The sequence below is a fragment of the Triturus cristatus genome, chromosome 3_2, assembly GCF_964204655.1.
Source record: "Triturus cristatus chromosome 3_2, aTriCri1.1, whole genome shotgun sequence".
Classification (NCBI taxonomy): domain Eukaryota; kingdom Metazoa; phylum Chordata; class Amphibia; order Caudata; family Salamandridae; genus Triturus; species Triturus cristatus.
In genome coordinates, this window is record NC_140584.1 from 500,668,785 (window position 1) to 500,957,142 (window position 288,358).

The 288,358-nt window shown below is 44.3% G+C and overlaps 1 protein-coding gene across 1 annotated transcript; it reads left to right on the top strand.

Annotated features, from left to right (window-relative positions):
* The first annotated feature begins 2,086 nt into the window (after window positions 1–2,086).
* LOC146857617 (uncharacterized) lies at window positions 2,087–193,462 on the top strand. The gene is made up of 8 exons (XM_085646835.1): window positions 2,087–2,413; window positions 18,383–18,523; window positions 54,996–55,196; window positions 112,981–113,168; window positions 144,836–145,049; window positions 145,660–145,758; window positions 174,846–174,913; window positions 193,204–193,462. Exons 1-8 carry the CDS (start codon window positions 2,087–2,089, stop codon window positions 193,358–193,360), a joined length of 1,395 nt encoding a protein of 464 aa, XP_085502961.1. The 3' UTR covers window positions 193,361–193,462.
* The last annotated feature ends 94,896 nt before the right edge of the window (window positions 193,463–288,358 follow it).

Consider the following 288,358-nt stretch of genomic DNA (forward strand, 5'->3'; position numbering starts at 1 on the left):
TAAGCAGGGATAAGTCGCACTTCTAGTCAAAAAAAACTTGTCATAAGTGAAAAGAGAAAACAAAGCGCCTAAATAGTATCCAAAGTAGGGGTGCTGTGAGCACTGATAGCACTGATTACCCAGCAGTGCTGGTCAACAGATCAAAAACCTGTTTCTACACATAAGAAATATTTCAGTTGAAGCACTTCCCTAATACACTTACAACTGGCAATGTATGCCTAAGGTTTGGCAACACAGGTATTTGTATTAGCAAAAGAAAGTCCATTCATGCTGTATGTTGATCTTCTTTTTATTCTTAGTATTCAAAACTTCCCAGCAGCAAATGAGTGAAAAAAACAAGCCAACACGTGTTTCGTCTATACCACAGTAGGTATTAAGACTTTGTCAAGGCAAAAGCGGAGAGAGAAGTCAAAAGTGGTGATCCTGGTGTGCTCTGGTGGACAGAGTTCGTCAAAGTCAATCTACAAATTCAATCGTGGTAAAGCGTCGTAACAAAGATACTAAGCCACCTAGTGGTCGTAGAGAATCTCAAGAATCCCAGTACATAAGGACCCTAGTAAATCCCTTATTAGGTATATAATTGTTGGTAAGGATATGGCCGTGTCTTAATGGGTCCCGTTGAGGAGTCCGTACATGTGTAAAGTAAAATGGGGCAGACCCGCCTTGATAAGCCGGCTCCCTATTCGCGATAGTGGTAGCACGCGAACCGATCGTCCGTTCCGATCACCGGCCTATTGATCGGAACGGACGATCGGTTCACGTGCTACCACTATCGCGAATAGGGAGCCGGCTTATCAAGGCGGGTCTGCCCCATTTTACTTTACACATGTACGGACTTCTCAACGGGACCCATTAAGACACGGCCATATCCTTACCAACAATTATATACCTAATAAGGGATTTACTAGGGTCCTTATGTACTGGGATTCTTGAGATTCTCTACGACCACTCGATTATCTGAAGGTGGCTTAGTATCTTTGTTACGACGCTTTACCACGATTGAATTTGTAGATTGACTTTGACGAACTCTGTCCACCAGAGCACACCAGGATCACCACTTTTGACTTCTCTCTCCGCTTTTGCCTTGACAAAGTCTTAATACCTACTGTGGTATAGACGAAACACGTGTTGGCTTGTTTTTTTCACTCATTTTCTGCTGGGAAGTTTTGAATACTAAGAATAAAAAGAAGATCAACATACAGCATGAATGGACTTTCTTTTGCTAATACAAATACCTGTGTTGCCAAACCTTAGGCATACATTGCCAGTTGTAACTGTATTAGGGAAGTGCTTCAACTGAAATATTTCTTAAGACTAGACATTTGTTGAACCACTTGATCAATAAGTGATTTCACAAGAGGAAATCAAAAATTGTGTTTAGGTAAAAATATTTTTTTACCTAAATGTATTTAGACTAGTGTTGGGGCCTTGGTTAAGTTTCCCATTGTTTAGAAATTTTAAAAAATCTGTAAAGTAATTAGGGCCAGATGTACGACCATTCCATTTTATATGGAAGACACATTCACATGAAAAGTTATTGTGTCCAAGTGAGGGTCAAAGACAAAATTAGCTAAAACACAAACAATACAGGTTATAGATATATATATATATTTACAATTACAGTAAATTGTGCCAATAATAATTTCTGTATGGGTTGGCAATTCCAGTCACTGCGTGATAATCAGAAGTGATATGAATGCCAGACATGTGGCCTGTTTTGAAGGATCTGGGCGATTGTTACTACAATCACACTTCACATATAAGCAGAGGCCTTTACGACAGAGACGATGTTGGCAACCTTCAAAATGTTTTGGGTGTATTTACACTTACCTAGTTCTCTTAGGCTGACTCGTGCGCAGGTTGGCCTGCAGCTTGGATTTCTATTCACTCAACTCCCGTATCACATTGCATTTCAATTATGCATGCCTGGGACACATCTCTCCGTTTGTGCGTCGGAGTTAGCTTTCAAACTCTGGCGCGCCCAGAAGAAATTTCGGTGTCCTGGCTTCCATGAGTCTTTTTTCACCTTCCGAGCTGAGCATTATTGTGCCACCACCGCACCATCTAAACTCCAAATGCGAGCACCATGTCTCTGAAAGCGTTGTCACACGGCGATGTGAGGACAATGTCGTCTACCACGAAATCATCCTCGTTGGAGATGGGGCCGACATGCAAGTGCTTGTCCGTCAGTAACGTCAACGGACTTACCCAGTTCCAGAACGGCAAACTGAGCCCGGATGATTCTGCATTTGGGAAAATGATGAGTCCTTCCGCCGCGTCTTCCGGCTACGGCAGTCTTCAGCGCAGAGGCTTCCGGGCTGTCCACATGGTTCGCCCAAGTAGCGCTACCACCCAAGGAGTCGCCGTGATCCAGCTCAGTCGACTTCAAGGAGATCTTGTGCGGAAGAGAAAGGTTGGTGCTTCATTCTGGTTATCATTCAGTTTGTACAGCAATAAGACCCGTGTAGCCTGATTCTGGAAAACTAAAATCAGCGCGCTCACGAGCTCGTGACTTCTGTGCACGAGCACCCTGTGTAATACTCGCTGGTACTTGTCTTTTCTCTCACTTCCTATCCACTTTACTGCCTCTGCTTGCTCTCTCCATATGTTATTTTCACGCCTTCTTTCAGTTTACCATTCACTATATTTAATTCTCTTATTTTCTTGCCTCTTTTTGATACTTTTTAAAACGTCCTTCCTTTGCGTTGTAAAGGGGATATGTGGTATCCTGCTGCTCAGCCAGAATGGCTGCCTGATGGAATGTTAGTGTTTGGAATGTGTGCGTGCGTGAATCAAGTGGATGAAGGGCTGAGCAGCAGGGAAGCTGCTCCTGGTGGGGCTCCTACTTAGACTCTGACTTTACCTCTTTGTATCTAACTTACCACCTCAATTAATCTACGTGGTAAACTACCTGGCTTGGAGCGTCCTTTCATCTATACTACGCCCTGGCGCATACACTGTGTTACTATTCTGACCAGAGGTGCTTGTTAGGTGCATATCAGATTAGTTAATACAAATCCAGATTTAACACCTCACCTCAGTTTATTGGTAATTGGGCAGGGATACCTCTTCATGAAACTTGATAAGAACCGACGGTGATGAAGGTACAGCTCTATACCTCCAAGACTCGTGCTAGCAGAGCGTCTTGTATATTGCATTATTCAGATGTCATTAACTCATCTATTATTTAATGACTTGAGACCTGGTGCGCCTTCCAGGCTCTTCTAAGATGAAAAAAGTCTGCATTATTGACAGATTATAAGTTATGCAGGGCAGAAGCAAAGGTTGTCTGAATATCTAAAGAGAAGGATATTTGGTTTCCATCTAGATTATATAGCAAATTTCTTTACATGCAATACTGAAAATATTACTCTCACCATTAAGTAGCTGTACTAGAAATGAAGATAAACAAGGTCCAGTGGTTGATTAGAAAGACGAGTTCTTAGTACATTTTGGAGCACCAAAAACAAGATGTTATTAACAGTAAGTCAAAACTTATGTGGCGAGAGTAGTTGTTTCCCCATGCTCATCGCCACATCGAAAGCTCTCCAGACTGCAGAACGATTCCTGTAAACCTATCACAGTAATTAAATATAGTTACCTTCTGATAGGTAGTTATATCATTAGCTATAGAATGAGAAGCCTTACTTACACCATGGCTTTTTACTGGCAGTGCAGCAGCCATAGAATTTATTGTGGGTATTAGTAATCCTATATAAGGATTGAGCTGTGAATGCCCAAAGTTTCAAGCACTACAAAACCCTATGCAACAGTTGCTACTGGGTCTAGGGGAAATGTTTTTTTTGTGGCTTTTGGAATAGGGCGACAAACTGGGGAGGCATGGTGAGCAAAAGAACGATGGATTTAAACCAGATCTGTAGACTGGGGGTGAATGTTTGATTTAGTCCGCATTCTATCCATCATTTGTGTGTGTGTTTTGCTTTCTTGCCCTAAGTGCACGAGGTATGCCCAGACATGGGTCCCGGACTCACTGTGCCACTGGATTCAAGCTAGCCTGGCTGATGAGGGGTTATTCCCTGAAACTGGTCCCAGGATACTTGTTTCTGGTCCAGGGAGGACCTGGCTTGGCAGTTCGGGCTGGACTATTCCCATGAGGAGCAGGGGCATGGCTGATTTGCACATGGCTGGGTTTAAACTAGTGTATCACAGTGAGCAAAAGAACAATGTTTGATTTGTTCCGCATTCCGGCCATCATTTGTGGGTCTTTTGGAATATGGGCTGTCATCTATCTTCCAGAACCGTTGACAAAGACCATCTGATAAATGACCTCATAATCGAGTGACAGAAAGTCCCAGGCTCCTTTAAGTGCACCTAAGTAGCATCAAACTTCCTTTAGTTTTGGACTGGATGTTTAGTGCTGTGCTACCCATGAGTGACTTATATTGGACATTTGACTAGTCTTCATAGATTAAACATTTATCTACATTCTGCTTGTCAATGCATCCTGCAACTGGATCTGTCGTCTATTGGAAACCAATGGCGATGCATGAAAGCAAGGCTATAATGCTTCCTTTCTATAAGAACTACATGGATGCCCACTACAACTGGACACTTGAGAGGTGTACAATATCAGCAAATTCTCACCAAAGTGATATCCTACTTCTAACCGATACACCATAAATGAGGATGCAGTATTCTAGCATGTTTTAAAGTAGTTGTGTGGTGTGTACCTCCTCCATTGACTTTTCCTAACTCCTCTTTACTGATCACATCCTTTTACAACTCGGCTTCAGAGATGAAGTTCCAGTTGACTGATGGCTATTAGGTGACTGATGGCATGTGATACCCTTATACTCATCTCATTCAAACCAGTAATAATCTAGTTTCGGGCCACCTTCAATGTAGCTTCATCTATCCTACTGATCTCTTTTGCCTGTAACACATTTGCCCGCTTGCCTTTTAATAGAAAGCTGGATTGCCATTTGATACAAAAATACACTTACACTCTTTCCTCTCTGCCACAGCTTGATATTGACTACTCGGTACCAAGAAAATCCAACCCTACTTCAAGTTCCACCATAATACCGGCTTTGTTATGACGGAGGGGAGTAATACCATACCCAGATTTACATATTCTAAGAATATTTGCAGTTCTGGGTGTGGTATTCCTTGGGGAGTATAAGTAACCAACCTGACCCCCTTTATGTTCTTTTGGAATAGTTCTACTGCACCAATTTGACATGGAATCCGTAATTTTGCAAATTTTTCACGCGAACAAAGCCCTCCACGTTTTAGTCGGAGCTTTTGGCTCTGGAATCCAAAGCAGCATTACCACATTTAGATTAAATGTGGTAATATGGCAGGCCCGTAACAATTTGTTTTTGCAGAAACTTAGGGCCACATTTATCAAAGTGTTGTGTTGCCCTTGCATCACGCTAGGGCAATGCAACACTAAAGTCAGATTTACCAAGCCACGCAAGGCCACCTTGTATTGCCCTGTGGTGCTTGGTAAATATGGAGTAACGCAAGGAAGCGTAAGTCGCTGCTTTGCGTTACTCTGCCCTAGGTAGGTGTTCCATGGGTGGAGCAAGGGTGCTCCCACACATCCACCTATGGATTTGGTGCATTGTCAGATTTACTATGAGTGGTAGACCTGGGAACGCGTCAAAATGCTATGCCTTTCCAAGGAGGGCCTAAAGAGAAGAAATATCTTTATTTATCCTCTTTTTCCTCTTTCTACATGGGCTGCCTTCTGCAACAGACATAGAAAGAGGAAAATACATCAAAGAATTGTTTTGTGCAGGAAAGTGTGCCTTCCTGCACAAAAACAATCCTGCTTAAAACGCAGGCACCCTTGTGTCATAACGCAGGGGTGCTTGCATTGGCACTAGGTAGCCAAAAGTTGTCCAGCGCAAGGAGAGGACAGGAATGCACCATATAATGTTAAATATAGCGCATTCCTGCTCTCTCCCTATCACGCAGCACAGTAAGGTATCTTGCTGCTTTGCTTGAAATACTGATGAATCTGCCTGATGTGTTTTTTAAGAGACTACTCATAATGAGGCCTTGATTTCAGCCCATCTTCACGGCTGGCAACAGGACTGTTGGCTTTGTGCCAGTAGCAGAGTCATATACTAGATCATTATGTTGATGTTTCAGTTGACTCAAGCGCTATCCCCTATACACCTCTTTGATACCACTGACTTTCCTGACCCTTACTAGTATTTCTAACCTTCATCTCCGCACAGTTCTCAAGCCGCCACTTCACAAAATATTTCTATTTCAGCTTCTTGTTCTACCTTCTTGGAATGCCATTTGGTTGAACTTGGTGGACCTCCCTTCTGTTAAAATCACTCTCAAAACTCGCTTTATGAACTGGGACACACCTACTCTGACACGATTAATTCAGTGCATACATACACATGAAGAAACTATCAGAGAGTTATTGGCAACCACAGTAGTTTAAAGTATGCTTTCAGATTCCAGTAGCACAAATCTCAATAATTACCTCTTGGATTTGAGTGACAAAACAGAATACAATAATTCCTTGTTAAAAGTGCTTTTCAATCCAGTTTAAAAGCTTGTGATGTTGTATTAGGACAGCCTTTATCCAGTTTCAAAGCTTGTGATTTTGCAGCCAGTACTTGTTTCGCCCCATATTCAGCAGACAGTCCTGGGGCTTTTTCAAGGCTTAACTGGCTTGTAGTTTGTGCAGAGTCTGAGAGTCACCATGCTTTGGAACGGGATCCTTTAGGGAGGCTGACTTTAACTGACGTAGAAGTTCCTTAAAGTAGGTCTGGGAGGGCCAGTTATGCCTTATTACTATGGTGGTTCTCATTACAGTGAGGCAGTGGATGCTAGTTACGCCAAAATAGGCTATTACTGCATGGTGCTGAGGAGTCAGCGAGTATGGGGTATGTTTTGAAGTGGATTTAGACCACGAAGGAGAAATGGTCCAGAGCTGGCATGGTCATAGGAGGCTGGACGTCAGTGGGATGAAGGCCACAGACCAGAAAGGGGTATGCCCCTCCCGGCCACTTCTGAGTTCCATTGACATTGACATTGAGGTGAATAAACACCTAACTAGAGGAAAGGAAAAATTCAGACAGGTGTACAATTGCGCAAGGGATATGTGGTAAAAAGTCAAAGCTCCAAAGTCTAGTAAAGGTGGCTCAACATTTAATCCTCACATAGTTCATGATGTGAGTGACACTGAGTTGATTAATATCAATGTATATTGTATACAGTGCTCATCATCACCTAAAATTAAGCGCAGCACGCATCTCTAAGTGTTTCTTGGCACTTTTCCACAGTGCTGCAGCGCTGTGGTGATAAGGCATAGGTAAACAGTAAACTACTCTACAGTACTCTGGTTCATTCACTTGCGATCATGGCAGGTCACTAGGGCAGACAATAAAATATAGCGCTCAAAAGATGGAAGAGAAATAGTGTGAGAGAAGAAAAGACACCCGGCTACTGCTAGAGGCAATAAGGAAATATGAAAGAGAAACTCAGGACCAAAGATGTAAATATATGACGCTGGAGGACAGGAAAAGCATACAATCTAACCACTGGTAGAAGTGGGCCGGACCTGAGGGGCACAACATGCCCATACTTTTTTTAATGTTAAAAACAGTTCCCCTTCTTTTTGTGAAAAGACAACCGTCCCGGGTCGGTTAATTCCAAGAGTTTTAATGCTTCTGCTGAAATGTAAGACAGGTAACTGTGAGAAAGTGGCTCTGTATATACTGTTCCCAAATAGGTACAGTTGGTACAGAGTCCACAGTCCCCAGATGTTTGGCAGAGGCTAAAGTTAGATATAACCTTACTCTCTAAAGTGGTAGCTTGGTCGAGCAGTAAGGCAGTATCAGAGGACAGTGTAAAGCACTTGTTGTACACACTCAGTCAGCAAATGGTCTCACACACTCAATAACCGAACTCTAGGCCAATGGTTTATATAAAAAATATATGTTTGTTTTATTTTAGAACCAACAATAGGTATTAAAATATACTTTCGCAGAATGAGATGCTTTAGTCAAATACTTTGCAATAGGCCATTGACTTGTGCAGGTAATGGTTACAGTTTGTTGCAATAGGCAATACAATTTTAAACACAATAATACATTGAGCTCAATGGGAATTTTAAGTTATATGTAATTGATTACTTTCAAGATTACTTTTCTAACTCCAGGACTGGATCCTAGATTCAGTCTTGGGACAGTTCTTGGAAACAAGTGAGTAAAAATTAGTTTTAGTTACTGTTGTGATTTTTAAGTAATATTTTGCTATTTTAAAAGTTGGCACTAAGAAGCTTTTTCTGATCAAATTACCAATGTTATTCTATGGAAGGAAATTCACTTAGCAGTTAAGTGGGGTTATGGTTACTTTTTCTAGGTCAGTGTTGGATCCTAGATCCAGCACTAGTGTACCCACCTGTAAGCAGTTGAGAAACTGTGTTTAAGTTATACAGGCGATTTTTAAGGAATATTTATAAGTTTGCAACATCGACAGAAGAAATTTCATAGAAAAACAGTCAATGGTTCCCTATGGAAGAAAATTCAAGTTACAGGTAAAGTATGTTCTCGTTACTTTTATAATCCAGTGCTGGGCTCCTAGGCTCAGTACTGGAACATCTATCTAAAACAGGTAAGTAATTACGTTTTCACAGTTGGTACGATTTTTAAAGAATATTTGAAGTTTGCAAAAATCGACAGAAGAAATTTCACAGAAAAACAGTCAATGGTTTTCTATGGAAGAAAATTGGGTTACTGGTAAGTACGGTTGTGAATATTTTTCAGGGTCAGTGCTGGGCACCAATATCCAGCACTGGGATCTCTCCTAAAAGCAGGTGAGTATTTCTGTTTTCGTTACTCAGCTGATTTTTGGTGAACATTTTAAGTTTTAGAAACTCCACACTTAAGAAGAAATTTCAGAAGAAACCAGTCAATGTTACCCTATGGAGAAAATTGAGTTATCGGCTTTTGGGTAATTACTCGACTGGCAGAGTTAAGGTTCTGGGCACAGACTCAGGGGTCTCCCAGGGTCAGGTAGGTACAGTTGTTACACCCTCAGCGGCGCAGGGGCAGCCGGGTGCAGAGTGTGTTAGGCCCAATGTTATCCTAGGGGAGGCAGGGGGGCCTTGGTTGGTGGCTGCTGACTAGCAGGCCACGCGGCTGTGGGAGCTGGGCTCCTGGTCACTTGCTCAGGGCAAATGGGGAAGTAGATAGGTGCAGAGGTTACACTGCCAGGGCCACTCGGGCGGCTGGGTGCAGGGTGCTTTTGAGCCTTCGGGCGCTCAATTGATTTCAATGGGAAAGCTCCTGGTTAGAAAAAGGCTGCAAGCTTGGGGGCGAAGATTCTTCAGGTGCCACCACCACTTCAAGAGGTAAGTTGGATAGTTGGAGAATAGGTAGATACCCAGGAGTTGGGCGCAGGGCGCCTGGTGCAGGGGTGCCTTTTGGTGTCGGGAAATCTTACCCTCTGTTGATCGCGGTTGGGGGGGTTTCTGGTTCTGAGGCTGCAGGCGTCGTCAGGAGCGTCGAGGGAAGTCCTTGGGTGCCGGACTCGGGGTCACAGTCGCCGGGGGGGTCGTCCCCGTGGTCATTGTTCACTCCGGCACAGGCTAGGCTTGGCGGGTGCAGAGTGTGCAGGGTTCGCGGTTCCGGGCTGATGCCAGGGATTAGAAGCTGATTTTGAGCAGAGCCTCTGCTCATGGGAGTCCCAGGTGCTTATAGCTAAAAGGTAGCCAGGTCCTCCGGGATTTGTGAGGCTGCTAGCCACAAGAGGTGCCGGGATGTAGCAGGAGCAGGTTCGAGGGTCGACAGGCCGGTAGGGCTGGGGAAAAGCAGTTGGTGTCTTCCTCTTCTTAGCAGCTGTACGGCAGGTCTTCATTCTTCTTGCTCTTCTTTGTATTTTGGAATCTGGAATCTGAGGAAGGAAGGTTCAGGGTGCCCCTAAATACTAAATTTAGGGGCGTTACAGGTAGGTAAGGGGCAGGGACCACTGGGTCCCTGCCCTGGGTGGGTACACCCCCTATCCTGCCACTCTCCTGTGGGAGGGGGGCAGTGGCCTAGTCCTGATTGGGCAGGGCTCCCCATCTTCAAGATGGCGAGAGCCCGGGGACGTGCTTCAGCTCGCCTCCCCCACCTGAGGGGTGGGGTTGGCAGAGTCTGGCACACCCCTTGTCCTTCCTTGGGGTTTCCAGCCAGTCTTCCCGCCAGAGAGGGGGTTGAGAACTGGTAGGGGCCAGTTGCTGGGTACAGCAAGTGGCCTGGAGAAGCTCACAAAGGCAGAATGCCTTTGAAACTTCCCCTGCCCATCCTGGGGAGGAGATTTCGCACCTCACCCATGATGTGTATTGTTGCAGGCCCAGGAGAGCAGATGGCTCTCTATCCAGGGGTCCAGCAACCTGTCTGCTGTGTGGCAGCCTAGGCAGCCCCTCAGACAAGACGTGGATTGTAGGTTAGGTTCAGGGGGCATCTCTGTCGTGCATCTTACAGTAAATCCCACACTGGCATCAGTGTGGGTTTACTGTGCTGAGAAGTTTGATACCAAACTTCTCAGTCTTCAGTGCAGCCATCATGGTGCTGTGGAGTTCATGTTGACGACCTCCCAGCACCATATACTCTTAATGGCAGCACTGCACTTACAGTTCCCAGGAATGGACCTGGGTACTGTAGGGGCACAGGGCTCATGCACCCGTGCCCACACCTCTGGCATAGGGCACCCAGCTAGAGGGGTGACTGAGGTATGCCAGGGCAGTGTGTGCTGTGGGCATGGCACACAGGGATGTGTGCCATGTTGACTCTTTGTTTTGTTCTGCACCCAGACACTCAGCCTGCAAAGGCAGTGTGTGTGTGTCAGGGTACAGGGTCTCTAAGGGTTGCACAATAAGTGCTGCTGCCCTAGGGGCCTTCTCTAGTCACCAGGCCCTGGGCACCTAGGGTACCATTTGCCAGGGGCTGACAGGTGACCAGAGATGCCAATTGGGTTTTGGCTGTTAGGCAGTTTTTAGGGAAGGAACACAGGCCCTGGGCACCTGATTGGCAGGAGCCCAGGGCACAACAAGGAAAAGTGCATCAGTTATCAGGCAAAAAAGGGAGGGGTTACTGCAACAGAAACCCACTTTCTTACAGTAGCCTCCTATTGTAATTGCATTTATATATATCGCTACTATTCTGATGAGGCATTGAAGTGCTTTTTCTGCGAGTAGTACGCTACTCTAGAACCCATAAAGGATTAGTGGTGAATTAGTATAGTGAAATATGAAAGTAATTTGAGTGGTGGATATGTTAGTCAGTTATTTAGATTGACAAGGATAGTGAAGAGGGAAAAGAGTTTGCATTTATATAGCGCTTGCTACCCCTGATGGGGTATTGAAGCACTTTTTCAGCAAGTAGCACGCTACTCTGGAACCCATAAAGGATTAGTGGTCAATTAGCATAGTGAAATATGAAAGTAATTTGAGTGGTGGATATGTTAGTCAGTTATTTGGCTTGAGAAGGATAGTGGAGGGTTAGAAGAGGGAAAAGGGTTTACATTTATATATTGGTTGTTACCCCTGATGAGGTGTTGAAGTGCTTTTTCAGCAAGTAGCACGGTACTTCGGAACATGTTACGTCACATGTAGCGGCCATTTGGAAACTTGCCTTTCCATCACACACAAATTCCATGCCCTACCATCAGCCATTCTTTAGTACTCACAGCATCCGGTTATGAAGTGCACCGACCATAGAACGCGCTTTTCAGCACTACACCTACGCCACTTCTAATCCTATTCATTTCTTAAAATGAATACTCTGTAAATAATCACCATCGCTTGATGCCTTCCTTCCATGTAAGCTGCATTCTAATGAGAGGTGGGGCATGCAGCAGCTACATGCTGTGCCGGGCGAGCCTATTAGCCTAAGCCTCTCGCTCTTGCATGCGCACGCTCCGGGCTAATACATGCAACTGTGATTGCCGGCGCGTGGTGGTTAACGAGCTGGGCTGGGATTGCTCTTCCAGTGCTAGGTGTCAGTTAGTGAGCAGTTGCAGAATTGTATGTCCATGCAGTACTCTTGGCGGGGTGGCCAACAATACTCCGCCCACTGTGAAACCGAGGGAGGGGCAGGTAGCTAAACAAGCCTCCTTGCCAGTGTGCCAGCTTCCGTGAAAGAAATTTAATTGTGCTCAATTGGTCAATCTACAAATCTAAAGGGTTCTCAGAAGCCAGTATCGACTTTACTTGATGGAATCACTTGAAGCGTCCTGCTGACACATTTATTCTTACTGAGAGGTAGTATAAGGGAGCTATCAGCTAAGCTGTAAAGTGTGTGCTTTTAAAAGACAGTTGCAATAAAATGTGCACTACATACAGTCTGGGTAATACTAAAATCTTTACTTTGGAAGCACTTTTTTTATCTTGAACTTTTTGGCCCATTTTGTAGCAGCCTATCTTTTACTGAGTGTATTGCAAGTTTAAAATGATGACTAACATGTTCACAGAGCTTCCTGTCATAGACTGGGACCTTGTAGCACTAAACATACACAAGTCACTATTCAATTCTTTGGCTTTCTGGTGCAGTGGTTAACTAATAAAGGTTTCATAATGTACGATAGATCTTTTCCCACTGATTACCATAACTTGAATTTAATTTTCATTTAAGCTGTGCCTTATTTAAATGAAGTTACCTGAAGGTGAAAGACCGAAAACAGTTCCAGAATATTTAGTTTTTATCCACACCTTTGACCACGCGCCCACGCACACTCACCCTGCCCCCATTGCACGTAGCATCACTGTTCCCATACGTTTTTAGGTCAAGCCTGGGCAGCACATGCTCTGCGAGGCCGCCAACACTCCGCCCATTTTGTTCATTGGCTTGTGTCATTGTCCACTGTAAACTGTGGCTTTGAATTGCCCAATAGGCTTAGTAGTCCCTCCTTAGTACAGCCTTGTCTCATGTTGTAACCTCCCATGAGGACACCCCCTCAGCCGCGGTCGGTAGTAGGAGTAACTGCAGGGCGGTGACGTGGGGAGGGGGAGGGGCAGGGTGGGGGGTAGTAAACTATGGATTACGGAGGTTTACATATAAATTAGTAAAACGAATTTCGTTGCGTGCACTGCATCCCCAAATGCGATGCAGTGCACGCAACGAAATTCGTTTTATTAATTTATATGTTAACTTACCTGTAAACCTCCGTAATCCATAGTTTACTACCCCCCACCATGCCCCTCCCCCTCCCCACGTCACCGCCCTGCAGTTACTCCTACTACCGACCGCGGCTGCACCCCCTGTTATCCGTGTTGTTACTCGGTAGGCTTTACCGTGTTGTTACTCGGTAGGCTTTAATTACAGCCTCCGAGTACTAGTTTCTCAAATTGCTTTGTCCTGCCTGCAACACCCTCTCTCCTAACGCTTTAAAAAAATGTTCATAGCCCGGGCACCGAACGCATTTGCAATGTAATAGGTCTCACATTTGCGAGAGTTTGAGCTATTGGCATTATAAATGACAATGCCTTTTATTTATCTGTTTTAAAAACAACACATAAATAAAAGCCATTGTCAAAATGCCATTGTTAAAATGCCAATAGCTCAAATGCGAGGCCTATTGCATTGCACATGCTTGTTTTTAATGCACTTCGACTACTGAATCTAACAATAAAAATGTGGCACTGGGAACCATCATTCAGTTATGTGCCCTTGTCCTGAGTTCAGTGTCATGCATTCACTGCTCCCAGTAACAAGATCTCAGTGGGGGTGGCTCGATGAGGACTAGTTTTAATTAGAAGTTATAATGCCTGGCCTGATGCTGGCATCGGCTAACAGACAGAGAGCCCCAGTGAACTGTGGAGAAGAGCATCAGCATTTCTTATTACTAATCACTTCACCCACTCTAATTCCTTTGGCATGGCATCGGGAAAACGCTGCTTTACAATCATGGTTGATTGGCATTTATTTGTATATGTATTTTGCTTATAAGAAAAACGATGGTTACCTCTCTTTCTGCGTGCGGTTATGGGGATGATCAGGAGACGGACTGCAGAGCGCTGGTTGCATCTCAGGGTGGGGCCGGGAGAGATATTTTACCCTTTAATCTTTAAGGTGTGTGGAGGTATTTCTAGCATTATCTACGCAGAGAATGCATAAATTGGTTTATTATTATTTGAAGACATGTGCAAGGACCATTTTTTGCAACTGCCTTCTGGAAGTCAAAATTATTTTAAGTTTTCAGTGGCAGCTGTAATAGTGTTCTGTTGTCAAAAGTTGGTTTTCACTCAAAGCTTCGCATTAAAAAGAGGAAAGAATTTTTTCCTGAATACTCTGGCTAACACAAATAACCTATAGTCCATGCTTAAAAACATGGAAGATATTGTCCTTGGTTCACTTAGGGTTTTACCAGAAAAACACCAGCTGGTTTTTGAGATTCTGGTAGTGCCAGATGGCAGGTCCAGGACAAGCAGTGGTGCAAAATCCCCAGGGCCTTATTTATGAGCCCTTGCGACAGTTTTGCTCTTCCGTTGCGTCACTTTTTGTGATGCATCGGCGGCGTAAAACATGCCTCCTGTTGCGCTCTATTTACATAGTGACGCATCTAAGCAGACGCGTCACTTTGTAAACCCCTGCGCTACATTATACCTGCATCAAATATAATGTATGCAGGGTGGGCGTTCTCACGTAAGTAAGCCTCGTAGAAGTGATGCAGTGAAATCTACCAGATTTCACTGCGCCACTTCTAGGGTGCAAATGCGTCAATATCTTATGCCTGCCTCACAGCAGGCGTAAGACTGATGCAGGCCCTTTCACATGGGGTTTGCCCCATGTGAAAGGACACATTGCTGGAGTTGCGTAATTTTTGTGACACACTCCAGCAATGCGTCACTTTTGCGTCGTGATGGATGCGTCATACAGTAAATATGACGCATCCATCATGTCGCAAGGAGGGCACACTGAGAAGTGACGCATCGCTACTTTCACGCAGCGATGCGTCACTTCTCATAAATGAGGCCCCAGTATTCATGCTTTGCTAGATGTTTAAGCTTAACTATATAAGACTTTAGACGACAGCAAAGTACACAGGAAGTTTTTTCTGCTTGCATTTCTTTTTCTAGGTTTGAAAACGGGTAAAAATCTCATGTAGATTTTCCCAATTACTTTTTACCCCACTTCAGAAATATATGCCATGTTGTTAAAGTGAAAGCCATGTAGCAACCTTGATCACTGTACAGACTACACCCAACACTTTGTAATTTTTCCCCAATCTACTTATTTCTCTGTTTTTCTCACGTGTTTTTTCAAGATATCTCGATTTTTCTCAGAGCGCATCCTACTCTTCTTGTCAACAGCTTTTGCTCCCAAAAAGAAATGAATACACAAATGCCTATCACTATAATCACCATAGTGATGACCTCTGGGCTTTTTTACCAGCCCCTACCGGCACTGGAATGTCACTATTTACGATGTTCCTATGGCGATATGGGCTTCAACTTATTTAAATGGCAGTGTTAAGCCACTTAATGTGGCTTAACGCTGCCTTGTAAATAAGGCACCCTTTCACGCTATACTTAGCGTGAAAGGGTAGGGCAATGGGTGTTGCGGTGGGTGTTGACGCTAGGCAGCTGTAATTAGTGCCAGCACAGGGAGAAACCAAAATCTGCATCGTATTGTTGTAAATACGGTGCAGCCCTGCATTTCAAAAGTGGTGGAGCATGGCATTAAGCCAAGAAGGCAAACGCCGCTAAGCCAAGAAGGCTAACACTGCACTCCGTCACTTTACTTGTAAATTCACCCCTTAATTGGGGGCGGGTGGTGCGCTGTTTCATGCTTTAAGCTATCTTGGGATCCTTGTAGCTATATCATGTCTCCCTCTCACCTCTGATGTCATGCCATGGACATTATACTATGTTGTGCTGCAAAACCTACCAAAATCCACGTCATAAGCAGCTAAGTAAAATGATGCAACTTATAGCTCGGACAACCCTTCTATTAGTCTTATGTGAATGTAGCAAATGTATATTTGTGTCCTGAGGATGTTCTGTTTATTTGGTCCTCAATGCTTAGCCGTCATGCTTTTGCCCAACTACCAATTTGAAGACAATGTTGAAAACATGTCTACGATCCTCACACACCACACCCAGCACCTCCCAATAGACATGGCTACTGGACAAATTTGATTTTGTTGCTGTGTCGTTTTCTTCGTAAAATGGATTTTAAATACTCCCCACATAATCCACAATATGTATGTTTATGCACAATATATAGATCTTTATTAAAATTGTGTTTCTATCTGGAACGGATCCCTTCTTGTCACGATGTTTTCATTTCACTATTTAACACGTTTTCATGTTTGCATCATAGACACTGTTCTTACAGCTACATTTCTTTCAACATGGCCCCTTGACCTTAGAAGTATTACAAATATGGTGCATCTCTCTTAAAAACCGCATGAAGCATCTCTTAGTGAAACACGTACATAATAGATATGAAATGTATTATATGTTATGCAGAGCTATATTATAATAGAAAGTGTACCTGCATAATTGCACCATGTCTTGCCTTTTCTCCATGCCTAATATAGTCAATGCTGCCACATACGTTGGTCCTCCACTTCCACATAATTCTAATGGCTATCGGCCATAATCTCCGAAAGGGTCAAAATTGTAGAGCTTCGCGGCCACATCGGAGGCATGACTCTCTATATACATTTTGCAGTAAAATACAATGTTTCGTACTGCCAACTTTCCCCTATAGACTTACTGCTCTCGAAATACAAATTCAGAGTCATAAAATAGCATACTCCTTCATTTGCATTGAATAGAAAATAAGCCATTTTAAGAATTGTTTATGCTTAGCAACTCGGTGCTTCTTAAATTGTGTTTCCTTTCTGTGGTTTGAAATGCAGAAAATACTGGGACCCCCTTTATACGAGATAATTTTCCAATAGGTCAGGGAGAAAAGGGGAAAATGAAGCCAATCTACCTAATAATACTCCCTCTTGACCTAAACAACAGTTATTTATATATAAACTAGCACACAAAGCACAAAAGTGTATTCTTAATATATATATTTTTTTTATTTTTCGTATTTTTATATTTTCATTTTTTCTGTATAAAAATATAATCAATTTTGAACAGATAAATCAATTTTTCATAAATGAACGTTTTCACTTATACTTTACAGATTGTTCATGTCAATTCGATAAGACAAAGATATTCTTTTGATTCATGACAAAAAAAGGAAAACAAAACCCAGGGAGAAAGAACACTGCACATACAAACTCTTCATTCATGCAGACACATATCAGACATTCCGTACACATATATCTCAGTAGCTTTACCACTTAACACATAATGAGTGGTAAGGTAGTCCTAATAGCCCCCAAAAAAAGGAGCTGCTACAAAAATTTCTTGTAGGATCTACAAGAAGATTTGGTCAACGCGTTTCGGTGGTATAAGCAAACGTGGAAACCACCTTCTTCAGGACCAGCTACTTCTCTTAGCGCAAGTTCTCAAAACCTGGGGTATTATTTAGGGGGACAATATCACCCTACAAAGCCTGCTGTTTGTACTGTAAGACGTAATCACAGTGGAAATTCTTCCTCTTATTTGTCTGTTTATCTGTAGATGTCCGATAGTGGTTAGACTCTAAATCCCACTAAATGTAGTATGCGGCTAGGAGACATCCAACAATGATTCCGTAGTACTCCATGTATCTTTAAAAGAAAGTTTGTTTAAAGATCACCAAAGTATATTATTTCCATCCATAACCAGATATAGGCAGAGTCTCAACCGTACAAATACACGCTGTTGCAATTCTTTACGGTGTCCCAGCGCTCAAAACATCTAAGTCCTTCAGTCACACGTAAGCATCCTCAGATCGTCCTGCTGTCAGGAAGTGAGCCTACCCCCAAATGCGTGTATCTACTTCTACTCCTCCCTCCGTAGTCAAGATTGTCAAAGCCGTATCATCAGCGTTCAAAACATCTAAGTCCTTCAGCCACACGTAGGCGTCCTCAGATCGTCCTGCCGTCAGTGAAAGTGAAAACGTTCATTTATGAAAAATTGATTTATCTGTTCAAAATTGATTATATTTTTATACAGAAAAAATGAAAATATAAAAATACGAAAAATAAAAAAAAATATTAAGAATACACTTTTGTGCTTTGTGTGCTAGTTTATATATAAATAACTGTTGTTTAGGTCAAGAGGGAGTATTATTAGGTAGATTGGCTTTCTGTGGTTTGATACACAGGTGTGTTTTATTTGTAGAGGCTGTGCTTTCATTATAGTTTCATTTCATTTTGTATATTTTATACTGGCCTTTGCAAGCGATGTTAGTGCATAAAAACCACGAAGTACTGTTTGTAATGTTTGTTAATTCATATTGTTTGCCCCAAACATCTCTTTATTGAAAACGACATTATGCTGCTTGCCCAACTCTAGGAATGTGAAGAACTGAAGCGAGAAAACAAAAATCTTTCAAACGACCTACATTTGGAAAGATTTTTTATGAAGTCTGAAAGCGAGCTGGGCATGAGGAACCTGAGGAACCTGAACCAAGATCTGCTATCAGAAGTTAATGAGGTATCCGCTAAGAGGCATTTTTAATTCTTTGCATGCGTTTTTATTCTTGAAGGTTGATAGTGTGGTCCAGGTAGCACATTGCAGCTCACTAGATCTGTCATAAAGTACATTTTAATTTTCATGAAGTTTTGCATGATTAGGGGCCTGATTTAGATCTTGGCGGACAAATTATTCCGTCGCAATGGGGACGTATATGTCCTGTCCGCCGAAATATAAATCCCATAGGATATATTTGGATTTATATTTCAGCGGACAGCATATCCGTCACCGTTGTGATGGAGTAACCCGTCCGCCAAGATCTCAATCAGGCTCCAAGTCTTTTGGGTTGTTTGTCTACACTTGACTGGTAATTACGTGTTTCAAACCATGCATCAAAGGTGTCTCCAAAAATGCCAAAAATAAATAACAAGCCTGAGGAACGCAAATCACCACTTGCCTCAGAAACTCAACTTGTATAAATGTATAGTTACAACATAAGAGGCACCAGAAAAACACCCAAGCTGAGCCCTTCTCATTGGTCCCAAATGTGGACAGGAACAGTGGAGAATAAGCCCTCCTAAGATTCTTGCTCCCGGATACAGTTGAGGAGACAGCAGGGCTGCCTGCTCTTAGTATGTAACACAAGGACATGGGAGAATGTTATGGACTCTGAGGATGCACATCCTGCTTCACAAACCTTATAATGCATCCTGGGTAAATAGGTAAGTCTACACAACCAGAGTTTACTTACGGCCATTTCAAGAACTCACTGATTGGAGCCCACAAGTGTGCTCCGATTTTTTTTTTTTTTAAAACATACTTTATTGATTTTACAGAGGGCCACCACTACAGTGGGTGTTTGAGTAATGGATGCATATGCAGTGCAACAGAATTTGAGTAAGCAGAGAAAATTGAGCTCAGGTTAGTTACATACAAGAAATAGGCAGTGAACTATGCAAAACAACAATATTATTGCATCCACGTACATTTGAGGATTTATCAAGAGTGGATTGTCAATCAATGGCAGTACGTTAACCGTATAATTTTAAAAACATTTCTAAATACCCCATCCCCCTCCCTTTCTTCTGGCTCACCCCATCATCCTTTAGCATTTTCCGACCTTGGTTTGCCTCCGAAATCAGCCACTCCGGAGGGTTCGATCATTCAGCTAGACGTTTTCTTTACCACCAGGTCGTAAGGTTGACCGCAGTGGACTGCCGGGCATGGCTTTGTATCAGGGGAGGGGGAACTCGTGTTTTATTTGCGTTGTGGAATAGGGGGTTCTATTGTCTTAAGTGCCTCAAGCATCAAATCCCACTCCATGGAGATCAGTGTCTTTCTTACGCCCTTGTATTCTTCTCCCCTGATGACTGCACTTTCTGTATTGCACCATGGAACTGCCTCCCCATGCCATGACACAAGTGTTTTACGATAGTCTGTTTTATCTCTGCAGGGGGATACAGTCCCTGGCAGTGTTATGAATTAACAAAACACAATTACCTGCTGCCTGTTTTTCTCCACAATTTGAGAATGATTCCTACTGGCACCCCTAAACTCTAGGGTTGCAGAATGTGTCCTCTAATAGGCACCAGCAAAAACATATTTGAATTTGCACCAGCAACAATCAGTACACTTACTAGAAGAGGAATCTTCATTCTCAGCAATCTCCAAATAGCAGGAAACAACTAAACCTGATAGATATTTGTATTTGCACCCAGAGAACCACTAATTAAACTTCTTGATGAAAACAATGATATTAACAAAAGTAACCCAATTACAGCCGAAAGAACATTATTGCAAGGCCCAATATCACTGGTGAAGGAATATGTAAGAGTTAGATAATCCTGGGAATAGGAAAGATTGTGGTAGTTCCTTGGCCATGGCTAATTTTTCAAATTAAAGCTATGTAAAAGCAATCAGGGTGGAATATAAAATACATATATATCGATACCATTGGATGTCGGAGGATCATTTGGCCCTTCCCCAACAGGAAGGTACGGCTCTCTTGGCCAAGGGGGCTGTCGAGCGAGTTCCTGCTCAAGAAGTAGGTTGTGGTTGCTATTCCCACTACTTTCTGGATGGACAAAGGCCTGCTTCCTATCTTGGATCTCAGGAACGTCAACCACTTCATCCGGAAGGAGAAGTTCAAAATGTTGACACTAGCTCAGGTTCTATCTGCCCCCGACCCTGGAAACTTGATGGTAGCGTTGGACTTGCAGTACGCTTACTTTCACATCCCCGTCCTGCTGGCCCACCGGCGTTACCTGCGGTTCACGGTAGGCCATGAGCACTTTCACTTTACGTGCTCCCCTTTGTCTTTACCAGTGCCCCTCGGGTCTTCACGACAGTGATGGCGGTGGTCGCAGCTCATCTGCGCAGATCAGGTGTTCCAGTCTTCCCCTATCTCGATGACTGGCTGTTGAAGGCGGGCTCGCCCCAGGTGGTTGTCTCCCACCTCCAAACTACTGCGAACCCCCTGCATTCACTGGGGTTCACTATCAACGTGCTGAAGTCGCACTTGACTCTCTCTCAGAAACTCCTTTTCATCGGAGCGGTTCTGGACACAACGCAGTTTCGGGCTTATCCTCCCGAGCAGCGAGTTCGGGATATTCGGCCTTTGGTTCCGATCTTTCAACCTCTATCCCGGGTTTCGGTCAGAATGACCCTGAGGCTGCTGGGCCTCATGGCTTCCTGCATACTGCTAGTAGATCATGTCAGGTGGTATATGCAGGCTCTGCAGTGGGACCTGAAGTTCCAGTGGGCACAACATCAGGTTAATCTATCCGATTGTGTTCAGATCTCAGAAGGCACTGCACGACAATTGCAGTGGTGGCTAACAAACCAGGATTGGGTCAACGGCAGATCCCTATCCCTTCCCCAACCGGAGTTCACAGTGATGACGGATGCATCACTTCTGGGGTGGGGCAGCCACATGGGAGAGGCGGATATCAGAGACCTCTGGTCTCCGGCGAAGTCCGGGCTCCACATCAACCTTCTGGAGCTCCGGGTGATCCGTCTTGCACTAAAAGCATTCCTTCCCTCTGTCCAGGGAAGGCTAGTGCAGGTGTTCACGGACAACACCACCGTCATGTGGTACTGCTGCAAACAGGGTGTGGTGGGGTCGTGGAACCTATGTCAAGAGGCTCTCCGTCTCTGAACATGGCTGGAACATCAGGGCATATCCCTGGTGGTTCATCACCTGGCAGGTTCATTGAACGCCAGGGCTGACAAACTCAGCCGCAGGTGCATGATGGATCATGAATGGCATCTTCACTCGGAGGTGGTGCAAGGTCTCTTTCTGCCGTGTGGAGAGCCTTGGTTATATCTATTCGCCACCGAAGAGAATGCGCAATGTCAGCAATTCTGCGCATTGGAATTTCCAAGGCGGCACTCGCTAGGCGACGCTTTTCGTTGCGAGTGGAGTTGCGGTCTTTTATACGCCTTTACGCCTATACCACTTCTGCCCAGAGTGCTGAAGAAGATCAAGCCCAAGTCATTCTTGTGGCTCCTGATTGGGCACGAACAGTCTGGTATCCCGAGCTGTTACACATGGCCATCGATTCTCCGATCAGACTGCCTCTTCGGGAGGATCTTCTGTCGCAGCCGGAGGGACGGTCCTCCACCCGAACCTGTTCAGCCTCCACCTCCTTGCGTGGAGATTGAATGGCGACAGTTGACATCTTTCGACCTTCCTCCCTAAGTCTGTGATGTTATCTTGGCAGCCAGGCGCCCCTCCACTAAGACGGTATACGCCTGCAGATGGAACAAATTTGAGGCATGATGCGCAGCAAAGGCTGTGGATCTCCTTTATGCCCCTCTTTCTGAGGTTCTCTTGTTCCTCCTCTCTTTGGTCCAGCAGGGCTCTGCTCTGGGCACTCTGAAGGGCTACCTCTCAGCCATTTCAGCCTTTCTTAGGCTTCCTGATCAGCCTTCTCTTTTCAAGTCCCCTGTTGTAAATCGCTTTCTTAATGGCATTACTCATCTTTTTCCTCCTGTTCCCTTCTTAATGCCTCAGTGGGACTTGAACTTGGTTCTTACTTATCTTATATGTGCTCCCTTTGAGCATCTACATAACTGTCCTCTAAGACTTCTCACTTTAAAGACTGCCTTCTGGTGGCCATCACCTCTGCTCGCAAGGTGAGTGAGCTCCAAGCTCTTTCTTCATAACCTCCTTTTCTGGCAGTTCATCCGGACAAGGTTGTCCTTCGATCTCGACCCTCTTTTCTTACCAAAGTAGTTACTTCTTTCCCCATTGGTCAAGCCATCACTTTGCCCACCTTCTTTCCGCCTCCGCATCCTTCTAAGGAGGAAGAGAGGCTCCACCGTCTGGATCCAAAATGTGCGCTTTCATTTTATTTGGATCGCACCAAGCAATTAAAGGGTGGATGACCAGCTCTTTATTGGCTACGTGGGTGCCAAAAAAGATAGGGCTGTGCACAAACGGACCATCTCTAGGTGAGTCGTTTTGTGCATTAAAGCTTGCTACTCTTTGGCAAAAAAGGTGCCTCCTGTGGGATTGCGCGTCCATTCCACCAGGGCGACGGCAGCTACCGCTGATTTGGGGTTGGGGATCCCCCTCAATGACATCTGTCAGGCAGCTACGTGGGCATCTCTGCACACGTTCACAAAACACTACTGCCAGGACAGCCAAGTCCGGAGAGACAGCTTTTTTGGCTGTTCTGTTCTCCAGGACTTTCTGGTGGGAACTTGGTTCGCAGACCCACCTCCGGGGTTGGTATTGATGGGGTATCTATTCTAAAGGTAAGGAATCTATAACAAATTGTCTCTTTCAGATGAACAAGCTAGTTACCTTTGGTAATGATATAACTGTATTAGACATAGATTAGTTATAGATTCCTTACTGCCCCACCCATCCTACCCATTCTGCGAACTGACTTCTAGGGTCAGGTAATCATTTTCAGGGCCCTAATGTTGTGCACCAGTGGTCAGTGTCTTGCATGGCTCAAAGACATTCCGGCGACAACGACGCAATGACGAACGCGGAGCCGACCAACGCCACCTTTGGACGTGCAAGGGGTTCTGCTGACGAAAAAATTCTCCGGATCCAGTCTGACGCCTGGGGGTAATTCTAAAGGTAAGGAATCTCTTACAGATATATCGTTACCAAAGGTAAGTAACTTGTTCATCCGGGAAAAAGGTAGCACGCAATCAAGGAAAAAGGAAACAATTCCAACAAGACTATGAATCTCAATATATATATATTTTGTTAAATGAAATCCATTCAGTTGAAAATCCTCCTAAGGAAACAGAACCAAAACACTTAAAAAATGTCAGCAGTTCAAAGTTAAAACATTTCAATACTTTTGGCATTTTCAGAAAAACATTTCCATATTGAAAGCAAAGAGTAATCTTTTACTTTTGTTTTCATACCATATGTTTTCCTCAATAATAGGCAAATAGTATTGGGATCTCATTTGGAGTAGTGAGGATCAATAGTAATGTTATCCAAAGTCAAATTAAACCTTGCCATAGCTCTCATTCATCAGAATGGTAGTGTTACTAAAACAACACAGACTTTATGTTTTTCTGTGCTTGTATTTTATAAAGAGCACTTTCGGTAGGTCTCACACATGTTCTGGTTGATTGCTAGAGACCATGATCAATGATATAACCAATATAAATAATGTTGATGCATAAAAAGAAGACACAAGCTGAAATAAATACAAATCTACAATGTTAATTCAAAACTGTAGTTCTCATGAATGATTATTGTATTAAGTTTGATGATAATCTGAGGAGCAGACCATTACAAGGAGACAAGAAATTCAGGGTGATAAGTATATATCAAAACTGCTAAATCAAGTCTTTTTGTCCTACCTAGTTTTCTTGCAAGAATCACTAACTAAACACACTTATATGTAGTAAATCATCAGCTTCCATTCGTAGATGTTATTTATTTATCAACCATTCAAAAATGTACTATCCTTTTTAAATACGAGTTCTATACAGTTTGAGAAGTAATAAACAGACCATAATATCTAAATTCCCAGATTTTATGTATACTTGTCTGGTGATGATATATTGTGACAGCTATAGGCATTCTTTTGCTTTAAATCATTCTACGTGCTAGGTTAAGAAGAACAACTATTTCCCACTCAGACACACAAATGCAATAGAGACAATTTCCTTTGTGTAGCCTATCTCTACAACTGCCAACATGTCGTTGGCAGAAAGGTTCTTTATATGGCAACTCTGGTGGTTATCAGCTTTCCCTTGCCATGCTCCAGAATTTACTTTTGACCTGTTATAGAGAACATTCCTAAGTCCTGCCTTTCAAGTAGTAATATGTCTTTACCGAGATCTACATTTTTGTCAGGTGTGTTATCTCTTCTCTCCTCAAAGTGGGCTAACTGAAGTCTACTAAAAATGTTTTGGCTTAAAAACCTAGGGGCATATTCTCAAGGATCTATCGCCAAGTTATCGGCACTGTATCGCAGCCAAAGTCGCGATAATTGTATCGCCCCATTCACAAGCTGGTGCAAACAGCTGCTAACACCAGTTTACCTGTGATAGCAGCCGCAAAAAACATCGCCATAGATGACCACGGCAACTATCGCTAATTAGATGCAGAGTAGGCGTACCCGAGCAAAAAGCCGCACACCTCAACATTCTCAACGACCAGCCACATTGGCGATAGGATCCCAAAACAGGCGATAAGGTGCGTTAGCAGCAGGAAATTAACACCTGCTCTGACCTGGTGCAAAGCTGGACGACACCCTGCAGCATAAAGGGAGCCCAGCCCAGAGCCACACCTGAAGAACAACAGATACCATGGAGCTACTCATCATGCAGCTCAGAGCCCCAACAGGGCCACAACACCCACCGCCCCCCACCACCCCGGACCACCACAGAGGCAGCGCAGACAAAGACAGCGGACCTTCAGGAAACGCACCAGCCTCACAGACTTAACACCAGAGAAAGTCATTGCCCACTACAGGCTCAAAAGGACAACCATCCTCCGCATCCTGAACATCATTGCCCACAGGCTGACGGTACCAACACAGTGGACAACCAACATCCCTCCGCAGACAAAGCTGCTGGCTGTGCTGCACCTGTTGGCCTCTGGGACATTCCATCCAACAACCACCAGAGTCGGAGGAGTCTCACAGCCAGCCCTATCCAAGTTCCTCAAACCTATCCTGGATGCCATCCTCAGCTTGGTACCCCAGTACCTATACTTCCCCCACACTGCGCAGGAACAGCTGGAGACCAAGCAAGGATTCTACACCATAGCTGGATTCCCGCTCATAGGGGAGAATTGACTGCAAACATGTCCTACTTGTGCCCCCTGCCGACACTGCACACAATTATTGCAACAGAAAGCACACGCATTCCATCAATGTGCAGGCAATAGTGGACCACCAGGGACTCTTCACCAATGTCGCCGCCAACTACCCAGGCAGTGTGCATGATTCATACATCTTCCGACCATCATCAACCGGCACTTCCAGGATGCCACCTACGGAAATGCAGTGCTCGTTGGTAAGTACCAAACACCTCAACTCCACAATCATGCATTTCACAACTCTGGCAATGCACACTTTACAAACCCACATACAACATGCCAAACAACATGCCCACCCACCAGATACGACAGCACAACTTACTGTGGCAACCCGGGCTAGCCATGTACATGAGCCACCAACGTCATGGCACATCAGCCAGGAATGTGGAGGTAGGTGGCAACCAGGCATGTGCGAAGGAGGCAAGTGACCCATGAATGAGAATGCACACATTGCCAAGTGTGGCGTGGATGTGCTGAACAGACTGCAGTATGCAGACCACAGACATATCCATGTTGACATATAATGCTGTTGTTGGTAGTGTTGTGGACAGTAGACTCAACCATGTCACCCCAGCCAGTGGGGAAGATCACAGAAATGTAGCTTGTTATGTCCCCCCTGTAAGCGTGTGCGGAGTGGGCTTGCCCAGCGTACGCCAGGCTAGCGTAGGGGTGTGAATAAAAAGCACGTAGCCCTAGGCGTGGTTCTATTCCGGAATGGCCAACGTGTCTGCCAGGGTGGCGCCTCTCACCCCTCCATGAGGCCAACACCGTGTGCGGTGGTGCCTGCGATCCTGTTCGTCTGCCGCAGCCCAGGCCGCTGGTTCCCGAACCAGTCTCGTTCGCCCCTGCGCATCCAGGCCTCACTGCTCACCTGCCGACACCGGCATGTCTCCAAGAGTGCCCACCATGTGCCTGTGCTAGCTCCAAGCCAAAGGCCCGTGACCTTGGCAGCCTCCTCAGACCATTACGGCCACCGCGAGCAAGGCCCGCAGTACTCCTTTCTCGTTGACGCACTCTACCGGCATACACAGCGGACAAGTAGTTTACACATTTGGAACTGAGTCTTGATTACACATTGGCAGAGTACATATTTATGGCATCGTTTAAATCCCTATGCTCCCTTCGATATGGTGCCACCAACTCTGTGCATAGCATTCCAACCACACGTATCTGTGGGCCCTTGCCGACTTCTTCCTTAGGCCAACACACCGGTCCAGCAGGCCTCAGACAAAGCCAATCCAGTCTGTCCCAGGCAGGACATGGCATCGTCGCAGGGTGCACACCCGCTCAGCTCTGGTGCCTCCACCTCCATCAACCAGGAATCTCCTCCACATGCCATTTCAACGCCGTCTGTTAGAGATCCAGGAGGAGCTGGCTGCACAGCAGTTGCCCCGTGCTGACCGCTGCCTGTGGCACACGCTGCAGTCGAGTAGGACACACAATTGGAACTGTGTCTTGATTTGTCCATTGCAGAGTTTATATCATTGTACAGGCCTCATCACAGACTGCATCCCCTTCCAGCTCTGGTGCCACTGACTCTGTGCCACGGGAGTCATGGACAGTCTCCCGTTGAACTTTGTTGGCATCTGAGTGTATGACCTTCGGGGTTGTCTTCATCATGTAGCTGATACTGACATGGTGGGAAAAAGGAGACAGTAGCATTCAACTCCTCAATAATGCCTGTTTCTGCTTGCTTCTGCCCTCTGCATCATGCCCTGGATGGACGCCTTCCACTGTCCCCTGTAACACTCCGCTACATTCTCCTTGGACATCAACGAGGACACGCTCAGCTCTCGTGGCCCTATCTCAGTGCACCGCAAGTCACCGTCCCTTGCGGGTGTGCCTGTGCGGGCTGCGGTGCATCCGGGGCCACTAACTCTGTGCAGCTCAAGTCATGGACCCTTGCTGTTTGTACTTTGAACTTCTGATTGATCACTGTTGCGGTTGTTGCCAGCACCACTCAACCCCTGAGGGGTGGCTTACACTACCCAACAACCATCCAGCACAGGCGTCACTGGACGTGTGACCCTGGCAATAAAAGGGGCCGGGCACACGTGCCCGTAGCCAGTTCCACAAACTATCTCAGTGTGTCCGTGTGGTCATTATGTATGCATGAGGACCCCGGGCCATACCACATTACATTGTGCAGTGTACAGCGGGTGCAACCTTGTCACATCAGGCAGTGGGGTAGACCTGGGACATGTGGCTGTGTCGGACCCCCTGTGAGCGTAAGTGAGTGGACCGGCGTATGGCAGTACGGCGTAGGGGTGTGGGCATTTGACACGTGGCTCTGGGCGTGGTTGAGTTTAGGCCTTGACAAAGAGGTAACTCTGTGTCTATGGTGTAGTGTCTGCGCTACCCGTCACGCAATGTACAATGTTGCTATGTAGCATGCCCACGGAGTGTGGCCTCGGCCGAGGGGTACATGAGGGTGCGCAAGCCCGCCCAGGGTCTGGCATCATACATGCTAACTGTTGTGTGTGTCGCTATTTCCGCAACATAAGCCAAAGGACTACCTTTTAACCGCATGGCGAGTTCAGCCAGGCATGAACTCTACATCTGTGTCCGCCCTGTCCTTACCATAGGCCTACACACACGTGGCCGTACACCTTCAGCGCACAACATCACTGTGTCATTGTCAGGCTTGCGGACATGCGCAGACAGGCATGGCAATGGTGTGCCATAGGGGTGCAAGTGATGCGACAGCGCTGCGCACACTGGTGAATAGGCTCGGGGGAGGGAGGAGCAGCAGTGAGTCTACGTAATACTCATTGATGCCGCTCATTTGCAACAAGCAGTACACGTCATACAGGAATCACAAAGTCACACATATCACACACCAATGAACCAGTGAGCCTGCCAACACATCATGCAGAACCAACTATTGACTCATGTCTCTCTGCACTGTCACAGGTGACCAAGGATATGCACTCTGTGCTTGGATGATGACACCCCTCCGAGCCCCAAACACACAGGCCCAGAGGCAGTACAATGCTTCCCACAAATGCACCAGGGGCATCGTGGAACGCACATTTGGCGTGTTGAAGTCACGTTTCAGGTGCCTGGACGTCACAGGTGGAAGGCTCCTGTACAGCCCATACATCGTGTTCAAGATGATCGTTGCATGTTGTGTGTTGCACAACATATGTGTACGCAGCAAGGCACCATGGATACCAGTTCCAGAAGCACCGGACGATGATGATGAAGATGAGGCAGGTGGACCACACCCCACTGCAGCCACAGCAGGAATAGCTCGCAGGGACACCATGATTGCAAATTTCTTCAGATGAGCACGTCACATTGTGACAGTCCTTGGCCATCATGGGACAGTACAAAATAACCAGAAGGCACAGCCTGTGCAAATAAATGCATTACAAAATGACATTCCCTAAGTGCATGTCACTCATCTGTACAGGCACATCACTCAGACAAGTGTGAGTGCGACATGTGTTGCTAACGATGTTATCATTTGTTCATGGATGATGGGTGTGTCACCTCTGTGCAGAGAGGCTGTTTGGGATGTCACGTATTCGAACTGCCAGTTCTGTGTGTCACAGTTAGTAGGGTATCCCACTCTTTGGTGTTTCACATGTGTCTAAGATCATTCCATTTTGGATGCCATTTGTGACCTACAGGTGACAACAGGGCTCCTTTTGGAGTCAGTTATGTACCACCATGATGCAGGGATGCCCCCCTGTGACTCAAGTCCTACAACATGGGCAACATGTACGTAAGCGGTTGTCACTGCCCCTACATTCGTCCACGCTGTCATAATTGATTGATCATGGGCATGACACGTCTGTGTGCAGGAGGGGTTGCTTGTCCCTCTGCAATGTGAAGGGGAGATGCGGTTTCACAGTGTGTTCCATGCATGTGTCTGCATTGGCGCAGTTTACATGCAGTCTGCATGTCAATGTACATTGTGACTGTGAGGAGATGCCTATGTGATGCGGGACAATGGTCATTTGTTTTACGTCACGGTAGTGGGGTTGTGCTCGTACATTGTCATCTCACCATTTTTGTACTCTGCTTTTATGTTGCATTTTCCCGCATGATGCGTGGAAATTGCAGGCCTATCGCTGGTTATCGCTGATTTTTGTATCGCGATTGGCCTCATCGCTACTATTTTCACATTCGTGTTTCGCGTTTTTGCGGCATCGCGTTACTTGTAACGCGGTCATTCGACACGTTATCGTGGGACTATCGCATGGTGCCGCCTGCTTGGGAATACCACGTTAACACAGAGTTATATTCTTGCGATAGGCTGCGATGTGAAGAGTTGCGTTAAGCTGATTTTCAATAGTTATCACACGTTCCTGAGAATATCCCCCCTAGTTAGTTGATTTCATAATATGACATCAGGTAGTGGCAACTGAAAGTAAACATTTGGGAATTATTGCATTCCTTCTTAGCTATTGAAGTGGTCTAAGCCTTAAGTATTGATGCAAACAAGAAAACTAACATTTCAACCCACCACCCAGATTGTCATTACATTATGTATGATAATTTGATGTAGTACGCTATAGATATTTGAATGTGAAGACCCCAGGACACCCCTGATTTCTTCTTTATATTCATCATTCAGATGCCTGTATAAGGTCATCTAATCAAACAACAACAAATTGAATGTCAGCTGGAAATAGTCACTGCCAAAACCCTTCCTGAACTGAACAACTGAGCATGGAAACTAGACTTGTTATTAAATATTTATTGTTCTAAGTCTTAAACAAAAAGACAGTTACAATTACGTGCACCCCACATACATCTATATAAACATACCTTTTTCTTATACAAATATCTTTGCACGTCTCAGGCTGAAGCCTTTCAATCACTTTTGTAAGATAAACATTGTTAAATTATATGTAACAGTCAACATAAAGACTAACTTTTGTTAATGAGCTAGATGATGCCAGTTGATAAGGGACCAGTATTTGCACCTAGTGCCTAGGCCAACGCATTCAGTCATAACATGCGCTGTGGCCGTAGTTTTTTTCCACATGGGCCGTCTTCTTGAACTTGTTGATCACGACTCCATTTATCTCAAGCTGTTACTACAACAGGCTGATTTTACATGCTAAAAATAGTTTTCTTTACCTTATTGATAGTAAATGAAGGAGGATAAAATTTGGTTTTGGCTAATCAATATTTGGATGTAATAGGTTAGGAGACGGGTATTCTGTGACTCATTCAGGTATTATGTTTCTATCCCAGTCACTAATTTTACACTTCATAATCAGTTTGAACTATTCCAAAGGGAATCAGGTCACCCAAAAAACATGAAAGCAGGTCCAAATCTTTTAATAAACAATGTAGGCATGCATCATCCTGCATTGAGCACCGAGTTGGTCCCTCTAATATTCAATTAAAAATGCATTTAAGAAGATGCTCACATACCACTTTTTGGAGTTTTCCCCAGTAAGAAATTACACAATGGTAATTGTTTGCCACAACTGACTGGGTTCCCATAATAATGTGCAGGAAAATGGCAAATAATTGCTAAGCCAAGGCCTACATCTTAAAGTAATGCTTAACAACACTTGTTCAGTTCAAACAGTAGGATTAAATATTATTTGCATTGTGATTGTTGGTGCTATAGAAAGAAGAATTGATGAGACCCACCAACACATTACCAAACTCCTCTGCTAATTTTCAATCTCAGGGCATAATCTTTGTTTTACAGACATACACACTATGGCAAAAAGTGCAAGAATACAGTAAATCAGATCAGATCACTATAACGGTACTAATTACCAAGCTTTCATTAGAACAGCTAATGTGCAGTTCATTTATTATTTTATTTTTCCAGTTTTTATATAGCACTGACTTGGCCCAAAGGCATTAAACCACTTTATATGGCAGCAAGAAGTAAGGTCTGGTTAACAAACATCATAGAACAACCTATGAGCACCGGGAAGACAAGGTTCAAACATGTCATACCTGCAAGGACGTTACAGGAAAAGAAGTGGTTAGCTGACCATCATAGTAAATCAGCAGCAAGTAACCAAGGGAGAAGATAGAACAAACTTTCATTACAGGAAAGAAGAAGGGTCACGTCAACAAAAGAGAAGCAACGATCCCCACTTTAACCAAGGTGTGTCTCAAATAGAAGGATTTAGAGTTCCCTTTTGTATGTGAGCAGACAAGAGGTTTTGCAAATGGCTGGTGAGAGAGAGTTCCAAGGCTTTGTTGCAGTAGCAGAGAATGCAGCATTCTTCCCTGAAAGTTGGAGGTTCGAGTAGAAGGGACTCAGTGTTTCTTGATCCTCATTGAACTCCAGAGACTTTGAGTTATCTAACCAGGCATTATGTAGTGGAGTTGTGAAGGACTTTGTGAGTAATGCATGCAGTCTTAAATTGGGCTCTTTCATTGATGGCGCACCATAGCAGGGTTCGAAGAATAGGAGAGATGCAGTAATTATATTTAAAAATACTTAAGCAACACTGCTTTTATAGTTTCAGTTATGTGAACTGTTGTATGTTTTGCTCTCCTAAACTTTTCAAATGATTATACTCCTAAAAACACTATATTAAGACAACCTCTAGAAGGCTTTCCATCCATATAATGCATTATGTTTTATTAATTTTAATAAAATTACCATAATTGTAGTCTTTGAATAGTTAGTAGCTGTGTGGTCTATCAGTTCATATCCATCCAGTTTATGTGTTAACCTTTTCTGATCAACCTGGATGTTATTGCGTAATACCACATTGATTTGTAGGGAGAAAATAGTAAACCTATGAAAGAAATATTAATGGATCTCTCAAAGGGGTAAATGTCCACCATTGATACAAGTTATTTTTATGATAATGTTTCAAATACTGAGCCGTCTACTGGGTGTCTGATTTTACACCAAAACACCATGTGAAGCTACACAAATCATTATTTTAGTTTTTGCTACATACAATACAATGATACATGGCATTGAAATAAATAAAATAAGAGTTGATGCCTGTACCATATTACTAAATTTTACCATGTGGTATCTGCACACAAAAAACACACTAATCTATACTAAGCTAGCATTTTTCAAAGCTATCATTCTCCTGAGGTCTGAGATTATGCACACAATCCCACCCTAAAAGTCTTTTATACACATTCTTAGCAAACAATTTACTAGTAGCATCAAAGTAAAGTGTTCAGATAGGATCATTTTGGTTACTTTTCTTATGACCTTATGACATACAATACAATGATACATGGCATTGAAATCAATAAAACAACAGTCGATGCCTCTACCGTATTACTGAATTTGACCATGTGGCATCTGCACACAAAAAAACACACTAATCTATACTAAGCTAGCATTTTTCAAAGCTATCATTCTCCAAAGCTATCATTCTCCTGAGGTCTGAGATTATGCGCACAGTCCCACCCTATAAGTCTTTTATACACATTCTTAGCAAACAATTTACTAGTAGCATCAAAGCAAAGTGTTCAGATAGGATCATTTTGGTTACTTTTCTTATGACCAGGGTGAGATGACAAATGTCCTGGACTACATTTACTCATGAATGGTAGAGAGTCTGCTCTACTTCAGTGGGACGTGAGTTATATTTAGCTCGGGTAACTGCAACAGCTGAATTTCAGTGGTTTTTACTAAAAAAACAAAGGTTACAGGTACGTTATAGTTAGGAAATAACATTAAAAAAAACCTCAGAAATTCACTAAGAAAACAAAGGTTACAGGGACGTTACAGTTGGGAAATATCATGAAAAAAACCTTCAAAATTCACTGAAAAAATGTAAGGTTACAGGCACGTTACAGTTAGGAAATTAAATTAAAAAACCTATAAAATTCACAGGAAAAAACAAAGGATACAGGGGCATTATAGATAGGAAATAGAATGACACAAAACCTTAGAAATTCAATGAAAAAACCAACGGTTACAGAGACGTTATAGTAAGGCTCAGATTTCATTCATACAAAACTATTGAAATTCAGCAGTTATGTCAGTGAAGTTCGATGTTTGTTCCATGTTATTTCCTAATTAGAACGTCCCTGTAACCTTTGTTTTTTTTTATTGACTTGTGAAGGTTTTTAAAATGTTATTTCCTAACTGTAACATCTAAGTTGAGTGAGCGGGTGTATGGAAGCCTGTATAGATCTATGAGTGGGTGTGTGAGTGGCTGTATGGATCTGTGAGTGGGTGTGTGAATGACTGTATGGGTCTGTGATTGGGTTTTTAAGTGGTTGTATGGATCTGTGAATGGGTGTGTTAGTGGCTATATGGGTCTGAGAGTGGCTGTATGAGTAGGTGACTGGGTGTGTGCATGCTGTTTGGGTGTGTGAGTGGCTTTATGGGTGTGTGGGTGGATTTATGTGTCTGTGAGTTGATGCCTCCAGGTGCTTTAGCACTTTTGCATATTCATAGTCATTTAAAAGGAGAACCATAGACTCTGCTCCCACCAGGAGAGGCCAAAAAAGAACCAGGGATGTAGAATTCCTATAGCCCGACACCCAGGACACATTGTTTGGGGTCAAGGGCAACAGGTTTTCATGTGCATTTTGTCCTTGGAACAAGTAGGCCCAACCCTCTACAGCACAAATCCTTTGGCTGCCAGTTCACAGTACCACATTATGAATCAGGGAGAGGCATTGTCTGCAGTTTTGGTAATTTGTGTACATGTGTTAATGCTATTCGAACTTGTATTTATGGTTCATTAATGCAAAGCCTTTATTATTAGAGTGAGTGCTTTAAGTAAATGTTGTAAGCTCGGACTGCACTACAGACAGTGGTACTAGTAAAAAAATGTGTACACACGTTTTAAAAGTTTAGCAACATGAGGCTATGTTTAATGCTTCCAGAATGCTCTCTGATTAGATGCAAATATTTGCAAAGCGTGAAAGCAAGATTGATGATTCTTTGCTTTAAAAAAAAAAATGTTCACAAAAAATGCAGATAGGAACAAAAGTTTGCTAAACTACTGTCAAATTTTAGGTACTATTTCTTTGCAGCATCGTTTAGTAAAAAGTTTAGATGTATGCTAGCATTTCCCAAATATATTCATAATGGAAAGTCAGTGTAACCATTTTCAATAAGATTATGGTAAACAAAAATAAACAAGCATTGGCAAAGCCAGTAGGTCTGAAATTGGTGGTCAGCCTTTTCGTTTTGTTAATGTGTGTATTGTTTTTGCATGCTTTTTGTAAAACCTTATTGGTGTGGAAGCTGCCGGGCCCTCACCATTATAACAAACATTGGCAAAAGCTAAATTTGTTTTTGGTCTCAAAAAGCACACATTGCCACAGTAGTTCCTTGCACTGAACCAAACTACTTTGTGTGCCGATATGCTCCTTGTGAAAGAGCAGAAAACTGTCGCTCACAGTGAAGCCAGCCAATAGACAGAGAAGAGAGAGTTAATTTTACTAAACACAAAAGGTCCTGGTCAACACCAGACCTAATTAGGGGCCCAATTATTATTTAATGAAAGTCTCAAAAGTGCACCCATGGTATATGTCCTTGCATTAAGTGCAGATTTGCGGCTTTCATGAATTCACAAGAATGTACAGAAGTAGGAGAAGAAATAGTACTCCTAGAAAATATTTGTTGACTGCATTTAAGCAAGAGCTAATATGCATGTGAAGATTTGCTCATGCAAAAATCTGTTGAGTGTTTGCAAGTTCACTTTCCCTCCAACCACTTGTTTCCCAGCACTAGAAGAAGTTTTACGTCTGCCATTGTCAGGAGTACATTTTCAACATTTCTCAGTAATGGAAAAGATTATAAAAGAGTTGGGGAAAACCCTTAAAACATATAAGTTAATAGGTTTGAATAGACACAAAAAGGCATCCCAACCCTGGAACTATTGCTTACCACTACCTTTTGACCCAGTATGTAGATCTGTGGAAACGTGATAAAATAAGGGAATTGTTAGTATTCAAACCCTACTATGGTATGAGCCGTGGCATAATCAGAAAGGCTGTATCAGAGCTCTTATATAATGAGATTGCTTCTATAATTTGTTGTCGCATTACATGGCACAAAAGGAACAAGTAGATTTTGTTACAGGACAAGTAGATTTATGAAGCAACTTGCCCCATGGACAAGTAGATATTTTATTAAATTCCACACCCCTGAAGAACCCACTCGTCACAGTCACTACAGTTTGCATTGTAATAGATCAATGATGCATTCACCTACACCAAGGATTTCAGATCATTATTCAATGTGGAATTGCACAGAAAACACACTAACTTTGCCTTCGCCAAGCCCAGGAAGTTAGGATCATTTGTCCTTTACAGAAGTGGAGCTTCAGCGGGGGCATCTGCTATGTTTATATTTGTAAGTACTTCCTGTTGAGGTTCGATTTCTGTGAAAGGAGTTTCAGGGCCAGAAAGATGCTCACCTGCCTGTTTATTCAACAAGAGTCCACTGTTTTGAAAATGCAGAGGACGCGGTGTTCCCCAGGGCCGTAAATTGCCGGAGAGGTAGCCACACGGCCCCCCTGTTATTTGAATTTGTGGCACCAGGAAGTGGTGGTCCCTAGAGCCCTTGAAGGGTCATGGGGAGTCCACATGGCCCCCCTCCAAAATATTTATAAAGCCCTGGTGACCACCACCTCCCTGAGGCTCAAAAAGCCGCAGGAGGGGGTCTGTGCAGGCCATCTCCAATGTATTAATAATGTCCCAGGAAGGTGGCGGTCCCCATGGCCTTTAAAGGGCTATGGGGGGGTCTGCACGCCCCCCTCCAATATATGTATAAAGCCACCACCTCCCCATGGTTCTAAAGAGCCACATGAGGGGGCCGCACAGCACCCCTCCAATATATTGATAAAGTCTCAGGGAGGTGGTGGTCCCCGGGGCTCTTAAGAGCTGCAGGAGGGGGCCGCATGTGCCCCCTCCCTATTTTTAAGCATGCCCCAGGTGCTAAAGTGTAAAGAAGCACAGGAGGCCGGGTCTCAAGATGACTTCAACCAGGAAGTGTTGGGAACTAGTCAGATATCTGCACGAGATCATCAATATTCACTGAGGCATCGCGATCCTAGATATACAAATTTGGATTTTCCTTATCATCTCCAAAACTAGTTAACAGATTTACACCAAATAACAAAAAGTCTTTCTGGACCAAGAGCTTCTGGTGTATTTCCGTCCAGCAGTTCAGTCTATAGTCAAGTCTAAAATCTCCGTGGGAATTAACATGGAAAAAAGCATTTTTGGAGTCCCCCTTTTTCTGGGCTCCTGCTGGACAGATTACCCTGAAACTTTCAACACAGCAGCTCAACTGAGCATTGGACTGATTTTGTGAAAATATTGTGAAGATTCATCAAATGACGCCAAAGATATTGGCAAAACAAAAAACGCTTTACCTAAAGAAAATAGGTGCCAACTATAACTATTCCAAACTGGGTTGCGGTATTGCTGGCGTGCATTCTTATCGCTTGTGGTGCATAGTAAGGCTCCACCGCTTGGTCTATTTAAAATTTCACAGAACCTTCCAAACCTAATAAACAAGAGAGCTAGCACTTGAAGGCAGGAGTATTTTAAACCTTTTTAATTGATCTGGTCTCTCCGGGCTCAGCAACAGGAAATAAATACAGTGTTGTTTGCAGCAGTTGAGCTGCCTTTCTCAATCTAAAAAGTGCCATTTTGGTGTTCAATTTAAATAAACAAAACAGTAAACCTAGACAATACCCTTCATCACTGCAGCAGTTAGAACCAATTTACATTGTTCTGTTATTCAAAGTAGTAGTCGTGTGTGAAACATGTATCATTCAAACATTAGTGAATAATATTACTAAAGCCTCTCAGTTTCAAAATTTGACACGTGATATACATCCCCATTGGGTAACTCTAAACAATATTTAGCCAGTGCCACTGAACACTATTCATGTCATTGGTAAAGTCAACTGTTATTGTGAAGATCCGACACACTTTCGATACAGCAGCTGAACTGAGAGTCATATTAATTTTGAACATTTCACGAAGATGCATCAAACAGCGCCAAAGATATTGGCAAAACAAAAAACGCTTTTCCCAATTAAACGAAAAAAATCGAGAATGTAATTCCATATTCTTAAACTTCATTTTATTAGTTACAATGTATCAATATTATTATTAGCAAACTAATATTTGTATAATCATCAGCCTGTAATAAATATTTTAATCACATTTTTGCTAAGTAACTTAGGGATCCCTATGCTTAGACATTTCTTACCATATAATGAATTAAATATCACAACTTGAATATATAGTGGTCTTACCAACTAGTTGGAAAAAACCCACTATTTAATTACAACATTTTCAGTCATATTATCCACATAATTATTCAGCAGGTTTCAGGCAAACTGAAAGTCCGAAAAGATTTTCTTTTACAAAACATTATTTCATCTTCAGCAATTTTATTAACTTATCTACATTGCTTTTTCATAATGATATGAATAATTGGTAAATATTTTTACAAGTAGCATGCAATTCATACCAATAAAAACAACAGATGTATTTCAATGATTGTGCTATTTATAGTCATTTGTGCAATCGACTACAGTATTAAAATCATAAAGAAAGAAAATAAAAGATATGAGAATGGAGTAAGAGAAAAGAGACAACAGAAAAGAAAAACGTATGTACTATAGTATAATTCTTGAATTGAAATTCAAAACCTCCTTACTACAAAAGGGTGACAAGAAAAACACTTTTCTAACACTAGATCAGACGTTGATTCCCACCAAAAGGAATTTATCCTTTCATCCTGCATACCAATATTGCTTAAGTTCCTCAATAAAAACTGAAACAAACAAATTCTTAGAGATTATCTTCACTGTTCTTAGTATTTATTGAATTCCTGCATTTAAATGCAATACAAGCTTTATTTTCATAAGAATCTTAATGCTCTGTATCCCCACATATGGGGGGTCCTATCTAAATTGTAAGTGGGAAAATAATAAAAAGCTGCACGAATAAAGTGATATAAATTTCTAGCGTAATATATTGGTCCAAAATACCTTAACGGCATATATGAAAATTATAGAGTACTCACATCTTGAGGAGCAAATATTCCTTCATCGACGGAACAAACATCCAATTTCTGCCAAAGTGATTGATTGACTCAAAATGCATTTCGAAACAGCACATAGAGAGCCATTAGCCCACATTAATTATATTTCAATTTTGTACTAATTAGGGAATACCCCGCAGTTAAAACTCACCTAAAACAACCATAGTTGTACCAGACGTTATACGTATACCAATTTCAGCTTCAGTATATTTGCAAATCCATGATGAGGTCTGAAAGAAAACACCAAAAATTACCACCAAAATCCCAAAGCTTTAACAATAATTATGGTCTCAATCTCAAGGTTGTTGCATTGGAAGTTACTGGTTGATGACCTACTAGACATCACGCAAAGAGTCATTATAATCCATTCATAAGTCACCATATAGAAAGCCTCCAACCTTTAAAAGAAAATGCACTGAATTACCTGTTTAACAACTAGGCCACTAAGTGCACTCACCAATTAGGTGTAACATCAACTGACTGATTGTTTTAAATATCAAAAATGAAAAATAGGACAATTGTACTTGTATGAAAAAATAAACTTTTTAGTGAATAAGAACAGAAAAATGGGACGTTGATAAAAAGAATGGGTCCTATTCGAACACTTATCTCTGCTGGTTCAAGACTTTAAAAGGAACACATATAAACCACTGAGCAATCTTAATGACCGAAAATATAACTGGCGAGTTATCTACTTGTGTCCTAACACATTTCCTGTGATATGAGTAAAGAGACACCAGCCTAAGGAATGCCAATAATATCTAAATGTAAACCAAGTACTGGATAAAAAGAAATTGAAGAGTACTCACAGAAACAAATGTACAGTTTTTACCAAAGTGATCAATTGGACCAAAATTAATTCAAAAACAATATATAGAGCTACTAGCCCACATTAATTTTATTTAAATTATGAACTAGTTAGAGAATACCCATCTATTAAAACTCACCTAAAACAAGAATAGTAGTACAAGACTTTATACGCATACCAATTACAGCTTCAATATATTTACAAGCCCATGATAAGGTCTGAAAGAAAACACTAAATAACCAACATCAAAATCCTAAAGCCTTAACAATAATTATGGTCTCATCCTCAAGGTTGTTGCATAGAAACTTACCGGTTAGAAGACCGGCTGGACATCATGCAAAAAAATTGTAGGCAACTTCTTTCACAAGTTGCCATTTATATACCCTCCTACCTTTCATTTAACCATGTAGATTTCCTGTTTAAAAGTAGACATCCAATCCACCATATTTGTGTAACTTCAATGTAATCAGTTGCTTTTAAAAAATAATTATAATTCAATGGCATATATAGAAAATTAAAAAATATGACAATTGTACTTATATGAGAAAATATTAATATAGTAAATACATATAGTAAAACAGGAAGTTAATTTTAAAAAATTGTTCGGATTCAACAACTTTTAAAAACGTATTGTGTGACAGTGAATCCAATTTGGAGAAATTCTAACCCTATGTCTTGATACTGCAATAACATCAGCGAGTGTGTCAAAAATGCCATATGCTACCATCATACCTGAAACTTTATCAAACATTATTAACTATCCTTGTGAATCCAAATGATGTATATGAAACCCTGATGTAAATACCTACTTTCCCTTATCTGTCCTTGGTTTTATAATTTCAATGAACAAAAAATCAGTCTAAAAATGCATTACTGTTCTATGTTCCTTTTAAGACCATGATCTATACATTTTAATGTGCCTATCCATCTTGTCTCACATTTCCTTATTTCTTACATCCTGTTTGCTCCTCTTCTGTTATTAGGTACATGTTGGATCCGATTCCCCACACATTTAATGGTGCCAATCTCCTTGATGTGCTTAATGCTGTTGCATTTCCAAAAATGTGTCGCAATTGGATATGTAAAAGACACACAATTGATGGATGGAATGCAGAACAAATCAAAACATTCACCCCCAGTCAAGAGATCTGGGTTAAATCCATCATTGTTTTGCTCACCATGCCACCCGAGTTTAGACCTGGCCATATGCAAATCGGTCTTGACCCTGTGCCTCATTGGAACAGTCCAGCCCGAACTGCCAAACCAGGTCCTCCCTGGACCGGAAACAAGCATCCTAGGACCGGTTTGGGGGTTTCACACCTCCTCAGCCAGGATAGCTTGATTCCAGTGGCACAGTGAGCCTGGGACCCACGTTTGAGCATACCCGGCGCACTTAGGGCGAGAAAGCAAAAGACACACAATTGATGGATGGAATGCAAAACAAATCAAAACATTCACCCTAGTCAAGCGATCTGGGTTAAATCCATCATTCTTTTGCTCACCATGCCACCCCAGTTTATACCTGGTCATATGCAAATCAGTCTTGACCCTGTTTCTCATTGGAACAGTCCAGCCCGAACTGCCAAACCAGGTCCTCCCTGGACCGGAAACAAGCATCCTAGGACAGGTTTGGGGGTTTCACTCCTCCTCAGCCAGGATAGCTTGATTCCAGTGGCACAGTGAGCCTGGGACCCACGTTTGGGCATACCCGGCGCACTTAGGGTGAGAAAGTAAAAGACACACAATTGATGGATGGAATGCAAAACAAATCAAAACATTCACCCCAGTCAAGCGATCTGGGTTAAATCCATCATTCTTTTGCTCACCATGCCACCCCAGTTTATACCTGGCCATATGCAAATCAGTCATGACCCTGTGCCTCATGGGAACAGTCCAGCCCGAACTGCCAAGCCAGGTCCTCCATGGACCAGAAACAAGCATCCTAGGAACGGTTTCGGGTTTCACCCCTCATCAGCCAGGATAGCTTGATTCCAGTGGCAGAGTGAGCACGGGACCCACGTCTGGGCATACCCGGCTCACTTAGGGCGAGAAAGCAAAAGACACACAATTGATGGATAGAATGCAGAACAAATCAAAACATTCACCCCCAGCCAAGAGATCTTTGCCTAAATCCATCATTCTTTTGCTCACAATGCCACCTCAGTTTAGACCTGGCCATATGCAAATTAGTCTTGACCTGTGCCTCATGGGAACAGTCCAGCCCGAACTACCAAGCCAGGTCCTCTCTGGACCGGAAAGAAGCATCCTAGGACCGGTTTCGGGGCTTCACCCTTCATCAACCAGGATAGCTTGATTCCAGTGGCACAGTGAGTCCGGGACCTACATCTGGGCATACCTGGCGCACTTACGGCGATAAAGCAAAAGACACATAATTGATGGATGGAATGCAGAACAAATCAAAACATTCACCCCCAGTCAAGAGATCTAGGTTAAATCCATCATTCTTTTGCTCACCATGCCACCCCATTTTGGACCTGGCCATATGCAAATCAGTCTTGACCCTGTGCCTCATGGGAACAGTCCAGCCCGAACTGCCAAGTCAAGTCCTCCCTGGACCAGAAACAAGCATCCTTGGACCGGTTTCGGGGTTTCACCCCTCATCAGCCAGGATAGCTTGATTCCAGTGGCACAGTGAGCCTGGGACCCACGTATCTTGACTGGGGAATAATGTATGATTTATTCAGTATTCTGTCCATCATTTGTTTGCGTAGCACTTTTTGCACTAAGTGGGATGGGTATGCCCAGACGTGGGTCCCTTGCTCACTGTGCCACTGGATTAATACCCTGAAACCGGTCCCAGGATGCTTGTTTCCGGTCCATTGAGGACCTAGCTTGGTAGTTCCTACTGGACTGTTCCCATGAGACACAGGGTCAAGACTGATTTGCATATGGCTGGGTCTAAACTGGGGTGGCATGGTGAGCAAAAGATCGATGGATTTAACATAGATCTCTTGACTGGGGTGAATGTATGATTTATTCAGCATTCTGTCCATCATTTGTTTGCGTAGCACTTTTTGCCTTAAGTGGGATGACTATGCCCAGACGTGGGTCCCTTGCTCACCGTGCCACTGGATTCAAGCTAGCCTGGCTGATGAAGGGTAATACCCTGAAACCGGTCCCAGGATGCTTGTTTCCAGTCCAGTGAGGACCTGGCTTGGCAGTTCGGAATGGACTGTTCCTATGAGGCACAGGGTCAAGACTGATTTGCATATGGTTGGGTCTAAACTGGGGTGGCATTGTAAGCAAAAGAACGATAGATTTAATCCAGATCTCTTGACTGGGGGTGAATGTATGATTTATTCAGCATTCTGTCCATCATTTGTTTGAGTAGCACTTTTTGCCCTAAGTGGGATGGGTATGCCCAGACGTGGGTCCCTTGCTCACTGTGCCACTGGATTCAAGCTAGCCTGGCTGATGAAGGGTAATACCCTGAAACCAGTCCCAGGATGCTTGTTTCTGGTCCAATGAGGACCTGGTTTGGCAGTTCGGACTGGACTGTTCCCATGAGGCACAGGGTCAAGATTGATTTGCATATGGTTGGGTCTAAACTGGGGTGGCATGGTGAGCAAAAGAACAATGGATTTAACCCAGATCTCTTGACTGGGGGTGAATGTATGATTTATTCAGCATTCCATCCATCATTTGTTTGCGTAGCACTTTTTGCCCTAAGTGGGATGGGTATGCCCAGACGTGGGTCCCTTGCTCACTGTGCCACTGGATTCAAGCTAGCCTGGCTGATGAAGGGTAATACCCTGAAACCGGTCCCAGGATGCTTGTTTCTGGTCCAGTAAGGACTTGGCTTGGCAGTTCGGACTGGACTGTTCCCATGAAGCACAGGGTCAAGATTGATTTGCATATGGCTGGGTCTAAACTGGGGTGGCATGGTGAGCAAAAGAACGATGGATTTAACCCAGATCTCTTGACTGGGGGTGAATGTATGATTTATTCAGCATTCCGTCCATCATTTGTTTGCATAGCAATTGGATATGTGTCATCTTCATTTCAAATTGCTTAAATATGTTCTTTCCATCTAATTTTCAGGGCTCTTTTTGTGGATCCAACATACATTTTGTTACATACGCAGTAAATAGCATACCCTTTATATGTTGTTTTGCAGTTCAAAAATGAATGAATGAACCAGTCAATTTCTTATAAAGCGTGACTACTTACCCGTAAGGTTCTAATCTCCTGAATGCAGATGACCTGGTTTTAATAATAAGCTGGACTCCAATCGGCCTCCAACATCTGTTGGATACCACTTACAAATTCTCGCAATGTAATGCATTACAGATTAATTTAAAGAAAACAAAAATTATGGCAGTAAATTACAACAAGATAAAGAAAATCACGTGGTATCTGAATGAGAGTAGCTTAGACCGGGTAACCAACTACAAATATCTGGAGTTCTACTCGACAGCAGACGTTCGTACAAACCCCAGCTGGAGGCCTTGCGACGGAAGGGCACCACGAGTCGCCTTGCAATGAAATCCTTGAAGAAAGTCCTACCAGATCGAACTTTAGATCACCTATTACAGGTGATTCGAGCAAGTCTGCAGCTAAGGCTCACATATGGGAGTGAACCAGCATTCCTAGCAGCAGCATTCCCCCACCCCTTAGTGCCTTGAGTCCCTCACGGGTAGTAGTGCGCTTTATAAATGCTCTGATTGATTGATTGATTGAACCAATGCAAGGTAAAGATGCGACAGTTTTCGACAAAACAATTGGTAGGTCATATAGAATAATCTTTCGGCTACCAAACTATGTGTCACCTGCTCAAATACTCCTGGAATTCGGTCTTCAGAAGCAAACTGTGGAAAGAAGGGGTGCCTAAATAAAAAGCTGACACAAGATCAGAGGCTCTGAGCAGGGATCCCTCAATGCACATATATGGTTTGAACTGTCACACCGATAAAAATCACCCCCCAGAGAGTACTTGCTGGAATCATTGGAAAGGCTTGAATTGACTAACCTCTGGGAATCCCCTATAGATCATAAGAGCTTTAAAAAGGTCGTAACCAAAATTGATATCCTCATTAGAAGACAAGGGAACTTTGGCCAAGCGGGCTCACGGATGAACAGTACTTAAGGACTATGCAGCTCTTACGCCACAAGCTTATCTAAAAATGGGAGGTAAACAAGAGATAAAAGAAAAAAAAATTAAATTTCGCTTGGGCATTATACCAATTCTCCCTCACTTGCCGCCATGGAAAAGGAGACCAGAGGAACAGTCCTGCCGTCTTCGTGAATCAGGAAAAGAGGATCTAATACATATAATTTGCATTTGCCCAAGCCTGATAGACCTAAGACATGCCTTGCTTTGACCAAAATTGAACCAGAAGGGCAACAGGACTTGCAGGCAGTAAAACTATGTTTTAACCCAGAAGAGATCCAACTAAACTGCTGATTCACAAAGTACTTTGATAAAGTGGCAGAAAGACTTAGGGCCCGATTCACAGAACTAACTTAAGACAAAATCCTAAACTTACTACCATTTTGGTATTCACAGAAGGCACTTACTCATTTCGGTATTCACAGAAGTTAGGAGTCCTAAGTTGAGGACTCCTAAATGCCTTCTGTGAATACCGAAAGTCTTAAAATTAGGATTTCTCTCAGTTTAGTAGTAGTATAGTTAGGACTCCTAACTTTAGGACTCCTAAATGCCTTCTGTGAATACCGAAAGTCTTAAAATAAGGATTTTTCTCAATTTAGTAGTAGTAAAGTTAGGACTCCTAACTTTAGGACTCCTAAATGCCTTCTGTGAATACCGAAAGCCTTAAAATTAGGATTTTTCTCAGTTTAGTAGTAGTATAGTTAGGACTCCTAAGTTTAGGACTCCTAAACTGAGAAAAATCCTAATTTTAAGACTTTCGGTATTCACAGAAGGCATTTAGGAGTCCTAAACTTAGGACTCCTAACTTCTGTGAATACCGAAATGAGTGTCTTCTGTGAATACCAAAATGAGTAAGTACCTTCTGTGAATACGAAAATGGTAGTAAGTTTAGGATTTTGTCTTAAGTTAGTTCTGTGAATCGGGCCCTTCAGCTCTTGTCAAAAGCGACAGCAGAACAGAAGATAGCTGGCTGAACCTGACTGTGCACTTTAATAGACAATAACGATTGCACTTTTGAAGCACAAGCACTTTATCTACGCTTTTATATACGTTAAAAGGTTTGAACTGAGAGTCTGAAGCATAGGTCCTTTGTTTATATTTATATCCATTGCAAAAGGGTTGAATAGACAATAACACTGAGACTCAATTCGACCTCTTCTTAACGCATAGCAGTTGAAAGATTGGATTTTAAATGGTAAAGTGTAAATTGAGATAATGGTTTTCATCCAGCCTTTTACTTTTTTTAACTTGTAATGTCTCAATGGGATTTTTCTTTTAAAATTGTGAGTTTTAATTAACTGTACAATAAAATGATCTTACCTTATGGGTCTCAAGGTACTGCGTGGGAGGGGTTGGATCTGTGGTTTAATCGAGGAGCTAAGACTTGAGGTCCTTCCTGAATTGCGGCAGCGATGGTGATTGCCTGAGGTGCGGAGGCAAGGCGTTCCAGGTCTTCGCAGCGAGGTAGGAGAAGGATAAGCCTGACTTGGCGGTGTTCTACCGAACACCGACGCTGGTCATAATCAGGGCCCTAGTCTGTGTTCTGGGCTTTAGGGAAAATATAGTGTAATGCAGCGTATATATATATATTTTTTATGTTTTTGATTATTTTTTATTTTCTGAAACTACAGTGTTACTTTTTAGGTAGTAGCACGGTACTCTGTAAACTTTTTTTTTTTTTAATATATGAAGTAATAAAACTACTTTTCCATGACTTTACAGACTTACCAAAACTGCTACATTCCTTCCAACGAACTTATAATAAAGTGATACACCACATTTCCACGCACACTAAGGAGCCAATTCCGATGTGGCCGGAAACGGCTCCGACCGCATCGAAATTGCCTGTTCTGATTCCTTTCCGACCAATCAGTTTTGATAGGGTCGGTCAGAAAGGAATCTGAACTGGATTTCCGAATAGCTTTCGACGGGCTCGGAGAGCCCAGCTGGGAAAGCCTCCATCAATCCTTCGGCCGGCCACTCCAACACAGAAAGGCTGTGGGAATCCTACTTTGGGGTCCCCCAGCAGGGCCCACATCGGTGCAACGCCTCTGAATGGCTTCCTATGGGGCACCTATGGTGCCCCCTGTTAATCCCTGCACCCGGTGGCAGGTACCTTAGGGTGCCTGCCATGGGGTGCAGGGATGAACTGCACCTCTGCTGTTTCCAATGAGAGCATGCATTCTGTTCGGAATGCATGCTCCCATTGTAAAGAATAGGGTTGTGACCGAAGAGGGTTCAGTCACATCCTACTTGCTGGGCTGGAACGGACGTCAGGAGGTCATTCGGTTCCAGTTCCCAACCGATGTCGGAAAGACTCCGGTCATCGGAATCGGCCTAAAGAATATGGCCGCCTTTTAATTTTGTAAGGGCTTTCATTACCTAATCATATCCTGTTTTGTCATTGAGGTACCGCTTTATACCGTGAAATTACCTCTGTATAGCGCGGCACAATATGTAACTAAGTTTTTGTGCTTTATAACTTTAGCACTACTGAACCGATTTAAATCTACTAACAAAAAGGAACCTTTCCACCTCAAAATCTATATTCCTGCGGAGAGGGGTCGCCCCTGATGCCCCTGTAGCGGGCGGTCTGCTGTGGAGGTGTGTGGCGGGCCCGGGTGGTCGCGGACGATTCCTGATGCGGGGGCCTGTCCCTGGCGTGACCATTCGCTGCTGGTGGAGGGGACCTGACTGCGCTATTGTAGGGGTTACCGTGTGCCTACGTCCAGACCCCTGCGGAGCTGTGTCCCCCCTTGGTTTCTTCTCCTCGCGGAATACCCTGCACTCCGGTCTGTCCGGCCGTATCCTTGTTCCTGCTGCGGACTGCTTGACGGTGTCATCATGGGGAAGCCAGACAGCCGTCCGCCCCGCCTCACCTTTGAGGCGAAAAAGACCGCCAGGTCCCAGCCGGAGGCCGGTGCGGGGGGATCGGCGCCGGTGGACGCCCAGCCGGGGGATGATGTCAAATCCATACTGCTGGATATGCGGCAAAGTCTAGCGACCATAGTAGATAAAATGGACTCTATGCAGTCACGTATGGACTCGATTGTACACATGGTGGACAGTCATGGAGAACGCCTCTCAGAGACGGAGCGGCGTATTTCTGATTCCGAGGATCGCACATCACAATTGTCTGACACTGTGGCGCGCATGGACAAAGTCCTCCACGTAATAGCGGCCAAGAATGAGGAATTGGAGGCGCGTAGTCGGAGGAATAATATTCGCTTAATTGGCATACCAGAGTCGACCCACACGGGCAAGATGGAGGACTATGTGGAGGGTCTAGTGCGAGCGGTGGTGGGCACTGACTCCCTATCTCCTCAGTTCATTGTCGAGAGGGCGCACAGATCACTGGCCCGAGGCCGCCGCCGGGGGCCCCCCCCCCGCCCTATCATCGCCCGCTTGCTGAACTTCCGGGACCGGGATGCGGCACTTCGGACGGCGAGGGAGAAGAAGACCCTATCATACGACGGCACTGCCTTTACCATATTCCCAGACTTCACTCCAGTGGTCCAGGAGGAGCGGAAGAAATTCGTACAGGTCAAACAAAAGTTGCGAGCTGCTCAAATTGACTATGCGCTACTCTATCCAGCTCGTTTGCGCATCACCCACCAGGGGAAACAGATCTTCTGCACTAAACCCCAACAAGCAGAGGAGTTTCTGAAACGTGTCAAGAAGCGCGAACTGGACTGCCCATCCTCGCCGGCCTCGGAGTGACGGCGCCGAGTCGTCGTCCTGTTGCATCCGGGGCAGATGCTCGACAGTTGGTAAGCTGGTGCAAGTGTATGCCGCCACGGAACATGGTATGAGGACTCATAGGCCTGGCTGCACTATTAGTAAGGGGATGTAACCAGAGTCCTGCACCCACCTAGCGCGCGCCTGACTCTCAGGACTTCTCATTTCGCTGGGCGCCCTTTGTCCATGGAGAGGGCTCGGTCTTTGGCTGGGCGCGCTCCTATGGTTCAAGGGGATACAGTGTCTCCACCTAGACTGTCCTCCAAAGGGTATTACCCCATTGTCTTTAAGTTTGCATGTTGATCCCTTGTGGCACCGGCTATAGAGGGGTTTGGTTTTGGGGTGGGGGGGAGGGGGATTATCCAGATGGCATGATTGGGATGCTGCTGTGGGTGGGGGGAGGGGGGAGGAGTTGGGAATTTTTTGTGATTGTTAGTGTCAATTGGCATGTGGTGGTGTTTGCATTGTCTATTTCACATAATTCGGGGGGCGGTGGTTACATTGCGTTGCTGTATCTGAGGCTTCTTGTTCCCCATGGGTGATCCGCGGACAAGTAGGGACTTTACTGGGCAGCTTAATTTCCTGACCTGGAATGTGAGGGGTTTGGGAGACCCTAGAAAGCGTAGACAGATCCTGGAGTACCTGGATAGACATCACATAGGCGTGGCTTTCCTTCAGGAGACGCACCTGGACCCCTCCAGGACATCACTGTTTGCATCGCGGTGGGCCATACACCGTGCCTTCTCCTCCTATTCCACCTACTCACGTGGAGTCGCAATCCTCATTAGGAAACACACCCCCTTTGTCCACCTGGGTGAACGAACAGATAGCGAGGGCAGGTATTGTGTTGTCTGGGGACGCATGGGTATGGATACGCTCACTCTGGCGTGTTATTATGGTCCCAACTCTGATGATCCGAATTGCCTCCAGACGCTCTGGAGGGAGATTTTAAGCATAGGCTCAACTTACTTAGTGTGGGGAGGTGATTTTAATATAGCTGTTGATCCCACAAAAGATAGGGCGAACTCTGGCCCTCAACATTACTCTCGCTCGCAGGCATATGTTCACGACCTCCTTAATGAGCGTCATCTGCTGGACGCATGGCGCTCTAGACACCCGGCGACCATGGAGGGCACGCATTGGTCTGCCGCACATACCACGTGGGCGAGATTGGACTATCTTTTGGTCTCCCCGGGACTTGCTCCCACGATATGCTGGGTAAAACACCTTGCACGTACGTACTCCGAACACGCCCCGGTCCTGATGGGTGTAGAATTGGTTGACCTTGCTGGCTCTCCGATGTCGTGGAGATTGCAGCCTTCTGTCCTGCTAGATGAGGTCTTTCGGTCTGAAATTGCACAGGAGATTGAGGGCTTCTTTCAACGAAATGGTGGAACGGTGGACAGTTTTGCTGTAGTTTGGGAGGCCTTTAAGGCCACAATCAGGGGACTGTGCATTTCGAAGGGGGTGGGAGTCCTCAGGGACCTACGTAACAACCTTCGTAAACTAGAGGCTAACCTTAAGGACCTGGAGACCGCCCCCACGTTTCAAACTGATGCTGATGCGCAGGCCAAGTTCTGAGACCTATTGTCTGACTATAAAGACACCGCGGATAGAGAGGTCCGGTTTAGGGGGAAATACTTTCAGGCTCGCAGGTACGGGGAGGGGGAGCGGCCGGGTAAATTCCTGGCTTGGGCAATACGGCCGCCCCGTTTCAACAACCATGTCCTTGAGATCCAAGGAACTTCGGGGGTACTCCACAGAGATACCCGGTCTATAATGCAAACGTTTGTTACCCATTACACTGACCTGTACTCCTCTGCTCATGCACACTCGCCGGAGCTGGACCGATATTTGGGGGAGATTACATTGGGATGGCTTTCTGACACACAAAGACGGTTCCTAATGGCTCCACTTGGGATCGACGAAATCCGGGAGGCCATAATGCAAATGTCCTCGGGGAAGGCCCCAGGCCTTGATGGTCTCCCGATAGAGTTCTATAAATCCTACATTGATATCCTTGCCCCGATTTTAAAAGTGGTGTTCGAGGAAGCCCATACGCTGGGGGAGCTTCCCCCTTCTATGAGAGAGGCCCTAATTACCTCCCTCTTGAAGCCAGGTAAACCGGCAACTTCCCCGGACTCATACCGGCCCTTGTCCCTCCTTAATTGCGATGCAAAGATCCTTGCTAAAACTCTGGCTAACCGTTTGACGCTCCTCATGGAGGGACTGGTACTCCCGGATCAATCGGGCTTTATACCCGGAAGGGCGACGTCGCACAACTTACGCACGCTATTCGCAATCTTGCAGAATGTGGATCCCAGCCTACAGATGGTGGCAGTCTTTTTGGACGCCACGAAAGCATTCGACTCTTTGGAGTGGGATTATCTGGTAGCCGTGCTGACTCACATGGGTTTTCCTCTGGTGTTCCTGGGATGGATAGCTATTCTTTATGGCGGTCCGTGTGCCAGGGTCTTAGTCAATGGCAGGACGTCGGAGCCCTTCGGAATTGCCCGAGGGACCAGGCAGGGGTGCCCACTCTCCCCACTTTTATTTGCACTGGCGCTTGAGCCTCTCGCCTCGCGGCTGCGACAACGCCATCAAAACAGAGCGCTGTTCTGTGAGCAGCGACAGATATTACTGTCACTGTATGCAGATGACATTACTTTGTATGTGCGGGACCCTCAAAATAACCTGAACCCACTCCTCCGGGAATTCTTGACATACGGGGAGATGTCGGGCGTACGAATCAACTGGTCAAAGTCCCAGATCTTCCATCTGACTGATGGCTCTCGGACCTTTTCGCTCGACTATCCCATAGAATGGAGTGAGTCCGAAGTCAAGTATCTAGGCATTAAGATTTCTCGAGATAGGGAAGAGCTCATGCGGTTAAATTACGGTACGACACTGACGCATGTCTCCTCTTGTGTCGACCGCTGGATTACGCTCCCTCTGTCGATGGCTGGGCGTGCCGCCCTGATTAAGATGGTAGTGCTTCCCAGGCTTCTGTATTTGTTTATGAACATTCCCTTTCCCCCGAGCAGGCATTTTTTCACTCGTTTGCGTTCAGAATTGATACGGTTGGTGTGGGGTTGGAGGAGACCTAGATTGAAGTGGGCTGTGATGACCTCTCCATACTCGCGCGGTGGCTTCGATATACCGAATCTGGAACTGTACTATCATTGCGCTCAAGCGCACTATGCGTACTACTGGTTCCACCCGATCGCTTTTATGCCCCAGCTCGCTGCGGAGGACTGGCTGGCGGCACCCTTGCCCCTGCATGGCCTACTGCATAGTGTGCTCCCACATACCACTACCAATTACAGTGCCTTGCAGGGCACAGTGAGGGCGTGGCTGGAGTTGTCAAAGCGAGTGGGAAGTTCGTTCCTGTACTCCCCCCTTCTCCCCATTGCCTATCACCCGCAACTTCCCCTTTTCCAAGAGAGACTGTTTCAAGATTTGATTCGCAAGCTGGGAATTCAGAGATGGGGAGATCTGTTCTCCGGTGGGCTCTTTCGCGACAGGGAACACTTCTTCGAAGGTTACACGCCTACCCCTCTGGAGCTTTTTACCTACATTAGATTGCGGCATAGAATGAAGGCCATATTGCCGACATTCCCGACTGAACCCGACATCATGGATCCATTACACAGGCTCCTACAGGCCACCTCACCCTCCCATTTGGTCTCGACACTGTATCATGCAGTTCGCTCCGACGCTACACTCGACACTTCACGGGCTTGTGGGGAGTGGGAGCGGGAGTTGGGGCTGGAGCTGGGTGATGACAGGTGGGCATACTGTTGCACACAGACGGAACAAATTTCTGCGAGCAGTAGACACCGTATCATCCATTTTAAGTTCCTGAACCGTCTCTACTGCACACCGGTCACCAAGTACAAATTCCAGCTGCAAGATTCGGATAATTGCGAGAGATGTCATGCCCCCCAGGCGGACTTCCTGCACTTATCCTGGACATGCCCCACTATTCAGACCTATTGGACACACGTGTACTCTGCCATTTCGCAAATGATAGACCTGCCCCTCGCACCTGATCCGGTACAGGTGTTACTGGGGCATACCAAACCTATTCCGCGTGCGAGTCGCAAATTTGTCACGACTGCGCTCCTATTGGCGAAACGGCGTATAGCTTGCCGGTAGGGACGGGGACGGGCTCCGAAATTTAAGGAGTGGCTCAAAGACCTGGTCTATTGCCAAGAGCAGATACTGACATACTCCGAATTACTCCCTGCCCGGTCCCGCCCTGCCGATATCTGGGGACCATTACAAAGTTACTTACTGCAATGTCCAGGGGCTCTGACAGAAGACGCCCCCCCCCTGGCCGCTGCCGATTCGACTCCCAGTGCTCATGATGTACATCCCGCACAAGGTGGGCGGTGAGCTGCTGCGGACTTATGGGTGTGGATGCGGTGTTTTCTCTTCATCTTTCTCCCCCTCATCTCTGGGCGGCCCTTTTGGGTCTCTCATCTACGTTATTCCAGATCACGTGGATTGTTTTTATGTGCTCTTTGTACGAGATCTATGGGATGTGGTTGTGCCTTGAGAGATGTGTAGTGCATAGGTGAGCTCTGTCCGAGGGTCCCCACGCCTCTACCAGATGATTATACTGTGTATTGTCCTTTTGCCTGATGTCCCTACCCTATGTACCAGCGTTAAGACTCATGTTACACTGTGTACGGTTGTTCACTTGGCCCCTGCGATTACACTCGATCAGATGCTCTTATGACTTGTGACCTGCAATGCCACTTGCCCTTGATTATGGTTTTTTGTATGTATGTAATGACATGACATAAAATTTTAATAAACAAAGTTAAAAAAAAAAAAAATCTATATTCCTGGCAAATGTCATCTACATACGTTTAGCCATTTTCCTGCTAAGTCTGTTTAAACAATACTTACGCCATACCACTCTATGACACGTCACTCCACTCTACAACTCACCACTACACTCTAAAAAAGTTCTCTCTGTTCTATGCCTCTCTATACCGCTCCACTCAGCTCTATGGCACGCCACTTTACGTCACCCCACTCTCCTATATGCCACTTTACTGTACGCAGGTCCACTCTAAGCCACTCCACTCTAATCCACTCTATGTCACGTCGCTGTACTCTATGCCACTCCACTCTACTCTATTCCACTCTATGTAACTCGACTCTATGCCACTCAATGCAACTCCACTGTACGCTATTCCACTCTACGCCCCTCCACTGTTTGCTCTTCTACTCTACGATATTCCACTCAACTCTATGCCACTCTACGTCACTCCACTCAACTCTGTGCCACTCCACTATATGTTACTCCTTTTTATGCCACTCCACTCTACACTATTCCACACTACTCCACTCAACACTATTCCACTCTATGCCACTCCACTCTACACCACTCTGCTATATGCCACTCCACTCTAAGCCACTCTACTCTATCCCAATTCACTCTACCACTATAGTCTACTCCATTCTACTGTATGCCACTCCAAGCCTCTTTTGAACAAAAGAAAAATAATGATGGATTTAGTTTGTTATATTAAAAAATATTTTAAAAACATCCAAATTCAATGAAAAAACCAAAGGTTACACCTTAGTTATAGTTAGGAAAACTTTAGTTATTCTTTCTATACAAACCAAACTTAAACTACAAAAACACTAGAAATTCTAACGTTATAATTATACCTTACATTTATAATTTATGCACCACCTTCAAATACTACTATATCTTTATTTATTCATTCTATACAAACATTAGAAAATCTACAGTTATAGTTTTACCTTAAATGTATAATTTACGCATCTCCTTCAAATTACTATAACTTTATTCTTTATGTTCTATTTATTCTTTTTATACAAACCAAACGTAAACTGCACAAATATTAGAAATTCTAAAGTTATAGTTATACCTACAATTTATAATTTATGTACCACCTTCAAATTACTGTAAATCACGCACATCCGTACTCAGTGTTGTCAACATGCTAGCCACACTACATTAACTATAACTTACCACTCTACCATGCAGTGTTCTCATAAATGATTTCATTAGGCATGTCGTGAGTCTTGTTATGAATGCTATCATGTAACATCCTATAAGTAATACAATATGAAAGGGTATAATCAATGCATAGAGATGGCTCAAGTTATTGTTAATGTAGTGTGGCGAGCATTTATTTTTAAAACTCAGTGATAAACATCTTTGACATTGTCAGTTAATGTTCCCCAAGGCTATACTGATCATTACATTTGGGGGATGCCTTCTTACCTACCATGTTTTACACTTGATCTTTGAAGTTTAAAGTAATGCAATCCAGCCAAAATTTTGAAACTTATGGGCAATGTTAAGAAAACATCAGAAAAGAAAGTTACATTAAACGGCTATCAAGATTAAAGTAGTGAAAAAATAAGTTTGATGCTAAAGAAAAAGTGTTATGTACCCTTTTAAAAAATCATTCATACTACTGGGAAATTCTGAACATGAAAATACATTTAAAAACCTTTTATTTACAGCTGAAACAAAAGGTGCTCAGTTCCCAGCAGCGGGCAATGGTCTGTTCAAGGATGGCAGAAGAAGCTGCTCAGGCACGGGCAGAGGCTGAGAGAAGGCAAAATGAGTCTGAAATCCAGGCACAATTATGCCGAGAGCAGGAGGGTGAGGCTTTGCTGCAGAACGGCTCTTTGAAGGAAGAGATCAAACAGTTAAAAAAACAGGTATTTGATGGTTTGCAATAAAGAAAATATAATGCACGTAAGACTGTTGCTCCATAATGTAATAAATAAATAAGAATAAGAGAGTCCTAGTTAATGAAGGTGATAAAGCGGCTCAGAAAATCAGTCACTTGCTCTGGAAACTGTTAAAGGGTTCCAACTTTGGCACAATAGAACTATGTCCTTCAAATACAGAGGTTAATGTACCATATTTTTTTTATTTTATTTTTTTATTTTTTTTTTAAAACCTTTATTTACGTCAACATGGTACACAGCTATTCAGCCGACATCCCGGAGGTTCGGCAGCACGATGGGAACAATACGTAGGAAGGTCCATATCCGTACATCAGGAGTAACAAAGGTTTAGTTTTAATGTAAACCAAAAAAATAAAAACACGAGCAAGGCAAAGCATATAATAAGCATGCGCTAGTTCTCAGCTGGGGCGAGGTCCCACTCCCATCAGCGGAGCGGTAGACCACGCCAAAGAAGCGAGGGGAAAGCAGGGGTACGGACTCCAGGTTATAAACAGTTTACGTATATAGTTGGGAGTAGAGCTAGGGGGAAAGTTGCACATCGAGCATCTCAGCAACCGGGGGCACACAAATATCTCCCCTATAGTGGTTCCATTGTCCCCATATCTTATGCCACTTCTTAGGGCGACCCCGGGCACTGTACACCGTTTTCTCCCGGAACATGCCCCAGTCCATATTTTCCATCCATGTTACCAAGGTGGGAGGTCTCTGGGATCCCCACAGCTGCGCAATATCCCGCTTCGCCACCATATTCCCCAGAGTCACCCATTGGGTCTGAGCGGCATCATAGTCGGTGGGGCCCCAGACATTCAACAGGCATCGTCTTGCCTCCGGGAAGAGTGCGATACCCGTGACCTACGGTCTCCCCACACTCCCAAATAATGTGTAGAAAGGTGCCCAACATGCCACAGCCTCTCTTGCATAAGCCATCGTCAGAGAAACCCATATGAATCAGGCGGGGCCCCGTGATATAAACCCTGTGAAGTATCTTAAGCTGCACCAGCCGCAGTCTAGCCAGGATCGCAACCTCCTTCGGAGAGGAGACGGCGTATTGCCAGTCCTCATCGTCCAGTTCGAGACCATCCCCAGTCCATTGTTCTCGCACATCAAGGAGGAGGTCGGTCCGGACATTTACAAGCTTTTTGTAAATCAAGGAGATTGTACTCTCCGGCATATGACCATCCAGAATCCGATCCTCCAAAGGAGAAGACTCAGGCACGGCCTCCCCCTCGGCACGAACAGATAGCAGAGCGTGACGCACCTGGGCATATCGAAAGTATTCAGTACCCCCTAATTCGTACTCCGTCTGCAGCGTCTCAAACGATTTCACCTTACCCTTAGTCAGCAAATCCCCAACTCTAGAAATCCCAATTAGGTCCCACTTCTCAAACCCTTTTGTGTGCCATAATTTCCCTAGGATATCGGATTCAAAAAGCGGAGTAGCCTGGGTAAGTCTGTCCTTCCAGCCCAACGAGTTCATAACCGCCTTCCACACATGCACTGCCGTCTTGGTCGGTCCTGTGAGGGACCCATCCAATGATTTGGAATACAGCGCCCTAAGGTAATTACCCCCGCGCAACAGCCACCGATCCATAGCAAACCCTGGGTTTAACGCCGGACCGTAAACCCCATGGTTGATCGCTCCCAATTGGGTAGCCCAATAATATCTTCTGATGTCAGGGAGTGCTATCCCTCCGTCATACCATGGAAGGGTCAACTTTGCTATAGCTATACGCAGTCGACCGTCCCATAACAGCGAACGCTGGAGGCTCTCCACCTCACGAAAATAACAGGCAGGAACTAACTCTAGGGTGTTCTGTAAGGCGTAGAGAAACCGGGGAAGAGACATCATTTTAAACAATGCGGCGCGGCCTAGGAGGGAGAGCGGTAGCCGCCTCCAACCCGCAACATCCCGTCTCAAGCGTGACTGCGGAGGGAGGAGGTTCTTCTCGTATCGGACAGAGGGGTCTGTGGAAATATATATCCCCAAGTACAGAAAGCCCCGCTGGGCGATCTGGATGGAGCAATCCCGCGGGACGGTAGGGGTGTCCCCACTGAGAACATATAGGTGCGACTTTCCCCAGTTAATGGCGAGACCCGAGTTACTACCAAAAGACTTCAAAACGTCACAGACCACTATGAGGGATTTCCGAGGCGAGGTCAAGTATAACAAGATGTCGTCTGCATACAGAGAAATGCGGTCCTCGTGGTCTGGCGACCATCGGATCCCTCTTATGTCTGGCTGCCATCTAATCCATGCCGCCAGCGGCTCGAGGGCGAGAGCGAACAGTAGTGGCGACAGAGGACAACCCTGCCGGGTGCCCCTCCCAAGCACGAACGGAGATGACGCCCTACCGTTCACCGCGATTTTAGCCAAAGGTTCCTCATAAAGTAGCCTAATCCAGCCTATAAAACCCGGACCGAAGCCGAATTTTGTGAGCGCTGCCCACAGATACGGCCATTCCACAGTGTCGAAAGCCATCGTGGCGTCGAGTGACACCAAAATGGCCGACTCCCGCAGCGTCCCAACCCTCGCGAGCACGCCATGAAGTCGCCTGAGGTTCAACGCAGTGTTGCGGTGTGGGATAAACCCGGATTGGTCCGGGTGGATCAAGTCCCCAATGACCCTGATCAGACGGTTAGCCAACAGTTTGGCGAGGATTTTGGGCTCAGCGTTGAGTAGGGAGATCGGCCTATACGATCCGCATCTGTTCCGGGCCTTGCCATCTTTATGTATAACCACTATTGTCGCCAGACGTTGGTCAAATGGAAGACACCCATGCTCCCGCGCCTCTACAAACATATCTCGCAAATACGGAGCAATCTTATCCGTCTGAGTTTATACAACTCGACCGGCAAGCCATTCGGGCCCGAGGCCTTGCCCGGGCGTAGCGAGCGGATAGCAACTGCAACCTCATCCGCGGTGATGTCACCATCAAGGTCCTCCCTGTCGACGTCGGATAGACAAGGCAGGGCAATGTCTCGCAGCAGTTCATGCAAGTCTTCCTCCGGCTTGTCCGACACAGACGTATAGACCATGCGGAAGTGGTCCGCGAAACACTGGACTATCCCATCGGGTTCAGTGACAATATCCCCGCCATCCATCAGTAGTTCTGGCACAACTCTATTCACTCGTTCTTTCCTGTCTAACCACGCTATTAATTTCCCAGCCTTGTCGCCCACATCATACAATCGCCCTTGTTGGTCCCTGCTAAGAACCTTAGCCGCATTTGTCACCAGTGCTTTATATTCAGACTGTTTTAATCTCAACTTATGCAGTGTTTCCGCCGTAACCTCGTCTTCCAGGACAGACTCTAATGCCACTATCTCAGCCTCGATCTGCGCCACCTCCGCATCTCCCCGACGTTTGACATCCGCTATCAAGGAGAGGGCCTCCCCTCTCAGTACTGTTTTAAACGCTTCCCACAAAGACACCGCGGAGGTAACCGAGCCAAGGTTCTCCGAAAAGTAAAGATCAACCGCTTTCAACAACGCTCCACGAGTCTTAGGGTCACGGAAATACCAGGGGTTAATAGGGGCAACCCTACCTGCCGCTCCACGGCCAAAATCCATACTAATCCACACCGGCAAGTGATCGAAGATGCCCCTGGCCATGTGCCTAGCCTCAGACACCAAGGAAGCGTGGGCAGCCAAGGTGAGAACATAATCTATTCTAGAGAGACTGCCGTGCGCCCCAGAGTGAAAAGTATACTGCTGCTGAGCGGGGTGCAGCAGCCTCCAGCAGTCAACCAAACCTAGTGTATCAGTAAAATCTGGGAGCCATCTCTGCGCCCCCCCGGGGTCCCTTGGCGGATGTCTGTCTAGTAATCCGGAACCAACTGCATTAAAGTCACCACCCATTACCAACACACCCTCGGGGAGATCCAACATGGCCCTCCCCAAGTCGGCAAATGTGGCGGCCTGCAGGCCTGGAGGGACATAAACAGAAACCAAAACCAGTGTCCTGCCCTCCCATCTCCCCGCAGCCGCCGCAAAGCGCCCCCTCTCGTCAACAGTAGTAGAATCAATCTCCAACGGCAGCGAGGTCCTAACAAGTATTCCTGCCCCCGAGATCCCGAGGAAAACCCAGAGTGGGCAATGAATTTATAACCCTTTCTATTGAGAGCATGACACGTGTTGCCTATCAGGTGCGTCTCCTGCAGCAAAACTATGTCAGGAGAGCACCTCTTCAGAAATTGCAGAACAATCCCCCGCTTAATACGATCCCCCAAGCCATTAACATTCTAACTAAGTATATTCAAACCCCTACCCCCCATCACAAACTGGCAGGAGACCCCCGCCCATCCCCGAGAGCAGCACACGAGACTTGCATTGCGATACCTTGCAAAACGAAAAACAACAACAAACACTCCAACATGCCCAAACCACCCCCCACCCTGCACCCCTGCATAAGCCTAAAAGCCCCCCCAACTTGCAGTGTGCCTGTCGCCCTAGCAGAAGCTAATCTACAAGAAGAAACCCCGTAGGAGGAAAAGGATCCCATTGCGCCCTCGCCACCCCCGGACAATAGCTAGCAATTTAAACAAATCAGCGAACCACTGTCCCGAGCTCGACCAGAATGGTCGATCACCAGAGTCCTCACTCTTTTGCGACATGGCCTCCTTCCGCTCTGCCAGCATGATCCCCGCTAGTCCGCCGCTGAGGCAATGTGTCGAGCCATTCCCCAACCTCGTCTGGCAAGTCAAAGAAAAAGGTTCGTTCTTCGTATTCGACGCGCAACTTGGCTGGGAAGAGCATGGCATACTTCAGGCCCCTCTCACGTAGCCTCCTCTTAACCCCCAGGAAACTCTGCCGTTGCTTCTGCACCGCCTGGGTGAAGTCAGGATAAAAACTCACTGCAGTGTTCTGGAAAGTAACCGGTCCGGACCCCCGTGACGCCTGCAGAATGGCATCGCGGTCCCTGAAGTTGAAGATCCTAGCGATGATCGGTCTCGGGGGGGCTCCCACCTTGGGCCTCCCGCCCGGGACTCGGTGGGCCCGCTCGACCGCAAAGAACTTGCTGAGGCCCTTAGGCGCCAGATGGTTAAGCACCAAGTCCTCGACAAACAGGTCCGCCGATTGCTCCTCCGATTTCTCCGGAACGCCAACTATGCGCACGTTATTGCGCCTCGCCCGGCCTTCAAAATCCTCCATCTTGCGGGCAATGAGGTCGTTGGTAGTCCTCAGCGTGCGGACCTCTATTTGCATATCAGAGACGTCCCCCGTGAGGCTAGTGGTTTTTTGGTCCAATGATTTTACTCTCTCATTAGTTTTCCCCAGGTCAGCGCGGAGCAAATTAACGTCGACTGAGATGGTGTCCACTTTGTGTGCCAGGGCCTCAAACTGTTGCCCAATAGAGGACTTCATCTCCTCAATGGCGCCCATAATATCTTGCAGTGTCAATTCCGGTGCGGGGTTGGTTTGGGTGTAGCCCCCCCGCCTGGTATTCTTGGGCTTCTGTTTGTCGGCCTCCGATTTGGTCGACATCCTCAACCCCGGAACAGTCAGCGTCAAAAACAGGCCGCTCAGCCACGCAATTGACACGAGGTCCGCTGGATCCGGGTCTCCGATGCAAGCCCATGCATATGCAGGCCGAGCTAGAGGCAACTGTTGTCCAAGACACTCACGGGCCGAGGCACGTAATTGTGAGAGAAAACGAAAGTGAAAGTGGAAACAGCCCCCCTCCGATGATCCGCACCGCACACGGCCGCTGTTGTTCAATTAGTGTCCGGGCCCATGCCAACGCGAGACCCGGGCACCTCCCGGGGGATAGGCCGCAAACTTCAACCTGTCACAACTTCGGTCTCTGGTGTACGATTTCAGTCCGGACAACGACGCTCGCCTCAGCAATAGTTCATCTCCAGTATTCCGGATAGTTGACACAGGATTTTTCCAGGATAATTGCCGGAGGGAACGAGGGTTGCGGGAGCTCTGTGCTCATGCGGCCATCTTGGTCACCGCGCTAGGCTCCTCCTAATGCACCATATTTAATGCACCTGTTTGAACCTGTACCCTACAGATTGGGAATTAACTATTATATTTTTTATATGTGGAGCTCGCTCGGGAAGACTAGTGCTTTTAAAAAAAATTAATCTTAATTTAAACAAAAAAAACTCTCCTTTATATATATATATATATATATATATATATATATATATATATATATATATATATATATATATATATTATCTACTGGCGGTCGCCAGTAGATAGTTATAGTTACAACCTAGTTTCCATAGGAAATCTCAAAGTTCTATTTTGAATAACTTTGGCGCCGGTTGACGTATCCTCGCGAAATTTTCAAAACTAATGGGGCGTTCCGTTCAGCTCCTACCGTGAAAGTCTCGGGGTGATTTGTCAAGCGGGGGAAGAGAAAAAGGGGGGTCCCAAAACGCGTTTTCCCCATGCATTTTTCCATAGGACCTTTAGACACAGCTACAGCCTGAACGGCTGAACAGAATTACTTGAAATTTGGCAGAGAGGTAGCCATAAGGTCAAGGAAGTGCCTTTTGCAGGTCTGGTGTAAACTGTTCAGTATTTCCTGAGAAAATAGCATTTAAAAGCATATCAATAGCTATACGCGCGCATCATGCGCGCACTGTGCGCGAGCGCAATTCTGATTGGTTGTTAGATGTCGGTAAACATTCGAATCGGTCGAAACCAGGAAGTGTCGGCCGCCATTTTGTCTCTCGCAGTCTGAGGGGGTGAAAAAAAAAGGTGGAGAACGTGAAAAGGGGGCAGAGTGGACAGTTCCTGACCCCCTAGCCTTGGTCAGGGGGTCACAGAAGGACCCCCAAGGGTGAAAAAAACAATTTAAAAAAAAAAAAAAATCGCGAGGTGCGCGCACGGAGCGCGCACGCCGAACCCAGTGCCCACAGAGCACGCACGGTGAAAAACCTGAATTTTTTTTTTTTTTTAAAATACATAACTTAGCATTTAAAAAACCGTACAAATTCACTGAAAAAACCATAGGTTTCACACACGTTGTAGTTACGAATTAGCATTTAAAAAACCTTGCAAATTCACTTAAAAAACCATAGGTTTCACACATGTTATAGTTAGCTGGACATTTCACTCGTAAAAAACCAATGAAATTCCCCCGTTATAGTTAGTGCAGGCAACTATAACTCACGCAACCGCAATCCTCTGCTGATGACGTCAGATATTACATCACTGATGACATATGTGTCTTTATGAAAAATAAATATTTGTAATATATGTATAGCTAAAGATTAATGGAAGAAGACATGGGTAAATAAGTGTCTAAATACAGTGATGTAATATCTGACGTCATCAGCAGAGGATTGCGGTCGCGTGAGTTATAGTTGCCTGCACTAACTATAACGGGGGAATTTCATTGGTTTTTTACGAGTGAAATGTCCAGCTAACTATAACATGTTTGAAACCTATGGTTTTTTAAGTGAATATATATATATATATATATATATATATATATATATATATATATATATATATATATATATATATATATATATATATATACATATATATTTATATATGTATATATATATATAGTTCCCCAAAGTGCCCTGCGCACTGGAGGTCACTTGACATTGCTGAACCCGAAGGTTAGTATTATGCAGCCTGCCCTTTGCTTTCACCTTTCACTATTTGCCTTTGCTGACGCGTTTCAGGATATCACAATCCCTTTGTCATGGGCAGCAAATCACGCAACAGATGCTCGCACTTTGGGGAACAAAATTATGCACGGTGGCCTCAACCGTGGGGAGGAGCACCATCGGAAGCTGAGGGAGAATCAGAAACCAGCTTGCGAGACTGCAGTTTTGGACTTACAAGACTTGAACATTACAGTGCTTCTATGCTTATTTGAACCCGCACCAGTGCCAACACCATCTACTAAGGCTAACAAGAATATTTAAATAGCAAATTACGCTTCGTAGCTAACAAAAGGTAATACATTACTCGCATGGACTCAATGTCCCAAAAGCAATGTTGTACACGCCCACTGGAGGTGGTCATACTAATGAATAAATTACAAGTGAACTAACAATGCGAGCATCTGTTGCGTGATTTGCTGCCCATGAAGAAGGGATTGTGATATCATGAAACGCGTCGGCAAAAGCAAATAATGAAAGGTGAAAGCAAAGGGCAGGCAAAGGGCTGAATAATACTAACCTTTGGATGAGGCAATGTCGAGTGACCTCCTGTGCACAGGACACTTTGGGGAACAAAATTATGCACAGTGGCCTCAACCGTGGGGAGGAGCACCATCGCAAGCTGGGTGAGGATCAGAAACCAGCTTGCGAGACTGCAGTTTTCGACTTTCAAGACTTGAACAGTACAGCGCTTCTATGCTTATTTGAGCCCGCACCAGTGCCATCACCACCTACTAAGGCTAACAAGGATTTTTAAATTACAAATTACGCTTTGGACTTTACGAAAGGTAATATATTACTCGCATGGACTCAATGTCCCAAAAGCAATGTTGTACACGCCCACTGGAGGCGGTCATACTAATGAATAAATTATGAGTGAACTAACAATGCGAGCATCTGTTGCGTGATTTGCTGCCCATGAAGAAGGGATTGTGATATCCTGAAACGTGTCGGCAAAAGCAAATAATGAAAGGTGAAAGCAAAGGGCAGGCTGCATAATACTAACCTTTGGATGAAGCAATGTCGAGTGACCTCCTGTGCACAGGGCACACAAAAAAATAATAATAATAATTATATATATATATATATATTCTCCACACTCGACCCAGATTTCTGAAATCTATGTCCCATTGGCAGGTGGCGAGTAGGTTTTGCCAAAAGAATATTTCTTTGCATTTGCTGTCCTTTTGCCATGTGGTAAAAATTATCTTTGTATTGAATATAGACTGTATCTATCTGTCTATAAGATTTAGCATTTGCTTGTTTTAGACATTACATGTTTAATTATCAGCTTTTCTCAGCCATGGAAACAGCAACGACACACTATTGTGGACTAAATAATGCAAAACGTTGGCTTATTGAACAGGATACTCATTGAGAAATTAGTTTTCTCTTTCCATACTACTCATTAATGTGTACAAATTTATCATTATGATTACGTACTTGAACATTTAGAAATGGCCGCCAAAGTCACAGATACCATTTGTCAAACAATTAGTCTGTTCTTTATTTCACCGGCTATGTAAAACCTCCTATGTTTGCAACACTTCGTGTGATCAAGTCAGCGTGTCTGACGAAACGTGTAACGAATAAACCTTGGTTTACCTTCTGAGTGCGAGTCCTTCTGTGAAGAAGACGCTGTGTGGTATATATATATATATATATGCACTGAAAAAACCATAGGTTTCAGACATGTTATAGTTAGTGGAAATTTTACTGATAAAAAAACCAATGAAATTCCCCCGTTATAGTTAGTGCAGGCAACTATAACTCACGCGACCGCAATCCTCTGCTGATGCTAATACTGTATTTAGACACTTATTTGCCCATGTCTTCTTCCATAAATTTTTAGCTATACATATATTAGAAATATTTTTTTTTCATAAAGACACATATGTCATCAGCAGAAGATTGCGGTCGCGTGAGTTATAGTTGCCTGCACTAACTATAACGGGGGAATTTCATTGGTTTTTTATCAGTAAAATTTCCGCTAACTATAACATGTCTGAAACCTATGGTTTTTTCAGTGAATTTGCAAGGTTTTTTAAATGCTAATTCCTAACTATAACGTGTGTGAAACCTATGGTTTTTTCAGTGAATTTGTACGGTTTTTTAAATGCTAAGTTACTTTACGCCATTCGTGGCGTGCACGCCCACTTAACGCAGTTCGTTCCGTGCGCACACGGTGCGCTTCGCGCACCGTGCGCGCACGGTGAGCACGCGGTGCGCTTCGCGCACCGCGCGCCCACTTTACGCAGTTAGTGCCGTACACGCAAGGTGGGCACGCAGTGCGCTACGCGCACCGCGTGCCCACGTTACGCACCGTGCGCACATGGAGGACATATTATGCGCTTCCTTGTGATAGGTAATCTGTTAAATTTAATTTGTACGTGATGACAATAATATGCCATGCACAGAGTTTTTATTTTTTATTAAAATTTTTAGCGTAAGCGCACCGTACGCGTACGGTAAGCGTAATCGGCGAAATTTTCAAAAAATAAAAATTTACCGTTTTTGGCCTTTGAGGACTCAACTAACATGGCTATGTGCATGGGCGCTGTCTAAACAGCCCCTTTATATGTTTTTTGCCTTTATTTACAGCCCCCCCCCTCAGAGTGCGAGAGAGAAAATGGCGGCCGCCGCTTCCTGGTTTCGACCGATTCGAATGTTTACTTAGATGTAACAGCCAATCAGAATCGCGCTCGCGCACGCCACCGTACGCGTACGGTAAACTTACGGTAAGCGTACCGTAAGCTGGCTCAGATATATATATTGATTTAAAGGCTATTTTCTCAGAATCTACTGAACAGATTTACACCAAACCTACAAAAGGCACTTCCTTGACCTGAGGACTACCTCTCTGCCAAATTTCTAGTAATTCTGTTCAGCCGTTCGGGCTGTAGCCCTGTCTAAAGGTCCTATGGAAAAATGCATGGGAAAAACGCGTTTTGGGACCCCCCTTTTATCTCAGCCCCCGCTTGACGAATCCCCCCCGAGACTTTCAGGGTAGGAGCGGAGCGTAGCGCCCCACCTATTTTGAGAAATTCGCGAGGATTCGTCGACCGGCGCCAAAGTTATTCAAAATAGAATGTTGCGGATTTCCTATGGAAAAGGGGTCCTAACTATAACTACCTACTGGCGACCGCCAGTAGGTAATATATGTATATATATATGGCAGAGAGGTAGTCCGTAGGTCAAGGAAGTGCCTTTTGTAGGTTTGGTGTAAATCTGTTCAGTAGATTCTGAGAAAATAGCCTTTAAATCAATATATATATCTGAGCCCGCTTACGGTACGCTTACCGTACGCTTACCGTACGCGTACGGTGGCGTGCGCGAGCGCGATTCTGATTGGCTCTTAGATCTTAGTAAACATTCGAATCGGCCGAAACCAGGAAGCGGCGTCCGCCATTTTGTCTCTCGCACTGAGTGTTATTTATCAAACATGATGCCCAAAAACATGTTACGGGGCTGTTTTGACAACTCCCTCCCACATAGTCATGTTGAGGGAGTCCCCAAACATCCCCCAAGAGCAAAAACGGTTTTATTTTTTTTTCGGCAATTTCGCCGAGTACGCTTACCGTACGCTTACCGTAAGCGTACGGTAAAAAATAGAAATAAAAAAAACACTATCCACACTTACCCCACCCCCTGTTCCTTTGGTGGCCGTAGGCCACCAAATGTACAGGGCTTATTACATCAGTAAAAAAACTATATTTTGGCAACCGTAAGCGTACGGTAAAAAATAGAAATAAAAAAAACACTATCCACACTTACCCCACCCCCTGTGCTTTTGGTGGCCGTAGGCCACCAAATGTACAGGGCTTATTACATCAGTAAAAAAACTATATTTTGGCAACATGAAATTATAAAATCGAAATAAAAAAAACACTATCCACATTGACCCCACCCCCTGTGCTTTTGGTGGCCGAAGGCCACCAAATGTACAGGGCTTATTAAAGTTGATAAAAACCGTGCACGGAACGCACTGCGTTAAGTGGGCGCGCACGCCTCGAATGGCGTAAAGTAACTTAGCATTTAAAAAACCGTACAAATTCACTGAAAAAACCATAGGTTTCACACACGTTATAGTTAGGAATTAGCATTTAAAAAACCTTGCAAATTCACTGAAAAAACCATAGGTTTCACACATGTTATAGTTAGCGGAAATTTTACTGATAAAAAACCAATGAAATTGCCCCGTTATAGTTAGTGCTGGCAACTATAACTCACGCGACCGCAATCTTCTGCTGATGACATATGTGTCTTTATAAAAAAAAATATTTGTAATATATGTATAGCTAAAAATGTATGGAAGAAGACATGGGCAAATAAGTGTCTAAATACAGTATTAGCATCAGCAGAGGATTGCGGTCGCGTGAGTTATAGTTGCCAGCACTAACTATAACGGGGCAATTTCATTGGTTTTTTATCAGTAAAATTTCCGCTAACTATAACATGTGTGAAACCTATGGTTTTTTCAGTGAATATATATATATATATATAACAATACTTCGTCTCGTGAACTGAAGATCTCTCCTCAAGAAACCGAAGCAAACCCAAGGTGCGGTGAAAATTATTTATTTAAATATAGTAGACACCACTGCCGCCATTACGCGTTTCAGCCCGTTACAGGCCTTGGTCACATGATGCGCAACACAACGGATCCACCTTTTAAATATGCTTAGAGTGAGTCACATGTGCAAATCGGGATAAATCATGGACACAGAAGTTTCCGTAACGTATACATTGTCAGTTTGTCTTCACCAAACAATGCCCATCACATCTAGCAATAGCTTGTAAAATACATCGTATTTACAATAAAAATACTGCATTACATCACAGATCCGCTAATTGCTGATTACTTCATTAAAAACATAAATAATGATATTATAATTTAAGCAATTTTAAAAACACACAAATGGCATGTTTTCAACAATGTTTTTGCTTGATACGGCCCATGTGGGCCTAGCCATGAAGCCCCCTGTTGCAATAAAGTGACTGTGCAAAATTGTGCAAATTCGTACAAGTATACATATCTATTGCTCAGAGCCACGTCCGTGACACCTATTTACAAATAAATATACATTGACAAATTTGTAAAAAAATCCCAATAAATATTCTCTTTAAAAAAGTATGAACCCCTTGTGCAAAAAAGTGTACAAAATGAATATCTTTCACATTAAAATCAGTGCAATTTAACGAGACAGGGATATAGCAGCATACTATTAGAGTTGATAGAAACAACATGTTACTTTTCCCAAAAGGTGATGAATATCCAGATTACAAGTGAGTGTAAAAATCCTCACTTGCATTCAGTCCTCTAGGATTCTTACTGTCCAACTCTAGAATGTATTTGGTTTCCAATCTCCTTAAAAGGACCTCCCGGTTCCCACCCCTTCTTAGTGTAGGGATTGAGTCTGCCACCCAGTAGCTGAAAGCCTCCAGCTTACTGGCATGGTGCTCCTTAAAATGACGTGCCACCGGGTAGGTCAAATCCTTGTTAGTTATTGCACGCATATGCTGGAGTACCCGCTTGTGAACCTGCAGCTTGGTGCTGCCAACATACCGCAGGCCACAGGAGCACTCCAGCACATACACTGCAAAATCTGTCTTGCAATTAAGGTATTTGGAGATAGGAACTGGTTCAGGAAGGAATGGGGTCAAATATGTCTTTGCATTCACTCCATATCTGCATGCTTTACATACATTGCAGCGATAAAACCCTTTTCTTGCCGCTAACTATGATTTAGATTGGATCAATTCAGGGCTGCTGCTCACGAGCACATTGCTCATTGAGCGTGCTTTTCTGAAAGCTATTTTTGGTTTCCTAGATAGTGAATTGCCCAACACTGGATCAGCCCGGACCAATGACCAATGGTTATTAATGATTTTACGTACTGCTTTGTGCTGTGTACTAAAGGTCAAAATAATTCGTGTGTCCTCAGTGTTAATGACTGTTAGGTTATTTGATGGGGCTACTTTTGGTGTCAGTGCCATAGTTCTAGTGATATTATTAACTTTTGACACAGCCCTAGAGAGTATAGATTCTGCATACCCTCTCTCCTTGAAGCGTTCCCTGCATTCATTTTGAGCTTTAAGAAAATCGACTTCTGTACTGCAAATTCGGCGCATCCTTAGCATCTCCCCAAAAGGAATACTATTGATCAGGTGTTGTGGGTGGTGACTAAGTGCATGTAACACCGTATTTCCCGCAGTATCCTTCCTGTGTAGTCTAGTCTGTAGTTGGTCATTACAAACAAATATTTCTACATCCAGGAAAAAGACCGATCTGTTGCTGATTTGATAAGTGAATTGCAGGTTTAAATCATTGCTGTTGATCGCTTCAAGAAATTGTTTGGCACTGAGTTCATCCCCTCGCCATACCATAAACAAATCATCAATAAATCTATACCAACAAATGATATTCGACTCTATGACAGCGCGGAGTCTGGCCATGAGGACCATCTCCTCCCAGTAACCCATGTGTAAACATGCGTAACTGGGAGAAAAACATGCCCCCATGGCCACACTGCGCGTTTGCTAGTATACCTGATGCTGAAACAAAAAGAAATTGTTCTCCAAACACATGGATATCATGGCAAGCAACATTTTGTTGTGAGAGTACATTCCCATAGATCTTCGATTAAGATAATATTCACATGCCCTGACCCCATCCAAGTTGTGAATGCTTGTATAGAGGGATGTGACATCCATGGAAATAAGCATCATATCAGAATTCCATGGGACTTCGACCAACTTTCTCAAAAAGTACCCAGTGTCCTGTATGTAAGATGGGAGACCTTTCATATGTTCCTGGAGAAAGTAATCCACATACTTGGAAATATTTTCCAACAAACTGCCCCTGGCTGAGATGATCGGCCTGCCAGGGGGCTTGTCCTTCCTTTTGTGAATTTTCGGGATGACGTAGATAACCGGTGAAATAGGATGGTCTACTTTGAGGAATTTAAATTCATCCATAGAAATTAAGCTTGCAGATTTCCAGGCTAACAGCTTGTTGTAGCAGTCCTGTCGTACTGCATTCATCAATAGGGGCGTGCTCAATTTGTAGCAGTTGCGGTTGTTGAGATGAATAAGGGCTTCTTCCATGTACTGGTTCCTGGGCCAAAGCACCACGTTTCCCCCCTTATCCTATTGCCGCACTATGATGTTATCATTCGTTTTTAATTTCTGCATGAGCTGGACATACTGATTATCTTGTTTGTTATATTTCTTAGGTGCCCTTGTCGTTGAAGAGTACAGATTCTTTAGGTCAACTGCTACCTTTTCACTGAATGAATCAAAATTGTCCTTCAACATAAGGGGATAGAAAGTGGATTTGGGTTTAAAAGGAGTCTTTTTTATTGGTTGATTCAATAGTGTACAACTTACTTGTTCCAAAGCTCCTACTTGCTCATTCTGGAGCTGTTGTAAATCCCTGAATAAATCCACATCACCAGCGACAAGATCATTATGTGTACCCTCTCCATCAACCAAATCATAAGAGTGTGCCTCTGATGTACTTCTGGAACCTTGGAGGGCAAAGAATTTGCGCGACTTTAGTTTGCGTACAAATTTGTAGATGTCAATCCTTGTCTCTGCATATTTAAAATCCATTTTAGGGCTGTATGTTAATCCTAATGCAAGGATATTGGTCTCCTCCTTTGTCAAATTGATATCGGTTAGGTTAACCACAGTCTTACTCATGGCTAGATCGGAGTTAATTATTTCCGTTTCCATCCTCTGTTTGATTTCTTGTTGTAGCCATCGTTTGCGCTTGTGATTTTGCCGGCGCCTCGCCCTGCGCTTTTTGTTCTTCCTGCGTCTGCCACTTGCGTAGTTGGGGCTGCAGGGATTCGGGGTCTCAGGGTTTGTTTCCGATCCTGTCGCATGCAACTGATTTCTTGAGCAAGCGACGCTCTTTGAAACCCCAATCCCGAATTTAACTTTGATTGTTCATTTTCTGATTCACTATCAACCACTGAGCTGAGGTCAGTTGTTGACGTAGATGCTAATTCCTCATCCGCTCGTGGGTGAATCCTAGGACCCTTTGCCAATACTCCTGCTTTAACTGCATCATATTTCTTGGCAAAAGTGAATACACGCCCCTGCTCATAATCGGCTTTGTCCCTTTGAAACTTAAAGGTTTTACGTTTTTTTATCACATCTTCATCCCTGCGCAAGCGTGCCATCATTTCATCCCTATATTTGGACTTTTCTGGTGTGTCTTCTGATTCCGCAGTAATCTTTTCCATGACCTCTATTTCCTTTTGTAAGGCCGCTTGGTCACTTATGGCATATTTAACCAAGACTTCCACTAATCGTCTGGAAGAGTCCAAATTAACAGTGGCCCATTCAGTTAACATCGCGGGGTCGGGTTTCTCATAACTTGGGGCCAGCATAATTCTTAACCCCCTCGGGATTCTTCCTACCTCCAAGTAACGAGATAATGACTTGTGCTCCCACCATTTCGCCTGTTCGGCGCGCCTGATTTTCTCCAGCTTCCTGAATTGTTCTTTTAAGTTGTTACATTCCCCCCTAATTACACTGGTGTTTACTGGTGAATCAGTCTCATTATTGGGAGAATCATCAAACATTGTGCATGCTGCCGCTTCCCTGCCTCGTAGCGCATCGGCAAACATGGTGTCAAAATTATTTTATTCCCGCTACCACTCTAGATTACCTCGGGCGCTCCCGTGCGCAATCAATGTGGCAACTCCTCCGCCGAGTCTGTGTAATGCCTTCACCCGCCTGGGGTTTCGACGTCGACTGGTCCTCCGACCTGGTTCCTCGTCTTCCTCTGTTGCGGTAAGGATTTCTTTACTGCTCGGGGGCCGCGGGCGTCTTTCAAACGAAATCCTTTGCGGTTTTCCGGAAACCCGGAAATGAGCTCTTTTCCCACTCGGCCCTTCGTGGAGGAGGGGTTTGCTGATACCGGTAAAGCTCCTCCGGCACTGGATACAACAATACTCCATCTCGTGAACTGAAGATCTCTCCTCAAGAAACCGAAGCAAACCCAAGGTGCGGTGAAAATTATTTATTTAAATATAGTAGACACCACCGCCGCCATTACGCGTTTAAGCCCGTTACAGGCCTTGGTCACATGATGCGCAACACAACGGATCCACCTTTTAAATATGCTTAGAGTATATATATATATATATTCGACAATCCAGTTCAAACAATGATTGAAGAGGCGCTGACGCCGTGGGAGATTCCGTCAAAGAAAAATATTTATTCACAGCTTAAAGGCCAAACGCGTTTCGACGGTCTTGCCGCCTTGGTCACTGAACACAAGTAAGAAGCCATTGCCATGTTTAAATACAGCGTTGTCATGACTACCCAATCATTTTTTCATAGAGATAGAAAGGGTCACATTTACACATGAAAGAATAAGAAAAAACAAAATCAAATACTAATGATGTTTCCTCACATATTTAAACTTGAAATTCAAACGTCAATGTTTTCATGAATTATCTCGCCGTTAACTGAATAGAGAACAGCATTTAGATATACATCTACACCCTAGTGGGTTGTGATTACATGTGACTAATAAATTGTTAGAACCACTCTTACAGATTGGGAAAAACCAAAAACAAACTTTGTTGTGCATACCTGGTGCCTCTACCTGTGTTTATGGAGTGGACTAAAAACTAAAGTGGAAAACCTTTGAAATATGAAGAATGCAATATTTAATATACAATATTCATTGCAGATGCACACTTAGGGCTTCATCAGCATTTAATCATTTTGGGATTTTACTGTCTAGCAGCATTATGTATCTGGATTCGAGTTTTCGTAGAGACAGTTGTCTTTTTCCTCCCCTGATATTCTTTGGGACACTGTCTATTACGAATAATGAAAGATCTTCACTTCTACCACTGTGTGCAGTGTTTATATGTCGTGCCACGGGGTATGCTGGATCATCGTTACTGATGGCACGAAGGTGCTGCAAAATTCTTACGTGTTCCTGGTGGATGGTACTACCTACATAGAATTTATTGCAGGTACACCTTAAGACATAGACCGCAAAATCTGTTTTGCATGAAAAATTACTGCGGATTTCAAAAGGGGTGTCTCTAAATGGTAAAGTAAGGCTGCGGGTGTTGGTGCCATACTTGCATGCCTTACATTTAGCACATTTAAAAAATCCATTTCCCGGTTTCAGCCATTCTGTTTTTGCATTTGATCGAGGGGAGTTACATACAAGTTCCTGACGCATGGATTTGGCACGTCTGAATGTAATTTGCGGGGGTTTCTTCCATATCTCCCCTATTACCGGATCACTGCGCACTAACGGCCAATGCCTGATTAGTATTTTTCTTAAGTTGTTGTGATAGAGGTTATAGCCGGTGATGAGTCTGGGTGGTGTGTTTATTTGAGAATCTTGTGTCAAAGTTTATGTTTTTCTATCTGGTTTTAGTAGCTCTGCTCTCTGGATTTTGGCACATTTACTCTCTGCCTTTTGTAAGATCTGTATATTGTACCCTCTGTTACTAAGTCTATTAAAGAGTCCTTTCTTTCCTTGATTAAAGCTGGTAACTGAGCTACAATTTCGTTTCATTCTCAAGCATTCTCCGTAAGGGATGCTATCAATGAGTTTGCTTGGATGAAAACTGCTCGCGTGTAAGATGGAATTCCCTGATGTTACTTTTCTGAAAGATCTTGTCTCTATAGTTCCATTGTCAATGTACAATTCTAAATCTAAGAATTGAATCACCTCTTTACTAGTGGTACACGTGAATTTTAAATTTAGATCATTATTGTTTAGATCATGAGCAAATTTAATGGCAGTTTCCTCTGTGCCTTGCCACAGGATAAAGATATCGTCAATATATCTTGTGTATAGTTTAATGTTTTCTGACATTTGTATTGGATATTCAGCCATGAGTACCTGCTCCTCCCACCAGCCCATATGCAAATTAGCATAGCTGGGGGCGAAGCAAGTACCCATGGCTGTTCCTTGGATTTGTTGGTAGTACAGCCTATCAAACAGAAAGAAATTGTTATTCAAACACCATTTTGCCATGTCCAATAGCATGGCAGTATGTTGGTAAAATTCCAATGCTCTCTTACTTAGGAAAAAAGTCATGGCATTCAAACCGTCTTTGTGTTTGATACTTGTGTATAGACTCTGTACATCAAGTGTCAAAAAAACATGGTTCTCGTTCCATTCATAGTTTTGAATTTTTCTCAAAAAGTCTCCAGTGTCTCCAATGTATGATGGCAAACTCCGAACAAAGGGTTGAAGAAAAAAATCAATGTACCTGCTGGTGTTCTCAAAGAGACCCCCAATTGCTGAGATGATTGGTCTTCCGGGGGGGCATAGATGATTTTTATGAATTTTTGGAATGAGGTATAATTGTGGTGTGAGAAGGATAATCATTCTTCAAAAATTCCATCCATCTCTTCTTCGGATAGTAGTCCAGTTCTTTTCCATTCATACAAAGCTGTATGAATCGTTCTTTCACTCCTATAGAGTGTGTGGAGCTGATACGGCAATAACAATTAGTGTCCTGGAGTTGCGCCATTGCTTCTTTATGATACATGTCCGTCGGCCACAGGACAATGTTGCCCCCCTTATCAGACCATCTGACCACAATGTCATTCCTTGATTTGATTTTTTTCATTAAATTATTGTATTCAAAGATTCTGTTATTTTGACTTGTGATGAAATGCTTGCTGCTTGTGATGGCTAATTCCTTGAGATCTTTGATAACATTTTCTGAAAATGTATCAATGCCATCTCTCGGCATCACTGGTAGAAAGATGGATTTGGGTTTGAAAGGGCTTTGTGTTTTTTTAAATATGTTTATCTCCGAACTGATGGCTGCGTCTCTGGGAGACATTTGGCTTACTTCTTGATTCAATTCTTCTAAATTCTGTAGGAGAGACATATCTGCTACTTTTAGAGTGCTTGTAGTGGTATCTGTACTGTCAGTTAATGGCATTAGTGTCTGCTTTTTGTTGACATTGTAGAAGTGTTTACACAATTTTAATTTCCGGATGTAATAGATCTATCCTAGTCTGAGTGTAGTCGAAATTGGTGACCGTACAAAAAGAGAGTCCCAATGATAAAATCTTTTTTTCATTATCTGTTATCTCCATTTTTGTTAGATTAATCACTGTGTTATCTACTTCGTCATTTATGTTCATTTGCGCTTGTTCCTTCTGTATGTTGGTTTGCCGGTCTTTTGCTGCGCGTTTGCCCCACCTCCTGTTTTTCCTACACCTTCTTTTTGTTGGTTTATTTGCTTTGGGTCTGGTCTTGACGTTCGCGGTCTGAGACTCATTATCCTTTCTAAACGTAAAAAACCAAACTCCTGGATGGGTGTGGGGGCACTGCAAATTGATTCCCTTGGAATTGCGCCTTCAGGATCTGATTCCAGTTCTGAGCTTAGTTCTGACTCACTCGGATCACTGACTCTGGGGATGTTGTCAGCTGATGATGATAGTTGTTGTCTCCTAATATTATCAAATTTCTTTGAAAACGTATAAATTCTGCCTTGGAGGTAGTCATTTCTGTCTCTTTGAAACTTCATAGCTTTCCTTTCTTTAATGATCTGTTCATGTTTTGATACTTTATTTTCAATTTCCGTTAGGTGTTTGGTGACTTCATCCTGATTGTCCAATTCTTGCAATTGTTTAAGGATTTGATTTATTTTATCCATGATTTTTACACGGTCACTTGTCGCAAACTTGATCAGAATTTGCAGCATGTTTCTTGATGACTGCGCACTATTTTCCGCCCACATTTGTAACATGGCTGGATCCGGGTTCTCATACGTTGGAGCGATTAAAATTCTCAAGCCCCTAGGAATGCGCCCGACGTCTAAATACCTCTGCAAGGATTTGCACTCCCACCACTTCGAGACTTCCAACTTCCTTAATTTCTCTAGTTCATATGTAAGCCTTTTAACATCACTGACAGGTTGTGTGTCTTTCATTAAATTTCTGGCAGTAGCTGAAGTTCCGCCAGTGTCTACATCGCTGAAAATATTCAGGGCTTCTTCTTCGCGTTTTTTTACCCACTCCTCTGCCATGGTTGGGAACTGTACGTTTGTCCTTGACGCCCACTGCTCGCAATGAAAGTTTGCGAACTACCTTTCCCACAAGCCACTAATTAAGGATCGCGTTATGAATACAAATCTCAAGGGATGCTACCTCTTTACCGACCTATATTTCTTTTATTCTGTGGTGAACACTCTCAAAAAATTATGATAAACACGCAAACAACAGTGATAACCCATAAATACAATGTCTACACACAGTTATTTCTTTGTTTCATCTTCGTTTTTTTTATATTTAATAAGCAAAGAATTTTTTGTGTCAAAAGTGATTATAAGTATTTCATTTCAGTATTGTCATTTGTTATGATTTACAAATATAATAAAGACAAATATGTACAATTAGACAAAAATATAAAAGATATCAAAAACATTAATACAAATAACAATGTTAAGACAAATGATTTAGCCCCTCTTCCGGTTGTGTACTTTTATAGTTTTTTTTTCGCTATATTGATTTGTGTGTGGAATGATTGTCAGTATGCAAGATTAGTATAAAAGATGGGAATTTACAGATTTAATTAGCCTACCGAGGGTCTAAATCATTTGTCTTAACATTGTTATTTGTATTAATTGACACAAAAAATTCTTTGCTTATTAAATATAAAAAAAACGAAGATGAAAAAAAGAAATAACTGTGTGTAGACATTGTATTTATGGGTTATCACTGTTGTTTGCGTGTTTATCATAATTTTTTGAGAGTGTTCACCACAGAATAAAAGAAATATAGGTCGGTAAAGAGGTAGCATCCCTTGAGATTTGTTTTTCTTCCCCCCTCTTGGGCCTAAAAGTCATTTGGGGAAAAACCTTTTCTTACCATCGCGTTACGAATACACCAATCACTCACAGGCTTACCTGAGAACCCAGATTGCCCTCCAGCGACCTCGGGGCTCGGCTTGCCTGATTCCGTGAAAGTGTTCCGAATCCGCTTGGTTCCTGTGTTTTTGGCTCGTCGGGGGCTCTACGATTTCCTTGTCTTCAAAGAAACACCACTTGTTTCACCGGTAACGAAGAGCTCCTGAACAAGGAGGGTCAGCGTGGGAGATTCCGGCCAGTCTCTATAAATTCGACAATCCAGTTCAAACAATGATTGAGGAGGCGCTGACGCCGTGGGAGATTCCGTCAAAGAAAAATATTTATTCACAGCTTAAAGGCCAAACGCGTTTCGACGGTCTTGCCGCCTTGGTCACTGAACACAGGTAAGAAGCCATTGCCATGTTTAAATACAGCGTTGTCATGACTACCCAATCATTTTTTCATGGAGATAGAAAGGGTCACATTTACACATGAAAGAATAAGGAATAAGAAAAAACAAAATCAAATACTATTGATGTTTCCTCACATATTTAAACTTGAAATTCAAACGTCAATGTTTTCATGAATTATCTCGCCGTTAACTAAATAGAGAACAGCATTTAGATATACATCTATATATATATACCAGCTCCCCACAAAGTAAATTTGACCAGCACTCGCGTTACTTTCAACCCTTAACAGATTTATTTGGCGAAAAATGATTAACAAACAAACGCATTTCGACAATCCTGCCTTTGTCAATGTCGGCGGACCCATTACCTCGAAGACCTATAAACACATGATTGTGACAACGATTAGAAAATGGACAAAATGATAGCTATACTCTGTGGGCGCCATCTTGGAACATGTTATGGGACACTATGTTGCATTCTCTTGAACAAAAACATACTAGTTCAGATACGTAATTCATTCACTGATTCATCGTGGATATAATCAAAATTCAGAGAGCTTGAATCCGAATTAAATTAAAGCGCATCCTCTGTACAATATTTACATTTGATAAATATACACCATATCGCTATGTACAAGTTTATGTGATAGTAGATGTGGGGAATATTTGATTCATTATATTACCCCAGTCAATGCGATTCTTCATTGCAGATAAATCTAAGCATTCAATATCGCCCACAATGGGCAAATAAATAGCCATTGTTGTCATAATTGATAAACTCCATCTGCATAGAATAGGTAATCTTATACTTCCCTTTCTAACTATTACCATGTTGTACATTGTTGTTATTTCGCCCTGAATGGGCCTATAGTTGTTACAAACGATCTTGCTTTCCCATCGGTATATATATACCATTCACTGGAGAATGTATGCCAAGAGGGGTAAAAGTTAAATGCGGCGCTTTCCGGATGGCCAAGCCCCGCCCTATGATTAAGGTGCATCCGCACCGAAACGCGTCAGGGATTGGTAATTTTTCGGTGACGCTTGTCCTGTTTTGCCAAATAAAAGCTCAGTGAGAATTAATCCTCTGTTGGGAGTGCGTCTTTGAAGCTCGGGGGCTTTTTGTTGGAGATGTTAAACACGGCGGCCTCGGCCGTGATAGAGACTGCACCGCCTGGAAGGAAGCAGGTCTGCTGCTGGAAACCGGATTACAGCTCACACGCAGCCCGGGGGATATGGAATTATTAACAGGACAGCTGATCTGAGGCCCACCAGAGGGCTGTAATAACGAAGGACATTCGGAGTTTTAATATGCCTGGCAAAAATCACGGACCCCACTGATGGGGAAGAATCGGCACTGCATTTCCCGGCATACCATTCACTGGAGAATGTATGCCAAGAGGGGTAAAAGTTCAATGCGGCGCTTTCCGGATGGCCAAGCCCCGCCCTATGATTAAGGTGCATCCGCACCGAAACGCGTCAGGGATTGGTAATTTTTCGGTGACGCTTGTCCTGTTTTGCCAAATAAAAGCTCAGTGAGAATTAATCCTCTGTTGGGAGTGCGTCTTTGAAGCTCGGGGGCTTTTTGTTGGAGATGTTAAACACGGCGGCCTCGGCCGTGATAGAGACTGCACCGCCTGGAAGGAAGCAGGTCTGCTGCTGGAAACCGGATTACAGCTCACACGCAGCCCGGGGGATATGGAATTATTAACAGGACAGCTGATCTGAGGCCCACCAGAGGGCTGTAATAACGAAGGACATTGGGAGTTTTAATATGCCTGGCAAAAATCACGGACCCCACTGATGGGGAAGAATCGGCACTGCATTTCCCGGCATACCATTCACTGGAGAATGTATGCCAAGAGGGGTAAAAGTTAAATGCGGCGCTTTCCGGATGGCCAAGCCCCGCCCTATGATTAAGGTGCATCCGCACCGAAACGCGTCAGGGATTGGTAATTTTTCGGTGACGCTTGTCCTGTTTTGCCAAATAAAAGCTCAGTGAGAATTAATCCTCTGTTGGGAGTGCGTCTTTGAAGCTCGGGGGCTTTTTGTTGGAGATGTTAAACACGGCGGCCTCGGCCGTGATAGAGACTGCACCGCCTGGAACGAAGCAGGTCTGCTGCTGGAAACCGGATTACAGCTCACACGCAGCCCGGGGGATATGGAATTATTAACAGGACAGCTGATCTGAGGCCCACCAGAGGGCTGTAATAACGAAGGACATTGGGAGTTTTAATATGCCTGGCAAAAATCACGGACCCCACTGATGGGGAAGAATCGGCACTGCATTTCCCGGCATACCATTCACTGGAGAATGTATGCCAAGAGGGGTAAAAGTTAAATGCGGCGCTTTCCGGATGGCCAAGCCCCGCCCTATGATTAAGGTGCATCCGCACCGAAACGCGTCAGGGATTGGTAATTTTTCGGTGACGCTTGTCCTGTTTTGCCAAATAAAAGCTCAGTGAGAATTAATCCTCTGTTGGGAGTGCGTCTTTGAAGCTCGGGGGCTTTTTGTTGGAGATGTTAAACACGGCGGCCTCGGCCGTGATAGAGACTGCACCGCCTGGAAGGAAGCAGGTCTGCTGCTGGAAACCGGATTACAGCTCACACGCAGCCCGGGGGATATGGAATTATTAACAGGACAGCTGATCTGAGGCCCACCAGAGGGCTGTAATAACGAAGGACATTGGGAGTTTTAATATGCCTGGCAAAAATCACGGACCCCACTGAAGGGGAAGAATCGGCACTGCATTTCCCGGCATACCATTCACTGGAGAATGTATGCCAAGAGGGGTAAAAGTTAAATGCGGCGCTTTCCGGATGGCCAAGCCCCGCCCTATGATTAAGGTGCATCCGCACCGAAACGCGTCAGGGATTGGTAATTTTTCGGTGACGCTTGTCCTGTTTTGCCAAATAAAAGCTCAGTGAGAATTAATCCTCTGTTGGGAGTGCGTCTTTGAAGCTCGGGGGCTTTTTGTTGGAGATGTTAAACACGGCGGCCTCGGCCGTGATAGAGACTGCACCGCCTGGAAGGAAGCAGGTCTGCTGCTGGAAACCGGATTACAGCTCACACGCAGCCCGGGGGATATGGAATTATTAACAGGACAGCTGATCTGAGGCCCACCAGAGGGCTGTAATAACGAAGGACATTGGGAGTTTTAATATGCCTGGCAAAAATCACGGACCCCACTGATGGGGAAGAATCGGCACTGCATTTCCCGGCATACCATTCACTGGAGAATGTATGCCAAGAGGGGTAAAAGTTAAATGCGGCGCTTTCCGGATGGCCAAGCCCCGCCCTATGATTAAGGTGCATCCGCACCGAAACGCGTCAGGGATTGGTAATTTTTCGGTGACGCTTGCCCTGTTTTGCCAAATAAAAGCTCAGTGAGAATTAATCCTCTGTTGGGAGTGCGTCTTTGAAGCTCGGGGGCTTTTTGTTGGATATATATATATATATATATATATATATATATATATATATATATATATATATATATATATATATATATATATATTCAGTGAAAAAACCATAGGTTTCACACACGTTATAGTTAGGAATTAGCATTTAAAAAACCTTAGAAATTCAGTGAAAAAACCATAGGTTTCACACATGTTATAGTTAGCTGGACATTTTACTCGTAAAAAACCAATGAAATTCCCCCGTTATAGTTAGTTCAGCTAACTATAACTCGCGCGCCCGCAATGCACTGCTCATGACGTCACATATTACATCACTCATGACATGGTCAGTGACATCACTCATGACATCACTGATGACATCTCAAATGACATCACTGATGACATCATCCAGTGAATGTGTGTTTTTCTGAAAATTAAATATGTTTTAATATATGTATATCTCAAGGTCGATGGAAGAATAAATGGGTATATTACTGTCTAAATGGATGATTTCTTTTTGAAAAATTGATTGTGTAACTGACTGATTAAGTGTATCATAGTGAATACATGGCTTAGTGAGTAATGTTTAAATATATAAATATCTGTATCAGTCTCTCACTTTGTGTATAAGTGGCTGCATGGGTTGGAGAGTAGCTACATGGGTGTCTATATAGGTTATTAGTTGGTTTTTTGAGTATCAGTATGAGTGTCTGCATGGTTCGGTGGGGGGTATGACGTAGTGCATAGGTGCATGAATGAGTGACTCACTGTTTGTATGTGTTGAACAGAGCATGTGTGCAGGACTGCATGGGTGGATGAGTGTGTGTATGGGTGTGTTAGTGAGTGAATGACTGTCTCAATAGTGTCTTTATGAGTAACTACATATGTTTAAAACTAGTATATGTGACTATTGGTTTATATATGTGAGTATATGTGAGAGTGAGAGATTGAAAGAGTTCCTGTATGAATAAGTATGTATTTCTATAAGTAATTGTTTAAAAGACTAAGTATGTGTAAGTTTCCGTAGAAGTAAGTGTGGTGGTGTGTGTATAACTGTATATGCAAGTAAATGTATGTTTGATTCTTTATTAGCATGAGTGACTATGTGTGTGAGTAGCTCTATGGATGAGTGGCATTGTGTAACAGGATGTATAGGTGTATGAGTACATATGATAAGTGAGTACATGTATGAGTGACTGTATTGGACTGTTGGTGAATGAGTGGATGTGTATGTGGATCTTAGAATTACTGAAGAGGTTGTTGTAACTGTTATTGGTATGTCCATTGTTTTGTAAATTTTAGTCTCTATTTTTGAATGTGTGTATCAAAGGTTTTATTAGGGGAAGAGGAGGTCTGCCACTCTATCACAAGGATGATGTCATCAGTGAGGTCATCAGTGATGTCATTTGAGATGTCATCAGTGATGTCATGAGTGATGTCACTGACCATGTCATGAGTGATGTAATATGTGACGTCATGAGCAGTGCATTGAGGGCGCGCGAGTTATAGTTAGCTGAACTAACTATAACGGGGGAATTTCATTGGTTTTTTACGAGTAAAATGTCCAGCTAACTATAACATGTGTGAAACCTATGGTTTTTTCACTGAATTTCTAAGGTTTTTTAAATGCTAATTCCTAACTATAACGTGTGTGAAACCTATGGTTTTTTCACTGAATTTCTAAGGTTTTTTAAATGCTAATTCCTAACTATAACGTGTGTGAAACCCATGGTTTTTTCAGTGAATATATATATATATATATATATATATATATATATATATATATATATATATATATATATATATATTCACTGAAAAAACCATAGGTTTCAGGGGTGTTATAGTTAGCTGGACTTTTCACTTGTACAAAACCATTGAAATTCCCCCGTTATAGTTAGTTCAGCTAACTATAACTCGCGCGCCCGCAATGCACTGCTGATGACGTCACATATTACATCACTCATGACATGGTCAGTGACATCACTCATGACATCACTGATGACATCTCAAATGACATCACTGATGACATCACTGATGACATCATCCAGTGAATGTGTGTTATTCTGAAAATTAAATATGTTTTATATATGTATATCTCAAGGTCGATGGAAGAATAAATGGGTATATAAGTGTCTAAATGGATGATTTGTTTTTGAAAAATTGATTGTGTAACTGACTGATTAAGTGTATCATAGTGAATACATGGCTTAGTGAGTAATGTTTAAATATGTAAATATCTGTATCAGTCTCTCACTTTGTGTAAAAGTGGCTGCATGGGTTGGTGAGTAGCTACATGGGTGTCTATATAGGTTATTAGTTGGTTTTTTGAGTATCAGTCTGAGTGTCTGCATGGTTCGGTGGGGGGTATTACGTAGTGCATAGGTGCATGAATGAGTGACTCACTGTTTGTATGTGTTGAACACAGTATGTGTGCAGGACTGTATGGGTGGATGAGTGTGTGTATGGGTGTGTTAGTGAGTGAATGACTGTCTCAATAGTGTCTTTATGAGTAACTACATATGTTTTAAACTAGTATATGTGACCATTGGTGTATATATGTGAGTATATGTGAGAGTGAGAGATTGAAAGAGTTCCTGTATGAATAAGTATGTGTTTCTATAAGTGATTGTTTAAAAGACTAAGTATGTGTAAGTTTCCGTAGAAGTAAGTGTGGTGGTGTGTGTATAAATGTATATGCAAGTAAATGTATGTTTGATTCTTTATTAGCATGAGTGACTATGTGTGTGAGTAACTCTATGGATGAGTGGCATTGTGTAACAGGATGTATAGGTGTATGAGAACATATGATGAGTGAGTACATGTATGAGTGACTGTATTGGACTGTTGGTGAATGAGTGGATGTGTATGTGGATCTTAGAATTACTGAAGAGGTTGTTGTAACTGGTATTGGTATGTCCATTGTTTTGAAAATTTTAGTCTCTATTTTTGAATGTGTGTATCAAAGGTTATATTAGGGAGAGAGGAGGTCTGCCATTCTATCACAAGGATGATGTCATCAGTGATGTCATGAGTGATGTCATTTGAGATGTCATCAGTGATGTCATGAGTGATGTCACTGACCATGTCATGAGTGATGTAATATGTGACGTCATCAGCAGTGCATTGCGGGCGCGCGAGTTATAGTTAGCTGAACTAACTATAACGGGGGAATTTCAATGGTTTTGTACAAGTGAAAAGTCCAGCTAACTATAACACCCCTGAAACCTATGGTTTTTTCAGTGAATTTCTGAGGTTTTTTAAATGCTAATTCCTAACTATAACGTGCCTGAAACCTATGGTTTTTTCTGTTAATTTCAAAGGTTTTTTAAATGCTAATTTCTAACTATGCCTACAGAGATAGGACATGTGAAGAAAGAAGAAAAAATGCACAGAAAGAAACAAAAGAAGTGCAGAAAGAAGCAACAGAAGTCCTCAAATACGAAGATAAGTGCAGGAAGAAGGATAACGTGCAGAAAGAACAAAAAGAAGAGCAGAAAGAAGCCTTGTTGCAAAATCATCCTGTACCCTCAACTTTTTCTGACGGATACTGGTGGTAACTGAGTCTGACTAACCAGTCCTAGAGCCAGTGCTATGTTCAAAGACACTTAGAATACAGTGAAAACACCTACATACACTAGGGAACATTATGCATTGGGGTCCCCCTGTGATTAGCCTTACCTCCTCTATAAGCCCCTAGTATATAATAGGGCATGGGGATTAAAACTACCTCTTAAAACAGGCCACAGGGCGTTTTTGCACACGTTAACTCAGGCCCCGTCCCCTCCTTTCACCATTGTGTAAACACGCCCTGTGTCCGTTTTTAGTTGGGAGATTAAGTTCATTTGAGTCCTGAGGGTCCCTAGGGTCCAACTAGCCCACTAGGTACCTCCAGTAAGTGCCACAGAGCTGCGTTGCAGAGAGGTGTGAAACGTGGCACGGCCTGGACCACCTCTCTGCAATGCAGCTCAGTGGCGCTTACTGGAAGCACTTGGTGGGCTAGTTAGCCCCCAGGGGCCCTCAGTATTGAAGGGAAATTAATCCCCAATTTAAAACGTGCCATGGTGCGTGTTTGCACACGTCACCTCAGGCCCCGTCCCCTCCCTTCACCACTGTGTAAACGCGCCCTGTGGCTGTTCTAAGTTGAGAGATTAAGTCCCCTTGAATCCTAAGGGTCCCTAGGGTCACACTAGACCACTAGGTACCTCCAGTAAGCGCCACAGAGCTGCGTTGCAGAGAGGTGTAAAAAGGGGCTTGGCCTCAGAACACCTGTCTGCAGCGCAGCTCCCTGGCGCATACTGGAGATGCCTGTTGGGGGCGCGTTTGCAGAGTGCTGCATGGAGGGGGCATGGCCTCCGGGACGATGCCAGTCTTTTATTTATTTTATTTTTTTAAGAAGGGGGGCTGTGTGGTTCCCCTTCTTATTCTAATTTATTGGCCCTGATGACCCCATCCCCCAGGGCCTGTCTCCTAATTATATTTTTTTGACCCCAATCCCCAGGGCCGGCCACTGTTTTTTATTATTTTTAAAAAATATATATTTATAGACACACCTAGGACATGCTGGACAAACCGTACGTACCTATCACCATGACGATTTGCGTGATATTCATTAAAAGGCGACTATGCATGCAATTAATCCACGTGGAATGTATTTACACCACTAGTGAAGCTCTGACATGTCTGATGCTCTACCGTGCCTAATCCCGGTAGACACCCTTGTCGTTTATTTATACAAACATGGGTAGCTATTGACGGGCACATTTAATACACATGCACACTAAGCCATTCAAAGGGGATTCGACAAAAATTCGACCAAAACAATGCAAGAACCCCCCCTCACAGTTAATAAAACACACATCCACTGCCGGATGTGTAATACTTTTTATTTTACTCTCTGGAAAGGGGACGAACATCACTTGCGAGTCACAGCGCGCTCCTGACAGAGCCCAATGCTGTGTTACACCCACCATTGCCTGCCGAGTGCCACACACCTCTGTATTGTATTCCACTAGCTAGTGCATATGCTATGACACTCTCTAGCCCATGTGCACTGTAACACCACCCCGTGAAAATGTCATGCCACACTTGTCTTCGCACGGGTTATATTGCCCTATCTAACGTGCCTTCCTCGATGCCTATGTTATAACGCACAGTGCTATGCCATACATATTACAATTTGGGATCCATATGTTTGTCACAGTGCATATGCAACGTTACACTCCCCAGCACATATTTTATATTACAACTTTAGAGACTAGTTAGGTTACACAACACTGCCCTGTGCATATTACACTCCAAGGCGCATATCGCATAGCACGCGCTAGTGCCTGTGCTATCTCGCGCTCTCCAATGAATCTGTCATTGCGCACAATGTATTGCATATTATATTTCACGCCTGGTTCATCTTATATCACACTTTTTGGTGCATAGTTTATACCATACACTATATCTAGTTTTCATTTTCAATCGTGCTCTCAGGACTATGTTCTATATAACACTGTGTTCACCTACCCTTTTCAAGGGCATTACATTTTGCGATAGGGGGTGGAGGGTCAGGGGGTGTTTTTGCCAAGTGAGCCCGGAGTCACAGTCACTAACGTCTTCTTCTTCCTGAATAAAAGTGAGATTATGCTGCATACTTGTTCATATTTTAAGTAGTTTGCACAGACAAAATGTTTTAAAAACAATAAAGTTTCTAATACCCGCCTTCTCTGAACAGTTAGCTTGCTGCCCCATCCCCCTCCTCCCTATCCTCTGTTATGTGAATCCATGGACTAGCCTCCTCCCTCCTGCCATGCATGGTCTGATGTGCTGCCACTGCCCTCAATTTAGTATGATGTACCAGTCCACTCCTCCTGCCCTCCATTGCCCAATTCTATGCCCCATCATTGACCTCCTGCTTAAACTCTGTGCTTAGCTTGCTGCCCCTATTCTCCTTCCCCCTGCCCTCCGATGTCTTTGTGCATGCCCCTGCGCCATCCTTTTTGCCCACCATGTCCCATGGACCTGCCACTCCTATCTACTCTGAGTGTTCTGTTGAGCTGCCACTCCCCTCCCACCTGCCTAGCATTGTCAGATGACTGTAACCTGTCCCTGCCACCTCCACCCTGCCTGTCCACATGCCATGCCTCTATCCTCTTCCTCCTGTCCTACATGGTCCATTGTACTGCCACACCCTTCTGCCCTCCCTGGTCTGTTGTGCTGCAACTGCTCCTCCTGCCTGCCCCGTGTGGTCTGTTGTGAGGCCCCTTCCCCTGAACTTTCTTGTCTGTGCACAGGTCCTGACCCTCACTTCTATCCTCCATCGTCCTTTGTGCATGCTCCTGCACCCTCCTTCTTGCCCATCATAGCCATTGTGCTGCCACTAACACTCCCACTTGCCATGCATGGTCTTCTGTGCTGCCATGGCCCCTCCCACCTTCCCTGTGTGGTCAGTTAGCTAGCTGCCCCTGACCCCCTCCCACCTTCCCTCCATGGTCTGTGTGAATGCCATCACAGTCTCACTGTTGCTCTTCATGTTGTGTCTTGCTTCTAGTGCCCATCCTGCCTGACCTCCATGGCTATCTTGCTGCTCCTGCCCTGCCCCCAGCCCTCTGTTTACATGTGCAGACCCCTACTCCCTTCCTCCTGGCTTGTCTGTTCCATTGTAATGCCCCTGATCCGTCCCTCCTGCCCTTTATGGTCTGTTATGCTGCAGCCTTCTCTCCTGTCTGTCCATTATGGTCAGCTAGCTACCATTGCCTCTTGCCCCTCTGTTCTCTGTTGTCCATGTGCATGGTCCTGTCCCCTCCCTCTTGCTTTCTATGGATTGTTGTGCTGCACTCCCGTCCTGCATGCCCTGTGTGGTGTATTGTGCTGCTGCAAACCCTGATGCCTGCCCTGCAGGGTCAGTTTGGTGCACCTCTCCATGTCTCTCCTGTCCTCTGTTATCCAAGTCCATGTCCCTATCCCATTTCCTTCCATGATCCAATGTACCATACTTGCGAACATTTTGAACTTGGTAAGAGGGAGATTTTGAAAAAAAACTGGGGTATTGATTTTCCCCTTTGAGTTACATTGAAAAAGAGGATATTGTAGACAGGAGACAGATCAAATAAAGCCCATTTGAGCTTAAAAACATTGGACGTTTCCTGGCTGTATCGGGTCTGTTGGCATGTATGGTTGTACTACCATTGCCTCTTCCTTCTGCCCACAATGGTCTATTACATTGCCACAGCCTTGAAGGAGGGTAGATTTTGTATCACAGGGGGCCCCTGGCCCGTTCTGTCCACACCTGAAGTATGAGACCCTTGTCCTTGCCCTGCCAGCCGCATTTGTAGGCCGTATTAAATTGACCAGCGGGTCCTGTGTTGCTATATAATTATCCCGAGACATCCTTACCACTCAGCCAGCATAAAACCCCTGTGTAGGCCCTTCTGTTCAATATGTAGGCCTCTTTGTTAAATTGACCATAGCTCTGCAATTTTAGTGTATAGCAGTCTGAAGGCAGGTCTGCGAGGCCTTCTGCTCCAAACTAGTAGCCCCCACCCTACCCGAGTGCTCCGTGCTCGGTATCAAAGTTCAACATCCCCCTGAAGCTGTCGACATACAGTAGGCTGCATCCTGGACTGGTACTTGCTTCCTGGGCAGGTTTCCCGCTTTTAAGGAAGTGGCAACCGCAGAGCGTCAAGTTGGGAGAACTGAGGAGATTTTATACATGAATATATTGAATTCCTGTACAATACCCATTATTTTCTGCTTGCTCTATGGAACTTACGATAAGTGATTGGCCTGAGAGACTGACCTTTTCACCCAGTCCATTGTCAGCATTAAGTGGGTAAATGACGAAATGTCTGGTAAAATCTGCAGACGAAGCTTTTGGGTAGCATACGTAGGTAGATGTAGCGTGCAAAGGAGCCCACAAAATGATATAAAAAGGGAGCACCCACAGATATCGACGGACAACCTCGCCGTCTGTATGTAGGTTAACAGGCTGTGCAGGTTTTCCCCAAGAACTGGGAGCTCTTGTCTTCCTTTGCTTAAAATGTCTTGCTCTGCTTTGCTTGAAGTATCTTATTCTATTTTACCTATATGAAATGTCATGTTATGTTTAACCATTGTTCTCTTTACTTTTGCATTTAAAAGATGTTGTATTGTAATTGCAGGAATGCTTGCTCTAAGAGTAAATGTGAGTGTCCCTAGGTAACATTTTCCTTGGTGTAACTTGTTTCTCATGATGCATTTATAGATGTGTTTTCTCTCTCTCTCTGTCAGTCCATTAATTGAGATACAGAGAATATCATGACAGCTGTATGATTATCTGGATTCTGTATTTTGTACTTTATGTCTCTATTCTGCGGTTTCTTTGAAGTTGCATCTTCTCATTAAACTGCCATTGTATTCTGCCTCCAATTCCATGTCTCATATGTCTGTTTTCTTCATTTTTGGAGCAAGCGTTCCCAGGCACCCCGGCTCAAATTAAGGTGCCCCTTTTGTCCCTGACTCACTCTCCTGCTCAGTTCTGTGGTGGCTCCCGGGGCTCTGGGGACCGCCCCTAGCTTCCTTGACCCGTAATAGATCTTCCCTCCAACAGCCTCTCTTGCAAGTCCTGTATTGTTGGTTTGTTGCCCCTGCCCCCCTTTCCACTGCCCTCCATAGTCTGTTGTGCTTCCACGGCCCTTCCTGCCTGCTCAGTGTGGTTAAATTGTTGCCTTTGCACCCTCCTACCTGCCTTCAATTTTCAGAGTCCGTGCCCCTGGCCTCTGCCTCTCAACAGTATCCTAATGAACAACTAGATTGCTAACATTCTATATTTATTACAAAAGTGTGGAACGCCTGACATCATCTTAATGTAATCAAAACTGTAATACCTAGAGCATTCCTTTAGAAATTACATATATGAGAGGGTCTTATTGGCTTCAAAATTATGGTTAGGGCTCTAAAAGACTAAAATAAGGACATATTTTCTGAGTTTTCAAATAGCGACAAAGCACTTTTAAATTATTTGTTATCTTTATGTTTTTTTATCTAGTTGACAACTTGATTAAATGTTGCACATAGGGGAGAGGATGTGGTGTTACTTCCAGAACTGCAGACTTTGCAACTGGGGAACCAGGTTGAAGTTTCTGCTTCAGCTCGACATTCTGTGATTCTGGTCAAATCACTTAGTCTCCCCATGTCTACAACCAAAATGAATTTGTTCTTGTGTGATGTAACCAATGCTCATATAAAGCACTCCAATACCTGACAAGTCTGCACTATATAACACTGCAAAAACACAAAATAATAAGTGTTTTGCACACTTCTGTCATTGGGCTATATTTGGGCTATATCTGGGTGATTTTGGGCTACATTTGGGCTCTTTTGTCTCCGGTGGCCATCTTGGGAGATTTATTTGTTATGAAGTTTCCTAATTTCCTCATGTACTGCAGTCTCCTCAGTCGGAAATGCTTTCAGTTTTTTACTTTGATTCCATCATGAAGGTATTCAGATATGTCACACATTTGCCATAAATTCTGAATGTTAGCACTCTAGTTGCTCATTAGATCACTGTAGTAAAACTACTGTTCACCATGGAAGTCTGCTCCTGGTATTAAAAGTGCATGTTTCAGTCTGCATGTCAGAATTTTTTAATGAAATAGAAGAGGATTTGAGAAGTCACTCAAAATGTGCCCTCATTTTCTTTCTTCAGCATTAATCATAATTTCTATGGCAAAATGAACCCCCTCATTGTGTTCCTTTTTAAATTAAATGTTTTAAGTGTTACCAGTTTATTCCAATCAAGATGGCTTCAGGTGTGCCATACTTTTGTCATAATGAAGACAGTAAGTGCTCTAGTTGTTTTTAAGAACATTCTTGGACATTCTGTCATTGGGCTATACTTGGGCTACATCTGGGTGATATTTGGGCTACATTTGGGCTCTTTTGTCTCTGGTGGCCATCTTGGGAGACTTATTTGTTATGAAGTTTCCTAATTTCCTCATTTACTGCAGTCTCCTCAGTAGGAAATACTTTCAGTTTTTTACTTTGATTCCATCAAGAAGGCATTCAAATGTGTCACACATTTGCCATAAAATCAGAATGTTAGCACTCTTTTTGCTCATTAGATCACTGTAGTAAAGCTACTGCTCACCAGGGAAAACTGCTGCTGGTATTGAAAGTGCATGTTTCAGTCTGCATGTCAGAATTTTTGAATGAAATAGAAGAGGATTTGAGAAGTCACTCAAAATGTGCCCTAATTTTTCTTTCTGCAGCACTAATCATACTTTTTATGGAAAAATGAACCCCCTCATTTTGTTCCTTTTTAAATTAAATGTTTTAAGAGTTACCACTTTAATCCAAGCAAGATGGCTTCAGGTGTGCCATACATTTATCATAAGTAGGACGGTTAGCGCTCTAGTAGTTCTTTGGAACACTCTGGAAAGCTGCAGTAGAACACAAAGGAATCAACTGACAGTCTCTGCCCTTGTTGGATGTACATGTTTTACTGAGAATGTCAGACTTCATTCTCACATGACTGAGAAAGATAATGTGAATTTACAGAAAATAAGCTCTCAGTTTAGCTTATAGATCACCTTCCAAACCTCTGTGGTAAAAGCATGAGAAAATATTTTTCTCTCAATCATGATATCCCAGCAGAAGGCTTTTTCACATGGTGAAATCACCTTAGAACATACCACAATTCCTAAAATGAGTATGGTACCATCAACAAATGATTTATAATGTAACTAAAGTCTTAAAACCTTCTATTAACTGCAATGCTTTTTAATGAGGTGCTATCATGTATATTGGTCCCAAGATGGCTGCCAACACTTCTTGGATGAAGTGCTGACAGCCAATCAGATCTCAGGATGAGATGTGTGGTTAGGCTCCGCCCACATATATATATTGATTTAAATGCTATTTTCTCAGGAACTACTGAACAGATTTACACCAGACCTACAAAAGGCACTTCCTTGACCTGAGGACTACCTCTCTGCCAAATTTCAAGTAACTCTGTTCAGCCGTTCGGGCTGTAGCTGTGTCTAAAGGTCCTATGGAAAAATGCATGGGAAAAACGCGTTTTGGGACCCCCCTTTTTTCTCAGCCCCTGCTTGACGAATCCCCCCGAGACTTTCAGGGTAGGAGCGGAGCGTAGCGCCCCACCTATTTTGAAAATTTCGCGAGGATTCATCGACCGGCGCCAAAGTTATTCCAAATAGAATGTTGCGGATTTCCTATGGAAACAGGGTCCTAACTATAACTATCTACTGGCGACCGCCAGTAGATAATATATTTTTATATATATATATATATATATATATTTTCAGCTGATGGCCGTACCTCGACTATGTTGCCTCGTTCATGTATTTAAACAACCTTGGGGTTTGCCCTAATCCTCCTCCCACATCTGGGCAATAAACATGTAAACATGGAGAAAAACAAGATGATGTGAAGAAATATATACCGCACAATTTACCATAGGTAAAACATGAATTGATTCCTACTTATAGGTGCACAGTCCCTTCATATTTGTTTGCATTAATTTCTCTAGTCACATATCACCTCCAAATCAAATTTAGACGTTAAGTTCTTAAATTATTCTCCTTTATCACAACATATAAAATACATCAAACACAAAATAGGGATTTAGACCATTTCCATTTAAATAGACATCATGAGACAAACAAATCTGTACAGTTAATTTCTCAATCCTTCCTATACTTTGAAACAAAAGGTTGCTACATAATTATAAGCAATCCAAAATGAGGTAGTCCAATACTCACACAAGGCGAAAGGTCAACCCTCACAATCAGTTCAAGGTATATGTATCCACTTTCTTTATTGATGCTTTTGTTCCGTTGGACTCCCCTATTCTGTGGGGAAGGCGTATTTTGGCCCTTTCATTAGGGCCTCATCAGGACATGGGTACAAGGAAAACACGCCACGTGGCACGGGACAATGTTGGAAATGAGTTTCCATTTGGCCCTTGTAATTGGACGTCAAAATTGTCTCAACTAGAGGTCTGTAAAAGACCACCTTCAGTGTATCCCTGCCTGCTTTGCAGTTCTCTACAATGAAAGGACTAGATCAAAAACACTTCCCTTGCTCAGATAGCAAAAGTCTGTTTGGCTTGCTTGGCGTTTAGGTATACAATCGTCTCTGAGGAACTACGCAAGCGAACACCTCTGCGAGATGAATGATGCGGGAATGACAGGACAGCGTTACACTGCTTGTTCCACTTTGTGGGTTGGGTCGCGATCATCATCATGTAGTAAAGCAGGCCTCAAAGTGCAACCAGCAGGCATTCTGATATTTATCGCTACTCCATCCATGTGAGACTAAGCATGCCCAGCCTAGCAGGGGTTCGTGTGCAAGCATCCCCAGAAAATATTTCCAAACAGAGCATGCACTCAGGCATCTGAGAGAGGGAATACAAGCCACTCTATCCGATAGTCAGGCAACAAATATTTTAATTCAGCAGACAGCCCATCATGACAGTTTTCAACCACACAATGGGTCTTGATCAAGTGACATTTAGAATGATCAGTTGCTTTTTAAACGTAAAGGTACATAAAGAATGAGAAAAGACTTGAAGTGACTTCATGTTTGTAGCGTCCGCTTAGTCCAAATCTCCAATATTGACACTTAACAAAATCTTTTTTGCCTCATCATTATCGTTGATGTTGATATCTTGCGTAACATATGAGGCAATAATGCCTCCTATGTTACGCAAGATATCAACCTAAACTTGCCCAATCCACAATTGACTTATGAAGGCAAAAATAGGATGTGTGTTTGAATGATAATGATATGGCAGAAAAGGACCAGAGTTATGGATTTTTAAAGAATAAATCAGAAAGTAGTACTTGGAAGCAAATAGCACTTAAGGATTAGTTGAGGTTGCAAATCCAATGTTCACGCTGACTGCAATTAAGGATGGCTACATGACTCACTCATGTCCCGCTGAAAAATGACCTTGGATGGAGCAAGGGTCAACGCTGAAGACTCGATGCATCTGTTCCTTTCCATACAGGTGAAGAAGGCTTCATCGATGAATCCTTTTTCAATGCAGACGATGTGTCATTATCGAGCCATGCTATCTTTCGTCATCGAGCCACGTGGTCCAGTGAAGTGATGTCTGCAATCAGCTCCTGCACTAGCATTGAAAGGCAATGCATTGGTTCTGATTGCCACAAAGTCGTCACAGCGTTGATTCTGATGGTTCTGCACAGCAAAAGCTCACTTTCAAGGGCCCAGGACTGGATTGGCCTCACTTTGCAGGACAAGACACATAGATTGCAGAGTCCAGGTACTGTTAAAGGGTTGAAGGAAGTCATTGATAGCAAGTCCTCGGAGTTAATCTGTGTTCAAGTGGGATGGGTTTAGTCCTTGTCCTCAGCAGGGCAGAGATAAGCAGGCAGCAGGACAACACATAAAAGCAGCAAAACAGCAAAGCAATTCTTCCAGAGCAGAAGTCAAGCAGAGTGACAATCCTAGCACAGCAGTTTTTACTCCTTACATAGTACTTCACAGGTCCAGTAGTGTACTGTCCTGGTAGGGTCAGAGCCCCAGTACGTATACCCAGTTGTGTCATTGAAGTGGGGGGGTGACTTCAAAGAAGGGTCTTTGAAGTGCACACAGGTTCTTTCGTCCCAGCCCTGGCTCCAGACTATCGTTAGGGGATATTCAGTCCTTAGTGTGGGAAACAGGACACCTCATATTCAGGTGTGAGTGTCATGCCCCCCTCTCTTCCTGCCCAGGAAGAACTATAAACATGCACATGAATGGTTTTTTCACTGAATATATATATATATATATATATATATATATATATATATATATATATATATATATATATATATATATATATATATATATATATATATATATATATATATATATATATATATATATATATGTAGGCCGCAGCATTTACTGCGGGGGTCACACCAGGTACTGCATTATTATCCCTGTGATCAAGAGCGGATGATTGCGAGTTGCTGAGACACGCCACTTGGTGTTTGGCAGCCCCTCACTGTATGGGTTGTCACTTTGGACTCAATGAACCAGCATGCCCCTGTTCTCGAAAACAACACGGGAGGCATCACAGCCAATAGCAGAGGCGGGGAGTAACAACTTGAAAGGGAGTGACCTGAGATCGCCACAAGACCTTGAAATAATCCCCAGGTGTGAGGCTCTTTTGGGAAATGAGAACCAGCACTGAAGAAAGCACAAAGACTCGCTGAAACGCGTCTGCCTGGGTTTCCTAATACTTTGCTTTTAATTTTTGCAGAATAAATCCTGGATTGTGTGCCAGCATATGTCGGGCTCATTCTTTGGAGAGTGGGCATTGGTTTCTGATATATATATATATATATATATATATTCACTGAAAAAACCATAGGTTTCGGGGGTATTATAGTTAGCTGGACTTTTCACTTGTACAAAACCATTGAAATTCCCCCGTTATAGTTAGTTCAGCTAACTATAACTCGCGCGCCCGCAATGCACTGCTGATGACGTCACATATTACATCACTCATGACATGGTCAGTGACATCACTCATGACATCACTGATGACATCTCAAATGACATCACTGATGACATCACTGATGACATCATCCAGTGAATGTCTGTTTTTCTGAAAATTAAATATGTTTTATATATGTATATCTAAACAATGATGGAATAATAAATGGGTATATAAGTGTCTAAATGGATGATTTGTTTTTGAAAAATTGATTGTGTAACTGACTGATTAAGGGTATCATAGTGAATACATGGCTTAGTGAGTAATGTTTAAATATGTAAATATCTGTATCAGTCTCTCACTTTGTGTATAAGTGGCTGCATGGGTTGGTGAGTAGCTACATGGGTGTCTATATAGGTTAATAGTTGGTTTTTTGAGTATCAGTCTGAGTGTCTGCATGGTTCGGTGGGGGTATTACGTAGTGCATAGGTGCATGAATGAGTGACTCACTGTTTGTATGTGTTGAAGACAGCATGTGTGCAGGTCTGTATGGGTGGATGAGTGTGTGTATGGGTGTGTTAGTGAGTGAATGACTGTCTCAATAGTGTCTTTATGAGTAACTACATATGTTTTAAACTAGTATATGTGACTATTGGTGTATATAAGTGAGTATATGTGAGAGTGAGAGATTGAAAGAGTTCCTGTATGAATAAGTATGTGTTTCTATAAGTGATTGTTTAAAAGACTAAGTATGTGTAAGTTTCCGTAGAAGTAAGTGTGGTGGTGTGTGTATAACTGTGTATGCAAGTAAATGTATGTTTGATTCTTTATTAGCATGAGTGACTATGTGTGTGAGTAACTCTATGGATGAGTGGCATTGTGCAACAGGATGTATAGGTGTATGAGTACATATGATGAGTGAGTACATGTATGAGTGACTGTATAGGACTGTTGGTGAATGAGTGGATGTGTATGTGGATCTTAGAATTACTGAAGAGGTTGTTGTAACTGGTATTGGTATGTCCATTGTTTTGAAAATTTTAGTCTCTATTTTTGAATGTGTGTATCAAAGGTTATATTAGGGTGAGAGGAGGTCTGCCACTCTATCACAAGGATGATGTCATCAGTGATGTCATGAGTGATGTCACTGACCATGTCATGAGTGATGTAATATGTGACGTCATCAGCAGTGCATTGCGGGCGCGCGAGTTATAGTTAGCTGAACTAACTATAACGGGGGAATTTCAATGGTTTTGTACAAGTGAAAAGTCCAGCTAACTATAACACCCCTGAAACCTATGGTTTTTTCAGTGAATTTCTGAGGTTTTTTAAAATGCTAATTCCTAACTATAACGTGCCTGAAAGCTATGGTTTTTTCTGTGAATATATATATATATACATATATGTAAATATAGGTGGTTTCAACTAGGAAGTAGTATGTAAATGAGAAACTGAAGGGCAAGTGGAAGAAATAAATTTGATTCAGCCCTATTGTACCCTAAAGAAAATGTCAGCCTGTTAATAAAAGTTAGTGGGATAAATGCTTGCAGTTCTCATAAACTGAAAATAAGGCTTTTAAAAGTAAGTCAAAATACATTTCTAGATGTTTTCAAACTTTTCAGTGTGAGAGTTTGTCTTTAGATGTGGATTTCAAGTAACAGAGAATTATTTGTATTGCTTTCACGAGAGCTCTTATCCATTCTAATTTGAAAATGGTTATATTCTGAAAAAACCTGCTTAGGTTAGGAATTTAGGTCTACCAGTAATGACATGGCAATAATGATCACATAAGACTAAATAAATATCATGTGGATTTATTTTCAGATTTCACAAGCAGATGAATAATATCCCCTTTGGGTATTTTGTTCCTACAACAGCAGTCGCTTGACAAAATATGTTGATTTGGCATCTCAAGTGAGTGTTACAAAACTATAGACTTGTTCTTTGTACCAAAAGAAGAAATTAATATGTAGAAATCGGCAGATTTCTTTGTTCATTTGCAGTTAGACATAGTGTGAGAAATTACCTCTTTTTGTGTGGTCATGTCCATTTTTTGTGGACTGCTGTCCAGTCCCTAGCTTTTGTGCTCTGACCTCTAAAACATGTCCGAATTGTCTCACTCCAAATTGGCATATTTAATTTTTCAATAAGGTAATGGTATATGATACAAGAAAATATACCAGTGGCAGAGAGAGTTAAAGGTTACCTGTTGATTGCAGCACATGTTGTGCCATCCACTACGTAGACAAAAAAAACATGGTTTCAGGGATGCCTAGGAAGCCTGCCTGCTGCAGCATCTAAACCTGCAGGTGAACGTGTCAAAATAATCCTTTTTGACAAGAAAAAAATGACTTTAAATTATGAAATAAGTCATCACAAAGGAGGCCTTGTGCCCACAAGGTATGGTGTCTAGTATTTAAAAGTGATACATACAAGAATTTAGTGGGATGTTCCTTCAGTTACTAATCCCTAAAAGCTATTGTCACTGTACAGAGCTGTAGCTGAAACTATGAGGAAAACTAGAGTGTAATTAAAATACTATTTTAGCTAACTAAGTTTTGTGATATGTTACATATATGATTCTACCACTGTTTTTAATATTGATCAAAACTCCAAATTCAATGGTGAAGCTTGAATTCTGGTACATATATATATGACAAGCTACTTAAAAAAAACTTGCTCTTTGTCTGACGGAAGCTTTAAGAGACTAATTAACATTAGCCTGCCAGCAGCCGGCCACTACCTGTCTGTCCCCTTAATGTTGTGTGAAAACTGCTTCTCGATCAGAATCAATGGCTTAGGTCTTTTGGCAGGATGACTTGAGTTAGAGGTGGGTTGATTATCTCAGCAGAGGAAGGGGAGCTGGGGGCATTTCAGGAGGTTCATTAACTTGAAAGGGACCAGTATGATGCCTGCCTATTCATAGCTAAGTTTAAAGGGAGACCTGGGTGAAAGAAACCTTTGTTCCTTTGGCCAGCTATAGCCACCTTGACACCAACCCAGTGGGACAGGGAGATGGTTCCAGAACCAGTTTGGTGTGGGTGAAAATAGGGGCATCTCATTTCTCTGGAGCTGTCCCTGGTTGAATCACCAGCCATTTTCAATGGCAGAACAGTTCTGCCATGTTGGATTTACCCAGAATAGTGCACTGTGGGATAGTGTGCAATGAGACAAAGTGGGAGTCTGCTGAGAGTATATCCACCATGTTGTCCAACAGCCTTGCCCTCATAAGGTCTCTTTCTTGAAGACTTTAGCAGTTGCTGTAGTGCTTCTGTATCTCTTTTTTCATGCATTGTTTATGTGTAAGGCACACACTACATAATCACATTGCCCTTAACCACTCTTTAGAGACTGTTGCATTGTTCTTTGAGGAAGCAAGTACATTAGTGCTCTCGGTGATTGACATGGAGTTTGGGTTACAAATTACTATTGTCATGTTTCTACATAATATAATGTGTTGTATAACATAATTATTCTTTGGGATAGTGTGATAAATAATGCTCTTTTGTGGTTAAGCACCCTTTTCATTCAGTCACTTATGGTCATTATTAGCACATTACAACATTTTATTGCTATATATCACAACATTTAGCGTAGTCTTTTTTTAAGCGAAAATCAAATCCTAAGACAGATCTCAAGCTTAATATAGGTTTGAGTTAGAATAGGTGAGATTTTAGCCTTGCCCTACAGTTCATTAGTTTGAAGGGACATTGTGGGTTTTTAAGACGTCTCCAATAATGCTTTAAACATTTACTGTACACAAGGTTAAATAAACATTCTAGTACAGTTTGAGCTTACTTTCAAAATTGCTGCCATTTTACAAAACAATTTTACCACATTTTTGTACAAAGCGAATTGATTCGTGGCAAGAAAAGAACTGAATTGTGACAAAAGTTAACCAACTACTGAATTGTTTTTATTATTAGCCTAGTGCTGGAAAACTGAAGGTCCCCTATCTTATGGGATAAGAGAGACAGTTAGTGATGGTAATAGGAGACATAGGGCATTATTGTGTGTGGAGGGGTTTTGATAGGAGCCCACCATATCCCCATAGATTAGTTGAAATGTGCTTTTCTTTTCTTGCGGATCTATAAAACACAGTATATACATTATATTATGGTCATACACATGTTAGAAAGAACCCTTATATTCTCATGTGAACAACACAGCATCAAAGCTATATTGCTGGCAAAACAGTATGCCAAATCAAGAGCAATGTTATGCACCACAGTAAATACACCTCAGAAACACTCCATTAATCCATAGCATAAATCCATTATCCCCCTCACAGCATTGTATCATAAAAATACCCCTGTCCACCTATTGTCCCCCCATCCCCACACAACCAGGCCTGTGAGGTAAAGATAGAGAACATCTTACTCCAGGCGAGAAATAGGCAACCAACCTCCCAAAGTAGGAACATGTGAGACTCTTTCAGCCTACTCACAAATATGGATAAGGATCTACAAATGCTGGGGGAAGATACATCAGATTGGTCGCACACTGCTACACCTACCAGTCGTGTTCCCCCAATGAAAATGGTCCCTGAAGGTCAGCGTCGGCGGATACACCTATGCTCAAGAGTGCGTGCAAGTATGCGTGGCGTGTGCCATCCCTGGACACGTGTTTCGAGGTAGTTGCCTCTCGTCAGCAGGGAGTAGGAAAATGAGAGTGGGGTTGCTGTGTAAGCTGCTAAAAACATAATCAGGTCTAGTACCTCTCTTAGCGCGCAGGTGCGTAACCATGAGTCCGTCGACTCCACCGGCTCAAGGGAGCCTGAATATAAAGTTACATCAGATTGGTCGCACACTGCTACACCTACCAGTCGTGTTCCCCCAATGAAAATGGTCCCTGAAGGTCAGCGTCGGCGGATACACCTATGCTCAAGAGTGCGTGCAAGTATGCGTGGCGTGTGCCATCCCTGGACACGTGTTTCGAGGTAGTTGCCTCTCGTCAGCAGGGAGTAGGAAAATGAGAGTGGAAAATGAGAGTGGGGTTGCTGTGTAAGCTGCTAAAAACATAATCAGGTCTAGTACCTCTCTTAGCGCTGGGGGAAGAGCCTGGCAGCAGTGTAGCAGGATGTGGCTCAGATGAGTTCAACCGGCCGCCCTGAAATCTAAACATATATAGTGCTGCCTGGGCGCACTTACTGGACATTTGAGATCGCAAAGAGGGCCGCTGGAGCATCGCTGGGGCCAGGAACTGCTGAACTGCCGAGCTTTGTCACGGGTCAGCCCATGTTTGATCAATCTCTGTAAATTAATATGGTGACTGTGGCTGAACAGAGCTGCTGCAGGTGCAGTGATCGCCATAGATGAGGAGTTGCACAGCAAAGATCCTGGCTATAGTGGGGCAGGGGAGACTTTGCCTAACTGTGCCTCTGATGCTTGACAGCCAAGCACCGAACAAATATGTGGATCGCATAGCGATGCTCCTGCAACAGTGGCATGACTGATAAGAGCCTGATCAAGGCTTCAGAGTGTGGCGGCCCTTGAAGCGGACTGTACAAGACAGTGTAGGCATGTTGATGAGATTCCCTTCATTCAAGGTAGGGGGCTGCACCTGCTGTTTGTTTCTCTCCTGCTTCCTGGAGGGTGCTTATGAGCAGTGCTGTCTGACCCCACTGAGGATGTGGCAATATAGTTGGGTGTGGCTTGCTCAGAATTCCACCACCCCAGTCATTTACTCATTAATTTATATCCACCATGCACCACAAACCTTGCCTCAGGGGACTTTAAGCCCCAGGAATCCACGCGCCAGGAGGCGCCGCCTGTCAGCTGGGGGCAGGACCAGGACCAACAGCGCTACAAAGCGCTTTGCTTTCTTCCGCTGCGCGGAACACCACACCACAAGCCTTGCCTCAGGGGACTTCAAGCCCCAGGAATCCACATGCCAGGAGGGGCTGCCTGTCAGCTGGGGCAGGACCAAGACCAACAGCGCTACAAAGCACATTGCTTTCTCCCACTGCATGGGATGCCGCACAACAGGCCTTGCCTCACAGGACTTCCAGCCCCAGGAATCCACGCCCTAGGAGGCACTTCCTATCAGCTGGGGGCAGGACCAGGACCAACAGCGAACAAATCGCATTGCGTCCTCCTGCTTCACAGGACGCCACACCAGAAGCCTTGCCTCAGGGGACTTCAAACCCCAGGAATCCACATGCCAGGATGCGCCGCCTGTCAGCTGTGGGCAGGACCAGGGCCAACAGCACTACAAAGCACATCACTTTCTCCCGCTGCACGGGACGCGAACAGGCATAGCCCGGGCCTGGGCAGGCCTGTCGTCGATAGGAAGAGGCAGGACAGGGCCACCCCCCCTTGGCTCTAACTGTAAGTACGGCACCATTGTTTTAGCAATAGCGGGAAACAATAACAAAGCACTAATTTAATCACTACGGATATTGGTTCTACCCAAGCCAAAATTAGCAACGGTTAAGAGGAAGGCACTAGATAAAAACCCGAGCAGGAAGTGTGAGGAAAATCCCATGACATGCAGCAGAAAATTGCACCCTTAATGAATTTAATGTTCTCAATGAGGCGGTTGAGGGTCTGTTAGCCCCTAACCCCAAGGCAAAAGGGACAAACCAGCAAGGGAAGAATACAAATCTAGTCAGGAAAAACTCCAAATCTCAGAAGAGTATAGTATCCTATTTGACCAACCTCCTGAAGACTTTCATCTGAGATCTCCAACAGTTTAAGCCACTTATCGCCTATAGCCGCATCCTCCCCAGGAATCAGCAGACCCTGCAAGCAAGGAGGAAGTTACAATTATCAATTTGGAGTGCTCCAACCAATATATAGCCCTAGAGAACTTGGAGAACCCGAAGAATAACTTCTCCTGTGCATCCAGTGGGAATGTCATCACCTAGGCAAACTAAATCAAAAACTCTGTGGGCACAATTGAACAAACTAAGGGGCAAAGTTATAAGCCTAAGGAAGAGCATGGGAAGGATGGCTAAACTATTAAATGAAAGGTTGGACACTCCTAATTCTCTAGTCAAAGAGTCATCTAAACTAAGGGAAGGTATCAATGCTGGGTCTTCCATATGCCACTCGATAAACACTGTAAATCGCAATCCACATAGAAAACAAGGCATACATGTGATCAAAGAGTACAGGTGGCCAACGGAGAGGAATGTTTGCCTGCATATGTTACACCCAGGCAAGAGTGTCCCCCCTCATACAACCAGATGCACATAGAAACTATCAAGGTGGCCAAGATGTTTAGACCCGATGGTACCCCTCTTATAAACAACAAAGAAGGAAAGAGAAAGGCTATCCCCACTAATAGCAATGGTACACCCTTTAATATCTTTATGATCAGTGTCCCCACAATTCTGAAGGTCTCTACTGAAACACGTGAGGCATTGGTAAATAAGGTGACCCACTGGATAAGATACAAAAGGGGATTTAGATCACTAATAAGGGATGATATACTTAGTGTCAAATGGTTTGCCGTTGAAAACTCACAGTTGAACCATATAGGGGTAGTTTTCAGGGATAAGGCTCTTTCAGAAGGTCTAATTTCACTTGAAGTGTGTCAAGGACCAAATAATAATGTCCAAATAAGACTAAAACTAAATCCCCCGGGCCCTATGATAGATCCATCTAGTGAAAAAAATGAAAATCTATCAATACGTATTGGGCCTCCGAACCCTAGAGAACCCTTACACCTCATGAATACATCAGATATTGATTGACTTAGAGATTATAACTTTGAGTCCCCCATGAAATCAAAAAGACATAATTTCTCTGTAGCTGAAGGGACACTGTTTAATCTACCTCCTGATGTAAATCCCATCACAAGGTTTAAGGGACCAGACAGTCATTTCCCTTGAAATTAAAATTGCTACTCCAACAGGACCAAAATATATAGCCTGGTGAACATATACATTAGATCAGTCCCTCCAAATATCCTATCTCCTACAGTAAACAAAATTGATGATTTGATGGGACAATTTAACCGGAAAGCTATAAACACTGTAGCGGGGGACACTAATACTCGAATTCCACCAATCGCAGGTTGTAATGTCTTTGAGGCCAATCATATAGCAGCTATAAAAATGTCTCAGACCGCTCTATACGATTATAAGAAGCTATCAAAAGTAAGAGTACAATCACAGATCTAATTATTGACCATGGCTTAAAATTTGTAAATCCTAATACGAAATCTGATTGCCCTCCATGTCCAACTTTTAAAAGAGGCTTAAGTACCTCGAGAATTGATTATATACTGGTGGACAATGATATATGGCTAGATCTGTATGATATGAAGGTAGTCCTGATACCTGATAGTGAACACCAGGCTTTAATTGCAACCTTTTCCATGGTCCCATACAGAGATGTTAAATTGGGACCAGTCATAACTCGGATTCCAATAGCTACGACTAACAACTTAAGAAATGTAAAATGAGCAGCTTTTGCAACAAACATAAAGAACATGGCACTTTTATATAACCTGTTTGTGCAAAAACTCTCACAAGTTGACTTTACTTATATTTGTAATGTCAACTTTGTCGGCATTCAGTGCGAACTTATGGATCTATTAAGACCATGTTTTGTGAGGGAACAAAGGAGAGGTTATTCCCAGAAAAAATCCCCCTCCCGGTGTACAAAAACCTGACGCATCGAAAAATCCAATCTATTAAGAGCTATCAAAAAGGGCATAAGACCGAAAATCACCAAGGCAAGGAACCAATATAAAATCGCATTATCCAGAGCTAGAGGGGAATGGGAACTGGGTCAGTGGATGACAATTGCTTGTGCCCTAGAAATAGGGAATTACAAAATCTTCTGGAAATTAATAGCTGTCAAACCCTGCAGTGCCAATCATTTAGATCCAGTAGTAAAACCTGACACATGGGTCGCTCATTTTATTAGCTTGTATAAGGGTCCTGTGAGAGAAAAGTGTGGGCATGTGGGATTCACAACCCATGAATAGAACAGAGAATCTGCCACCAAATTAGCCCATTTTCATTTTACTTTAGCCAAAACAGATCGGGCACTAAGACAAATGAAGAGGGAAAAGGTGCCTGCAATGGATGGCATACCAGGCGATCTCTTCCTATATCAATTGGACATTTGGTCCCCGTATCGGAATGCAGTATCTACTGGCATCTTAAAAGGTGATCCAATTCCCCCCAAGTGGCATGGAGCCGTTATTATATCATTATACAAAAAGGGAGAAAGAAAAAATCCCTCCAATTGAAGACCTATAAGTTTGCTGGACAGTGCACAAAAGATTTTTTGTAGGCAGGTGCTGTTCAGGCTCAATGATTGGATAGAACAGAATAACATTCTAGAAGATATGCAAGGGTTCAGAACAAATATTTGTACCTTGGACCAAGTCCTCCGCTTCAAGGTGATAACTTGGAAATATGTTACCTTGAGGCAAGACCATCTATATGTCGCTTTCATTGACTTGAGAGTGGCATTCGACCTGGTACCTAGGGAAACTCTATGGGAAGTTATGAAAGGGTATGGAATCCCCATAGACCTACTAAGAATATTGAAAGCCCTTCCTGAAAATACCTATGCGAAGGTGAGATGGAATAGCGTAGGGGACCTGACGGATATGAGTGATATCAAGCACGGGGTGAGACAAGGTTGTGTTCTTGCCCCCACACTACACTTTTTAGCTTATACATCAACAGCACAGTGAGAAAGTTGGCCGGTTGTAAACATGATGCCCCTAAATTAGCAGGAGTGCCTACCCCGATCTTGATGTTCGCGGACGACGCCCTACTAATCTCGACAACACCAATGGGGCTCTAATCCAAACTGAACACCTTTGTTACTTTTTGTGAGGAAAGAGACATAGAACTGAACCCAAACAAATCTAAATTCTTGACCATAAATCCCCATAGAACATATAGAGAGAATGTGACAATAGAGGGGGTGCCCCTTGAAAAGGTCTCACAATTTGACTATCTGGGTGTCAGATTGACAGATAACCAAAGATGGGGAGCCCAGTTAGATAAAAGCAAAGCCACCTTACATCTGAAAGCCTCCGCAATAGGGAGGAAATATTTAGGGTTGCCTCAGGCGGTGCAGTGCCCCCTGTCATCACTGTATATAGAGCCTCAGCGGTAACAGCAGCGATCTATGGAGCTGAGATATGGGGCTACGTTAAAACAGAGTCCCTGACCAAAATTGAGAACAAGTTTATTAGGGCTCTTTTTAAACTACCCCCAAGTTCACCCATCACACCATTGAGGTTAGACATAGCCTTAAACCCAATACATTCAATCACTCTAATCAAACCCTTGCTGTACTGGATCAGACTCTGGTCTACTCAAGAATATACAGCAATTCTGTAAAGGATCTGCAAGCTCTTGACAAGGACCTGGGTACTCCCTTGTTGAAGATAATAAAAAAAACAACATCCAAAATAGGAATGGGCTAATTATGGTTGTCACCGGAGCTGATCACTTAGGGAGACGCGCAGAAATTAAAGCTTTTATATTGGGAGGAAACCTTGAAGCAAATATGGAGAGTCCACCAGGAGAGCAGTATAACTGGCCAGTTTCTGAACCATAAGTGTGTACCACGTTTTGAGCCCTATATGGATAGAATGTACCCCTTATGTACAATTTAGATGTGGTCTACTTCCTTTGAGAGTTCACACTTCGAAATTGTCCAGTGCACCTTCTCATTCTAAATTATGTCCAAGCTGTCCACAAACTGTCGAATCGGAAGAGCATTTCTTGTTTTTCTTCCCCCTATATAAAACTGCACGTAAGATATAGTAGATAGCGGTATGCAAACTCATTAGAGTGACACAGTACTGGGAAGCTGCAGGGCTACTGAAGAGTGACCCAAGAGAACAAATAGCTTTTGCGGTATCTCATTATCTGTATCATGCTTGGACCCAAAGAAAGAAGGCCCTTGCAAATTCTTGATCATTGAACCTTTGGGAAATAAAACTGTTAGAAGGATCATTTGGTTTCTCTTAATTTGAATAGGGGTGTTCTAATTTTTTTTATGTTTTAATGTTTGAATCAATTGGTTATGAAATATTTTTAAAACATACAGATGTTTTCATAGATTGCTATTTGTACCTGAGGTTAAATGTATTTAATTACAACACAAAGCTGTATATAGTATTGATATAAACAGTCATTGGAATAAATATCATCCAATTTTTTCTCTTGCTTTTAATTTGTGTAAAAAGGAAGAGTGCATGGAATTTTGATTACATTAGTTATTTTATGTCTGTAAGCTTTTTATGGCTTGGTAGCCGAAATAAAAGTTATTTTTATTACTCATTAATTTATATCCACCATGAACTATGCACTGATAATTACTGGGCATGAGGAAGACTGATTGCTACACCACTTTGTTGTGACTGTTACCCCTCTGTCTCCTGAAGTGCACTGGGAGACATAAAACGAACAAAGGCTCAGCTGGCATCACTGCGATGAGATGCTTCACAATACACTCATAAGTGACATGGATTTAACGTTGCTGAATAGAGATGGTTGTGAAGGTGCAGAGCAGGGATTCAATTTACACAGCCACAAGGAGCTAAGCAACACTAATCCCTGTGTGTGTCACAAATGAGGTCAATGAACTTATGTGCTGGCAAAAATGGGAGAAATCAGAGACACAGAGAGGAGACTCCAGGAAGCATCCAGTTGAAGCACCTAGAAGTGCTCACAGAACTGTGTCGACTACTGCGGCGGAGAATACCCTGACTGAGCACAAGCTGGAACCTGTGGTGGTGGCCATCAGAGGCACGAAAGACCTATTTGATAAGAAATCTTATAATCTGTTTATTGACCTGGGGTTACCCTAAAAAGAAATGTGAGAATGAGTGTTAAAAGTCGAGAAGATCTTCTCTGACCTTACTCCTACAACTGAGTCACACAAAAACAACTCATGGCTGCCAATGAACGCATACAAATGCTGGAGGCCTGAGCTGAGGATCAAGCAGGAAAAGGTAGATGAAACAATATTAGAATGATTGGCATCCCTAAAAGCATCGTGGGAACCTCTGTTATGTTCTTCCTAGAGGATTGGCTAAAAGAAGTTGATGCCACTGAAGGCATCTCCAAGATCTATGTCCTGGAGCGAGCGCACAGAGTCTCATTGTGCCCTCCCAGGCCCAGCATGCCTCCCTGTCCCATGATGGCCCAGTTACTACATTAGAGATAGGAGGCACGCAGACACGGTCTTTTTAGTGGGGGGGGGGGGATGCAAAGGTATCAATATTTTCTGACTTCACAGCACATGTGCAGAGAAAGAGGGCTACATATGTAGCTGTAAAGAAAAGGTTGGGTGACTTTGGATTTCAATACGCACTCCTTTACCCTGACAGACTATGGAAACAGGTGGACGGTTAAACTTACTTTTTTGCTACTTACCTTGAGCATCAAATTGGCTGAACCATTACAAAGTTGTAATATATATGGAGGACCCCACTGGAGCAATGAAACACAAAAGGTGCAGAATGAGGCGCACAAGAGGTACTCAACCATCATCTATACAGGTGCAGAGAACAAGCAGTAGCGGTGGTGGTATCGTTCTGCAGCCCTGCCGAAAACACTTTGGGAAATAGTGACTCTGGCACAGAAGCAGACAGTGTAGAGGAAATAGGGGACAGTGTGATTATGCCAAATGTCACCCTAGCCATGACAGATGAAATTATATAAGCATGAAGAGCTGCCAACGTTGAGCAACATAGCTCTGTAATTTTAGTTATAGGCCCAGGCAGTAACTTTATTTCCTTTCATACTTAGTGTTGATTTACTGGATGGTGGCTGCGGGGCCGATACAAAGGCACTCTTTCCATTTTTATTACTTCTTATTTCCAGTTTTCACCCCCCACACACACCCTGCTCCCTCTTTGTGCTAAGGTCTGGTTAGCCCCCTCTTTCTTGATAGGGTTGGGGTCATAGTGGAAGAGCAATAATGTTATGTTTAACTAAGGTTTGAATAGGGTCCTGCAGCACCAGTCATGAAAGGGGATTGCTGGGGATTAATGTTGTCTGTTTCTTGTTCAGGTTCTACACAGTTATTCTAGGTAGAGAGCAGGCAATGTTCTGTCTTTTGATACTAATGTTATTTTCTGGGATGTACAATCGGAGAGTATGGGATTGGGGAAATTACTGAGAATAATGCTGAACAATAGTAATACTCAGATTAAAATGCTCACATGGAAAGTGAGAGGTCTAAATTCCCTGAATAAGAGATACAATGTGCAAGCATATATAAAAATCCTGCGAGCAAAAGTTGCTTTCCTTAAGGAAATGCAGATTACAAAAAAAAGAGGGAGAGGTATTCCTAAAAAGAAGGTGGAAAAAGTGTACGGTTCAACATATTCTGCATTTGCTCGCAGGGTAATATTTTGGATTTGCACAGGAATATCGTTCCAGCCCCAGCTGGTGATTGTAGATGCTAAAGGAAGATATATCACAGAGCGACTTAATGTGGTAATGTGAATTAATTAAAATATATATATATTTTAAAAGGTAGGTGGAATCTGCTGAAATACATTAAATAAACACCTTAATATTTGCCCAAAATGAAATGCTTCTATTATCTACTGTTAGATGCATATTTGAACAAATCTGGCCTACACAGTAGGTCACAAGCTAATGGATATCCTTTATGTGAAAGACAAATAATATCCTAGATGTGCCGCACACAGAAACAAATTGATTCATGCTAACCACAAAAGGAAACAACTTGGGGCCTCATTACGATGTTGGTCGGAAAGGCTCCGAACGGCATTCGGATTGTCCTAACCCGAGTCGGAACCCATTTTTCCGACCAACTTAGAAACATTTCCACCCGGCCAATTACGATGGAAGGTAACCATTCGGTCTGTACGACTCTGTTTCGACTGCCATTCGGAGCCTCCAAGTCGGTCAGACCCGAATTGTTCAGCTTTATGGACCTCTTTTCCGACCAACGTATTAAGATGTCAGATTCGGACAGCCTTTCCAACTCGGTTTGCCCGACATGGAACGGCTGTCAGAAACTGACTTTGGAGGCCCGTAGCAAGCCACACTTCACCCGGAGGCCTCTGGTTGGAGCCCGTGGGGGCACACATGGGACTCATCTTTGCAACCATGCACAGTGTGGCAGGCACCATGGGGTGCCCACCACAGGGTGAAGGTTTTCCGCAACCACCCCTTTCTTCAATGGGAGCCGGTGTTGTCGGTCGGAACACAGGCTTCCATTGAAGTTAATGGAAGTCCGACCGAACGGTGTTCGGAAACATCGTAATTGGTCGGTCAGACTCCCCGAACCTGAGTCGGTCGGAAACGATTTCAACAAGGAGTCAGTTGGAATGCTTTCCGACGACATCATAATGAGGCCCTTAATGTGTTACGATAATGTTATGTTAATTTACTTTTTAGGTGCATGTAGTTAGAACCACACAAACTTAAACTCAACAGAACATAGACTAAGGAGAATAAATAGGGAATTCTAAAAGATAGCACATTTACTGATTAAAAGGTCAAGTCTTTAGGTGTTTCCTAAAAAGAGCAAATCTGGTTCCTGCCTGCTTGCTAAAAGGTAGAATGTTACATAGTTTGACAGTGGCAATGTAAAAGATCGATTTCCTAAAGTCACTGTACATGCCTTAGATATGACTACCAAAAGCTACTTTGCAGAGCGAAGTTCAGGGAACGTCAAGTATGGCTTACATTTAATGTGAGAAAACCTGAGGCGTTTCTGTGAAAGGCCCTATGAACAATAATTAGACTTTTGAAACCAACTCTGGAACTAATAGGTAGGCAGTGAAGGCCTTGAGGATTGATGATATTTTGCTGATCATGTCTAGAGATGCTAGTAATCAAGTGAGCCTCGGTGTTTTGAACCACCTGTAGCCATTACAGCATTTACTCTGGGGCCACTGGGTGTATGGCATTGTCGTAGTCCAATCTGGGTTGAACCAGGGCAGTAATTACTGACAAATGAAGGTGAAGTTAATGAAATGTGGAATTTTCCTAAGGGATCCACATTTGAGCATACCAAATGTTTGCTACCTTCCCTCCATGGCATTTAATGATAAATCAGAGCGTATGAGAACACTCTGCTGGTGGATGACCCTTTCCTAGGGTTTCCATTCCTTCTTGCCATGAGGTATTGGTCTATTATGCTAGTTAAGGTGAGGTTATCAGGATCTCAGTTTTAGTTGGATTTATTTTCAGAAAGTTGGTGGAGATCCCTCAATGCAAAATTGATAGGCAGTCTGGGAGGGGGCTAATATCTTGCCCCAACAATGCATTGTGATATGAGTGAGAGAGCCCAAAGATGAGTTTTGTGATTTTTATTCAAATGAAAGCAGACATTCATCTTTTGTAGGAGTGTGATATGAGGTTGCACTTATAGGTTACATAGGAACAGTGACATGATAGAGCCTTGTGGAACTCCATAGGTCAAGGTTTACGCCTCTGATGTGAAAAGGGGGATTGCAGCTGTCTGAAACTTTGCTGCAAGGTAAGATTTAATCTAATTGTAGGCTATTCTAGAAACTTCAGTTTGATCAAGGTGTTGTGATTGATAGTTTTGAAGCCTGCAGATGGATCTCTGATACCTCCATCCTCACCTAATGTCCTGCGGTCATCTAAGACAGAGAACACTACTAAATCAATGCTGTGGAATCCTTCTTGGTAGGTGACCAAAAGGCCTTTTTCATCACCAACATTTTGCAGCTGGCACCCGACCTACTTTTCAGGATGTTTTCTTGAAAAATGTAGTAGATAGATGCTGTGAAAACTGTTGAGGTCTGATGGATTCAGCGAGACTTAATATAGCAGAGATTTGTCAACTGCCAATGTGTGTACCTGGGGGAAAATCTCCTTCGCTAAGCACTTGTTGAAGATGGGAAATCAAGACTTCATAAGTTTTGTGGGGTTGACGTTTTTAGGAGAGCCAGAAGAGCAATTGACTTTAGTGTTGTCAGCGGCTAAAATTTGGGGGCCAATTGATGACCCTTGCAAACCCAAATCACTTACAACAATGGGCTCCTATTTTTTGCGTCTGTCCGTCTTCAGTGAAATTAATCTTTGCCACTGAGATAGAATAGAGCTGCAATAAATTGCATTTCAAATGGAATCATCAGCTTTCAGTATTTTATTGTTCAGTCAATGATGAGAGGTTTGGAATCGTTTCAAAGCTTTATTTCTCCTTAAGAGATTAGTATTGTTTTGTCTTTTTATTCATATTAGTCCAATTACAGAAATATCAAAAAAGGTTTTGTTAGAGTCAGCATAAAATAGACAGCGTGTTTCATAAAGGAAATAGTCCCTATCTTAATCCAAGAGTCCTAACCTAAATAACAACCCATAAAGAGTTCTTCTAGAAAAGAGCAAGAATCTGGAGCTTCTTAGTTAGTCAAAGCATGAACTTCCCATAAAGAGTGGTTCCGGAAAACTCAGCCAAGTTCCCCAACAAGTTGCAGTAGCAACTGTTAGTAAATCAAAAGAAAATTAACCACGGCTGTACCAATGATCAGCATGAGGAAAAAATCTCCCCGCAAAAAGGTTGCAATGGAGTATATTGAATCTCTCTAACTTGAAACACATGTATATGAAAACATAAAACATTATTGCAACATTCAGCCTGTTAACTCATTCTTGTCCAATGAAAACGTGTCTTCCGATGGTCTGTTGTCTCTTCTCCTCTTACTCACGGTAAGCATTCACGCCAGTCAGTAGTTATCAAAAAGTTTCTAAATGTCTCGCACTAGACACATGAGGAAAGGTTCTTCTGAGAACTTTTGCAGGCGTTATTCTGTTAGCTGTTGTCAGTATCCCATTGTGTGGACAAAGAGCTAGTCTAAAGCAACAAAACATTTCTATCAGTAAAGTCTTGATTAGATCATGCAAAACAATATCTTCAGTAAGCATAACATTTCTAATACTCTATTTATTATAAAATATAACAAAGTACATTGTTTAGTGAAATGAGGAAATCATATGGTGTGAGCAAGCAAAGAAATACATTTCGCTTAGAGTCACACATTTTAAAGTGATAAAAAACTTGCAGTCAGATGATTAGGTGAGCAGTTTCTAAAAGGCATTTCATTTAAATGTTAAACAGAAGTGGAAAGAAAGTTTTAGGTCTTGTCGTGGAAGCACATTAGGCATGAGGCCTACTACTGAAGGGTCATATTATCAAGGACGGCGATAAAATTATTGCCGCTTTAGCGGCAGGAAACTGCCGCTAAAGCGGCGATAATGGGCTTGATAATACGCCACAGGGAATTCCAATAGAAGCCCATGTTCACACCTGAACATGGACTTCTATTGGAATTCTCTGTTCATATTATCAAGCCCATTATCGCCGCTTTTAGCAGCAGTTTCCTGCCGCTAAAGCGGCGATAATTTTAACGCCGTCCTTGATAATATGCCCCTTACTTCTGCTGCACATTTGATTTTCTACTACGGTTTAAAGCTGCATGATGTACTTATCAAAAAAAATGTAAAGCATTTTCTACGTTTTTCTCTATGGTTATGACAAAGTTAAACACATTTTTTATTGTCGGGCACATTTTCTTCAACATTAACTGAGTTCAATTTTCATGAAAAAGTTAGACTTTAACAGTCGCCACCAACAGTACCTGGTCTGTGTTAGAGATGAATGTATCAAAGCTTATGTATGATTTGTAGGCGAGGATTCTTGGAAGTAAGATGGACATCAGCAGTATGATGTCATGTATGTTAGAGATCATGCCTATGAAGTCACGCACAATGTCACACCTAATTTCTGAATCACAGTTTGGATAAGCAGTCTCGTCTTTGTTTTGCAGGGAGGAACTCAGCAGTTTGCAGCCTTTTAGCCTTAAAATGTAGCTCCTGGGAAAGAAAGATTGTTTTCTAAATCTGTTTTGAAACTTTCATTCTGGTTTCTACACACTTATGTTACCTGATTTGTAACATGATAATTTATGGGTGTATCTATTGTCAACTGTGGCCCTACAAAATTGTTATTTGATAAATTCAGATTCAATAAGTTATGGAAATCTACCAAACTAACGTGTTCTTACTGTATTTAAGTTAACAGACACGCAGCAACTTTTAACACAAGCAGAGAAAAATTACTTTGAAAGCAAAGTTAAGTTGGATCGAATTAATACGGAAAAAGAGGTTATCATGGAAGAAAATAAAGCCTTGGAACAAGAGAAGCATGATTTGAAACAAAGATTAAAAGAAGTTATCCAAGAGGTTCACATAGTTAAAGACACGTGAGTTGTAACTTTGAAATGAATTTCCTAATATGTACTTGTTATTGCTGCAAAAATCTTTCTAAATCTTTCTGTAAGGATTTTTTGTAGTTAATTTGAACTTTCTTTGGGGTCCATTTTCATCAAAAACAAATCTCACATTTATCAATCAGTACTAGGTGTACAGTGTTCAATTTTTATGTCAAGCATCAAATTCATAATTTTTTCCCACTAGTAAATACTCATTTTGTTGTGAGAGTATATTTTATCGTAGCAATTAGAGATAAATGTTTACCACAAAAGGCTTATATGAATCAAATTCTATGACTTGCATCCAAACAGTTTGCATAGAAAATGTTTACTAAGCAGCATCTTGCTAGCATTAAAAATGCTGACCATATTTGTTAGACCTGGCATCTTTAGCGTGGTTTCCCCTGACTTTTTTGCCTCTACCTCCTGTATTTTTGACGCTGTGCTGGATTTCGTTTTTGCTGGTTTAGATGCTTTGGGCACTTTGCCACTGCTGAACAGTGTCAAAGTGAAAGTGCTCCCTAGGTAAATTGTTATTGTAATTGGTTATCCATGACTGGCATATTTGTGTAACCAGGAAGTCCCTAGTAAAGTGCACTGAGTGTGCCAGGGCTGGTGATTCAAATGCTACTAGTGGGCCTGCAGAACTGATTGTGCCACCCACATGAGTAGCCCTAAAATGGTGTCTCAGGCCTGCCACCGCAGTGCCTGTGTGCAGTTGCTAACCGCCATGCTGACTGGGCAAGTGCACCCACTTGCCAGTCCCTAAACCTTCCCTTTTCTGCATATTAGTCACCCCTATGGTAGGCCCAAGGGCAGGGTGCATTGTAAGTATAAGGTAAGACAAGCCCTGATGTGTGTGGCATGTCCTAATAGTGAATTACAGCCATTTTAGTTTTTCACTATTGCAAGGCTACCTGTTCTCCATAGGCCAGAATGGGCAGGTCGATTATTTTATTTTATAATCCTAAACTGACTCAGGGAACATGGTAGAAATTCGGGTTTAGTATGCCTGAACTCAGAATGATAAAATACATCTTTTAGTGAAGTTGGTTTTAACATTCTGTGTTTGAAAATACCACTTTTAGAAAGCAGGTATTTTCTTGTCTAACCATCCAAACCTGCCTTTGCTAGGTTGTGTATTCCTTGTCTGGAGTTTTAAGTGACAGGGGCTGGGGAATTCCAGGGGGCTGGGGAATTCCCCGAGACAGGGTGAGTCAGCACAGGGCTGAATAGAGAGATCTGCATCTAGATGGGAGGGAGGAGTTGCACCTGGGACCTGAATAGGACAGTGCCTGCCCCCCACAGTGCTGGCTCCACCCCCTGTGGTGTGTCTGATGTCTCTGCCCTGCACTGTGAAAGGAGAGAAGGAATCATGTCAGCAAAGTGCTCCAGGGCTGTGCTTTCCCTCCACAATGCTGGCTCCACCTTCTGTGGGGCGTCTGATGTTTCTGCCCTGCACTGTGAAAGGAAAGGAGTCATGTAAACAGAGTGCTCCAGAACTGGTTTGGACTGGGCAAAGGCCCCTCTGCCCTCAGAGGACAAAGGATTTTGGGGTATACATATTGGGACCCTGATCCCAAGAAATTAGATCATCCTGGAATCAAGAAGGAACCTCTGCCAAGGAGAAAGCTGGAAGACTGAAGAAGAAGGACTGACCTGCTGTAAGGCTGACCTGCAGTTGCTTTGCTGCCAAGGAGCGGGGAAGGACTTTGCTGTGTGCTGTGTCCCCTGGCTTGAAGGAATCTCCAAGGGCCTGAGTAGAGCTGGCCTCCTGTTAAGAAGTCCCAGGAACAAAAGGACTTCACCCCCAGCTTCCCCCTGAACTCTGCTGTGTGAGTTCTGCCCTTCCTAGAGTGCTGGATCCCATTGTGGGGCCTCTGGAAGTTGTGCCTGCTGTTGGGAAGCTGACCAAGAGAAAAGAAGTAAAAGATCTGCAACTTTTTCATGCACCGCCGGCTTAGCGAGAACATTTCCGTTGCCGCGAAAATCGTCGCAGCGCCTGTTGCCGCTGCAAAATCAATGCCGCGTTCGTCTTCGGAGCGCATTGCCCCCGGAGCGGGTAGATTCCCGTCGCTGCGAGTATCGTCGCGGAGCCTGTCGCCACTGAGTGAGATCGTCGCAGCGCTCGTTAGCGGGCCGCATTTCGTCACTGCGAACATGGTCGCAGAGCCATCAAAGATCGTCGCACCGTGCCTTTGCGAGTAAATTTCTACCGGAGAAGCTACGCCTTGGAATCCATACAGGTATCGCCTCTCTCCCCATAAAGATCGGATTCGTCGCACACGCCCGCTGCGTGCAGCGGGGTTGTCGCATCGCCTCCCCAGGGTCTCAGGACTGACGCTGTTGCTTGTTTTTCGAAGCCTGAGCGCTGCTAGGAACTTTTATCGCATTACCAGGTACTGTTGGCTAAAATCGACGCTAATGTGGATTATTTTGTCACTAAGCTAAGAACTCTTTTGAAACCATATTCTTGAACTGTGTATGTTGGATTTTTGTCGTTTTGGTCTTGTGTAGTTTATATAAAAGTACTTTATTTATCTACACTGGTGTGGAGTCCATTTGTGGTGTTTGCACTTTGTTGTTGTGAGTGTTGGTACAAATACTTTACACATTGCCTTTGATAAGCCTGTCTGCTCATGCCAAGCTACCAAGGGGGTAAGCAGCGGTTATCTAAAGAGTGTATCCCCCTTACCCTGACTAGAAGCAAGGGTCCCTACTTGGACAGTGGTACCTACCTCTGCCAACTAGAGACCCCCAGATCTAATAATATTTAACAACAATATTGTTTGGTCACTCCTCCTATGTTGGGTTGGATCCAGAAGTCATCTCACTGGCTTCTGGACCAAGCTCAGCTGAAAAATTCTTAGGAGTTATTTACTAAGGAAGTGTGCTGGCACTCACGTGGTGCAAAGTGATACAAAGCATTGCAATGATTTACATTATAAAATCCGCTGGCACACCACATAACAGTGCAGAGCTGCACAACTCTTTGTAAATAGCCCCACTAGTCTTCCTGCTAATGTCACCTTAACCCTTCATTAACACTCAGGGGGATATTCTCAACAATCGGCGAAAACTATCTCTAACCTCAGTTAGCGTGCATTTTCTTATCGTCGTGTACCGCGTGAAATGATCGCAGTGTTAGCGACACGCCGCTAACAGATGATAGTTTCAGGGAACGGCAGTGAAAACTGCCGCTAACATCAGTGCAAAGGCGATAGGAAATCCGGCGTTAGCGGGCTAAAACTATTGCTAGGCCCATTATGGGCAAAAGAACTCACGTTAGCCAGCCCAACGTGAGATTTTTTGTCTCTAATGAAAAAATTGCCTATCAGTCAGCATCCAATAGAAAATAGGTATAAAAACCAAACAAATGCAGAATGGAGCCGCCTGGGCCAAGTGCAGCACACATCAACAACCCGTGCAAGCCACCCAACATCCAGGATGACCAGGACGAGAGCCAGGATGCCTCGCTGGACCTGCGTCTGGAGCCTGGATGCCTCGCTGGACCTGGGTCTGGAGCTTGGATGCCATGCTGGACCTGCGTCTGGAGCCTGGATGCCTAGCTGGACCTGCGTCTGGAGCCTGGATGCCTCGGCTGGACCTGCGTCTGGAGCCTGGATGCCTTGCTGGACCTGCGTCTGGATGCCTCGCTGGACCAATGGTGGGTGCCGCCTCTCTGCATCACAGGTCAAATGTTGGGCTGGCCAGACGGTGTGGAGGGTGAGGCCCGTGAGCTGCTCTGAACTTGTGTGGCGGGAGCGCTGCAACTTCACGCCTAAGGGAGCCCTGCTGTATCAGCTGCATCGGGAGGTTCACCAGCAGACTTGGCGGCGACTGCTGTACCCATGCTTGTGAAATCCTACCTGGCTGAGGCTCCTGCTGGCTGAGTCACAGATTTGGAGAGAGTGCAGTGGATTGCACCACAGTGTCAATGTCCAAGTAAGGAGAAGGTGGTACACGTAGCGCAGGACGCCTGGGGGTCAAGTTGCCCAGGTCTAGCACACGTAGATGATGCACCCCCAGTGGCGGCTCATCCGTGCTATGTTTCCTTTGCGGGTGGGAGGGTGGGTAGGACTGCTCCAAGCACGGGGCAAGGCATGGGCCGATTGGCATGCCCACTCAGGTGCGCAATGACTGTTTGGTTGGCCCACTCAGGCCGCCCAAAGCAGTCATGCGCACGTCCCTGTTCGTAATGCAGGCTGCATTACAGCCTGCATGGAGAACATGCCTACCCCTCCAGCTCCTGGCTGCATGCCTTGTCCTGTTGCCAATTTCCAGTCCCACTGCTACATCGCAGCGTTGTGATTGGCTCAGGGGAGGGAGCCTGGCTGCCTACTTCCTGTTCCTGGAAGCAGACGCAGGAGAGCAGGAGCAACAAAGACACGGCACCCGGGTTCGAGGTAAGACTTCCCTTATTAAAATATTTACAACACCCGCTCCTACACACATTCCCTCATCCACGCCGCATCCAGTGTTCTTTCCAGTGTTTACCACCTCACAGCTGTCCAGCCCCCCTCCCCAGCACTCCTAAATGCCCGTTGTGAATACCTAAAGTCGTAAAGTTAGGATTTTGGCTCAGTTTAGGAGTAGTAAAGTTAGGAATCCTAGCTTTACTACTCCTAAATGCCTTTTGTGAATACCAAAAGTCGTTAAGTTAGGATTTTGTCTCAGATTACTTTTGTGAATTGGGCACACAAATTTTTACACTACCGTATCAAAATAAATGTTATATTGTGCATCTGAATCAAGACTGTATAAAACAACATATCTAAGAAAGGATCTCTGGTAGGGTAGCTTTTTTTCAGGGTTGGGATGCAAGGTGTGAGAAAGGACCCTGAGAAGTTGCTATTGATCACAGGCGCCACAAGCCTAAGATGTTGGTGGGTCATGCGTTAGGCATCCTGGGAAATGGCATACTGAGCTTCGTAACATAAAGGCTGAACTCTACTTGACCTTACAAGCTGCATTTATGCTCAGAGGTTTGCTGTTCTGCCATGTCCTTCTTGGCTGGACATCTGTAAAATATGGAAGGAGTTCCTGATAACAATGAGAGCAGTGTTATGTGGCGTATTCTAGAACGGCCTTTCCTACATGTTCAGAGCGGTATTGAAAATGTTTCTTTTGTCACTCTTCCATTACTCAAGTGAACAACTGGGAGGCTGGTTCCATAAACTCCCTGTTAGGCCCATCGGTTTCCGGCTGGCTGGGATGTATTGAAGCTAGTCAGATTCCACCGTCCGTGATAGGATGAGTACGATACACGTGTCCAGTAACCTGAGCTCTCCCTTGCGTAGCTTGACACCAAACAGTCAGGCTTACCCTCAGGGCCCAAGTGTAGATATTAGCACAGCACCACCGTCGCAACACACTGTGTAAGCCACAAAAAGACTCTACACCATATGTATAAAACACTCTTGTTTGTAATGCACACACATTGAAATCAAAAAGAGATCCACTTTACAGTTATATGCAATTGTTGAACTTTCCTATTAGCAGCAGAATGGCATGAACATATGTTATGTATTGTCTTGCTTTTTAATTGTATAAACTTCTAGTTAGCATTATAATGTATTAGTCAGTAGAATACACCAATTAGTTGTCGGGGTGACTAAAATCTTTTTATTTAGTGTACTACAGAGACATTCCAGGCTGGACAGTGCTGGTTGACTATTCTCTGGTTGTCGACTAGAGACCCTGGTGCTGACTTTGTGTTCTCCACGAGATAAACTCTTCACCCTACACCTGCCTGAGTTTGCAACAACATATATGCCCAATTCAGAGGTATTCTTCCAACACAACAGTCCTCAATAGCGCATAACCCCAACAGTTGCAATCGTCAAGTAATCACAGGTCTTTGACTATGCCTCGTGACCCAGCCCCTCAGTCATTCATTACACCAGCCAACGATACACGTTGCCTCTGCTAGCTCCACGATGATTAGATTGTCAAAACCACCTAAAATAGAAATAAACAGTTACTTAGTTTCATCCATCTGGATTAGCCTTCCTGTTTCCCAGCGGGGCATGGCTATCCATTCCCACCACCCCCAGGTAGACAAATGTTCGTGACCCGGAAATGTGATCTGCCGTAGCTCTCAGCAGCCAGTCATAGGTGCCTACAGGGCACAACAAAACCCCTCAGGCCCGTCACAATGCTCTCCACAACAAAGTACCTTGTGGTGTGGGCCCAGGGAGAGAGAGCTAGCGACCTCGGATAGAGGCATCGATGTCAGGCACCGTCACCCTCCTGATTTGGGAGTCGAAGACAGTCTAAGCTCCCAACTCAGAGCCCCCAACATCCATTGGACACCACAAGCTCTGGAGTGCAAGATAGAACAGGTACCCTGGTTGCAAGTATGGGTCCCTCGGACACTGCAAGCTTCCTCCTCACTCCTCAAACTCCTCTGCACAGTATGATGACGGTGTGTGTCAGGACAGTCCTTGTCCCTACGACAATCACTTCTACCCGTTTCCGCCGCACCCTTCACAGTCCTTACGATCTTGTGGAAACGGAGATCCTTTGTGTCCCTGGGATCTCATGGACAGGAGGCCAGCCAACCTGCCCTTTGTGAGTACTTAGGGACCCAGGGCATGACAGTTAGCACTTAGCTGCAGGCCAGCAAGAGATAGTCCCCTTCCTGGATCACGTAAAGCTCCAGGCCACCACAATCCTGCTGATAATCCAGTTGAAGTCCCTCCTGCCCAAATGAATCCTCTTGTTGATGTCCCAGCGTCAAACCAGCGTAGTATGGTTCAAAATCCAAAAGTGTCTCTAATTTCTGAGGCCAGAGCCCCAGTAATTATACCCGCAATGGCCTTTGAAGGTACAATCAGTTCAAAAGGCCACCTTTGAAATGCACAGGCCCTCTCTAAATGTTGTCCTGTCTGCCATCCTACCCCAGGAGGTTTCAGCACTGTCTTTAGTAGAGTACAGACCCTACCCCTTGGAATGCAGGTGACAATTCCTCCCCGACGTATCTGCCCAGAAAGGCCCCTCAGAGACAGAGATCTGCAGTTTACCTTGCGCCTCTAGTTTATGGCCTTCTAACAGGAATTCACAGCTATAGCTGTCCCCCCCCAACCAGATGTGAATGGGAAAGAGGCCCACTCAGCCGCGAACATCGAAATGCCCACTTTTCCAAAGTAACATTTCCACATACATAAGTTGGATCCACTCGCACTACCGGAGAGGATTCACCTTTATGAACAAATCGATATCAAACACTATACTGCTACTAGTCTGCATTTAGGAAATACTGTTCAATAGCCTTTTCCTACATCTCCCCATGCTAATCCAATGCGAGAAGCAGACCCTGTCGTACCTAACACACCATCTGGTGCCATTCACAACCCTTGCATGTAACGCACATGCCCTAGCTCTTCCCGACACCGCACCCTGTCCCCAAGGAAAACTCAGATATAGCAAGAGACATGAAGAACCTTGGCACGTAGCTTATAAAATGCAAAGCTGAGTAACAGTGACCTGTGCACACAGGCCCCACCAGGGCAAACCTGTGGAATGATTGATGAGCTACCTCTGTGGATGGCATAACCAGTGCTGCAGGACCACAGAGAAGCATTCAAGGTACATGCCCTGGGTGTATGTCTTACCCTTAGACAAGGAACTTACAGCTAACTCGAATCAGCCAATCATGTACACACCAGTCACCAGTATGTATATGACAAGCACAGCGCTTTAGCACTGAATGGCAGTGTCTAACGCGCTCAAAGTCCCATGGCTAGCACCTAGATCAACAGAACTCCGGGAAGGAGAAAAGCAAAAGTCAAAAGAAAGCACCCTAGAAAGGGCCATTTTCAACACTCCCGCAGCGGGAGTACAGAGCAGTTTTGACAAAGCTTCTTCGGACTTCCTAAACACGATTTCCATCAACTGCCCAGTGTTGCATTGAAAGAGACTAGCCCCGGATTGCCCCATAATCTTAGAAAAACAATCATTTTAGGTCTTCTGAGTGAGAGAACAATGATACACTGAGACGGAGGGCAGTCTTTGTTTAAGGTTATTGTACAGTTTGTTAAAACCTTTACAAAGCATTTCTCATTAAAATGATTCCGGCATTGTTAATTATTTTAGAAGAAAATTGACATAACATAAAATACGTATTGATATCGTAAAATGAACCACCAAGAGCAATTAGTAGAATGTAAACTACTTACTAATGACATGATGTGAACCCCCAGAACCCCGCGGAGGTTAATTGAATCTGAGTTAAAATACAGTTTGAACCCCCAGTGTAGGTCAAGACAAGTTTAGATAGCATAAAAAACTGTGGATAGCACATCAAAATTCGCCTCTGGACTCCGTTGGAGTGATTATAATTACCAGGATGGTGCATCCAGGCGTGTTTGCCTGATGTTAAATCATGCTGGGGCTGCTCGTTGTTGTCCAGTTCAGGATAGGCGCAGGTTGGCCCCAAAATGTGCATTCAAGAGCGTCAAACTTTATCCACTGAGAGTTCTTTGAATTTGACCCCACGATAAATGTAATGAACAAGAGAATGGACGCAGCAACCCAGCAGCTCCAGTTGTTTCAAGTGTTGGAATGTTCATTTTTGAGCATGGGATCAAAAATGCAAGATGTGATGCATAGCATGAATATGGACACTTAATGTGCCACAAAAGAGCACCTGATATGGTTTGAGTGACTGCTGTGCTATAGGGTGGCCGGAGAAGAGAAAGCGATTCCCTTAACTTGTCAATTTCAGTTTTAGTGGATACTTATGATTTCATGGAGGAATTGAATACTAGATCAATGGTTCTATGTTATTACAACACTTTATTAAAAATTATATATATATATATATATTGTATTTAGTCATTTACCACACACATACAATAAAATACAATCTCATAAAAAAATAATCACAATATAAAAAACAATCGTTCACAAAAATCTGCATTTCATATTCCACACAATGTAAGTGTATAATACATCACAATTATGACCAACCTAATAGAGACAGACATATACGTAAAACAAAAAAAGAGTTACTATTCTTTACGGATACACATCCAATTTGGACTTCAAAACATAGTTCCTTGATACAGTGATATAATCAGTATTCAGTTTCTCTATGTTGGTCCTTGGATTGTGCCTTCAAAAGCGTCGACGCGTTTCGATGGCCTCAGATTATTCGTACCATCTTTATCAAGACACCAATTTGTCTATCTCCTGAGTTCAGTCCTAAATAAGACAAACATACATGGTCATATATAGTCTAAATATTGTTTCATACTCTTATTCTGACAGTGATTCAGGCTCCTGTCTATTCTATGTAAGATGCTATTCTTCTGGCATTGATTCAAATTGGGGGTAATCTATGATATATTGTTTACCAACACAATGGGGTTCTTGTTGTTTGGGGAAAATGTGAGAGGTTGTTCCCTTCTCTATGATAATGTCTAACGTATTGACTTGCCTTTGTTATTTATCTTTTGATAGGGGGTATTTCTTATGGGGTCTTTCAGGGTTTCCATGTTAGCCGTTATTGTCCAATTTTGTCTCGTTACCCCCCTTATTACCCACTTTATTCATCCATAACTATGCTGGAGTTCTATTTCTGCCTTCGCAACTGGGACACTAATTAATATAAGTATACCATATTCCTGTATATGCTAAGGTTTGTAAATCTCACCTCTATTCCTTTTAAAATCAGGATTTGATTGTAATTTTTCGTTTGGTAGCTGTTCAATTCTTCAGCATTTGGTAATTCGATGACCTGTCTTTGGCTATTTCTGACCCTCTCCTTTTTCTAATATCTGAATGGGAAAAGGTGAAAAACGACTTTCAAATTCAACAATATATTATTTAATTTTTTGTTTTATCCTCTATTTATATCTGATCGGTAACGTGATCTCTAATATTGATTACCTTAGTGTCTTCTAGTTCTTAATCCTTCTTGTCTCTCTTATATTCAATAAATCGAAGACTTCAAAAGTCCGCGCACTCTGAAGTATTCGTTACTTCCTATTAGTCAGGCGGATCTAATAATATAAACATAAACTTGTTGTTAGAAGCGAGGGAGACTGACAACCTCCTTTGGATGTCTATCCCCTCTACGTGGTTATTAGTTGTAAAGTAATTCTTACCTATATTAAAAAAACTTCTAGACCAAACGGTGAGCGTAGGATTTAAAAATGGTCCTCTATTTGCCGATGTTCTCTTGTACTTAATCCTTTGTCCCTTTCTTCTCGATTTCCAAAATCCGGGAATGAAAGGCTCCGTACCCTGTGAGGCTTACGTTCCTCTTACTTAGTCAGGCGGATCTAATAAAATAAGCATAAGACTATTTTAAGCAACGTGGGAGACCAGCATTCTCCCTTTCTCTCCTCTCTAAGATTACTGTTGTGCCCTGTTTCTCAACGCTGTCCTTACCTCAAAATTGATGTATTCTATTTCCGAGAACGATCGTCGGGTTCAAATTTCTTCATCTGTTTGCTAGTAGGCACTTCCCTGTTTTTAAACGTTGTACTACGTTTACTGATTGGTTCTTAGTACGTAGTAGTAGTACAACGTTTAAAAACAGGGAAGTGCCTACTAGCAAACAGATGAAGAAATTTGAACCCGACGATCGTTCTCGGAAATAGAATACATCAATTTTGAGGTAAGGACAGCGTTGAGAAACAGGGCACAACAGTAATCTTAGAGAGGAGAGAAAGGGAGAATGCTGGTCTCCCACGTTGCTTAAAATAGTCTTATGCTTATTTTATTAGATCCGCCTGACTAAGTAAGAGGAACGTAAGCCTCACAGGGTACGGAGCCTTTCATTCCCGGATATCGGAAATCGAGAAGAAAGGGACAAAGGATTAAGTACAAGAGAACATCGGCAAATAGAGGACCATTTTTAAATCCTACGCTCACCGTTTGGTCTAGAAGTTTTTTTAATATAGGTAAGAATTACTTTACAACTAATAACCACGTAGAGGGGATAGACATCCAAAGGAGGTTGTCAGTCTCCCTCGCTTCTAACAACAAGTTTATGTTTATATTATTAGATCCGCCTGACTAATAGGAAGTAACGAATACTTCAGAGTGCGCGGACTTTTGAAGTCTTCGATTTATTGAATATAAGAGAGACAAGAAGGATTAAGAACTAGAAGACACTAAGGTAATCAATATTAGAGATCAGGTTACCGATCAGATATAAATAGAGGATAAAACAAAAAATTAAATAATATATTGTTGAATTTGAAAGTCGTTTTTCACCTTTTCCCATTCAGATATTAGAAAAAGGAGAGGGTCAGAAATAGCCAAAGACAGGTCATCGAATTACCAAATGCTGAAGAATTGAACAGCTACCAAACGAAAAATTACAATCAAATCCTGATTTTAAAAGGAATAGAGGTGAGATTTACGAACCTTAGCATATACAGGAATATGGTATACTTATATTAATTAGTGTCCCAGTTGCGAAGGCAGAAATAGAACTCCAGCATAGTTATGGATGAATAAAGTGGGTAATAAGGGGGGTAACGAGACAAAATTGGACAATAACGGCTAACATGGAAACCCTGAAAGACCCCATAAGAAATACCCCCTATCAAAAGATAAATAACAAAGGCAAGTCAATACGTTAGACATTATCATAGAGAAGGGAACAACCTCTCACATTTTCCCCAAACAACAAGAACCCCATTGTGTTGGTAAACAATATATCATAGATTACCCCCAATTTGAATCAATGCCAGAAGAATAGCATCTTACATAGAATAGACAGGAGCCTGAATCACTGTCAGAATAAGAGTATGAAACAATATTTAGACTATATATGACCATGTATGTTTGTCTTATTTAGGACTGAACTCAGGAGATAGACAAATTGGTGTCTTGATAAAGATGGTACGAATAATCTGAGGCCATCGAAACGCGTCGACGCTTTTGAAGGCACAATCCAAGGACCAACATAGAGAAACTGAATACTGATTATATCACTGTATCAAGGAACTATGTTTTGAAGTCCAAATTGGATGTGTATCCGTAAAGAATAGTAACTCTTTTTTTGTCTTACGTATATGTCTGTCTCTATTAGGTTGGTCATAATTGTGATGTATTATACACTTACATTGTTGTGGAATATGAAATGCAGATTTTTGTGAACGATTGTTTTTTATATTGTGATTATTTTTTTATGAGATTGTATTTTATTGTATGTGTTTGGTAAATGACTAAATACAATATATATATATATATAATTTTTAATAAAGTGTTGTAATAACATAGAACCATTGATCTAGTATTCAATTCCTCCATGAAATCTTAAGTATGTGGTAAATAATTTTCCTTTACCAGGACTGAATTTGATACAGAAACATAATAAAATAGCTCAGTAAAATGAGAGGCAGAATCCGTGGTATTAGAGGTTCGGAATGGGCTTTATTCCAATAATCGATTATAATCGGATGCTCCAAGTTCCATCACCACGGGGGTTCAGGAAGTGAAGTACATACATTATTGACATGAAATGACTTTTATAGTACATACATTACAATGAAGCGAATGCAATAGGCGTAACAATTGATAAGGAAAATGACGAGTTGTCTGCGTAACCGAAAATGGGTGGAACAAGGAGTAAAAAGGAACGTAATTGGTTATGATGTCATATATAGGTGGATCTATAAGATAATACTTGGCATAGATGCGCGCGCAGCAGCATGACGTGTAATTGACGTGTAACTAGGGGGTGAAGGGGACTTGACATTTAGCTCTACATGTGGAGACAAGAAGTCTGGGGGGTCAAGTCAACCTAGTCCCAAATCATATCTAACATCCTATGTTTAAAGAACTATGTTATCCATAAAAGAAGGACTCTCGGACAGAATCTGTTCTATACTGACTGTGTGTGCGTGTACAAGCGTCTAAGTGTCTACACTAAATGCGAGGGCAGGAATCTTCCATAGTAACAGGACTATGAATTACTTGCATAAGGGCAGAGAAGCCGGGCTTTTTGCTCGGTGGCCGGGAGAATGTTTATTTAAACTACTAGGCAGGAATGCATCGGCTGAGGGGGAAGCAGATAACTCGAAGGTGAAATACAGTTCTTGGCAGAGAATAGGCTGATGTCAGGCTTCGTGAGCCGCGCAGAGAATGAGACAAAGTTCATGGTCACAGATGCAGGCTCAGACTGGAGCTTTCAGAGGCAGAAGGCAAGAAGAGTTTGATGACAGAATCTGGGCCTACTGGCCTGGACTGTAAAATGGCATAAGTGAACCATATAAAGGCGGTGGCCTTTCGTACTTAGGAATGGAATATCCGGCCTATTCATGGCGGATCTGACAGAGGACATGTTGACGGTGGACGCACATGTATTTGCGTCTTCATAACTGGAACTGGAGGGAACATACATGTACTTGTAACATGCACATAGAACCGTTGGGGTCCAAGATAGGGGACATAACTGACCAGAAAAATCCATATTTCCACATTCCCTCCTTGTCCCCTACTTGCCCGTCAAGAGATATCAATCTTCATTAATCCATTGATCTGTTCATATAGCATCATTTGTTCTTCTTTCTTCTTCCGTGACGAATGAAATCTTGGTGGTGGAATGCACGAGGTGGTACACAGACCACAGATCGCTGGTCCACATTGTAGACATAGACAGCAGCTGAATAGTATGAGAAGGCCAATCCCTAGGAAAGATAGAACTCTCCATCCCCAGGCTGATATCATACTCCAAAACCAACTGGACCAAGTCCAAGTGCCTGGGTTCTGGTGTATCTGATTTACAATCTCATGAAGGCGAGTTATGGCTTTATATACTGATGGCGAATTTTCTGGTATGAACACGCAGCAGCTTGATCCGATGACCCTACAAGCTCCGCCCCTATCAGCCAGGATGACGTCAAGGACAAGACGATTTTGAAGCACAACAATCCGCATAGCAGACTGCTCTTCCGTTAAATTGCCTAAGGCGGAAATAGTCTCATTCACTACTGCTTCAAGGGTTCTAGTTAATCTACGTATCAGTTTACTATTAGTAACAGTACCTATATAAGGAAAGATGCCTTTATTGAAATCTGTGTATTTTTCCCATGCTGTTTCAGTGTAATCGACAATAGGGAGATCTCTCCGCTCTCTGTTGTGTACTAAATGAATATTTCTGTAATAATCAGGAGGAGCAAGGAAAACAGGTGGCAAAAGGAATGCAATGTAGCAGGTACCATCCCAATCTGGAGGTAGACGCATATATGCAGTCTGACCACATATAAAGTAGGAGTGGCGATAAGCTCTGAACGAGGATTTGCCTTGATCACTGAATTCTACTGTAGTAGTGCATTTACTATGGCCCATATGTATGGAACCAACCTTTCTTACACACAATTCACCCTTCGCTGGGAATACTGACATGGTGGGTAAGACTAGTTCAACTTCGGATACGACATTTAGAATCATGAGATTAGGTGTAAAATTACCTAATCCATATACTTCATTTTCTAGATCAGTTCCTGTTCGTTTGGGGCGACCCTCCTTGTCAGGGTAGCAGACCTTGAGTAAAACTAGGTTCAGGTTTCCCCATACCCACTGATCTTGGTAAACTGCTGTGTCTGAGTCTATGGAATTGATTAAACTAAACCATGCTCCACAGGAGCCATTATGTGTAAATGGGTGCGGAAAGAATGGCAAGACTCCTTCATAATTCTGATAGGGAGGGAGCCGGCCACACACCCAACAATTAGTGGCATTACTAGTCTGATGGGAATGATGTAACATACTAATGAAAGTGTTATTGCGCAGCGCAAGTCTATAAGACAATTCATGCGGGGGTAAGTCACTAAAAGAATGTTCTGCTGTAACATTGTAAACGTTTCTGGCAATAGGGTAATATATGTGCAACAATATACTTGCAGTAATTATTAAAAGACTCAAGAAAAACAAGATTATTAATGTCACGATGCAATGGCTACGCAGTGATTTACAATACGCCTGTCGTTTCATCATTTTTCGCGACTGTCCATGATTCAGGTCTAGAGGATACATGTCAGAGACAGATTCAACCGCTTCACCTAGGAGAGGACTTAAACAATCGAATCGTCTGACGTTCTAGGCCTCAATTTAACTTTGTAGAGTTCGGTTTCAGTCTTTTCAACCAAAGGAAGTTTTGAATCAGTCTGTGAGGGAGTGCAGGGCACAATGTCTATATCCGAGGATTGTCCATGAAATTTCTTGATATGACTTGAATGAATCCAGCCCTTGCGGCCCTCGATCTTCACGGCTGTTCTTGTGGTCAGCAGAACCAACTTGGGTGTCTTCCACCTGGGCTCCAGCTGAGTCTTTCGGTCGAAATTTTTCACAAACACGAAATCCCCCGGGACTATGTCATGGGGTTTCACCTCAGTGTTGTCGGGAAATGCTGCAGCAACCTGTGAACGACAAGATTGTAGTGCAGACATCAAGGAAGCCAAGTAATCTGTCAGCATATTACAGTCAATATCAGTTATTTTGCGTGGTATAGGCGTCCCCCACATATTTGGTGGTCTGCCGAAGATCACCTCATACGGGGATAGCCCTGTTCGAGAGTGTGCTACCATTCTCATGTAAAAGAGTGCAACTGGTAATGCTACTATCCAGTCGACACCTTTCTCTCTGCATATTTTGGACAGTCTGATTTTCAGTATCTGATTATGTCTTTCTACGAGACCTGCTGCCTCGGGGTGTCGAACACAGTGGAATTTTCACTGATATCCTAGCAGAAGTGAAACATGTTTCATTAATTCGGATGAGAACGGCTGGCCGTTATCTGAGTAGACAACACGTGGTAAACCGTATCGTGGGAAGAATTCTCGAACCAACTGTTTGGCAGTAGTCGGGGCAGTGTAATCTGAAACCGGGTATGCCTCCGTCCAACGGGACAGAGCGCAGACAACTACGAGAACATATTTGAATCCTCGACATCGTTCCATCTGGATATAATCCATCTGGAGGACTTCAAAAGGGTGATCAGGAGGATGAAATCCACCTTGTTCTACGGGAACACTTTTTCCTGGGTTGAACTGGCAACAGATCATACAGGTACGGACTTTTTGTTTGGCTGCTGCTCGTAAATGTTTATTGAACCAAATGTGTTGAATGCTGTCTAGCATAGCTTTTTCTCCTAGATGTGCTGGACTATGTATAGTGTTAACTATAACTTGGACCATTGAATCAGGAAGGAACCATACAGACCTTTCCTTCATCATCCATCCTTGGTCCGTTTGGATCCCTCCTAATTCAATCCATTTCTTTATTTCGTCTGGTGTAGCATGTGTCTGTATGTCAATTACGTCAAGAGTAGGATCTTTAACTGTCATACAATGTGTCGGCATCGGGACTATTGTCTTTGTCATGTCGGGGGTTTGAGTTTGAGCAGTCTGTTTAGCTGTTCTGTCGGCTAAATCATTGCCTTGGGAAATGATATCAGTAACCTTCGTATGAGCCTTACATTTCATAATTGATATTGCAGTAGGTAGATGTATTGCATCTAATAAGGCATGAATGAGGGGTCCGTGCTGAATGTGGGCACCGTGGGAAGTTAAATAACCTCTCTCTCGCCACAGCACGCCGAAGTCATGTACAACTCCGAATGCATAACGTGAATCAGTGTATATGTTGACTTTTTTACTTGTGGCTTGAATACAGGCTTGTGTCAGAGCGATGAGCTCTGCGGCTTGAGCTGACAAAGTATTAATACGATTTGTTTCAATGACTTCTGTATCTGTTGTGACTGCGTAAGCAGCCACTAACTCTCCTGTACTTGTTCTCATACATGAACCATCTACATACAACGTCAGGTCTGGATCTGACAATGGGACATCTGTCAAGTCTTGTCTGGGTTTTGTCGTTATAGTAATAACTTCAATACAGTCATGAGCTAGTGGGTCTGTTCCGGTTACTGGCAAAAGTGTGGCAGGATTCAATGTGTTACAGCGTCTGATTTCTATATGTGGCTGAAACAATGTAAGTTCATACCCTGTAAGTCGCGCTATAGTCAAGTGTTGTGTTTGCGTTCTATTTACAAGAACCTCTACTGCGTGCGGTACTTGAACTGTCAATGGATGTCCTAACACTATGGCATCGCTTTGTCTGATTGCTAAAGCTGTCGCTGCTACTGATTTCAGGCATGCTGGCAAAGCCTGAGCTACGGGATCTAATGTACTAGAAAAATAAGCACATGGTTTGTGTGCTCCTGCTTGTTCCTGTGTGAGTACTGACAAAGCAGTACCTTCGCGTTCTGTAACAAAGAGTGTAAACTGTTTTCTGTAACATGGCGTTGCTAAAACAGGTGCTTGACATAAAGCTTTCTTTAGGCTTTCAAAAGCTTGTGTATGTTCCTGAGTCCAAGGGAGAACAGTCGATGTGGCTGCCTCCTGGGTTGTCAACTGAATGAGTGGTTTTGCTAGAAATGCATATTGCGGGATCCACTGTCTACAATATGAAGTGAGGCCTATGAAAGCCCGCACCTCCTTTTGTGTCTTGGGTATTGGCATGTTAGCTATTAACTGAATGCGGTCTGGTGTAAGCTGCCTTCCCTCCTTGGACAGCGAGTGTCCAAGATAAATAACTCGCTGGACACAGAATTGCAGCTTAGAAGGGGACACCTTGTGCCCCTTTTCGGCTAGAAATTGTAAAACTGTCAGTGATGCTTTTTCACATTCGGGTTCGCTTCGGGCGGTGATCAGCAGATCATCGACGTATTGAAGCAGAGCAGTGTTAACTGGCATGTGGATACTGTCAAGTTCTCGTTTCAGTGCTTGGCTATAGATGCTGGGGCTTTCTGTAAATCCTTGAGGTGCGCGTGAGAATTTAAAGCTACGTCCATTTAAACTAAATCCGAATAAATATTGGCTTTCCGGATCTATTGGGACGCTGAAAAAGGCATTCTTGAGATCGATTACAGTAAAGAATGTCGCTTCGGAATCAATAGCTGTCAGTAATGACGAGATATCTGGGACCACAGGGAATTGTGGCACAATGCATTTGTTTAACTCGCGCAGATCAATAACCAATCGATAGACTGGCGGTGCCTTCGGATCTGTTCGTTTGAGAATCGGAATTATTGGTGAATTACATACATTGGAGTCTGTTTCTACAACTACTCCCTGGGTAATGAGCTCGTCAATGATTTGTAGTAAAGCCACTACAGCATCTGGTGGTAACTTGTATTGTCGCATTCGTGGTAGCACCACTCCTGCCTTTAATGTAACTCGATATGGTGTAATATTCATGCAACCAACATCAGTAGGGCCTTGTGCCCATAGACGTGTAGGTAAAGTCTGCAGTCGGGGATCCATGTCTCTAGATACATAGTGACCTTTAAAATCACGTAAAAACAATCTTACTCCTTCCGGAGAACAACATATTATAGCTCCTAGAGCTTTTAATGTTTTTATTCCTAACAGGTTTTCTGGACATGATTTAGTAAGCAATAAATCTGTAGTTCGGGTCAGAGGTCCTATCGTAAGTGGCAGAGGTTGTGACACTTCATTAACAATAGGTTTTCCTGAAAAACCAAGGGAAATATTTTGTGAGCCTGAGAGGGGTGCCCCTGGAACTTCACTACGTTTTATAGTTGTTCGACTTGCCCCTGTATCGAGTAAAAATTTTCTATCTTGACCTAATAATTCACTGTGTACATAAGGTCCTTCTTGATCTACAGGTATCTCGATAAGGGGTAAGTCAACTTCCCTCTCTAGGCTAGTTCATGCGTAACGCTGATACTCAGGATATTCATACTGTGCGGTCTGATACATTTGTCGTGTTGTTGTCTGTGAAGCAGCAACAGGCAACGGTGGTGCAGCTGGCACAAACTGTATTGGCTGTTGTGCGGCTGGCATGGCCTGGGCATGCTGCAGAGCTCCTTGTTCATTCTGATCTTGTCTAAGTGGCCGTGATCTTTCTTGTGTTTTACCTATGGCGATATTATGTTTTAAAACTGGACAATCGTGTACGTAATGACCTGGCTTTTTACAATAATTGCATGTCCCTTTTACAGGTCCTGCTGAATCGGAATGTGTCATACCCTTTTTATGTCCTTCAGCTGGAACTGTCTGGGAAACTAACATTTTCATTTTCGTGTCTTTCATGCGTCTGTGTTCATGTTCTTGTTCCTCTCTAATTCTATTGTGATGGTACTGTAACATTTGTAACATTTGTGATGGAGTGTTACCTTGCCAGGTACTCTCGAATTTTAATACTCTATTCTTTACTGGTGGCAGGGCATTTTCTACTAATTTTGTTACAAACAGATGTGGGTATGATTCGCTACTTGCTTTTATGCCACTATTTATACCAAAACATTTTTCAAATCGGGCATAGTAATCACTAGTGTCTTCATCTTGCTTCTGTTTACAGGCTGAAATTGTACCCCAATCTTCCTTTTTCGTAGTTAATAAACGTGGCAGTACCTGTACTAATAAACCTGGTAATGCCTTAGTTTTATCCCCAAGTCCTGCTCCTGCAGTTCGGGCCTTTTCTTCCGCTTCTAACACTGACCATTCTATCTTTTGGTCTCCTACCTCCCACTCTTTTTCCTTGAGTTTCTCATAAATGCCAGCAGGCATCAATACCTTTAATATTGTCATAATGTCGGGATAGGTATACTCTCCCATGAGTAACATGTCTTTAATTTCTCGGTGAAAACCCGCTGGGTCTTTGTCATGACTGGGTACCACTTTCTTCATTTGTAACAATTCTATTTTCGATATGGGCGTATATACAAATACGCGTTTAAACTCATTGTCCTCGCCCTTTATTGGGTGCACTTCTCGTAAGGGATTCTGTCTATCCATGTGATACGTGGTTCTTTCCTTGACGGGCAATGAAACATGTTCTGAACATACAAAAAGAATATACTGTTTTCTTGATTCTAGAATTTCTTTAATTAATTTAGTACCTGCACCTCTCCATTTATTCATAAGCAATTCAGTCAATATGTCAGGTAAGGGACCAGGGTCCGAACGCTGACTCCGATATAGTATAATGAGTTGTTGAATCATATAAGTCCCAGCTAACCTCTGTTCATCTGGGGTAAGATTCAAGAATGTGCGTACTACTGTATCATCACTATATTTTCCGGGACTGTCCACCCAATGGACAGCTGCCCTGGCTAAATCTTGTTCATCCATAGAATCGAGGAAATGATAACCCCTTCGTTCTCGGAGTAATTTGTCAGCTGTTTGGAACGAATGCTCGTTAGACCTTATATGGACTATGGATGTTGGGAAACCCCTGTTATTGTCTGGACATATCGGGCGTATCGGGTCAATAAGACATCTATTACTATTACAAGATCTTCTTTTACCTACATAGGCTATAGTTTCTGACTGTCCTGTGGGCGGTCCTGACCCTTCTTCCTCGTTTTGTTCGAACTCGTCTATCTCTAATCTCTCTTCGTGTAGGCGTTCCATTTCTTTACGGATCTTTCGGCACATGGCTATTATACAATTTTGTTTATCATGCCTCCCTTCTGATATATTCTGGCTCCATCTTGTAAGAATTTGCATTGCTTCCGGGTCTACCCCCGGTCGGTCTTGATTTCTGATCACACAGTTTATGAGGAAACGTAATAGTTCCCCCTGTATCTCTACTTTCTGGTATTCCATAGCTCTGTTAACACATTCTGGATCTCGCCCTGTTTGGACAAAATGGTATATATTATCTAGATGCGCAGTCATTCCTGGTAACTTCCCTAAATACACTGCGGCTCGTCTGATACGCAATGACGCCAGGGTCATTTCGTCCTCTTTACCGGGCACAGGGTCATATCTGCAATCTATAAGAAGTTCCTTCAACGTACGGGCACTTATGAGTTTGGGTGTACGTGAATGTGCTGACTCTTGAAAAGTAAGTTTATTTATTCTGGGTGGCGTAGAAAAGATATTGGTAGCACCTCCCGTGGCCCCATCTGGGGTGTCGGGTGTGAAAGGATTCGTCGGACGTGACACAGCAACTACAGGTGTGGACACAGCTATAGAAGTAGCTGTAGGAGCGGATGCAGAAACAGATGTGCTTGCCAGAACTTGTGACTCGATTTGTTGCTGTAGGGATACGGGTGCCGGATCTTGGCGTTGGACCTCCCTGGTACGCGGTCTATGCGGGGCGGAATTAGCATATTCGGGAGCTGCGTCATCTAAATATGAGGAAAGAAAAACGTCTTCTGCGGTTCTAGGATGCCCCTTAGGATGTACCTTTATTGGGAACAATGGGGGTGGCAAGTCTTTCGGTATTTCTGGAGTAGCCTTAGGTAATCCTTCGGCCAGAAGGGGATACATACCATTCATAAGGGCGTTTCTTTGCCTATCTACCTGTTCTGATTTCACTCGGATACCTTCCTCAATTAATAGATTCTCTCGAACTTTATTTGAACTTTCTTTATTCTTTTCTTCCTGTCTACGTGCTTTTTCTGTGCGTCTATGAGATTCTTTACGCCATAACTCAACGGCGTCTTTCTGTGACTGTCTGACCTTCCTTTTCCATAACTCTTCCTCAACTTTCATGATGCACTCTGCATCCCAGGTTCCCGCTGTGGGCCACCTCTGACTTTCTGGTAATCCCTTGGTGTAGTCTACCCATAAATCAAGAAATAATATAGCGTCTAAGCCATGTTTGTGATACATAAAGTGCCCTGGAGTGTCCCTAGGAGGAATAGGAACGGCTTCTTCGAGAACCCCTTTTCTAGTAGTGATCTGTCTTAATTTCGAAAAAAGCGGCATATTGAGAACTGACCTTATACTTGATTTTGACCAACTGACCTGATACTTGAATTTGAACAGACTTAATACAATAAACACGATAATGAACAGTCATTCATACCACAATATGCAGGACGTTTTTAAACACATTAAACATTTAACATTAAGCCTTTAACTGAAACAACAATGATGATCGTCTGCATAACTAATCACCAAGCTTAATTCTTTGAAAATAACTAGATACTTCGGAATACTTGATATACTGCTAAACAGTACAGATACACTGCTGAAACAGTGCAGACCGGATTTGTGTACCCAAACCCGTCTTGACCGGCACAACCTATGTGCACGTCAGAAATGCCTCCCCAGCAATGGTACTCACCGGGTAGCTTCGGAAACGGAAGGCCTCGGTAACTTGAACTTGAACTGGACTGGACTCGACTCGACTCGTCGGACACTGGGCTTGACTTCGGACTGGTGGGTCTCTGTATACCTCGGATCTTGCTCTCTCAGCTAGGCTCTGGTCGGGATACTTCGCACTTCTCACCGCCTCGTCTGGGTGTTGATCGCAGTCTCAGTCGCCCCCGCTTGACCGGAGGGAGATACAGGAAATCCTGCTGGTACGCGTTATTGTCCGTCCAGCTGTGGCAGGAGACCGGGCCTGCAATGCACCGCCGGCGCGTGAGATGAGAAAGTGTCCCTGTTCGGGCGCCATTCATGTGGTAAATAATTTTCCTTTACCAGGACTGAATTTGATACAGAAACATAATAAAATAGCTCAGTAAAATGAGAGGCAGAATCCGTGGTATTAGAGGTTCGGAATGGGCTTTATTCCAATAATCGATTATAATCGGATGCTCCAAGTTCCATCACCACGGGGGTTCAGGAAGTGAAGTACATACATTATTGACATGAAATGACTTTTATAGTACATACATTACAATGAAGCGAATGCAATAGGCGTAACAATTGATAAGGAAAATGACGAGTTGTCTGCGTAACCGAAAATGGGTGGAACAAGGAGTAAAAAGGAACGTAATTGGTTATGATGTCATATATAGGTGGATCTATAAGATAATACTTGGCATAGATGCGCGCGCAGCAGCATGACGTGTAATTGACGTGTAACTAGGGGGTGAAGGGGACTTGACATTTAGCTCTACATGTGGAGACAAGAAGTCTGGGGGGTCAAGTCAACCTAGTCCCAAATCATATCTAACATCCTATGTTTAAAGAACTATGTTATCCATAAAAGAAGGACTCTCGGACAGAATCTGTTCTATACTGACTGTGTGTGCGTGTACAAGCGTCTAAGTGTCTACACTAAATGCGAGGGCAGGAATCTTCCATAGTAACAGGACTATGAATTACTTGCATAAGGGCAGAGAAGCCGGGCTTTTTGCTCGGTGGCCGGGAGAATGTTTATTTAAACTACTAGGCAGGAATGCATCGGCTGAGGGGGAAGCAGATAACTCGAAGATGAAATACAGTTCTTGGCAGAGAATAGGCTGATGTCAGGCTTCGTGAGCCGCGCAGAGAATGAGACAAAGTTCATGGTCACAGATGCAGGCTCAGACTGGAGCTTTCAGAGGCAGAAGGCAAGAAGAGTTTGATGACAGAATCTGGGCCTACTGGCCTGGACTGTAAAATGGCATAAGTGAACCATATAAAGGCGGTGGCCTTTCGTACTTAGGAATGGAATATCCGGCCTATTCATGGCGGATCTGACAGAGGACATGTTGACGGTGGACGCACATGTATTTGCGTCTTCATAACTGGAACTGGAGGGAACATACATGTACTTGTAACATGCACATAGAACCGTTGGGGTCCAAGATAGGGGACATAACTGACCAGAAAAATCCATATTTCCACAAGTATCCACTAAAACTGAAATTGACAAGTTAAGGGAATCGCTTTCTCTTCTCTGGTTATAAGAACCTCATTTCCCTTGACATTTTAAGGGGTCCCTCTTATTTTTCCTTTGCGACTTGCACAACCTGTTGGTTGAAGAGGTATTTTGCTCTACATAAAGTTTTGGACCCATTGTTTCATTACAAAAAAAGGGTTACATAGATACATCAGTATGGACAAATTGAAAACATTTGGATTTACGGAGGATCAATTTAATAAATTAATAAATCAAAATCCCCGTAGCAGTAATTCAAAAGGGCTCAATAATACTAGTCATGAGCAACTAATAAAAATCCTAAACCTCAAAAAAAAGGCAATTAGAACAGAACTTCATGCTGAATTTCTCATAGAGTACTTAAAAGCAGGAGTAATTCCCATAGGACTACAAGTAAGAAATGAACCGGGATTATTTGTAGAAAGCCCAAAGTTCATCGAAACATGGACGCATATAGCCAACCGATGTAGTCGGGATTGGTTAATCTTAATCATAGAAACCGCCCAAGAATTAATAGAATTAGAAAAGCGGGAAATTAATGATTTAGAAGCACAGCTCAGACAAAGTTCAGCTCTAGAAGATGCAAAAAAGAAAATAGAGGAATTAGATATAGAAACACAAAGCTATAGGGAATATTTAACAAACAAAAAATTGAAAAAACTAAGAAAGGATGTAGAAAGATACAATGTAGAGTTGGTTTATCCATATACCAACAAAGATTATTTTGAGATGAAAAAGGATCAAAGATGGGATAAACCACAATCTCAAAGACCCATATACTCTAGAGGAGGAAATAAACGTATAACCTTCTCAGAAAGTTCTGGGACTACCAGCGATGAGGAATCAATGGAAATACAAGGAAACAGAGGTGGACCCCCATTTGAACGGGAGTCTTTTTTAGGGAGACGCCAAAATCGTGGCCCAAGGGGCTACAGAGGGTTCAACAGACAGGAACCCCAGAGAAACCATCATCTTCAAAATGGGGGACAGGAATATCTAGCAACAAGAAACAAACAATGCTGGAGGTAAATGAACTTCCCATAATTAACTTGTCGCAAAAAACCCTAAGTGAAGAAGAACAAAATGTTTTACAAAGAGGCTTCAGTTTTGCACCCACAGCTCCACAAGATATGTTTGAACTAGAGAGCGATCTTAAAAAGTTTTTTAGGAAAATAAGATTAAACAGGTTTTTCGAAAATAAAACATACACACACCCGTCTAACATATCGGGTTTTAAACCAAAGTCAACTTTTACTCCTAGTTTAGCCCAGGTCGACAATAATGTCGAGATTTTTGAAAAAGTAGTGGAAATGGAAATTAAAAACATCGGGAAAAAAAAGCAGAAGTATTATCATAACAATATGGCAACGAACCAGAGAAATGCATTAAAAACATTACAAAATTGTGACCAAATAATCATAAAACCCGCCGACAAAGGCGGAGGAGTGGTTATCTTTGACTCCTCAGATTATGAAGACAGGATGAGGAAACTTTTGAACGTGAAAGATCATTATCAAAGAATAAAACTTACCACAACAGCAATTTTAAAAAAAGAAGTCGAGACTCTTTTAATGATAGGGAAAGAATAAGGCTGGATTTGCGAAAATGAATATAAATTTTTATTGAACTCACACCCAATCATTCCAGCAATCTATGGATTACCAAAAATCCACAAGAGTATATCCGATCCACCGATGCGACCAATAGTAAGTAGCATTGGATCAATGTTAGAACCACTAAGTAAATACGTAGATTTTTTCCTAAGACCCATTGTACAAAAACAAAGGTCTTATCTTAAAGATACAGCCCATGCAATCTCAATGTTCGAGGGACAGGGTTTCAATGGGGTGACCCAAATTCTGGTCACCCTTGACATTGAAGCCCTGTATACCAACATCCCTCAGGACAGTACCATAGAGGTGATCTCCGCCATTTTAGATGGGGAAGAACTAAATGGAGGCAACAAAGGCTTTATCATGTCATGCATAAGAATGGTACTAAAAAATAACATCTTTCTCTTTAAAGACGAACTTTACCTACAAACGAAAGGGACCAGTATGGGAGCTACTTGCGCCCCAAGTCTGGCCTGCCTGTATGTGGGGGCATTCGAACAACGACACATATTTAATGAGATAGCTCCATACTTTGAAAATGTGACATGCTGGTACCGTTTCATAGATGACATTATCTTCATATGGAACGGTACCAGCATTTTGTTGAATGAATTTCTGGAGTGGTTAAATTTGGGGGACCCCAATTTGAAGTTTACGGCCCACTACAGTAGTTCTTGCGTGGAGTTCCTAGATATCAAAATCAAGAACGTTAATGATGAACTACAGGTAGAACTTTATACAAAGCCAACAGACAGAAACACCCTTCTACAATATAACAGCAATCACCCCCATTCACAGAAAGATAACATACCGTTTGGGGAGTTTTTAAGATTGCGAAGAAACTGTACTGATATCAATGATGTTTACCATCATGCAGAAACAATGAGAACTAAACTAAAAGCAAGAGGTTACCCTAATAAATTAATTAAAAACTCCCTTAAAAGAGCGAGATTCTATGACAGGGATAGCCTGTTGGAACCTAAAAAAGAGAAAGCCAACATAGCATCTGAAAGAATAGTGTTTGTCACACAATACTCTAATATCAGCAACCAAATTAAAAATATAGTAAATAGAAACTGGAAAATCTTAAATAATGGTATGGACATCCAGCTGAATAAACCACTTTTTTCTTTTAGAAGAAATAAAACCATAAGAAATGCATTAGTAAGAACCTATGAGGTCAAAAAGGAAAAGCAGATAACAATGAAAGGAGAAACTGCGTGTGGTAACAACAAATGTGGAACTTGTTCCATTTGTGTGCAGTGCATTGAAGGTAAAAAGATAACCTTCGCCGGAAAGAACTTGTTTTCTAAAACGCTAAATAATTGTCGCAGCAAAAACATTGTGTATCTTTTAATCTGTCCCTGCGGATTAGGCTATGTAGGTGAAACGAGCAGAGAACTCCGCATACGCCTTTTAGAACACAAATCAGCGATAAGATTGAAGAGAGAAAATGCCCCACTAACAGAACATTTTCAGGAAATGAACCATGATTGTAGTGATTTTAAATGGTTCATACTGGAAAAAATTGTAATGAATAGAAGGGGTGGAAACGTAGATCAGAAAAGAAAAACAAGAGAACAGTGGTACATATGTTACCTCAATACAGTGGAAAGAGGTTTGAATTTAAAAGAAGATTGGATGAAACTGATTTTAACATAATTAAAACACTGGAATAGAAACTTAGGCTGTCATGGAAAAACAATTCTCTATTATCGACCGAGGCAAATAACACATCCTGATAGGATAGGCAAGGGCAAGAGACTGTAAGCACGCGTCTCTAACAGGACTGACGATAATAGGAAGGAAAGGGAAAACAAGTGTAAGTCTTTTATTGTCATAAGGTCAATAAAGTATGCTATTCTTTGCTGTCAGTTTCTATGTAACACAAAAACCGCGAACAAGAGAAGTTAGCAACTACAACATGCCTGGTAACAAATCTGAGCCTCTTTAAACTAATATTAACTGTAAGGGGGATCCCGCTTTAATATGAGAGTAAGAACAGCTAATCGTGCGAGAAACGGAGAACAATAAAGTTCGAACAAAAAAGAAAGAGTAGAGTAAAACTAGGGATTGTAATCAGCCAATTGTAAACCAGATAGGAAAAGCGGCAAACATATTCATACCACGTGGTTTTTAAGAACCAATCAGTAAACGTAGTACAACGTTTAAAAACAGGGAAGTGCCTACTAGCAAACAGATGAAGAAATTTGAACCCGACGATCGTTCTCGGAAATAGAATACATCAATTTTGAGGTAAGGACAGCGTTGAGAAACAGGGCACAACAGTAATCTTAGAGAGGAGAGAAAGGGAGAATGCTGGTCTCCCACGTTGCTTAAAATAGTCTTATGCTTATTTTATTAGATCCGCCTGACTAAGTAAGAGGAACGTAAGCCTCACAGGGTACGGAGCCTTTCATTCCCGGATATCGGAAATCGAGAAGAAAGGGACAAAGGATTAAGTACAAGAGAACATCGGCAAATAGAGGACCATTTTTAAATCCTACGCTCACCGTTTGGTCTAGAAGTTTTTTTAATATAGGTAAGAATTACTTTACAACTAATAACCACGTAGAGGGGATATACATCCAAAGGAGGTTGTCAGTCTCCCTCGCTTCTAACAACAAGTTTATGTTTATATTATTAGATCCGCCTGACTAATAGGAAGTAACGAATACTTCAGAGTGCGCGGACTTTTGAAGTCTTCGATTTATTGAATATAAGAGAGACAAGAAGGATTAAGAACTAGAAGACACTAAGGTAATCAATATTAGAGATCAGGTTACCGATCAGATATAAATAGAGGATAAAACAAAAAATTAAATAATATATTGTTGAATTTGAAAGTCGTTTTTCACCTTTTCCCATTCAGATATTAGAAAAAGGAGAGGGTCAGAAATAGCCAAAGACAGGTCATCGAATTACCAAATGCTGAAGAATTGAACAGCTACCAAACGAAAAATTACAATCAAATCCTGATTTTAAAAGGAATAGAGGTGAGATTTACGAACCTTAGCATATACAGGAATATGGTATACTTATATTAATTTGTGTCCCAGTTGCGAAGGCAGAAATAGAACTCCAGCATAGTTATGGATGAATAAAGTGGGTAATAAGGGGGGTAACGAGACAAAATTGGACAATAACGGCTAACATGGAAACCCTGAAAGACCCCATAAGAAATACCCCCTATCAAAAGATAAATAACAAAGGCAAGTCAATACGTTAGACATTATCATAGAGAAGGGAACAACCTCTCACATTTTCCCCAAACAACAAGAACCCCATTGTGTTGGTAAACAATATATCATAGATTAACCCCAATTTGAATCAATGCCAGAAGAATAGCATCTTACATAGAATAGACAGGAGCCTGAATCACTGTCAGAATAAGAGTATGAAACAATATTTAGACTATATATGACCATGTATGTTTGTCTTATTTAGGACTGAACTCAGGAGATAGACAAATTGGTGTCTTGATAAAGATGGTACGAATAATCTGAGGCCATCGAAACGCGTCGACGCTTTTGAAGGCACAATCCAAGGACCAACATAGAGAAACTGAATACTGATTATATCACTGTATCAAGGAACTATGTTTTGAAGTCCAAATTGGATGTGTATCCGTAAAGAATAGTAACTCTTTTTTTGTCTTACGTATATGTCTGTCTCTATTAGGTTGGTCATAATTGTGATGTATTATACACTTACATTGTTGTGGAATATGAAATGCAGATTTTTGTGAACGATTGTTTTTTATATTGTGATTATTTTTTTATGAGATTGTATTTTATTGTATGTGTTTGGTAAATGACTAAATACAATATATATATATATATAATTTTTAATAAAGTGTTGTAATAACATAGAACCATTGATCTAGTATTCAATTCCTCCATGAAATCATAAGTATCCACTAAAACTGAAATTGACAAGTTAAGGGAATCGCTTTCTCTTCTCTGGTTATAAGAACCTCATTTCCCTTGACATTTTAAGGGGTCCCTCTTATTTTTCCTTTGCGACTTGCACAACCTATAGGGTGGCCGGGCGGGCGGCCCTGGGACAGAGAACAGTGCCCTAGAAACAAACAATTAACAATCTGAGCTTACTACCCTCAAGCCAAGCACATACACAGAGCTAGTTCATTTGTGAAACTTATGTCTGTTTGTACAAAAAATTCGCTTATCATATTTCTAGGCGCACCTCAGATTTCTCCTGTTCCAAACAAACAAGAATTAATGTACTCCTTGTTATTCCATTCTGCAGAGTAAACAACTTATCTTGATAACAGAAATAAAGGTAAGCTCCACATTTGACTACACTCTATCAATTCTCCCCTTTACTCTGGGTCAGTTGTTCGTTTGTGGTAGCATCCATGATTTACAAACATAGGCCTGTTTTTGTCAGGTAAAAAATGGATGTATGACAGAACCAGGCATACCCTGACCCCTTAGCTCCGGTCTTGGGGTCCCAGAGAGATCCCGCCAGGGCAAAAAACCATTAAAAAAAAATAATTGCCACAAAATTAGGAAGCATTTGCGGCAAAAGAGAAAAATAAACAAGCGCGGTATCCAACACTTGTTTTTCATTAAGCCCACGGGTGGGCAAGGTCCTAGAGGTATGCCTCCTTTATTACATTAAAGGAAGGGGGTACATGACCCCCCTCCATGGATATTTTTATTCCTCGGGGACCACCACTGTGCAGCCCCACCAGGCCACCATCTCCCTGTGGTTATAAGTAAAATGAATAAGGCGGGAGCCTTGCTCTGCAGGCGAATGATGTACTCAGATTCCAAGCGTGGTAGGCGGCATTCTCGGTCACCTCCACGAGGATGCACTGCAACCCTGTCAATTCCAAAATAGGAAATCTTAGAGCTGACATCAGATACCTCTCCATGCTCTAGCGCGCAATGTCTGGCAACAGTGTAAGTTAAGTCCCTATTTCTGATAGCGCGGGGATGCTCTAGTATACGCTTCTTCACAGGAAACACAGTGCTGCCAACATAGCGCAAGCCACAAATACAGGTCAAGACATAAATAACAAATTCAGTATTGCAATTAATAAAAGGAAGTATTTTGTCATTCCTTGCAAAAGGTAACAAATAACTTTTTACATTGCGACTGTTAGCACAGGCCTTGCACTGGCCGCATTTGTGAAAGCCGGGGAGTTCCTTTAACCAAGTGCCTGTTCTTTTGACTTGTTGTGTGAGATGACTATGTACCAACGTGTCCTGTAAGGATTTGCACCTACGGTATGTGATGTGTGGTTTAGGGCTGACCAGCTTACCTATGACTGAATCCTGCCTGACCAGGTACCAATGTTTGCTAACAATTTTATGTAGTGCCTGGGATGCATTGGAAAAGGTAGTGATGAGTCTAACTTCCTGCTTGCCCTTTTCTCGTGTTCTCAAGTCATAAGCAGTGATTTACAGGGGCGTAAGTTATAGTTAGCTCAGTTTACTATAACTGCAGAATTTTACTGATTGAGTTTGACTGAAATCTGAGCCTAACTATAATGTCCCTGTAACCTTTGTTTTTTTCAGTGAATTTCTACGTTTAAAAAAAAATCTATTTGCAACAAAGAAGCAGAGAGCTAAGAGTAGTTCTGAAGTTTAGGTAAAAAGCAGCTCCAGTATAGAGCACTCTCTACACCAGCGACACTCTAAATTTGCTAGCCTCAAATGTCTGCTTTTCTATCAAAGTCTTTAAGCATAGGATTAGCACAGTGCCATCCACGCCGAGATAGAAAGGGACAAAGTATTTTGACATTTCTACAGCAGAGTCTTTAAGCATAGTATTAGCACAGTGCTATCCATGCCGAGCTGTAAAATGACTAAAGCCTTTTACCACTCCAGGCATAGTTCTGCAGCTTTGGATTGGTAAAAAAACATCCAAGCCAACTTGAAATGAATAAAAGCAACCCCTGACACGTGTTTCGCTCTCGTTAGAGCTCCTTAGAAAGAGGTATAGGTTTGTCCAGACACAAGGGAGCACCCAGTATGAGTAAAAATAATACCCTTTCAGGCATATATTGATGCATAAATTATGCAAAACAGAAGCAGAGAACTCTGGGTAGTTCTCAAGTTTAGGTGGAAAGCAACTCCAGTAAAGAGCTCTCTCAACACCAGCGACACTCTAAATTTGCTCACCTCAAATATTGATTTTCGATCAAAGTCTTTAAGCATAGGATTAGCACAGTGCCATCCATGCCGAGATGTATGTGTGTGTGCGCGCAAGCATGCGTGTGTGTATAGTCATATATATTCACTTGTGTTTATTTCGTTTTATAATAAAAAAGCTTCACCAGTTTCCACTTGGTAAGTGCATTGAAGTCCTCATCCATACCACATGCATAAGTAGAGTTCTAGCCTACGACTTAAATATATTTGGTTCCTGAATGTGAAGTTAATGAATGAAACACCGCCACATTTTTTTTCTCACCAGGGAAAAGTCTCAGAGGCGCAGAGCTGCAGCAGCGGAGGAAGCTTTAGAGAGAGCCACCCAGCTACAATACAGCGCTGAAAGGGAAAAGCGCTTAACCGAGCATAACAGAGACGAGAAGATGAAGGAGTGTGAGATATGGTTAAAAAAGCATGATGCACTGGCGAAAATATTGAGAACCCAAGAAGAGGAAAAGTCCAAAAGACAAGATAAAGCGGTATATAGAGCAGCTGCCATATTTTAATGAACCACAATGAATCATTCATATAGGGCAATATTCAAATTGACATACTTTTTTTTACTTTACACTTTATTTTAATGTATTATTCTTTGTAATATGGATTTCCAAAACATGGGTGCAAAACATATGGCCTGGCACATGGTTTAACTTTTTCCTTTTGAATATGAACGGGCACTCTAATAGAATAATAGGATGATATGAATGTTAGGGTATTGCTGTGCAAATGAAAATGCACCTGTACACCAGATTTCATTGTTTCAGGTTTTTGTCAAATGGTACAAACCTGTTTCATTGTATCATTTAATGTTTGTCACTATATAGACGTGAAAAGGACCAGTGGCTGACTGTTTGCTGCCTGGCATCTGGTTCAAGAGGTAGAGAGTTTAAAGAAAATAAAGGCACATATGGAGAAATATGTTCTCGCTCTGAACATGTGCCTTGATTTGTATAGAGAGGATGCAGAAGGCCACGGATATAGCTGACATTTTATTTGTGGTTCAATCTACATTGCTGATATATTCTTTTAGTATGTTGTGTAGAGTTGCCCAATACTAGGCTATGCCAAAAGCATGTTTTCTATTTCCAGAGCCAAGCAAAATTCCAAAACTTTTTCTTGTGTGTGGCTGAAAGTGACCAGAGGATCAGCATTCTGAAAAATCAAGATGGGACACCAAGGAGTTTTGAGGTATCTACAAGTTTGATTTATTTGTATTTTTTTGCAAACAAGTTTCGAAACTTGGCAATTACACGATACTGTAAAACAAATACAATGCAAGCTAAACACAGTCTCAATACAATTTTATTTAACGAAAGGAAAACAATAGTGGAGCATATTAATATCACCTTCCAACATTCTACCAAAACAAGTCCACACATCACCAACTTCCAGTAAATCAGTAAAGTGATCTTCACTGGCAACACTAAGCTTTTAAACTCGAGGACCAGCGAAAATGAAAAGAGCCTCCCTCTGTTGCCTAATAACTTAACATACAATATATTTCCACCTTGTGGCTATGGGTCATAATGTGGAGCCTACCAATTTCTTTCAGCAATTGTCTCCATAAATGAGCAAAAAGGAGATTATTTAAATACAACAAATGTATTAGGAATCCACAATATTAAAAATGCCACAAAGTCAATAATTTATTCTGCCTTTCTTTTTTTTAAGAACAGATTTTATTTGCCATATAACAAATATAGCGCAGAGCACTGTAACCCAGCAACTCATGCATGTAGAATGTACATTGAATTTACTTTGACAGTTTCAATAGAGAAATAGGACAAATTAAGAGCAATACATTTGAAATATTAACAACAACAAAAATGAAAATAAAACAAAAACCCCAGAACCCACCCCCATCGCACTCACACCTACCCCAGAGCAGCACCACACGGGAACAGTCTTGTCTATCCAGGCATGATACACCAGTATCCAAGGGGCGATATTGCATGTTTACTAGAATTGGAGAGAAGCCAAGATGTATTCTGCCTTTCAAGCTGTTTTTCTACATTCCTTTTAAAGATAGCCTTTCACATCAAATTCTAATTACATAAATATGCATTTTTGAGATTTGCTCTTAGTGGCACACTTGTTTATAAAACACAAAGAGAAGGAGGTTAGCCATTAGCCCTAGTTATGTCAAATCAAAGATTTAGATAGAAACAGGCTGCTGTTATTTTGAGCGAGACAAGGTCTAATCCAGGCAAAACTTCCCTATGCTCTTTTAAAGTGCACCGACACAGCTTCCCCTCAAATACAATGCACTCCAATTACTGTGGACACTAATGTATGTAGTATGATTCATTGAGTAAGGTCCCTAAAAACTGCTTCGAGAAGTTGCTGGGTAAATTTTCTGTCAAGGATAAATCCTAAATATTCAATTCTAAAAAACAATGTAAATTTGCTTCAGATAAACTTTCTAATTGATGAGCCTGCTACACATTGCCACAAAAACAACTTTGCACTATTTACATTAGTATTTTATGCAGCACAAGCACCTTAAAATAACCCTCAACTGGTCTTACTCCCTCTGAAGACGTACAATCCATTAGTAGTTTATAATTTGCATAGGAAAATATTGGAAATACATAATTCCCAAATTTGGCAGAGAAAAACAAGCGATTCAGATGTCTTCAGAAAGATTAGCTAAACACATTAGACCGTGGATTCAAGACACATCCTTGCTCAACCCCACTAATTGCTCTATCTTCTGCACCTTGGAAAATAGAGATTCATTCCAATTTAAAAAAATCTATTTTATAAATTAATATTTTAGATGCACTGGTCTTGTATATGAGTCTTGGCTCCTTTCTGACAATTAAGAGGATACTAATGTCTTAATACCTTCATTGTATTAGCTTAATTATTTAGAGCAGGGTTTCATATAATTTGCATAAACCCAACTCCTTTTTCTTTTGACAACCCAAATATATCCTCATAATGAATGGGTGATAAACGTCTGTGTTAACCCCTGTTTGCATTGGGTTCGCAATTAAAAGTTCCACAGACTTGATCAAACCTAGTTGTTACAAAGTGTGATAAAGTCCAACCCTGGATATGCTTGACAATTACAGTAACATTTGGATTTTGGGTGATAGCACCAAAATCCATGTTATTCCTTCAAATCTCTTAATAGGTGCTATTTGTCGCACCCAATAATTTCAGAATGCGACAGATTGGAAGTTTATCAGTGAGATAAATATCACACCAAATACTGAGCCACTCATAATGAGGGTATTAGATTGTACTGTTTTTTCTTTACAGGTTAAAATGTATGCATTTTGAAAGCCAGTGCATAAATCCAATAGACTATTCTTCTTTAAAATGTCAATTTAAGTACTTGCATCCCATTTATTGAGGACTAGGGTTCTATCCCCACCTTGACTCACAGTTTTGCCTTTTAAAAGTGAACACAAAACTCTCACAGTTACTAAAGTAGGCCTTTTACTATTGTTAGAAATAACAAAACAAAAATAAAAATGCTACCATAGTAAATAGGAATACTCTGTTTTTCAAAAGTAGCTGCTTATCTTGACACAGTGGGATCACTTGAGAACAAACTATTTAGATATTATGACATGGCTGCAGCACTTGAATAGGAGGGGAAAGGTGAACAGTTTAGCAAGTGAGGAACAGGAAAAGGGTTGATTGAAGGAGTGCCTCCTGCTAAAAAAAAGGGCCAGTTGATAAAGAGTAGGAAGATTTCCCTCATTGTGAAGAGCAGCTCTCCAACCTAGAAGAAAGGAAAATTGTGAATTATAAGTTTGATGGATTTGTTTGGTCCTATTTTTTAAGTGGATGGAATAGAAGGGCAAGATACCCTATTGCTTGAAATGCCCCTGTTGTAGCGACTTTCTGATTAGAATCGTATTTGCCTATTCACATGAACCTTTTTGCAATTGAAATAATAATGCTGTGATGTACAGAACTATGTTTTCCTGACATAGGCCAAACTAGGCCTCCACTTGGCCCTGACTCCATCCAGTTTTTGGAGCATCAGTAATATTGACACCGTTTGCGGCAAGACGAACACACGTTTTGTCATGACATGATGTTCTCGCAGAACTACAGAGGAAGTCCTGCTTGCTTTCTGTAGGCTATTCATTTATGAGCCTTTTTATTGTTTATGGAACAAGATTTGTTCCGATAATCCTGATGACATTAGGTCAGAAGGAAGCATTTTATTGTTCATTTAGGTAGATAGTGCTAGGATTGTGGGATTATATGACCTTTAATAATGCTGTATGTGATTTGTAGATGTGTTGATACATCTGCTCATCCTACACTAACTGTGCTATTTTCATTGCTTTCCATTGTAAAATTTGTTGTAAAAATCCCTTATTTGAGGGGTGAGACAGAAATGTTTTGGTCTCTACTGGGCATGCTGCCTGTTTCTCTATTGATTTGCTACACACTCTGGACTTTTTCTATTTTCTCAAATGTGTCCAATGCTGCATCTGTTTTTGATGCTGTAAGCATTTTTGGTAATTGATTTCTTATTGAGTCATTGAGACTAAATATATTATTGCCTACTTCATTGCACTTTTATATTTTAATAAACCTTCATGATTTTCTGCTTTAAATAAAATCAAATCAGGTGTTTGTTAAGCGCGACTACTCACCCGTAAGGCGCTGTGGGGTGTGGGGGGGTTCACAGGTTCCAGTTCATCAAGGAGGGGGTCTGTCGAAGAGCCAGGTTTTGAGGTTTCTTGCGAATATGGGGAGCGATGTTATCTGTCTGAGGTGGAGCGGAAGGTCGTTCCAGGCTCTGGCCACGCGGAAGGAAAAGGAGTGGCCTCCAGATCTGGTCTTTCTGGTGCGGGGGACCACGGCGTAGGAGAGCTGGGCTGATCGTAGGGTCCTTTGGGGTGCATGGAATTTGAGTCGGCTATTCAGGTATGCTGGTCCGGTGTCGTGGAGGGCCTTGTGAGTGTGGGTTAGCATCTTGAAGGTGACTCTAGCTTCGATGGGTAGCCAGTGGAGTGTGTGCAGGTACTGGGAGATGCGGCAGTGTCTTGGCAGGTTAAGGACCAGTCTTGCGGCGGCGTTTTGGATGTTCTGTAGCTTGCGGGTGAGGTTTTTGTTTATTCCGGCATAGAGTGCGTTGCCGTAGTCTAGCCTGCTGGTGACCAGGGCATGAGTGACAGTCTTTCTGTGTTCGAGGGGGATCTATTTGAAGGTCTTACTTAGGAGGCGGAGGGTGTGGAAGCAGGAGGACGAGACGGAGTTGATCTGGCGGTTCATTTTGAGTCCAGGATGATTCCCAGGTTGCGTGTGTGGTCCGTGAAGGTGGGTTTACTGATCTCAAGCCCTTTTTAAGTCAGTCCTTACTTATTGACTTTTAATTAAAATGCTATTTGACTTATCCTAAGGGACACATTTCCTCATAAATTCCTTGAGGACAACAAAGTCTCCAACCCTGGAGTGGCACTATGAATATGTATATTATCTAAGAGGTAGCACCAACACCTTCATTCACAGTGTAGTGGTAAAAGAATGGGAAAATCTCTGTATACAGCAAAGTTTACTCCCACCATTCCATGAAATATGAAAGTTCAGGGCTTAGGCGGTATAGGATTAGTTGATGGAATGAGAGGGTCTTGGGTGGGAGAAACAGTCAATGAGAAAGAAATTTACAGTGGAGAAAGGGGTTGATGGGCTTTAGCCAGATGAGATGGACTCAATGGTTTAGATCAGTAATTCTTAACCTATGATCTGAGGGCCCATGGGGGTCTGCAAGACTTACTCAGTGGGACTGCCACTGTTTTTCAAAATTGAATAATATTACATTACTATATTCAAATTATTAAAGTATTTACAAACAAAGAAGCAAAATTGAAAATGTTTTCTAGATTTGATTGTGAACTAAGAAATATTTCAATATTTAAGCATTTGTTTGGTGTATACCTGTTTTTGTATTATTATGTATTGTTTTGAGGTTCAAATCATAGAAATGGCTTCGGCTGCGGGTTCCGATTTCCAGTAATGACTCAGTGGGGGTCCCCAGATTGCAGGAATGATTCAGCTTGTGTCTCAAAAGTCAAAAGGTTAAGAACCTCTGGTTTAGATGCATGGTGAGTCAGGATTGTTTGTAAATACAGATTCAAATACTCAGAATTAAATTTATTCGGCTGAAAAACAGCTATAAAAGTGCACAAATGTATACAAGGATAAAATTAGTCGAAAGACAAGCCTTAATGATAAAAACACAGATAAAATACATAAAATCATCTCATGAAAGAAACAGATAATTTAAAAGTCAAATACATATGATTAATTAAAGTGTATAGTGCTCCTAGAACATACTGCTGCCCGAAGAAACAAACTTACACAGTGGCAAATTACATTATCTGAGAATTCTTGTTAAAAACGGAAGGCCTGGAACATGGGCGTCCGCAGGGAGGGGCAAGGAGGGGCGCTTGCCCCCCCCTGGATCACCCGGCCCACGCTGTAAAGAACCGCGCATAAGGTCAATGACAGCCCCCCACAGTGTTGCCTGTCTGCAGCAGGCCCTGTTTGATGAGCAGGAAAACTGCTGCTGTTCGGCCTGATCAACAGAGAAGGTCCGGGCCTGCCTGCGCCCCCAGCTCAATGTAAGTCATAACCTCTCCTGTTTTCTGTCGCTGTCTAGCTCCTCACTTGCTGAAAACTGTGACTCATCTGCAAGAACTGCCTCTTACCCTCTCTTTCCTCTCATTTGCTTCATTCGCTCCCCTGTGAAATCGATCTAAAAAGGAAGCAATGGTTTTTTTTTGGGACTGTCTTTTTCTGACATTTTCTATTCCAAAGTGCAGCATCGGAATGGACGTTAGCACGATCTATGTGCACCCACTACAGCAGACACTTCTTATTTATAAAAATACCTGCCCGCTGGACACCTATATAGGGATTCTGCTTTGAGAAGGTACTCTCAGAGCAGAGGTGTGCTATGGTCACGGGAGGCTGGAGACCTAGCACCCTGGCTTTCACCCTTACCCCCTGGTGTTCGGGGCTACAGTAATGCGTATTTTAAGCCGTGGCACGGACGGGCCGTCGAGGCTGGGGCGTGGTGCACTGAGGGGGTGGGCACCTGACCTCGGCTCTCATCCGTTGGGGTTGTGTGTGAGGGCCAGATCCGAGAGAGGGAGGGAAGGAGCGCCCAGGAAGGGGCCTAATCAGAGCTCCAGCCAGCTAATACCCTGGTACTGAGAGGGGACAGACACCTGTGTGAGGAACGCTTCAACCTCAGGAGATAGGTGGCCTGGAAAGTGTGTGCTCTGAGCTCCTACCACAGTCCTGAACCAGAGGGTCTGGAGGGGGTGGGGGTTGAGTAAGGGGAGACACAAGCCCGTGGCATCCCCTGTAGATCGTGCAGTGTGTGTGACAGGCATTCCAACCTCCGAGGACAGGAGGCCAGGATGAGGCCTGCTCAGAGCAGCTTCAGCAACAAACAGACCTGGACACGAGGGGGTGACGGGGATAGGGGGCACCTGCCCCTAGCACCCTTAGGAGAGGATGCGTGTGAGACCTGGACCAACTTGAGAACAGGAAAAGCAAGGAAAGGGCCAACCAAAAGTACTAACTATAGCGCTGTGCACAAACAGAGCCATGCAACAAAAGGTGTGAGGGAGAAAAGTTCACCCCGTAGTATGGAGCAGTCGCCGGCTACTTAAGGGCACAGGGCCAGCCCCTGCTCCACCTGACTCCAACAGTGTCCTGTGGAGGGAAAAAAAATATACCACACTGTCTGGGGAAGTTTGAAAGCATTTGAGTATGTCAGGACATTATACTTGATAGGCAGCCACCACTATCACGTCCTGGTAGGATCCATCCATGCCACCTGCCTGCCTCCCTCTAAGCTCCCATCCACCTGACTGCCTCTACCCTCCCATCCACCTGCCTCCTCTAAGCTCCCATCCACCTGCCTCTGTAACCTACTATCCACCTGCCTTTCTCCCATCCACCTGCCTGCGTCTAAGCTCCCATCCTGCTGCCTCCTCTAAGCTCCCACCACCTGCCTCTAACCTGCTATCCACCTGCCTGTCTCCCATTCACCTGCCTCTTCTAACCTCCCACCCATTTGCCTGCCTTTAACCTACTATCCACCTGCCTGCAAACTCCCATCCACCTGCCTTTCTCCCATCCACCCTTTTACTATTTCCACACCACTCTTGACTCTGATGACCAACCCGCTGTTATTTTGTTTTTATTTATTTTATTTATTTAAATGTGCGCTGCATACACACGACTGTGCATGGACTGTTTGTTAGGTGCGATGCTCTATTGCCTCAGCCTCTTTGTATAAGTTTATTGTTATTTTAAAGGGAATTTATTGAGCGCACGTACACCCAAGGTCTCTTGGCGCCGAATTGGAAACTACCCAGAAGCAGTCTCTGTGGCTCTTTGCACACACCCGGATAGACATGAGTGCACATTGTGAACATATTACACAGAATATCTATAGATGAAGAATACTTGTGGAGCTCAGCAGTGCCATCGAGGTCGCCTGTCTGTCACGTGGACAGGAATGACCTAGGAAGTGCAGCGAGCTTGGAAAATAGCAAGGGTGCGTTCAGAGCTACATGGCTCCTCCTGCGCCCCAGTGTTTCTTGTGCCCCACCTGGCACACATCATGTCGGAGGATGGTGATGACTTTAACATTTTGCCCCCCCCTGGAAAAATTTCTGCGGACGCCCATGGCCTGGAAGCAATTTCCCAAAGTTCCAAGCCTCAAGAAAGAGGTAATACAATTTACAGTAATCGCAGAAAAAGAGAAAATGGACCATTGGTCGTTTGGGCAAATTGTTACAGGGACATACCCTGAAGTCACGTTTATGCTGTTAGCCAAACGAAAAATATAAAGAATATTTCATTCAGCCAGCTCTAAAGCAAAATAAGAGTGAGCGCTCCCAGCTCCTACTCATATTCCACAAGTAACTAGTAGGAACGACCCCAGGATTAAGGTGCAAATAACTCCCAACATTTATTTCCAGGCTTCCACACTTAGCCTCTCAGCTTGTAAATGTTCTATCAATAAAGTTTGAGCTTTCTTCCTGCCTAAAATAGCACGTAACAGAGAAAATATTCATTAGGACAATTCCTTCCAAAGACTTTTTCACGCACATCAACCACGTGATGGAAAGCCTTTTGTCACATGCCAGACAGTCGGAGATTATAGAGCCTACTGCTCTTGACAATGTTGCCCTACTCTGTGCAACTTGGGGAGCCCATGAGCCAGTGGAACTAAAGGTGACTCCCCGTTAGGAGAAAGTGCTGGTGCTTAATAGTGTGTTTGAACCCACTGTGATAGGTGAAAAGTGCATATGCTTCAGGTCATATGACATTGTAAAGGATTTGGCAAAATTGGTCGACAAGTCAACGTTTGACATGAAACACACAAAGAATGAACAAGGAGACGCAGAGCTTTGGGAGTGGGAGCGATTAACACGGCATCATCCACATAGAGAAGTGCTGGGAAGGGGGCTCTATTTATCATTGGTCATTCAGAGGTGCACTTGATGAGCTCTGAGCTAAGGTTATTTATGAACTAAATGAATAGCAATGGAGCAAGCATGCACCTTTGGCGAACCCCTCTTCCTATGCTAAATTCATCGGACACTTCCCCATTGTTACAAAACCTGAGCCATGCTTTTGTACCTCGATGCAGAGATATTAAAGAGTGTGCAGCTGTTGGATCTATTCTCAGTTCAATGAGGAGCTGCCACAGTTTTGACCGGTTAACGCAGTAGAAGGCCATCGACAAATCCATGAAGGAGGTTGAGGCATTGTTCTACCTTTCCTATGCCACTACGAAAGCCAAACTGGTAGGCATTCAAAATGTTGTTATCGTTAACCCATTCCAATATCCTGTTATACAAAACTCTGCTGAAAAGTTTGGCGGGAATGTCAATCAGTGAACTAGGACGGGAACAATTAGGTTCAGGACGGCTACCTTTCTTAAGAATTAGGACTATAGTTGAGGTGACCCAGGAGGGTGGGATCATGGAGTGACTCAGGCTGTTGCAAACATTTGTCATCAGTGGGGCCCAAAGGTACACATTGCATTTAATAAAATCAATGGGGACACCAGCTGGTCCTGGTACTTTACCTCCCATACTCTCCTGATGAACAACCATGACTTTCTGCAGGTAGACAGATAAAAAAGGGGGTGAATCCCCATGAACTAGTGGTCCACAAATTAGAGTTACTAGTTGCATAGCTCTTCTCAAAATGTGCCACCCATTCCTCACCTTTTATATGGCAACTGATGGATGTGCTAACATGATCTGAGGATCACATGTTTTATATGGCTCTACAAAAGGTGCTATCTGTAGTTTGGGCAGTGTCTGTTAGTGTAGCCCACTGATGGGTAATGATTACCTTCCTTCTCTTACTTGTAACTAATTTATAGTCCTTTCGTAGGGTGGCCACAAGTGCTCGGTCATGTGGATATGTTTTAAGAGCCCTGCGCAGAAGGTGATTTACCATACACCTGTCGTGATCAAACCACCGTGGGGCCTGTGGCATTGGTTTGATCCCCTGCATACGTGGCCCAGCACGCTCGACCACATCATGCAAATCAGAGGAGGCGAGCAAGACCTCCAACTCATTGCCTCTCAAATCTGTTCTCATAAGTACTTCTGGCTCCTTCCTGGCTGTGTAACTAGATAATCTGCCATTAAAATCACCCACCAAACAAAGATACATTTGTTGACCCTGATAAGGTTTGCTCTCCACAATAACTGATATATAGTTATATAATCCTGGGAATCATTGATTAGGCACATCAAAAAAATAATTGTTACAAAAATTGATAAGATAGAGTTAAGGCCTTCTTGAAAAGGACGACTTGATAGTCACGTGCCGGAGTTTTCAATGCCTCTGTGTGCACCTCCGAGTAGTAAGTCGATCCAAATAGGCAAACCACCTGAAGCGCAACCTGCACGGGTCAGAACAGCCAGAAGGCTGAAACACATAAAGCCTTCAAAAGTTATAGGGTTGATTTCCCACGTTTCTTGCATTAGCAAGATGTAATATGACTTGGTAAGCAGTTGCCAGTCAGGGAGTGGTATCTTGGAGCACAGGCCAGTGATATTCCAACTTAGTTTTTTTTTCAATTGAAGGCGATGGAGCAAGGTCTGTCACAGGGCACTCCGGCATTGATATAGGATCAGTTGACATGGCATTTTTTAGGCAGTGAAACTTTGCGTTTGTACATGAAGGACCAGGCTCAGCTGGGATTGTGGGCACAATTAATGCAGCATGAGCCAAGTTTGGTGCCCTTGAAGTTGCAATAGAGGATCCAAATGTGCTTGATGCACCCTTCGCTGGCAATCTAGGGACTGCCTGCCAATCAACCTAAATCTACTCTGCTAAAGCTGCATATCTGTTGTTACATATAAAGCCCTGGTATGGGTGAAGCCATTGATCACATGGAGGTTGGCATAGTACTCTCTTGGGTGGCTTGTAAAAATAGCCTAAAGGTAAAGTAGCAATGTTGGTTTCAGCTGCTTTCCCCAATGTACTTGTGCCCAAAAGTTTCCTCACTCTGTGCAGGCTCCTAAAGTTGACAACAATACAATCCCCAGCTATGTTTTTACCGAAGGGGCCAATCCAACCTAGCCTCCATATCATAGTTTATTTCCCTACTTGGCATACCCGCATGGTTCCGGTTACCAGCTGTTCTTCGTGCGGGACTATGACCAGCAGCCCCTACGTTGAGTCTTGTAGTGGAATTACCCTAGGAGCCGTTAGACATAACATTCTGTGTGGCTGGTAAAGCAGTACCCGCAGTCTGAAGGATTCTCCGGTCCTGGGCAGATTTTTCAGTCATGTGCACAGGGGGTCTGTTACAAGGAGCAGATTCAGTTGTATCCACAGTATAATTGGTCCCAATGTTAGATGTAGTGTGAAGTTTGAGCGCAGTCGCTATGTGGGTTTCTATTACATCAAGTTGCTCTTTTATAATTCTTAACTGTGCTTCCAGGATCATTGAAAATCTGTTATAGATCTCAATGATGACCCCGCCATAGTTGTTGGATTTAACCCCCATCTGGTTACGATCTGGTCTGAATTGGAGTTCGCCCGTGGAGTGTGGGCAGTTGTCAGTTTACGTTTGATTGCTGCTTCTGGGGGGGGAAGGCGAGTTAGGGGTATTAGGTTTTGGTGGGGCTCGACATGTGCCAACATTTATTATGTCAATTGTGGCTTAATCCGTGGTAGTAGATACGTAGGGGAACATTGACTCCCGTATATCCCTGACAGAGGCTTCCTCCATTAAGCTACTGGCTCGAGTTGCGATAATGCCATTGCCATATACTGAGCCACCAAGACTACTAAAATGCCCTATGGATAGTCTATATTCCGTTAGAGCAATTGCATTTGATACAATCCCTATCACTCAATCCAACATGGTGTCAATACTTGTAGGTTTATGTGTAGATTTGTGTGAGGATATGGAGCTTTCAAACGCCTTGCTCTTGCCCATCCTGATATGGAGGTTATAAAAGAGATGCCTCACCTGTATCTCCAAAGTAAATCACCCACGTCCTTAGGGTGGCCCAGCCCAGACTTGTCCGGCCAAGGACAGGCACAGACGGGCCTTCCCGTTGCCAGGGCTCTGCATGGGTGTGTCCCGTGCTTCGGGAGGCCGGGGCGTGTTAAAAGCACCAGGATATCCAGGCCCGCCCTCTTCTCATGATGCATTGCAGCACCTATAGCTGCTGTGGATTGCGGGCGATGGAGTCCTGCACAGATGCAGTGATCACAAAACAGAGTCTCAGGCCCGCCTGACTCATAGTCTCAAGATGCCAAAAGGATCTTGCGCTGCGGGAGGCATGGGCGCCCTAAAAGCATGAGAATGTTCAGGCCCCAGCCCCCCTTGTGATGTGTTGCAGCGCCAGCAGGCACTGTGGATTGCGGGTGTTGGGAGTCCTGCACAAGGCCAATGGGCACAAGAAAGAGTCTCAAGCCACCCTGACTCGTAGCCTCAAGATGCCAAAAGGATGCAAATCGATATTTCTGGTGTGGCAGAGAAAACAGATTAATAACTAAAAAGTGAGGCTTATATTTCCATTGAATGTCCAAAAGAATTGGTAGTATTTTAACAGCCAACAGTATCAAGTTCCACAATCCATAAGTACCCAAAATTAGGTGATGTGATTTGTTGTAAAAGTTGACCACTCTTGTTTAGACATAATTTGCTGCCCTGTGGATTTGCTATAGCTGGCAGGTTCAGGCAACTCCTGCTTTTACCTAGAACCTTTGTTTAGTGAAAAGCTTTGGAAATCTTAGTAGGAGCCTTCATTTGAGAAAACAGTGTACTCGTAACCAATTCAAATTGAGAAATGTGAGCCCTGTAGTTAATTTAAATGTTGTCAATCAGCCACACTCAGAAATAGGCATCTTTCTAAGTCTGTGTGGTCTATTATGTAACTACACAAGTCCCAATACAGCTAGCAAGCATATAGGATTACAGAAGAGGCCCATGACCTCATCTTTAATATCACGTAGGTTAGTAAAACTGCTGCGTTAGACCATCAGCGGACTTCCATAAACATTAGCTTCTTTTCTTTTGCTCTATTCTATTTGGATCTTGCATTGCCACAGAACCAGAACGACGTTCTTATGCAGTTGGGGATTAGGTCAAACCGTTTTCAAAACTTGGATATTTTATATGGAGACTAAACCAAACATAAAGTCCCGTTGAGGATGCACATGATTTTGAAGATAGTGTGTTTCTTCCTATTTATAACTATTTTGAATAGTTGCAAAGGAGCCACAATGCTTGGATTGGTGAGTGATGAATCCTTTCAAGCTAACCAATAATTGAAAATTACAGCATTAGGTTTAGCGGTGGGAATACAATTTTTGCTAAAACCAATTCAAGAAAAGAGGCACACCCATTAATACCCATATGACACTATAAATATATTTATCTGGATCAAACTCAGTATATTTTCCTTCATATTACCCCACACAAACCACCTCTATATTAAATATTCAACAAAGACTGCTAATCCTAAGCATGTGAACTGTATCAAAAACATAATCATCTGATTGTTGATTTCCCAGAACCGTGTGAAATCATGCCCAGATTAAGACTCTGGTGCCACACTAATGGTGGAAAGCACTATGCAAATGCCAACAACTTAACTATCGTATAGAAATGTCAACAATTTAATACTTTATTTTTCTTATTTGCAATCATCAGTGGTAACTTGTTCTTAATGTAGCTCCTCATGTTACATTTCTGTCGTTCATAAGCCCTGTAAATAAAAAGATGTTACTATTACTCAGTTTAATGATGCCCAGTTTTTCATCCTATGAAAAATGGAAGGCTGAGTCGACCTCGCCGAGATTCAAATGTGTGACCTTTACCAATAGCTCCTGCACTGCTGTCGAATGCCAGTGCCAACATTACCTTTGAAATAAACACTGCACTGATTAATTCTGCTAAAAAGGAGGAGCCTAGCGCGCAACCAAGATGGCCGCGTAGGTGCGAAGCTCCCGAGGACCTCCGCGACCTCCTGAATTAATCCTGATTATATCCTGTCTTTGACGAGGGGACTGTGTCTGTGTACCCGAGCTGAGGCGGCACCCGTTTTCCGTTTTCGAATCGGACACCGGACACTGGTGGGAGCACCGATCGAAGATTGCGGCCCTCTCCGCGCCGGCCCCCCGGATTGGAGTTGTGGGGCGATCCGGGGACAAAGCGAACAACAACGGCGGGCAGGGCTGGGCGACTCGCGTACCCCGCGCTTTCACTTTCGCTTTTGCGCCCTCCTTGCCCTCAAGCGAGGTAGGGTTGCGGAGCGGGGTGCGGTGGTGTGGCCTTGCCCTTGTGCCCGGCTGACCCGCCAGCTGTGAGCCGTCCTGCGGTGCAGTGGTCAACCCCCCCCCGGCACCCGTGAACTGGTTTATCGGCCCTTTCGAGGAGATTGGCACGACTTTGGGAGTGCGACATGTCCACAAAGCAAGATGGCGACCGGGCCAAGGTGAAATCGACCCGCCGCGGCCCGGCACATCAGTCAAACAGTATGGACCGCTACACCCTCCAGAAGGGATCCCCAGAGGCACAGCGTACATCCCCCGCGGGCCCGGCTGAGGCATCTGCTCAGCCCGCGGATCTGACCCTCCGGGACGTCATGGGCGCCATTGCCGAAATGAAGGCCTCGGTGGACCAGCGCTTTGATACTCTGGCGCAGAAGATAGGCTCGGCCCTGGTGGAGGTGGGCCTGGTGAGAGCCGACTTGTCTAAAACAAATGACCGGGTCGATTCCCTGGCCCACACCACCTTAAGTCTCACTACAGACGTGGCGGCCCTTCAAAAGGAGGTGCACCGGCTTGGCCAGGCAAGCGCCATGATGGACCGTCGATTGGAGGACGCCGAGGGTCGGGCCCGGAGGAACAACGTTCGTATTGTCGGGGTGCCGGAGGGACGGGAGGAGGAGGCGGCAGATTTGTTTGTGGAAGACCTGATCCTCACCCATCTCCAGCCCCGGGGGCTGAGTAAACTTTTTGCGGTGGAACGTGCTCACAGGGTCCCCGGAGGAAGACCTAAGGTCGGAGCTCCGCCGCGGCCTCTCATTGCCCGGATTTTTAACTTTCGGGACAGAGACGCTATCTTGCAGACTTCCAGGCTACAGGGACCGGTCAAGCTTGATAATATGGACGTGAATTTCTACCCTGACTTTACTCCGACGGTCCAAAAGCAGAGACTGAGTTTTCTCGGAGTTAAACGTCGCCTACGGGACATGAACCTTAAGTACTCAATGCTTTTTCCAGCTAAGCTGAGGGTGGAGGTGGATGGTCGCACGCATTTTTTTGACCGTCCCGAGGCGGCTGGGGACTGGTTGGATACTCTGCCTGGGGACCGGGGCCGGGGGGGTGGGGGGGGTGCGGTTGGCGGGGAGGGCGCACCGGATCAGAACTGAGGGGTGAATAGTAGGCCTTGCTCTGGACAACATTTTGGTTACCATTCACTGATCGTGTATGTTCCCCTCCTATGGAGGTCGTACGGGGTCCGTTGGGGGCTTTCCCTCCTCCTCTGGGGGACTAGTTAGTTTTTCATCTATGGGGCGACAGGCACACTGCACTTTGGGGGGGCTGTCTGGGCTCATGCAGGGGTGCAGGGAGGGGGGAGTTCTGTTGGGATGGGTGGGTGGGGGTGGAGTGTTGTTTGTTTGCACCGCAAGGCGAACCCTTTACTGTATTGTTGTTTTTGAGATGCTCTTTGGGGGACGATTGATGGCTTTCATGTATGATGGGGGGTAGGGACCTGACTGTGTTATCATGGAACGTTAATGGACTGGGGGATAGGATTAAGCGTGGTGTGGTCCTGCAGTATCTGAAACGAATTTCACCAGATGTGATCTTCCTGCAGGAGACACACCTTATAGGTAATTCCTTTCATGCCATGAATCGGAGAGGCTATCGCTTGGTGGCCCATTCGGGCTTCACCTCGGGCTCGCGGGGGGTGGGCATCATGATTAAGAACTCGCTCCCATTGGAGATTGATGAGGTGCGCCATGATGAGAGGGGACGTTACACTGGCTTGGTGGGTAGAATGGAGGGCAGAGTGGTCGTTTTTGTATCGGTGTACGTTCCGCCGGGGTTGCAATCTACCACGTTTGCGGACCTGGGGCGCCTCCTCCTTGACCTCCCGGATGGGCTTCTGGTAGTTGGGGGGGACTTTAATGCGGTGGCTTCAGGATCTATGGATCGTCATCCCCCCAGGGACCTCCCCCGGGCACAGGCGTGGCTGTCCGGCCTCTTAGATACACTGGGATTGGTGGATTGCTGGCGACTTAAGCATCCCGCTCAGCTGCAATACACCTTCCACTCGGGTGCCCATGGTAGCCTCTCGCGGCTTGATTATATCCTTGTTCCTGCGGCCTATGCTGGGAGGGTGGGAGAGGTGCGCCATTTGGCACGGGGTATTTCAGATCACTCCCCACTACTGCTGCATCTGGATGTCTTCCCGAGGGGGGAGGGCAGGGTGGCCCCAATTAATGCCTGGTACCTGCGCGACCCCACTATTCGAGCCGAATTGATCAAATCCTTGCAGCGGTACTTTGAGGAGAATGTGGGGTCTGTCCCTTCTGCCATCTCCCTTTGGGAGGCTTTTAAGGTAGTTCTTCGGGGGGAGGCCCTCTCCCTTATCTCCCAGGCCCGGAGGCGCGAGCGGGAGGAGGTAACCCGGGTGGAGGCCGAAATTACTGAACTAGAGGGTGCCCTGGGGAGCGGGGTGACGGATGCCACATTGCATGTTTTACACCTCAAGCAGGCGGCCTATAGGGCCCTCGTCACGGAGGCGGCCAGGGGCCTCAGTAGAGAGCAACAGGGGCGACTGTATGATGTGGGTGATAAGGCTGGTAAATTGATAGCGTGGTTGGATAAAAAGGAGAGAGCGAGTCGTGTGGTTCCGTTGATCGAGAGGATGGATGGTGTATGTGTCACCGAGCCGGACGCCATTGTCTCCTGCTTCGCGGATTATTTCCGCGAGGTATATTCCCCGGTTTCTCCCTGCTCGGAGGAGGATTCCCATGCCCTGCTTCGGGATATCGCGCTGCCCTCCCTTTCGGTGGAGGACAGGGATTCGCTGGACGCTCCTCCCACCTCGGACGAAATTGCCCTTGCTATCCGCTCGGTCGCATCCGGCAAGGCCATGGGCCCCAATGGCATTCCTATCGAGCTGTACAAGCTGCGACCGGATGTGCTGGCGCCCCACCTGCGCGCGATGTTCCTGGCGGCCTGCTCGCGGGGTTCCCTTCCGCCGGACCAGCGTCTGGCCACGATCGTGGTGATCCACAAGGAGGGGAGACCCCGTGAGCGGGTCACATCCTATAGGCCTATCTCGCTCTTGAATGCGGAGCCCAAAATCCTCGCCAAGGTGCTGGCCAACCGGCTGGTCGGCGTGGTGGGCGACTTGGTCCACCAAGACCAGTCCGGCTTCATACCCCATCGTAACACGGCCCTTAATCTGCGACGTTTGCACGGGGTGCTCGCGCGTGTCCCGTTCGTGCGGGAACCGGCCATCTTGGCGTCCTTGGATGCCACCATGGCGTTTGATACGCTTGAGTGGCCATACATTTGGGCGATGCTGGCGAAGTTTGGCTTCGGACCGGGCTTCATCAGCTGGGTCAAATTGTTGTATTCCGGCCAATTGGCGCAGGTGGTGGTGAATGGACGAGTTTCGGCCCCATTCGCACTGGGACGGGGTACGCAACAGGGCTGCCCCCTGTCGCCTCTCCTGTTTGCACTGGCCCTGGAGCCCCTGGCGGAGTGGCTGCGGTGGCACCCTTCCATCCGTGGTCTCCGTTGGACCCCCGAGCATGAGGACCGTGTGTCCCTCTACGCTGATGATATCCTTCTATATCTCGCCTCCCCGCGTAAATCACTGATCGTCCTAGTTGATGTTTTGCGCTCATTCGGTCGCAACTCAGGCCTCGTCATCAACTGGGCGAAATCCTGTGTATATGTGCTTGCCGGGGAGGCTCCGGACCTACCACGGGACTGTCCGATCCAGATCGCCTCCCAGGGGTTTCGGTACCTGGGTATATATATTACTCTGGACCCGGAGGCCCGCTACGAGCGGAATTTGCTGCCCCCCCTCCAGCGCTTGAAGGAGGACGTGGTGCGTTGGCGGCGTCTGCCGCTTTCGCCGCTTGGCCGAGCGGCCCTGTTTAAAATGATGTCGTTGCCGCGCTTTCTGTACGCTCTCCAGAACACTATGGATTTGGTTCCGGCGCGCTACTTCCGAGAGGTGGAGAGTTTGCAGCGTCGCCTGTTCTGGGACGGGAGGCCACGTATCGCCTTGGCTAAATTGACGCTCCCGTGGTACGATGGGGGGGTTGCCCTCCCGGATATTAAACGGTATTACTGGGCCTCCCAGCTAGCTGCGATTAATCATGGCCTTTACGGGCCCGCCCTGAACCCGGCATTTGAAATGGACAAGATGCTCCTGCCCGGTGGCGACTACAATCGGGCGCTGTACTCTGGCGCGCCGGACCCTCGCCTGACGGGACCGACGCATGTCATGGTGCGTGTATGGCACGCGGCTAACGCAGCTATGGGGTGGAAGGACCGTTTGACCCGAGCGTCACCGCTATATGCATCGGCGAGGTTGGGCTCCTTGTGGACCTCGAAGGGCTTTGAGAAATGGGACACGATCGGCATCAGCACAGTGGGAGATCTCTGGACGAGGGGGGGATTCAAAACTTTCGAGATGCTGCAGACGGAGTTTCAGTTGCAAGGCAGTGAGTACTTCCGGTACTTACAAGTCCGCCACGCGCTGGGCTCCGTCTTCCCGGATGTCGCGTCCATTCCGGAGTCTTCCCCCCTGGAGGACAGAGTGCTGGATGGCCATGTCCCAGACAGCACGATCTCCCTTATATACAAAAAACTGATTAACGACCGATCGGGCCTGCTGACTGGCCTCCGCGAGGCCTGGGTTGCCGACGGGCTGGAGTTGGATGACGAGGACTGGATGTCCGCGGTGGCTTCTCCGAAGGAGGTGGCCATCCCGGCTCGCCTTCGCTTCGTCCAGCTTAAGATCCTCCACCGGGTCTATGTGACGGGGCCAAGGCTTCTACGTATGGGCTTAGCTGAGGATGGACTGTGTAAGCGTGGCTGTGGTGCTTTGGCAACTTTCTTGCATATTCTGTGGGAATGTCCAAAGGTGGAGCGATTCTGGCGTGGTGTGCATGAGGTCCTGCGAGTGGTTACGCGTGTCGTGCTGTTGCCTGAAGCGAGGAGATGCTTGCTGAATGTGTGGGAGCCAACTGACTACTCGGTTCCGCAGACGCGGTGGGTGACTCTGGGATACATGATCGCTAAGCGTGACATTGCTCAACTGTGGGGATCCCAGAGGCCTCCGGCGGTGTCGGCCTGGAAAGAACACATGGATTGGTGTATGTTTCGTGAAAAGGTGGTGTATGTTGCGAGGGGTAAGCCTGGGGCGTGGGTGAAAATCTGGGGCCCCTGGAACGCCTATCGCGGGGGTATTTGCGAGCCGCCGCTGCTGCCGGCTGCTTCACCAGCTCCGTCCCCCTAGCCGACCCCCTCCCCCAGCCATGGGCACGTGGTTCCCCAGTCCCTGATCTGTTCTCATTCCCCTCTTCAGAGTTTGGCGATTGGTTGGGGTTCCCCACTTAAGGAGCGCGTGCTGTCACTTGGGATTGCGGGTTGCCTTGCGGGTGTGGTTGTTTTTGTGTTGTTGTGTTTTGACAAAAGGAAACCGTATTGTTGGTTTGGAGTTATGTGGCCTGCACTACGGATATCTCCTGATTTACCCTTTTTGCACCGCCGAGAGATTTTTCTGTATGTATGTCATATGCTACTGCTACTCTAGCGGCCGGCCAGACGGTTGTAGGCCCATACTTGTAACTATTTGAGATTGTAATAAACGGTTTCAAAAAAAAAAACAAAAAAAAAAAAAATTCTGCTAAAAAATCATGTGATGTAACCCCTTAAATATGTGCTGGTGTTTAGACGTGAGAGCTGGTGCCGAGCACCAGCAAACACTTTCACAAATTAAGCACTGGTTTTGATGTAAATCCCTATGCACTAACATTGATAGAGAGGATTTGCACCCAAAAACGTACGCTTCCTCAAGTAAGGTGTTACATTAGAGAAAAGTTTTCTTTTCTCAAAACCTCTCTACCTTTGCAATATGCTGTACTGTACAGAACACATGCAAGGTTATAATAGTGTTAGACTAAGTCAAAGCATAATATTTGGTACTGGAAGGGTCCCCTACCAGTACAAAACCTAAGCTTAACTTCATGCACACACCCTTGCACTATGCTGAAAGTCTGTGCGTTGGCACAGTACAAACCTAAGCTTGACATCATGCACACAGCCCTGCACTATGCTGCAAGTCTGTGCGTTGGCACAAGACAGGTTAAAGAGCGCCAGAACAGAATGAGTGAAAAAGAGTGCCCTATCGTAGTAGAAATGGCCCTGTTCTGCCCTTCCCCTGTCACATACGGCTGTGCTACATGAATTCTTCGTAAATTTGCCCCAAGTGTTTAATTCAAATTGCTGATAAGCTCTTGAACCTTTTTCTAATTTTAATTATACAAGACTTGCTGTTTTTGTTTTTGGCGTGCATTCTTGGATATTGTAGGGTGATTTTATTTTATTGCTAACAAATGCAAATAAATATCAATGGGTTGATTGACTAGTACCTCTTCATGTGATTTGTGTTAGGTATCCCTTTTCTGCAAGGTAGCTCTGAGAAAGTATAGACAAAGCTCGATTGGGAGCTGGGAGGACACACCTGCAAAATGGGCATGCATAGTTTTATACCACCGAAAACAACAACACAAACAATGTAATAATATCAGAGCCTAAAATGAATACATCTGCGTCATATTTTTTTAATTGTTTTATTTTTGTTTTGCTGTAAAGCACACAAACATGAAGTAGGTTGCTTCTTGGAACTCAACCAGAGCATTAAAACATAACAAGCACTTCAGGCATTAATGGATAATACAAATGTTGCCGATTAAAGGAAACGGAATAATAAGTCCTCATTTTGGAATACAAAAGATCTAAACATAAACAGCTATGGTCTGACAAAACAACAGCTATAAAAAGCATGGCGTTTTCATATACATGTAAAGTACACATAGAATACCGCAAAAGGACAAGCCTTTAAAAGCATTCTAAAATTAAGGTATATCGTTAACATAATAAAGAACACTGGGGCATATTATCAAGAAACGGCGTTAAAATTATCGCTTTAGCGGCAGTTTTCTGCCGCTCAAGCGGCGATAATTTTAACGCCGTGCTTGATAATATGGCCCACTGTTCTAGAGCTGAGGAGTCTATACATAAAATCCATTGCTTCCTCGTCTCACAGAAACAGAGCAGGGTATTGACCTATAATTGTCATCCTTAGATGTTAATGCCCAGTAGGAGCCTATCATTCTATATTATGATTAGGTAGTCTAGGTGTAGTTCCATGCAGGCCTTTTCAGACCAGACAAAATACTTTTAATCGTAATCTTGAGTGAATTAGTATCCTAGGAGTTGCAGTTAAAATGGAGAGTACCAACTCCGATTTACGAACACCGCGAATGAGTCTTCCACCGTCTTTATCCACCATCAGTAAACAATTGATATGGTGGCAGGATTCTACATAGTGCCCGTTCGTAGCCTAATTAAGGGGCATATTATCAAGCATGGCGTTAACATTATCGCTGCTTTAGTGGCAGAAAACTGCTGCTAAAGCGATAATGTTAACACCGTTTCTTGATAATATGCCTCTTAGAGCTTAGTAAATTTTGCTAGTAGATTTGAGGTTTTTATCTTTAATGTTGATCTTGTTAACTTCTCATCTCCTTCAGTGAAGGAGCTGGATTATGAATTCAAGTGAGAGATAACATTTGGTGGGATTCAATTTTGTGACACAGGCATTTTGATCCGTAAAATGGCACAGTAAAGTGACGGATATTATGACTTAGGACGGCATCTGTTGTTAATTCTTCTGGCATAGGATTTTCTATAGACATTATTTTCCATATGGGCTCATTGTATTATAAGCACTGACTCTGCTGAGGCACACATGTTTCTGTTGGGTATACAGTTTTCTTATAGGGTCACAGAAGATCTGATAATGAGAAACATTGCTGCTAGATACTGTAGCACACCCTAGGTATGGTACAAGTTCACAAATTTCCCTTCAGAAGTACCCGTAACATCTATTATGGCCTGTAAAGGGAAATGATAGTTTGCTAAATGCTAGAAATTAAAAATGTATTACTTTCTTTTTGGTGCATTCAACACAATACGTACATTCAGCATTCATGTTTATTGATGAAAGGTAACATTAAATCCTATTTTAAATCATCTTCCTAATTGCATTTCCCAATAAATTTCGCTATGCAAACAAGATGGTGGGTTAGGGAGTAATGTATTTTCTGCCCTGTGTTCTTTGTGGATTCACTAATGTGTGGGGCAGTAGTGTGAGAGATAGTTATTCAGCTACAGAATGTAGCAGCTGGTCCCCAGTCTGGTTATCTGGTTATGAAACTGCAGAATTCATGAAAATGGAGGTCGCGCAAAGTGGGAAGATAGAAGCATTAAACATATTTTTAGGTCGGAGCCTACCAGACAGAGCAGCTGTCTAGTTTGCTATCGACATCTTGGGGACATTTTAAAAGCTTCCCTGGGAATGCATTTCGCCCATTGCTTACCATTGGCTTTGTGGTTTGTAACGCACATTATCTTGCTTTTGATTTGCTGGCTTTATTTGTTTTAGGCTATCCAGCTTGAGAACGTTCCTTCTATGGCCCATACATTATTTACTGTATCCTTCCACCAGTTTTCGATTTCTGTAAACAGGTCTTTAAATCTTGTTCTTATCTTGTCACATTTTCAATGCATTCAAAGACAGAGGTCAAATGTCAGCTTTGTCTTCCAGGAGCTTGGTGTTTTCTTTTCTTTCTCTGGCTTCAAAGTAAAAGGTTTTTGTGACAATCCTGCTGAATACTGAGGGTGTGCAGGAGGAAGTCTGTGAATTGTGGAGGAAACAAATATGTTAATATGATCAAAACGAATCAATACCCTAGGTGATGACATCTTCACACATTATCGTTTGTCCGCTATATACTTATATCAGTAAAACTGTATGTACAAATGTAGTAGTCATTTCAGTTGTAAATGGGTGGTCTGTAATGGCAGTGTGCTACCACACCATGCATGCTCCACACTACTCTACTCCACTTTACTCTGCACCACTCCATGCCACTGCACTCTACTATGCTCCACTCCACTCTACAGCACTCCACTCTCCACCTTTTGTCATGAGGTTACATAGGCCCCAAGAACAAACACATCCATTTTACATGCTCATTTTTTTAAAGTTAACATCTTTTTAAACAATGACTTTTAACACACATTGTTTGCACGTTCATATGGGATAATGTTCTCAGAAAATGGTTTGCTTACACTGACACTTCTCCGTAGTCACATTATCTGGCTTTGAAACATTCGGTACAAGGACTAGATACACTGTGCAAAATGATGTTGTTTGTGGTATGTTCTGCAACAGCTCTGGGTGGGTAGAATCAACAATGACATGCGGACCAGAGCTCAGGCTCAGAACAAATGGGTCCATTTATTATATAAACTGCACCAAGCCTTTGTTTGGACAGAGGATTTTGATGGGTTGTCAGAATGCCACATGCCAGAATTCTAGCCCAGCTGAATCCCATAACTATCCTGAGAAGGAAGGCTTCCTGTTCTACACCAAGACTGACTACCAGTTGACACACACCCACAAGTAAATGGGAAGTTAGACCACTCGAAGATATTCTGGCAGACCCGCACACCCTATGCTTTATAGGATAGGTAGCTCTAGGTAGGAATACCATCATATCTATTCATATAATCCAGTACAAATGCACAATGGTTAAGTTGTTCATTGTGTTCACCATTCTTGTAACGCTGGTAACATTGTTTTGCTTAATTCTATTAATCATTGCAACACACATATTTTACACAGAGTCCAATTGCTTCAATAAATATTTGAAATGCTAATTTGTGTACTTTTTGTGTCTCTCTTTGAGCATACCTAAGTTAACAGCGAAAGGGTAGATCAGTTTCCATGACTTCCTTGAGGAATCAGGGTTGTCATGTTCTGAGGTTGCAGACACCATCCGGTACCTTGTAGGGTTTAGAGGTCCAGATGACGCACTGTGAGCTAGCCGGGAATTAGGTTAACATATTCAGATGGTATGCATTGACTCAGTACCACATAGTTTTGATGCTTTTTGGCCAACCGCATAGTTTTACTGAAATAGTAGGACTCGTATGAAATGGGCCTAAAAACGTTCTAGGTCAGGTACTTATTTCATGGATCTCCTGAGTAGTTTTTTTTGTGTACCCAAAGACCCTACTCACCATTTAACTTGAGAAAGCCATGGTGCTAGGCACAAATCCTCCTCATGAAAATAGGAAAACCCTATTTCTCCCTGTAGGTTGTTCACACTTGAACCTTTCAAAGGATCACCCTACCATAGTTACCTTCTCTGAATTCCACACATTCAAATGGTAAATTCAGTACCAGTGGTCCTACAACTCAACTGCGACATGTAGTAACACAGATGTTGCTACAACTTGGGCTCCCCCAAACAGGAGGGGATGTTACTTTCATGGTCAAGGCCCATGAAGCATATAAAACAGAGGTATCCTACTCATGGGTAACATTTTTGGCAGCAGATGCCACCACAGGAAACTTTCTCACATACACTGTATCTGCTGTGCCCAACAATTACAGACCATATGCAGATTTAGAAATAGCACTAACATATCAGGAACATAGAAATTGGTTCCAAGGCGCCCTTCCACATCCATTACCTAATGTCAGACTGGGTCCCCGGGGCAACATGGCCAGTCTTAGCCTGCTACACACCATATGCACAATTAGCAACACTCACAGCAGTAGAGCTGCATATACTTTACAACGGTCTAGTGAGATTATACAGACGTATGACAGTTTGTTATGCGAACAATAACAACAAACCCAGCGAGGACTGCTCAAGCTCCGCGAATGCATTTAGCAATGCCAGCAGTTAGTCCAGTCGCTATTAATTTAATTATGGGAAAGGTTCACACCAGACGAGAGCAAATTCCATTCTCGATTGCAGAACGAAGCAGTATTTTCCCGCACAGGACCTCAAGATAAACATAAAATTCTGGGGATGGTTCCCCCGATTGAAGAATGTACCACATGGGGCACAGTGTGTGCCGCAATCTATACCTTCATGCATAGCTGTTTTGTCAGATTTGCTCAAACTGATCCAAAATGAATATGGGCAGCCCCTGCCCTGGACTTGGGGATGAGACTTATTGGCAATTATGCCACAGTACCCTCAAAGAGGCAGCTTTGGCAGTACACCAACGTCTCACATAGATACCATTAGCGGATCAGAATCAGAACTACCAAAATTAATTGCTGACACCTATACATCCATAGGTTGTGATAAATTGGGAGCCAGACCTAATAAACCACAACTTAGGGGTAATTCTGAAAAGGATAACTCGAAACAGGCACCAGTGTCTTCTAAAAAACACTGGGTTAATAAGAAAAATAAAGAAAAGACTAAACCAAATGGTGGGTCTCCTCCACAGGAGTCCTTTGAAAAGCGCTATGATCTACACAACTGTGAACCAATCAAACAGCCTGATAGATCTCAGTATACTGATACTAGTCCATTACCTACTGAATCGATGAGGCATATTGGCCTGTAACATTGTGGATCTGATCTCGCCCCCTTCTTAAAAACTAGGATGATGGGGAATTTTGACCAAGACGATGCTGAACCAGTCTTGCAGGCTGTAATAAAAACATGTGTTAGAAGTTTAGCCCACATTGGGAGGTTTGACTTATAAAGATCAGCAGGAACACTGTCTGGGTCAGGTGCTTTGTTTTTGTACATGTATAAAATAGCCTCAGTTACTTCTTCTTCAGTGACAACCATGGCATAATTACCACTGGCAAATGCTAGTGTAGTAAGGGTAGCTACTTCTGCAGGATTGCCATAAATAATCTTAAAGTTTATTACCCCAGTTTCTGCGGGTATAGTACAATCAATCGAACCATTGGAGGCCGTCCGAGAAGAATGGACGGTTTACAATCCCCCAAAACGTAACACTATTTTTTAAACGTCTGTACACAATAAATCATTCCAGGCTTACGTTTTGATTTCTTTTTTATGGGCTTCAAGGGTTTGTGCAACAAACATCCTGACTCAGCCTGGTCAAGATAAGGAATATGAACACACCAAACATTCCTACATTTGCACGTTTTGAGAATCGGCAACAGTTCACAAATTACACAGATGAAACGTTTAACAACTCAAGAATGGTACATGTAATATTCACATTCCAGTCCAGAGGAATGGATAGTGTGGCCAGTAAATACTAATGGTTGCCATGCCAATTTTGTAATCAACACAAAGGGGTTTAGGCTAAATAGACAGGACCCATGTTTCTCGCAGACACAACACTCAGGAGGAGTAAAAAAATATAACGTGAGAGATTATGCCTTGAATGGCTAAAACATTCCACATTAGATGGGGTGAAAGAAGACTTGTCTCTTCTTTCAGATGACAATGATTTACAGGATTTTTGTTAGGTCCTAGAAAGCCACGTCAAAAGCACTTTTTGTATGAAATATACAACGAATTGTAGAAAGTGTCACAGCAGGAGGCTGCTGAGCTGATAAGTGAAATTGACAGAGTAAATCTAGAAAAGGCTCTGGCAGTAGCTGACAATAGTATGACTACTTTATCCACTAAAATGTATTCTCTGATTAACATTATATCATCAGCTATTGATAATATACAAAGTGGCATGTCCCTTTTGCAACACAGAGAAAGTCAGCTTACATCCTTCCTACTATTGAGCTGGACTTTACAGATTCTGCGCAATGGTCACGTGTCCTGGAAGCATTTGAACACAACTGATTTATTTCTGCCATACAATTTAACAAGAGAGCAGAACACTATAGCAAAGAAGGATGCGACATACACAATGTTAAACATGGAACATCTAGAGTAATTACCGTTCACTGTGGCATAATTCATGGTTTATATCTCTGCCAATTTAAACATTCCACTTTATGGACTGCTCACAACACTATCAAGTAGGCAGATATGAAGCGTTAGGGAAGAGTTCTGTACACAAGAAATGGATCCTAACGTTCGATTACAGGTATAAAAATTGAGATACTGAGATTTTTCTCAGCGGTACAAGCTGCAAGAAAACTTTCAGCCGTTCTCTAGTTTGCAGGGAGGTTACACTTCACAGAGCCTGTAACGCATCAAGGGCAAACTTAGCTTGTTATCTGAAGGGTCAACCAGTTGCTGTAATTCATCTGGCATGCAGATTACTTTCAAATTGCAGTTATTTGATGGTGAATGACCAAGGTTGCTGCGGAATGAAACCAAGAGTACCCTATGTTGGGACGGTTTCTAAGGTTGTGACTTGTTGTACAAATGTGCTTTTCCCACCAGCCTGTACAGTTAGTGAAGTGACAATTTGGCCTTGAATTTCTTTTTTGAATGTGAACTTTGCTAGTCTGAGTAGACTGAAAGGCTTATTGTTTCAGAAGGAAGTTTCCTTAACATTCGCAAGGGCGACCTTTGATCTTCAAGTTGCAAGTTCTTCTTCTTAAATCCAGTCGCTACTACGCACTAACCTCCCACAACATTTCGTCAAACTTGTGCACCACATTTTTAATGCCTCAAATACTGTGGGAGTAGTAAAAAAATTGAAAGCGATTGTATCTGGGTTTCTTAGTATTTTCCAGACTGTTTTCCGAGTGATTACATCTTTCATACACTCCTTGGTTTCGAGTGCTTTTGGAGCCATACCACTTGTCCTGTTTCTAATTATCTGTATCTTGGTTCTATTTTTGCTGCTCCACAATGCATATACTGTCATACAGTCAAATAGAAATAGCACTACCACATGTGCTGCTATATCGTGAACGATGCAGTAGTGTGGCGCAGCCTTACTTCACAAACTAAATGACAACTGGTCCTTGTCCTTTCGGCCTATGTGGTCACATTGCGTACAATTCGTGTTCTGCTTTCTGCAGTGCACTTTTCACTGTGTCCTGGATATATGCCTTAGAATGCAATTGGTACAATCTATGGATATAGAACTGCTAGTGAGTGCATTAAGAGTCCACCTGCAAAGATGTCCTGCGAGATTGCTGTTGTTGCAAAATGCATATTATGAGCCTTCCCTGAATGCCTCTGCTCCTGGATTTTCAGATCCTAGCTCATCCTCTGCTGATGCACTATTGGATGTGACACCTTCAGCGGCTGCTGATGGGTTGGATAAAACCATGTTTGTTCTTTGGATCCTGTGACTGGGGTGCCAACTGAAACATCATCTGCGGAAGCTGGAAACATAATTGTTTCGTCTGACTCTCAGAACATTTAAACAACCATGCAGTTTCAAGAAGAATTTTTTTTAAAATAATTCAGCAACATTTCTAATTGTAAAATTGTTTTTTATATTCACCTTTTAGATGCACATTTTTAATTTGGCTTTTAAAGGGCAAATAGGCTTTTTTTCTGCTTTTATATTTAAGGAGCATAGTATTTTTAACAATTTTAGGCTTCATGACAAATTTAAACTTCGATTTTAGTAGATGTTTTAGATTTAATGTGAAGCTTTTTATTCACCTTACAGACAAGGAGTGGGTGTCGTAACGTTACATGGGCCCCGGGCTCAAACACTTTACATGCTTGTTGACATCTTATTAAACGATGACTTTTAACACACATTTGCTTGCACGTCCGTATGGGATAATGTTCTCACAAAAAAGTTTGCTTACAATTACACTTCTTGGAAGGCACATTATCAGGCCCTGGAACATTCTGCACAAGACCAAGGTACACTGCATAAAATGTCTTTGTTGTCTCTTCGCTGACAGCTCTGGGTGGGTAGAATCAACAATGACAGCCGGACCAGAGCTCAGGCTCAGAACACATGTGTCCAGTTCTCCAGTTCATTATATAAACTGCACCATGTCTCATTCTTAATCACAACAGACATTGTAGCATTTTGATGGGTTGTTGAGGTCACCCCATGCCGGAATTCTATCCCAGCTGAATCCGGCCACTATCCTGAGAAGGGAAAAGGCCTGTTCTTCATCAAGACACACACATGACACAACCTGCAGGTAAATGGGGAGTTAGATCACTCAAAGGTACTCTGGCAGACCTGCACACCCAATGTTTTATAGAATAGGCAGTACTAGGTAGGAGTACAATCATACGTATTCATATAATCCAGTGCAAATGCACAATGTTTGAATTGTTCATTCTGTTCACCATTCTTGTAATGGTGATAACATTGTCTGGCCTTAAAATAAGCATGTACATCATTGAAGGGACACTGCATATGGACGTTTGGAATAATTAAGAAGAGGGGTTTGACTGTTTTGCCATACCACAGTACCCTCACAGCCCGAGTGGGCTTCACACGGACCAGCTGAATAGTAAGTCTATTAACTATGCTCCTGTGTGAGTAAGGTATAGTGCACTCTGAAACAATCACCCGTGGGCACTAGGCTGGACCAAGAAAGTGGCAGGACGCGAGATCGATGATGTATGCCATCTGTTATATAAGCACATGAATGGCAGCAGTGTTTTAATTTTGCACGAGTGTATCATAATTCTGAATATAATCGGCATAGTATTGTTTAACAGTGGGATACATATATCAGAGCTTGCACTGACATGTTCCATTTTCTATTACTGCAGGAAGGGGAGAGTGTGAGTTTTACTGTTCCCGATTCTGAGATTGACCAAAAGGGAAAAAGTCACGACAGGTAATTAGTAAACTGTGTTATTTTCTTTTAAACACCTTAATATTGAGTTATATTTCTACCATATTTCCCTTACACATGAAAGTATAATCTGTAATAGACTTTTTATTATGTATGTTAAAAATTACAAATAAACATAATGTAACAAGGGTTTCCTATTTTCAGTGACCTCTGAATTTAAGAATGACAAAAGCAAGCAGAGGAGGATGCCTTCATATTTTAAGCCAATCTTCCTGCCCCTTTTCAAGTAATTTTAAGTCCAAATAGGCTTAAGTGTGTTTGTGTATCTTTGTTCCACTGAGAAGAAAAACAAGCTAGCTAATTTAAGCTGCACGGAATGAGACGGTGTAGCTTTGTGAACCTGAAAAAAGTAGAGTCACAGTCTCTGTCCATGCTCTGCACAATTTCCTACTTGTTTCTCTCTGTGTGGGATTTTTAATTGGAAAGAAGACGTAATATCACAAAATACAAATTTTTAATACACAATTCAGTATGTGATCTAATATTAGTGAATAAAAGGACATACTAACTAAAAATGTGGTAATGGCAGCCATTCCAAAAGTCAGAATGGCTCAATGCGAAGGAGCCGGGTTCCATGTTCTAGACTTACTCTGGAACCCCTGGCCGATGTCTCTTTTTGTCTGCTTGACAGTGTGGAGGGGAGGAAAAATATTGATAGCCAATTATACATTACAGTTCCAATGAACCATGACTCCAAAGGATCACCGAGTCTGATCCAAATTTATAAGTTTATTACAAAGCCAAGAACAGCTGAACTTACAAACACCTCAAAACGAGGGTATAGAAATACATTGGAACTAATACAAAGCCAAACCTACGGGTGAAGTTAAGACCACGCAGTTACACAGAATAACCAATTCCAGAATCAGGACACAGAATATGACCTCCCTAATGTCAAGAGTCCCCTTCATCGGAGGTTCATTGGTAAAAGCTTTAGTCTGTCCCTACACTATCGCTAACGTGACATCCTTACTTAGCATTTCCCAAGCAAGTTCTGAACAGGTGTCAGCTCGTGAAGGCTTCCTAAGAAGAACATTCACATTGAATGGGTCAAGTAGCCAAGTAACAGAGCTCAATCTAAGATGCTCTTTCTTCTCAAGGCAAGGCAGAAGTCACTGGACTCTGTCCCTAACTCCAATAGAAAACTGGTACGAGACTTCCCATAATACTATGCAACATCACCCCATCCACGCAAGACACCTCCTCCTAGGTATCTTTCCATTCGGCAGCAATGCTCCCAGGCCTTTAATCGATGACCTTGATTCCCAGGCTCTCTCTGGTGAGAAAGAACACCATCCCACATTATCAGCATCGCCATTTAATGTATCTTCTACTCCCTAAACCTAACTCCTAAAAGAAAGACGTTATTCTAACTAACAAAGATGCACTTCTCCACCTACAATGAGAAACGTGAGAAAGAACAAGAACTATATGCATACACATGAATTCTATTAGCATACCTGACTTGAGAGCGGCAGGGAGAAATACAAATTAGGCCTACAGAATTCGGCCAACATATGAAGCAGCATGTATTTCATAAAACACACGTATACATGATCACTGTTACTGTCTAAGTCAATAACTGAATCTCAGAATAATAAAACACCATCGTCATCAAACTGAACAGTTTCTCTTGACTCTGGGTATGCAATGCATCAGTCCTAACCATGTGAATGTACAAGGCCCTCCTGTTATATTTAAAATTATATCTTTCTACATTTGTCATTTAAAAGTATGGTTGGTATCACCACTTTCATCATCAAACTAGAATCATATTTCATTTTCAGAATTAGTCTCATTCGAGCACATTTAAATGCAAGCTGTAGAAAACAGTCTGTGCTATATAATTTTGTTGTTTTGGCAAAAAGCATCAGCCAAGGCGTCAGTCTGCACTGTCAGGTGGTCACTTCGGGGTTGGGGGCCGGGGGCTCCCAGTCCCTCACGGCCCCACTCAGATACAGGTACCCACACTCAGGGCGGGACATCTAGGGCACCAACACTCCGCAGTATGAGCTAGGAAAGACACAAGTATAACTCTTCTTGCAAATAAAGTTTTTCATAAAGCACATGTTCCCCTTTTTCTGCTTTGGATTTAATGACAACGTCTTGTCTTTAACATCTGCAATGATCTCTGCTGGTTCTGGGGAATGATTTGAGGATTCTACCCACACTTTGGCCAGTGGGTTCTTGTTTATGGAGCCAAATCCTCCTTCCCCATGCACAGTAAGAAGGGCTGAGGCAGTTCCCTTCATGACTATCTCTCCATACACTGCTGAATAAGCACACCCTCAATCATTTGGCCATATCTGTGCTGGTAGTTTTCCTCTCTCCAACTGGCCCCTCACAACCTGTGGGACTGGTCTGTATTGTGCATGCTGACAAATAGGAATCACAGTTCTACTCAGGTCTAGGGGAATATGCATCCCTTTATTCTTTGCCCACCTGTTAGTGGCTTTCTCTCCCAGGTGTCCACATTTTTGGTGTGCCCACTTAGCCCTTCCCCCCATATCAAAATCCTGTGTTGTCACCTCTGCCTCCAAGATTTTGGCTTTTTTGTCTGCAAGGGAATTAAATCAGCATTCTAGTGAAGTTATGGGACAATTGGCATCTACATGATACAAAGTGACTGCGTTTTGCGGTAACATTTCCCAGATCTCTTGCCACAACTCCTTACCCCACTTCACAGGGTACTCCTGTATCTTAGACACATCGTGTAATACCTCTGTATTTTACACTGGAACCTGCACTTTCAGCTCATATAACACTGCAGTTTCTGCCTGAATGTACCACATCTATTTGATGATATTTTCTTATTGTGCATGCCCTGTTCTGTGTGACTTAGGGGAACTCACCACCCATTGCATAAGAGGAAATTCAAGTCTCAAAATGATATTGTGACTTATTGTCATTTACCCAGTGTCTATCCGAGCATTGTAACACAAAAGCAACTTTAGCTGCCCAGTGTCTATCAGAGCACAATAGTACAAAAACAACTGTATCTGCCCAGTGTCTATCGGAGTACAATAACACACAAACAACTGTTTTTCAAGGGGAGTATACCACTTTCCAGCATCTGGCAATGTTTTAGTCCTAAAGCCCAGGAGCACCCTCTTCTTTCCATGTTTTTCCCACATACTTCAATTGGCATACTGCCCCTGAATTGTCACATATAACTTACAGTCTCCTTCTTGTATTGGCCACACATCTAAAACATATTGTATAGCCTCATTTGCTGATTGAAAAGCACATTGCCTGTGCTCTCCCCACTAAGAATCATGTTTAAAAATAGCATTTTTCATCATCTCTCTATTAAGTCTCTGCATAGCATCCCTCAATGTAAACCAAGGTTAGTCATTTACTGGCCAGTCTGACTTGAGACTGCACCCAGCAACCACTAATTGTAACATTCTGATTTGATTATCTTCTCTATAGTTCCTAAAATGTTCCTGTACAGTGGAGTCAACGCTGACCGTACAACACTGTGCTGCATTTCCTTGGTTTAACATCACTGCAGAGGCTCCTTAATCAAACGCGCAAACTACCTTAGCAAATCCTTTCCTGGTTTCTGTTGAAATCTGTCCAAAATGCCATTAATCTCTTGCTGAGTAAAGTCCTCCAGAGAATTTATTAAAACTGCCTGTGGGCATTGTGAATTAACCTGCTGCTTTTGTTGAACAACGTTTTTTCTCCCGACTCATTCTAGCTACCTGAAAAGTCTGGTAATTTACACCGTCACACACATGACATCTGGCCTTTGCAATGTCTGATACTTTCCAGTTTATCTTTTAACAATTTGTTTTCACACATTAATATATCAGAATTCTTTTTAACTTTAACTTACTGCTGTTGTATTTGATCGCATTCTTTTTCAAACAGCGCACATTTTTCATACATGCTACGAAAAGCACTCAAAAGAATCCAATCTTTTCTCTCTGAAGTGCTAAGCTCTTTTTCCTCTTCAAAGGAAACTTGCTACAAACACTTGTCTGTTAAACATGCATAGGAGAAGTGTGGCTCACTGGTTAGAGCAGGCAGACCCTGAAGCAGAGGTCAGACCCGGGACCAGGGTTAAATTCCCGACGCGGCAGGGTCTTGAGCTTAAATGTCCATGGACTTGATAATTCTCGCTTCGGTGCCTGACCTAATCATGGTTTCACACTCTGCAACTCTGGGCATTAAGCTTGCTTAATCTCCACAACGGCCCCCGCGGCGGGATGCCTGGCTTTCACCTTGGGGATGCCCTGTAGGGGCTATCTCACAGGGAAAAGCCAGGACGGGTTCCCAAGGCAAGCGCGGAGATACCCCTTCGGGGGTCGATTCAGGCGCTATATAAGAAACATAATAATAAAAAAGGAGACATCATCCCATCCCAATAGCTCAGTTAGCATCTGGGAATCTGCAACTGAAAACACTGTCGTTTTGGAAAACATTTTCCCCTTTCAATTTTAAAATGGTACCCCACTCCTGGTACCAAAATGTCTTACTTTACACTCCCAAATAAAAGAAATTCAGCACTCCCAAGGAAAGGCATTCAGTAAATCAAGAAAAAACACCTGCAAAGTAGGCTCCACACTCACCAAATGAGGTACACCAAAAGCCAGTTTCAAAATAAAGCATGGGGTTTTATTAATGCAACACTCTCTAGCAAAAAGACTTTCCCAGATGTCAAGTAAAACGGGTAAAACAACATGCCAATGTATATATATGTGTGCACAAGCAGACAATAATAAAATACTCACAAGTTCAAATAATAATGGAACATTCACAAGTAAAATGTAAGGGAGCAAAACATAAGCAGATAATAATTATGGAACACTCATAAGTCAATTATAAGGGAGAAATTCATAAGTAGATAATAATATTTAAACAATCACAAGTCAAATATTAGGGAGCAAAACATAAGCAAATAATATTAATGAAATATTCACAAGTCAAATATAAGGTAGCAAAGCATAAGCAGATAATAATAATGGACGTCCAATGCAAGAGACAAGTACTTTCAATTGTAAGACTCAAATATAATAAAGAGCATATATACTCAACATGAAAACCTCACAGAGCAATGAAACTCATAACTAATACATCACCATTGAGGACAGCACAACATTCTGGTCAGCTCAACTGGGAAGCTCTTTCAGTCGTCCAGAAGTCTCAATGGGACAGCAAATCTTTCTCATGACGATGCATCCACCTCACGAGTGAGCTTCCTGTCTTTAATACCTTTACTAACACGAAGAGAGACTTCTAGAAATCCCCTCTCCCTTCATCTGTTGCAAAACCAAAGCTGACCGTACTGGTCTGTTCCAAGTTCAAGACGGAAGCTAGCCAGTCCTCCGTGGTTTGACTCAAGACAGAGAAGTACATTACTCTCTCACATTTTCAAACGCACATCCCACACGTTCTGTTCCAGGCAAGGCTGTTTTGCTCTGTGCTGGGAAAAAATGAAAACATCATAGTCTGAAACTGCAAGCAGGCAAAAAATGGGAACACAAAATGGTGGTATACATTTAAAATGGAATCAGCTAAAACACGTAGTCAAAGGTCACCACAGTCTCACAATATAAAAAATATATGTAGCACTACAACTTCTCCCTGCAAAATTGACAAGTGATCCTCTGAAAGATGTGGTAGTGGTGTGATGTCTGGAGGGGAAAGACTGAAATGGTAGAGAATAAACTTGTGTCATGATCTGGATCACCCATTGGTCAGATGTCATGCTCCTCCATCCATAAAAGGAGTAGGTGATTTGACTTCTTACTAGATGATCGTGGGACACCAAGGTTAAATAAGAGAAGCTTTGAAGTGGTTGCAGAAGGAGGGACTGGGAGCTGAATAGAAAGTTGTCCGTGGGGTGCTGAGTGTTTTCCTCCTACTCCGTGACTTTGGCCTCTAAATGGATGGGTGACTCTCTGCAACTGAGGTTAATACTGCCTCTGTCTCTGAAGCTAACCCCTTCCAAATCCTTAAAAAGGGCGCTTTTGTTGTGAGAGCTCACAAACTGTAGGCACCAAACAATGAGAGCAGGCTGTGGTGTTACTGTCGTTGAACGATTCCAGGGCTAAATCTGCGTTTTTCCATGAATAGCCTGAAACCATCAACTGGCATTTCCATCAATGAACATTGAACATCCATGGATGCACCAGTGGAAAATATCCATGCATTGCACCAAATAACCACACTTGTACACAATGCACTACCCAAACCATCAGTCAAGCTTAGGCCTGACTTAATCGAAAATTAGGCTGCATCTTGGCCATCAGCAACCAAACATTTTAAGATTTTACGAATGTCCTCCTGAGCATCAGGTAATATAGCTAATACACTGTCTCACAAAGCATGGGAGTATCTTCCTAATAAACTGGACGTATTCACAGATCTTATGGTTAAAATAGCTGAAGAAAAACCTTTTTCGCATTTTTTTAATTTTTTTTATTTACGGTTTTTGTAGAGCGCAACACTCATCCCATGGGATATCACGACGCTTTATACCAAAATAAGGACTACTGATGGCGTATGCTGAGATGATTAAGAGCTGGGGAAGAGATAAGTTTTCAAATTTTTTCGAAACTGGAGATAATTTGTAGTATGTCTTAGGTCAGTGGGGAGTTCATTCCACCTTTTTGCTGCTGCTAGATAAGAAAAGGAGCGACCGCCTGTTCTAACTTTATAGATGCGTTTGGTTTTAGCCAAATCTGATTGACATGAGCGTAAGTTCCTATTGGGTACATAAAATTCAATTTTCCCTTGGAGAATTGTGGGGCCAGTCTTGTGTTAAGCCCTGTGGGCATGGCTAAGCAATTTGAAGGCAGCCCTCTGACGCATCGGGAGCCAGTGAAGTTTCTTTAAGCATTCTGATGCCGAGTCTCGATTACCTTTGTTGCAGATGAGTTTGGCCGCCAGATTTTGCAAAACCTGTAAGCGGGAGAATAGATGTTCGTTCATCCCTACAAACAGCGCATTGCCATTGTCCAGGCGACTGACCAATAGAGCCTGTGTGACTGAACGTCTGCAATCTAAGGGTATCCAGGGAAATATCCTTGCGAGGAGTTTTAATATGGCAAAGCCCTTGCCAAAAAGGGATCGGACGTGATCCTTCATGGACAATGCATCGTCCATGATGATTCCCAGGTTCCTGGCATGTTGTTTTGGAGTGGGGGCCAATCCCAATGAAGGTGGCCACCATGTGGCATCCCACATACGTTTGGCGCCACCGAACAGAAGAATCTCCGATTTACCTGCATTCAATTTTAGGCAGTGATCATGCATCCATTGTGCCATTTCGGAGAGGCAGTCATGTAGCTTGGTTTTGGTTACATCTGGCCCTTCATCCATGGTCACGGTCAGCTGCGTGTCGTCCGCATAGGAGCAGATGCCAATGCCCCACTTCCTTCCAATGTCAGCAAGAGATGATATATAGACATTGAAAATAGTGGGGCTCAGTGAGGCGCCCTGAGGGACCCCGCAGTTGATGGGGTTGGGCCTTGAATGGAACTGACCCATATGTACTGCCTGGGTACGGTTGCTCAGGAAAGAGTGTAGCCAGTTCAACGCCGTGGATTGAACTCCTTTACTCTGAAGTATGTTCATCAGACACTCGTGGGATACCGTATCAAATGCCGCTGACAGGTCAAGCAGTATCAGTGCCACCGCTCCACCTTGATTTGTGGAGGATCTGATACTGTCCGATACTGCCAGCAGCGTTGTCTCGGTGCTGTTATTGGCTCTAAAGCCAGTCTGGGAAAGGTCTAGAAGGGAATTACTTTCTAGGTACCTAGTCAGCTGTGCATTGACCAATTTCTCTAGAGCCTTAGAAAGGTAGGGAAGCTGGGAGATCGGTCTGTAATTCTCTGGATTGAGAATGTCGGATCCCGCTTTTTTCAGAAGGGGGGTCACAGAGGCGTGCTTCCAGGCATCAGGGAAGGTGGCAGTGATTAATGATTTATTGAAAAGTTGAGTGATCAGGGGGCAAAGCGTAGGCGCAATTTCTGCAAACACGAAGTGAGGACAGGGGTCCGAAGGGGATCCAGATTTGACTGTATTTAGAACTGCTAGAACCTCGTTTTCAGAGAGTGGTTCAAAGCTGGTTAAGCGGGGTGCATTTCCTAGGTCTGGTGGGGCCGTGGGTGTTTCTGGTAACATAACGATCTTAGATGGGTTATCTAAGTCATTGTGGGTATATTGGGGAGTGAAAGAAGAGTATATTTTCTTGATCTTTTCAGAAAAGAAGATACTGATACGCTCACAGGCCTCGGTCGAGGGGGTGAGTGTTTGTGAAGTGCTAGATGGTTTGCTAAGCTCCTTCACTATCCTAAACAGTTCTTTCGCTGAGTTGCTATTTTCTTGAATGCGCTGAGTAAAGTAATCCTTTTTTGTGTTTTTGATGGCGAGAATATACTGCTTTCGTTTATGGACATAGGTTAGTCTCGTTTCGCTGTCTTTGGACTGTCTCCATAGATGTTCAGTTTTTTGGCATTCCTTTTTAAGGTTTTTTTAGATGAGGGGTATACCATTTCTCTGTTATAGATTTTTTTCTGGATTCCCGCATCGGGGCTAGTTTATTTAATGTTTGCAATGTTCCAGTATCTAGTAGGGCAACGTCATCAAAGACAGAGGAGTCCTCCGATGGTTTGATATTAGCCACTTGAAAGTGTTTCTCAAAGTTGGATTCGTTGATTAGCTTCCAAGCTCGTTTGGAGATATGAGAGGCTACCTTGGATTTCGGAGGTTTACCGAGAAGGCCGAGTGAGAAGTAAATAAGGGAGTGGTCCGACCAGGATAGGGGGTGGATCTCTCTTATGCTGGTGGATTCGATATTAGTGAACAGTAGGTCTAGTGTGTGGCCAGCTGTATGAGTGGGGCCCACTACCCACTGCTTGAGATTGAGAATTCCCATGTCATATTCAAGCTGGGAGGCTCCCGGAGAATCCATTTTCTCATAGTGAATGTTAAAATCGCCAACAATTAGATAATTTTTGTGCATCAGACAAAGTGGCAGTAGTTGATTTAATAATTTGGCGCCGAGACTAGCTTGTTGTCCAGGGGGGTTGTATATAACTGCACCAGCTAGGATGGTAAGGCCCTCGTAAAGTACTTTAAAAGGTAAGGTCTGATGTTCGATGTGGGCAGTTATAGGTTCCACAAAGCATGTTAATTGTTCCCTGAATATCACAGCAACCCCCCCTCCTCTTTTACCAAGTCTGTCTTGCGTAATGATTTTGTAATTAGGGGGGAGGGCGTTTGCTAAGTCTGGAGCATTGGTCTCGGATAGCCAGGTTTCAGCAATGAAAACTAGATCCGGGGTCTTAGATATAAGTAGATCCCAAATGTCCAGGGCGTGTCTAGGTAAGGATCTAGCGTTAAAATATAGACAGTTCAAAGTCAGGTGATTTTTTACATGGGTTGTGTGGTTTCCTAATGGAGTTTGACCCATGCTGGACCAGCGACAAGCGAGGCAGGAGATTGATCCATAAGATAGTCCTGGCCCCGTTTGGGTACATAGATGTGTTTTTATACCCTTATTGTTATTATGAAAGGCTAACAATTCACTGCGAGAGTAGCGGATGGGTGTGGACGACATTTGAGCCGAACCGGCAGGGGGTATAGCCGCTAGTCCCGGCCGGTCGTGGACGGGCGCAGACGGGCTTGACCTACGGCGCGCCCGCTGCGCTCGTCCGCTGCACGTCCGGGCCAAACACATGTTTTGTAAGGGAAAGGAGGGGGCGTGGCCTCAGGGCGGTGGGCGTTGCCTCACTGTCCGCGTAATTGGCGGCAAGAGGATGGTTACACCCGCAGCAGCGTTCAGATCAGCTGTGCGGCATGAACGGCGACTCGATTTCAGGGGGGAGTGCTCAGGGCAAAGTGACACACAGGTAAAAAGCAATTTTGCAACAAGATAATTCTTTAAAAGAAACTAGCAAAACTCCCGGCTTCCGCCTCAGGAGCTATCTTTTGGTAGTAGCGCGTTTGGGGTTTGGCGCGATTTAAATACCAGTAGAGGAGGTGAGGCCTCAGGGCGGTGGGCGTTGCCTCGCTGTCCGCGTAATTGGCGGCAAGAGGATGGTTACACCCGCAGCAGCATTCAGATCAGCTGTGCGGCGTGAACGGCGACTCGATTTCAGGGGGGAGTGCTTAGGGCAAAGTGACACACAGGTAAAAAGCAATTTTGCAACAAGATAATTCTTTAAAAGAAACTCCCGGCTTCCGCCTTAAGGAGCTATCTTTTGGTAGCCTCTATTTTCTTAGACTCCCTGTCAGGACAAGTAGTAGGGAAGGCATTTGGGTTAGTATGACTGGTCGAAGCCTGTACTACAAGGACAATAAGGACAGAATAAGATCAATGGTTTCTGCTGCCCTAAGTATAACTGTGGCAAATGATGCTGCCTCTTCAGTAGCCATTGCCAGATGAGGAGATGACAATCCAACATCTTGTAAAATATCATCTTGAGCGTATTCTGCACAAAAAGATACTCTACCCAGGATAATTCTGGCTCTGATTCAGCATAAACCATAGCAGAAAAAGAATTGGCCTCAGAATCAAAAAGAATGATCGGATTTGCAATCAACGTCAGTGATGTCTGTATCAGCGTCAGTAACTGGGCCAATGGCATCGGACAGCTAAATTACGGTGTCAGGCGTGGCATCGAGGATGGAGCCAAGAGCATCTTTGGACCCAAGTTTTATGGACCCAAGGCCATGGTTAACATCCCCAAAATGAGGACCAGAGGCACAGCTTGTTTTCCAGGCTGAATCCATCACTGTTGAAGCATCTAGAGGCGCCCTCAGATCGGTGGAGCCGAGGTGTATCAGACAAATCAGGAACAGCACCAAAGACCGAGTCCATAGCTTTTTTCAGCTGTTAGAGCTGATCTTGTATCACAACCTGATCCGTTGGAAGTCAGAATGGAAATGACGCCATAGTCAACCCCGTAATGGTGGAACAACTTCGTTTGGGGCTAGGTGCGTCATGCAACTCTGAATGGCACTAGTGGCATGACGCAGGAGAGTCATGTTTTGATTTGTATGTTTCTTATTCTTGCGTTTGGATTTAATTGACTGTGCCCACAAAGGACCTCGTGAAGGAGAGCCACTGCCATGCCATAGACATTGACGAGAACCAGTCTACAACCTCCTCATATCCGCAATGGCAAGCTTTGTCTCACAGTCATGCGTAGCCTTTTTGTTCATCTTGGTGCATTCCGGACATCACTTTGAGTCATGGCTGGAGCAAAGACATCACAAGCAGACATTTTGTGAAGCAGTAACCGACATTGGCCGATTACATCTCGTGCATGGTTTAAAACCTAATGGGTACACCAGATAGTACATTTTTGATGAGAATTGCCAAAACTGTGGAATGACAATTGGAGCTCTGGATACGTGTCAGTTGGTGTGGAAAGAAAGGAACTAACACCTGCGCAAGCAGGTGACATATATACTGATCCCAAGGTCACATCCGTACAAGACGGAGTAGCACATGGTGACACGATTTTGCACAACAACACCTGACAGCGCTGGAGGGAATTGCTCTGCAAAAGTTTCCAAACCCAGTCTGACATTTTGAGATTTCAAAAGGTGAGGATTCTGCTGTTAGAAGTCTCTATCGGAAGTGCAGTCTACTTTCTAAGCTGTGGGACTAGGATGATACTGTGCTTTAGGGCATTATTATTCTAATCACAACTCAACATGCCCCACCTGAAAATGACCACCCCTTTATCTTTGACCTCAAAGATGTGTTCCTGTGTTGTTGCTATTGCTGCGGTCTCCGTGTGAGTCTGTCACAATCTTTGCCAAAGACTGCATGAATCTCAGGCTGTTAAGATACTTTGGCTGAAGTGCTATCATCAGTCTGGTGACCGCTACCTTCCTAGATGCAGCAATTTCTATGAACGCTGTGGGGAGGAGTGGGGAGTGGTCAAAGTTTGTTTGTATTCACCCAACCGCCCTTGCTATTTTGATGAACAAAACAGGTGTTTCCATTTGATACAATTAAAGACTTCTTCAGCATCTAATACTATTCCGCACACATTTATTTTTATGTATTCCCTGCTGCAGCTAGATTAGTGAGAAACCTGTTGTTAGAAGCTGATATTCTTGCCTTTATGTAGGTTTATCTTGTCTGCTTCAGAGAGGTGTAGTATAATATTTTGTAGGCAAGAAGTTTGCTCTTAGTATTAAAGAGGTTGGTCTGCAGTTTTTGGTGGCTTATGTGTCCTTCCTAGTCTTAGCAATGAGGATTATTGTGACTTCAGTTAATTATTCCTGTGGTGGTTAATTATTTATAGTGTTTGAAAAGAAAATTTATTCTTGGTATCAATTCTTGTTTTAGGCATTGGTAGAACACTGCAGGGGGCTCATTCACGCCAGGTGCTTTGCTTGTCTTCGTGCCCTGGCTGATCTTTTAAATCTCTTCTTCAGCGATGTCTCCTTCAAGAGTTATAGTATCTTGTTCTAGACATTGTTGCTTTGGTAACTGTTGGAAGTACTTTTTGATATATTCACTGTTATAAAATATTGTGGAGAATTCTTGAAAGATTTTTAATTTTGATTTGTCCTTTTATGGTGAGGATGGAGGTGAATTTGGATTTTTCTTTCTTATTCCTCAGGTAATATTCTAAGGTTTTTCCACAGTTACATAATTTTTGGTATTTTGCTTCGATTGCAAGTAAGGTTTCTTTTGCTGTGGATATTTTATTGTATTCTAGATTCATGTTCATCACTTTTTGGAGGGCTGATTCATCGTTGTTAAAGCCTTTTCCAGCTTTCTGTTTTATTCAAGGTTTTTCTCAATTCTACCTTTAGCTTTTTTTTTTTTTAATGCCTAACAACGTATGAATTCATTCCAGAGATCAGTCTTGTAGGTGTGTCATGAAGTCTTGGTGGAAATTTCGACCCATTCTTTGATTTTGAGGAATTTTCTCAGTGAAAGATGTGGTTTGACCAACAAATTATTGTCTGTAAAGTAGTACTGAGTTTAGCCTCCATTATGAAGTTTTGTTTTGAGTGATGCTGGGATCGAAGGAGCTCTTGGCTGGTGCATGGTCACATAGTACAATTAGTGTGATGTCTGCATTGATTGTTTAAATGTCAGTACAAAATTTTTCCACTTCTACCACATAGTATAATTCTGAATGAGTAACTGGATTAGGATCTCTGGCAAAACTGTGTTGAGAAAACACTGGCAATTGCTTCATCTAAAATTACTCATTCATTCATCTATTTTCTCAAAACAGTGCAGAGGTTTGAGTATATTCCATATGGGTTGTATATAAAAATAGTGACTCCAGAGTATTGAATACCACTATCTATTTGAGGTAGCTAGAGTTAAGTACTCTTAACTCCACATCTATGTACTTTGAAGAAAGATATATTCATTGAAAAAAAGCTTAGTTGGGTTATAGTTGGTAACTTTAATAATGCCTTACTTTATAAATATTGTTTTTAACTTTGAAATTCATTGAGAAAAACAAATGTTAATGGGACGTTATATTTAGGTGAAAATGTCAGTTAAAACATGCCATTTTAATGGAACAAAACCGGTGAAATTCACCATTTATAATTAACTTAAGTAACTATAATTCATGCACTAAAGTAACTATAATTTGTGCCCCCGCCATGCACTGTGTTGTCATCAGTTATGTAATTTCAGATGTTACAGTGATGTTATCAATGATGTCACAGAACTTGTGATGAGTGATGTAATATGAGAGGCAATTAGCAGTGCATGCTGACCATGACTAATCAGGGTTGACTGTCTGCAATTTGAATATTTGAATCAACCAATAACATAAGAACCAAAAATGACATGATCGTGACATGGTTTGATTGAGCAATTGGCATGTCCGCTACTGAACTAATTTGGTCAGAAATGTTCTCGAGAGGAGTGCTGAACCAATTCTTTTTCCATGGTGGAATGGGGAACAGCAGACTTCTTAACTGTGCAGGGGCGTAGAATAAGGAGAATGTTTATCACCCTGAAGAAAAAAACAATGTGCCATTGTACAGAGATGCTGTCTTCCCCAATGAAAAAGTGTACTATTGTATACCACCAAGAACAAAAGGAAATCACAGGATCTTCCCAGGGGTACACCTGGAATGTTGCAACAGGCAGAGCTTTGCTGGCATTTATTTAGAAATATTTGTTAATTGGCAAAGGATTGCCTTACGGATCTAGATTTATAGCTATTACTCATGATGAGTGGCCGTTTAAATTCGGTATGTACGGTAACTCCGATTACTCCACCGCCGCCGAGTCCCACATCTTCTCTCCTGCTCGCCTGTGTCTGACTCCAGGTTGGAATAGGAAGCAGGCAGCCAGGCTCCCACCACTAAGCCAATCACAACGCTCCAATGGAGAACAGGGGAGTCTGCATGGCTGGTTTGGGCGGCCCAAGAGGGCCGACCACACAGTTATTTTACACTCAGGAGTGGGCAAACCACACCTCCCCTGCCCTGCTCCCTAAGCAGAGCGGTTGCCGGCAAAATAAGCATAAAATGGTAACAACTAAAAGTTATTACCGTTGTATGTTTTTGCTTCTCGCACTGCGAGAAAGCAGTGAGGCGACGCTCCTCCCCCATAGCAATGGAGCCGCCCCTGTATACCAGATTTCGAAGTTTTGTTGCAAACACCTCACCCTGCAATTTTCCCATGTAATTTCAGCAAGTCAGACCTGCTATTACATACAGGAGTAAAAATGTCTGATAAATGCTGGAACACTCACATTTTTGTGCGGCAAAATTCAGAATAGTCAATTCTTATTGCCCCAGATAAATTTCAAACACGCCGAGTGTCAGATTTTGCCGGTTGCCATAATTATGGCATCCAACATAGGATGACCCATAAGGAGGTCCTATATCTGTGGATCCGGCTATATATTTATGCGTTGATTATTAACATGATGTCGATTATTACCATTTAGGGAGCTACGTTTCAATATTCAATTGTGCTTTGAAGTCTTTATGACCCACAGAAAACTAATTGTAACTTCAGTCGCACTGAACTAATTATGCATTCTCAAGTCTCTGTAATAGAATATTTTATATCCATTCTGTTATCAATTTTATTTTAAAAAAGGCTTATGAAATGAACTATGTATGTTAATCATTAATCAAAATGTTGTGGTATCGGTCATAGGTACGTTGGCGCTTCAAGGGAAATTCACATTCATATGTTGACATTCATTTATATGACGGAGCTGTAAGGTGTAGAGAAACCACCAACTCTACAGAAGAGAATTGAAACAGTCACAAGAACAGATACTTTGAAAGATCGATCAGTGACCAACAAAGACGACAACAAAATACGTTTGGTCACTAGCTTCAACAACTGGTCAGGGATTCTCAAAAGAAGCCTCAATAAACACTGGCATCTACTGAAGGCAGACAAATCCCTAAATGAAGTAGTCACAGATAAACCAGATATCACCTACAGACGAGGCTTCACACTCAGAAATATTCTGAGCCCCAGCTATCCAATACCAAAGCATGTGGACAACTGGTTGTCGCAACACTCTATCGGTTTTTCTGGTTGCGGCCATTGCATGGCGTGCAAATGGGCGCTTCCCAGAATCACTGAATTTCAAGGACCAGGTGGAAAAACATATAAAATCAGATACAATATTACGTGTCTGACCAAATTTGTGATCTATGCCATCAAATGCAAATGTGGGAAGAGGTACATCGGCAGTACTATCAGACCCTTAAGAAACAGAATTGGGGAACACATACGAGCGGTAAAAAACGGGGATATGAGATACCCTATAGCAGCACATACATCTATCTGCTCAGAACAAACAGCTAATAAGAGTTTTGAATTCTATGGCATTGACCATATACCCAAACACCCAAGGGGTGGAAACCGAGAACTGACACTTAGACGCAAGGAAGCATTATGGATTTTAAAATTGAGGAGCACGGAATGTGGCTTAAATATTGATCATGAGCTACATTACTTCCTGGGCAGATAGTATGCGTGCCCTCTCATGTTCATTTCCATGTGTTCCATACATAGACATAATGTATCAGTTATTATGACCAAATGAGAACAGTAATCACTATGTATATTGATGGACATAATGATCACAATTTTGTTTAATTAAGGCGAACAAATCATATAGGTTAATAATGTTCTGTGTTATGATGTCTATGTCCTTAGGTATGTACAACCATTCGGATTACACAACCTGTTTCATACTTTATGAAACTAAGATACCTTTCATGTAAGACCACAACAGATGGAGAGAATGGAGGACACACGGTTGTTATACAAATATGAATATAGCAGCGCGAGAATGAGTGTTTCACTCAGTTCGTTCCTCTTACTTGAAGACTCAGCTCCTGGAGTTCGGTTTTGGCACATCAGGATTGCAAAGGACATTAAGCATGCTGTCCTCCTACTTAGAGAATAGTATATCCATGACACACATTAATCGAGTGCACGCCGGATTCTGCTGCTTTTGTATTTTCTGTTGTTCTGTGGCAATCTGAGACGATTTAGGAACACTGGATCGCATTGCAAATATGGCAATAAGATTCCTTGATGTTCACATAGTTCAAATAAAAAATCCTTTTAAATTACTAATACTAAACATATTCTAAATTATAACTTTATTGAAATGGTGACCTGATATCTCCTTCATTAGATATTTACGGAGGAATACTCACTAAGACTATATGATTCGTCATAGTCTTATTTCTATGTTTATCGTCTTGACGCGAGACCCTGCACGCGACCCGGAAGTATATTGGTTGCGTTTGCTCGCCACACTAGAGAGATCGTAATTCACGGATAGCTGCACTCGGCTCTACTGTATCGGTTGGATGGGAGGATTAAGACAACGGGATACCGACTGAGAAGTTGGGTAAGGAATTTCACTGTTTGAGCGTAGCATGTTTAACGCCTATCTTATTAGGAATTGGTGAATTGTGATTATAGCTGGCGAATATAAGAGACTAAGATAACGGGATACCGACTGAGAAGTTGGGTGAGAAAATTTACTGTTTGAACGTAGCATAGTATATGCTTATTATGGTAGGGATCTGGTGAACTGTGATTATAGCTAGCGAATATAAGAGACTTTGTTATTTTAAGGACCCAGTGGCACGTACATATGAGGTATTCACCTATAATTGTGAGCTCATGACAGCTAAACGATTCTCGATATTCATTGACTGAGAGATATAATGACAGCCTTGGTAAATAATTGCTGTATAATAATATTAGGTGATCACGTGTTTACCCGTTAGTATATGTCTACTTATTAGTACTTACTGGCACATTTATTACTTACAGCTCAGCGCTAAACGTACGCTTCGTTGTTTAAGAGACCGTAGATTTTGACTGTCCCCATCCTGGATTTGACCCCCATGTGGTCTGGAATTTTAACCACATAACAAGTAGGTTTGGTTTGTACACACTCACCAAAGAGAATCAATAATACCTTGTGGACTAGAGCACTAACGCACTTGTCCCTTTATTGTGTCTTCTTACAATAGAGATCCTATTGAATAAGAAAATAGGTAAATATGCTTGGCCACTGGCCTCGTTTTAAGTGGATTCACTATGTTTGGCATGCTGTCTTGTCACTCACTACGTCACTTTCATCTCGTTAATCACGACTTAGTATCTTAGTAATTTAGTATCTTACTAGGCGGGATCAGGTCACGTTGTTTTTTCACGCCCTTCCTTTCTCTCCATCCCTTTTGGTCGCTAGTCTTACTAGATACCTACAAATTGTTGATCTCTTTTCACGTTGGTACACTTCTTTCCAAATGATTATTTGTATATACCTGCAATGTGCATCTCTTCACTTTCGGATTTTAATGGATTCTTATTCATATATCTTTGTATACTGTTTCACCGCATGTGAAACCTCTTTGTATTTATTCAAGACAATTTTGACTTGTAATGTATACCTACACGACCCCTCTTTTCAGAAGTTTGTGATGCCATATGGTATTTATTGTCTTTTAATTTACACAGCCTTGAGGAAGTCGTGGGATTAATGTCCCTACACGACGAAACACATGCTGGCTGTGACTAGGATGTTCCATTGGAAAATAAAGAACAAGGAAGAAAAACCTCGCATATGATTTTTTGATGTCAATGTTTTTTGCCTGACTTACACGTCTAAAAACGTTTTGAAATTGTAATAATTACGAGTGCTGGGGATTTGCCGAACTATGTATGTTAATCACTAACAATAAAAATCTTTGCACATAAAGTAACAAAGGCCAGTCCATGCCTAAAAATGACGTGTTTTATTTGTCTACTTTAGGATAATATACAGAACAATTGCTCCAGGTTCCGGCAATGGGAATGCATGGCAACACAATGAACTGTCTGCAGTTGAACAACACTCTTCGGTGTCCACAAAAAGAGGAAAGAAAGTTGTGGAGTACTTCTGGTTCCCAGCGAATGATGGAGAAAATTAAAACGAGAAGAGGGAAAAGCTACACTGACGTACTCTGTCAATTTGGCAAAGTGAATCTAAATTTAAAAAAAGCCTGTGTTATAAAAATATATATCCATCTACTTATGATAGGCTCCCAATCGACTTTATTTTTAAAACATGCACAGATAACTCACAGTGTACTGATAGTTCACTCTCAGTTACCTAGCAGCGCTGTTGGGACAGTTATACATGTTACTTCCATAAGACCTGTGATTCTTATAGTCCCATTTTGCTGTACTTGAAAACCCCATGACTACCTAATGGAGCACATCACGGGTTGAAACGTCGACAATCATACAATGCCCAGACTAACCAAGGCTCTGCACACCCAAAGGAGCAGGATCCGCCAACAGAACCATAAGTTCAAGATATTTGTCTGGCCAACCTCCCCCTTTTCTCCCCCCCCACCTATGTATATAAGTCCTTATCACTCTGTATATATTACACCAGAGGTCTTCAATCTGTGGGGCGCGACCCCCAGTGGGGCCGTGGAGGCATGGGAAGGGGGTCGCGCTCTTCATATGCTAAAAGAAATGTTCCAGACATAGTTAAAATACTTTCCCTGGAGTTTTATTCAGGTGCCTGGGAGATCGAAGCCAGACAGACATATACCAGTGTGTTGCTGGCCTGAAAGAAATGCAAATGTGCACAACAAGTTAATCTGCAAATGAAAAGGATTTGCAGATTAACTCGGTGTGTACATTTACATTTCTTTCAGGCCAGCAGCACACTGGCATAAAGGTGTGTTTAGCTGTTTGTCTGGCTACGATTTCTCAGGACAGGAGAGTGCTGTTGCAGTTAATAGACAGTGGTGTAACAAAACATGAGGGGGCCCCCTGGAAGATATGCTGTAGGGGCCCCCTCACATGCGGGGGCCTTTATTAGGCCCCTTGTAGCATACGCCATTCAGTAAAACGCTGCACCGAACCCCACATCCTTATCTAGTTTTATTTTTTGCGTTCAATATATTGGGATTAGAGGAGCAATTTTCTGCATGGTATTTATTTATATTTAGGCACATCTAATGCGCTACAACCAGGTAGGTACCTCAGTGCTCATTTTTCAATGACCATTTCGACAAATCACTAACCAGTCATGTAAAATCACAGGAGCCTTGTAGTGGAAACGTCAGGTGTTTAGTAGCTCTCTAATATAAATCTCAGCAAAGTGTTCTCTTCTCAGTCTCAGTGTAAGCCAGTTCTAGAGCATTGCTGCAGCCACTGAAAAACATATTTCCCCATAAAGTTCTCAGAAACTTGGGAACGGTGGATAACCAAGCTTTTTCTGGGCACATTCTGCATTTGGGGGTCTAGAACCTAGATTTGTGGGTAAGAGGGCTATGTCTACTGCCATATAATGCTTTATGAACTAAGCATATGTATTTAAAGTTAACCCTCTGAAAAACCTGAAGCCAATGATGTTTATTTAGGCACTTTGAGATACAATGACGCAGTGTAAGGCACCGCACCGACTTGCTCTGCGTTGCCTTACACCATATTTAAGAGGCCATGAAAAGCCACACAAAGTGACTTTGCGTGTCCTCGTAGATATGGGTCTGCTCTCTGCGCTACCAGAGCATCATAAAAAATTACGCACCGGCAGTGCAAGGGGCTTATAAATAAGCCCCTATATTTTGGAAGCAGCCCGTATATTTTTGAAGCACCATTTTATTGTAAAACATTTTTACTGCGTGTAATGCACGTATAAAATAAAGACTTACATATTCACAGTGCTCTCTGTCACAGGCTGTGACCTCATAGCACTAAAAATACACAGGTCACTATTCTCCACTGCACCAACCACGATTTAGTTATGTGGCTCTCTGGTTTCACACAGACTTTTGCAGTGCATTAACTAAGAGAGATTTCATAATTTATTATAGTGTTTTTCCTACTGAGTAACAACTTTTTAAATGTATTTATTATTCATTGAAGCTGCCTGTTATTTTATATGTAGCTACCTGATTGCAAAAGACCTAAAATAGTAGGGGCCTCATTTATGAAAAGTGACGCATCACTGCGTGAAAACAGTGATGCGTCACTTTTCACTGCGCCCTCCCTGCGACTCCAATGATGCGTCATATTTACAGTATGACGCATCATGTCGCAAGGAGTCACAGATACGTCAGTATTTCTGACGTATCTGTAGGCGCAAAAGTGACGCATTGCTGGAGTGTGTCACAAAAGTGACGCAACTCCAGCAATGTGTCCTTTCACATGGGGCAAGCCCCATGTGAAAGGGCCTGCGTCAGTCATACGCCTGCTGTGAGGCAGGCGCAAGATATTGACGCATTTGCACCCTACAAGTGGCGCAGTGAAATCTCGTAGATTTCACTGCGTCACTTCTACGATGCTTACTTACGTGGGAACGCCCACCCTGCATACATTATACCTGACGCAGGTATAATGTAGCGCAGGGGTTTACAAAGTGACGCATCTAGGTAGATGCGTCACTTTGTAAATATGGCGCATCATGGCGCATGTTTTACGCCACTGGTGCGTCACAAAAAGTGACGCACCGGTGGCGCAAAAGTGACGCAGGGGCTCATAAATGAGCCCCTAGGTATGTTTTAATTATGATGAATGATGTTCAGCTACCTCCAGAGACATGCAGCTGTAAATGCCAAGCTGCCAACATCCCATGAAGTATAGTATGGTTTTCCGCTAATGCTGTGCATTAAAGTTGCAGCCCATGCATTACAGCTATTATACCAAGGGCCACCGGAATTATGTGATTATGGGGCCTGAGCGATTTTTGTATATTTATAGATTCGCAGCATTTGCCACATAATCCATCATCGGCCGCATAATCTGCTGATTTATCCAAAAGGTTTAAAAGTTACTAAAAAGCAGCAACAGGTGTTGCTGCTCCGTAAAAGGCCCTTTGTAAAGCTGTACTGGTGCCCTTTTTGTTGCTTACTGCTATATTTTTGTTTTAAACTAGTACGAATGATGTGCAACCACAGATTGACTGTTTCTCTGGAGAACATTTATGGGTGTCGATGATAAGGACTACCAGGTTCTAGAAAAAATTTTTTGGAGGGGGTCCTTACGCCTAGAAAATTTTGAAGGGGGTCTCGGCATCAAAAAGTTTGAAGACCACTGCATTATACACTTGTTTAGCACTGAGCACATATGTCACATTGTTACCATTATTGTATCGTTTTTTTGACAGCCTTGATCTACTACTTATGTAAATATTGATGGATGATTTAATTCTGTAATAACAAACAGTAGACACTACTATTGAGTCACGGCTCTCATTATCTGTAAGGATTCTTTATTCAGGTGGTTGAGACTTTGTTGAAAATTACAAATCAACATTTGCGTGTGCCATTAGGTGCGCTGAAAAGAAATTGTTTTAAACCCAAAAGAACCACTTCTTGTTTACTAATTCATACCCAGGTTCTGAGGGACACAGACTCCCCCCATTTTTGTCTAAATAATTGCCTTGTAAATAAAGCAGCCTTTCACTCTGTCTTTAGCATGAAAGGGGAGGGCAATGGGCGTTGTGGGCGTTCCACTGCAACACCCAATGATTTTGACGCTGCCTCCTATTTACAGGGGCAGCGTAAATAGGAGGCAGCACCAAAATTAAGACCAGGGAAAACCTGGTCTTAAACAGGCGAAACAAGGAGAAATGCTTTGCTTCGCCTCATTTGTGCTGTTTCCATGTGTGCTGCCTTGTGCAGCACACATAGAAACAGCACATTGCCTATGATGCAGCATCACCTGGTGAACAGGCCAGGAGCTCGCGGGAGACGGCTTCATGTTACGCGAGGGTCCCGCACACCACAGCGGACGCGCTGCAGGGGCTGTGAGGCGGTGAGTGGGGGAGCGAAGAAAGCCTCCGGCGATCCAAATGGAAGTTTAGAGGACCGGAGGGTGCCTGAATTAAACCCCCATAAAAACGTTGCTAGTATTTTAAAGCGGGATATGCCACGCCTGACCCCAAAATGGCACCTGCCAGGGAAATACCACCGGAGAGGGAGGATGACCCATCATCGGGGTCCCGATGTATAAACTGGATAAAAGGCATAGCAAAGTGAAAGTAATCACAGAACTAGAGACAAAACCAGCTGCAGAGTCACGGGGATCAACAGATTCCTTAATCAGCGCTCTATACTGGGGCATAGTGAGACCTGCTAATTTAAGGAAAGATCAGGCCCGGGCTTGCCTGACTTTAAAATGTCACACAGAACAATTCTACTATGCCTCTGTGGGGCCCTATAAAGGGCTACAATTTGATGAGGATCAGGTTTCTATGCACAACTCCTCCTCAGTTTCACTCCCGCCAAGAGGGCTAAAGGCAAGAACGATGGGTTGTCCCACAACTCTGCAGACTTTGGAACTGTCCCTTGCACCTCTCCTCTCCCCACTCTTGACCTGGGGGCGAGCTGGAGGATGAGGTGGAAGGCACTTTCCAGTAACACCGGGACCGGTGCTTTCGATGGAACTATGACGATGCCCCCTGGGCGGATACCTTAACTGTTTGTACTCACCGCGGAGCCCGAGCAACCTTGGCCGATGCCCAGTGAAGCTGTCATGTGCAGCTATAGAGGAGTTTTGCTCTGGTTCACCCCCTCGGCTGTCACCTACCCAGCCGGACATCTGACATTGATTTCCTTGTCTCCCCGTTGTGTTTCCTTCCCTCCCCCGCCTCCTTCCTCAATGATTCATATTATTGTGTAATCTCATGTTTATCTCCTATGTCTATACTTGGCTCCTGTAATTGATGTAATTATGTAACACGTAAATCGCTGAACCTCATGTAAAGTGCTCTGATACCTCCGGGTCTAGCCAGCGCTATTTAAAACTTTGCAAATAAATAAATTGTTTATGTGCAGGAAGGTGCCCCTTCCTGCACATAAACAATCATTTAAAAAATGCAGTTTTGCAACTTCTATGTATACTGCATTAAGCAGCACACATAGAAGTTACAAAACAGCATTTAAAGATTGTTTATGTGCAGGAAGGGACACCTTCCTGCCCATCAACAATCTTCCCCTCAACACAGGCACCCTTGCACTATGGTGTAAGGGTGACTGCGTTGGTGCTAGGCATCTAAAGGCAGCACCAGTGCAGGGGGAAACACAGGACTGCACCATATTCCAGAAAATAAGGTCCAGCCCTGCGTTTCTAAAGTGACAAAGCGTGTCGTTACCCTTCATGGCTTTACGACACATTTAGCCACTTTATTGTACATATGCGACTTCATGTCACAATAATATTTAAGTCCCACACAATGGGGTGAAGCCAACAAGGCTCACAGGAGGCCTGCCAATGGCTAAGGCTCCGAGGCAGTTGCGCTTTAAGGTCCATTTTTTAGGCAGCACCATCAGAAGGGGAAAGGTACAGGGTGCATTTTACCCTAGGCCCCACTCCTTGAAGATGCCATGCACAGTGCTCTATAGATGACAGTGTTTCACGCTGCTGGTCTTTGTATTCATAGCCCTTGCTTTGCAACAGGCCATGCCCATGCTGACAAGCTGCGCACACTTAAGATTTAGTATGGGAGCTGTGCTGTGTAGGCTTAGATACCACATGCAGTGCGCCCAACACACAAGGATCTCCTGCTTCAGAGGAGGTGACTGTCAGGTCCCATAATTCTCTGCAGTCCCACTTGTTGTGCATCCTGTTTGGAATAACAGCACCATGGAGCCTAAGGATACGAGTTCTTAGCTCAGTTTGGACCGCCTACTTTGCCGCAAGTGGCATTGACTGCCACTTAATTAATAGAGTACATACACACTTTTAAATTAAAAAAAGTGCAACCTGGATTGGTTCACTTTAGCACATTAGATTATAGCACTGGATGGGCCTTTACTAGAGTTTGAGAAATCCACCCCTTCTGCTGTGAAGATTTTGTTAATGATAATGCAATTCAGTTGTCTTCTGTCTCCTGTATTGTCATGGACAAAGCAACATTATGATCTTGTAAACCCTAGAAAAGAGTGTTTTGTCAGTATACATCCCGAACTGAGGGGTATATCATCAAGCCCATTTTCTCCGCTTTAGCGGCCTATTTCGGCCGAAAAGCGGCGAAATAATCATATCACTATTTTCAAGGACACGCTAACGCGTGTTTCCTTGATGCAGTCGACGTTTTTTCACCATTTTGCATGTCAGCGATTATTATCGCTAATGACATGCAAAATGGGCGTTCCCCACAAGGTCTGCTTCATTTACGTGGCAAACAGAACTTCCCACTATTAACAATGCAGCCCCAGCGATGTAAAAAAACGCGCTAACCGCGGTTATTGCATGAAGTTAACGTCTGGTTTTGCTTTTACTTAGCTATGCTGATAATGGGAGGTGGATCGCCATGTCACGACCACACTCCCCTATCAGCAAGTATCTCCATTATCATCGCTGGATTTCAGGCGATGTTTCTGTTTCTTGCCGTCTATCGCTGGAATTACATTTCCTGTTCGCAAGGCGTTGATAATACGCCGCTAACATGGGGATGTATTTCTGCGATAGACGGCGATAAACAGAAAAGCGCTAAGTGCGCTTAGCGATGTTTATCGCTCTTCCTCGATAATATGCCCCTGAATTATTTGAAAGTGTTCTCAAAAGGAATGATCATTGAAAAGGAGGGTCAGTGAAGAAAAGAAAGTGCCAGTGGTCACATAGTTTGTGCAAGCTAGGAAGCCAGGATTGAAACATTACTTAATCCGTATTGTGCAATTCAGCCACTGTGTGGATATGGAATTATTTTCCCCTTCTGCCCTGATGAGAATTTAATTAGCAACCCGAGAGAGAAATCATTTGTCTTGTGCTTCCTATATGAGGTCTTTTTTGTTGGCATAGATGGAGCAATATTATGGTCTGCCAAACCATATACAAGTAAAGATTTTGTACAGTATGCATCCTTAACTGAATTATTTCAAGGTGCTCTCAAAAGTGATGCTCATGGAAAAGGGGGTACAGTTAAGAAAAGTAATTCGACCAGGGCACAAAGTTTGTTTACAGGGTAAAGCTGGGATTGAAAGTATGGGCATAATTTACAAGCCCATTGCACCGCTGGTGCGTCGCTTTTTTTAAAGCACCGGCGGCGCAATAAACATGCCCATATTTACAAGGCCACGTAAAGTCACCCTGCGTGACTTTTCATGGCCTTGTACATATAGGCTCCTTTCATGCATTACTCTGCATGAAAGGGGCGTTCCATGGGTGTTGCTGTGGGTGTTCCATCCATCCATGGAACCTGACATATTCCCAGATTTACAACATTCTGTAAAGCTGGAAATGCGTAGGAGTGGCGCAACGAGGATAAATACTTTTATTTCTTCTTGCGTTATGCAGCACACATACAAAGAGGAAAATGCCATCAATTATTGTTTTGTGCAGGAAGGTGTGCCTTTCTGCACAAAATCAATCATCACTGCAACGCAGACCCCTTGCAACATGAGGCAAGGGTGCCTGCACTGGCGCATGGCAGCCATTTGTGCACTAGCCCAGGATAAGGCACAAAGATGCATCGTATTGTTGTTAAAACTATACACCCCAGTGCTTTTAAAATGATGCAGCTGGGTGCAGCAAAATGGCTTGCGGCACTGCACTGCGTAACTTTGTAGTAAATGAGGCCCTGTGTTCTTTGGGTTAGAACCCCGCTACTAGTTTTTGCCAAAAGCCCCAAAAATACTTTTAACCTGCTTTCTCTCAGGAGATAATAAAACCGGATAGTGATAACATATGAGGCAAGCATTGAAGGAGTACAAGATCACCTTTTGATCCCTGGGCACCCTGCTTCCCATGCCCTCAGCATAGTCAAATAATTGAGATGCTACATTTGCCGTGTTGGAATAAGGACAAGACGCACCACACAAGAAGCTCAGTCCTGTGGAAAAGGAGAGAATTTTAAAAGTCAAAGAAGAGGGAGCAAGTGAGTAACATCATAGTTAAAGCAGGATCATCCATATGTCTCCCCTAGGAAAGCATTGATATGGTGTTGGAGTGAGGTGGAGGAACAGCAACAGATGAACAGGGTCACCTCACCAAGTGCATCGGGGACTTGTGATCTGAATGCATAACACACCAAGGGGACTATATGGAAATCAACTTCCCATATTCCTCAGGAGATAGTTGTGAGATTATTGATTTTTAACCATGGCACCCAGTTTGCAAATCAAAGGAACAGTGGGATTTGACACCATGATCTCGTCAGTGATTATCTCAAGGACAGATTCAAGTCTGGACCAGGAGTTCCCTAATGTAATCCAAGGGTAAAGAGAGAAAACACAGCAGATCCTGGCTGGGCTGCAAACACATTTGAAGAAAGATAAGGATAGAATTATAAAGTTTCTAGGGTAAGCCTTGCACGCCCTGCTTGGTCAGAAAGAGAAAGAGGGCATAGACTTAGAGACTGTTTGTATAATAAAGGGAACAAACGAGATCTGGCGATAAAGGGTTGTGTGGCACTGCACGGTGCAAGGAAGGCTGCTTTTACATTTCAGAGGTTATATTACAATGAAATCATGACCCTAGGTGCACGTGAGATTGCGATATTTTACAGCCGAGTAAAAGCTTTCAATCAGGGATGAGACAGAAGTATTGAAGTATTTTTTTAAATCATTTTATTAAAGTTAGCACCTGATTCTCGGTTTTGTGTATGGACTGGGAGATGGCTTTTAGGCACTAGCCTTTCACTGGTTGTCAGAAACAATATATAAACAAGAAGGCAAGATTTGGGGGCATATCAGCAAGGGCCAGCGATAATTATCGCTCAGCGCTCTTAGCGTGAGGATAATTATCGCCGGCCAACTCTGAATTTTATCGCGGAGATAGCGTGCTATCAGCAACGCTTATCTCCAAAGCGATAAAATTCAGAGCGCAAGCTGCCAATTGTGAGATTATCGCTGGAAATACAGCGATAATCCCACAAGGTTTGGTGATAGCTTGCTGATAGGGCCCCACATACATTGCCATGATATCCACCTTACATAGGATATCATGGCTAAGTCAGAAAAATACCAGACGTAAAAAAGCAGCATTAACCGCGGTTAGCGCTGCTTTTTTTTATCTCTAACAGGGTTAGCGATATCCTTGATAATAGGAGAAATGTCGCTTAGTGACATTTCTCCTATTATTTTACTCTGGAACGCCCCCTTTGCATCTCATTAGAGATGCAAGGGAAAGCGTAGAGTAAAAGGGTGCTAAAATGCGAATTTGCGTGTTAGCACCCTGTTGCTGATAGGGCGCTAGTTTTATCTCTGCTTTTTTGGCTTTTAAAGCCAAAAAAGCAGAGATAAAGCCCTTGTTGATATGCCCCTTGGTACTTAAATAAAGAAATATTTAATAATGTATTTTTACTCTAGGTACTAGGAGCCTTTCGCCATGAAAAAAGGCGTCTATGAGAAGTATTAAATTGAAAAAGTGTAACTGATCTGGCCCTGAAGAAGAGATTAGCATCGCAAAGCACGTGCTGAACAGATTTCGATTGCACTTTAATGACCAGATTAAATATGAGAAATTAAAATCGCAATTCTGCCCCTTGCCTTTCTCTTTGGATCTGTTTTCTGATGGAGACTTTTAACCTCAGATTCCTCACCTTAGAATATTTCCCAGGTGTCAGACTAGTTTAAAAAAACTTTGAAGCAGTTGCAGTAGATGGAATGTGGTATCTGCGGCTCCGCATCAATGTCGTCCATGCCGGATGTGACCTTTGCAGGCCTATATGGGCTCCACCTAGGCATGTTGACATCAGTTCCTTTCTTTTGCAGCTACCCTTGAGCTCTTTGAGGCAATTTGTACTCCACTTTTCAAGGTCTTTTTGACAAGTGTTTCTCCCCAGTGTTTAAGGGACATGTCCCAAATACATCCTCAAGGTTTAAGCCCTGTGGAGAATGTCACAGACAGATGTCTGTCTCTCATCCCCATTTGGTCTGCCTGTCGTGTCTAGGGTCGTCCCACGACCTGCAATGACTGCTGTTGAATGCACCCAAAGAATATCCGGGAACATGAGGCAAAGTTGTTCGTTGCCTGGTATGAGTAAGGGACACGTCGTTTAAAGTTACAGGGTTGGAGCCGTTCCCGTTCCTACAAGCAGTATGGAGAGAAGTCGTCATCAAGGTCATGTCGTTTTCAAAGTCGTACTCCTCCAGTAAGTCGAAGAAAAAGTGATCCAAATGCTGCTCCAAGTGCCTTATGAGGCCATGGTGTTACCGTGCCTCCTGGACCTGCTCCCAAAGCTGCCCTCTGGCGCCGGTCGTGGCCTCTGCTCCAACCCAGCCCATGTTTCCCAGGCCCAGGGCACCTCCTGGTCAACTCCATGAGTTTCAGGAGGCTACAGTGTGCTTTTTTGCACAACTGACAACCTCAGGAGCATATTTGGGCCCTATGGAGCCAGGAGCCCTCCCAACTGGGACTATGCTGATGGCAGCTGCCTTGGTGTCATTTGGGTCCTTTGGATGCACCCCCGGATGAGTTTATGATGTTACAAAGCATGCAATTACAACGCATGCTTTTACAACGCAGTCTTTACATCGCAACTACCATTACATTGCATGATATTACAACGTATGCCATTACAATGCCTTTTTAAAAACTACCATTACAACGAATTCCATTACAACACATACTATTACAACGCATACCATTACAACGCATAATACTTTTAGGGCAACAGTAGGGTAAGTGTTGGATAGTGTAGGGGTAAAAATTACTAAGTGTTGGATAGTGTAGGGGTAAAAATGACTATTCCCACTCCAGTGCATGCAACAGTAGGGAAAGTGTAAAAATTACTATTCCCATGTACCCCAAAACACATACCCACCCTAATACTAAAACAATCTCCATTACTTACCTTATGATGCTTTGTAATGTCATGTGTTGTAATGGTATGTGTTGTAACGGCATGCGTTGTAGTCACATGCGATGTAATGGCATGCTATGTAAAGGCAGTTGCGTTGTAACAGTTGCGTTGTAAAGGTAGGACATTGTAATGGCTGCGTTGTAATGGATGTTCCCACCCGTATCCACTCCGAGCACAGCACCAATGCCACTACTGGTGCAATCCCCCACGTTGAGACACAACCCTCTGATGGCAATGTCGGCTTCACTGGTGCTGATAGACCCAGGGATGAATTTGTTTGATGCCAAACTTGCCCTGTGCCAACCTCCTCCAGCGTCGATCTCAATGTTGCCTGTTCCGCCTCTTGATTCTGACACGGTTTCCTTGCTCTCAAACAAGAAACGCTTCATTCATTACATTTTGGGCACAGCTTCCAATGATGGCACCGATGATCAGCGGCGCCAGCACAGGTAAACGCGGTGAGGCAGGGAGGTTGACAGAGGACAGAATAGGTATAGTTAAATAAATAAATAATACCTATTCAGTTGTCCGTCGACTTCCCCCCTGCTGCGCCCGGCCCTGCCCCACCGGGTACCTGTGGCGGCCGCAGCCGCCTATGGTGATGCTACTGACCAGTCCTATCAACGAGACAACTGATATGATGTGCTCCAAGAAGCCAGTGGGCTAAATACAGCCCAGGATAGTTTGTTGTTCATCCATCCTGGATTGGCCAGAGAGGGGCCCCTGTAAATTGGCAGTTTGCCAGAAACTATCGTCTTACTCCAGTGGACCCAACCTTCCTCTAACAGCACCCCTTCCCTTTAGTGGTGCAGGCTTCAGCTAGCAGGATGCATCCTAACTTGCTTCCCTCCACTCCACTGCGCAGGGACCCAAAATGCATTGATAACTTTGAGGATAGGGGTTTCTCCTCCACAAGTCTTGCCTTGCGTTCCAATAACCCCTCTTGCCTGATCGGTCATTATAGCCACACCTTATGTGATTAATTGAGTTAGGTCTTTCTCTTCGTTTCTGAGGAGGCTCTCGCCATTATTTCCCAGGCCATGTGAGACGGCCGGGACACAGCCACATTTTCCATACACTATGATCTATATACGATGGATTCTTCAGGCTGCCCCATCGCAACCAGTGTTGCCATCCGACGACATGCCTGGATGCGTTGTACTGGCTTTCTGGGGGAAGTCCAATCCACCCTGACTTACATTCACTTGGTTCTATCTTTTCAGAGACAAGGCTGTCTCAATACTATAGCAATTTAAGGACACCACAGCTATGGCCCACTCCCTTGGTCTCTCTTCTGATCCACACCGACTGGCACCCCAGTGTCGGCCTTTGTACGGATATGGCAGAGGGTTTCACACCATCAGCAGATACTGCCCATCAGCCATCCCAGTCTCTTCATGGCCCTTTGTGGCCACGGCAGAGGACTACCTAGGTCATGGGGCAACCCGGAGCAGCAAGATGCATAGTCTACCGCCCCACTGGCTAATGCATCTCCCAAGCATCTTTGATGTGCCCTTTCCAGCTTATGGCAATCTTGTTGGAGGCGGGATCTGACATTGTATGCCAGGGTGTCAGACCATCAGCTCGGACGAGCAGGTGTTACCGATTGTTTGGCCGAACAGGTGTTACAGATCGTTTGGTGAGGCTATGCTGTCCAATTTCTGGAGTTCCCGGTGTCCGTGCCACTGTCACAAGAACAGCTGATGGAGGACCATCTGTCCTTGCTCAAACAGGACGTGCATGCAGATTCATTTGGCCAAAGGGGCTATAGACAGGGTTCTGACGCCAAAACTAGGCCCTGGTTGCTATTCATGCTACTTCTCGGGGCTGAAAAATGACAGAGGCCTTCATCCTTTCCTGGACTTGCACCGTCTCATTGCCTTCCTGAAGATGGAAAAATTCAAGCTTTGCATTCTGACTCGGGTCTTGACCCTGGAGACTGGATGGTAGCATTGGTCCTGCAGGTTGGTTATTTTCACATCCCTATCCTGCAGGACTGTTCTCTGATAGCCGCTGTGTGCAATTCTGAATTCAGTTCAGCTCACACGAGGGAGCGCTTGGTGAGTCATTCCTCATCCTGTGGACAAAGTATCTTTTTCCAATATTAATTGTTCCTTGCTAGCGACCGGGCGCAGTTCTAAATTTTGTTCAACTCACGAGGGAGCGATTGTTGATTCATTCCTCATCCTGCGGATGAAGTATCTTCTTGTAAAATTAATGTGGCATTTGAGTGGACATTTGTCCAGTCAAATGCCATTTGTTGTCCACAGTTATTCCCATAGATTGTGTTCACATATGATTTTTCTAGGTCAGGTTGCTACTCTTTTGTACTGAGGAAGACCCGTCTAAATGACCTTCAAGGGTCGAAACATTGACTATTGAGTCTTAATCACAATTGATTCCTTAACATACTTTCTCCTGTGAATTCTACATGACATAGTTTCCTGATGATTAAGACTATAATATCATATGCAAGGTAATGCTTTGTTTTGATGTTTGTCTTGTTTTTTCACTTTGTCTCACATGCACTGTTCCATCACTTGTAGCTCCTTCTTGCTGTTATCTGAATTGATATTTGTATAATCTATATTTATGTGACATATAAATGATTTATTTAATCATTTAACTGTTTCTTTGACGCATGAATGGTGCTTGAGGACAAGCTAAGAGGATAGCCCTTGAAGTAATCAAAACTTCTATGGAATGAGTCCTTTTGGAACAATTGCTTATTTATGAGCTTTATTACCTCAGTTCCATTGGGAAATCGGGTGCCCTGTTTCTTCCTTTTGGCGTTTGCTTAATGGGCTTCAACATTTGTTTCTTCACTGTCCTTTTGTTATGCCCTAGTGTGACTTGAATTTTGCTTTGACCTTCCTCATGTTTCTCCCATTTAAACCATGCTTGGCTGCTCACTCAGTTTGCTCACCTTTAAGATTGAATTCTTGTTGGCTATCACTTCGGCCCAGAGGGTGAGTGAGCTTTTGGCTCTACCCGTTGCCTCTCCTCAAACTACCTTCTATCCAGACGAGGCCGGTTCTCCAAACTTGTGCTTCCTTCTTGCCAAAAGTGGTTACACTTTTTCACTTTGGTCAGTCCATCACCCTGCCAATTTTCTATGTTCCATTTCACCCCTTTAAGGAGGCAGAGCGTTTCTGTCCTCTGTACCTGAAGAGGGCACTGAGCTTTTATATTGATCGTACTAGACAACACTGGGTGGACAATTAGCTTCGTATAAGGTTTATGGGGGCAAAGAAGGGCAGAGCAGTGCAGAGGCAGACCATCACCCACTGAATCGTGCTCTGCATCTTCAAGACTGCTGCTACTGCATTGGCACATGCAGTCCCTGTCCAGGACATTTGGAAGGATACATAATGGGCATCCCTCTGTACATTCATGAAGTACTACTGTCTGGACAGCTAGGTCCAGCGCGCTGGGCATTTTGCCCATTTGATTCTGCTGGACATTTTGGTTTGAGCCAGTTCGCAGACCCACCTCCTGGGAGGTACTGCTCTGGTATCTATTCTAAAGAGAGGAATCTGCAGTTAGAAGTCTCTGTCAGAGGAACAAGGTACTTACCTTTGGTAATGACTTTTCTGGTAGAGACTCCATCTAACCGTGTATTCCTCATGACCCTCCTATCCTCTCCATTCTATGAATTGCCCTTTTCCACCTAAAAGTATCCCAATCTAGGAATCAGCACACTGGTCATGACCAACTTGATTTTGGCTCCGCGTCTGCAGATGTGGAAGAGTCACGAAAGCAAATGATGTCAGCATTGGCTGGGTAGATCCTATATGTCAGATATTAGGAATACACCAGAATAATTTATCAGCATTTGTTAATAACGTGAGCTATGGGCATGTAGAGCTAGTTTTTCCCCCTTTAGCCAACATTGTTTGTCCTATTTCCGTAAAAACGATGAGGAACATGAGATAAAATCAGCGGGCCATGTCATCATATGCGAGCAATACATGTCACATGCAGTACATCATTCAGAAGACGCCACAGGTAGAAAACTAGCACTCTCCCACTGAAGTCGACAGGATGCAGATAGAGGGGAGAGCATGTAGGTGGAACTGTGGGTCCAGACCTTTGAAGAAGTAAGTCGTCTCTATGATATATTGTTGTGTACGGCCATCTGCGCTTTTCGGATAAATTGACTGAATTGATCATTTCACATATTTGCTTTTGCATTATTTGAGTACATGACAAACCCCTCCCTGCATTCCTATGGGGCCTGACTTTAAAAAACTGAAAGTACATGTTGAAAAACTAAAAGAATATGGGGGCATGTGAAGTTCATCTCTTTGCTGGTATGTTGAAAATTCATGAAAGGGAACTGGGCTCCTGGATATTTCTAGTATCATTATATCAACACCGATGCATAGTGCTACGAGGGCTGGCACTTTATGCTGATTCACTGATTGTACAGCATATACCACTAGGAACTGCTGGTGCACATTAGCTCGTTCTTGACAGTGTTTGAAGGTGAGAGCATGGTTTCTTCTGCATGATAGAGAAAACTGAATACAGTGTTCACAACACTGGTAACAGGGAATAATGACCATGATGACTAATAATATGAATGTTTCTGTTTTGTTACCCACCGGAGTAAGGGGCATATCAGCAAGGGCCGGTGATAATTATCGCTAAGTGCACTTAGCGCTAGGATAATTATCTCCGGCTATCGCTGCTTTCTATCGCGGAGATAGCGTGCTATCAGCAACGCTTATCTCCAAAGCGATAGAAATGCAAGGGTTAGCTGGAAAACAGTGTGATTATCGCTGGAAATCCAGCGATAATCGCACTGTGACCGGCAATACCTTGCTGATAGGGCAAGGTGGTCTTAGCCATGTAATCCACCTCCCATTGGATTACATGGCTAAGTCAGAACTAAAGCAGGCGTAAGGAAAGAAGGGATAATCATGGTTAGCGCTACTTTTCTTATCGCTATGCTTGTTAGCAATTCTTTTGATAATTGGAGAAATGTCGGTTAGCGACATTTCTCCAGTTATTCCGGGAAGGAACGCCCACTTTGCATCTCATTAGAGATGCAAAGCTGGGCGTTCAGTAAACAGGCGCTAAGGCAAGGATTCACGCGATAGCGTGACCTTGCTGATATAGCGATAAAATTATCAACGCTTTTCGGCCGAAAACAGCTGCAAAAGCGGCGATAATTTTTTATCGTCGCCTTGTAGATATGCCCCTAAGTTCCTCAGATGAGTTCGTAAGAAGTGTGGCATGCAAGTAAGAATGTATGGTGTGAATGAATTGGCACAGAGTATGGTGCACTGGCCTAACATTCCAAGTAGGATTGTAAGTAAGACCTGATTAATTGGTCCTGTAGAAAGCCAATCGACTATTTCAGGTAAACTAAGGCTGAAAATGTAGATCCTTGATGCAGGACCACATAATTTCCTCCAAGAATATTGACCTTTGCTTTTACCTCCCAGGGAAGCTAAATTTAAAGAAATTAAGTAGAGAGTTCGGAGGTCACCCCGATGCAGTTTTAATCATAGATCCTACTAAAAACAAGCATTTGCAATGCAATTGGTCTCGCCTTGGGGACCTTATATGTATTTAGCTATGCAGCCATTAGCCTGGGTGCTAAAACATCGAGGGCCAGATTTACAATAACTGGCGCATCCCTGCATATCAGCAGGGATGCGCCAGTTATTTTGGGTCACGGCAGACACCTCTTAAAGAAAAAGTGACAAAAGTGACGCAACGGTGGCACAAATGTGGCGTACAGGGCTTGTAAATCTACCCCCAACTGTTCTTTAACATGGACGGGAAGTAAGCATCAAACTGCGTGACACATATGGGAACACTTGGAGAGAAATATTGCAATTCACCGGGAAATGGTATAGTCCAAAGCTCTGTTTTTAATATAAAATCAGGGCCTTAGGTGGTCATATCACTGAAAATAAAATATTTGAAAAAAATATAATTGCCTACGGGTGCTCATGGAAGACAACTTCTATGGACTGGAATCTAGAGAATGCTAAAGTGATTCTGGTATTTTACTAACCTCTGCTGATCGTTTTCTATCAATAAAGTTAAATATAGGCAGTTGCCAGAAAAATTAAGAAAAAGAAAGTCCCTCATCAGAAAGCAATTCTGGTGTTTTACTGACCTCTGCTGGTCGTTTACTATCAAGACAGTTAAATAGAGGCAGTTGCACAGAAAAAAATGTCCCTAAGCGGAAGCAGACAAGTCCTATCTCCTGAGCCCACAAAGTACAAACACATATATGCATATAATAAGTATATACTAAAGTATATACAAGAGGTCGCGAATGCTCGACTTAAAAACAACAAAGATTTCCTTTGAATTTCAAGACTGAGCTTGCCCAGATACCTCCGTGTATCTAGGCGTAGACTCGATGAAGAAGCATGTCACTAGGGAAATGATAGTGGGTGAGAGTCCTTACAACAATCATAAAGATTGCATGGGAAGTACATGATAAAAACTGTCACACAATAGAGTGTGTTCACTCCCCCTTTGATGTATTGGTGGCACCTCTACAGGCATTGCTTTCCGTCATTCAGGGGTACTGCTTCAAAGCTTTTTAGATTCAGTCTGACGCCTGTTGAATATTCTATGGGGAGGAATCTGCTGTTAGAAAGAGTCTCTACCAATAAAGGCATTACCGAAGGCAAGTCATTTGTTCAGTATTGTATATCAATGTAGGCACACTGGTATGGGTGGAAGGAGCATTATGCAGGTCTAAAATGTGTATTTGCTCCTTGTAAGCAGAAGGGTTGAAGTAGCATGCTGCTGATGAACTAGAAGCACTGGAAGTAAACAGGGTTTAACTGGAGGCAGACACAGTGGGCAAGGTCTAGTCTGAAAATGATCTTATTTAATTTGGTGTCATTTTTATTGGAAGACAGCACCATTTAAAATGATGTCCTGGACTTGTGTTAATGAGTACTATAATGAGAGTGAGGTGAAGAAAAACTCATTGTCATGTGAAACTGTGCTCATATTGAATACAAGAGGGGGTCTGCCTCAGACTTGCAGACCAAGATCTGCAGATGGAATAATGCACCACAAAAGGTACCTAGAGTGAAGCTGCCGAAAGTAACAAGCCTTTTTTGCAATTCAGTCTCGCATTTGTGAATGTTAGAGCTGTTGGCAATGTAATGTCAATGTTTTTTACTTTTTTTCTGTTTGCAGTGGAGTGATCATATTTGTATAGCGCTATTAACATGCGTATGACCTTGAGGCGGTGGAGAACCAGAAAATGGGAAATAGGTTTCGAGGGAGGGGAGTTGGAAAATAATTGACACAAATGGCAAAAGGAATTAAAACCTAGGGAAGGAGTTGCTGTAAAGGGTCAGGGATAATGCATGACTGGAGAGAGCGGGACACCAGAGCAGGATATGTGCATGAGAGACAGAGATTGTGAAAGAGGTTTTAGAGAGAAGTGTGCGTTAGTGACTGGGAGAAAGGGATGGCTAGGGAAGAACGGGGTAGGACAGAAGGCATATGAGAGGGAGTGGGAAACAGAGGGCGGCTGTGAGTTTGTGAGGAAGCGGCTAGAGCAGAATGGCCCACCCCCAGCTACAATGTTTCTGGCTCTTGGAAGGAAATGGGTAAATGAAAACAACAAAGGAGTTATGACCACATCCTCCCAGGTCCTTGGGAGCAAGCACCGTCACCGCTTGCTGCTGGTGAAGCGTGCACTATATCTATGACTTACTCCTGCTAACCTGGATGTATAAAAGGGTAGAAGGGTGGAGTCAGTCACATGTCTTGCAGCGTAAGGGCATCAACTGATTTCACAAGAAGCCGTATCCCTGAGAGACTATGAGGTCCCAGCATCAGGCCTTGCATTCAGGGAGATGGTGGAGTGCCCTGGCACGTTGGTACCCCTGAAGGGTCCCTTGTGCTTCAGCAGAGACTGGGTCCTGGAACAGCGCTGGCAGCCTTCCAGAGCTGCTGATAACCCAGACTGTGTGGGTAGGCACATGCTCACCACTTCTTCCCTTCCGCAACTTTGTAAAGAGCTGCCTTTTATGGAATGGTTGCTGCTACTGTTGTGCCATTTTACAGCGCTGTCGAATACTGGCCTTGCATTTAACTACTTTTGGCACATGCAAGGCTGAGCTGGCTCCCTATTAAAAAATGGCGACTGATGGCTGCACTTGTTTGTGTGCATCAACCCCCTAAGTCATCTTACTGTCCTGTTTGGAAATGACATAACATGCTAGAGAGTCTCAGCATCGTTCGATGGGGGATGGGCTAACAACAGACATCTCGTGACACAGTGTCTGTGCATGCCTCACCCTCTGCGTCCTCTCTTCCAAGCCACTTTGCCTCATTAGCGTCTTGTTAATGCTAGCGGGTATATGTGCTAATTTAACCATTTACACTGATGCCAAGCTTGTTTCTGCCACTGGAAGTAAAGATCTGAGCAGCGGTAACACCCAAGAGAATATAGGGTGCCCCCTAGAGGAAGTCTACAGGACATGAATATTTGAACAGTGTAAATACCTGCAAATAAAATAAACAATGAAAGCCGTGTCTAAGAGGGGCTGCTCTCCAAGCGAGTGAAGCACCGGCAGAAACCCACGACCAAGTTGCTGACAATTGTTCAATCAAAAGAAACAGAACTTCAGTTTGAGAAGGTAAAAGACTTGTGTACAGTGCCCAACACCACATGTACCATTGACAAAGTGTCCACATATAAACAATCTGACTCATGTTTTCTGAAATACAGAGTGAAGAATGCCGACACAAGCATACATGTATGCAACACACAATCACGCAAAATGCGACAAGCACACTGAAACAATCTGACACTCTCATGCACAATACTCCATCTACACAAGCACCACACACACACCACATAATACACATGCACGAGCTTACAGCTCAACACATGTATGACCACCCCACTTACCATGATGAGGAAGAAGAAGTGGCGGAGCTGGGGAGAATTCCAGTCACTCAGCGGCTGTGACCTGCGCACTGGCTCTGGTCACCTCAAAGGGTGAAGGAGAGAAATGGCACCGGCAGGAGAATGAGTGACTCTGAATAATTATTTGAAACTGACGATGGACTTGGGAATTTAAAACTACAATTCCCGTCCTTCCTCATTTCCAATATAGTGTGCTTTGACTGTTAAAGAAAATGTAAAACTGCTCGTTCTCCAGTTCTTTGACTGCCAATGCACACTGTACCAGAGATGAGGAAGGTTTATACTGCCAACTATGGGGCATATCAGCAACAACCGGCGATAATTATCGCTAAGCGCACTTAGCGCTAGGATAATTATCGCCGGCTAGCGTGGATTTTGATCGCTGAGATAGCATGCTATTAGAACGCTTATCTCAAAAGCGATAAAAATCCTCACGCTAACTGCCTAACGTGAGATTATCGCTGGACACCCAGCGACAATCTCACGCAATGTTGCATTAGCTTGTTGATAGGGCCCCACAAACTTAGCCATGATATCCACCTTCCATAGGATATCATGGCTAAGTCAGTCCTGAAGCAGGCGTAAGGAAAGTAGCGATAACAGGGGTTATCGCTACTTTTCTGGACGCTATGCTTCATAGCGTGGGGCTTGATGATAAGAGAAATGTCGCTTAGCGACATTTCTCCTGTCATGTCAGGTCAGAAACGCCCACTTTGCATCTCATTAGAGATGCAAAGCTGGGCGTTAGGAATTAGTGTGCTAATGCAAGGTTTCACGCGTCAGCGTGATTTTGCTAATTAGGCGATAAAATTATCGCCGCTTTTCGGCCGAAAACGGCCGCAAAAGCGGCGATAATTCTATCGTCTCGCCTTGCTGATATGCCCCTATGACATTTAAAGCCTTAGGTGCCACAGAAAGACGACCACCGCGTGGGTCTGGCTGGGAGGCGTTGAACAACCTCAGCACTGCTTCCTCGTAAGCGGAAACACACAAGCACTTGGGAGAGCTCCCTCCCCTATCTGATGTGTAGGGGGCCCGAATATTCACTAGCAGCTCTGGTCCATGGCATGGCCCCTCCAGTAGCAGCACAGGCACCTCCTGGCTGACAAGACGCCTTGAAAGGAGGCGCAGCTTTGCTTCTGATACCACTGAAATGTTTGCTCACTCTTCACTCCCCCCTGGCTGCGAAAAGAAAAGTTGCTTAGTGCCATTATTGGCAACTTCCCCCACCCACAGTCTGAGCATGCAAGAATAAATAAATACACAAGACAACTTTTTTTCTGGGAGAATATTGCTGCAGGTTTATTCCATACAAAAGTATGCAATATGGTGGGTTATCTTACGGGCGATCCAAGGGCGGGCAGCTGTACCAACCTATGCTGCCCCCGCCCACCTGATGAGCCAGCACTGTGGGACACCCAGACAGTGCTACACCTTTTGGTGATCCTCTTCCGGATTACATGACACATTGGTCTCTTATTACTCATGCCCTTTTCGGGGCGGAGCGTAGCAGGGCAAACCCCCTGGTTGGTCAGGCCCCCAACCACCCGAAGGGCTAAAGGGGCGCCGTCGCGGTTTTCCAGGTTGAAGCTCCTGGTCTTTGGCTCTGGCACCCCTACTTTGCCACGCAGAGGTACCCTTACTGTACCCATCTGCCGCAGAGGTACCCTTTCTGTACCCATCTGCTTCCGGATCGCCCTGTAACTCCGCCTGCAACGCAAAAGAAAACATTAAAACATTCTGAGTACCTAGTCCACCAGCCCGTCCGCTGGGTAAGAGGTGAGGTGGGAGACGGCGTGGCTGGTGCGACAGAGTCCGCCAGGAGGGGCAGGAAGGCATAAATACCCTCCCCCCACCTCAGCGCACCGAATGTGACGCCCCTGTGGCGCCCTGGCGAGTGGACTCCTACAGGAGCCCAACCACTAGACAGCAGTGAGCTGGTGCCAAATGGCACTAAAGGGCCGCCCTCTGGAATGGCCCCCTGTGGGGGCCACGGACAGCTGCATAGTGCCATTATCGGCAACTTCCCGCACCCACAGTCTGAGCATGCAAGAATAAATAAATACACAAGACAACTTTTGTTCTGGGAGAATATTGCTGCAGGTTTATTCCATACAAAAGTATGCAATATGGTGGGTTATCTTACAGGCGATCCAAGGGCGGGCAGCTGTACCAACCTATGCTGCCCCCGCCCACCTGATGAGCTAGCACTGTGGGACACCCAGACATTGCTACACCTTTTGGTCATCCTCTTCCGGATCACGTGACACATTGGTCTCTTATTACTGACGCCCTTTTCGGGGAGGAGTGTAGCAGGGCAAACCCCCCTGGTTGGTCAGGCCCCCAACCGCCCGAAGGACTAACGGGGCACTGTCACGGTTTTCCAGGAACCTGCCCTTAGGCTTCTGGTCTTAGGCTCTGGCACCCCTACTGTGCCACGCAGAGGTACCCTTACTGTACCTGTCTGCTTCCAGATCGCCCTGTAACTCCGCCACAGCTCTGGAGGCGGCCCCTGTCGCCGCCAGAGCCCCCCACCAAAGCAGCTAATTTCTGACCTGCAACCTGCTTTCTAGGGCCTCGTGCATGTCCAATGGAAAGTGTCCATGCCCACCTGTGACAAATGCACCCCATGTTTGTCAACCTAACCTAGGCGTACGCCTGGATGCCAGTGGTGACAATGGACCCCATCTTTAGCAAAGTAGCCTTTAACATTAGCCTGAATCAGCTCGTGTCTGATGAAACCCAGACCCCTCTGGTCTGCGAACTTACACCATGAACAGTTCCCTCTTCCAGGGATGTTCAACGGCCTCCTGTGACTTAGCCCCGTGCCACCTCTGCGGGGGATCATCTCAGACCACCAGAGCTCACATTGACCCATGTATTTGCTGATCTCACCAGAACAGCACATTTCACACTTGCGACTGCTCATTTTCAGGCCTCCTGCAAATCTAAGGGAAGTGATCCCTCCCTACTGGTGATACATGAACCCCATCTATATTACGATAGCCCTTGACGTAGCCTGGATCAGCTAATGTCTGATGACCAAAGAACCTTCTGGCCTGTGAACCTGTGCCAAGAACTATTCACCCTCCTGTGGGAAAGTTCCACTGCCTCACATGACCTAGCCCTGTGCCAACTCTGGGCGGGATGTTCCTAACTAGGAGTATGTGACAATGAGCAAGGGTAGTAGTAGTAAAAATACTGTATCGCATTAATCATTTGATTACCATAATAGGGCAATGAGCAAGGGTGCCCTCCTGCCCTTGCCATGCATCCCTTATTCCTTATGGGAATTCCGCCAACTCAGCTCCCTTTGTGGTGACACCCCCTAGGCATACCCGCTAAGAGAATCTGACTGATTTAATACCGTGCGCCATGTTTGCAATATGGTGCCTAACATTAAGGATTGCCTAAGTCCTACTTAACCCCATCCTAGAATATTCCCGGAAAGGGGGGCAGGGGCATTCACACTGCCCACCCTTGGGTGACCCCAGTGGTGGAAAATTACCTGCTAAGTTAAATTTTACTTTTTGTTGGTCACTGGACGTGCCAAATGTTCTTTTACATAGTAGCCTTTTGTCCTTGACACCTTGTTTCCCCATTTCTTGGGACGGCAGCACACTATGTTGGCTGACAGCTTTCACCACCCAGCGAGGCTACTATAGCTAACCGCGCAGGCATTTGAGTTTAACTGCAGGAACATGTCACCTACCCTTGGTTCTGGGGTGCACTTACTTTGCCCCGTTGACCAGACGGTTGCACAAACCCCTTTGTTTGCTAAACCCTGGTGAACTCCTTAATGGTGTCAAATCTGGTTTGAAACAATATATGTCTTCTTCCCACTATTAGAGACACCTCACCCTTTCGTGTAATTACAATTTATGCAGCGCACCCCGCTTGCTTAACTGCCGTCGGATCACAGATGCACAGTACCTACTGTCCATCTATGACCCTGGAAGCATTAAACCTGCCAAAGTGTCGGAAACCAAGATTCCCAGTTCCCTGTTTAGCTGCAGTACACCTTCAGTGGATCCGCTAGGAGATACCACAAACCGCATTGGTCATGCGAACCTTAAGTACACAATTTCCACCTGGGCGTACCTCTCAATGAGACAGGTTCCACACCGCTGTAAGGCCAGAGACACACATATATGTATTGTGCCCACTATTGGAGACAACTCACCCCTTCGTGGAGAGACAACTACACAGGTGCCTACACAAGTCACCCAACAGTCAAGTTGGCCTTGGCTACCTTGTGTTCTGGTGCCAGATTTGGAAAGAGCCTTGCCTACACTTGCTGTCCCCTGGGAAACACCCAATGCCCGTGCTCTGGCCGCAACGTGGCGATGCCCTCGTGTAGCATCGAACCCCATGTCAAATAAGAGTGCCACTCCAACTACTTAAACCTACACCTTGACCATGGGTGGAGTCTAGCTCTCCCCAAACTTCTGCTGGTGTAACCCACTGACATGCCTCCTGTTCAGTTCAATTTAGTAATTCATGGCACTGACAACCACAAGAGCCTACTGCTGGGCTGTGTAACTGCGGCCCAGGGTGACCTTAAACAATCGGCTTGGTGTGGATGAGTGCTAACATTACTTGGCTTAATTGCAATACCTTTGACAGTCACCCCTGACAAGATGTGCCAATGCAGGTAGAAGCCAGACTTATCCTGCCCGCCTTACTTCCTGTCCCAGTTATCTGAGTAAATTAGTGAAAGATGCACGTTTGAACTGGTAGCTGATACTGTTACTTACGCCAGCAAATGCTCTGCTCAGAGCAGCCCGCCAGACAATGGCTTCCATTGAAAGGCGGTGCCAACAGACCTCCAAGCACTTAAGGCGATACCTCTGAGTAGGGCTCTAATCTAACAGATGCCCCTTGCATTGGATACCGCCTCTAGCTGTAAATAGCTCAGTGCTACTGATGCCTTGGCGCTTCCTGACCCACAGCCAGCTCACCCTGATAGAATCCACTCGTGACTGCGACTCAACAGTGTGGTGAAAGCACGAGACATCCTAGCCTGACCGTAGCTCTTCACCAGGCTCCCACACAAGAGCCCTCCACAAACCTTGTGGCCTAAAACATTTGCCCTGTGGGGCGGTTGCGAATGGACTGCAAACCACTCCTAGGCATTCTCTACCAATGTTGTAAATGGAGTTCTGGTTGGCTAGGGTATGCACCTAAGCCTGGCCGAACCCACCGCTCTAGTCGGGAGAAGGGAGTACACACTTAGGCTGACACCTGCCCACCCCCTAGGTGGCTGGCAGAGACTTTGGCTTATCCCAGAGGCAGTGTAAATTTAATGTGCCAACCGCACTCCCACAGTGGCACAGTACAAAAGAGACTCCATACCAGTTTATTTTAATTACCCTTCGTATCGTCCATACAAGAGAGACTTAGTACCATCTGCACCTATTACCCTGTGCTACCAAACCTCATCATGACATCACAGGGATTACATAACTCACTAGGTCAATCGGGCCACCGTCCTACAGCTCAGTTAGCACAACCCTGTAGCTGCTGGTAGGAACTGTACTTAGCATAACACAGCACAGAGTAAATGTCAAATTGTACTTTCCCACCATTGGGCTGGCAACTGACAGCCAAAAGACAGAACCTGGGCATGAGATCCCTGTTTCCTAAGTAAAACAATGGGACAACTTTGGTAGTAACATGCCCTTAATGGTACATGACATTCTACAAGCACTGCGCAGAATTCCCGATGACCACTGGAGACTCCTCTGGTGACGCATGCCCCAGGTGGGGGTGAAGGGCTCATCCTTTTAACGAGTCAGACCTGTTATACTGTGACAGAGGCACGTGCGGCACTCGAATGAGACAAAATAACTATTCTTTGCAAAAGAGAGCCTGTTCGTAACTATTGTCAATATTGGGACAAAAGATGAACCATGATATTAACACTGATCAAGTCTGTGATGTCATATTCGCTACCTCTGGCATATTCTCATAAATCACCATTATCCTTTGTGTGATCTTGGCCCACTTTAGTGTGAGCAGGGCCCCGTGATGCATACTAGGCTTCATGGTCGATAATGCACAAGTAAACTACCCCCTTCCATCAAGTTGGGTTGCACAGTACAAAGTAAGGGTGCAGTGGGCTAGTTACTCTCCTGAGGCCCCCATGCCACTGCACTTGCGACGCTAATGAAATCTTTGTCGTTTTGGCTGTGTAAACTTTGATGCCTGCGCCCCCCCACAGCCCCATGAAAATAGTGCTGCACTCTCGCTTACTACACTGCGGAGTGAGCCCACTGTATTCACCAAAGTTCTTCACAATTTCCGCTTACGACTAATTGGGAACACTTTCACCCCATGGTATCTTGGCGCTGCATAACATGTTTATTGTTACTCAACTCCATGTTGCTCGTGTCATCGACCTCAGAAGGATAAATGCTGAGTGGACCTACCAGGATCTGAACCTGTGATCAAGAGGATGAAACCCAGATGTAGAAGGCCTGCCAACCGACTGACCACTTCCAACACTAGAGTGTCACTCAGCCACTCCGTAGCCTGGATGCTAAACCAGGTATAGATGTATCGGAAGACCCACCTCTTGGCGCCTGCCTGTCAAATTTTGCTGCGTGTCCTAGTCTGTTAAAACCCGGGCGCAGGGTAGCCTGCACAGCTGAGCCCATGAAGAAATAACACGACTCCTCCAGCCAACGCCTGGCCAAGCAAACACTAGCGGCCACCCCACCCCCATTACCGTACCTCTTGCTGCAGTCGTTGCATGAACCCAAGTCCACAAACATACCAACACAGGTTTGCCCAAAGTGGCAGTACTATTCACGATGGAAACATGAAACTGGTGAAAAGAGAAAGAGGGCCAGACCCAAACGGGGGGAGTCCTTGCAAACTGCTCACCGCTAACGACGCCACAATATAGACCAAATCAAACCGCTTTCCCTCGGCCGCACCGCAACGTGAAGCAGCCAAAGACGCAGGGGGCGCCGCTCGCGACAATGCACACCACGAAAGGAAAATATGCGCAGAAAGCAATACATGCGTGGCCCTGCATCTGTACCAATATGTGCCCGCGATTTGCCTGGAAAGACTCCAGTCCCCCTACGAATCCCTTTTCTATTTTTTCTTTTGGGGGGAGGGGAGGGTTGAAACTGACGTAGCTCAGATGGAGCAGAGTGTCATAAATATACACAGTCAGTCTGGACAGCCTGGCACCATTAAGTACAGGGGATGGGCACATGCAAACTACCATCCGGTGCGACTGCAAACTCACTGAATTGCTGAGGAGGAAAGAGCATGTAAATATCAGGAATGAGTTCTCATACTGGCATAGTCAGGGACCTGCAGCCACTATCTGCTAAGTTAACAGGTGTTGCATGGTAAAAAAAAAAACACGAACTGTGGATATCTGTAGCTCGCCTAGTCAGTCACTCCTGTGATCTTAAGGTGCCATTTCTAGGCACAGGGAGATAAGCTGCGTTTCTCAAACTCACACGATTTTGAGCTGACACAGAGTCTCGAACCAGAATTCACCGCTCCAAAGTCAGCACTTTTGGCCATTATGCCACTTCCTCTCCTCTCATAGTAAGTTTCCCTAAAGCAATTAAAGAGTACCCTTTCAGACAGCCTAGCAAGTTTGCAGGTTTTTGCCAGATACCTAGGGAAAGAGGCATAGATTATATTCCCTTGACACTCAACGTTCATGTGATTATAACTAGCTGGAGCTATCCACGGAAAATTAGGCTAGCTTGCACTGAGCACGTTTCCATCCGCCTGGCTGATAAGCCACACCGAAAACACTGCACTCCACGACGTGATATCTTTTGATAACAGAATAACAACCCTGCCTCGGAGCTGCAGCTCCAATGCATAAAGTGTGCCACTCATACCCATATCGCCAGGCCTACATTTTTGCAGACAGCCTACAAACAACCTGGCAGCCCTGTCCGAGGTGCGTTTCCAACAGGCTTCCTGGTTTACCCCCTGGCCGAAAGCCTCATCCTGCCAATACACAGCGTCCTGCCTGCCAACCACGTGGCACCTCACAACGCTCAGTTTGCCCTGGCTGCTAGATTGTTTGAAATCAACTCCTAACCTTACGTATTCACGCATTACTATACAACAAAAAACCTGGCCTTACTCGCGCCCCCTCGCATCGTACAGGATGCGCAACCCGGTGAATCCCCCCCTTGCACTCAGTCTCGGCCTCGGAAGTGTCACACCTTTTCCAAGCACACCCGGGGGAGGGGGTGGCTCCATCCCGGTCCTCCATGCTGTGCCCATCAGCACCTTACAGTGCAACAGCGCTAAATTAGGATCATAGACCGGCCCGCAGGGGCGCATAACACACAGCTCTGGACCCGCTGGCAGATGAGCAGAAAGGACAGCTGCGAGGTGCCCAGCAGTCAGGTTTGTGGGAAAACACACAAGGACAGAAGGACAGTAGAAGAGCCCCGCCCACTCCCTGCATGCCTTACACCACTGTCAAATCAACACTGAAATCTGCGGGCCATGTGTCCTGAGGCCCGATGCAAAAACTTGAAGGCAAGGGGCCTCACAACTCACTGCTGTCCGTGGAGGGACCTTAAGTCCTCCTACAGTCTGGCCCGTGCTACCAACTATCATGGCCTTTCCTCCCCCCTGCCAGGCCCACCGATGTGAACCATACACACTGTTGTGGGGCCGCTCGGTGTTGTGGGGCCGCTCGCGCTGAGGTAGGCCCTCGCTATATGCCCCGCCGCTGCAATAAAGGACACCACACTCTGTGCCTCGGTATCGGCGCGTGACTGCCTCAGCAGGCCGCGCCCCTTTATTTTATATTCAGGCGTACGCCACGTTCGTGGCGTACGCGTTGCGTAGTGACATTATGCGCTCTAGCGTCTAACGCTAGAGCGCTAACTGTAACATCCCTCTCCAACTTGGACAACAAAATAAACCAAAGTCCATAACAGTCACTCACTTGCTTGGCAGGCAAAGTCTTTAAGGCGGCTGCTGGGCGTGGGGTTCGCTCTCAGACCATACCTGGCCGTGGCACGAGTGCCGGAGCTGGGTGGGTGGTTATTCGGGGCTTCACCTTCCGTTGGGGCGTGATGGCTCTGCTCTGGAGCGCCGCAGGCTCCACTGGACGTTAGTCCTGGTCCCAACTCTGGGGTTGAGATCTCTTCCTCCACTCCGTCCAGTCCCCTTTGGTCGCGGTCGGTGGCCTCCGGAATGCGTTTGAACCACGAGATGTTCCTGGTGGTCGACTCCACCCCTCTTTCTGCTGTGACCATTGTCCCCCGCCTCTGTGCCACGGTCCAGCTGCCTGGTTCATACCGGGGTCTGAATTTTCCTCCTGGCCTTCTGTCCTTCACGAGGACGCTGTCCCCTGGTCTGATGTTGCGGTCTCGACTGCCTCTGGCCCGGCTGACTTGTCGGTTGCGGTGCGCTCGTCTTTGGAAGGCCTCCTCCGCTTCGAACGGTGGGGGCACCCACCCAGGGACTGTGGGTAGCCCATCGCGGCGAGGCCCATTGAGCATGAGGGACCACGGGGCTTGTTTGGTGGAGCAGTGGGGCGTGCTCCGATATTCTCCCAGGAATCGCTGGATTTCCCTCTCGGGGTCTAGTTGCTCCACGCCGGCTATACGAATTACTTTATTCAGGGTCCTCATGAATCGCTCTACTTCTCCGTTGGCCTGTGGCCACTGAGGAGTGATTCGCCGATGTTGTATTCCCTGATGCTGAAGGAACTCCCGGAACTCATGACCGTGGAAGGGTGGCCCATTGTCACTCTTCACCTCTAAGGGGCGCCCAAACATGGCAAATATTTTCTCCAGCGCTGGTCCCACGAACATGAAGGCTGTAGACGGTAGAACTTCCACTATGGGATACTTCGAGAAATTGTCCATGACTACCAGCGACACATTTCCGTTTGGGAGGCTCCCAAAGTCTATACTAATCTTGTCCCACGGGTACCTTCCTGGTTCTTCTGTCACGATGGGGGCCGGAGGCTCCGGGCCGCTCGTCACCTGGCACGCGGCGCAGCTCCTTACCACCTCGTCCACCATGCCATCTAGCCCCGGGAACCATATCTTCGCCCTCATCCTGGTCTTCATCTTCTCCGTCCCTTGATGGCCGTCGTGAGCAATGGCCGTGGCTTGACGGCGTAGTGCGGCGGGCATGACGATTCTAGACCCTCGCAGGATGACACCATCGCGGGTCATACTTAGTTCATTCCGCACTCGCCACATCTGCTGCAAGTCCTTCTTGTCCTCGTCTGCCCACGAGTTGGCGGTGTGCAGGAAGTCAGCCCAGGACCCCTTTTGAAGAGCCCCCCGTGTCCTTGCCAGCACGGCGTCGCGCTCCCCGGCACGTATGATCTCTTGGATTGTTAGGATCCGAGGGCAAGTTAGAGCAGCTAAGAGGTCGATGTGCGCTTCAGTTTCCTCTTCCTCTTCTTTCCCGACCGGGGACGTCACCCCTTTTTCCGGGTGTCGTGACAGAAAGTCTGCCGGGTTCTTCGCACCTGGCCGGTATGTCACCTCCATCTGGTATTGCTGTAGACCGATGGCCCACCTCTCGATCCTCGGGGGGGGGGTGGGGTGCTGTCCCTTTGAACAGGGGCACCAACGGCTGGTGGTCTGTCACCACAGTAAACGGATGTCCGCAGACGTATAGGTGGAAATGCCGGCAACCCCAGCGGATGGCAAGTGCTTCACGTTCAATCTGAGAATACCTCTGTTCAGTTGGGGTGAGCGCCTTGCTTGCGTATGCCAGGGTGGCCCATATACCTGGTTCTTGCTCTTGCGTAAGGACTGCGCCCAGTCCTACCGGGCTGGCGTCGACAAGCAGCTCTGTCTTCCTGGTCGGATCAAAGTAGACCAGAGTGGCCTGGTCCAGCAGCGTGGTCTTGATCGCATGGAAGGCATCTTCTTCCTCTTGCCCCCAGCGCCACAGGGTGTCTGTCTTCGTGAGGCGTCGGAGAGGTTCCGCCGTGGTGGCTAGGTTTGGGATGAACCGCCCACAGTACGTGGCCATCCCAAGAAAACTGCGGACCTCCGACGCAGAGGTCGGTGCTGGGGCGTTCTTGATGGCCTGGGATTTTCTTGGATCCACTTGAATGCCATGGTTGGTGAACGTGTATCCGAAGAACTCGATGCTTTGTTGAAAGAACTGGCACTTCTCCTTGTGCAACGTGACCCCAAACTCTCTCAGCCTCATCAGTGTGGATCGGACTCGTCGGTAGTGTTCATCCACTGTTGTGGCGTGTATCAATATGTCATCACTGACATTTAGTACTCCTGGTAGCCCCTGCAAGATGTCTCTGATAGTGTTCTGAAATATTTCTGCTGCCGAAGAGATGCCAAAGTTAAGGCGTCGGTACCTGCGTAGCCCCAGATGCGTGCTGAAGGTAGTGATGTACCTGCTCTCTTCGGCCAGCGTTAGCTGGTGGTACCCCGCGTTGAGGTCCAGTTTGGAAAACCACCGGGCTCCGTTAAGGTCTGCGATTATGTCATCCATCGTGGGCGTGATGTGCCTCTCCCTTTTGATGGCCTTGTTGGGCAGCCTCATGTCGATGCACACTCGAATCTTGCCTGGTTGCCGGGGCTTTTCCGCTATCACCATGGGTGACACCCAGGGGGTGGGTCCAGTTACTGTCTCTATTACACCTTGCTCTTCCAACCTCCTCAGCTCCTCCTCTACCAGCGGGCGTAGGTGGAAAGGAATCCTCCTGTGCTTTAGCGCTGTGGGTGTAACTGAACGGTCAATGTGGAGCTTGACTGGTGGTCGTCGGATGTTCCCCAGACCAGTGAACAGCTCCGGAAACTGGTCCAGCAGGGTAGTCGTCTGGGATTCTTGCACCTTCCGGAGGAATGCGATCAACCCTAGGTCTTCGGCCGCGTGCCCGCTGAGGAGGGTGTCTGCCTCTTGATTGATCACATGTATGTCAATTGTTATCTCTGCGTCATCTGACTTCACTGGTACCGTCATCTTTCCTGCCAACGGCAGTGGCGTGTCACTTCCGTAGGCATAAATCTGGGCTTTTGACCGTCGGAGTTCAGGCTTGGGTCGGAGGCGATTGTATTGTTGCACTCCCATCACTGTGACTGACGCCCCTGTGTCGATCACTGCGTTGATCCTGGACCCAGCGACTAGGACGTCGCACCTCGGTTATGGCCTTCTCGAGCTCTTGAGGGCTCTGGTGAATGAGATCAGGTATGTCTCCCCTTCGTCATCATCGGACTCCATTGCATCTTCCTGCAGGGCCTGCGCTTGCTTGCGCCCTGGGTTGGTGGGGGAGGACAGCGACAGCTGGGATAGTTGTCTCACCATGGCTTTCTCCGGCTTCTTTCCTCTCCGATCCCGTTGCGTGGCTCGTTTGCGACAAACAGACGCAAAGTGGTTAATCACGCCGCAGTTGTCACACGCCTTCCCTTTCGCAGGGCACGTTCTGCCTCCGTGCTCATCATACCCGCAGTACCCGCACGGGGCTGCAGGCTTCTTTGCCGCCGGCCGGCGGGAAGCTTTGCGCGTCTGGATTGCGTCGGCCCGCTCTGTTTTGACTGTTACTCCTGACCCGGCGCCTCGCGTGAGCGCCATCTCCATCTCCTCTGCGCAGGCATCAGATAGATCATGGGACCGTGCCAGCACTAAAATGTCCGCCATCGGGATGTTCGGTTGGCGGAGAATGAGTGTCCGCAGCTTTTTGCTGCGTATGCCGCATATTATCTGGGCTCTGATCTCTTCCTTGGCTCTATCACCCACGAGGTGCGTGTCTGCCAGCACCCTCAGTCGAGCGTGGAACGCATCCACCGACTCCCCTTCTTTTTGCCTCGCTTGGCGCAGTTTGAAATGTTCAAAGTCCGGGTTCAACTGGGGGTCGAAGTGCGCATTGAGGGCTCTCACGGCCGCGTCATAGTCGTCCGCGTTCCCTGTGTTGGGGAGGTGCTTGAATAGGAGATAGACTTCTTCTCCTGCATAGTGGAGTAGTAGGGACCTTTTCACGGTGCCATCCGTCTCCCTGGTGCCCGCAAAATAGTTGTCTAGTCGGCCAATCCACGTCTGCCAGCGTGGGGCGGCAGTGGCAGGGTCAGCAGCTTCACTGAACGGCGGCAGAACGCCGGACGCGGGGTGCAGAGGCACTGCCTGGGCGGGGCGCTCATCATCCCCCATGGCTCCCTGGGGCACAGCACAGCAGGAGGGATGGCAGCAGGCAGAGGAGGCCGCAGAGGCAGGAGATGCCCACACTTGGTGCTGCTAGAGGACGTCAGGGCTCAGCTAGGGCACAGCAGGCAACTGGGGCAGAGGGCTTCAGCACCCAGCCAGGGCACAGCAGGGGCACAGAGTCTGACAGTTCAGAGGCAGGGATGTTCATCTGCCGAGATGGGCTGTGTTCGGGGCACACGTGCACTCACCGTTGGTCAGAGGGGCCCAGCTGCACTGCTCGCGTGAGGCTGATCACGTTCCAGTCGGGCCCGACAGGAACACGTGCGCGCGCGCGGGACTGCCGCGGAGCACGTCTCTCAGCTGGGGCACACGTGGTCGATCGTCGCTCTCGTCGCCAGTGTTGTGGGGCCGCTCGCGCTGATGTAGGCCCTCGCTATATGCCCCGCCGCTGCAATAAAGGACACCACACTCTGTGCCTCGGTATCGGCGCGTGACTGCCTCAGCAGGCCGCGCCCCTTTATTTTATATTCAGGCGTACGCCACGTTCGTGGCGTACGCGTTGCGTAGTGACATTATGCGCTCTAGCGTCTAACGCTAGAGCGCTAACTGTAACACACACCTCCTTCGTGCAGGCAGGAGCGGTTGGGGAGGATGAGCTGCCAATCCCTCCTTCATACCTCTGTCTGAAAGCAAAAGCCTGCCTTCCGTAACATAATGACAGGGCTTAACAATTACATCGGAAGACATTTATACGACAAAGGGACAGGGACACGGACCGACCTCGCAACAGCGCGTGGCACCTTCCCCTGTGCTGAAAATCGGAGGAACGCTCCACAGCACCGTGTCTATTGACCTCAACGTCCGACCTTGCTGGTGAGCCACAACGAACAAAGCACGCTTCCAATCATAACCGAAACCGTGAACATGTGGACATCACAGGGTGCAGGGCAGGGGCTTTGCGCACCGGACCCTGTTACCCTACGCTCAGGGAGATTAAGTGATTGCAGCATCAGGGGCTGTATGAGCCTCTTGGCAGACTCAAACCCGGGTCCCCAGCCACAAAGCCGACCACCCTAGCCACTAAATCTCTGTCCCAGTTCCGCGGCCTGTGCTACAGCTGCATCAGCGGCTGGGGTGCCAGTGACCCGCCCAGCAACGAGGCAGGGAACGATCCAAGGAAGGGGGCGTGTATGGGGCACAGGCCAGTTCACCGCCCACTATCCTGCCCTCCATCAAAACAAAACGCAACCACACAAGCGTGTCCGGCGCAAAGAGCCGACGGTGTGTCAATAGCAGGTGGAAACAAGGCAGGCAGCCTTCCCACTATCTAGCTTCCCAGCGAGTGCCACGGCGAGGAACCACGGCCCCAGGGGACAAGGCCGAGCGGAACCACATCGCTGGCCCTCCGCATGTCACCCCCCCCACCCCATAAGCAACATGACACAACCTCCGTCCCCGGGGACTGCAGGTGGGTTGAGAGACAACGCCCAGGCACTAACCCCAACAAGCCAGAGTATCTCGTGCACAATGGCCCCCACAAAAAGGGTGGGTGGGTAACTCACCGCCACACACGCCGAAGGCACCCATACCCCGACGAGGTGAGCGGCACTAAAAGGCCTGAACATGCGGCACGATGCACACTCCCACGCCGCCAGAACAGCCCAGTGCATGTCTGGAATTCCTGACTGGCCACCGGCCCAGGTGCTCAGCGGCAACGAAAAGGCCCAAAAAAGGTCCTCCCTGCTCCCGGAACTCACCGCGCATGACGACCACCAACTGGTCCTGGGCACACGACACCCGAGGTGCGCTGCATACACAGCGTGTCCAGCGGGACATCGGAGACTGCACAACACCGACCACACGACCCGAGGATTCGGACCAGCAAGACGGTGTGGCTGGTGCGACAGAGACCGCCAGGAGGGGCGGGGGAGGCATATATACCCTCCCCCCACCTCGAATCACTGGATGTGACGCCCCTGTGGCGCCCTGGTGAGTGGACTCCTACAGGAGCCCAACCACTAGACAGGGGTGAGCTGGTGCCAAATGGCACCAAAGGGCCGCCCTCTGGAATGGCCCCCTGCGGGGGCCGCGGACAGCCGCAGTCTCGGTGGCTCCTTTGTCAGACTCTGCCTGCACGGTTGAGGCTCAAGATATGTTCAAAAAGGTAATTAAAGTAATTTGAGTTTTTCCAATTGTCTATATTTTTTTTAAATCGGCTATCACTTCTCCGTGTTAGTAAGCTAGAAGGATGGTGTCTAAAAGGAGAAAAGGAGAAACAAGAAGATAAAGGCACGAATGCAGCGTGCACATTCCCGCTCTCTCCCACGGCAATACTTCATGGGGGTGAACTTGCAAGACAAGGTAGGACATGCACCCACCATTAGCCATTTGCAGGCTACGATTTTTGAAGGAAACAGGAAACAGGAAAGTCAGTCCAAAGCATGGGATGAGTCAGACTCCACATAGTACAGACAATAGATCGCCTAACAGCACAATCGCTATTTAGACTCGACCTAACAATAAGTACATAAGAGAGAACCCCACTGAATAAAAATAATACAAACACATCCTTTGCTATGCTTGCCCAAGAAACCCTCTGCAATAGTTTATTTGCTTTTATGGAGGAGACAGGACCTGAGGATTAGGTGGAGCAGGTGTGTGGGCTACTGGGCCGGTATACATTATTGTTCTGGGGCTCTTTCTCTTCCTCTGATTACACCCATCAAGGGTCCATATTATCAAGGAACCATCGATAACAGTATCGCCGCTTTAGCGGCAGGAAACTGCTACTAAAGCGGCGATAATGGGCTTGATAATATGCCCTTGTAAATTCCCATAGAAGCCCAGGTTCACACCAGAACCTGGGCTTCTATGGGAATTCACAAGGGCATATTATCAAGCCCATTTTCACCGCTTTAGCGGCAGTTTCCTGCCGCTAAAGCAGCAATAATGTTATCGCCGTTCCTTGATAATATGGCCCAAGTATATTATCTTGCCACAAACTGTAGCTAAAGAGCTGAGGAATGGACAGCGGTTTGAGAACAAACTTGTCATTTAAATTTTATTTAAGTAATCACGTTGTCCAATTAGATGATATTTTATCTCAAATTTACATTGGATCAGATCACCTATGACAAACAAGTAACTTAATAAGGGGAAGGTTAAATCTGACAGCTTGCAATGTCTCCTCATTTCCATCCAAAAGAAAGCACCATTTTTGTGAATTAGCAGCTCCTCCCAAGAGGCAAAGCGGTATTGAGGCCATAATATGGCCCCGCTACTGCCCGTAAAGCTTATATGAGTTTCCTCACCGCGACACATTTCATGGCGGTGCAACCACCATGAAATGTGTGGCGGTGAGGAAACAAAGGGGGCCCACGCCATGTGGATGTACACAGGGGGGCGCAACATGTGCCCCCCTGTGTGCATGCACACCAGTACCTGCACGGCATGGAATGCAGCATTCCATGCCATGCAGGTAGTGCCTTTGATGTTCCCATGGTGGTGCCTATTTCATAGGCACTGCCCTGGGAACGCCAAAGAACCGCCTGCAAGTCAGGAGAAAACTCATGATCTGGTGGGCGGTTCCTACATGAGTTTGGCGGTGCAGGAGCAGGCGGTCCCGCTCATTCACCGCCGAACTCCTAATAAGGCCCTAAGTTTCGCCCTTTGGATGACTTGCACAATACAGCTATTTCCTCCATGTAGCATTCACTGTCCCCAACTCAGCTGCAATAATTCATTCACTGTACCAATCATTATCCCTTTTACCAGCTTGGGCACCACTGATTGATGACGTAAAAAAAAAAGAAATGGATTTCCTTTTTTTTATTATTTATGGGTAAAGTGAGATGTATAGTTGGTAATATGTTGTAGTCTATCAGGTACAGTGACTACTCTGGCAACCCTGCTACGGCATCAAACATATTACTGTTTTGTATTTCCTAAATAGCAGTTGTTTCTAAAAACATGTATTTTGTAATGATAAATACATATATATTATTTGATAATAAGTCTTATGAAAGTCAGTGTTCTTTTCCAAAGAAACTTTAGGTTTCTCAAAGAAATGCTTCTTTTAACAGTTTCAGTCAGTGACTGATATTAATGTAGAGTTTCTATGACGTTAAATATGTCAGTTTGCTTTTGTTCATGCTTCAGCTATGTCCTATAGGGGAAACAGCCATTACAACGCGGCTGTTACCACGCATAATCTTTACCACGCAGTTGTCACAAAGCGACTACCATTACCACGCATAGCCTTTACCACGCGTGATTTTATAACCAATATGCCTTTATCATGCATGCCTTTACAACGAATTATGGGGCATATTAACAAGGGCTTTATCTCCGCTTTTTTGGCCCAAAAAGCAGAGATAAAACCAGCGCCCTATTTACAAGAGGGTGCTAACATGCATAATCGCATGTTAGCACCCTTTTTCCTGACGCCTCCCTTTGCATCTCTAATGAGATGCAAAGTGGGCGTCACTGGGCGTACCCCGGATGGACTACCTTGTAAAATATCGCTAATGTTCACATTGCGATATTTACAAGGCAGGCCCACAGGCTTTTAGCACACGTTAAATTTTGGCGAAAACTGTGGGTTTCGCCAAAAACTAACGTCTGCTAAAATCCTGACTTACCTATGCTTAACATAGGGGGTGGATTATGCTGATACAACCACAGGGTCGTATCAGCAAGGTTATTGGCGTTTTGCAGGGAACATCGCTGGAAAACCAGCGATGTTCCCTGAAAAAACGTGATTTCCCCGCTATCGCTGGATTTCTTATAGCCGTTGTGAAAAGTGTTGTTGATGCAGCGCTATCACAGCGATGAAAACCAGCAATAGGATAAACATCGCTAAACGCGCATAGCGATGTTTATCTCTAATCGCTGTTGATATGCCCCTATGTTTTAAAGGTATGAATGGTAAGGGCACATGGGTGGTACCGGTGGTAAGGACTCATGCATGGTAATGGCAATCAGCGTTGTTACCTCAGAAGACGAAGAGACTGAAACCGGTAAAGTCATCAACTTTAAAAAAATACATGTGTGTCACCCTCGAACTATTGGAACTCGTATGGCCTTATCCCCTCAAAGGGAGGGGAGATTGCACATGAGGGCATGGGGTGGGGTTTTCATGGCTGGTCCAGTGGCGGGTCTGGCTTTCAAGCTCAGGGCTGGGAGTGTTTATTTTAGGGCAGGGGGCCGAGAAGTGGGGTAGTGCCAGGAACCGGTTTTAGGGCTCAGGGCTGAGGTCCTTTTTTTAAGGGTGGGGGTCAGTGGGGGTTGCGCCGGGGTCTGATTTTGGGGCTTAGGGCTGGGTTTTGTTTTAAGGGCTGGGACTAGGGAGGGTTGTGTCGGAGTCTGGTTTTAGTGTTAAGGGTTGGGGCCAGTTTTTGTATTTAATGCTGTGGTCAGGGGGAGTTTATCTGCCTTTAACATGCATTCCTTAACAAGGAAGGGGCATATTATCAAGGACGGCGTTAAAAATTATCGCTGGTTTAGCGGAAAAAAACTGACACTAAAGCGGCGATAATGGGCTTGATAATATGCCCTGGAGAATTCCAGTAGAAGCCCATGTTCTGGTGTGAACATGGGCTTCTATTGGAATTCTCCAGGGCATATTATCAAGCCCATTATCGCCGTTTTAGCGGCAGTTTTCTGCCAATAAACCGGCGATAATTTTAACGCCGTCCTTGATAATTTACCCCGAAATTCGTAGTAAAGGCACATGGGTGATAACGGCATGCGTGGTAAAGGCTATGAATGGTTATCATGGCATTCGCGTTGTAATGGCCGCATTGCAACGGCATGCGTTACAATGGAATGAGTGGTTCCATCATACATCCTTGCAATAGGGCAACAGTCTTTCCTTTGCTAACGTCTTTTTTAATTTGAAACAGTTACTCTTTATGTTCTCAATCAAAAAGAAAGCACGGTTTCGTATTTACTTTGTACACAATGTGCTTGCATTTACTTTGGGATAGGTCACTGTTACGAGTTTACAAATGTCTTTATTTTGTCAATGATTGCATTTAGAAAAATAATTTAAAAAATCGTTTGCTTTATTAATTTCTGATTACAAACAGGATTTTCTTAAAGCTGTATACATTTTCCAGCTAACGGCATGCTCCGGTTTTCTAACCGGAGAACCCCATCATATGGTTGTGCTTCCGAGAAGTAGCCATGGGGCATATTATCAAGCCGAATACCGGCGCTTTAGCTAACGCGTGTTTCTTTGAGTATGCACCCCTCTTAATTCCACTTTGCATGTCAGCGATGAATATCGCTAATGAAATGCAAAGTAGGCGTTCCTTTCCATTTCTCAATGGAAATCCGCACTGACACGGCAGCGCAATATTACCAAGCCTCGTGCAAACCCGCGATGCGATAAAATAAACCGCGCTAACCGCGGTTATCGTGGGTTTGTAACGCCTTGTTTGTAACTGACTTAGCCATACTTATTATGGCAGGTGGATCGTACGACTGAGGCAACGGGGCATATCGTCAAGGAAACGCGATAAATATCGCATTTCTCGCTTTGCGCGATTCTGTTTCACGCCGCTATCGCAGGATTTAATCGTCGAGGAGATATGCGTTGATAATAACGCAATATCTCGGTAATTAAATCCTGCGATATGCGGCGTTAAACAGAATGGCACAAAGCGGGAAATGCGATATTTATTGCGTTTCCTTGATAATATGCCCCTATATTTCTACTATATTTGCATTGAATATTGGAGAAGAGACATGTGAATGCACCCAAATACTCTAGTAAATAATAATTTACTATTCTAACTCTTAAGTATTTTTGAATGGCTTCCATTGTCTCAGCAAGCCTAGAGATTAAATATTCAGTCTTGTGTGAAATGCATTAATCTACATAGCAGAGGTCAGAGGGCATGGAACAGTGAGAAGTTTCAGCAGATGGAACACTGTCCTTAAACTTACCCTAAATCTTTTTATGAGGGGAAATAAAGGGCCTGATCACGATCTTGGCAGCTGATATACTCGGTCACAAACGTGACGTATATCCTGTTTGCTGTATTACAAGTTCCATAGGATATAACGGAATTGTAATATGGTGGACGGGATGTCCGTCACGTTTATGACCGAGTATACCATCAGTCAAGTACCCAATGAAATAGTCTTCTGCAAACTCTTCAACAACATGTAGGGGCCACAGGTTTTCATTGTGAGGGTTACATGGCTTAATTTTTGCTACAAAATCCATCTCAGATTACTGTTCTTTCCTTTTCCTGTCTCTCCAACAGCCTGTTACCAGAAGTGGCCCCGGCTGCACCCTCGGGTAAAACTCTGGGGCAGATTTACAAGCCCCTTGCGCCTCTTTCACACTGCCGTTGCGTCACTTTTGTGACGCAGCGGCGGCGCAAAACCAGCGCCATGCTGCGGGGTATTTACAACGTGACGCATCTGGGAGATGCATCACGTTGTAAAGCCCTGCGCCAGAAGTAGGCGTTCCTGCGCAGGGGGGGCGTTCTGGCGCCGGAACGCCTCCTAAAAGTGGCTGAGTGAAATCTACAAGATTTCACTCAGTCACTTTTGAGCCCATGCTGCGTCAAAACCCTGCGCCTGCTTGAAGCAGGCGTAAGGATTGATGCAGCATTGTAAAGATTGGGCACCCCAGAGCCTTGCTGGAGCTGCGTCGCGCTTGCAACGCAACTCCAGCAATGCGCCGCCTTTACGGCACAGATGCGTCACGCATCTGTCCGTTTTTGCCCCATGGTGCACCGCATGCGGCGCATCCATGGTGGCGGAGCCGTGACGCACAATAACTGGCGCATCCCTGCTGATTTGCAGGGATGCGCCAGTTATTGTAAATCTGCCCCAATGTGTGTGAAGTCGAATGGAGTTTAATATTTCTAGCAGTGCTGTTAGGAATGCTCGGACTCCTTGAAAATCTACACCATTAATTGCTGGGGGAATCCAGGTGCTTTATGAAATAGATACATTATGAAATAACATCTCAGCTTCTGATGTATTGCATTTCACATACACATATGCTCTCCGTCAGAGCAACAGGGAGATTCAGGGCAATAGCGTGGTTCAGAAAACATAAATTAGAATATTCAAAATGTAAAAGATTATCGTTTTAAAATGTAGCACTTCTCTGGGACTCGTAAGTAACACTAACATAAGGAGGGCTGATTCAGTAGCCTTCAAAAGGCTGAAAGCGCGCAAAGGTACCCTTTAACTATTCTTAGAGCAAAGCTTTACTGGGGGAGGGAAAAAACAAACCACAAAACATCCGATAAGTTTGCCTGAAGGTCTGCCTAAGGAGAAGTGCACCAAGCCGCAAACGAGTTCCAACAACAGGTGTACACAGTTTTTGAGAAGGGACACCTGGCTGCCAAGATCACATCTATGAACGAAAGGTCAAAGGTGATTAGCTGTCCCCACTCAGTCTCCAAGCATGAAGGTGGAGATTGAGAAGAACCGGGTACAGAACCCTGCCCTGCTGTTGCGAAAACAGATCCTTGAGGAAGGGAAGCCTGAGGAAAGGACAGATGGTCATGCCACTGAGCTCCGGAAACCAAACCTAATGGAGCCACAAGAATCATTTGGGCCCGATCGGTCCTGATCTTCTTGAGAACTCGGGCAGGAGTGATGTTGGTGGGAAGTCATATAGGAGTCCTGAGTTCCACTTGAGATGGAATGTGTCTCCAAATGAGAGATGGATTAAAAATTCCAATACACAGAAGTGCTGATATTGTGTGTTCTTGGCACTGGCGAACAGATTCAGTCGAGGTTCCCCCTGTTTGCAGAAGAGACCATGCACCACCTCTGGATGTAACTGCCACCTCCGATTTGATAGGTGCTGACAGCTGAGGTTATCCACCCTGGCATTCTACAATCCTGCCAAGTGGTTCACAACCAGGACAATTCCCTGGCAGTCCGGCCATTTCCAGAGGTGCAAGAAATCTTGGCAGAGGCGTCATAACCTCACCCTGCTCTGTCTGTTGCAATACCACATGACAGTGGTGTTGTCTGTGAGCACCTGTAGCCCCCCTTTTTCTGGACAGAAGGAAGGCTTTTAATTGCAAGCGAATGGCCCTCAGCTCCAGATGGTGGATATGGAGCTGGGATTCCGCCAGAGACCTCTGATCTCCCTCTACCAGGTAGCCGCCCCAACCCAGTCACCACTGTCAGCTCTGGAATAGGAAGGGAGGGAGGTCGGCTGCTGACACAATCATAGTCCAGTAACTTCCATTGCAGATCATTTGCAGTCTCCTCTGAGATCTGGACATGATCGGAGAGGTTCCATCGATGTTGGACCCACTAAGACTGCAGAGTTCGCTTTTACCAAAAGTAGTAGGAATAACAACCATGTCCTACTTCTGGCGCAGGCACCCTATCCATAACTCCTGAAACCAATAGGACTTGCACTTCCTGCCACAAAACAGACAGATGGTTCAAAGTCAGTCACAGGGGGAATGATTGACGGTATGTCACCATGGAAAGAAAGGGTAGAGCATTCCTCTTCTGAATAATTTGTAGGACCCGCCTGTCCAATATTATGGTCTGCCAACTCAGCAAACACCATCAGATCCTGCCTTGCTCCACTAAGGGCACGCTAAAGGGGCTTAGTAGATGGGGTGTGGGGGTTGGGGCAGTGGACTGGGCAGAACTGAATGCAATGTCAGTGGGGACCACTAGTGCCAATAGCCCACCCGAAGGAATTGGTAATGTCCAAGCCACAGTAAATTGTGACTTTGGCTGTGTGACAACTGTCCTGTATAGCCTGTGCAAGGACAGGTCAGAAATCTTCAGGAACACCAGAGAGGACTTGAGCAACAGAATCCCAAAGGGCATGGGGATAGTGCCACAGGGGGCAGCAGGTATTCACTGATCTAAGAGCCAAGCTACTGAAAGAGACAGCGGCGGTTTCTTCATAGGGGCAGGGGGGCATTGTCCCCCTGTTTGTTTTGTTGCTCTGGTTGCCCACTGGTCCCATTTTAAATGTTTACTTAGTGCTTGGCATGACCTGGGCAGTTTACAGGAGAATGACTGAAGGCAGGCCGACATGGGTGGGGGAAGTAGCCTACTTTAATGAGTGGCATTGAACACGGGGCTTCCTTGGGATGAAGTCCGCATGTTGGGTTGGATGGGTGCCTTGCTTCGACCAGCCCGATATGCGCACTTGCACCCTAGCCTACCTTCTCAATGTTGGAGCCTAGGGGATTGCTGTCACAGCCCCCAAGACTCCTAAAGAGCACTGGCAGTGCCTGACCAAGCCAATCCTCGTGCTGCTCTCTAACATAAACAGCAATGTAGCGGGGGCGCGGCCAAGCCGCGGACCAAGATGGTCGCGTTGCTTTGAAGCTCCGCAATCCGATCCGGCATGCATTGAATATCCCACAAACCCTTAAGGCCACCAATCAGGAGATAAACACCGCTGGCTTCATGAGTGCCTCCCGAACAGAATGAGCCCTGTAGCTTGAAAATCGGAGAGGTAAATCCTGAGTTACACGGCAGAGACTAAATGGGCTTCGGATCCATGATGGCGGCGACGTGAGGCTGCGCAGCCGGGCAGAACACCAAGGCAGAGGAGGCGATTACATGCGGACTGCACACCGGAGTGAGGCGCGGTGAGTGTGTGGGCGCGGGGCAGGACGGCTACTTGCAGCACCCACGCTGATCGCAGCAAAGTGCGGCGCACAGGCCTGTCGGCTGCCCGCGAGCTGCAATGCAAGATCTCCCCGGTACAAACTGAAAGCATGCTGGGACAGGGCTTCCGTGTCTCCCCAGTTGCGAACCCCAGGCCTACGATCACGACACAGCACACGATCACTGGGATTACTTCTGGCCGTGTCCCGCCCACGCTTGGCTGCCTCGCTGTCTCCCCGCCTCCTTCCCGAGCCTGCTCTTACTTGCCACCCCAGCCTAACGAATGAAGGCCCTACGCTTGCCTGGGTGCCTGCCTAGCTGTCCTCGTCTACCTGCGGGCCATCCTGAGCCGTCCTTGAGGTGCAGGCAGGCCCCGTTTCCACTTCTTGACCGAACACCCTGCGGCCATCGCATCGTCTAGTGCCAGGCCCCGGAAAACTCAGGGCTATAACAAGCAGCAAACAGGGCCAGACCAGATCACAACAGGACGCATGACAGGTGCCTAGACGTAGCAGAGTCTCGCATATCTGACCTGGAAGACGAAACGGCACAATCCCTCAAGTGGCTTGGCGTATTCTTAGAGACATCGCCATCAAGAATGAAGATTTGGAGGCACGCAGTCGCCGAAACAACGTTCGCATCATAGGAGTACCTGAGTCCACAGCAACAGGCCTCATGGACACTTTCGTCGAGACGGTTCTCATTGATCTTTTTGGCAGAGACTCCTTCACCGCTGGCTTCGTGGTGGAGCGCGCTCATCGCACATTAGGGGCCAGACCCAATCCGGGTTGCCCACCCAGGCCCATAATCACTCGCCTCATGAACTTTAGAGACCAGGACACTGCTCTGCGCCTGGCACGTGAACGTGGCGAAACCACATGGCAGGGCTCTAAACTGTTGCTATACCCGGACTTTACCATCATGGTCCAAGAAGCCGGCCGCAAGTAATACTGCGTTAAAGCCACACTCAGAAATCTCGGCTTGAAATATAGCATGCTCTACCCTGCACGTTAGCGGGTCGAGATCAATGGTCGGGCCCACATTTTTGACATTCCTACGGAGACTCAAGAATTTTGTCGAACTCACAAACAGAAGGTTCAGCAGCCTGGTGAGGACCGCAGACTCTCTCCGCCTCACAGCGGCTCCGATGCTAGCATGGAACTATTTTCCGGGTCGGACACTGGTTGCATTTCTTTACTTGTAGAAACATTGGAATTACATTCTACAGCATACAGTATTTAAGCGGCCGGTCAGCTGTAAGGGCGTTGCCACCCCCAATTGGTTTACACTAAGAATTGGTTTGTGAATCACGAATGTACCTCTATTGGGCTTTTTGCATTTCTTCGGTAATTCAATTGGTACTATGGCTTTCTACGATAATGTTGGTATTGCCTCTCTGGTTGGGAGGGGAGGCTGGGTGGGGGGCGGATGGAGGTATTTTGATTACATGTAGTTCTATTTGGTTCTTTTTGCGTTTGAACACAGTCATGCAGAGTAACAATATATGTTTGCATTTATTCAACCCTCGCTTTCCAGTCCACACATGGCCCAGTTAGGACGCATTGATGGTCCTTCAGATTTGTCACTAATGACTTGGAATATTCATGGTTTAAATGATACCCGCAAGAGACGCCACGTCTTGCATTATTTGATCCATCATAGGATAGACGTTGCCTTTCTACAAGAGACACATTTGCCCCCGTTTGATCGTTCCCAATTTTCCTCTAGCTTGAGAGACCATAGATATTTTGCAAACTTTAGCGACTATGCCAGAGGCACTGCCATTCTAATTCACACGGGTCCCATTCAGCCTCCACACAACTATACATGACAAAGACGTTAGATACATAATAGTGGTGGGAACTTTAATGGGGCATAGTGTTGCACTGGTGAGTGTGTATGGCCCTAACAACGACGCTCCCGATTTTTATTATTCTTTGCTTTCCCAGCTTCTAAAACTCGGCCCTGTGACCTTACTGTTGGGGGGTGGCTTCAACATTGCCCCAAACCAGGCTCTAGATAGCACTTCACTGGCCCCCAATCCCAAACCGCGCGCGCGTAGAGCTCTTAAGTCCCTGTGCAACCAGCTGACCTTAGTAGATGTGGGACGGACACGAGACCCAACCCACACGGACTTCACTCACTATACCAGCTGTCACAACACCTGGACAAGGATCGACTTTTGGTTGACCTCCCCCTGTATACTTGGTTGGTGTCGCTCGACCCAGACACTCCCTCGGACATATTCCGATCATTCACTGGTAGTATTGCTACTTGCGGTACCTAGGCCTGAGGGCTTTGAGAGACAATGGCGCTTCCCTAGTCGCGCATTTGGCGACGATCTCTTTCAGCACAATATTTGGGAAGCCATTGAGGAATATTTCACCATAAACACCGGCTCAGTTAACTCGGCTGCGGTACTGTGGGAGGGATTTAAAGCCTACATTCGGGGTGTGTGTATTTCAAAACACGCCGGTGTACTCCGCGATTTACGTAAAACTTTATCGCATCTGGAACGCAAATTAGCCGATTTAGATGCTGGGCTGCTACATACGCGTACCCCTGAAGTCGAACAAAAGTGGGTGACCCTGCTGTCGGAATTTAGAGACACTGTATAAGACCGGGAGGTCTTATAGATGAAGAAATACCACAATGCAAAGCAATACGGGGAGTATGAGCACAGATGATAAGGCCTCCATACAGCAAGGCATATGTTTCCGAATTGCAGACTACAACGGGCGAGCGGCTAACAGGAACGACAGAAATCCAAAAGGAATTTCTGTCCCATTTCAAAGTACTATATACCTCTAGAACTGGCCGGGACCGTACTGAACAAGACTCATACTTGTCTGAAGTTGAGGTTGCGCTTGTGTATCTTGAGAAGGATATGCAGGATTTCCTGGTGGTTCCCATCTCGGAGCTCGACGATACTGCCGCCATTGACGCTTTGCGGTCTTTCTCCGCCCCCGGACTGGACGGATTCTCTGGTGATTTCTACAAGGCCTTCAAGGACTTATTGGTCCCACAACTGCTAGAGGTTTATGCGGAGGCCTTGGAGAAAAAGAACTACCGCCCACCCTCCGCGAAGCGGTTATAATTTTCCTCCCCAAACCTGGCAAAGACCCACTGCTGTGTGGCTCGTATAGGCCCCTTTCCCTCCTAAACTTAGACTATAAAATTCTGGCTAAGGTCATTGCGGGTCGTCTCTCCCAGCTAATAGAATTTATAATTTCCCCTGCCCAATCTGGTTTTATACCCCACCATTCCACATCGTTCAATCTACAAACATTATTCTCCACCCTGCATAGGATAAACCCTGAGGTGCCCGCGGCCGCTATATTACTAGACACAGAAAAGGCCTTTGATTCTTTGGAATGGCCCTTTTTTCTGTCTATTATGCAATGCATGGGGATGCCTATCGGCTTTGTTGCTACTACAGCACTGCTTTATAGCCGCCCCATGGCTCGGCTCAGACTGAACGGAACACTCTCCGACCCCTTTGCATTATCACGGGGCACGCGACAGGGCTGCCCGCTCTCACCTTTATTGTTTATTTTGGCCATGGACCCTCTGATCCGCCATTTTCAAGAAAAACACCTACACAGAGGCCTACAATTCAACACAGGCCCCTTGTTAGCATCCTTATATGCAGATGATACAATTCTTTATGTTAGAAATCCACAAATCAACTTAGATCCCCTCATACGTGAAATATTACATTTCAGCTTGTACTCCGGCCTGGGCATCAACTGGCACAAATCCGTGATCTTGCCCCTCACCACCAGCACAAAATCATGGGCACTCGAGTTCCCACTGGAACGGTGTACAGAATACGTCAAGCATGTGAGTATACACGTACATCTAGACACTGAACAGATAATCCGCCTCAACTACGGCCAGGCTATGCACACCATAGAGGCGCAAATTGACAAGTGGCTCAAACTACCACTCTCCATAGCAGGCCGGGTGGCTCTGGTCAAGATGATTGTGCTCCCGAAATTTTAATATCTTTTTCGCAACATCCCTATCCCCCTTTCAAATAGGTGTTTTCTGACACTCCGGTCACATTTGTTACGACTGGTTTGGGGCGACAGGCAGGCCCGAGTGTGCTGGAGGGTGATGACCCTTCCCTACGAAAGAGGGGCTATGGAGTCCCTGACTTACAGCTCTATTATCTAGTTGCTCAGGGCAGCTATGCTCAGGCGTGGTATCACCCGGATGCCAGAATCCCCTATCTCCGCCCGGAAGCTGATCTGGTCCTTCCTGAGACACTGGCTGCTATCCTCCCTAGAGGCCTTCCCTGCGACCCGAATGACATTCAAACGGTCTCCACTACCAGCTGGGCCTGGGAGAAACTTAAGCGAATCACGAACATGTCTACCCTTTATTTGACAACTTTGCCACTCCCTAATGCCCGATGGTTACCGATCACGAGGGAATGTCTCATACAACACACTTTCACGAAATTTAATATTACTAAAATTGGCGACCTTTTCCCTGATGGCCATGCTTTTGACTCGGATGACGTGTCTAGATTCCCTGATGCCACATTCATGGATAAGTTTGTGCTATTGCGGGTTCGCTTTGCTCTATGCGCCACCTTTCCCGACTTTCCCCTTGAACCCCAATCATTCCCTCCACTCACGATGGTCATTGAGAGTAAACGGGGTGTCCACCTTACTTCCAAGCTACATAAATCTTGTGCAGCCCTTGTCCCGCTAAATGATGACAAAGATCTAAAGAGAATGGGAGGGAGATTTGGGCAGCCCGATAACCAACGAACAGTGGGCAGCATGCTGTGCTGTCACGAGAAATGTCTCCCACAATAGTCGCTATAAGTTGATTCATTTCAAATTTCTCAGTAGAACATACGTCACTCCGGCCAGAGTACACAGAATAGACCCCTCCAAACCACACAGCTGCCGCAAATGCGATGCACCACACGCGGATTTCGCTCACTTTGCATGGACCTGCCCTCGCATACACTCTTATTGGACAGAAGTACATAAAACATTAGGCAATATGATTAATTTACCAATAGATCCCCTGCCCAAGATTGCCCTCCTGAGAAAAAATGCGTAAGTTTGCTGCCATTTGTTTATTATTGGCCAAGAGAGAAGTTGCCATCCATTGGGGTAGCAGGACCGCACCTACAGTTAAGGGCTGGATGAGCAGCTTAGCCTTTTGCACCACCAGAAGTGAAGTTTATGCTGCCACTATTCCCTCTACCTCGCGACCCAGGGACATATGGGGCCCTTTCAGAGCCTACCTTTCATCTTTGCAGCCAGACTCCCCCTCTCAGGTAGAACAGGGGGTGGGTTAGATGGAACCCACATCATATACCAGGTACTTTGCGCTCAACTCCTTAAAGACAGCTATTAACTTTATAATTTGCATTGCTTTTGCAGCGAGTACTAGAATGGGATCATTCCTTTGGGGGATGGCCAATGTACACGTCTGAGGGTTATGACTATCGTATAATATATATTGTGTGGAATCCAACTGTAATTTTTGATGTGTTTTTCCTAACTAAGGCAAGCATAACTTGTACCAAAATCCTTTATTTTTCATGGTAATGACTGTGTATATTCATATGTATCACAATACTTTATGAAAAAGCGCTAAATAAACTTAAAAAATAAAAACAGCAATGTGTCAGCGCAAATATTGGCTCAGGAGTTGTGGGACTGAGACAGGGTCTGGAGAGCCGAGCTGAGCTGTCCTGGTTGCAGTCGTGAGTGCTCTCTGAGAGCTCGGAACGGGGCGGTGAGTATTTTTACCAGCAGCAAGAGTCTGGGGATGGGCAGGAGCCTCCTGCCCAGCAACAGGGTGCTAAGCCACCATGCATGTCCTTGCTCTGCCTGAAGCAGACCTCACGGCTGACTCCTGTTTCCTCTGGTGAAGCCTCCCCCGCCCCCTTGTTGTATCAGGGTCAGTGGAGGAGTACAGAATGGCAGGATGCCCGGAAGTGACAAGTTCATTGCGGTGGACCGAACCTACTCGCACCATGAGAGGCACCACGATACAAGAGTAGGCCTGGGCAGTGAACTCTGCTCTGTTTGCGGAGTTTTCTGCACTCTATGCTCCACGAAGCTCGCAAAGTGCAGAAAACTCCACTCCACATAGTGCAGCAGAGTTTTTGCTCCGCTCACAAATGGCAAGTTCGCGAGCTCGAGCTGCTGCTTGGGTAGAATTTCTACCCAAGTGGCAGGAAAACCAGCGCGAACTGCAGTTTCGGGTTGCACTCCACCACTTGCGGAACTCCACGTAGCTTTTTTGTCACTCGGCGGAGTACCGTGTAGCGAAACTCCGCGAACTACGCCCAGGGTAAGCAGCGAAGCCTGGATTTATGCTCACTTGTGGGGGAGATGCTGCGAGAGGCATCGGCATTTCTAAGAGGTTTGTATAAATATTTTCCACTACAGTCCCACAATGGAAACTGGGAATTTACCAGTAAACAAATAGATCCACTGTCGGCTTATTTTTCGAGGCCGCAGTCACATCAGGTAATGTGAATCTTTTGTTCACAGCTAGACGAGTACAAAATATTTTATGGAACGAAATTATTTGTCACTCCGAATGAATAGTGTCTAAACGTTTTTTTTATTTAAAAAAAAATCAGTCCTGGCTTGTGTAATTCTAGGGCTTGGCAGATTTTTCCCACCCAAAGCATTTGTGATCAACTTATCGAAAGGTAACTAACTCGGACAACAGGAGGGGCCATGATGTGGTGAGATACAAGGCTCTGTGAGAACCACTAAATGGGACAAAAGCAAACAGAAGTCACTCATGCCATCCTCGAAGTGCTATTGGGAACACCGTGATATTTGTTTGCCAGGTATTTAAACTCAACTGGACGTCAGTTGGGGACCTCTGAATGGCGTGAACAACCTACCTACCCCTTTGCTACTTTTTGGCCTCTGAACCAGACTGCGTAATTGCATTGGCTTGTGGGATTGAACTGTTGCTAATATTTTTTGGGGTTGTATTTCCATGGCAATCTGTCCTTTAAAAATACATCATGGTACAATCCACATTTATTTCACTGGACTTAAAGCTAAAGTCTGCCATTAACAATAATGCACTCTTAATTTCCTCTGCCTTGTACAGCATCAGCAGTGAGTTATTAAGGAGTGACCCTATGAATTTAGTTCTAATCACGTAGTATGAAGGCTAGCTTGGTATTACCTTAGTTTAACATATTTGTGGCATATCAATAATGTATGATGTGCAGGAGGCAACATGTGAAATGAGTTCTGAACATCATGCTCCATGCTATACACTCTGCCTAATGAGAAATCTATTCTATGGATACAAACACTACCCCTATTGATGGATAAAATAAAAATCACAACAGGACTATAAACATATTTCCAGGGTACATAGTGGGTATTCCTGACACTGAAGACTGTATTTCGTAGTTTGGCTTTCTTGATGTAGTGTGAAGTACATTGTTGCTTTGTGGTTTCATGAACGGCTGTGCTGGTGCAGCTCTGTGCTGGTGCCTATTTTTAGGCACCTGCAGTGCCCAAAGTCAATTAATTCAACCCAATATTTCTCCAAGTTAGAGCTTGGCATAGATGAGAAATGTGAGAGCAGAAACATTCTTCACTAGTGCTAAATTATTGCAACTCCAAATTGAAAGGAATTCCCTTAAAACCTTGTTTAAAAAAAAAATCCTGCCTCGGCTGGGGGCTTCATGGATAGCTCTGTGTTCTTTGTATGTGGCGAGGAGGAAGTTCAGGGTTAGAAACTGTGTCCGGCCAGCCCTGGAGATTAGGATGAATTTATTAGGTTATAACCTGGGGGCATTTGCTGTGTCCAGTCTGATGGGGGTAACATGCTTTGTGGAGTTGCTGTGACTCTCCCAGCCTCTGGTGTGTTGTATTTTGGGGTAGTAAACTTTCCTATCTGAAGGCATCTCTAAGTAAGGCGAAGTGTCCCTTCATTCATATAGCGTTCTGTATTTAGGTAGTATCTTGTCTTCTGGGAGGTAGAGGCGGTCTGTCTAGACTGGGTGTCACCCTTTCTTGAGTCATGATTTGTTTCACTGAGGCAGGATTTTGTGATGGGGTTTGTCTGCCAGTGCTAGCACTCTGGTGTGTATCTCTTTTCTTGAGTAGTAGTCGCAGCTGGACTGGCCGTAGCGGGAACCGGGCAATCCCCCGGTGCGACGCACGGGTGGGGCCGGTTTTGGGCCCCTGGGGGCCGTTTTTGTTACAGGGCCGTTTTTGCAGCATAGCTGCAAAATTGTCCCTGTAACAAAAGCGGCCGAAATACGGCCCTGGCAAAGAGCTCGGTGGCACCCGTGGGCCGGCCGAGCACTTTGCCAGGGCCGGTTGTGGTTCCCAGTCCGGCCCTGGTAGTAGTGCACAGTAGTGAGGTGGCAGTTCTGCATGAGAGCTGGTGTCCCTTTGCCTCGGATAAGGTTGATGGAAACCAGGAGGTGAGTCCATTCCCTTAGTGACATGGAGGACCGCTGCACCCACATTGAAAACACGCACTCACTCACTCTCACTCTCTCCCTCTTTCACTTTCTCTTTCTCTCTCCCTCTCTCTATACCTTGGAATGGCTCATTGAAATCTCTTTACCGATGTCGGGGCATATTAACAAGGGCTTTATCTCCACTTGTTTGGCTTAAAAAGCCTAAAAAGCAGAGATAAAATTATCGCCTTATTTACAAGAGGGTGCTAACATGCATAATCGCATGTTAGCACCCTTTTTCCTGACGACTTCCTTTGCATCTCTAATGAGATGCAAAGTGGGCGTCACTGGACGTACCCCGTATGGACTACCTTGTAAAATATCGCTGATGTTCACATCGCAATATTTACAAGGCAGCCCACAGAATTTTAGCACACGTTAGATTTTGGCGAAAACAGCGTTTTTTGCCAAAAACTTACGTCTGGTAAAATCCTGACTTACCTATGCTTAACATAGGGGGTGGATTATGCTGATACGACCACAAGGTCGTATCAGCAAGGTTATCGCCGTTTTGCAGGGAACATCGCTGGAAAAACGGCGATGTTCCCTACAAATGGCGATTTCCCCTCTATCGCTGGATTTCTTATTGCCGTTGTGAAAAGCGTTGTTGATACAGCGCTATCACGGCGATAAAATCCAGCGATAGGATAAACATCGCTAAATGCGCTTAGCGATGTTTATCTCTAATCGTTGTTGATATGCCTCGTCATAGGTACATTTTCACAATTGCTTTATTATCCTTCTTGCTTTCTCAAATTGCTTTAGAATGCATCATTTGCCCACTCTTTTTTCAAAAAACCTTCTGCAAACCTTCCATATGGCATTCAGGCTTGCTCGCCACAGGGCCCTCGTCACAAATGTTTACGCCTCACCACTTTCAAAGGTCAACTGCCGCTGGAATGAGAAGATTCTTACCAAACGTTTCCACCCGTTCACTGATCTTGCCATAAAATCCCAAGGTCAGACTCATGTTAAATTAGTCTGTGTGACTTTGGTCCACATTGAGCAATTCATTATCATTTGCAGAACTCGTGAAAGTGTCAATTTATCTAAACAATGCCTTTGCTATCACATAAGCGACACAAGTCTGCAACAAGCTACACAATATCTACATTTCAAGGTCTGATGGTATACATGTAAAATAAACATGTAGACCAAGATGACATATTTTCATCATGCTGGTTCAGACCGGTTATGCCTCAGATTATTGGAAAGCCCCGCAGTACAGGCTAAAAGTCAGTGATCAACCATAAATAAACCCTATTAATAGACCATTGAATTCAAGAGACCCCCACACCAAGTTATCATAAGCGGTTATGCCAGACTCCTGGTGTATCCACTATTTTGCCAAGAGTTAATACAGAGATGAGAGTTGCTGAGTCCAGGTGATCGTGTGTTTTCCTTCCGAGGGAACACTCTCTCCCGGCTGAAGTTTGATAACCACAGCTAATCCACAGTAAACAGGTATGCAGTGCAGTGGACTCCAAGAATCTCTAGAGGCAAAAACTTAGCTCCTACATGCTCTTATACTGTTGCACATAAAAGTAGTTTTAGGGTGGTACGCTGCTGGGAACATTCTAATTAGGTTAGAACTGCTCGTTTTATTCTCACTGCTATCAACATGCATTTGTGCTATTTTAATTTTAATCTGTGTGACTATTTCTATTGTGCTAAACAACAGCATGAGACTGTTGAAATAAAACACTTTAAAAATATTTACATTGTTTTCTTAGTGCAATGCTTGAGTGTGCCATTCTAAAGAATGAAATTTGGCTTGAATTGCAACTTAATTCCTGAACCCTTTACAGGACTGTTAGTAACCCAGAAAACACAGACACCACACCACCAATTATGCTCATTGGGTTGTGTAGTGGCTACAATAACATGGGCTCCCATGCTCAAGGGATGATGCACTGAACTCAGGGGCATATTTACTAGTAAAGTGGCGAAGCATGTCGTTTAGCCAAGAAGGCTAACCGCACACTCCATCACTTTAGAAACGCAGGGCTGCACCATATGTACAAGAATATGGTGCAGCCCTGCATTTCCCTCTGCACTGACACTAAGTTTAGGTGCCTGGTGCCAACGCAGGCAGCCTTGAACCATAGTGCAAGGGTGTCTGCGTTGCAGGGGAAGATTATTTATGTGGAGGAAGGTGTGCCTCTTGTACATAAACAATCTTTAATTTGTGTTTTGTAACTTCTATATGTGCTGCTCAATGCTGCACACATAAAATTTGCAAAACGTAATAAAGAATTGTTTATGTGGAGGAAGGTGTTCCAAAACAATAATTGGCATTTTGCTGTTTCCATATGTGCTGTGCAACGCAGCAAACAACAGCAAAAATGAGGAAAAATTAAACATTTCTCTTTGTTTCGTCAGGGTAATACCAGGTTTTCACTGGCCTCAATCTTGGCGCTGCCCCTTATTCATGCCACCTTAAATATGGAACAGCGTCAAAATCAATGGGTGTTGCGGTTGAACACCCACAGCAACAACCATTGCCCTCCCCTTTCACGCTAAGTATAGCGTGAATGGGTGCCTTATTTACAAAGCCACGTTAAGTGGCTTAACGCTGCCTTGTAAATAAGGTGAAGCCCCTATTGCCACCACAACGTCCTGAAAAGTGAAGTTTGGTGGCGTATGGGCTTGTAAATATGCCCTTCAGTCCTAGCACCTGTGAGTAGGGAAGCCAAACCATGTAAACCTGGTTAGAGTTCCAGAAAAAGCAAAATAGCTCCCAACATGGGGCATTTGGATTTTTTGTACCTGTGAGTAGTCTTTAAATATGCACACTCAAAAGAACCATCATTACAAGTACACAGAGGAGTCCAGAGTAATCATGGTTATCTCCTACAACCAAAATAAAGAAGCACCTCTTTTACTATAGATTAGTCAAGCTTGACTTAAATGATTATTCACTATCTGTGTTTTTTAAATGTTTGATGAATCTCATGTTTTATTGAATTTGTTCAATTAAAATTACAGCTCCTGCCGTGATGGGAGTAAATTGCAGAAAGGCAGTTACACAACATCTCAAGACTAGAGGTGTCCCCCCTCTCAGAGTGGGGCAGTTACATTGGTAATATCTGCTCGTGCAGCTTCGAAACATTTTACTTTTGGGTAGAGTGTCTGCCTCGATGCAATTTCATGCTTATCCAGCAGCGCTGTCTGTACATTATAGGGCATACCAGTACCTGGAAATCCATATGACTTACCAAGAGCACCATAATTGGTTTGCTAGTGAAATACCACACACACGCACACACACACGCACACGCACATGCACACACACACACACACACACACACTGAAAAAAACATTTGTTTCAGGGGCGTTATAGTTAGGAATTAGCATTTAAAAAACCTTTAAAATTCACTGAAAAAACCATAGGATTCAGGCACGTTATAGTTAGAAATTAGCATTTTAAAAAACCTTAGAAAGTCACTGAAAAAACCATAGGTTTTAGGGAAAGTTATAGTTAGTTGGACATTTCACTCGTACAAAACCAGTGAAATTCCCCCGTTATAGTTAGTTCAGCTAACTATAACTCGCGCCCCCGAAATGCACTGCTGATGACGTCACATATTACATCACTCATGACTTGGTCAGTGACATCACTGATGACATCACTGATGACATCTCAAATGACATCACTGATGACATCACTGAACAACATCATCCAGTGAGTGTGTGTTTCTGTAAAGTTGAAATATGTTTAATAAATATAGGGAAAGGCGTATTGAAGAATGAGTGGGTGTATAAGTGTCTGAATGGTTGATTTAGTAGGTGCGTGACTGACTCTATAAGTGAGTGATTAAACGTATCTTACTGAATGCATGGGTTACTGACTAAACTGTGTGAATGTCTGTATCCGTCTGTTGGTGTGTAAGCAGCTGCATGGGTTTGTGAATAGCTACATGAGTGTCTATATGAGTTATTGATTGGTTGTCTGACTATCTGTATCGGTGCCTGAGTGTTTGTGTGGGTGGGGTGGGTGTGACTCTGTGCATAGATGTGTGAATGGGTGATTCACTGGGTGCATGGTTTCAAGAGTGCATCTGTGATGGATGGTATGGGTGGGTGAGTGTGTATATGGGTGTGTTAGTGAGTGAATGTATATCTCAGTAATACATGTGTGAGTAACTACATATGTGAAAGGCAGTATATATGTGCGTTAGAGTATATAAATCGCTATAAGTGAGAGTGTGTGATTATGAGAGTAGCTGTATGGATGAGTGTGTGCTTGTATCAGTGATTGTATAAGAGCGTAAGAATGTGCTAGTATTTGTATGAGTATGTGATCTGGTGTGTGTATAACTGTATAGGTGAGTAAATGGGAGTGTGATTAATTATTTGCATGAGTGACTAGGTGTGTGAGTACCTCTATGAATGCGTGGCGGTGTGTGAGTGTCTATATAGATGTATGAGTGCATATGATAGTCCTGTACTGAGTGACCGAAATTATGTGTGATTGTACGGGTGAGTGAGTGGATGTGTGTGTGGACCTAAGAATCAGTGAGTGAGTATGTAGTTATTGGTGTTGGAGTGTCATTGGTTTTGAGAATGGCCGTCTGTAATTTAGAGTGGGTGTATCAAAGGTTGTATTAGGGTGTGAGAAGATGCATCAATTTATCACATGGATGATGTCATCAGTGATGTCATCAGTGATGTCATTTGAGATGTCATCAGTGATGTCACTAACCATGTCATGAGTGATGTAATATGTGATGTCATCAGCAGTGCATTGCGGGGGCGCGAGTTATAGTTAGCTGAACTAACTATAACGGGGGAATTTCACTAGTTTTGTACGAGTGAAATGTCCAACTAAAAACAACTTTCCCTAAAACCTATGGTTTCTTCAGTGAATTTCTAAGGTTTTTTAAATAATAAATTCTAACTATAACGTACCTTAAACCTATGTTTTTTCAGTGAATTTCAAAGGTTTTTTTAAATGCTAATGCCTAACTATAATGCCTCTGAAACCTATGGTTTTTTCAGGGAGTTTCAAAGATTTCTTAAATGCTAATTCCTAACTATAACATATCTGAAACCTATGTTTTTTTCAGTGAATTTCAAAGGTTTTTTTAAATGATAATTTTTAAATATATTAATTGTTATATTTAGTTTTTTGATACTGTTTTTCTACATTTTTTGAAACTATTTATTTTTACATATTTAACTCGCGCGACCGCCACTTTATCAAAAGGATGATGTCATCAGTGATGTCATGAGTGATGCCACTGACCATGTCATGAGTGATGTAATATGTGACGTCATGAGCAGTGGATTGCGGGCGCGCGAGTTATAGTTATCTGAACTAACTATGATGGGGGAATTTCGTTGGTTTTTTACGAGTGAAATGTCCACCTAACTAAAACATGTGTGAAGCCTATGGTTTTTTTAAGTGAATTTGCAAGGTTTTTTAAATGCTAATTCCTAACTATAACATGTGTGAAACCTATGGTTTTTTCAGTGAATATATATATATATATATATATATAACACACACACAAAACCACACACACGCGTACGTTAGATTTGACACCCTGACCAATAAAGCAGCTACATGGCCTGCATTCACTGTAATTATGTAATTTCCACATCCTTAGACCCTACCAGCTTCTGACATCCTAGGAGTCTTTAATTATACAGTCTCCTTATAAATAAAACTAATACATTGTGTGATACAAACTATGAATGCTAGAACAGCTCTAGCAGGACCAATAGTGCAGAGGCAGGTTACCGTACAGGCAATGAGTCCACAGACAATAAACGCTATCATAGGATAAGAAAGACCCATGAAGCATGATGAAATTGCCTTCTGGTTTACCCTCACACAACACCTCAAGACAAACAGACTGCTGACTGTGTGTTCCCGTTGGAATAGTGGCAATTTAAGAAGAGTGCAAAACTTGGGGAAGTAAATTTGCATGCGTTTACACCAACATGCATGGCACACTAACAGTTTTCCAAGATGTAATAAAGCAAGTACAAAATGTGTACAGGGATGCTCCAGCTATTCAACTATGCATGACACTAATGGGAAATGTTTCTACAGTTTCCTCAATCATCCTAAGTAACATTTGAGGAGAAGCATCAGCTCTGGCCATATGCCAGTGGTTTGCAGCAGTTCCTTTTCAATAATGTGAACAGGAATTACTAAAAATAATACCTGAACTTTATATCTCTGTGGGCAGTGATACTTAAGGTGCATGAGCCATTAAGTTACATCTCAAACCTAAGAGCGAAATTGAGATTTCCACTAAGAAACAAAACTGTAACTGAAGGTAAAAGGAAACTGAGGGAAAGAGAGAAAAGACTGACTGGATCTCCAGTAGCCCAAAAGTTCAGCCTGGGTAGTTATAATATGAGGGTCCGCAATAAAATGAAAAGGCCAGAAAGGTATCAGTATTTTCAGAGAAGGCCAGTAGCCAAGGGCCAAGGAGTAGAGTACCATCCTGGTTTAACAAAGATTCTAGTATGGCCAAGAGCGCTCTGATTACTGCTATTAAGTCCACCAAGAGGGAAGACGTTCAGGAGAAGAGAGTTACATATAAAACTGTCCTTATAAGAGCAAAGAGGGAATGGGATAGCCAAAACTGGGGACTCCTCCTAGCAGCCGCAAGGGATAATAACCAAACCCTATTCAGGGACATAATAGTCACCAGGAACAGGGAAGGAAGATTTACAATTGATAATAATGTTGTAGCAGAGGTTTAGATAGCCCATTATACAAACATATATCAACTTAAATTAGATGAGGACCTAGTTCCGGAACTTTCAATTACCCACCTGTATCTTGGGACAGAGAGGGCTATTAATGCTTTTCCTTTGATAACATGCATGGAGGTAGATGAGGCCTTAAGAAATATAGCACCACACAAAGCTCCAGACAACGATAAGATCCCTGATGATTTGTTTTTATCTGAAAAAAATGTGTGGACAACATACTTTTCCGTGGTTTTTGATGGAATATTAAATGGAGCCAGCATTCCAAAAATGTGGGCTGAGATTTTTCCCATTTACAAAAAGGGTTGCCCCATGGATAATAGGCCAATCAGCCTACCAAATACCACCAAGAAACGTTTTAGCAGGGTGATATTAAGTAGGCTTCAGCACTGGCTAGAAGAGAGTAACATACTTTGTCCCCTTCTAGCAGGTTTCCGAGCCAAAACATCCACTGTTGACCAGGTTTTTAGACTACAGTTGATCTACTGGAAGGTCGTAAGCTTTGAGAAGGGCAGGCTTTATGCAGTTTTTGTTGAGCTTAGAGCCGTGTTTGACCTGGTACCCAGAACCCGGTTGTAAAACTGTCTAGCTGAAAAAGGCATGCCTGCTCATTTTTCCCAAACAGTTTTTATCCACACTCAGTGTGGGAGGGTATGCTCAGACGTGAGTCCCTTGCTCATTGCACCATCAGGATTCAGGCAAGCCGGGCCGACGAAGGCTGTGATGCCAGAAACCGGTCCCCGGAAGCTTGTTTCCTTCCCAGTATAAGAATTGGCTTGGTAGTTTGGTTTGCCCTGTTCCCATCATGCACTGGGACAGGTACAGACTAATTTGCATGTAGCCAGGTTCTGAGCTGGGATGGTGCAGTGAGCTAAAAAACGGTGATGGATTAAAACCATGATCTCTTGACTTGGTAAGAGTATTCTGCATCATTCAGAAACTCTGTCCATCACCACCCCCTTTTTCCCAAACAGTTTTTATCCACACTCAGTGTGGGAGGGTATGCTCAGACGTGAGTCCCTTGCTCATTGTACCATCAGGATTCAGGCAAGCCGGGCCGACGAAGGCTGTGATGCCAGAAACCGGTCCCCGGAAGCTTGTTTCCTTCCCAGTATAAGAATTGGCTTGGTAGTTTGGTTTGCCCTGTTCCCATCATGCACTGGGACAGGTACAGACTAATTTGCATGTAGCCAGGTTCTGAGCTGGGATGGTGCAGTGAGCTAAAAAACGGTGATGGATTAAAACCATGATCTCTTGACTTGGTAAGAGTATTCTGCATCATTCAGAAACTCTGTCCATCACCACCCCCTTTTTCCCAAACAGTTTTTATCCACACTCAGTGTGGGAGGGTATGCTCAGACGTGAGTCCCTTGCTCATTGCACCATCAGGATTCAGGCAAGCCGGGCCGACGAAGGCTGTGATGCCAGAAACCGGTCCCCGGAAGCTTGTTTCCTTCCCAGTATAAGAATTGGCTTGGTAGTTTGGTTTGCCCTGTTCCCATCATGCACTGGGACAGGTACAGACTAATTTGCATGTAGCCAGGTTCTGAGCTGGGATGGTGCAGTGAGCTAAAAAACGGTGATGGATTAAAACCATGATCTCTTGACTTGGTAAGAGTATTCTGCATCATTCAGAAACTCTGTCCATCACCACCCCCTTTTTCCCAAACATGCCTGCTCATTTGTGCAGAATAATACAGAGACTGCACAAGAATAACTTTGTGCAGATCAGATGTGGTAAGCTGGGCGAAGTTACCAAGCCCATTCCTGTGAAGCGTGGCGTAAGGCAGGGCTGTGTTTTGGTTCCCACCCTTTTTCCCTTGTTTTAAATGATTTAGTGGATTTTTTAAATAGTAGTGATAATGATGCCCCTCGTCGGGCAGGGTACGCCTCTCATGTTTGTTGACAATACTCTTTTACTTTCAAGGTCACCTATGGGGCTCCAAAATCTGCTTGATGGTCTTAGCAGATTCTGTGGGATGAGGGTCTGGAAATTAATATCAGTAAAACTAAATTTACGGTTTTCAATCACTGCCATTCCACGCACCCTCACCCCACCGTGGATGGTGTCTCTATAGAGAAGGTACACATTTTTGACTATTTGGGGCTCACCCTAGACGAGAAGTTAGACTGGTCATCCAAGTTGCTAAAAAAAGACTAAAATTGGAATAGCAACCTGGGGGGTTGTTGAAGCTATACAAAGGGTCCCTCTATAAATTTGTATTACTCATTGTCCAACTATATTTGTACAGGTTCTTGCAGGTGCCCTTTATGGTGCAGAGATATGGTGTCACAAAAATAAAAACTACACTGACAATGGTAGAAAATAGATTCATAAGGCAGCTTTTGTGCTACCGGTAAGCATTTTCCTACTACCATTGAGGCTGGATTTGGGACTCAGGACGATCCCAGACAAGATAAAACTTCGAGCGTTAATTTTTTGGGAGATACATTTGAGACACCCCTGAACTCCTGTTATTTCGAAGTGGGCTGGAGGAAATTCTCAGTTGCTCGAATGCAACGAAACTCCCCTGGATTAAATTTGTCAAAGACTCCATAAAGGAGATTGATTTGGCAAATCTCTGGGATAATGCAGTTAGCAGCTGTCTGTCAATTACTGCGAAGGAGATGAAAACCCAATTTAAAAACTGCAAACACAACAATCTTTTAATGCATGCATAAGGCACTTTATCCACATTAAATTTAGCGATAAAAGATAATTGTCATCTTTAAAAAGTGTGTGATGACTGAGCAGAATCTAGCAAAAAATCTCAATGTCAAGTTCAAACATGGAGACCTAATCCTCAATTGCTTTAAGTCAAAATGTTTAGGACCTTTGAATAGTATAGATCTTGTGTGCTATATGAGTAGTTATAAGAGGGAGGATGTACCCCATTTCCTATTCTTCTGTCCTACTTATAAAGGACCACGTGTAAAATGGCCGACACCTATTTCCAGGAAACTAGACACTGCAAGGCACGAGGAAGAGCATAGGATCCTTCAAGCTGATACAACTCTATATCTGGTATTCGCGCTGTCCAGATTTCTGTTTCATGACTGGTTAATAAGAAACAAAGGGGCATATTCTCAAGGATCTATCGCTGAGTTATCGGCACTTTATCGCAGCCAAAGTCGCGATAAATTTATCGCCCCATTAACAAGCTGGTGCTAACAGCTGATAACACCAGTTTACCTGCGATAGCAGCCGCAAAAAACATCTCCACAGATGAGCCCGGCAATTATCGGTAATGAGATGCAGAGTAGGCGTTCCCGTGCAAAAAGCCATGACAACACCACTCCGCAACATTCTCAACGACCAGCCAGGCCGGCGATAAGATCTCAAAACATGCGAAAAGGCGCATTAGCAGCAGGAATCTAACACTGCTCTCACCTGGTGTAAAGTCGGATGACAACCTGCACCAACAAAGGGAGCCCAACCCAGAGCCACACCTGAAGAACAACAGATGCCATGGAGCCACTGACCATGCATCCCAGAGCCCCAAGAGGGCAACAACACCCACCGATACCACCCCCAGGACCCCCCCAGGGGCCCCACTCTGCCACTCCATGCATCCCCCACCCACTCCCGGAAAAAGATATGTCACATCAACGTTACAAAATCATGAACAAAACAATGTGCCTGATGTCACACAATTACAACACCTAACATACATGTGTGGTCAGAAAAATGAGAATCATACATTCATCTTAGAATATACAAATAATTTGTTTCATTCAGAATAAACACAAAACAACTATTTTGAAGAGTCATGGCGGGTCCTCTAAGGACAATCTGTAAGTCACAGCTTGCCAAACAAAATTCTAGATAAGAAGGTGTGTCATACACTCATCAAAGGACAGAGCGAGTGAGCGAAACAGAGAGAGATAGAGACAGAGATAGAGAGAGTAAGAGAGGGAGAGGCAGAGAAAGAGAGAGAAAAAGAGTGGAAGAGAGAGAAAGAGAGAGATTGTACAAGGAGCGCAAGGCCAATGGGGCTCTTGGCTCATACATGCCAACTGTTGTGTGTGTATCGTATATTGATGCACACTAAGTCAAAGGCCTGGCATCAATTGCAACTTGAAGGCCACATCACATTTCAAAAATGCAAGCAGTAGTCAGACTAACATTAGGTATAAAAGCTCCTTTGTCTCAATACACACGGCGGAAGGACATCTGAACCCCCAATCATAGTCTTGTATGCTCTTGGCACTCCCTGCGAGAGATACCATACCAGATCTTGACGACTCCCACACCATGAACTGCGCGAATGAAAGACCAACGTGTCCACACCCCACACACACTTGTCCCTGCTTGAGGTACACCTGCATGGGATGCCCTTAACACATAAGTAAAAAACAACCCATATGTCCAAACGTTGCACACAAATACGACTCATTGCTCCGAGCAGTGGCATATCATCCACATAAGTGCCGCCTGTCAGAAGAGTGCCGGTGAATACGAGACCAACAAAGGCAATGGCTGGCAATCCAGGGCACATGCACAACCCCTGTCACGTGGAACTGTACCGTGCACGAATGCTGCATCTGTTGGGATCACTGCCACTGGCAGTGTTGTGTATCACTTACCGTCTGAGTTTCCGTCTTGCGTACGTCACCTGCGTCCAGCCCTGGTTCCATTGTCGAACATGCACATTTGAGTGGCCCATGGATGTCTGCCTATCCAACACAACGGTAGCTGAACTGGATTATGACTTGTGTGGGCGCCCCCTGTTGGCCGACGAACAGGAGTGTAACCCTGATACCCGTGCTTGGGATGCCTTGATATTTGGCGTATGTGCAGGCAGTTGGGCAAGGGAGATTGCACAACTCCTCGTGTGCAGGGACCACATCGAGGCGCTCCCCTATTGGGCTGTGTTGCGGATTGGTGAAACCGCATGGACGGAGCACAGCTGCCCGGACCAGATAATGGATTGGCTCGCCCTCGTGTTCCTTGAACTCGACAACGATGTACTCTTGGAACAGATTGCCCATGAAGCTGCGCTCGCATGCATGGACGAGCAACTACGCTCCTGGAGCCATAACTGCCTGTCACCCACAGCACAGGTCCCCACACCTTGTAGCATCTTGGAGGAATGGTCACATATCCCACCACAACAGTGGACATGTCTGCCTTCGCCTGGACTCAGAATGCATGTGCATGGACCTACGCGTGTGTACACACACCTGTGCAAGGTGATGTAGTCCCATGGGCAGAGCTGCACAGCGTCATTTGGCAACGTTCCAAAATCGGAGAAACTGCTGGGGGAAGAGTACACACATGGAAATGTAGTACGACATGTGACCTTGTAGGACCCTTTCACCTGCTCACTGTCAGCAGAGCACATAGTCGTCGCAGTCCGGTGGCACAGCACCATGCAGATACCATGGTCTGTGAGTCATGTCCCCTGACATGGGGCAATGAGCAGATGCCAAACATCACATGCCTGGTCCAGCAAGGCAAGGTGGGCTGAGACCGTTGACAACCATCATAATTTGTGGTCATTTTTGCCACCCCATTTCTTGCACCTAGACATGTTCCTACGTTGCCTGTAAGTGTCTTAAACATTGGTCTGCATGTTGTGGCCCTTGCCTTGCCCGTACTGACACGCACATGCTAATAAAGTCTACGCGCAACTTCACTAGTGTACAACTGTGATGAGTGTTGATTATAATGACAAATCGTGTGCCTCCATGAGCATTGTCCGTACACAGGGAGAAATTGACTGACGCTTGTAAATTGGGGATGAGTATCTATTGACAGCTCCACCTCTGTGAGCCAGACATTGTGGTTGGGATAGTTGCTGGCAGACCTGTGCTCTTACGTGTCTCCTGCAATGTGAGTATGGTGTTCAACTTCTTGCCATGTAGATCAAGGTTGCCCATCAAAACAGACTGTCCCCACAGATGTGTGTGAGTAGGTATGTGAATAGACGTTCTGTTGTCACATGTGATGGGGGACACCACTTCCGGACTGATACCGAATTTGACATTTCTACTCACGGCCCTATTTAACACATGGACGTGGGGCTACATTGTGGGGTAACGAGATTGGTGTTCCTTTGCAATGAGGCCACAGCTAGTTCACACCTTCACAGTCATCTAATTGGCCATGTGAGTCAGGGTCAAACATGCGCATTGATGACATTTACCAGGGTGTACCTTTTAGTGCAATCAATGTCCCTACATTCAACCATACTTTTATACGTGAGTGAACATAGATATGACACATCTGTGTGATTTGGAATGTTTTATTCACATTCTGGAGAGTGTCGGAGCTGGAGCAGTACATGGCCATTTCAAGCCCACATAACATGGTTGCCCAGTGGTGGGCCAACCAGATTCCTTGGGGGAATGCAAAGTTAATCTGAAGAGGAAGAGTTCAGTTCGCAGCCGGATTGCTGTATCATTGGTACCAGAGCAGATATGGCAGTCCATATCAGGGTCCAGGTGAATGTCGCAGAGTGTTTCGGGGGACAGTGGGAGGTGTTGTTCGGGGGCATGATGCATAGGGCTGAACCAGGCAGGGACAGGTCATATGGCGGGGACGGATGCTACTACCTCCTTCCTCACACAGTCATTACACTCCACATCTTACTCCTCTGAGATGTCCACTGTGTCCGGGGTGTCAGGTGTGTGTGGTGGTGGTATGGCTGCATCACTGCGTGCCAATGACACGCCAAGGTGCAAAGGTGATAGGGCTGCATCACTGTGTGCCAATGACACGTCAGGGTGCGAAGGTGATAGGGCTGCATCACTGTGTGCCAATGACACATCAGGGGGCGGAGATGTTTGTGTCGAGATTCCTGAAGCAGTCATCTGATACAGGCTCAGTGGCAGCAATGGCAAGATGAGGATCTACAAGGCATCGAAGATCCCAACTACATCTTGCTGGTGTTCAGTCGTGGCAGAAAATACTTCCAGCCTGCATCAGCTCCATGGTCTCCATTGTCCTCCGGATCTGTGCCAACTCTGTGCTGTCATCGCTGGTGCCTGTCTGACTAGACAATTCTTGCATCCGAGTAATGGCCCCAGCAATGTCAGCCAAGGATTGTTGGTGAGCATGATGCGGACAGTGGGTGTCCGTTAGGGACTGTAAGTGGTCCCTGATAGGACTCAGACACCCACGTATGGCATCGAGTTTGGCTGACATGAGGTCGAACCCCACCCGCAGCTGATGAGCCATCGTCTCCTGGCACCCTAACACACGGCGTTGGAATTCCATGTGTTGGTCGTGGGGTCCTGGGAGCCAGCCATGGTGGTGTGTGCTTCCTGCTGTGTGGTCTGTGCAGGGTGTGGGGTCACTGCGATGCAGCTGGGCTGCCCTGCTCCTGGGGGTGGGGTGTGGAGGCTGTCTTTTAGCCGTTGGAGGGTATCTGAGCAAATGTGCAGGGTGTCCTCTTCATCAGCACTTAAGAGATGTGTGGTCTGCTCTGCAGGAGGTGTCAATTGTCCCTCTGCAATGTAAAGGGGAGATGCAGGTTAACAGTGTGTTCCATGTATGTTGACGCATTGTACAAGTTTAAATTCAGACTGCATGACAATGTACATTATGACTGTTTTGGTGAAGATGGCTATTTGATGGGAGATAGTGGACATTTCGACGACATTACGGATGTGTGCTTGTATTCTTATTTGATATTTATTTCGGTTAAAAACCAAAAAGATACACACATTCATCATTGACAATGGAACCCATGGTACAATTATACAGGTAAATAAAAATATTTCATACACCAGGTTCCAATAGACAAGTGGCTCAGGGTGAAATTTATAAGCACAGAAACAAATCACTGGAATATATCATTTGCTATGTGTGTACTCAATTAAAACCAAGTAAAAAAGGAGAAACAGTAATAAAGTGCGAGTGCAATAATATCTAACAATCTCCACAACGATCTCTGAGGCTTTCAATAGAACCCTAATGCCTTTATGGATTTAAAAAGATTTAAAAAGTTAAGATAAAAACTAAAAAGAAGATGAAAACAGGATCCTGTGAATTAAGACACCTTTAAGTCTTGGGATTTTTACTGCAGCTAGACCCTAGCACAAGGGAGTGTAGACAGGAGCCATCGCCTAATGGCCCAGAACCGGCCAAGAAATTTTGCAACAGCACATACAAAAGATGGTCTTGTATCTGATCTTAACAACCGTAGGGCGTCAAGATGGCTATGGGTCCCCAACTGTCTACATAGTGGGACCAACCAATTCTTTCTTGTTCTGTCATAAGCTGGACATGCAAAAAAAACATGCCCCACATTTTAATTTGGGTATGGGCAGGAATGGCATCCCTTGGGCTGACTGATGTGGTTCCAGTGGTTGGTAAAAGCATTGATAGGTAGACAACCAAACCTGAACTGCATATACAGTTTCCTGTCCCCAGACACTTTGATGATATCGAAATATTTCTTGAGGTGTTTAGAGGATTTTATGTCTATGAAGACATCAGTTAAACAGCCATGACGAATCCTCAAATAAGTGGTCTGCTCTACTCATAGCCAATATTGGCGCTTTAGCATGTCCTTAGAATACAATGGTGGGGAGCAAACAGACTCATTTGGGAGGCCAATTGCTGCCCGATTAGCGTTGACATATTTTATCCACCCTTTTTTTTTTATTCCCATCTAGGGCAGACACTTCATCAAAAGCGGCAACATAGGAGGCCAGGTCAGGGGTGGTGACCAACCTATACCAAAAAAGCAGGGGACGCGATCTCAATTGGTCAAGTATAGACCTGACTCCAAGGTCCAATTTTAACGGAAGGAGGGGGGTGCTTTGGGGTAAGGCTACAAGGCTCCTAAAAAAACTTATTTTCGACTTATGTTAATTTACTAGCAACTACTACACCCCACAGTTCTGCCCCATAGAGCACACTACTCACAACCTTTGAGCTGTAGAGTTTAAGGGCTGGGGCGACTGGCTTCATATATGATAAACAAATCTCTTGCCGCAACACCCCAGATAACGGAGAGAATTTTAGGGACGCCTTGTTTAAATGATTATTCCAGGTCATGCTGTCTGACAACACTAATCCCAAGTATTCGAAGGAACTAACCTTCTCCAAAGGGACATTATCTAGGACCAGGTTCCGTTTAAAAGGTTTACGAGGGTTTATTATCATCATCTTGGTTTTAGAGGTATTAATAACCAAGCCCCTTAAGTGACAGAAAACCTTAATTTGGTCCAGGAGCTTATGAAGGCCCATCGGAGATTTGGATACCAAAAGCGTTTTGTCAGCGAACAGTAAAGTAGCTATTTTCTGATTCGCCAACGAAGGGGCATCAGCCGGGGTTGAACATAAAAGGTCAACAATCTGGTTGACATAAAGGGAAAAAAGAGTAGGCGCCAAAACGCACCCTTGTCGTACCCCATGCCGGATCTTCATTGGGTCAGTAAGTTGCCCCTGTTTACCCCACCTCACCAGTGCAAAGTTATCATTGTGCAACCTGACCAAGGGTTCTAGAATTTCGAGGGGCATTCCCATAGTCATAAGGGTTTGCCAAAGTAGGTCTCTGGGGACAAGATCAAAGGCAGTTTTGAGATCTATAAAGGCAAGGTACAAACTGCCTTTTCCCAACACAACCACCTTCCAAAATAGCAAGAGGAGGCGAAAGGCCTGGTCAATAGTGCTGGTCTTCTGTCGAAAGCCTGCCTGTAGGGGAGAGAGGATGTCCTTCTCATCCATCCAGGTTTGGATTTTAGATAAAAGCGAGTGACAGAAGACCTTTTGGGCACAATCTATCAAGCTAATTGGACGGTAGTTGGAGGGCATTGACCTGTCCCCTTTTTAGAAGGTTGGGATCACTTCGGCCCCCTTCCACGAATCCAGAATCTTTCCTCCTCCGGCGACATCGTTGGCCAAGTTCATAAAATAAGCTGCCCAATTCTCCCTGTCAGCACGAAAGAGATTGCCTGGGATGCCATCTGGTCCGGAGGCTTTAGCAGGTATAATGACATCTAAAGAGCACATAATCTCTTTCCTGGTAAAGACAATTGTACTTCGATGGGCATCCAGGCTGGTGGACATCCGGAAACTATCATTGCCTATGGAATATAACTCTTGAAAGTGGGTGTACCATTCTAATGGTGTAATGTGGTTGGCCAGGGAGGGGTCGCGTTCAAAGTTTGTTTTGGCCACTAACAACCAAAATTGTCGAGGGTCAGGGTGGCCAATAGCCTCCTCTAACTCTTCCCATTTCCCTTCATCCAATTGTTTTTTGGCTTTGCCCTGTGCCTGTTTATAGGCCTTTCTACAATCGCGGATGCTTGCCTGGTCCCTGTTTTTAATAGCTGTGGTCAGTCTCGCTCTTTTAAGCCTGCAGTCTATGTTATACTAGGGATTTACTCCATGGCGACTACCCCGCGAGGACTTAGACTTTGAGGGAGGGATGTGAAAGAAGGTAGCCAAATACGCGAAGAAATCTCGGTGAAAAGCACTAAAGGTGTTCAAGGAGTGTGGGTCACAACTTGTTGATTCTAAGATCGCTAAATGTTCAGCTAAAGCTTCATTCATCTTTTACATTTTAGATTCGTCTGACAGGACCATAGGCCATTTTAGACGACGCTTATCATTTGTGGCACTCAGCTCCCGAGTGCATAGTAGGGCAGTAGGATCCTGCCGAATGCTCTCCCATATATGACTAATAGATAAGTGTAGGGAGTTATGATCACTATCACAGGCCTTGTGTATGGACATGTCTTGGACTTGGGGCCATAGGGTCAGATACAATAATATATAGTCGATCCGGCTTGACCCATTGGTTCCTATAAAGGTCGTTCCGCCACTTCTATCGGACTTGGTTCGACTATTGGTGGCCCTCAGCCTGTGTTCCAGGGTGATTGCGTTCAGTTGGAGGGCAGCATGTGACCATTTTTTGATTGGGGGTAATTCCAACAAAGGTACCCTCCAAGCTTTATCCTCTTCGGACACATCACAGGACTCGACCCAATCAAGGGGTTCGAATGTAACATTAAAGTCGCCACCGATTAACAGTGGATAACTGATATTCCTATCTCCCAATAGGTTATCCAAAGCAAGTAGAGTTGGTGAACTACTACCTCTAGTACTCCTAGCATATACATTATACAGGTCAACAGTTAGTGCCTTACCATTGACTAGCCTAATCCCCAGAATGTCCGGATTGTTAGTAACCCAGGGGCATATTATCAAGCACGGCATTAAAATTATCGCCGCTTTAGCGGCAGAAAACTGCAGCTAAAGCGCCGATAATGGGCTTGATAATATGCCGCAGAGAATTCCAATAGAAGCCCATGTTGACACCAGAACATGGACTTCTATGCGAATTCTCAAGGGCATATTATCAAGCCCATTATCGCCGCTTTAGCGGCAGTTTTCTGCTGCTAAAGTGGCGATAATTTTAACGCCGTTTCTTGATAATATGCCCCCAACTCTTTTGTTTCACAATTCAGAGAAAGATTAACCAAGATAAGTAGGCCCCCAGATGCCCGACCCGCTTTAGCGGGTACTGCTGGTTTGAAAAAGGTCTTATACCCCGGGATAAATATGGGAGTCAGGGACCAGGTTTCCTGAAATAAACATAATTACTGTTGAGAAACCAGATCCAACCAATTCGGACAGTTGCACTTTCGACTAATACCTGCCAAGTTCCATGAAAGGATATTCGTTGTGACCCCGTTAACTAATTCTACCCGGGCCTGAAGAGAGAGTAACACCTGCAAAATGGGCACAGCTCGACTATCAGACCTTCTGACTAGGTCACTACCCTGGGAACAAGTATTTTCTGCCAGTGATAAGTTAGAGTAGTCAGGCTCTACTGGAAGACAACTCCTCCGCTCTTGTTCAGTCGGACAACCCTCAGAATATAAATGGAGAGGGACTATGGGGATCATCGAGGCCCTACTAGGGCACTTCAGTACTGGACTACAAGGTGAAGAAATTAGTCAATCAATCTGTGAGAGTGATGAGGTTGTGAGGCCAGGGGTGCTTTGCTCACACGTGCATTAGGGCCAGGGGGGACGGACTGCCTCAACCTAATCTTTGTTGGTACATTGGAATGAGATCTTGCTTCTAAGGCAATTAGATTGTGCACTAGTTGGTTTGAGGTTAGTATTAGTTCAATTGTATCAACTGGGCTATGAGCCACAGTGCACCTCTTGGCGCAGATGATGTCCTCCCTGATTATGGATCTACACCCCCTGACGTGTCTCAGCCAATGTATGGCTTTGTTTCTTCCTAGCGCCTCCCTGCCCGGGATCAATCTCTTTCCGCTTCCCCATTACTATGACTGTTATTCAAATGTAAGTATTGACTACAGGACAGTTGGGTCTACAACGTAACACAATGCTATGAAGTGACTCCAAAGACTGTAGACACAGGGCACAATGTCCAAATACAAATACAATACTACACAATACAAATGGAAATGTGGCTAAGAGTTCTCAACTTCCACTTTTGCTATTTGCAGCGACTTGCGATATTAAGCAATATTGAGTAGGGTGAAATGAACAGTACCTTCAAAAAAATGACTTGAGGGGAAGTCTCGACTGCTCCCAGGACACAATGACAGGGGGCTGGCCCAGCCCAGTCTCCTACGGGCGATGACGGGCCCGCCCTTGGCCCGCGTGCATCCTGAGCTGCGGGGAGAGGGGCTGCGCTATATAGCGCGATGGAAACGCCTCCCCCTCACCTGCAGCAGCGGAAGCGGGAAGATTCGACCCTTGGTGCACCCTGGGACTCGTAGACCCACCAGGGTGGGTGGCGGCTCCAAGGCGTCTCGGGGAAAAGTTCCAGCAAAGGTAGTGTTGACTCTGAGCTCTACTGACTCTGGGCTTAAGCTCCCGCCAGAGTATTGAGCAGAGGGACAGGTGCTGACTGTCAAAATGCCCCCTTCTGATTCTGTGGTTGTATTCGTACATTATCATCTCACAGTGTCATGCAATGCCAGATGTGATTGGTCAGTTCCTACACACGTGCGGCACCAGTTGTGTCCACTCTCCTGTGGTGTAAGGGTTGCACTTTGTACCACATTGTCGTCAATGTTGATGTACTGTGATTGCTATGTGTATGTGCTGCATTGTTGGCGAGTCGCCCCTGCAGCTCTGATTTGGCGGCCCCTTATCCCTTTGAGTCAGTGTGCCTTTGACTTGTGTGCTTTTCGGGTACTGGGATGTTTGCGACTTGGGTCATTTGTGCTCTTGGACACATTTTGTACTCTTGTGCATTGTTTGTCAACAGATGTGTTTTTGACATCATGGGTTGTAGGTGCACGTGGATGTTTCAGAGTGTGACCTGCTCCTTTACGGATGTGGTCCACACTCGGCCACCTCAATGTCGTCTCGTGCACCATGTCATGTATTGTGACTGCAGCCATGCTAACTGTAATGCAGGGTCACTTGCATTGTCAGTGTGGCTCACGGAGCCGCTGCTTTTCTGGATTCAGCACATGTGCATGGGTAGGTTGTGGCATTGGTGATATGGATGGGGGCCCATTTGTGCACATTGTGGACGGGGGCCTACTTGGTGTTTCTATGTGTGCTACAGTGTGCCAAGTGTATCAAGGACATGTTCCACATCCATTGTAAGTGTGCAGTGTGCTGCACATGATTGTGCATGTGTGCCATTATGCCCATCTCCGTCTGTCCCCCCAGTCCCTGGTCAATACTCACCCGGTTGCTGTTGGGTCAGGTCATATCGAGCTGTGTCCAGACCCCCAACTCCTTCCACCGTCTCCAGACTGATGACTGTGGCCACCATTTCCACCAGCTCATCCACCTCCTCCTATAGCGCAGGACTCCCACCTCCAGTTGCCTTTGCTGCCTTCCTGTTGGCAGCGAGATTTTGTTTGGTTTGGCTGTGCACTTCATGCTAGCGCCTCTTGACCTCCTCCATTGACCTCCTCGACACTCCAACTGCATACACGTTGGCTGCCATATTTCCGTTTGTGCTGCCAATGATGCAGTGGAGGTGACGAACAGTTGTTCGTAGTGTTCTATCACCTCCGTGATGATGATCCGGTCTTCCTGCGGACTGAACCCCGTCTTCCTCTTCTCCTTGCCCTTCCCCGAACACAGGGTTCCTGGCTGGTCCTCCGTGGGGCTTATGGGGTTCGGGTTGTCCTCTCACCTCGGTCCGGGTGCATCCATGGAGCTACGCAGTTTGATTTGGTTTTGTTGTGTTTTTTTTATTGCTTTTATAATGCATTTTCCTGCATGACATGTAAGAATTGCAGGCCTGTCGCTGGTTGTCGCTGATTTTTGTATCGCGATTTGGGGCATCGCAGGTTTTTTCGCGTTCGTGTTTTGCATTTTTTCGACATCATGTTAATTTTTAGCCGGTCATTTGACACGTTATCCTGCTACTATCGCATGGTGACGCCGGGTTGAGAATTTAATGTTAACACTGTGTTATTTTGTTGCCATAGAATGCGATGTGTAGGGTTGCGTTAAGCTAATTTTGCGATGGTTATCACACGTTCTTGAGAATATGCCCCATAAAGTATGTTGATCCGAACTAATCTGGCACTTGTTACTGAAACCTTTAACCCATGCACTTATTATTATTATTTTTTACTACTTCTTACTGTACTTATAGACCTGTATCAGTTACATTTAAATCTTATCAATAATTTTATGGCCTGGTGGATTGTTTTATCTTTTTTATCCTGTTGACATTGTTTTTATCTTTCTGTAGATAGCGTATTTTATAATGTGCATCTCTTTATGGTACATTTCCAAAATAAAGAGTTTTGGATTAGATAGCTGGTGTTCTCATTCTTTTCAGGACTCTGACAGCAAACAAACAGAAGAAGAAGAATATAGCAAGTAGAAAGATGAATCAGGATGAGAGACTGAGGTTAGTGTGAAGAGAGAAGAGAAACATTGAGACTCACAGACTCAATTTAAAAAGAAGAAAGTGTCAGGACTTTCTAAAGAAAACATGCCATACCAGCCATGGATACTTCTGCGGAACATGACTTGGGTGAGAGTGCTTCTAGACATCTCAGCAGAAGTAATTATAGTGCTTCTGACTCTCCAGGAGTTTCTGGTGCCGTGTCCAACTGATGATTTCATACAGATTGACACTCGAGATAAGCATTTAAAATCCCTGTAAGTGGTTTATATTTTGGATATACAAATTGAAGTGGATCTATCGCGCACAATTAAAGCAGTTCCTGGCTACATTTATTTCAAGCTTAAGACATCACATTAGCAGAAGGTGACTGGCCCTAGTCTTCATTAGAGATGATCATTCAGGTGGGCGGCTAAACAAGCCCCAGCCGTATACAGAAACTAAGCAGGGTGGGATAAATACACTATCCACATGTTATTCCCTAACGCAGTGAAAACCCAAGCGCAGGCTAAATATCCAATGAAGACAGAAGCAAAGCGCGATATAAAAGCAATACTAAATTAACTACAATATCAGGGCATTATAATGCCTTTTCTTTCAACAATAAACACTCTACTTTTCCATTTTAAAATCAGACAGATCATATGGAGTAGTTTTCATATAGTTTCCAATGGGTTTTCCCTTCAAAACATAGTGCTTAAAAGCAAGTATCTAACCACCTTCAACTTTGATGGAATTCAATATTTCTTTAAAGTATTATCTATGGGGTATAGGAAAAGCCCTGGCTTATTATCAGCACGTTATCATGGAGATCCAGAGTCGCTATTATACACTGGTGACATTTATCTTGCAGATGACTTAAACAAACACCTGACTAGGGTGGACCAGATTTTGACAGTTCATAACATCACTCAATTACAAAATTAACTTTAAAAAGTCTAAAATTTACTACCTGACTGTGACTTTTCTTGCATATGGATTATCCAATAAGGGAAACGGACTGAGACCTGATTTCCTTCAGAAATGTGCTTCTTTCTAGCTTTCCAACACATTGAGGAAGTTAAAATCCCTGTTTAATTTATTTACTTCAGGCAGATTTACTTGCCACAGTATACTGAGCTAGTGAAGCCCTTGTACACACTAATTTCTCCCATGTTTTCTTCAAAACAATGGAAAAACACGCAAATGTCTGCTTGCAGTGCATGCGAGATATGGTAGAGACAAATTATTTACAAATTAGGGATAAGACAAACCTAGTATTAAGAATGGTACCAAGCATCACCTGTCCATATATCATTTACAATGAAGGAGCCGATTCACATAGCACACAAATCACACGTTTATTCACCAGCAGAAGAATGCTTTGCTGCCATAGAGAAAATTCTTGCTGGTGAACATTAAGCCATTTTGAAAGAGCATTCTTTATCTCAGAGAAAATGAATAAATGTGGTTTCTCTCGTTCCTACACTAGATGCGGGCAGTAAAACAAGCATTCCCAATGCTTATGTTCTACACCCGTGATGGTTCCAGTGGACTTCCTTGTTAAGTGAAGTTGATATAAAGTTTGAATATTGAAGCATTTCTCTAATATGAGTAGAATATATCTCGGACTACGCACACTTTACCCATGGAGTCATATCAGAGCATGTTCTATACAGATGACTCTGCACAAATTGCAACTGGTACAGAACAAAAGTACTCTGCAGCCAGCGCAGGAGTGCAGGGTGTGGTTAAAAACTGTGACTTCCACCTGCAGCACACCCACAGCAGCTTTCTTAGTGACAGTACCGTACAACATGCAGAAATTCATGACTTTATGCTTGCATTACAGAGGGCTGATCCATCAGCTCCCACAATAAGTGTGAGATTCATCCTTCTACGTGCAAGGATACAATGTAGATTTTCAACACTGGTGCCTGAATGGATCCAAAGATTCAAAAGGGATATCGGCTCAGGATAAACAACTCTAGAGAAAGGTAGCTGTCCTACAGGATAAGCTTTCCCTGGTCCATGTGATACTTACTTTGGGCCAAGACGTCCACACCCAAGTTTTCCTGGCAAATGGGAGGATTAACATTGGAAACTGTGGATGAATACATATATTTGGGTGTAATAGTTGATAGAAAAGGGACATTTCAACCACAGAAAGAAGCAATAATAAGGAGAGGAATCACAACAGCGGTCGCACTGAGGAATCTTAAAACGGAAGTAGCTGGCCGCAGCTTTACTCCACTACTACAGGTGATCCAAGCAAAACTAAAACCGGCCATCTCTTATGGAAGCGAATGCCTCCGAGGGAGGGATGCACAGACATTGGACAACATAACAGCCAGGGCAATGTGAATGATATTCAACCTTCCTAAGTATACCTCGCAGACACAAATAAGGCTTGAATTTGGCCTAAGGAATCAAAGAATAGAAAGAATGGGTGCTAAATGTTGGCATAAAATACAGGGAGCTGAAGTTTCAAGCTTGGATCACCATCTCCGGAAGGAGTTAGAAAGGAAAAATAAGTGTGCAGCCGCAAGCTATTTAAAGCATTCAATAGACTCCTTGGAACTACAAGATGCCTGGAAGAGCATCGGATCTCATAACACGTTCAAACAACTAGTAAATAAATCTGTAAGGATCATTTCGCTAGTAGAGGATAAAGCAATATTAGCTAACAGGGCTCACGGCTGGACCGTCATCCAAAGTTATACCAGCAGCTCCTGTCAAGGCTACCTAGGAGTCGGTCACACACGGATTACCAAGGAGAAGTTCATGTTTACAGCTGGGCATTCTTCCATCACAATATCATCTTCCCCCGTGGAAACGGCCCCAAACAATAACAAATTGCCGTCTATGTGGTGACCCAAAAGAGGATATCCTTCATTTAGTATGCATTTGCAAAGGACTGGAAAAGGACCGCAGATATCATTTAAAACCAATCCAAAAGAAACTGGGAATAAGAACATGCCAGCAAAACACTCAATTAGCAAGTCATCTTGTCAAATTTCTGGAAATAGCTGAAAAAAAGCAGAACGCCAGAAGGTAGAGATTGGATGAAGCAAACTCATCCGGCATTTAAGCCCAACTGCCCCACTTGGCACCGATAAGTAACAACCACTTTACTGTCAAACTTGCATATGCAAAAAACTTCGGTCCCTTCTAACTTTTATGCTGGCACGAAGGACGCTCAAGAAAACGGCATTCGTCATTAAATAATATAAGCTGTGCGCCAAGACATCCTGGCTGCGCCCATCTTTATTACAAAATATTACATTCTTTCTTTTTTAAACAAGCCAGTACACTTCCATTACTATGGATTGGTCACTAGGTCACAAAACTGTAGAAGCTGTTTGCAACCAGCCAATAAGCTTTCCCGAAGGTCCATCTCTTGACTGTCACGCCCTCCTGACGGTGCCGCTCAAAATTGCTTCAAGAACCTGCAGTCGTATGGATTTTAATATAGACACTTTGGGCCACATAACAACTCATTTTTATTTTTAGTTTATTGAAAGCACTAATAATGCCAACCTTTTATATGCACTTTTTAGCCTCATGAAATGTTTGCAATGTTTCAAAGCAATTTTAACAAATTTCATTTATAAAAAGGGCTGTACTAGATACATTTTTATTTTAAGTTTTTTTATATGTATTAACTCATGTAGCTGATTGCAATGATTTTAATTAACTGAGCAATAAAGAATTACTTACTTACTTTGGGCCATCAGAGTGACGGGATTCATGCCAAAGGGAACTGTGCAGTTGACCTCGCAGCAAAGGCTGCAATACAGACTGTTAAATTAGCAGACATAGCCGAAGATCATCACAGATATACTAACAGTGATAAATGCAACGGTAAAGAGTGAAACATCTCCATCAGCTTTCATCTCAAATACTCTTACATGCTCAATTTAGATAAAACTCCTGTGACTTGCATACCTGGAGTGGGAGATCGTATAATTCCTAATAAGCTGTCTAAATTAGACCTATTTAAGCAGCTCATGAGGGGTTCGCATCTTCTAATGCTTAGATAAATGCAACTGGGGCAATATTAAAGCAGTGCTAGGGGTGGTCATGTTTACTTAAATAGACAAAGATTATGTTCGACAATGTGAACAAATTAAAGCCTCTACTGGTTGAAGACCCAAGCGACCCTCCTCATGGTCTGCAATCTACAGTTTAGAATCTTATATTTGGACCACGTTGAGCCAATAGATTCTGTTAATTGATAAAAGTACATAATGGTGACTATCAATTCATGTACTCAAGTCCTATGGGTCTAGCTGCAGAGAAATGCAAGTGCCTGGGCAGTCGTGAAGAACTTGCAGTGTCTTATAGCCATGGGAGCAATCTATGCATTACATTCAGACAATGCTCTTGCGTTTACCTCAAAAGCTTAAAGCGACACCATGTCTGCTCTAGGAGTATGACTGTAATTCAGCAACCCATTTTGATAGCAACAGGTTAATCAAGCAATCTAACGGCATGCTAAAACACGCCTTGACTGCTAAGCTGCTTAGTTCCAATCTTCGTTGGTACCTTCTCCTGTATGGATTTCAGAGAGCATTGAAAAACTTGCCTAGACGAGACTGGGTGACCTCACTCTATCCGAGTTACTTATCGCAGTGCATATTACATACCTGACCTAAATATTCTGGGAAGGTGGCAGAAGAAAATTATTTGATCTGGCACACTATTCAATTATCTTACAGAAAGTCCAAGAGGTAAAGACAAGTTATTTAATTAGGAGCATACTGAAGCTACCAACGGCTTAGAGAAGGTATCATCAGCTCCTGACGGGTGGGTTTCCCAAGTAGGTGATCTAGTTTGAGAAAAGATCTTTGATAAACAAGCTTTTGGGCCTTCTTACGGACTGTCCATTCCAGTTCTGGGGGTAAAAGGCACACAAACCTTAATCCTGCCTCTACTGTCTGGTTCAAAGAAACCAGACAACTGTTCATTGGCCACATTAAAAAGTACTTTGTGGTTGATCCTGTACAGCAGACCCTGACACCAAGAAGAATTCAAAGTAGAGCCTCACAGCCTCTACTTACTCTGAATGAACTATCCCTTGAAGAGTACAGTAATATCAACAGTTCAAGTCCCAAGCTGGGGAGATTTGAGCCTCTGTCACTAGCTTTACACCAAAAACAAGATAGATTCTATGGAGGAATCTGATGCTGCAGTTTCTACAGTGCAAATGTTCTAATCAACACTGTGGTTTACTATGAAACCCTGCATGAGTCAACATCAGTCAATCGAGATGAAGCCTTTCCAAGTAACAGCACTTAATGAGAATGAATTTGAGTTCTACACATTACACATTTTAGCACACTCCCCAGTCACTCTATGCCACAGATTTATTCTTATTTATCGTTGGTTTCATGACAGGTATTTAATAACACTGTGGTCTTATGTTTGAATTGTTACAGGAGTGTTCCTTCTCATCATGTGGTTTATGATGCGGACTGGCATTCTGCTACTACTGAATGGAAATTACATCCCTGAATGAACAGTACCACAACCAGTGGTTCAAGAACTATATATGCATCTTTCGTCACTCAGAGCTCGACGAGATCTCTACACTACAAACATCAAAGCTTATCATGTTCTTTGAGAATGGTTTGGGAAAAGGTCCCTTTTCAGGTTATGGGACCCAGTGAGACTTTCAATTGCCGTATGTTTTATAATTGCAACTTCAAAGATTCTCTTGTCCATTCAAATACAGAAAGACACAGACCATTGCAAACCTTAAGTGGAATGTTGGAACTCCCACTTGTAGAGGGTCATCCTAAATGCAGAAACTGTTCCATAAGTAGGATAGAAAGAGAAACAATTTACCTACAATAACATCACTGTCAAACATATTGAATTTGCCAACTGTGAAACTAAAAATGTGGTATACTGTGTTCTATGCCCGTGTCAAACTGCGTATGTTGGAAAGACAAACCAAGAAATAAAACAAAGAATTAGCCAACACAAATCCAGGATTAGGTGCTGTATGTTGAAAGCCTCATTGGTGAGCAATTTGTTTGGAAAATCAGTATTTGATCTCTGATTTGAAGAGGACCGTATTATGGCAAGTGACAAGTAAGACTGATGTGGAGAGTGCCCTTTAAAGACTGGTAAGACATGATATGAGCTTACGCTCAATGTAAACAGGCTTAAATTAACTTTCAGAGATTTGCAACATCCTCGGATAAAATTAGACCACAACTATCAGAATGCACCTTTGTAGTCTCAAAGGACTATGTTCTCCCCTCAATTTTTCTCCTTCCAAATGTTAGAATAAGAAAGTGTTCTATTTGACTGGAGTTTAATGGCAAGTGTGTTCCTTTAGAGCCTCATAGATTTATAAGATTGACTTTTAATTATCACTGCCCCAGAAATGCAGTGCTTATTATGCGCACAACTACATTTCCCAACCCACATTTATCCAACTGACGTCATAACGAGGTGCTCGCCGGCTCACAAAACGAAGTAATTTCTTCAAAAGACTGACTCAAAGCACACATAGCCAGGACTTGACACGTGCACAGAATCCAGGAGGCATATTTTGCTAGAGGCCCGCAGCATGTTTGACAAACCACATAAGCTATTTAAAAACTGAGAAAATCAATGTAAAGTGTAATGCTCACTTTTACAATAGCCCTATATGACTAAGATTGACTTCTTCATTTAATTTCTGGTACCGTGTGGACAAAAAGAATAGGGAAACAATGAGCATTTTTAAACTTTTCACTGTAGGTAATCGGTTACTGTTAATGAAGCATATACATACTTGCACTCAAAACATGTTTTTCCACATGGTTATATGCCCCAAGCAGGAGTTCTTTAGCACTACAGAACCGAACAAAATAGGTCCTTGGAGCATGTACTCAAATCTTGAGTTTATAAACTTTTATCACTTTAAATCTTCGTGGTATATTCACTTACAGTGCTTTTTTATACTTTCTTGATTATTCAGTGTTCAGTTTCAAATGGGTAATCACCCCGATGATGACCTCATATAAATAATCCTGTGTTGAAGTAGATCAAAACATGTCAATGGTAAACATAAAGGAGCATGGAGAATATTTGTGTGATCATTTCAGAAGATCCATAGGGGTCTGTGACTTCACAGAACCCTATAAATTTTCTGACTTTATAAGGGTGGAAACATCTATCTAAAGGAATATTGCCAGCGCTGGGAATTGTACTCCCAACATATTTCAATTGACATGGGAATTCGATGACATATACCGTGAATTGACTTCTACACGAGATCAGTTCTTTGATTAGCCATTTTTTGTTATTCGCTAGTTTGATTTCAGTTGTAGGTTTTGCAATTTCGCACACCTTACAGTTATGGCATTTAATGAATCCTTTTGTATTTAACCATTGTGTGCTCTTTTCCCTTTATAGTGACTATGCACTAGTCGATCTTTCAGATTCCTGGTTCTTCGATATGTTATCATTGGATGTTTCCCTATGATTTTTCCCACAGTTTCATCCATTTGTAGAATTTTCCAATTCTTCCTTAGGATTCTGTTAATCTCTTTGGAATTATTTGAATAATCCATAATCATTCTTATGGCTTCATGCTTGCCAGGTTCCGTCCCCATCTTGGATTTCAGGCAATCTTCTCTTGATTTTTCATTCGCTCTTTTCCAGCATTTTTTTACTATGCTTTTGTTATATTGTCTTTGCACGAAACTTCTGGCCATTGCTTCACTGTGATTTATCCATTCATCTTGTTCCGTACAGATTCTACGAATCCTTAAGAATTCTCCATAAGGTATGCTCGCAGTGAGGGAGGGCTGATGGAAGCTAGTTACTTCTAACGTTGCATTTGTAGCTGTAACTTTTCGGTGGAGTGTTGCCTCAATATGGCCATTTTTAATGTAAATTTCGGTATCCAGGAAAATTACTCTCTCTTTACTTATTTCATAGGTGAACTTTAGTTTGGTGGTTGTTGTGTTTAAGATTGTAAAGTATTCCTGGAACTCAGCTTTTGAGCCGTCCCAAATGATTAATAAGTTGTCAATGAAACGGCTCCACATTAATATTTTGTTCACATGATGATCATATTCTGGATGCCAGGCAACCTCTTTTTCCCACCATCCCATCGCTAAACAGGCATAACTTGGGCTAAAGGAAAATCCCATAGCCGTCCCTATGTTTTGGCGGTAGATTTCTTCACCAAAAACAAAGATGTTTTGTGTGAGACAGATTGATATTAATTCTAACAGCATCTTGTTGTGATCACTGTAATGTATGTTTCTTTCTTGTAGGAAAAATTCACAAGCCTTCATGCCCATTTAATTTTCAATGTTAGTATAAAGGGCTATGACATCCATTGTAACAAGGTGGTAAGTTTCTTGCCAGGGGGTATCTTGCAAATTCCTCAAAAGGTTTGTCGTGTCTTTTATGTAGGAGGTTAGTTTAGAGACACATGGTGCTAAGAAAAAGTCGATATAGTTGGCTATAGGTTCAAGCAGGGAACCTTTTGCAGATAGAATTGGTCTTCCAGGTGGTTTTTTGGAGTCTTTGTGCAACTTAGGGAGGAAGTATATTGTTGCTGTTATGGGAAATTGTACCGTAAGATATTTAAGCTCATCTTCATTAATCAAATTGTTGGAGGCCCATGCCAATAATTTTCTATCCAAGTTTCTTTTGATTTCTACCGTTGGATTGGATTTGAGTCTTTCATAATATTCTGCATCTTTCAATTGGCGATGTGCTTCTATGACATAGGCACTCCGGTCCCAGATTACTAAATTGCCTCCCTTGTCTGCAACTTTAATTTCAATTTGATTATCCTGTGTTAGGCATTCCAGTGCTTCCCTTTCTGTCCTTGTCAGATTATCCGTATACTTGTTTTTTTTTCATTTTGTATATATCCTGGATTACTGTCTCATAGCGTTATTGCCGACGGATTACAAGATTTATGGAAAGGTCCTAGCAGACAGGTATGCTACAATCCTTCCGCAGTTGATACACCTGGATCAGAATGGGTTTGTCCCAGGATGACACACCTCTTATAACATCCGGCGGCTATTCCATATACAGGATCAGGTGCGAGAGCGGTTTCCACGGGCCGCGTGTCTGGTGTTAGACCTCGACAAAGCGTTTGACACTCTCATGGGATTACTTGTTCCAGGTCCTGCGACGTATGGGTATAGGGCATAGACTGCTGACTTATACTCGACTTGGCTACTCTGCGCCGAGCTCTAGAGTGCGGATAGGCCCCATGATCTCGGAATCTTTTCCGATCCGTCGCGGCACCAGACAGGGATGCCCACTTTCCGCCTTGCTCTTCGCTATGGCAATAGAACCGCTGGCAGCCTAGTTCCGAGTAGCAGGTGAGGAGTGGGGCATCCCAATAGGAGATTCCACCCACTCGGTATCGCTATACGCTGATGATGTACTCATATATGTCAAGGACATCACAGCCGACTTGACTCCAATATCCCGCATCCTACATGACTTTGCGGGGGATGGCGGGCCTTAGGGTCAATTGGTCTAAATCCACGGTCTATCCCCTGACTCCAGCTGTGGCTCCATGCCGCGTACAAATGAGGAGTGCGGATCTCTCCTGGAGTCCCCAGGCGGTACGCTATTTAGGAGTTCGACTGTATCATACGCCGGACGATATATACGAGGGTAACTACAGAAAAGTGATGGGCGGCATTCGATCTTCTGTCCACTTTTGGCAAGATTTATCGTTGGCGGTTACGGGGAAGATAGCGGTCGCAAAAATGATCCTGGTGCCGCGTCTGTTATATCTTTTTTCCAACCTCCCGGTGGTTCCCCCACGTTCCTTTTTCCGCGAGCTCGACACCCTATTGGGGTCCCTCATCTGGGGCAATGGTCGCAGACGTATTGCTTTGGCAAAATTACAGCTGCCCCTCGACCAGGGTGGGCTAGCGGCTCCGACATTTGAGGCGTATTTCTTAGCTGCCCAGCTGCAGTGGGTGTCGCGCTGAACGGCAGACCGGGCACGGGGAGAGCTGACCACCAATACAGGGCGTATTCAAACCCCCACTGTTCACCGTATGTTACTGCCGGGTGCGCCGCCGATTCCGGCTGGGCCCCTGCAAGTCAGCACGGCGCGTGCCTGTTTGGCTCGGGTCCATCGTATGGACCTGGATGCGCCCCCGTACTCTCCACTTTTGCCGCTGGTGGGGCTCCCCAGGGGTCGAGCACATTATACGGAGAGCATGCTACAAATATGGATGGAACATGCCGTGACGGAGGTGGGGATGTTCTATTGTGAGGGGCGTCTACAGACATTCGACGCGCTGGTAGACGAATTCGAGCTTCCCAGGGGACAGTTCCTAAGACATAGACAGCTTCTCACAGATTGTCGCCAACAGTGGCACGTGATTGATACGGAACCCCCCACACACCCAGTCATCCACGCGATTTTGCAGATGGGGCCCGGGCAACACCTAGTTACTTGGATATACAAAGCCGTCCGGACCCTGAGGCAACCCACACTTGCACCCTTAAGGGAACACTGGGAAAATGACTTCCGTAGGCCGCTACACGACAGGGAATGGATCAGGGCCCTTGAATATACAAAAAAAGTGTCCTGTAACTACCGCTTCAAGAATGTACAGTTACACATCCTACATAGGGCGTACCTCACTCCTGAAAAATTACAGAAATACTTTCCTGATAAGACGTTCGCCTGCCCTAGGTGTCTGGAGCCAGCTGCCTCTTTCCTACACTGCATAATTACTGGAGAGCGGTGCATATTGCCATTCGTGCAGTCACGGGCTTGCAAGACCTACACACATGGGAGGCCAGTGCCCTGGGCATACATGGGCGGCACAAGAATAAGAAGGTAGAGAGGCGTTTTGCTTTCCTGGGGCTTATTCTGGCCAAACGCTGCATTACTATGCACTGGAAGGCACCGGAAGGACCTTCCCTGGCGGCGTGGGTGGGGGCAGTTAAGAAGTGGGGGAAAGCGGAGGAAATGCTACTTTGAACGGAGGAGCCTCGGGGACACCGCAAACACCCGATTTCCCTGCCCTGGGCGATGCTAATGCATTCCTTCGCACAGGAAACGTTACCGGCGGTGGGTCCGCGAACGGTTGGCTCCCAGGAGGCCTCCTCGACTCAGGAGGCCAATCGGGGCGGCACGCAGGAGTCCCAGGCGCCCGGCGGTTCCTAAATGCAGACTGTAAATGTTCTCCTATTGGGCCCGTACACGGAAGAGGAGCAATACTCCCGCCTTTACCCCCCTCCCCCGACCCTTCCCTGCGCCTGCGAAACCTTAACACTGCAACAGGCACAGAGACTGCTTCCCGACATTAGACTCACAATGCTTCTATTCCCAGATTTGGTGCATTCCCCAGTTTATATATCCCCAGTTCATTAATAGCAATCCGGTGGCTGCAATTCCACGACCTATGTGACAACCCACACAGGGGCTAAGGATACATGTAGCAGCCCCCGCATGGGGCGGCGTCCACTTCGCACATTAGCGGGATGGGCCCAGACATAGGCTTAGTTAGCCGGCTCCCAACTCAGAGATAAGGTTGGGACCAGAACATTATACGCCTGCATGCTCTGCTGATTATACAAGCAGCGCCAGTACACTCCGGTTCAAGGGCTCGTATCTACTGTAAATTCGATTGTGGAAATGTATGCAATGTTTATACTACAAATGCCAATATAAAGAGTTTATAAAAAAAAATCCTGGACTACTGTCTCCTGGAATACATCCACTTTGTTCCCTGGTGTTAATTTTGGATACAATTTAGATTTTGGCTTTTTCTCACTCAAACCTGCTCCCATTTGGGTGCATGCCGCTTGTAAAGAGATATTTTCATCTTTGTTTTCAATATTCAAATTGAGTAAGGTCACAAAACTTTCGGAGTCTTTTGCTCTTAAATTTGAAACTGGTTTTGTCAATGTTTTGGATTTAAGCCATGTTTCATGATTTTCATGGCAAATGTTAGCAAGTTTAATTTTTCTATCATATTTGTAGAAATCAATTCTAAGTTGTGCAACATCCATTTGTTTGGTCGGGCAGAAGTTTATACCTCGTTTCAGTAAAGAGATTTCACAGCATCCGTCATTCTTCTTTGGCATAGGGTTGACTACCTGTAATTCATCTGTTGGATTTAATGATTATTCTTCTGCCGCATACTCCTTGTTTGGGCCCCTATCTTTTCTGTTGTTTCATTTAGTTCTCTTGCCTCTTCTCTTTGATTTCTTGATATCCAGGTTCGTCCTCTTCCCCTGCCTCTTTGATACTGTTGACTCATTCCGTATATATATATATGAGGCCGCTTGGACGGCCGAAACGCGTCCTGACACAGAGGAAATAAAATAATAATGCTGCAAAAGTTGGTCTACGCTGGTGATTTCTGCGCGCAAGCGGGTGAATATCGCGAGTTGCTGTGATATATATATATATATATATATTCACTGAAAAAACCATAGGTTTCAGGGGCGTTATAGTTAGCTGGACTTTTCACTCGTACAAAACCATTGAAATTCCCCCGTTATAGTTAGTTCAGCTAACTATAACTCGCGCGCCCGCAATGCACTGCTGATGACGTCACATATGACATCACTCATGACATGATCAGTGACATCATTCATGACATCACTGATGACATCTCAAATGACATCACTGATGACATCACTGATGACATCATCCAGTGAATGTGTGTTTTTCTGAAAATTACATATGTTTTATATATGTATATCTCAAGGTCGATGGAAGAATAAATGGGTATATAAGTGTCTAAATGGATGATTTGTTTTTTAAAAATTGATTGTATAACTGACTGATTAAGTGTATCTTAGTGAATACATGGCTTAGTGAGTAATGTTTAAATATGTAAATATCTGTATCAGTCTCTCACTTTGTGTATAAGTGGCTGCATGGGTTGGTGAGTAGCTACATGAGTGTCTATATAGGTTATTAGTTGGTTTTTTGAGTATCAGTATGAGTGTCTGAGTGTCTGTATGGTTCGGTGGGGGGTATTACGTAGTGCATAGGTGCATGAATGAGTGACTCGCTGTTTGTATGTGTTGAAGACAGCATGTGTGCAGGACTGTATGGGTGGATGAGTGTGTGCATGGGTGTGTTAGTGAGTGAATGACTGTCTCAATAGTGTCTTTATGAGTAACTACATATGTTTTAAACTAGTATATGTGACTATTGGTGTATATAAGTGAGTATATGTGAGAGTGAGAGATTGAAAGAGTTCCTGTATAAATAAGTATGTGTTTCTATAAGTGATTGTTTAAAAGACTAAGTATGTGTAAGTTTCTGTAGAGGTAAGTGTGGTGGTGTGTGTATAACTGTATATGCAAGTAAATGGATGTTTGATTCTTTATTAGCATGAGTGACTATGTGTGTGAGTAACTCTATGGATGAGTGGCATTGTGTAACAGGATGTATAGGTGTATGAGTACATATGATGAGTGAGTACATGTATGAGTGGCTGTACAGGACTGTTGGTGAATGAGTGGATGTGTATGTGGATCTTAGAATTACTGAATAGGTTGTTGTAACTGATATTGGTATGTCAATTGTTTTGAAAATTTTAGTTTCTATTTTTGAATGTGTGTATCAAAGGTTATATTAGGGGGAGAGGAGGTCTGCCACTCTATCACAAGGATGATGTCATCAGTGATGTCATTTGAGATGTCATCAGTGATGTCATGAGTGATGTCACTGATCATGTCATGAGTGATGTAATATGTGACGTCATCAGCAGTGCGTTGCGGGCGCGCGAGTTATAGTTAGCTGAAGTAACTATAACGGGGGAATTTCAATGGTTTTGTACGAGTGAAAAGTCCAGCTAACTATAACGCCCCTGAAACCTATGGTTTTTTCAGTGAATTTCTAAGGTTTTTTAAATGCTAATTCCTAACTATAACATGCCTGAAACCTATGGTTTTTTCATTAAATTTCAAAGGTTTTTTAAATGCTAATTTCTAACTATGCCTACAGAGATAGGACATGTGAAGAAAGAAGAAAAACCGCACAGAAAGAAAAAAAAGAAATGCAGAAAGAAGCAACAGAAGTCCTCAAAGACGAAGAAAAGTGCAGGAAGAAGGATAACGTGCAGAAAGAACAAACAGAAGAGCAGAAAGAAGCCTTGTTGCAAAATCATCCTGTACCCTCAACTTTTTCAGACGGATACTGGTGGTAACTGAGTCTGACTAACCAGTCCTAGAGCCAGTGCTATGTTAGAAGACACTCAGAATACAGTGAAAACACCTACATAGACTAGGGAACACTATGCGTTGGGGTCCCCCTGTGATCAGCATGACCTCCTCTGTAAGCCCCTAGTATATAATAGGGCAGTGGATTAAAACTACCTCTTAAAACGCGCCACAGGGCGTGTTTGCACACGTCACCTCAGGCCCCGTCCCCTCACTTTCCCACTGTGTAAACACGCCCTGTGGCCGTTTTAAGTTGGGAGATTAAGTCCCCTTGAATCCTGAGGGTCCCTAGGGTCCAACTAGACCACTAGGTACCTCCAGTAAGCGCAACAGAGCTGCGTTGCAGAGAGATGTAAAAAGGGGCACGGCCTAGACCACCTCTCTGCAATGCAGCGCAGTGGCGCTTACTGGAAGCACCTGGTGGGCTAGTTGGCCCCCAGGGTCCCTCAGGATTGAAGGGGAATTATTTCCCCAACTTAAAACGCGCCACAGGGCTTGTTTGCACATGTTAACTCAGGCCCCGTCCCCTCCCTTCACCACTGTGTAAACACGCCCTGTGGCCGTTTTTAGTTGGGAGATTAAGTTCATTTGAAGCCTGAGGGTCCCTAGGGTCCAACTAGCCCACTAGGTACCTCCAGTAAGCGCAACAGAGCTGCGTTGCAGAGAGATGTAAAAAGGGGCACGGCCTAGACCACCTCTCTGCAACGCAGCTCAGTGGCGCTTACTGGAAGCGCCTGGTGGGCTAGTTAGCCCCCAGGGGCCCTCAGGATTGAAGGGGAATTATTTCCCCAACTTAAAACGCGCCATAGGGCGTGTTTGCACACGTCACCTCAGGCCCCGTCCCCTCCCTTCCCCACTGTGTAAACACGCCCTGTGGCCGTTTTTTAAGTTGGGAGATTAAGTCCCCTTGAATCCTGAGGATCCCTAGGGGCAAAATAGCCCACTAGGTATAGCCCACTAGGTACGTCCAGTAGGCGCCATTGCAGAGAGATGTAAAAAGGGGCACGGCCTGCACCATCTCTCTGCAACGCAGAGCAGTGGCGCTTACTGGAAGCACCTGGTGGGCTAGTTGGCCCCCAGGGTCCCTCAGGATTGAAAGGGAATTATTTCCCCAACTTAAAACGTGCTACAGGGCGTGTTTGCACACGTCACCTCAGGCCCCATCCCCTCCCTTTAACACTGTGTAAATGTGCCCTGTGGCCGTTCTAAATTGAGAGATTAAGTCCCCTTGAATCCTAAGGGTCCCTAGGGTCAAACTAGCCCACTAGGTACCTCCAGTAAGCGCCACAGAGCTGCGTTGCATAGGGGTGTAAAAAGGGGCGTGGCCTCAGAACACCTGTCTGCAACGCAGCTCCCTGGCGCATACTGGCCCCCCTTCTTTTTCTAATTTACTGGCCCTGGGGACCCCATCCCCCAGGGCCTGCACCCTCATTTTTTTTGTTGAAAAAAATTAATTTGGCCCTCTCAAGGCCTTAATCGGCCCCGGGGACCCCAACCCCTGGGTCATCACCTTTTTAAAAAAAAATTCTTTAGGAGGGGGCTGCGTTGCCCCCCTCCTCAAGCCACTTATGGCCCCGGGGTCTCCATCCCCCGGGCCGGCCTTTGTTTTTTATTATTTTTAAATATATATATTTATAGAAACACCTAGGACATGCTGGACAAACCGTATGTACCTATCACCATGACGATTTGCGTGATATTCATGAAAAGGCGACTATGCATAGAATGAATCCACATGGAATGTATTTACACCGCTAGTGAAGCTCTGACGTCTCTGACGCCCTACCGTGCCTAATCTCGGCACCCCCGCCGGTGGGTACTCTCCAAGTAGACACCCTTGTCGTTTATTTATACAAGCATGGGTAGCTATTGACAGGCACATTTAATATACACGCACACCAAGCCATTCAAAGGGGAATCGACAAAAATTCGACCAAACTATGCAAGAAATCCCCCTCACGGTTAATAAAACACACATCCACCGCCGGATGTGTAATACTTTTTATGTTACTCTCTGGAAAGGAGACGAACCTCACTTGAGAGTCACAGCGTGCTCCTGGCTGAGCCCAATGCTATGTTACACCCACCAGTGCCCGCCGAGTGCCTCACACCTCTGTGTTGTATTCCACCAGCTAGTGCGTATGCTATGACACTCTCTAGCCCATGTGCACTGTAACACCACCCCGTGAATATGTCATGCCACACTTGCCTTCGCACGGGTTATATTGCCCCATCTAACGTGCCTTCCTCGATGCCTATGTTATAACGCACAGCGCTATGCCATACATATTACAGTATGGGATCCATATCTTTGTCACAGTGCATATGCAACGTTACACTCCCCAGCACATATTTTATATTACAACTTTAGAGACTAGTTAGGTTACACAACACTGCCCTGTGCATATTACACTCCAAGGCGCATATCGCATAGCACGCACTAGTGCCTGTGCTATCTTGCGCTCTCCAATGAATCTGTCATTGCGCACAATGTATTTCTTATTATATTTCACGCCCCGGTTCATCTTATATCACACATTTTGGTGCATACTTTATACCATATACTATATCTAGTTTTCATTTTCAATCGTGCTCTTAGGACTATGTTCTATATAACACTGCGTCCACCTACCCTTTTCACGGGCATTACATTTTGCGATGGGGGGTGGAGGGTCAGGGGGTGTTTCTGCCAAGTGAGCCCGGAGTCACAGTCACAAACGTCCTTTTCTTCCTGAATAAAAGTGAGATTATGCTGCATACTTGTTCATATTTTAAGTAGTTTGCACAGACACACATTTTAAAAACAATAAAGTTCCTAATACCCACCTTCTCTGAACAGTTAGCTTGCTGCCCCATCCACCTCCTCCCTATCCTCTGTTGTCTGAATCCATGGACTAGCCTCCTCCCTTCTGCCATGCATGGTCTGATGTGCTGCTGTTGGAGCGGGTTATTTTTGTATACCCATTCCATTTTGCATGTCGTTTTATTAATTAGGTTAATTAATTAATCATAATCGTACTAATGGTTTGGAGTGATGTGGAAATAACTAATCAACCTTATTAATGACCGAAATACACATGGGATTTGCAAGCTGTACTTATCAAGGCCACTGGGAAAGGTGCCAGCACTACAGACAAAAGGCTTTATTAAAGAACCGGAACCAGCAAGTATGCTGACAACATGGACTAAACCTTATGGGAACGGAGAGGTTGACCCCTGATCAGCCAATCAGAACAGTTTAAAACTCAATATTGTTACATTTTGCTATTGAAATTATTATAAAACCCATAGAATAGAGAGGTTGGAGGGTCGCTCCTTCGATTTCCTGATGATATGCTGACGAAGAGGACGGTGACACTGCAGGACAGCTGTTAGCCTGAATCTTTGACGGACTGAATTTATGCCCAAAATCCTGATGAACTTAACCTGCTAAATTGATGGGCATAGATTTGTGAGATTGCCAGATTTGACATAGAGGACGACTTTAGCCAGAATAGGTAAATATGAATGGCAACTTGATCAAATTAATGATTTAATCTGCAATATTAATATAAATTTGGATTTGAACATCTACAGAAATGAGTTGGGTTGTTTATTCATTGAAATGTGTTAATGAAAAGGTTAATTAGAGTATTAGAAATTCACTTAAATCTACAACTAACAGATCCATCCCGGTCATGAGGGGAATACCAAATGTAGAATCTAGGGCCTAATGAGTATAAGAAGGGTTTGTAGGTTTGTTGCTCATTAGGGTAAAGTGGTATCTTCCTCCCTCATTATCCAGCACTTGGAAGGATAATCGCCTCTCGTACAGACTGATGGTGAGTGTGTGTTGGTGTTATGGGCCCCACCAGCAAATGTATGGATAGTGTGCGTGTGTGAGATCTTTTGGTCCGCAACGGTAGGGAGGGATTTTGCACTCCGCGCTGCAGCACTGTCACTGCCCTCTATTTAGCATGATGTACCAGTCCACTCCTCCTGCCCTCCATTGCCCAATTCTATGATCCATCATTGACCTCCTGGTTAGCCTCTGTGCTTAGCTTGCTGCCCCTATTCTCCTTCCCCCTGCCCTCTGATGTCTTTGTGCATGCCCCTGCTCCATCCTTTTTGCCCACCATGTTCCATGGACCTGCCACTCCTATCTACTCTGAGTGTTCTGTTGAGCTGCCACTCCCCTCCCACCTGCTAGCATTTTCAGATGACTGTAACCTGTCCCTGCCACCTCCACCCTGCCTGTCCACATGCCATGCCCCTATCCCCTTCCTCCTGTCCTCCATGGTCCATTTTACTGCCACACCCTTCTGCCCTCCCTGGTCTGTTGTGCTGCAACTGCTCCTCCTGCCTGCCCGCACGGTCTGTTGTGAGGCCCCTTCCCCTGAACTCTCTTGTCTGTGCCCAGGTCCTGACCCTCCCTTCTATCCTCCATGGTCCTTTGTGCATGCCCCTGCGCCCTCCTTCTTGCCCATCATAGCCATTGTGCTGCCACTAACCCTCCCGCTTGCCATGCATGGTCTTCTGTGCTGCCATGGCCCCTCCCACCTTCCCTGTGTGGTCAGCTAGCAGCCCCTGACCCCCTCCCACCTTCCCTCCATGGTCTGTGTGTATGCCATCATAGTCTCACTGTTGCTCTCCATGGTGTGTTTTGTTTCTAGTGCCCAACCTGCCTGACCTCCATGGTCATCTTGCTGCTCCTGCCTTGCCCCGTTGCCCACAGCCCTCTGTTTCCATGTGCAAACCCTGATGCCTGCCCTGTAGGGTCAGTTTGGTGCACCTCTCCATGTCCCTCCTGTCCTCTGTTATCCGAGTCCATGTCCCTACCCCAATTCCTCCTGCCTACCATGATCCAATGTACCATACTTGCGAACATTTTGAACTTGGTAAGAGGGAGATTTTGAAAAAAACTGGGGTATTGAATTTCCCCTTTGAGTTACATTGAAAAAGAGGAGATTGTAGACAGGAGAGAGATCAAATAAAGCCCATTTGAGCTTAAAAACATTGGACGTTTCCTGGCTGAAACGGGTCTGTTGGCATGTATGGTTGTACTACCACTGCCTCTTCCTTCTGCCCACAACGGTGTATTATATTGCCACAGCCTCTCTTGCCAGTCCTGTATTGTTGGTTTGTTGCCCCTGCCCCCCTTTCCACTGCCCTCCATAGTCTGTTGGGCTGCCACTGCCCTTCCTGCCTGTCTAGTGTGGTCAAATTGTTGCATCTGCACTCTCCTGCCTGCCTTCACTTTTCAGAGTCCGTGCCCCTGGCCTCTGCCTCTCAACAGTATCCCAATGAACAACTAGATTGCTAACATTCTATATTTATTACAAAAGTGTGGAACGCCTGACGTCATCTTGATGTAATCAAAACTGTAATACCTAGAGTATTTCCTTTAGAAATTACATATATGAGAGGGTCTAATTTGCATCAAAATTATGGTTAGTGCTCTAAAAAACTATATTTTCTAAGTTTTCAAATAGCGACAAAGAACTTTTACATTATTTGTATTCTTTACGTTTTTTTATCCAGTTGACCACTTGATTAAATGTTGCACCTAGGGGAGAGGATGTGGTGTTACTTCCAGAGCTGCAGACTTTGCAACTGGGGAACCAGGTTGGAGTTTCTGCTTCAGCTCAACATTCTGTGAATCTGGTCAAATCACTTAATCTCCCCATGTCTACTACCAAAATGAATTTGGTCTTGTGTGATGTAACCAATGCTCATGTAAAGCACTCCAATACCTGACAAGTCTGCACTATATAAAACTGCAAATACACAAAAAATAAGTGTTTTGCACACTTCTGTCATTGAGCTACATGTGGGCTACATCTGGGTGATATTTGTGCTGCATTTGGGCTCTTTTGTCTCTGGTGGCTATCTTGGGAGATTTATTTGCTATGAAGTTTCCTAATTTCCTCATTTACTGCAGTCTCCTCAGTAGGAAATGCTTTCAGTTTTTTACTTTGATTCCATCAAGAAGGTATTCAGATATGTCACACATTTGCCATAAATTCTGAATGTTAGCACTCTAGTTGCTCATTAGATCACTGTAGTAAAGCTACTGCTCACCACGGAAGTCTGCTGCTGGTATTAAAAGTGCATGTTTCAGTCTGCATATCAGACGTTTTTAATGAAATAGAAGAGGATTTGAGAAGTCACTCAAAATTTGCCCTAATTTTTCTTTCTTCAGCACTAATCATAATTTCTATGGCAAAATGAACCCCCTCATTGTGTCCCTTTTTAAATTAAATGTTTTAAGTGTTACCAGTTTTTTCCAATCAAGATGGCTTCAGGTGTGCCATACTTTTGTCATAAGTAAGACAGTAAGCGCTCTAGTTGTTCTTAAGAACACTCTGGGACATTCTGTCATTGGGCTATATTTGGGCTACATCTGGGTGATATTTGGGCTACATTTGGGCTCTTTTGTCTCTGGTGGCCATCTTGGGAGATTTATTTGTTATGAAGTTTCCTAATTTCCTCATTTAGTGCAGTCTCCTCAGTGGGAATACTTTCAGTTTTTTATTTTGGTTCAATCAAGAAGGCCTTCAGATGTGTCACACATTTGCCATAAATTCTGAATGTTAGCACTCTAGTTGCTCATTAGATCACTGTAGTAAAACTACTGCTCACCAGGGAAGTCTGCTGCTGGTATTCAAAGTGCATGTTTCAGTCTGCATGTCAGAATTTTTTGTTCCTTTGTAAATTAAATGTTTTAAGTGTTACCACTTTATTCCAATCAAGATGGCTTCAGGTGTGCCATACTTTTGTCATAAGTAAGACTGTTAGCGCTCTAGTTGTTCGTTAGAACACTCTGAGACATTCTGTCATTGGGCTATACTTGGGCTACATCTGGGTGATATTTGGGCTACATTTGGGCTCTTTTGTCTCTGGTGGCCATCTTGGGAGATTTATTTGTTATGAAGTTTCCTAATTTCCTGCAGTCTCCTCAGTAGGAAATACTTTCAGTTTTTTACTTTGGTTCCATCAAGAAGGCATTCAGATGTGTCACACATTTGCTATAAATTCTGAATGTTAGCACTCTAGTTGCTCATTAGATCACTGTAGTAAAGCTACTGCTCACCAGGGAAGTCTGCTGCTGGTATTCAAAGTGCATGTTTCAGTCTGCATGTCAGAATTTTTTTATGAAATAGAAGAGGATTTGAGAAGTCAAAAGGTGCCCTAATTTTTCTTTCTACAGCACTAATCATAATTTCTATGGCAAAATGAACCCCCTCATTTTGTTCCTTTGTAAATTAAATGTTTTAAGTGT

Coding starts and splice junctions, on each gene's coding strand:
- LOC146857617 (XM_085646835.1), top strand. CDS start 2,087: ATGTCTCTGAAAGCGTTGTCACACGGCGATGTGAGGACAATGTCGTCT. Junction 18,524..54,995: donor TGCTATCAGAAGTTAATGAG/GTATCCGCTAAG, acceptor TTTTATTTACAG/CTGAAACAAAAGGTGCTCAG. Junction 145,759..174,845: donor GGACACCAAGGAGTTTTGAG/GTATCTACAAGT, acceptor CTATTACTGCAG/GAAGGGGAGAGTGTGAGTTT.